This window comes from Oenanthe melanoleuca, chromosome Z (genome assembly GCF_029582105.1).
Source record: "Oenanthe melanoleuca isolate GR-GAL-2019-014 chromosome Z, OMel1.0, whole genome shotgun sequence".
Classification (NCBI taxonomy): domain Eukaryota; kingdom Metazoa; phylum Chordata; class Aves; order Passeriformes; family Muscicapidae; genus Oenanthe; species Oenanthe melanoleuca.
The window spans coordinates 74,768,542-75,039,381 of NC_079362.1; the positions used below are offsets into that span (position 1 = coordinate 74,768,542).

At 46.4% G+C, this 270,840-nt stretch overlaps 2 protein-coding genes across 2 annotated transcripts; both read right to left on the reverse strand.

Moving 5' to 3' along the window:
• Nucleotides 1-7,092: 7,092 nt before the first annotated feature.
• Nucleotides 7,093-57,317, reverse strand: SMAD2 (SMAD family member 2). The gene is given in 11 exon segments (XM_056513881.1): nucleotides 7,093-9,082; nucleotides 13,460-13,604; nucleotides 13,762-13,899; nucleotides 15,611-15,823; nucleotides 16,894-16,947; nucleotides 18,534-18,608; nucleotides 21,657-21,747; nucleotides 21,749-21,792; nucleotides 22,250-22,443; nucleotides 46,097-46,386; nucleotides 57,151-57,317. Coding segments are annotated over 10 exon segments (1,311 nt in total). The 5' UTR covers nucleotides 46,330-46,386; nucleotides 57,151-57,317; the 3' UTR covers nucleotides 7,093-8,958.
• Nucleotides 57,318-81,502: 24,185 nt separating this feature from the next.
• ZBTB7C (zinc finger and BTB domain containing 7C) lies at nucleotides 81,503-232,069 on the reverse strand. Its single transcript, XM_056514625.1, has 6 exons — nucleotides 231,882-232,069; nucleotides 230,932-231,002; nucleotides 173,604-173,700; nucleotides 157,673-157,730; nucleotides 93,854-95,047; nucleotides 81,503-87,914 (listed from the first exon to the last, which is right to left on the reverse strand). The coding sequence occupies exons 3-6, from the start codon at nucleotides 173,653-173,655 to the stop codon at nucleotides 87,278-87,280; spliced, it is 1,941 nt and encodes a 646-aa protein (XP_056370600.1). The 5' UTR covers nucleotides 173,656-173,700; nucleotides 230,932-231,002; nucleotides 231,882-232,069; the 3' UTR covers nucleotides 81,503-87,277.
• Nucleotides 232,070-270,840: the final 38,771 nt, after the last annotated feature.

Below are 270,840 nucleotides of genomic sequence, written 5' to 3' on the forward strand. Positions count from 1 at the left end.
GGACCTTGTTGTCTTCACCTGTTTTTGCCTGCAGGGAGAGCAGCCCAGGCTCCCCCTGCCTTTACCAACTTTGGCACCAAAGGACATGAGGAAGCTCAGCACAGGCACAGCACAACTGATTCTGTCTGTGAACACCTCGGCTTGTGAACACCCATAAGAAATTTCACTTGTTCCTGTACCTGAATCAACACTGCCTGTGACAGCACACTGTCCTTCACATGGTGTCACCCAGCAGGGTAATTCTGCAGCTCACACATCTCTTCACAGCAAGATCAGTGTGAATCTTCCCAGAGCTTCACTACGATCAAGTCCTGCCCCTCTCCCAAAGAAGCTTGCCTCTGCTGCCCGAGGCTTTTTGTTTTTAACCACAAACTCCATCAGTGATCCCACAGGGGGAAAAAAAAATACACCAACACACAGGTGTGAAAGCCCTGGGGAATCTGTGCTGTCACCCCCACATGAATCTCTCTCTCTCTCACACACACACACACACACATTTTTCTCAGCTTCACTTTGGGAATTTTACAGATCTACCCTTCAAGGACATGCAACACAAACAGAAGAGACAGGTCTTCTGAAGTGTTTCTAAATTCATTATGCATTGGTGTGAATTCAAAGTAATTCATGCATCTAGACAATTCCAGTGTATTTGTCCAACTGTTTAGTATCTCTGAAGAGTTCTAAGTATGTGGCAGGTAACTGGGGGATCTGCAATTCCCTGATCCAGGACTTGGCTCTACACCTTGACTTGCCTCTAGTCCAGTTTCCCCAGAAATTGGGTGCATGGGCTCTGGTCTCCCTGTGTAGTTACTTCTTGATCAAAGACCATCTCTTAAAAAACTCCTCTCCAAGATTAAATATAAACCCATGGAGAGCATCCAAGTCTTTACCCAAAGATACACTGCAACTACTGGCAACCTATATTTAATAATCCTCCACATTAAGTGCTCAACAGCTGCTCTTGGAATTTTACTTCAAAATGGAAAGGCAGGCAGACTAGACTCTAAAGCAGAGTATGTTTTAAAATCAAACTGAATTTTCAGCCTCAGGTACATATTGCTCATAAGCTCAATTAATTCATGAGGCATAAATTCTTTATGATACCTTACTATAGTTTTAGGCAAGCAAATAGAGCAAAAATGCTGCTGCTAACAGAAAAATCAAGAGTGTCAGAAGCTTGTTTCATTCCATCTTCCCCTGATGGGAAAACAGTAGGGGCAGAATGCCTATGCCCATAGACACTTTGGATCCTGTTCCAAAAGAAAAAGGACAAGCAATTGGGATTTATTGAATCCATTCTGATTAGATCTTCTACAAGGAGGAGAAGGATCAAGAGCATCAAGGTCTGACATCCTTACATATCCATTGTCATTCATTTTTCTTCTGGAGCTAACTAGATTTAATGATTATAATTAAGGAAACAGCTAACTCAACATCAAAGATTGCTCTCAGCTTTGAAGCTTTGGTTCTAGCTCTTGTAGCTCTGACAATCCAGGACAAGGACTTTGCTCCACACACTGTGCTTTCCCAGAGATTACAACCTTATTCAGAGAACTTTTTACCCAAGAGAGATGGAAAAGAGGACCAATATGACTGAGGAGTTTTTTAAAAGGCCTTCTTTAATATGGTTTTTGATGGTTCTTCACTAGCCAAGCTTAAGTGGTCAGGAAAAACACATTTTTTAAATATTTTCTTAATAGCTTCAGACCAGTTGCAAATTAAGTCCCCGAGCAGGTGTCCTGGGTGATGCAGTGTATCCCCTATCTCCTGATCTGCTGTGTGTCCAGAAATGGTCTTGTAGGTTAAAGCTAGGCCCAGAGAGAGAGAAGGAGGAGCGGAAGGAGTGGTGGAATTTTCTCATGGCTTATATTCAAAACATAGAGGTAGGAGTTCAGTTCTCTCTGAGCTCACAGCAGTTCAGAGTGAGACAGACCACGAGTTCTTCTTTGCTCTTTTTTGCTGGTTTTCCACATTAGCCAAGGCAAGAAAACTCTTTCCAGGACCGTGGGGTGTTTTTCCCTCTGGAACTGTTCAGTTTTCCTCTGGTCTGGGACACCAGGACAATCACCCCAAGCTGCACTCCGGGCATGGATGCCAGAGAGACTGAGCCACAGAACGACTCTCTGAATTTGCCATCTCTTCACAACAATGAGAGGTTTTCATCCTTTAATATTATTCAATTCTTTTATGTCTGTGAGTACTTTGTGAAACAAACAGGTGTTTTTTCCACTTTCCTCTGAGATTTTTCTCCCAAACTGGCTGGGGGAAGGGGCTGCTGGAATTTGGTTTTTAGAGGAGACCCCATTTGGGAAGTTTCCTCCCAAATCTGTCCCAAATCAGAATAAATATTTTGGTGCCCAATGTGGGGCTCGAGAAAGTGGAAAAAACCTGTACTGATTGCATTTTGGTTTCACTTTCTTTGTGCTGGAATTAAGCACTCAGTACCCACCATATTGCTTGAGTTTATAATGTCTCTCTGGGTGGAGAGCTTGATGTCTCTCTGGTCCCTAGGCCTGTTTAATACCTTTCTGGTCCCTAGGCTTGTTTTCCAATCCTCAGATAGCTCTAGTATTGTCCCTGGCACATAGAAGGGCACGGATTTGGGTTATTTTTGGCTATTTTGCTGAGTGTGTTGATAATGATTTATAGGGAGTTTAAAAAGGTCTGGGGTTTGTTCAATGTATGGTTTCTGGTTTCTTCATCCTACCCTGCATCCCAGTTCCAATGGCATGTTTTGGGGGTTTATTAGTAATTGCACCCAGTTTGTTAGAAGAGGAGCAGGGGATGAGGCTTTTTAGCCTTTCCTTTCCTTCTTGTCCTTTAAATCTATTACATCACCTTTTGAGATGCTAAGGATATCACCTTCCTGGTATTTTATCTGATAAGCTTCCTCTATATGGTTTGCAGCTTGTCTAGAATAAGAGCTGACATGTCCAGAGGGGCTGATGAGACCCCTGACCCAGGCATGGACCCTGCTGTGGAAAATCCTGAGTGGTGTGGGGAATGGGAGAGAATGGGCTGAACCCTGAAGGAATTTTCTGATTCCCCAGCCTGGGAATTTTCACATGAACAAATTCAGAACCATACGAGGCGAGGAAATATCTGGAAGAGAAGGGCCATGATGATTCTAATGAGAATGAGCTCATTGCAATCAGCTGGGCCCTGGCATGCAATAAGCTGGGCTTATGGAATGCTGCTGGATACTGCAGGGCAGCAGAGAGAGGCAGGGGGCAGGGAGATAAATCAGCCAACACCCCAGTTACTCAGGTTGTAGTTAAACCAGACAGTGAGCCTAAGCCAGCAGCTAAACCAGGCAGTGAGCCTAAGCCAGCAGCTAAACCAGGCAGTGAGCCTAAATCAACAGGTAAACCAGGCAGTGAGCCTAAGCCAGCAGCTAAACCAGGCAGTGAGCCTAAACCAACAGTTAAACCAGACAGTGAGCCTAAACCAACAGTTAAACCAGGCAGTGAGCCTAAGCCAGCAGCTAAACCAGGCAGTGAGCCTAAATCAACAGGTAAACCAGACAGTGAGCCTAAACCAATGGTTGTTGCTCCTACCACGAGAGGCATGAAACACAAAACCAAAACTGCTCAGCCAGTGGAAGATGATGATGATGCAGGGGAAGGACCCTCAAGGCCAGCAAATGACTCAAAATCAGAAGTCATTATTGAGTCCTTTTCATTGAAGAACCTTTGTGGCCTAAGAAAGGATTTCAGCTGATGACCTGATGAATCTCTAATCAGTTGGTCAGTCCATCTTTGGGACACTGAAGGTGAGGCTACAGCTCTGGATGGTTCTGATGGTTCAGGCATTTGGGATCCCTGTCACTGGATCCCGTTATTGGCCCAGGAATGATGAAGGTGCTGAACCCTCACAGTCTCTGGGCACGGGTCCTGGCAAGTATGGCACAAAGATATCTGTGTGCAGACAATCTCTGCATGCAGCAAACCCAGTGGAAGACCATAGAGCAAGGGATTGAACTCTTGAGAGAAATGGCAGTGGCAAAGATTGTCTTCTCAGATGACCTCACAACTGAGAATCCAGACTTGGTCCCATGTACACGTGGTGTGGTGAAAACTTGCACGACGTGGGCCACAAGAATTGGCTTCTGCTTTAGCAATGATGAAGCAGGATGACAGAGAGGAGACCGAGCTTGATATGGCAAAGAAGCTCTGAACAGATGCTGTGCATGGCCCTACACAGGCCAGAATAGCAGCTGTGGAAACACATCTGCAGAAATTAGAAAATGAAGAATCACAAGAAACTCAAAGAGATTAAAGAGGGCTTTCTGCAAATCTTGGCTGTACAGATCAGTTCTGGTACCAAAGGTGGACATCCCCCAGCTGGGGAGAGAAGGGACACCCCACGAGCTGAGCTGTGGCTTTTCCTGCATGATTGTGGGGAAAACAGGATAAGAAGGGATGGAAAATGCTCTGGCAAAACAGGTGCTTGAACTGCGAGCCAGCAAGACTCAGAGAGAAAGCTCCACCAAAAGGAAAGCAGCTCCAGTAGCCCACAGCCAAACTGCCAGGTATGATGATGATGATGATGACATGTCCAATCCCCTGGAAGGAACCTTCCAGACATATGCCCAGGGAAAGACGAATAACCAGGCTTAGAGGGGCCCTGCCTCCAGCCAGGTGAAGGCGGGGAAAACCGTGTTTTTTGGATTCATCGGCCTGGCACATCAGAACCACAGAAATATGAGGTCTTGGTTGACACTGGTTCATAGTGCACGTTAATCCCATCAAGACTTGTGGGGACAGAGTCTGTTTCTATCGCTGGCATGACAGGGGAATAGCAGGATTTCACTTCAGTGGAACTTCCTCCCTTCCTTCCAGAAACAGTTGCTAATGCAGTTGTCATGTTATTTGCTATTTTAATGATTTTTTTAACGAAGGCAGTACCTCACTGATGCTTCAGAGCTAGTCGGCATCCCCAGAATTAGGCTAGCCAAACTTGTTTTGGTAAAAAGAACAGTGCTTCATACTCAACTAAAACATTGTGTGGGTGGAGTATAGCAAAATGTTGGATTTCACAATATTTTAACTCAAAACCCAGCTGCAGTAAAATTTCAGCTGCAATTCTAAAAAAAAACAAAAAAAAAAAACCTGTGACCACAATGAAGTGTGACAAGTTTCAAGGCTAAAACAAAACACAGTTCATTGTGCCAGCTATTCAGAACTGCAGATGATTATCAAACCCCCAGACTTCACACCCTCCCACCTCAACATGATAAAAGTTGAGACACATGAAAACAAAGAGCTTGATGAAGTATAGTAGTTGTAATTTCTAGCTGTGTGTCAATTAGTTTAAACCTATTATTCTTAAACATCTTGGCTGACTACTTTGATAGCACTGAGAATGTCTTAAGGCAGATATTTATTTATATTGATTTTATGCACTCAGACTCCTTGGTCAACAGCTTATGCTACCAGACAGGCAAATTCAGATTTTACCTCTCCCTGTCAATTTTATATGGAGTCTGAAGTTAAATTATTTACTCTCTTTGCCTGCAATTGGTCTCAGGGAGGTTAAGATCTGGTTAAACACAATGACCTGAATAAAAACAAGAGAGCACCACAGCTCTCATGGAGTTCCAGATTAGTATAACACTGCCTGAAATCAAAGGACTCCACACAAAATGCTGGAATATCAGTAGAAAATGCCTATTGCAGAGATCTTGCCACCTAGAAAGGAGCCACTTGCAAAAAGAAGAGGGAAACATGCAGAGATGATGACACTCTACTACCAATTCTCACAGTGTAAAACTGCAAAAGTCTAGGCATTTTACATGGTTCTCAAAGCCTCAGTACAGAGGCAAGTTATAAATTAAATTGGGTTTTTCTTCGGAAGAAGATTTCTGAAGAGTCAAGTCTCTGCCTCCAAGCTGCCAAAAGGCACCTCAAAAATTATTTTTAGGCTTGGATATTTATATCAACCACATGGTGTTTGATTACTTGGTTTTGGTAATACTATGAAAATCAGGCTCATGGCTAGTGACAAGAGAGATCAGAATCCTGGCTCATGGAATTAAAGTCAGTGCTACACAAAGTTTGGACAGAGTTTTTCCAGCTCTGTGATACAGGAGGCAGCTGGTTCCCCATACTTGACTGGAAGCATCTCCACTTGAGTACTGCTTGCTAGGTGTTTTATTTTGCAAAATAGCCTCTTTGAAAAAAATATTTCACACTTTATTTGTATTTTGGATATGGGTACTTTGACTGGCAGAAGAGGAGAGGGAGGAAGTCACATTCCTTATGTACCACAGGCATTCTGCATTAAGATGCTGGGGTCATCTGCATGATTTTGAAGAAGAACAGAACAGCAGTGGGATAAGTTAGAAAGGCACTGGGTTAGGAAACAGGGGTATGTTAAAGTTAGTCAAGAACTGCCAAAGGCATTTAAATGAAACGCAGACAAGCAAACATTACAAACACAGATAAGTTCCCTTGTGCCTCTAGGCTGTGGCTGGAACAGCAGTGGCAGGAGAACATTTCAGTGGTACTAGCAGAAATCAAAAACTGACTTCAACACAGACCAGAATGGTCCTGCACTCAGGCAGCACCACAGACAGCGTCTGCAGGGTCCTGGCACTCTCCTTGGAAGTGCCCACCCGAGAAGAGGCAGAGTCAAGGTTACTACAGTGTTCAAGGCAAAGCTACTAACACTGCCACAGGTGAAAAGGCACATTCAGAAACCCACAGCAAGGAGACCACAAAATTAGGCCACCCAAACGATTCAAGCTGCAGCCTGCTCAAAACTGTGAGTCTGACCCAGACAAGTTGCTCTGATCTGTCTCACAGGTGAAAGTAAACACCTGAGATAGCAGAATGAAATTTGATTGTGGCAGGGAAAAACAACTGCTTTAATAAACTCCTTTAGGAGTAGGAGTCTGTACCACCAAACACACGCATATCAGAACCTCCACAACAGCTGCATGGAAAGTGGTATTGAGATTTAAACTCTGCCTTTCCACCCACCACATGCAGGACACTTGTACCATTTAACTGGGTGGATCAGGGTAACTCCTAACCTTCATTGAAAAAAATATAGACAGCAATTAATTTAAAAAAACCCAACAAACAGCCATTGTGAGAATTAAAACTTTTATTAGTGTATTCACATATTAGGCAAATGCAACACGCATGAAGCTTATCTCTTAGGTTCACAAGTTCTACCAATACATTAGTCTACTGGTAAAACTAGCACAAACTGGTAACTGCTTTGCCAATTTTTGAAAGGTCTGGCCCATTTTCTCAAGGCTTGATTTTTGGTATTGCTTCTATGCCCTAGTCATTCATTATGGCATAAAAATATCCATCACTATCATCGATTCAGTCAAGTGATTAAAAGCTGTAACACTGGCCACATTTTTGTTCTCAAAGCTAGGTTATCACTAGCTGTACTTACAAAGTACAGAACTAGTGTAATTGATGAAACAATGGAAAAAAACAGACAAAGGCAATCCTGCTACTGCCACAATAACAAAAGAATGACAGACAGCTAGATCACAAGATTGTTAGTAAGATGTGTATTTTTCAAGTCAGAATAACCCTTCTATACAGTTTCCCAACCCAGCCCCAACCCAGACTTATTTGTAGAATATATTTCAGAATATTTTTAATATGGTGCAGCTGTAGTGTCCAAGGGTTCACAATAACATGCACTGTCATGAAGAACCTGGAAGTCCTCCTTTGCTGGTCATACCTCAGCAACCACTATTCTAGAGGTTTTGCAGAAGCAACTACTTTTAATAACAAGGCCCATTATGACATAATGAATGCATATGATCAGGTGTGTAAGTAAACTATAAAAGCGACTCAGATAAGAAATTTAAATTCTGTTACTGAAATATGTTAAGAAGCTGCATCTATTTAAGACCTAAACAAAAAGAGTCTAGCTTACCCCGGGAAATTATTTTTCAAGATATACGGCTCCAAAAACTAAACCCCATTATTTTTAGTGACATATGAAAAAATGAAAAAAATACAGATAAGGGGTAAGACTTACTCAATAAGAAAAAATACAGCTGTAAGGGGTAAGCCAATAATCTTGTGCACTTAATCCAATATCCAAAGCCATGGTAAATTCTCAGTCCATGAGAAAAAACCACTCATTTCAATGATTCAAGGTACCAAAAAAGTCCCAAATTATACCACTGCCAGCAATACTGCTGGCAACAGATGCATCAACTCAGATGGGTATCAAAAAGTAGACTGCTAGTGTGATGGACACTCAGAATTTATAGTATGAATTCATTTTAGGCCCTATTAAATATATAAAGTGTCTTAAGACTTCACAGATGAATCTCAAGACATTTCTTTCCCTTCCAATGGAGGGACTTTCTCTTTAAGAACGCAGCAAAAAATTCATCTTTTCTATAAGGAAAGCCTTTTTATGTTTAGGACAACTTGAAAACCTGCTTATATAAAAAAAATATAAAAGAATAAGGGAGCAAAGTGTCGGAATTTTATGAGATACTTGCCCCAATCAAAAACCAAAATGACTATTTATGGGAACTAAAATGTAGAACAGCACAATACTGTGATATTTGAGATCATGATACATTATCTGTATATATACTTAGCTATTCATGTTATTGATAACCATTAGGACACTTAATTATATACCAAATAAAAAACACCATTAAAGAGTCTTTAGAACTGTCCCTTCTTTCTGAAGAAGGCTTTTCTATACACTAAATTTTCATCTAGTATCAGAGTATAGGAAACAGAATCCACAAGGTGCTTTAACTGATGAGACCTCAAGTGCTGTTTTTTCTTTTTTCTTTTCTTTTTTTTTTCCTTTTTCTTTTTTTTTTTTTTCTTTTTAAAAAACCTTTTTAGATAGTAAACAGTTCATGGGGACCACACACAAATACTACGACAGACGAGCTGTTATATTAAGTCTGTTGACTGGACTTGGTTTTTAGCCCACTGGTGACAGAGGAGAGTTTTAGGACATGCTGGAGCAGCGAACTGAAGGGGAGCCCATCTGAGTCAATACTTTGTCCAGCCACTGTAGAGGCCCATTCAGGTGAAGCTCAATCCAGCAAGGAGTGCTTGTTACCGTCTGCCGCCTAGAAAACAAAGAATAGGGAAAAGTCACTGCATTGGGTTGGTGTCATCAGGTTTTGGTAGCAGGGGAGGCTTCTGCCAGAAGCTGCAAGAAGCTTCCTCCACAGAGGTATCCTTTGGCAGCTCCAGAGAAGGACATGCTGCTGGTCAAGGCTGAGCCAGTTAGGCATGGTGATGCCTCTAGGATAACAGGTTTAAGAAAAAAATGAGGTTGTTCCCCAGTAGTAACTTCCACATAAAAGCAGGGTGAGAAGATGTGAGAGGAACAACTCTGCAGATAACAAAGGCGGTGGAGAAGGAGGGGCAGGAGCTGCACCAGGTGCCAGAGCTGAGATTCCCCTGCAGCCCATGGAAAGCATAGGGATGCAGAGATACACCTGCAGCCCGTGGAGGAGCCCACGATCAGGGGGATGCCTGAGAGAGGCTGCGAGCCTGTAGGAAGTCTGTGGAGAAGGGACCCGTGCTGGAGCAGCCTGTCCTTGAAGGACTGCACCCCGTGGAAGAGTGACCCACGCTGCAAAAGTTCATGGGGAATTGTTGCCCATGGGATGGATTCACACTGGAGAAGTTTATGTAAAACTGTCTCCTGTGGGAGGGACCCCACACTGTGTCAGGGGGAGGATTCCAATCCTCTCCCCGAGCAGTAGCAGGAACAACATGTGAAGAACTGACCATGACACACATTCCTACTTCCCTTTGCAGCTGGGGGAGAAGGTAGAACTGGCAACGGGGGAAGGTCTTTTAGAACTTATTCTACTTCTCATTATCTTGCTCTGGTTGTGTTTGCAATAAATTCATACAATAAATGATTCAAGCCTGTTTTTCCCACAATGGTGTTTGGTGAGGGATCTCTCACAGTCCTTGCCTCATGACCCTTTTGCTCCATTTTCTCTCCCCTGTCCAGCTGTGGACAGGAGTGAGAGAGCTGCTTTGGTAGCTGCCTGGAAGCCAGCCAGGGTCAACCCACTGCAGTCAGAAAGCAGGTTCAGCTGCCACAAAATTCTGCATTTCCATCCATATCTAGTACATAAAGATATAAAGATCTGCAACCATTATCATAACTGTTGCTAAACTTTATCCAGAAAAAAAATAAAGCCCCAGAACTCCAAAGCACTTAATGTATTAGAACACATCAATAATTACATGCTTGTCCATAATATATCAAGAATATTTCACCCTGGAGAATAATAACAATAGTATTTCCTTCAAGTGCCACATCAAGAGCCTTAGCTCTCAAAAGAAATTCAGAAGTCAAGGTTGTCCAACTAATGCAGTGTTCACACCACAAACAACTGTGTGCAGCTGTGCCTCAACCTTCCAAGAGGCTTCATGCATAACTGGAATTGAATTTTGCAGATAACTTCTGAGAAACATGGAATACAAGCCCTTGGCTCTGTGCTGTCAGCATGGCCAAACAGCACAATGCTATGGTGATCATAAGCTCTGGCTTTTTGGAGCAAATAACATGATAAATGTACAAGGAAATTGGTAGATGTTGTCAGAAACACTGTATCAAAACACGGTGTGTGGTTATACTGTGCTAACTGATGGTATCTCAAAGGAATACCAAACTTTATCTCTGATTTCCTGTAATCTTAAACTTCTACATGTATCTTGTACTGTAACATCCCCACATAAACAACTGAAATAGAAATTGAATTTCCCTTGTCTTCTGTACTAACTTGCCAATAATTTTCCACAATAGTAGCTTTTATTTAAACACCACGGAGAAAATTTCAGTAAAGTTGAAGGACTGACAACCATAAAAGCTTCATTCATTCTCCCATGTACCTTTGTTTCAGAGATCTGTTATTCAAACACCTCCCTTCTCATCTGAAAAGAAATCAGCATTGGACAAAAACTCTGCCTGAGAAATCCTATTTCACTGTACCCACTCCAGGCATGGGAGTTTTCCCTAACTAGATTGGCAAGACTGTGGTTGCTAAGCCAGTTTTTCCTAGTAATTCCAGCTATCCCAAGATTCAAAGGCAGCAGATTAGTCAGATACAAACTGAGCTCCACAATTTCTACTGTCGGCACTGCAGCCCTTTGCTTTAAGGAAATCTGTTTATATAAACAGAGGAACTGAAAAGGCAGAAAGATTAAGACAGGGAAGATTGATTTCAAAAACTTCACATTTTCTAGGAGAAGACAGCAGCTGGGGTCTGTGCTCTTTCAGCACACTACAAAACAGTTATCTTAGCCCCAAATGCCTCTGCCAGAACAAAGTGATGTAACAGAAAAACAAATCTAACCCACAGGAAATACAGTTCCATTTTCTCCTGAATCCTCTCCCAAAGAAGGAAATTCATTATTCCACCACTGTCAACTCCCCTACAACACACTTCCTCAGAATTTTAAAACTGGTTCTGTTGAACAATGCGTGCTTTGTACCAGGCTGGTAAAAATTGATACAATAGTGACAGTCACTGAGCAACCATCTTAAAGCTAAAAACTCCGCTTCTTCAGAAGAAGATTTCCAGTTCAAAGATCACTAAGACCTCTGCTGAGATTTCCTTAGAAGATAATCCTGGACCTGGATAGTTCCTGTGCTAACATGAACACTTACTGGTGATCTGAACTTCTACCATCCCCAATTTAGGCTACCGTGTAACAAAGCAAAAAGCTTTGTCAGGTATTTTGTCTACCAAGACTATAAAATGTATCACCTTGCTATACCTGCATGTTTATGCACATATGCCTAAAATGCAAGTAATGCTTTGCCTTTGCCTAAGCCTGTTCTATGAGAAAAGGTTTTTTTCACATAATAATGAAGCACAGATGGTTTAACAAGAGTGATGGGGTTTACAGCGTTTCCTGGTCCATTTTGACAAGTCAGACTACATTAATTTAAATTCGAGGTTTTGTCATTGGAGCCACCTCTTTTTTGCTCTAATCCAAACTGCAGCATATTTACAAGCTTATCAGTCATTTATTAGCATCATCTTAAAGAGAGGTGCAAAGAAATGAGTTCAGCATGAGTCAGTAACCAGTTTTTGTACTATTTTGGCAGAGTTACCACTGCAGCTTTTTCAAGCCTATGGTCTGCACTTTATAGACCAACCACCAACATTCTCCCCACTCAGAATTAACTTTAACAAAAGCCTCCCCACAGTTTTAAACCAGCACTCATGTTCTGTTCACTTCAAGATGCCTCTATATAATCTAACTGATTAAGCCTTTCTTCTGCTTAGATTTGAATGTTGTATTTAATTATGCCTAAGTGTATACATAATCCTTCAGAGCCAAATCAAATAGCTCTTTAAACCTGAGCCAGATTTTTTCTAATGTACCTCTTCCTAACAAAGGGGTACCAATTTATTCCATTACTCAAATTTCTCATTTCATCTCATTAGACTATTATAAAATTGGCTTAGCTGAGAAACCTCCCCCACATACTGGCACTACTATTTACATGTATGTACTTCAAGAGAAGATAAAGAAATCAACCCAAGCGGAGCCTACACACCATTATTCAACTTCAGAAATTATACAGCTTAAAAAAAATCATTATGAATTGCATTAGGGTATTGACATGTCAGACTTCTTTCTTTCAGTGGACAATTTCTAGAGAGGTTTAAGAGAATTGTATAAAACCACAGTTCTAGCTCTCTGAAATAACAAAAACTTTAAAACTGCTCAGTTAGAAGTCAATTATTCCTCTTTTTCTTGAATTTCCATACTGCATTAAAAACAGGCACTGTCCTCAACTACAGCTTTTCATTTGTGCTAATAGAGAACACAATTGGAATCTACTCAAAAGCAGATAGAATGCTTTTTTCTTTCCACTCAAAGAACTGTTTTTAGAAGTTTTACTACATAAACACAGTCATCTCACTCCTGCAAAGCTTTTTCCACTGCAAGTTCCAAAATACTTGCCATCCCTTAGATGCATGCTCTCTAACTATTTCATTCTGCAAGAGGCACTGCAAGTGTCTCTCTCCATTGGGTACCACCAACCCCATCCTGCGCCACAGGTACTCATGGTGCATGTGGAATAGAACAGAGACCACAATGACAGCAAGTCTAACAAACAGCACATAACAATTTCACAGCACAAACTGTGAAACTTCAAGATGATGGCGCGGATTTCACCACAACATGCAAGCCAGCAGGACTGAGCAAGGGAACAGAACTTTGACAACATTCCTTGCTCAACAGTTGGCTTCCATGCAACACCAGAAGCAGTTTATGGACTTTGTAACTTAGCAGTTCCATAGCTGAGAGGGGTAAAAAGAAAATATGGGTTCAATTTGCACATCCACAATAGCAGCAAGAAGTGTGTATATATGGCTTTCAAGTCAGATAATTGGGATACTAGTGAAAGAACAAAAACTGTTAACTCTAAATTTAAAGAACAAAGGGTTTTCTTTTCTTACCTGTATTCAGCTCCCCATCCTTTAACAAAGCTCATTCTTATGGTACACATTCTAGTAAGCTGATAAACTGCTTCAAAGCCCTGATTCACAGATTGAGCCAGAAGAGCAGCAAATTCTTGGTTATTAAAGATTTTCAGATTGCATCCTATAAAGAGCCAAAAAGGTACAGTCAGTGAATACGCTTGCATTTGCTACACAGAAGGCTGAATCTATGAAGGAATTACAAAAAAGGAAAGCAAATTTCATGCAGTGAATACCTCCAGTGGGTTATTTTCTCAAGAGACCTCTGGTAGGCTACTAACCTGGTGGAATTTTGCACACAGTTGCAGGATGCCAGCCGTATCTTTGATTACAGTTGGGGCTCTGAACGAAGATCGCGCTATCACTCAGGCACTCGGCAAAAACTTCTCCGCCAATGTAGTACAGACGCACTCCCCTCCCTGCAGTAAGATCCAAAGGAACTCTAGTTATGGTATGACACAAGCAGATTAGGGAACAAGGGAGTTTATTTTTCAAAGAAGACCAAGGTTTTTTGTTACAACAGAAACAGAAATCAATTATCTACAGGACCTCACTGCTGTGCTGACAGCTGTAGCAGGAGCAGAACACAATTAAATTGCATTTTTCTCCCACAAATGCAGAAGGAAAAGCAGAATAGTTTTTGGTCAAAAGTGAAATGGCCTTTTTCCAGCCATATAATAGCTTGTACCCAAGTCCAAGCTCAGAAGCAGTGTTCATATAAACAGAATTAAAACTTGTGCTAATATTAAAGCATTGTATGTGAAGCAGCACAGACCACCGTGGTCAAAAGAGAAAACACAAGATCACCCACCACTGCAACACTGTCTTACATGCACCCACACTATTTCACAACCCACTGCATACCCCTGTATTACTTTAACAAAACCAGTATGACTTCATTTAGCCCTATTATAAAAAAAAAAAATCTGTGAAAGAAAAAATCTCAATCATCCACCTTTAAATTGTTATTTTGTTCTGTCTCTCTGGGTGGAAAATAAATCTGCATAGTTTATTTCTAGCAGAAAGTAAATAATGTGCAATTGATCTCCCAGAGAGAACTATTTATAATTAACAGATACTTTATAGGCCATAGTTTCCATTCGCCTTTTTCATTAAAAATTTTTTTCAAACAAAATATGAGCTTCTCTATTAAAAACTAAGGGCTCATGAGATTTTTGCTTTTTTTGCTTTTCTTCCTCATTGATCATTTTGACTAGTCAGTATGAGCACCGACTGGATTTCAACACACCTAAAATTTTATTAGATGAACATTTGGATTTGGTGTTTGGACTTGGCATAAGAGGAGTCAGTTCTACAGAAGAGGTTGAAATTTTACTGCAAGTAAAAACAATAACAACCAAAAAAATCTCATACACGTTGCTAATGAAAGTATTCAGAAAAAAACAAACCAAAAAATGAAGGTAGTTTACTGAAGAACCCAAAGTCAAGACACAGCATTGTGGAAAACAACGTTCTTGACTAACCATTATAAAAAAAAATCTTAATCCCATCAAAACAATGGGTTCTCAAAAGCAGCTTTTCCCATTTCAGAAAAGAACTTCATCCTTTCAGTGTCCATTCCGCATTTTATAAACTACAATAAACTAAGCAACACGGGATATTTTGTAATTAAAGCTTATATTTAAACTACAAGGAATTCTGAATATAAATGCTGGCCAGGGCAGCTCCACTGAGGAGCCTGGGATGCTTTGGTGCACCATCATTTTCCAGAAGGCAAGAACAGCAATGTGAGTACAGGAGTGCCACACAGTAGAGTGGCTTCCTGCTGTGCTGCCCTCAGCCTGACAGCTGTGTGACTGCAGCTGCCACCAGCTACTGAGTGAGGAAAGGCAGCTCCTTTCAGCTCCAGCCATCACTACATCTCTTGCCAATTCAAACTGGCTTCAGTGGCAGAAGCTGCTACCATTTCTCCCTAATTTCAGAAGCAGTGACTCTGTGTCTTTCCACTTCTGTTCTCAACCAGAAAGACCAAACTATCACTCACAAGCCCTGAGAGATATGGCTGGCTGCACAAAGGTGAAAGGAACCCAACACACATCCTACCTTGGTCATTCAGATAACTTAACGGACAAAATGAAATTAAATAGTTAAAAGATCAGAGATCTTTACCTATGTGTCGCCTTGTCATTTCCACTGTAGCATTTCTGTTTACATTGGAAAGCAGACCTAGACAAAATCGTTCTGAATTTGATGGATCTGTAAAGCCATCTACAGTCAGGGAAGGCTGAGATGCATGGAAGGTTTCTCCCACTCTTTGATTCAATTCATAATATGCTATTGAACACCAAAACGCAGGCTCCGAGTAAGTAACTGGTTGCAAGTCTAAAAAAAAATTTTAAAAACCAAGCTTAACACAGATTTTTAGGCTGCAAGTAGATCGATCTACCCTGCTATTTTGTCGCTCCCAGAAATGACAGCAGTAGTCTCCTCAAACTACTCAAACTATATTTTGCTTGCTGTCCTTTTTACCTACTTACTTCAGTAAATAGAATGGAATTCAATCTTCCACACAAGGGAAGGAGGAGGGGAAGAAGGGGTGATCTAATCTGACCACAGCTCATTTAGTTCAGTACTTGCATTTTGCTCGGCACAATGATTAAGCTAATGGTGCTCTGAGCACCAGACGTTGAGACATTCCTGTTGCCTTTTTCTGTAGCTTGCAAACATTTTGGCAGCATTAAAGGAAAGATTAAACTATCAAACACTGAACAACAAAAAGGAAAAAATATGAAAATCACGTTCTCTTGTATTACACTGTCTCTTTAGATAAAGGTAGTTCTAAGCAACTTTATTGTCCCCTACTAGAGTATCTTCCCTGTGCACCTTCAGGTTTTTTCTTCACTGCCTCCCCTTTTTACCTACCCTAATTACTTACTCAATGTTCTGCATTTTCCTGTCACATCCTGTCACCATTCCTTAAACAAACCCATGACAATCTGATCTTCCTGAGGCACTTACACAGACACACAGCAATGGCACTGGATCAAAGCAGGTGGGCTACTAATGTGGGAGCAACAACTGTGCTGTGGTTACAGGTGAAACAGTACATGAGAAGAGCAGCAGAACACACACACAAGGGAGACAGCAAGTCTGGGCAGCATTATGGACAGGCAAACATCCTTTTAAACTATTCATTTTATAAATGCTATTCCTGCACACATAGAGACAGCACTCTTTCTCTTTGCTACAAGCTCAACAGGTACAGAAATAGAGTAATTGTTAACAAGTGATTAACCCAGCCCCATTATATTTAACATCAGGAAGCCAACCCAACAGTCACCTCTTAATATAGCTCTTAATTTCTTACAGCACATTTTCACTTTTAAAGTAATTACATATATAATGAAGAGTCACTACACATGGAGAAATAATTGTAAGTATTTCCAGCTTACCCAGGCTGTGATTAACTGGAGAGAGAGTACTAGGAGACAGCTCTGCTGGAGATCCTGTTGAAGCAAGACAGACAGGTTTCAGAGCAAATAATTTTTGTTATTTCAGATCAGTAGGCATAACCATTATCTAAATCATGTTTACAGCCAAGTTTTTCAGAGTAAGAAACCTCAGTTTTCTGGAATATCACACACTTACTCTGAATTAGGATTTCATTCAATTTTCCAGACTTCTGGGTACCCACCCCTCCTTGTAAAGACTCAATTAACTTAGCATTGTATTTGGCAGAACTCTGCCACTTTGTGCACACTCTCAACATTATTTATGCACTTCTCTAGTGAGAAGGTAGTGGCTTCCCAAATTCAGTAAAAGAACAGATAAGAAAGAGTGGATGAGACAAGAAGGACATTGCCTCTCCGTTCTCAAAGGAAAAGGTTTATCTTGGAAAAGACTTTCCAGTATCTGAAGGGAGTCTTCAAGAAAGTTGGAAAGGGACTTTTTAGAAGAGCAGGTAGTGACAGGACAAGAGGGAAAGGCTTCAAACTGAAAGAGGAGAGATTTAGATTAGATATTGGGAGAAAAAAAAAAAATCTTTATGCTGAGGATGATGAGGCCCTGGTACAGGTTTCCCAGAGAAGCTATGGCTGCCCCATACCTGGAAGTGTCCAAGGCCAGGCTGGACAGGGCTGGGAGCAACATGGGGTAGTGGAAGGTGTCCCTGGTGGAAAGAGACGGTCTCTAAGGTCCCTTTTATCCCAAACCATTCTATAATTTATGATTCTATGATCGCCAGAAAAGAGCAAGCTAGATTTCCTCATTTGAGGAAATAATTCCTTCCCAGAAGCAGGAATTTAAACACTCAGAAAAACATGAATTCTCCAACACAATTTGCACACAAGGTGGCAAAATACAGGAAGGTTTTCACAGAAACATTCCTACAGTGGCTGCTGATGTCAGGCTGTTTTAATTAAGGTATTTATTGTCACATAGTGGGAAAATATTGCAGTTCTTACAGAAACTGGTGCAGCTGATTCCAACTTACTGAAAATGGTTGCTAACATTAGCTAACCAAGCACACTCAAGTCTGCCAACACACAGCAGGAGGTTCTTACCCAGCACATTAACTGTGCTTTGTCCAAGTCTAAGGTCAGCCACATTATCTAGAAACCCTTACATACAAAGGCACAGAACTACTTTTGCCACAGAGCCTTCCACACAAGAATTAATTTGAAACATGGCCAAAGTGGTAAGTCTGTCAGAGTTAAAGACAGGTTCTCAGAAAAAGATTGTCTGTAACTTGTTTAGGCCAACAGACACTGTGCTCCAACGAACCCATCTACCAGAGAATGGTAGAAATCAATTAACTATTAAAAACTATTTTAAGGGTTTCTGGTGAAGTCTCAATTAGACTTGTATACTTCTGTTACAGAACAAATGTAATATACTTAATCTGTCACAGAATGTTTTAAAAGCATTTCCCTGGCAAAAAAAAAATTGTTTTGTTCATTAAAGTGGTATTTTAGGCATAAACCACCAGGCTTTAGAGGAAAACTGCCACCATCTTTTGGACTGAATTCATACTATGTAGAGGGAACACAGCTAGTAATACAAAGCCTTGAAAATAATAAAAAATAGATGTTACCTGTATCCATGCTTTGGTTCAGCTGCTGGTCACTTGTTTCTCCATCTTCACTAATATATCCTGGAGGAGGTGTTTCTATAAAAAAAAGAAAAACCCACCAATTTGTAAAATGACTAGGGAAACTTCTGCAAGATTTAAGTCTTGTGCATTTTGTTACATCTTTATGAGCTCTGTTACACCTACCTGAACACTGAATCTGAACATCATTTTGCTGTCCCTTTTTCCTTCAAGTACGACTTCAAACACATTACCTGCCTTATTGGTATGTACAATGTATCTTATGTATATCAGTCAATTGTTCAAATATGTTACATAAATACAAGAACCCCTGTTTGTTCCATTTAAGACAAGACGCTGTCACTACAATGAGTAACAACTTTGCAATTGTGATCAACAGCTTTCATATTTAGCAGAATTACAAATGAAAAAAACCATCCGGTGATTTCCACAGAAAAATAATGTGAGCTGTCTTTATGTAGGATAACCATCAGATCAGATACCCTCCCACACCTTACTGAAGTTGTTAGATTTAAAGGCTGCTTTTCAGTTCAGTTGCCAAATATGAACTTCTTCAATACACAACAGTTGATTTGACTCATTTACAACTATATTAACATAGAACACTGCACAAGTTCTATTATTATTACCACTAATACTTCTAAGCTCTGTTAAAACTGTCATCTGTTCTTTTAAATAGCTTTCTTTAAAGACAGAATTTCAAAGACCAAAGTAAATTCAGTACCAACTTTGAAGCATTCTGATACCAGAAACTGTGTCTAATTCCTCAGAAATATCTTCAAAACCCAGGAGAGTATGCATTTTCTTCTTCTCCATTCAAAATGTTCTTTGCAGTTCAGATAACGAGTTAACCAACTGCCTTTCAGGAAATCATTTTCTTTGAACTGGGCAAATGTCTTTTCCTATGTATAATAGGCAAAACCTGTGTTTCTTTAGTGAAAGTGTTTGAAGCTAACTATCTCTACAATCACCTTAGAATTGTCTCTGAAATTCTGAAATTTCCAGTAGTTAAACATCTTTAACTACATTATTACCAAACAGCAGAAATTTAAAGATAAAGCCTTTTGGCTTAAGAAATAAAATTATACCAAGCATCATGTCTGAGATGTACTGCAATATTGTGAGATCAGAAGGAAACCAGTGAGAGGAAACTAGATTAAGTCAGTTGATTAAATTAAAATGAACTGAGAGAATTTTATCTTTGATTCATTCTGTGTGCTAAATATAGACATGATAGAATTCAAGTGAGAATTTAAAAGGACGATTAAGGGAAATATTCACTAGTAAGAAATATGACAACAAAAAAATTATGCCCATTTTGAAGATTTCTTACAGCATTCATTGTGATAATGGGGACTCCACCCTTCTCCAAATCATCAGCTATAGTTAAGGCCACAGCTGTGGCAAAAGGTGAACACACATTTCCAATCCAACCCATGACTCCCATTTCCAGTTGCTAATCTAGGCTCTTTGGCACAAATTATTTTCCATGTCTAGTGTCTGCCTGAACAGAGAAGATTTACTCCACCTAGTACTATTAATAGTTTAGGGTCAGAGGCTGAGCACCACACAGCTGGAAATGAACACTCAGGTGGGCACGAGAAATTTGTAGTAGAGCTTGAAAAGTGTGGACAATGCAGCTCAGCCCATCCAGAACCTGAACTGGAACACGCAGCTCCCAGAGGCCACCCTGCATCTTCATGGCCACCAAGCTCTCTTGCAGATCAAGTAGTGAGACATGACTGGGGTACAAAGCCTGCCTCCTGCTGAAGAAAACATCTCTCTGAAGAGCCTATCAAGGCACACAAGGCTTATCAGAACCCAGTCAAAAAGTCCAGATTAAGTCAGCCAGGTCAAATAATAAGATGAGCACAAGAGGGGAGGGTGACAAAGAGAAGGAGGTGTAGTTATCTGCATAAACATTTAAAGATCATGTGAATTCCTACAATCACCTTGAGCAAACTTCCTGCAAATAACTACTTTAGCTCATTTCCACAGCACTGGATTTACAGATGGTGGCTTTCCAGTAAACTGTTTGCAAATGTTATCAAAAGCCCTCAAAGACTGAGTCAAAAAAAGTATACACGAGTTAAGAAAGTAACACAAACATCTAGCACCTTAAATTGCCCTGTAAAGGTGGCAGCAGATGTGGCCAAAAATTAAAACAGAAAGGTCAAATTAATTGATTGTTTAATGCCATTTCAATTCTTGGATATGTTTAAATACAACACAAGCAATATTCTGCTTAAGACCTTTAGGTATAATTTGTACATTGAACACTGAGTTTTGTTTGGAGCAGTCATCTTCTTTCAGAGACTCCAGTTGTGAATTTTCAGCTTATTTGTAACATTAATACATTATACATTTATGAGCAAACTTCAGCTTTACTTGGTTTTACACTCCGTGAGACTTCCTGAAGAGATAGGAAACAGGAAGCTGAGGCAGGAAACAAAGGTCACTGATTTTATGTTTCAATAAGGGTAACAGGGTTTTGGGTGCAGCAGATTAGCGTTGTTGTTTGTTTTGGGGTGGAAAAAGGCGAAAAGAGGGGGAGGAGAAATTCTTTAACAGTTAAATGTTGTTAGTTGTTCTTTCACACTAAAAAGTCAAAACAGCATGCACACAACAGTAACAAAAAGCTAAAGTAGACCACTGTTGATGTGAACTACAGATCAAGACACTTCTTAAGTCACTGCTTTCCAACTTAAAAGTTTTCTCCACATAATACATAGGATGAGATTGAGTATCAGTTTATTACTCAATCTACAATGCACAGCATTTGGCAATCCCTGTATGTTTGTGAAAGAGGCTTAAAGCATAAGGTGAAGATCCACTTTGCACTTATTTGTACTCTGAATATCAAGTAAGCTACTGAAAACAAGTAAGCTGTTGTGAAATGACAGCAATATGGTTTCATGCAGGATCGTGTTCTGCAAACAACAGTGTTTAGGAATTTCCACTGGAATTAATACACAAAATCAACTAAATCTAATTTAGTGGTGCATATTTCAATTAATTTGATCACTTACAAGGATGAAATGACCATCTTTGTTCCAGTGGCACAATGTCAGAATATGCTGCCTACAGTGGGAGTCAAGAAAATACCTGGTATGTAATTGCTCTGTGGTTCAATCCCAGCTGGAAAGTTAGTGTTCTCAGGAATGGAATGGGTATAGTCATCCAGAGGTGGCAGCTCCTGTTAGGATCTCAGTATGCCGCGGCACAAGCACGGGAGGCAAGACTGGAAAGGCAAAATCCACAAATCATTGGTGAGCTAAAAGGAAAAAAAATAAATCTAAAACATCTAAGAGTTTCTTCAGGTATTTTGAAATATTCTGAAACTCAGCACTGCTAATACTACATTTGCACAGCTAGTTGCTGGAAGAGATGGGATTCCTGAGGTGCCTTAAATAAGACTATTCCACATTAGCAAAGGTAATTCAACTTTTTGTCCTATTCAATATGAATTGCACCTGGCCAGCTGGAAACTGTTAGCAGTCCTGAAAGTGTTTATAAATACATTTGTAAAGATTTTTTGGTAACTTTACTATTAAAAACTTCCAGGGATATGATCTCAAAAAGAATCTTGTACTTCTATCAGGAGAGGACATCAATCTTCTCTTCTTTTTTGTTTAAAACCTTATGCTGAGCAAACACAAACAGACGCTGCCGCAGAAAGTCAGAAGCAGTCCTCCTACCTGGTGTCTCCACTCTCTGGTAGTGGTAAGGGTTTACACATACTTCATCCTTTTTAAGATTAAAAGCATATTCACAGTTTTCAATTGCCTTAAGTTCATGGTGGCTGTGAAGGTCAGGCCAGCGCCACAGGCGGCAGTAAATGACATGTGGCAGTCCCTTGCGGTGAGACACCTGCAGACGGCCATCCAGAGATCTGCAGGGGAAAGATGTTGAGAAGCATTTACAGACTGCCTCAATCTCTCAAGCAATAGAGGACACACACGGGTGGCTCATTCTCAGAATTCAGTGCGTTGACTCTGCTAGTGACATTTATACTCTACTTAAAAGGCTTCAAACGCAATGAAAATGATTGTATCAAGCAATGTCAACTTATTTTTGAGTTGCTCAAATTATTGCCAGTGAATTTAGAGTTCATTAAAAGCCACTTACATCCAAACAAGTATTTAGAATGATTGCTTCATATATATATTTTTTTAACTGCAGAAGACAGTTGTTAAAAATAAAATCATACACTTAATGGTCCCACTGCTAAAGGCACCTCAAGGCTTTCTGTGGCATGGATGCTTTATGGTTTTAAGCATAAGAACTCCCACAGGACTGCAAATAAGCCTATAAGCAGTCAGCTGCCCAAGTGATCCACATGGCAGTATAACTGCAATGCAAAAAACATGAATGCACATCTTGTAAGGGTTGTACAGTTTATCTTCTTCACTTCATCTGCCTTGCTACCAGCTGAAAATGTTTTGCTAGTTTTAAGACAGACTGCATATGCTTACACAAATGCAGATGTTTATGATTGTTATGGGATGGGAGACAAACCTCAATACACAAATCAAGTAATGTGACATGAAAAAATAAAGACGCTGTTTAGAATTTGCCCACCATTAAGTACTGAAGAATTTACAAACAACTCTTTAGTAGCTCGTATCTGAGCCAATTAGCAAGATTTAACTGAAAGCTTGTGGCATACAAAGCAGTTTAAACACTTTGTAAGATTAGGTCTAAAGAATTAAGTTTTCCAACTTTGTTAATATAAATACCACATTAGAGCTTGCATTTAACAAGTCTTCCCATTCTTTCAATAGCACTGGCATGAAAAAGGAATAACTGTAGAATTAAGAGTTTCATTGGTCAAAACATCAGCTATGAACACACTGATTTCTACACTGGCAAGGAAATACTTCAAAATGCTGTACCATGAGAGGCCTAGGAATCATTTTAGTCTATTTTATGGCTAAAGCATCCCATTACAGACCCTCCAAAGCCAATCCCTCCCACAAGATTTTTATGATGCGAGAGAGGGCAGAATATTCACCTGGTTTGTTCAGAGAAGCTGTAAAGGCCTGTTGTATCCCACTGATCTATCGTGTTTGGTGTACTCAGTCCCCAAATTTCAGAGCAAGTGCTGTGCATAAATTGAAAACAAAAACAAAAAATTGATATGAATATGGAACATGGTTATTCAAAACACCATGATGTCAAACATGGAAAAATGTACAGAATACTTCCTTTCACATAGAAGATAGAGCACTGTTAGACTGGCATTTAAACTGACATCTCATGCTATATTTTCTATATGAAGGAGGCTATCAAAATGGAACAAGTGATTAAAGGTAAATGATAAATGTTTTTAAAGGTGAACAAGTTCTCAGGTTTAAGTAATTGATACAGTTGCAATGTTCCTTAAAACAGGCAAAACTTCCTCAGCCTAGTTCTTTACAAAATTCAATTTTAAAAGGTAGTTTCTGGGTTGGGTTTTTTTTTTGTTCGTTTGTTTGTTTTTTTGTTTTTGTTTGTTTCTAAACATAAACTGCCCTAAGCCTTCAAACAAAGGCCATGGGTAACCAAAACTGAACATCACAATCTAAAGTTCAAGTACCACCTCTCCAACATTAATCTTATTTTCCATGCACACACTAATTTGCTGCTATTCTGAAAAAACAGACTCTGAAGAAAAACACATTATAGCTGATGCTTAACTGTCTTCCATACTCTCCTTGATTAAGCCGCTAAATATTCTTTCACACAGTATACAAAACAGAATGTTTAACAGTTTTACAGTGTAGTACCTTAGGATTCAACTATCACATAACAGCTTTAATTGCTTAATCAAGCAGGAGAAAAGGAAAAACATCTAATCCTTCACAAACTGGTTCAAGGAATAGACCACAATAGGAGAGATAAAGGAACATTCAGACAGACACAAACTAAAGCAGAGGCAGATTTAAACAAAACAAGAAAACAGCACAGGATTGTAAAGAGGCAGCAGACTTTCAGAAGCATAAACGAAGCTCAGTTCCGTAACATACTTGCTCAGTGACCACTGAAAACACACAGTTTATTTTATATAAGTAACATACAACTAGACCTCGCACTTCAGAAATGAAGATAATTTAATTCACAAGCAACTTGAATCTCTGCTTACTAATTATGCAGCCTGAAATCTGGCTGGCTGCTACATTACCTTTAAAATTAACAGCCTCTGAAAAGTTGCAACAGGAAGAATCCAAGGTCACCAAACTTCTGATTTTAAATGTGCCGTGACTGAATTTAAATTACCAAGTTTAGCCAATACACTCCAGTTTGGATTGAGTGCTTAAGAAAAGTGAGGTGTTGGGTGTTTTTATTTCTTCTCATTACAAAGGGAAAATTCATTAGTGTTACAAAATAAAAGAGCAGACAACACACCACTGGACTTGAAGCCACTTTCAGGACTGACAAGCACCTCAGTTCCACAGTGACTTTTAATAAAACCTAAGTGCTGGCAGCTGGTGAATAGGTCTTGCTTCCTTCTTGCCTCTACCACACACCTCATTTCTAATGCCATCCCAGTGAGGCTGAAATGTGCATGCCAGCAAAAAGCAACTCGAGTTAATAAACTGGCTATCTAACCAGAACAAACATGCCTGAAAATACATGTTTTGAGTTATTTTCAGTGAAATCACTTCTATTCACTGTTGTTACATGAGCACTACAAAGCAGGAGAATGTAACTATGGATAGCAACAGTCTGCTTTTATCACAACTAAATATATTAAATAAAATAAAGCCTATCAGTGTATTACTGGTTATAGGTACAAGTAAAATATTGTACTAGATGACTTTGCCTAGTAGAGAGCAGCAGAGAGCCAGAGATGAAGGCCCATTCTCTGGCACAGATCCAGCTCTTCAGAAAAGCCAACCATCCTGAACAAGTTGCACTTGGGCACCATCCCAGCTCTCCAGAACAGGTGGGCAAAGAGGGATCTTGCCCATGGCTGCATCAGCAGGGCCTGCAGCCTCTCTTTTCCATCCTCCTAAGACACAGTCAAAACTGCAGGCCGCCAAAAGCTTTGCAAGGATTGAAGTAGTTGCCCTGAAGACACGCAGGTAGCCTGTGGGACACCAGGGAGCAATTCTGCACTGTACTGTGTCCTTAAATATGCACCACTACTGCTGCTGAAACAGATCATCCTGTACATGCAATTAGAAGAACAATCAGCAGACACAAAGCCTGCTGCATATTAATTGACATAGCGAGCTCTGACAGCTCACTACCTTTGAGCAATGGATCCTTCATAAAAAGCAGTGCTCAAAAGCTGATGCTGTCACACAGATTACATGTTCCCAAAATTGTGGGGTGCATAACTGGTATAAGCATGACATGCCACGGATTTGGTTCACAAGGCTTTTAATACAGCCCATGCAAAAGTAAAATTTCATAACCCTTGACAGAACAAGATGAACAGTATTTTATACTGCTAACCTCTTCTCTCTATAAATATTCAAATCTGACAGCATATTCCACAACCTTAGGAAAGACAAACAGTACCCTGAAGCAGACTGTGTGACAGAGCCATAGCTTGAAATAAAGCTCAAAACACCATAGAGAGAGGATAAGCCAAGAGGCACAGAAAAGTGGTCAGTCAGAGCAACAAAACTGCTCCAAAGTCATCAGTTTACATGGCATGCTACTTTCTGGGATGCATATCTGCTTAGAGCTGGGATTAGTATTAGTGTTTTACTGTTTTATCTACACTAGGACTACACTTAAACTCCAATGCACAACCAAATACAGGAGAAAGAGTCCGCAGGAAATCATTCCATATGATCAATGAAGTCAGCTCAACAAAGCTTTTATTGTTTGCTGGAAGAAATGTCTAAAGAAATAAAGAGGTTTCTCTACTTCCTGCTGACATAAAAGATCCATTGGCTACAAGGTGCAAGATCGTCCCCTCACCACATCACCCATGCAATAAATCAAGGCTCTTAAAATTCACGCACACACACATCAGATCAAAACTAAATTCCTCAAACCCTAAAACCATACTTCACATGCAGTACTTCCATGAAAGGCCACAGTATGTTCATTCATACACAAGCCATCGTCTGACAGAGGGCAGGCAGGTCTACTCATCCCTGAAAGGTGGTGCTGGAAAGGTGACTGAATTCTGAAAAATGTTTTAACCACCGCTAAAACCATCGGAAAGTAAGACAGGAGCTACAGATTTATAGTAGTGCAGAATTACTGCCTCAAAATAAACAGGAATCACTCGCTCCTCAATCTACCTATCTGAAGCATTCAAAACCCTGTGTGATACAAAGATTCCTTCCCGTGTCTTAAGTTTCAGGAGAATCAAGTACTAACATCTGTACTCATAAGTCAAGCCTTGTCTGGAAATATTCCCGGGCCCTGGAAGACGATCATGTATGCTAGAAAGCAGCTAGGACATTCCCCAGCACCAGGCTGTGCCAATTACTGTTCTCCCACACAATTCCCAGGTTTGAGAGTCGCACACCAGCGGGACTCACTTACACTGGACAATTCAGATGCAGCTCCCCTGCTCTGCTAGCTAAGGGTTGAAGAGCATGGACAAGAGTCCTGAGCCAGTTGCACGATGCCTGGGAATGTTCCCAGGCAAGTTTAATTTATTAGGAGGGAGGCAGCCAAGATGTATCACCGTTTCACCTTCACTAAGCACTCAAGCTGAAGTCTGGAAGCACACTTCAGGCTTTGTATTTTACCAAACAAGGGATTTTGGTTTTGAACTTGCTGTATGCTGTATCACTGGTAAGTCATCATTGTTTTCAAACTATAACTAGGCTCCTCTGTCATTGTACCTATATCTTTTCTGTGCAGACAGTGTTCAAATATACTCCAAAACACAAGTCCAAAGATAATATACTCCCTCTCTCCTGGTCACTTCCCTTCCAAAGAGTACTTTCACTGCTGTTCTCAAAACAATTTGTTGACAGAAACAAGTCAACATTTGGTCAACAATACAAAAGCTGGTTTTTTATCTTTTCAATGCTTTTCAACGGTAGCTCCCAAAAGCAAATCACCGTGTTCTTTGGCCTTTAGCACCCCATGCTTGAACAGAAGATTGTTACTTTTGCAGATCCCACAAGTAAGTGAATTTATTCTAAGGGACTTCAGGGATATAAAGCACCAATTTGGCTCAGTTTCCCAGGTGATGTGGAGGTCTAATGAGAGAAAGGAGACATGCCAAAAAAATATTTGCAAGGAATAAGAACTGTTCTTTGAGACCCAGGTAGTTTTAGGGAAAGGTCCAAATCTAGCAAGTAGGTGGTTAAACTACTGCACACTAAACCTGGGACAACTGGAGTTTGGGACTCTTTAGGACAGAGAACTGATGCACAAAAAAAGGATCAGACAAGTTTATATACAGTGGAATCAAAGCTACTTCAATCAGAACCTTTCCCCGAATGGAAAGGGTTGTAAGAGCTGGTGTTTGAACCTCGCTTTTTACCTGCTCACAAGGAGCATCATCTCATATGATACTGTGCAATTCTGACAAGAAGAATTTTTAATGTAGCTATCAGCATATAACAGTACCGAATGCCTTCACTTCTTCCATTTCATCATTTCCTTTAACAGGAAAATCTCAGTTCCAAAAAACCTGTACTCTGGGCAAGAAGTTACCTACACAGCAGTGAGCTGTAGCAAGGTTTCACAATTCTCAGACAAAATGCCAAAACTGACTGTCTTTATTCAATAAGACAGAAAACTGAAAAATGTGGACATAGGAAAATCCCAACTATTGAGGATAATCTGGAAGTATTTGTATTGCCTTAACTACATGGCACAGATGATGTTCCCAGTAAGTATTCCACAACCTTTGTGGAATAACAGTTAATGGTAAGTCTACTACAAAAGCTGGACTATCAAGTCCTGGTGCAAATACAGATAAATTACTGATCTGCTCATGACAAATGAACATGTACAAACAGTTTCTGCTACACTCATGAATAAGCAATAAAAATTGTTTTAATGTAGTGTGTCTCTACTAGAGGAATAATGTCCCTATCAATGTCCATAACAACAAAAAAACTCTTACATGAATGAAACAGTTTAAAGAAATGCACTATACTGATCTTCATGAGTGCAAAAATACACATGGACCTCTTATCAACTGGAACACTGCCCAAAACCAAGTTCTTGTATTTTGTATAATTAGGTGGTAAAGGACACTGCAGAAGAACAATGAAAAGGACAAGGTGACCTGTGACAGCACAACCTCATCTCAGTGAATATAGAAAGACATTTGCATCTTGGCTTGTAGCAGCAGTAACTCTACACTAGGAACATCAGCAGCTGGAGATGTATATACACAGATCAATCCACAATCCCTTCACTCGTGTCCAGATGCCAACTATTAAAGCCTACTGGTACTCAACATAGGCTGCTTAATTAGGATTGTGGGAGTCCAGAGTTTTCCTCTGGCTTCCCTGGGAGGTTTAAGATCCCCCTAGCGGGGTCCCCAAAGACCCTCAAATGAGACCCAGGTGTCTCAGGGGCTGGATTCAGCTCCTTGGAACAATTTACCAACATTGAGAGAAGAAATGCAAGCTGCAAGAATAAACAGAACGTAAATTAGACTGTTAGAATGTAGAATTAGCAGATTTCTAAAATGTTTCTATTAAGGGGCTCATGGCCAAGATGGAAAATTTGGGGGTGTGGATACCTCTTCTTCCTTCTTCTCTGTGTCATCCATGCTGGGTGACATGCTGGCACTTTCAGATTGGATGGAGACAAAGTTGGACAGGTTAACAAAGTTGTAGTATTGTATTGGAAAATAATTGTAAATACCTAGTACATAATTTAGACTATAAAAGATAAGTTCTGCCTCTGCCAGGCAGATTCTGCCCTGGACGTCTAGCGAGCAGAGCGCTGTTCATGGACAAAGCATTCCTGAGATAAGGAAGAATAAACAACCATGAAAACCTCTAAAAACAGCCTCCTGCAGTCTCTCATCGACGGGCATCGTAAAGAGCTGGGTTCCAAACCACCTGCATGTCTTCCAGAGGTGATCTCAGATCTAAGGAGACACCTCGGGATGTGACAAGGATCAGTTTCTCAACACAGTTAAAAGCCAGAGGTACTGATTTGCAGATCCAAGGAAGTATACGCAAGTATTGTCCAGATATTCATGGCCATAGCATGAACAAGATGGTGTCTACACATAGTACTGCACATACTCCAAGACATCCCTGCACTTTCCCAAGAGCATTTGCAAAGTACGAGATGCAAACAGGGATAAAGGTGACAGATTTTGTCAACAATACTCATTTTTATAGAGATGTTGTTTATTTGAGGCTGTAGCTGAAAAACCTGAAACCAGCAGAGTTTTAATCAGTATCCTGTGTGCACCAAAATTATCACACACACTACCTCGGCTGATCTAGGTATACTACAAGTTGTTGATACTATGAATTTATTACAAATTTTTACTGAGAAACAGAATGAACAAATAACTACCCTACCATTATTTACAATGTTGGCAATTGTGTGCTCAAGGTACTTTTTGTACTAAATGAAGTGCCTGCAACAAGTACAACGCTGGATGAAAGTAGGCAGAGCCACTTCAAAGATATTTACATATGAAGTACCAGAAAATAGAAATTACTAAATATTGTCACAATTCATATATAACTTCAGTTACATATCTTTTCTTCAAAGTCTTGAAAGGTGGAAAAGCTCTAAAGGAGCACTGAGTTCAGTCGGCAGCCTCCACTTTACCTGCAGTGGCAGCACTAGAAATATGACAAATAAAACCTGAAATGCAAAGAACACTGTGCTAGTCAAAGCCCACATTATACAAGAAACATTACAGAAACAGTCTTGGACATTTAATTTGCTTATTTGTGAAGTATTACACCAAGCCCCTAATATCCTTCCTGAATCTTTCACATCTTTCAGAATCTGCAGCCACTAACAAGTCTGCCAAGCTCATGTTCAAGGCAATCTTCCCCATTTGCCTTTTTCCTGCATCTTATAATCATGAGCCTTTCTCCCACTGAATCTAATTTGTCTGCCCCTACATCTTCTGGGGCATTTTTAGTGCTGGAGCTGTGGCTGAAATGAAAAATAATTTCAGCAATCTGTGACAGTATTTCATTTACCTGTTATGAAATGGGAGATGAGAATCAAAGTCAGGTTTCCAACTCTAGATTTCTCATGCAAGTCTTCCCTACAGAAGTGAGCCTGATGCTGGTTTTCACTCTGTTTTTACTCAATGACTAAACAAGAATGCAACAATAAAAATGAACAGATTTTTACTTGAATTAGAGAAGTTACTTATATAAGGACACAGGCACCTTTATACCAGCATAACATTTACTAGGCATACAGCTTTGACTTCTATTTTGTTGAATAGGTAGGAAAGAGGCAGAAAATTTGTTTAAGAGCTACACCAAGCTACCCAAACTGGAGTTAGGCCAGTAAGAAATGGCCAGACGTATGGATGCCCATTTTCTCTTAACAAGTGGGCAGTGCCAGTGCTTTAGCATTGCTCAGGCTGCCTCTGTAAAATCTACCTGAGAAAACAGGTTGAAGTCTGCAAACTTGAGGTCTGTACCTTGTATACAATATCTGTACCTTCGATTTAGTTTTTTAAAAATGATTTTTACATAATGCCTTACATCCAAGACTTCAGAGCAATGTAGTGAGCAGGAAAATCAAGGAAGGAACACCACAACACTGACTTGGCCTCCAATTTACCACAGGTTTGGCTACACTGAAGTTGCACTCCTGTGAATACATTACCCATTACACTTCATTGATTCTACCTTTGAGAAAAGGACCAGTGAATTGATGTAAGGAAGAAGAGAATCCTTCCTCTCATAACAGTTGCGTTCTTCCTGATGCAACCGAGATTCAAGAACAGCTAAGGAGATACACCAAGCCTTTGGAGCTAGTTCAGAAATTATCTCAAAGTCTCCAGTAACAGGAAAGACTAAATTGAAAGGCTTAGGTGTAACTGAGTTTAAAATAAGTCAACAATTTAAAAAGTTCACTGGTTTAGATACATACGTGAGTACTATACTCAGCACAGACAATTCCTAGGTAACCTGTCTGATCATGGTTTTCTTAGTTCTGGGTTTCAAATGAAAACACATGTAGCTGCTTTTATATTTTGATTTGATAGTCCTTTCTGCATACTCACTATTAGCATTTTTTTCCCTATTACAGCCTAAAATGCCTACAAACCAGAGAGGAGCAATGCTAACTATATTACCTGTCTTTCCAAGTAGCACTGCAGCTGGCTGTGTAGTCAACAGCCTGAACAAACACACTCTAAAATGCAGTCTGGTTGACCTAAGTGCCTCAATGAAATGCTGAAATGCATCTTGCTTGTGGCTTTTTTCCCCATCCTGGGAGTGACAGTGAAAAGGTTACTTGCACTATGCTTACTTAGGAAAGACTAGAACAACCTGCAATGAGGACATGAATGCTAAGTTCCTTTCTTGACATATCTACCATACTCCTCCTTCGAATTATTTTGCATCCCTGCAGAATGGATCAATTTGCAATTTTCACTTGCATCTCCAGCATCCATATTACAGTGGCATGATGTCATCTGCTCACTTAAGTGTACAGAACCATACACACACACCTATCAAATGGAATGACTCAAAGCTACAGCAGTTCATTCCTGCTTGTCAATGACATCAGGTTACAGAGGTCCTGATCTCATGATCTTGTACCAGAAAACAAAGATGCGGTAGTTCAGTATGAAATAATGATTTCTCTTCCAATCACTTGCTAGAGGGTTGAGCTAATAAGTTAACCAACACCAATTAAAATCACAGGTATGAATTCTTTTTCAAAATTATCTATACCACTTCAGGGTGGCACTTGCCTTTAAGAGGAGCTGGACAAAGATTCTTCCACGGAGACAATTCTGTGATAGACCCTGGGGGAGAAAAGCAGGCCCCTAGAAAAGTTCTGTTAAAGGGCAATACTAGCAACCAGAGGAAATTAATACTTACATGCATTTACACATAACTATAGGTGGATAGTTGAGGTGGTTATAGGTAGTTTGCCACCAAAATCTCCCATTCTTCAAAGGTGAAAAAGACCCTGGAAAGTCTAAGAAAAGGATATTAAGTAATGTCTTACAAAGCCCTAGACTGAACCTTATTGCAGAACTGAAAGCACGGATTTGTCTCTCAGCACAAACTCAACAAAATAAGAGTAAAAATGTGGGATGGGCAGTGAGCACCCAGAACCAGGAGTTCTTCCTCAAGTGTCTCTAATGCCTTATATTTACTTGTTTAGGAAACTGGCCTCACACAGTTACTAAAAAAACATATTAATTAAAAAAATTGTTTTTACTCTTTCTCCAGAATTCAAAAGCAGGCCTTTATGCTTCAAGCAGAAGACACATATTACTTGCTGAAAAATGTAGCACTACCTTATTTCCCTGCCTCCCTGCACCCCACATGCACATTCAGGACACACTACAGCCAAGATACATTTATGTATGTGCATATTTAGTGGAATATAAATCAGAAACCATTACACAACCTCTCATCTTTCAGAATGCTTTTACGAATAAAGTTTACATAGAATTTTATAAAGTATATTCAAAACCATTAAATCAAATACAAAATGCAGCAGCTGAACCTAGGAAAATGACATCATAACCTTCCTTATAAATGGATGTATGCTAAAAAAATTAACACATCAAAATAGCCAGAAAAGCAGGAGGCACAGGATGCAATTAACCTCTCTAACACTGTGGGAAAAGAAAAAAAGTCATTGAATGACTCCCATTTACTTCAGATTAAAACTTCAAGGATGTCCACAGGGGACACAAAAGTGGAACATGATGTACAAAAGATACTGTTAGAGCCCAACATTTGAGCTGCCCAGTGCTTGATCCAGGGCCAGTAGCTAGTTTTCTCTAGTTCTGCCGAGTGCCAGGCCAACAAATGATCTTGATGAACAGTATATACTTCTGTTGCCTTTTCTTCTTCCTGGTCACGTGTGCAACAAACTGCCTACACAGGCAAAAATACAGATATAAGGCTCTTCAAAGTACTTTACTATCCTCCCTTCTTCCAAATCCTGACATGCTAGCCCAGTGCTGTCAGACAGAATAAAACAGCCAACAATAATCAGTGCTACCTTTATTTTTCTCTCAATGCTAGGAGATCCTGGAAAGATAGCACCTCAAAGTTCAAGAACAATTTTCCCAGGATGCCATGGAAACCAAGCTGAAGTAAAATATTCCTTTCTTTTCTCATTGTCCATATGGTCTGTTCAGACACAAATCCGATCAGTGTTTCTACTTTCTGCTCAAAGGCAGGTGGGGAGTAGAGCCTGAAAACTTCTAAATGACAAGGTCAGGCAACACAGAGGTGGTATCAGGACTGAGAAATAAAAGGCACGCAGTGCAGCTCAGCCTCCTTCAAGACTCAGCAGGGAGCTGGCCACAAGTCTTATGCTCCAAGACCAAAGATGTGGAGCATCCAAAAGCAGCCCATGGAAATCATGAGCTAACAGCTTTGCTGGGAAACTTGCCCTGCAATTCCCTACTCTCAACCAAACACCACAGCTTTTAGAAGCTCTGCATCTCACAAACACTGAAACAGTCTAACTGGAGACAGGGAGAACCTAAGCATGGAAAAACTGTCCCCAGTCACATGTTCCCAAACAACCATCAAAACCAATCACTCCTAGATGCCCTGCATCTAATGAAGATGACAGGTGTACAACAGCATTCACAATGGCACCTCTCTAAAGACAAACCAAGGGGTGGAGGGAACCCAACAAACAAACAAAAAAATAACCACACACAACAAAACCAACAATAAAGAAAAACCTATTACCAAGTGAACTCACAAGCACTGAGGACATGGATGTTTATGCTTTAAGATGACATTCTTGAAATGGTAACTTGGAATTCCTACACTGCTTTCATTTGTTACATGATTACATCCAATAAAGGTTTTCTAACTGCTGTAGTTTCATATCTTTAGAAACCTAAACTACCCTATGATAATATCAGGCAGTGGGTTGAGATGACACACAGTACATTTTCACAGGTTAATGCTTTAATGCTGAAAATCAGAAATAATCAAGAACAAAGTACCTGTATATGAAGACCTACCCATCACAATATTGGCTGATATATCCACAACAAATTGGTTTGTTAACAGCAAATGGCAATTTCAAAAGACATTAAAAAAAAAAAATCACCTTTATCTCCAGTTCTCTAACCACTATTAGTCACAGTAGGTGTGGTGAAAGCTTTCCCCACAAGCTAACAGGTACAGCTACTAACCAAGGGCCAAGTCAAGTAATTTTTCTCAGGTAGTCCATCATCCTCCAAGTGGGTGAGTGGCTGATGCTACCACTTGCATGGGCTGTTTTGCAACTGATGGACAGCTGAGAAAACACAAGATGTTTTGATTAACCTGCTCAAACTACTGTGTATTTGCAAAGTAAAGGGGAAAGATTGGTTGTTCAAGATATTTGTCCATGGTCTTCAAAAAGTACATTACCTTGGCTAAAAGATCAGTCTTAGAACAACAGTTACAGGATCTTTAAATACCTCATTTCAAACTGAGCCTTCCTCTGGACAGCCCCCACGAATTACAGACCCATCTCAAGAAAGCCAAGAAGAAAACAGAAGTTATATGCTACGAAGTGGTTCATGCAGGGAGGCCACCACAATCCCTGCTGCAGCCCAAGCCATGCACACCCGGCAGAAAACTGGTGAAACCAAGAACACACTGACCTTCATCCACATCCCAAACAACAGACTACCTTTATGAAAACTTGAAGAAACACCAACTATTATATAGCTAAATTATAAGTGTTTCCTATAAGGAATTTCAAATGAAGTTAAACTTTGAGCCTCAGAGAAAGCTTCCCCAAGCTGAGGCAGAGAACTGAATCGTACTTGTGACATCACTGTCTGCAAAAAAATACCAAATTATGTCTGACAATGACATCACTGACAATGCCCACATTTCTTGATGAAAATAAAGAAAATTCACAACTAGCAAGGAAGCCATAAAAAGTCTAGAAGAGTTGCATTGTCCAGATAGAACAAAGCAGTATTTTGTTTTTAAAATGCACTTTGAACATTTGCTTAGATATTATATTACTTTATATGCTTTTGATAAGGCAAAATCAAGAAGGTAACAGCCAAAGTGCTTAACTAGAAGCCTCTACTCTACTCAGGCCCAGAAGTGAACATGGGACCCTACAGCAGATAAAGTCATCAAAAAATTGGAATATGCAGGAGACACTTCCAGAATAAGAACCAAAGTTACTTCCTGAGCTTTGCTGACTAGAGCTTAGGCAGAAAGGATGTGTCAAGACCTTGGCCAAGTACTGAAGTCTTCGACATCTTGCTCATGATCCACACCCACACACACCTGAAGACTGTGCCCACAAGTGCTCTTGCCTCATCCAATTGCTTAATAGGTAAAGCACTTTCCCAGGACATCCAACAGTTTATTTTCCTCACTCCACCTCCCAGAAGTCCATCCTGATCTACCACCACCTGCCCTCTGCTGAGGCAGCAGTTGCCCTCTCTCTCTCTCTGTCCTATGGCAGGCAGCCAAAAAGATGGGAGTTCCAAAGGCTCAAGGAACACTAACATTTAAGTTAACAAATTTTGCTGGAAGGAAAGCTGCTAAAATCCTTCTTGGAATGTCTGTGGTTGTTGGCCAAAGCATTGAGGGGTTCCCAGAGGATCAACAAACACATCAGCATTCAATTCCAGTAAAAATGTCCCATCAGTGAACAGAATTACAGAATTTTTTTAATGACTGCCATTAATGCGGCTTGGCCTAGGTAGAGCCCTTCTGTTTTCCTCCTATATTCACCTAATTGAGACACATAGTGGCCAGAAAATTTTTGGGTACTGTGTTTATACAAGGCGTCAGTCTGCAAGAGAGGTACATAGGACAAACAGAACATTCAAAATTAAAACTTAAAAGAACTGAAAAAGAATTTTTGTCATTGGTTTTGTGGAATTAATGAGCATGGACACATTTTAATTCCTTTCCCCAGTATGGTTGTTAAGTTTATTCAAGCTCCCCCCACTGTAGCAGAAGGGGATATTTATGACATAAAGCGAATAAAGAATTATCAATGAGCTTAGGTGAATGGAGGCTGCACTGCTGCAGGATTATGCAGACACTGTGAGTTTCAGAAGCCACTCCTGAAAAATGTACTTGGAATCCATGAGATAAACACTTCAGTAGTCTATTAGAGACAAGGCTTTTTTCAGACAAACACCTGAGTCAAAAACCATTTCAAACACAACTTTCTTTGTCACAAAGCTGCAAGATTCCACATCGTTCAGTATAAGCCTTTTTCCATGTTCAAACCTTCAAAACTACAGCATGAGTTGAAATTGTTTCACATATCAGAGGAATTCAAAGCCTTCAACAAAACTAAGGAGAAGTAAAGACTTAGTTCTGGGAGGTAAATCACTAAATTGAACTAAACAGTAACACTCAAATCCTGCTTTTAAGCAAAACTGAGTATGCTTCATTTGCACCAGGCTTTTCTCTATTCAGTACTCAAGAAATAAATAAACCAAGCACCAAAAAAGGGGAGAGTTTACCTACATTTATGAGCAAAGATTCTAAGTAAAAACTTTCAGCTCTAGTTCTAAGACTTGCTTGTACATTTTGTAATGAAGTCACAGTTTGGAGGATCTTTTCTGCACAAACGCTGAAGTCAGATTACTGTGCAGCACTTGTTCAGGGGGATTTCCCCAACCTCATTGTTCTTCTGCCAGTTTTAAAGCATATGCAGCGAGATGTGAACCTACTCCAGCTCCTGATTGTTCTCTTGTATCCTGCCAGTCAGCTTCAAACAATGCAACATGACAGAAGCCAAAGAAAGCTGTTCATGATGAGACTACAGCCCTGTACACAGTAAATTTTAGAAGCTTTCCACCAATCAGCAGTGCAACTGAGTCAGAGTAAGTGGGGAGAAAAAATCCTCAAGTAGTAAACAAGACATGGGAAATTACTTGTATTAAATTAGCAGGTGTACATTACAAGCAGGATTAAATCAGTGGGGAGCCTATTAACCAGCTATTTGTGTTCAAAGCTGCAGCAGTAAAGGAACTGCAGTATCTTGTTTAGCCTGTAAATTCTTCCTAGGCTAACAGCCTGAACTACATATTTGAGAAGTTTTTTCCTGTAAAATTGGGTGGGTTGTCATCAAACATTCACACTAGTAAAAATAGCACTCAGGTGTTTTGTTACAGTACCAAGAAAACTAAAATGGCTGACTTCTACAGAAAAAGAATACAATGAGGAAAGGAATCTTCACCGCACTAAATATAAAGCCATCAGCTACCACAGCAAGCTAGGGAACAGTTTAGCATAGACTGGGACTGGGTAAAGACTGATTCCTTTACTGGAGAAAAAAAAACTATTTATGAGATAATTTTGGGTCAGTATTGACAATAAAGCACACTCAACATATTTTTTTTTGAGCGACTAATACATTTTCTTAATAGCAGCATGAACTGTCAAGATGCAGGAATTACTCTTCCTAGTCCAGAGCTTTCTACCAGCTTTTCTACCAGAACCTACCATGCAGGTAAGTTGCTAAAGTAAACACAAGCAGCCTCAGCATCAGTTGTTAACCTGACAATTAATTGCATATTAAAAAAAAAGAAAAAAAAAAAAAAAATCAAGCAAGCTTTAACACCTATTTTTGATTCAGACTTTTCCTGCTTCTTACCATTAAGGCAATCCTAATGAAGAGGAGCATCAACTTGAAAAAAGAACTTTCATAAATTCTAACCACTCGCATTTTCACCCCCAAATTTGCTTTCACATCACTGGTACTTCAGCAGCAAAAAATACTTTAAGCTTTCTCCTAAACAACTAAGATGCCTTACACCAGTGAAGCTGGCATTATTACAATCCTTGAAAAAAATAATCTCCATTTATCGACAGAAAAATGACAGCAAATTAAAAACTTAGGTTACCTGGGAAAAGGCAGCAAAACCAAGGCCAGAATCCACATTCCCCCAGCTTTTATCCAGAGTTCCAGTTAGTACACAATGTAATCCTCAAAATTCAACATTTCTTCCTCCTGACTCGAGAGACAAGCTCCTTTGAACTACACAGCATTTTGCTACTTGCTAAGTATCTCGCACATTTGTATTTTTACACATTGACCTAGCTCCAGTGTCATGCCAATACTCTCTGCTTGGCACACCAACTCTAACAAATTATGTGGGTAAGTCACATGGCTTCCTGAATTGCACGAGCTTAAAACTGGCAGCCCTAAGTATCTTTGTTTAATTCTCTAAGACTTCCTTTTTCAGGATGACATCATTTTAAGATGCTGTAACCTGAGCTATGCCTACACTAAAGCTTAACCTCAGCTACAGCAATTCAGTCCTCACCACCAGCCACAGCTGTGCCACAAAGCAAATTCACAGTTACGTTTTAGTACTTGTAATTAAACCTCACTCAATTACACTTAAACGTAATTGCTATCCTTAATTTCAGGAAAAAGTTCATCCCATTCCACCCCCCCTTCCATGGGCAGAGACACCTCCCACTATTCCAGGTTGCTCCAAGCCATATCCAACCTGGCCTTGGATCCAGGAGCAGCCAAAACTTCTCTGGGCAACCTGTGCCAGGGCCTCACCATTCTCTCAAGGAAAAATTTCTTCCCAAAATCCCATCTTACCCAGTGGGTAAGCAGTGGGAAGCCATTCCCCCTTGTCCTGCCACTCCAGGCCCTTGTCCCTCTCTTGTAGTCTGTTTAAGGTACTTGAAGAGGCACTAAGGAATCCCTAGAGAGACTATTCCAGTAGGAAGTGGCAGTAGAGGGGAAAAAAAAAAAAAAAAAGCATTACCTTGTGCTCATATTAATCCTGTGTCCTACTCCACACGTGAAATATAGCAACATCATAAATCAAATAGGAAAGAAAACTAAAAAAACTCGCTTTTAGACTATAATGTGGAAATTATATTGAAAGGCTTAATAAAAGAAGGAATAAGAGCATTCAACATGATAGCATTATCAACATTGCCATATTAATTGCTAAACTCAAGTTTAGACATTAAGTTTCAGGGAGACTTGAAGTTAAATCTCACGTGTATTTTATTTCCCATTGTATGTCCATGCAGCATCTAAAGGAGTTTTGCAGCCTAGAGTTTGAACATGTAATTTCCCATAATTAGGGCAGCATCCTTTTGTTTATAACTACAACCTTTAGTCTTTTACAGAGAAGAATATTTAAGTTCCACCATAATTATGGAACTGCAGAGAAAGAGCAATTTCATCCTCCTGCTCCATCCACCTTTCCAATGAACACATCTGCAGTATTCACAGCACCAGATCTTACAAGGAGGAGCACAAGATTATGAAGTTAATCTTGGCCAATATTCAAAATCTCAGCTGTTTCCTGCCATACTTCCAGAAAATATTTCTTTGGCTTTGCTCTAAAGAATTTTTTAATGGAAATTCCAACAAGAGAAAAGCAGAGGGGGGTCTGCTTCATCCTCAATAATACCATCATGAGAAAAGGGAGCCAGTTTATCAACAAATGCTTTACAATCATGTCCTGTAATCTCAGCAATAAAATTGGTGCTTTAGTGAACTTTGAAGCATTGCCTCAAATATCTATATATATTTTTGAAAACTTAAGATGTTCAACTATAGTTTTCACGTATTTAAAGAATAATTTACATCTAACTGAACGCATCCAGACCGAGAAACACTACATGGTTTGAGGACATTTTTTATATATGAAACTATGATTAAGAACAACTGTTCATCCCTAGCTTGAACAGTGAATTATCCCATCTCTGCTACAAACTATTAGACAGTGCTGAGTTTTGTTTCTGGGAAAACAGCTTCATCTCTGTCTGGATAGCAATGTTATTTTAGGATCTACTATGTCAACCCAAGTGCCTATTGCTGTTCTCTTCACTGACTTGCTCACAGCTGAGCAGATACTGGGAACTCTCCTAGAACAGTTCCCAGAGAAACTCTCCCTGCTCCCTAGTTTAACTGCTGAAATCACCCACATCCTATGGCTTTAACCTGAGAAGGAACAAAGGAGTACCTGTGTACGGCTCTCCTCTGAAGTAACCTACTTTGAGGAAAGATACTAAAGCCTGAAAACAATCTATTCTAGAAGCCACATCAGCTTGACAACTCTGCTCTATTAGTGATCAAAAGCATTCCTAAAACTAGGTTACTGCATGCAGCTATGTGATCACTTTCCTGACAAATATCTCCAAGAAATTAAAGAAAACATCCTAACTGGTAGAAGAGGGTTTGTGTTTTTTCAATAAAAACTGTACTCTTTACACCTAAATTTCCTTTTTACTCAGGTATGCGAAGAAAAAGGCATCAAAAGAGCATAATTTTAAGAGATTTGTTTGTTTTCAAGCAGCAGTTCCAAGCCAGTTTCCCCATCTTTGAAGAGGGCATTTCTTTGCCCCGTGTACTCCTGCTGTCAACTCTTGTGTAGACACTGTGATCAGCACCTCTAAGTTCCATGCTTGGAGGCTTAGAGTAACTAATAAAGAAATTCCAAAAACAATTTTAATATATGCCATGAGCCATGCCTCAGCTCCTTCTCACTGTGCTAACTCACTGCAGGGAATGAAGAAAGCACTGCATGGCAAGCAACCAAAGGAATAACATTAATATAATAGAGAAACACAGTTTCTTTAAAGGATTTTGATTGCATCAAATGGCCTTGTTTTCATGTGTTTGATAAATTTTCATTGGATTCTGCAGTTTTAAGTACTGAGGCATTGCAGAACACATCAGAAATACAGCAAAATCAAGATATACTAGATTTATTTCCTGGATACTCTAAGCAAGCCTAAAATGTCAATAGCATTATTCACTTCAGCATCAAGAGCAGTCTTTCAGGCTCAGAAGTCACATGGATATTTACTTCAACAAAAAACCCTAACCAAACAACAACCGAATCCAAAAACACTACAGCCTTCAGATGCAATCAATGTATGCTACTGTGTTTTTTACATTCTTTATGAAAGAATATCAGAAAGGTATTTTGAATGCAATTCTTAAATAACAACACCTTATTTCACCAGAAGAATCAGGATATGACCAATTCCATGGAAGGAGTTAAAAAATTACCAGCCTTCACTACTGGATGAAGTGAAAACCATACAAGCATAGCTTTAAAATATTTGAAATACTACAACTTCATTCTAAAAAACTCAAAGAAACACCAGCGTTAATGAAGGTGATCAGTAATTCCAACCAATCACTTCATTTGTAGCTGTCTGCTTCACATTCCCAACATTCCCCCACAAACTTCCACATTCTCAAAACCATGGAACCCATTGTAGGGTTTTTATTTTGATTTTGAATGTTACAAAAATTTTGAATTCAACTCATATTGGAAGCAGAAGCCAGGTGCTCTAGAAATCTAACTACAGAATGTAAATTCCATAGATATCTACATTCTTACTCTTACTCTCAAAGTCAAAACTGGGAAGCTGCAAAAAAACAAGCAAAAATAAGCTTCTAAAAACCATGGAACAGAGAAGCTCTCCTCATGTTAAAGAAAAGGAATAGAGAGCACATGTAAGACCAGATAATATTAAAACTAATGGCAGGGCAGGCTGAAAAGCAAGAGCTTGACAGGAACATTAGCCCTTGCTCCACTCTGGAAGCAGCTGCTGTGTTTCTCCTGAGACTCTGAGGCACTTGCATGGTACTATCACCCCAGCAAAAAAGTCTCTGAGCTGCTATTTCATAAAGCTGGTTTTTAAACTTTACTTCAGCCAAAAATCTGTCAGAGCTTTCCATCAACATTCAGCATTGCTCTGCTTTTGTAATGCAATTTAATATAAAGCAGTTGTAAAATTCACCTCCTCTGCAGGAACTAAGGCCTCCAATTTCAACTGAGATTCAAGTTAACTACAAGTTAACTACAACTCCACTGCTATTAATGTCAACAAAAATTTGTCCAAATCCAATGCTTCCCTTCCCATAGATTTTTTTTTTAATTTATTTCCAATTTTGAAAATATAGGAGCTACAACAGTCCAGGTCAATACTATCCCAAGCCTGACTCTACCAAGCTCTTTTTATTAGTTGTACATAACAAGGCACTTTACAAAAGCAACTGTTTTTTGGTCTCATTTAAAAGAAGAAAAATAAGGCATGAAGCATATCTGCACTCTTTATGACAGAAAAACAGCTCAGCAGACCACACCAAAATACTGGGATGCTGCAACTACTTGTGTTCCCATACTTTTGATTCCATTTCTCTGTGTTGTTACTACTGAAAGAACTTTTAAAATAACTAAGACAAAACTATCAATATGGCACCTGATTATTCACTTCATGGCACGGTTTAGTTTGTTAAATGCTTGGATTTCTGCTATCACTAGTTCCAAAGCATTTATAGGCTGGGTTTTGAGGAACCAGGCCTTGTGGAAGATGCCCTTTGCACACAGCCATGGCAGGGGAGCTGGAGCTAGATGATCTTTAAGGTTCCTTTCAACCCAAACTAATCTAGGATTCTGAGATTCAAAAGAACAATCCAGGCTAGGAAGGAAGAAACAGCTCCATTAGAAGAAGGATGCTCACACTTTTTCTCTACTGACTGCATCTTCTGCCCATGTCAAAACTGCATGAGAGTGCAGTTCTTAAATGCCACCAAATTCATTACGTGTTTTAGAAAAGTGAACTCATGTGCCAACATTTAGTTTCAGAATACACAGGGATTATGTGATTAGAATCCCACTGGCTTGCTGGGAGGATTCAGCAAGATAACTACAAATTACTTAGAGGGCTAGTGTCAAAAGGACTTCTGTACTTATTTAGCCTCTGCTCTAGATTACTGACCCACTTATGAAGAGCTAAGCAGTCCTGCTGTGCAATGCCAACACCCACTCCATCTGTTTGCTTCTGCTTTCTCAGAACCTCCATTAGTCTCGTAAGAAGTTGTGTTAATTACCACGAGCAGCTTTTACGTAGTACACACAGGATCAGCCTCCCTTAGTGTGCAGTCACCTTGACAAACAGCACAAGAGCAGAATAAACCTGCACAGGTTTACACATACAGTAAAAAAACGCAGATTTCTGACTAGGTGATTTAAGACAGCTTTTGTTCAAACTGCTTCTCCGTTTTGTGAAAAGTCTGTGGGAGTTTAGATGCTTTAGATTTCAACGATGAAAAAGTATACTAGAGTTAAACACTGTATCAAACCCTCTGGAAATCTCCACGGGGACCAGAAACTTGTGAACTGCAACTGAAACTTTTTTTGAGGGAATAAAGCGACAAACAGAAGCATCTCACCACAGTTGTCAATATCTACACCACACTAAAAAGCAGTAGTAAGTAAAACTAAAGCTAGCTAAAAAAAACCCAACACACACAAAAGCCCTCCCCAAGCAGAACAACACTTGGAAAGCTAGCCCAGCTGTCACATCAGAACTGCATCTCAGCAGCTTGGCACCACAAACTTCCTGCTGACTAGTAAGGAAAAAAGTTTCAAATTCAGCATTTTATTATTTATCCCTGCTGATCTGCAGATCTTTAAGACATTCATTAAAGTGGGTCTCAAGCAGTGGTTTCATTAACTTACTAATTCCAAGAAGAGAATCTCCAAGAAGTCATTACAGTACTGAGTTGACATTTGCTATTTCTTGGGAATCAACACTACTGCTGTCAAAGTGAAGTAATATCAACAACATAAAATCCAGCTATGAAATTCAAAAATTCTTTATGGCACTGCTGGCAACCTTGATATCACTCTGCCCATTAATGCCAAAACCATTTCTTAATTTAAAATTAAACCCTGTGTAATAGCCAACACCCCCTGAAGAACTCCTCCTGGCTTACTCCCACAGTACTCAAGAAGAGTAAAATCCAGGTCCAGTTCTTCTACAGCTGAGTGAAGGACAGAGAACAGCAAGAACTGCTGGTCACAGAATATCTGTATTCCATTTTGAAGAATTATTTATTATGTCTACCTTAGCACAAAAGGTCACTCGAGCATACTGAATCTACTCAAAAATAATATACTGTTTGTATCTTCTAACAAAATTCGTTGTAGACATCTATTTTTCTGAAGTAACAATATCTACTGCTACAGTATCCCTGTAGCAGAGCTCTATAAAATCAAAGAGCTCTGGAACCTAGATACACATTTTATACCATGTCTAACTTCTGTCATAGCAAATACCTCCTAATTAAGCACTTCATCTTAGTCTCAGCAAAGACTTGCTAAATATATGGAGTCATCTCAAGAAATATATAACCTTACAGGTTCCAATCTTAGTCTGCTGATAATACCCCAAGATAAGAAAGCGCCAATGTTTTTTCATCACTTGTTTCCATCTGGCAAAAGGAAGAAAGCAGAAAGGAAAGCCAGAAATTTTTGGGTATATTCTAGGGAAGAAAATACAAGCAGACGGCAGCATTAGAAACAAAAGGTGAACTGAAAACGGAAAGAAAAATAATTAAAATAGTCATTAATTCAGGGTATAATCATGACTTTCCCAGACAGCTGTGTCAAATCGAAAACAGAATGCTGAAATCATTATCAGATAACAGCCACAACACATTCAATATATGGAATTATTAGTGACACCAGTCAAATCTTGTTTGCACTATGATTAATAGAAAGTTTAAAAGTAGCTAGGATGAACGTGCTAATACAGAAATGAAGCTCATAAACCAGATGCAGTTCCCCTCCCCCATAAATAATTTTGGTGTCAAGTGACTTAAGTGCCCAGGAAAATTAGATCCTCTAACTTTTTCACACCTGTGAAGTGATTTGATACTTCTGTCACACACAATGAGCTTGCTCGAGCACCCCAGTGGGATTTCAATGCAACATGAATCAAGAGCAGACTGCATTATACTTACAAACATAACCCTTGCTCTTGCACAGCAGTTGCTATGAATTCAGCTGGGAAAGTCAAAGGGGTAGAATGCAAGTTGTTCACCTAAATGTTTATATGTATCAGGAGCAGAGAAGCAATTCTAGAAATACCCCAAGTTATTAAACAAAAAGTGTTTTCATTAGACAATAACAATAATTACAGTAAATAAACCAGTTTTCAGACAATCTGTCTCCAAAGACAAAATTTCCCTTCAAAAGAGAATATGGAGGCAGCTTGTACAATTTAAACTAGCAGATATAACTGAAAATAATTACATTACTGAAGTGTTGACCAAGGAAAAACTAGTCCTTTGATATTTTTTAAAGTGAAGGTGTTGGCTCAAGCATGCACCCCTCCCCAAGTATAGACAGGGTTATTAAATAAAAGCATAAGGCAGTGCTACAAACTAAGAGCAGTGTTAAAACATCATCAGAATACACACCAACTGGACCCTGCATATCAATGAAAATTGAAATGCAACAAAATTGTGACTTCACAAAGGATGTGATTCAGTTATAAGCAAGCACTATATTAATCCTATACAGGTTATAAATAATTTTTAAGAATCAAAAGCATGCAACTGTTTTTAAATTATTCGTTCACAGAAGGTCTGAGCATCCATTTAGTCATTTCCTAAGTGGCTGTAACTATTTCAAATATAACAGCACTTACCTTGGTATTGTCACACATTTTGTATTACAATTCTGAGTGGTAATTGCCTTCTCAAGCTCATCCAGCTGTCCTGTTTTCTTTAGCTTCTTGACCAAGCTTTTCACGGCTTTCTCACACCACTTTTCCTCCTGACCATTCTGCTCACCACCACCAGCCCCTGCAGTGCCACCAGCAGATTTTTTCCACCCCAGAAGTCTCTTCACAACTGGTGGAGTGAATGGCAATATGGACATGACTTTCACCAGACAGGACACTCAGCAAGCAATGAATTGGAGATTCCCTCCTGATCCCTAAAAACACAAGCCAAAGCAAGAAACACGTTAGCACTGAGGTTTCACATGAAACAAATACCTATCTGCCACAGGACCTTTTACTGCCAAATGGCGCAGGACACAGTACCCCCAAAAAAAGGATAAATAGCACAGAACTAGTCTGTATCACAGTTAGGTATTTCAACCAATAAAGATTAAGTTTGCTGTTGACTTTTCAAGCAGCTAACACAGACCAAGATCACTGTTAGAATAGAAAATTATTTTTTTCTCAAGTCTTTCCTGACTAAAGCAAACTTCAGCAAATACAGAAGGTAACCTGACAAACTGCATACACATATATGCATGTCCTGCTCATCTCCAAATAAATTTAGCACATGAAATTGCATTTGGAAGGTGATTTAGTCATCATACCTTGATAGAAACCTTCCAGCAGCCAGCCATTTTACAAACCCTTTCTCATTTTGTTCATCACGTTTTAAGTAACTCCTGATTGTTTTTCCATGGGGGGGACATCAATTTCAAATTCCCCCTAAGTCTAGTAATAATTCTATTCCCCTCTAAAATTCAACGTCCTACAGATAATGAATCTTCTCAACTGGCAGCCGTTAAAATCAAGACTTTCAAAATTCACTAAAGCAACAGTTAAAATCTTAGTTTGCAGGCATCAGAGTAGTAGTACTGTCTGTTTACAGTTTTAAAAGCCTTTCATTCAGTATAACTACCTGATCAGGATATTAATATAAAATTAAATATTAAAAGGGATGCTGAAACTGGAGCTATGTTTAGCATTCACTGCAATACGCACTTCAAATCATTTAAAAGAGAAATGATAGCCACTTAGAAAAAAGCATCTTGCTTTTGCAGCTTCCATTAGGCTGGTTTCAAGCACTAAAATAAAATACCTGAAATCAACAGTCAGACTGCTGTTAGAAATTGCTCAAGGACAATAATGGTCCTATGGATGAAAGCAGAGCTTTGAAGTCAAAAATGATCCTATTTCTAGGCAGCAAATGGGTATTTGAACTCCAGAAAGTTCCCATATTCCAAAGCTGTGTAAGTTCAGTCAGCTGAAAATACTTTGTTTTTAGCTAAAAGCTACCACTACCTTCAGGCTACTTGATTAGAGCTCTGAAGGCAGCTTACGTGACTCTCCAAGCTGTACAGGCACACTCCCCACATCTATCCAAAATATACTAACTTCATCTTACTGAAGACTCCCACCTGTACAACAGCATGATTGAAGGTACTTCAGGCTGCAGCATTCATGGCTAATTTATGCCTTGTCACATTTTTGCAGTTTCAGTGACGGCCAAGTCAACAAATACTAGATTATATTCTACAGGTAGTTTAAGTCATAACTTTGCAACTTCCACACAACAGAACATTCAGTAGGCATGACATTTCAGTTTCAAATAAATTACATCTCCATAAACCAGCTTCTCAGAGCACCCAAAATATGACTGAAGCAAGCAACATAGTTTTCTGGGGTCAAGGAGACAGAGGTTCTAATTAATATGGATCAAGATCAACACTGATAATTTTATGCAAATCATTGAAAATACTCCATCCTAAATGACAGAATCACTGTGGGAAAGGACTGTTAAAAATCATCTTGTTGCAGCTTCTACCATGGGCAGGGACACCTTCCACTGCCCCAGATTGCTCCAAGCCCCAGCCAACCTGGCCTGCAACTTCCAGGGATGGGACAGCCACAGCTTCTCTGGGCAGCCTGTGCCAGGACCTAACCACCTTCAGAGGCAAGAATTTCTTCCTTATAACCAAGCCAGACCAATCCTCTCTCAGTTTTAAACTGTTGCACATTTTTTGTCAGTAGAGGCCCTGGTAAGAAGTTAAAGCATTCATTTTCACAGAAGGCTATAAAGAAATTTCCTTTTTCCAATAATATTAAATTATTACTGAATCGTCCCCAATTACTCCAACTGCAGGTTTTGCTGACCACTGCATTGGAGGCCTGGCTACAGCAAACAAGAAAAATAAACTGAATAGACAACATTTTAAAATGAAGCACTGACTTGAACACTCAGGGTGCAGTATCATAAGGAGTCAAGCCAACATAACAGCTTCTTGACATAGAAAGTTCAATTCTCCTTCCTTCAATTCTCCTGTGGCACCACCAGCTCAGCACTCAGCACAGTGCTAATGCTCTTCCACAAAAATTCAGCCAGGTAAAAACCCATCAATTTTCTTGGTTTTTTTTGCCAAGTTAGTTCTCTTTCAAGCTAACAAACTGCTCACTCATGGTACTGATGTATCACGTGTGATGTCGAATTACAGGAGTGTGGGAAGAGAACTCTAGCCCCAGACTTCAACTGCAGAGCTAGAGTTGACTGCATAGCTAGAAATGTGCTTTAATTTAAATCATTTATTCTGGTGACAAAGCCAAATTAAGCAGCCTGACATGCTCTGAACCATTTGAGGGCCTGACAGCGAGACACATTAGACCCCTAATGAGTACACTATGCAGCTCCAGAGATTAAACAGACAGGCTTGCATGGCCTCCACTGGTTGAAGAAACACACTTGGTTTCTAAAACCGGGAGCAGCAGTCACTGGGAGCTTTATAAAAATACTTCAGCCTTTGAGCAAGGCCAGCATTGGGTGCTTCAGAGGCACACAAGAAATTCAGAAAGACTGAACTAAAGGAGACAACTTCTTTGGCTTTTAAGACCTTGTTTCAAAGGGCAGCAACTGATAGTATAATACCTGAACATTAAATTCAGTGTCAACAGATGTAGGCAATCAAGTACCACTATCATTGCTGATCCACACATCAATTCTTATCCTTATCTGAGTATTTTCTGTTCTTTAGCTTCAAATGTGACACCTTTCAGTGCCACAGAATACTCCTTTGGCTGTCAGCCTTATAAAACACAGACTTTAAAAAAGTCTCATTTACCACCAAGGTGGTAAATAGCCTCTTTCAGAGCCTATCCTTCCAGGTCCTCAAAACATTCTCAATGCTTTTATCCAAATTTTCAGCTTTTTAATACTCCCTTTGTTGAGGTGCTCAATTTTGCAGTATCCTCTACCCTAAGATAGAAATATAATTTTCTGATTGTTTGGTGGTATGTTTTTGTTTTTTTACCAAAGATCTGTCTTTCTGCTTCAAATGCACATTGAGTAACTTAAGTCTTGGAGCATGAAATAATTTAGAAATTCCATACATTTTAATTTTTCTCCGTATTTGAACTCATGTTATTTTGATATAGTCAGAGGAAAATATTTTTTAAAAAAATCTCTTTTCATATTTCCAAAAGACTGTAGGCTCAGACCTAACTAATCAGAAATTTCCAGATGCTATACTTAGTTTTATACAGTTGCCTGACAGATGTGTGCTCATCCAGCTTCTGCAAAATATGTCAAAGCACAAACTGATCTGTTACCTCCATAATAACTGTAAAAAACTCCAAAACACCAAGAGACACATTTAAAGAGCCCTTTCTAACAATGATTTTTGCAGCTTAGCAGCTATTTAACAAAAACACAACATACATTACAGCTGCAGGCTAGGAGTCTGGGTGGCTTAAACTAACATCTTCCTTCTAGCTATTGTTTTGCCATGCCAGGGATTTGCCAGGAGTTATCAATAAGAATTTCAGTAAGTTATTTCAGTAGTGGCCCTGTATCTTTCAAAGGGTGAGCAGAGAGAATGTGACACAAGTAGGACAGGACTACATTCAGCTTAATACTTCAGCCAATTGTGATGAGTACTCACATGGGAGTATTTCAGCCAGCTTAATTTATGAAAAAAGGCACTCTGCTCCAAGCCTAGGGAAGATAGTGCAAACTGCAAGGCATGAGTGGGCTGAATTGAGAGCAATTTGGATAAATGGGATTTTGCAATGAAAAAGCAGCAATGGTGTATCCAGCCTACTGCTCCAAAGGTTCCAAAGTTGGCAAAAAGATATGCTACTCAAGGAAAACATGTGAACCTGGTTGTTTTCTGCAGTCCACCCTCCTCATAATCCTTCAAGCAATTTAAACTGTTATAACACAAAATTAAAGGCTACATTGCTAGTTGCTCCCATCAGAAGCAATTTGTGGACTTGCTGTCCACAAATCCATCTAACCACCTTCTGAACATGCCTTCAGAACCTCTTGTGCAGACTGCACTAGTATTTAACTGTCCACCGTTAAAAGAACTACTTTAAGCAATTTAATTTATTCCCTTCCTAGTTTCAGAAAGTCACTCTTGTTCCACAAACTTTGCTGAAGAACTATCTGTATTTACAAGGTCTGCAAGCTTCAGGACTCTGTACATTGAATCACGCCACTCCCTCAAATGAAAGAGCTCCTGTCACAAAGAAGTTATCTGAACATAGCTGACACAGTTTGGGATGTTCCCCTGGAGAGATGCAAAGTCTGAAAGCTTTACTTTTTCAATTAAATTACAAGTACTTGAAGACACTGCATAAGGACTACACTAAGGACCACAGAAAAAAAAACTGTATCAGCCTAAGGTTATCTTTGCACTTATCCCTTTGGTTATATTATCCCGAAGCTCCCAGCATTATAATTTCAATAAAAAGTACAAAGACAGAAATTTACACCTCGGTAGGAATTGGAGATGGAAGGCAGAGTGCACATGACTGCTGCCAAACATCTGTCAGGAGCTCAAATCAAAGGGGCCCTAGACCCCCATTGGATTCTAGCTGTACCCACCCAGATGGTATCAGAAACACTTTGTTTATACCAATGGGTTTAGAAGTCACAGTTAAAGCTCATTTTTGACCAGCAAATCCCTTTTCTATCCATCAGTTATAACTTTTACCTTCAGATGGATATAGTAATAGAAGAAGCTCTGATCTCCTAAAGAACAGTAATTGTACACACTGCCACTACTGATACTTGCCTCTTGCTAAAAACATTCCTCTAGTTAGATTTTTTGCCTGGTACATGTTCTTCATCCACTAAAAAAAAAAATAAAACGTGGTCTTCCCCCAAATGCATACAGAACACAACCTTTATCAATGCTGCAAGAAACATTTCCACATTGATAAAATGGCCTCAGATTAAATACATGGAGAACATGCAACATCCCCTCTTACTTTAACTGGTTTCTCATGACGTCCTTGTAGTTTACAGTCAACCTCCTCAAAAAACTGACTACTCACAGCCTTTGCTTTTAAAAGGAGCTCAGATGTGCTTCACCATCACTTACTCTTTGCACCATGACCCCTTTGCTCTCTTCTGCTGAGGCCCTGATTTTTTTTCCTTCCTATGTACCACTTCCAATATCCACTATAGCACACCAAGATTGAGGGGCTCTGTGTGTAACTGTAGGGAGATTTCTAAGATCCCTTTCCAAGCTCAACTTATAGTAGAGCCAATAGTACCAAGTCAGCACTGTGTTCCATGCAGAAAACTTCCATTTCATCCCTTTTCATCTCAAGGCCATCTCAGTACTGGGCCTTCAAACTGCAGCTATGGATACTCAGGGAGTACTCACTGTTACCCAGAAAGGTACAAAAGTTCCTTTAGATTGCTGGAACACAGAGAGCATGTGATGTTACTCCCAACAGATTAACATTGGAAAAGCCACAAATTGCCTAGCTTTGGTGGTATTTGTTTCATCTCTGCTCCCGCAGCATATCTCTGCTCCCTGATGCACACATGTTTCTATAGTTGGTCAAACAGTGTCATAGTTGGCAACTTCTGAAGTCAAAGTTTGAGTCATGTCTGCTATTGTTCCATTCTACTGTGGTTCTCTGGAACAAGTATTAAATATTAAGCCCATGATCCCAGGAATAACTAAGCATAAAAGATGAAGAAAACCTTAAGGGCAGCATGTTAGCAGACTAAAATCTTCAAGGGAAATTTTCCTTTCCTGAGTGTCTGGAACATACTATAAACACACTGGTGCTACCAAAAATATCAAGTGATTTCTGGCTAATTTATTCTAAAGCCTTATGCAACATATCTCATATCAGTCTGCTTATTCATCTTAAACTTGAAATAAAGAAACCTGATCTCGCCTGGTTTTACTAGAAGTATTCTGGCTTAGAAGAATTTCATTTGCAAGAGGTCTTCTGGAATAAAGAGAACAGAAGTTTAAGCTCCCAAGGAAAGAAGATCGAGGAAAATAATTTGTGGTATTTGAGAGAAAGTCTATAAACTCATTTCCTCCCTATTTTAGTCCCATTTTTGAGATTTTTTTAAAGGCAATGTTTTTTTCATTAATCCTGGAATCTGGGCAAGATTCTTTATCAGTTTCACCAAGTGCACAATGTGTACCTGAATTCAGTATGAACTTCAAACTAAAATCAAAGTCAGTCTTTCACACTTCAGATAGAATACACTCTAGTTTAAATCACTCAGTGAAAGGGACAAAGGGAGTCTATTGCACCCACCACTCCCCCAAAAACTGCCTTTCAAGATTCCAGAAGGACTAACTCTTTGATTCCCTACAAACAGACACCTGGTTTTGTCATACCTTTCTGAAGAACCATCACCAAAAAAAAAGCGACACAGTTTTCATTCTTACCTCCTCATACTCAGGTCAGAGTAGGGCAATATTCCCTTACTGGGGTTTGGGCTTGTTTTGGTTTTTCCTTCAGAAGGGGCGTTCAGCCCTACTACTGAGAAATGCCCTCAGTTTACGTTTTCAGCCTATCAGCCCAGTAGAGGGGGTGGCTCTGGAGAGCTCCCATCCCAAAGAGCTCTGCCCAACTCAGCTCAGAGACCAGAGCTCCGAGCAGCAAGAGCAAGGCCCCAGTTCTGTTTTGACACAGGCTGATGAAGTTCAAGGCATGATGCTTGTGACTCTGGAGGCCAGGAGGAGCAAAGAGATTTCCTCCTCTGGGCCAGCTTTAGAGTGAGAAATTGAAACATGTCTATACAGATACCAAATTTACACATTCATTTTTAACCTTAAGCTCTAGTAATGCAGTGCACCTTGAGACTCTACATAACTGTACTAATTGAAAACATAGCTACTCACCTATTATGACTGTACATCTGGCTCACTCTATGAAGTTTGTTTAGGAATCAAATGAGAAAACTCAAATTTATCACATATAGAGCTAAACAAGCATGATCATGATCTTAAAAAAGCTTGGGAAGCTGGATTTTTCTTCAATTACTAAGGGCTACCTCAAATTGTAGCCAATGTGGTAATGACAAAGTGTATTGCTATTAAAAAATTAGCACTTCCTCCAACACATGCATTCACAGCATACTAAAATTGCCTGCAACAGGAGAAATAAGAAGGAAGAGATGCTAATTTTACTGACCTTTGATTAAACTGCTGGAGAGCCCCATGTATTTTAGCAACTCTTCTAAAATTGCAGAAGAGGAAAACTACCATAACTGCTATTAGCCAATCCACCTGTCTCTACAAAGGTGCGAAATTCTTCCACTTATTTAGTATTGTGAACAACATCAGAGTACTGCTTCTTAAAACTCAAAGGACATTAACAACCCCAGAGAAGCAGTGACTAAGCACTCCAAAACACAGCAGTTTAAGCCCTTCTCACCTCATTAATTTTGACTAAAATTTTCCATGTGCAACAAGCAAGTGTCATTTCATTATTTTAAAAAATAAATACTCCAGCGCTGAATTTGACAGGAATATTTACAGAGCTGCTCTCAGTTACCTAGGTACCTGTTCAGTTTATAGTTTAGCAGCTCCTCCACTTTGTTAAAGCCCAAACAATTGCATTTAACAATTAGTTAATGCGAGTTCACTTTAAATAGACGCCTAATGTTTCTCAGACAGGCCAGCCCCCCACCCTTGATAAGCAGGGTTCCAATATGTTATGTATATGATGTTAACCTCTTATTGCTCCAGGGTTTTAAACCAAGCTTGAGCCCCAGACTAAACTGATGGGAGACTCAGGAGCTCTCCTCCTGCAGTCTCTGCTTGGTCTTACTTCACACTGTGGCTATCAAACACATAATCATGGTAAAAAGTCATCTGGAATGAAGGCTTGCTGTTTGCAATGAAGTTGCTGTTACTGGAAGTGGACAGGAATGTTTAGGAAGGTTTTCTGCAGTAGCCAATTTCTTCTAGCCCAGAGAGTATTGAGCACAGGGCTGCCTGTACTCTCCATTCTATTACAAAAACCTAATCCCATCGCATGACCTGCAGCAATTCAGTTTAACAAATCAACAATTACAAATATTTTGGCAAAGTAAGCTTAGGTATTGTTTGCCTCTCGGCACAGTTCACAACCAGTTTATGGCTTTATGATAAAAGTCATTAAATCCAATCTGAAAAGCAGAATTTACAGCTCACTTAGCAAGTCAGGCCCATAAATGGATGCTTTCAATTACAGGGCATTTACATGCACAACCATTAAGGCAGTACTGAATACATTTGAAAACTCTGGAATACTTTTTATAATAATTAAAACTTTGCGTACTGTTCTTTATACAAACAAAACTTAGGAATTTGCTTCAGTCTCAAGCAGAGCTCAGATTCATTGTTACCCAGAAAATAGTACAAAGCCTGTTCTCCCAGTACTTTTGTGGGAAAGGGATTAGAGAGATGGAAACAAGGTTTTTTAAAGTTGCCCTCAGTAACAGGGAGGGTTTTTTGAGCTCCAATAAACTCAATTATATCAACTGGTGCTCAAGACTTCTGAAAGATCAAGTGGAACAGAAAGATAGAAGAGAATCCAGGGAGAGCCTTTCATTTGGAGATCTGCTGTGCAATTCCTGTGTATTTGATTTTGTTGGTGAATCTAGCTGCTGGGTGGAAGGAAACAAGAGAACAGTTCAGAGAGCAATTCTTTAACCTCATTTTTTTCAATTGTCCTGTTTTTTTACTGTTAAACAGAACCTCAGGAAGGCTGATGGATTCTTCTGCAAGGTTCTATCATGCATATCCAGCCTCCTCAAGAAAGAAAACTGGATCTTCAAACACTTACACTCATTTTGAGGACTGTTGGGTCTGCCCCACACAGCTTCAGAACAATAATCAGCTGCCAGGTTACTCTTCTCAACACCCCAATATGCTGTTCAACATAAGCTCAGACTCATCTCTAAGTGGAAACCACCTTAAACAAGACCCTCCCCTTCCACTTTGTAAAGGCATTTGTAACGAATGTTATCTTTCATCATGATAGTGCTAAGCAAAGTGGGGGGAAGGGACTTCACAAACACCTCCTTTATTCACACCCTCATCCCCCTCGAATTCACCGGAGCTTGTAAACGTTAGAAGTTTGAAAGCTGTGCCTTAGAAGGAGCACACAAACAACCCACTCACGCACCAACACCTCGACAAAGCATGAGAAAGTCTAAACAAGCAACCTCGCTCTGCTGGCCTCTCACCTCAACCAGAGGGTGTTTCTTTTCCAGCCTGGAGAACAGAGCAACGACTAATCGGTCCCTCACTACAGAGTCCAGCCCCCACAGAAATAATGCCATGAACCAGTTTGAAAGTACAGCTCTCCAGGCTAAGCCAGAACACTTGAGAAAAGACAAACCTGCTGTTACCTGCGGTCTCCTAACAAGCTGTTATTATAAACTTCTCACTTCCAATGGATCAAACTTGTTTATACCCACGAAAAGCGATAGCATGAGCTCCACACACAATATACACAGGCTGCAGTTTTTTTGCAGACCCTCGTTTTGGCATACCCAATAATCAAAATTTTTCCTAATGCCATCCCGCTCGCAAGCATTTGAAAAGAGCACAACACACGTGTTGGGTTTTTCTCAGTGAAAAACTGTGATGGACAACCAAAGACCAGCCTGCAGCCTGAATCCCAGCTGTTCAACAGCTCTCCACAATCATCACAAGAGCTCTTCACTCATTCACACACTTTTTTTCATTCTTTTATTTCCCCAGAGTGAAGACTAAAAGACCATGCTATACTGCACTTCTCTTCCCCTCCACTCTCCACAAAAAGAGAAAAAAAACCCCAACCCTACAAACAGGAACTCCACAACTCTCCACAACCACTTGCCGTTATCACGACACAGCTTCCCCCGTGCACTTATCGAGACATATGAGACACTCACCAGGTTGTGTTTGTTTACAAACACCACCAAGGGATGGAGCTTCTCTGGGAAACCTGTGTGAGTACCTACCTCACTACCCTCTCAGAGAAAAATTTCTCCCAGTATCCCACCGACCCCTGCCCTCTCACAACACACAGACTGCTGTAGCATTAAAGGCATGAATAAAACAAATAACCTCAAGTCCTGTCTCAGCTGTGTGTATTTTACACCTGCGGCCCTGCAGACAAGGAGGAGGGACAGACAAAAGGGTGAGACGAAGCCTCGCAATCTCAAACACAAATTCGTAGCTCCAAACACAGCTCCTCACTCCACACCGCTCCTGACTTTCTCCTCCAAAACTCCACGGAGTTACGCACACCTAACCCTGACTGCACGTCCAGGAGGCACATGGGGGTGTCCTGTGCAGCGCTAAGAGCTGGACGCGACGATCCTCGCGGGCCACTTCCAGCTCGGGATATTCTGCAGACCCCTGCAAGGAAAACACACCGTGCACGGAGGGAGGGAGGGAGCGGGGGAGAGAAGGAGCAGCACAACTTCTTTATTCCCCCATCCCCTCACCCACACATACACACGGGCGGCACAGCGCGGCCCTCCCATGACCGCCCGGGGGTAACGCCGGCAGGAGCGGGATAACCCAGCCCGGGTCCCACCACAACAAAAAGGGCGAGGGCGTAGGGAGGCGCCCCCGGCCCCGCCGGGACCAGGCCCGGACGGCTCCTCACGGCCCGCGCAGCGCCAGCGGGGCGACCCTGCCCATCAGGCAGGGACCCTGGACTCAGCATCCACCAGCACCTACCGGGAGCCACCAGGATCCGCCGAGAGCCACCGCTCCTTCCTCCCCTTCTTCCTCCTCTCCCCTTCCTTATCCTCCTCCGTCTCCCCGAGTGCTGTGCGGCCGCCGCCTCTTCCCTCAGTGTTACCTCCTCTGAGGGCCTGTCCCGCGAGCCGCCCCGCCCCCGCCGCCGGGCGGGGAAGCCGCCCATTGGTCGCGTTTGTCTGCTCCTTAAGCAGTCGCACTGCGACTGGTCAATAAGTTTAATTGGCAGTCGGAATCACCAATGGAATGCCCGCAGCTTTAAAAAAAAAAAAAAGACAAGGGAAGGGGAGTGGAAGAAACAGGCGTGAGGCGAAGGGAGGCGGGTCGAGATCGCAGAGTTCATTGGTTGGATCGGCTGTCAGTCACAGCCCGCGCACCCGCCGCGGGAGGTTGATCGCGGCTCATCGGAGGTTTGAGTGAGCTGCAGCGGCGCAGCCGCACTGCGGTACCGCGGATCCGTATCCTTCCGCGGCGGGCACGGTGCGAGCTGAGAAAAAAGTGCGTGAATTCCCGGCGGGAATTGCCGCTGGGCTCCAGCTGGGGAATGCACGGGTGAGCAGGGGCACCTGGCTTCTACCGGCAACAGTGTGACACCACGACCAGGGCAGCGACTGCCCCCCTGTGCTGGCACTGCTGGGACACCTCCAGTGCTGGGGACAGCTCTGGAACCCTCAGGACAAGAGAGACACCGAGGGGCTGGAGCGTGTCCAGGGCAGGGACGGAGCTGGGGAAGGGGCTGGAGCCCCAGGAGAGGCTGAGGGAGCTGGAAAGGGGCTGAGCCTGGAGAAAAGGAGGCTCAGGGGGGACCTTGTGGCTCTGCACAACTCCCTGACAGGAGGGGACAGCCGGGGGGATTTGGGATCTTATCCCAGGGAACAGGGACAGGAGGAGAGGGAACGGCCTCAGGCTGGGCCAGGGGATGTTTGGGTTGGATATTAGGGACAATTTCTTCACTGAAAGGGTTGTCCAGCCCTGGCCCAGCTGCCCAGGGCAGTGGTGAGTCCCCATCCCTGCAGGGATTTAAAAGCCCTGTGAATGTGGCATTTGGGGACATGGGACAGCGGTGGCCTTGGCCGTGCTGGTGTCACAGTTGGACTCACTGGTCTTGGAGGGCTTTTCCAGCCCAAACGATTTTGCGATTCTGAATAAATTCAAGCTGCCCAAAGCTCCATGTCCCACGGAACAGCTCAGGCCGGGGGTTCCAGGGTGTGACATGGACACAGGGCAGCCCCAGAGCCTTCCCAGCCTCCCTCTGCTGCCTGCACCCAGACTCGGTAACTCTTAACACAGAGGTTTCCCCCTGTGTGTTGTGGGGCTTTTTAGCTGCTGCCTTCAATAGTCTCTGCAAAGCTTTAACCACTTCTGTTGAGGTGATGCTGAAAGGTAACCACGAGGGAATCGGAGCCTGTTGCCTGACAGTGCATGTCTGGGGACCCATCAGTCTGAAACCCGTGGCTGTTCTGTCTGCAGAGACCCTTGCAGTGATGCCCAGCAGGTTCCCCAGGGCTGTTCAGCCTGGAAAAGAGAAGTTTACATGGAGACCTCGCAGCAGCTTCAGTATCCCAAAGGGCTGAAGCAAGACAGGGGCTCTCTGCCAGGAGCTGCAGTGACAGGACAATGGATAGAAATTGAAAGAGGGGATCTTTAAGTTAGATATTAGAAAGAAGTTCTTTGCTGTGAGGGTGGTGAGACACTGGGACATGTTGCCAGAGGAGGTCGTGGATGCACCAAGCCTGGAAGAGTTCAAAGCCAGGTTGGATGGGGCTTGGGGCAACCTGGTCTAGTGGAAGGTGTCCCTGCACATGGCAGTGGGGGGTCAGGACTAAATGAACTCTGAGGTCACTTCCAACCCCTTAACATTCTATGATTCTATGAGTGGGAAGCCACAAAGTGAGTGTTTAATGGGGTTTTTTTGGGTGAGAATGTCAGTTCCTGATTTTGTAAGTTATTGGAGATCCTTTGGTTTTTTGCTTTTGCCTTTTTGATACTTTAGTACATACCATATGTCTCCACTTCCTTTACACCTGAGGTCACATCTCCCTAACATAGCAGTTGTCTCTCCAGAGTCACACTCATCTTCCAGTCTGAAAGGGTTTCTGCACTCAGTGATGTAGGAGTTATGATTCAGTGTCTTGGGCACAGGTCCCATCTCAACAGGATTGGTATTCCCAGGAGCCAGGTGAGACACCTCACAATATTTAGCCCTTCTACAGAATGTGGACTCACAGAAATCCCCTTCTTGCCTCTTTTATCCCTGGATTTTCCTAGCTTGAAGCAGACACATGGCTTAATTTTTTGCTAGCATTTTCACCCAGTTCCAAAGAGATTCAAGCTGGTCATGAAATTAACAGTGAAGTGAAATGGACAAGATCCCCTCTGCAGGCAAAGCAGAGCATCTGAGAGATTGCCATCATGTTTTTGAAAGATAAGGTGTTCCAGTCATGTTGTGCCTGGAAACAAATACAGACCATTCAGCCAGCACTGCACTTGCTTTGTGGAGGTTTCAGTGCATTCAGAGAGATTTTTTTTTCTAGGAAGAGTAAGTTAAGTAAGCTCAGTTTTCATATGGATTTGCGTCAGACATTCCCTTCACCTCTCCTCTGCAACAGATTCGTGGGTCCCTCTCCTCCTGTCTCCAAGGCTGATTCCTGATACATCCAAATCTCCCTTCTATGTCCCCAAACTACTTGTGCTGGCCTTCTGTCTGGAGCAGCACATGCTGTGCCTAGTTCAGGGATGTGTGTGCTCGGGCTGGCCAGCTGCCTGCCCCTTATCTACTGCCAAGAAAGCCAAGCAGTGCTGATAAGGGCTGAGCTCTCCCTGCCTTTCTCCCCAGCAGAGCACTTAACAACATGTGTCTTCTCTAATGCAGCTGCTGTTTGCCATGAAGCTTGACAGACTTTGTCTGCTTCTCTTTCAGGTGTGGTTAAAATCAGTCAAAAGGTTGGCCAGCTTACAGTGGGGGACCATAACACACACACACACAAAGCCAACATTTGCAAAAACTTTTCTCTAGGAAAGTAAATTGCAAGCAGCAAGAGGAAGAAAGCAAATGGAAGGGCTGCAAATCCCAGAGCACAGAAGTTACATGAGAAGAGAGAGGCTGTGGAGAAGGCAGGCAGGCAGGATGTACATCTGCTCTAGAAAAGAGCTCCCAGCCATACACCTGCACCTCCAGGGAGAGCTCTGATTTAGACTGGTTGTTAGAAAGAAGTTTTTTTTAATGAGGGTGATGAAACACTGGCTCAGGTTGGCCAGAGAGCTGGTGGATGCTGCATCCCTGGAAATATTCAAGATCAGGTTTGACAGGGCTTTCAGACACTTGATCATTGAAGATATCCCTGCCTTTGGCAAGGGAGTTAGACTGTATGCCCTTTAAAGGTTTCATCCAAATCCAAACTATTTTATAATTTTGTGAAATAATTATTGATTTAGTAAAACAAATTTCAAAACTCGATCCCTGACACCAGAGCTGGGTATTGCTATGTCCTGTTAATTAATCACAGAATCCTAGAGTGTTTTGGGTTGGAAGGTTGGAAGTTCATCTCATTCCATTCCCCTGCCATGGGCAGGGCCACCTTCCACTATCCCAGATTGCTCCAGTTCCCATCCAGCCTGGCCTTGGACACTTCCAGGGATCCAGGGGCAGCCACAGCTGCTCTGGGCACCCTGTGCCAGGGCTTCACCACCCTCAAAGGGATGGAATTATTCATAAAATCTAACCCAAATATTTCCTTTTTGTAGTTTAAAACCGTTTCCCCTTGTCCTTTTGCTATCTGCTGTGCAAAGAGTTGCTCTCCATCTTTTTTTAATAAGATCCCCTTTGGTACTGAAAGCCCTCAGTGAGCTCTCCCTGGAGCTTCTCTTGTGCAGCTGAGCACCCCCAGCTCTGCCAGCCTGGCTCCAGAGCAGAGGGGCTCCAGCCCTGCAGCATCTCCGTGCCTCCTCTGGACTCACTCCAGGTCCACATGTTCTTTAAACCACATAGCTCAGCACATTTTGGACATTAGCAGTTAGGTACAAATGGCTGTCAGTCCCAATCGGATTTGAGGCTGCAGTGCAAGGAATGAGCAGCTCCCTTAAGGTCTCTGAATGTGTATGAGGAGTTCAGCACTCTCACAAAAAGATGCTCATGTGCAGAGACAGCAACAGCTCCATGGTATCTGTCATCTGTTTTCTAAAAAGAACAAAGGAGATTGAGCAACTTGCTCTAGTGGAAGGTGTCCCTGCCTGTGGAACAAGGTGATTTGCAAGGTCCCTACGAACCCAAACCATTCTGTAATTATATGAAATAACCTCGGACCTAAAAAAACATGAGGAAGCACTAGCTGTCTGTGCTGTGCTACAGAGGATACATACTAACTTCCCAAAGCCTGTGACCAAAGGAAATACAACTTCAGTTTCAGGTAACTTCAAAGACACATGGGATTTCTGAATGACCCAACACTAGCAGATATCCACGTGTGGAGGTAGAGACAAGTACAAAGTGCAATGCCAGGAAGACTGCTCTTGGAGGCAGAGCAGATAGGTTTTGTGTTGAATTCATTATTACCAACATGTCAAAATGATGTGTTAAACTGGAAAAAATTGAAGATTTTTGAGCAGAGTTGTGATACAACAAGATCAGACAGCATTTCAAGACATGTAACAATGTGTGAATGGGAGAACCCTCACTCTGCTCTGCAGTTTCCTCATGAGGGGAGCTGAAGGGTCAGGCACTGATTTCTTCTCTCTGATGACCACTGACAGGTCCCAGGGAAGGGCTGGAGCTGTGCCAGGGAGGTTTAGGTTGGATTTCAGGAAAGAATTTTCCCCCAGAGGGTGCTGGCACTGCCCAGGCTCCCCAGGGAATGGGCACAGCCCCGAGGCTGCCAGAGCTCCAGGAGAGTTTGGACACTGCTCCAGGGATGCACAGGGTGGGATTGTTGGGGTGTCTGTGCAGGGACAGGGGCTGGACTAATGGTCCTTGTGGTTCCCATCTAAGTCAAGGTATACTGTTCACTTCTGTGTATAAAAACAACCACAAATCCATGGAAAACCACTGTTAAATGTTCCTAGGTTTCTTAGCTCATTCTGTTGAAGAACTGTTCTGCATTTCATTAGGTGCTTTGCCTCTTGCATCACTGGCTGCAGTGTTGCTTCCCTGCTTTCTCTAAAGGCCATCTGAACACATTATTTTCTCTCTAAACTTACATGGAAGTAACTTTCCCCTTGCACAAATCTGCAAAAGATTATGAAAGAGGGAATGGCACTGAGTCTGGAAGCTGTGAAAGGGGCAGATTCCCTTTCACTCTGCGTTACTTCATGGCCAAACATGGAAACAGCCTGTCCATGCCATTGCAGGACTGCCTGCTGTGGGAGAAACACTGGCAAAAAACCACCCCTATTGTTGGTACCAGCATGAAAAAACTCCTGGAGGACTGAGACTGTGTCTCCCTCAGAGGGTTAAATATGGATTAAACCCCTTTTTCTTGTATCTCATCAAGCTTGCACAAGCTTCATGCTTGTATCAGTTCTTCTGGCAGCACAAAGAGGGTTAAAGAGAAAACCACTCTCTGCTTTCCCCATCACATCATGAGGAACATGTCAGTTGATTTTCAAGACAAGTAATGTCTGGCATACCGTCAAAGCAGGCATTGCATTAAAGTGACTAGAGAAGAGCTTTAGCACCATAAATTTAAATAAAGCCATTGGACGAGGGATAAAAATCTCCAAAATAAACAGCAACTTTACTCAGTCATACCAGCATAAATTAAATACTCACAAAACCTCTCAAACTTTAAAAAAAAAGAAAAAAGTACTGCAACCTAGAGTTGGGAATAATAGCAAAATACATTAAAAAGGCGTATATTTCTGTTACTCTTATCTTTTCAATAATGAAATTATTCATTATTTCAGTAATGAAATGAGTAACCTCTGAAACCTTGAAACACAAATCAGTTCACTACCTCTTCTGAAATGCAGAAGTACATTTCCAATATTACACAAATCACTGTCACTTCATACTGGAAGATTTCAAAACAAAGCCAAAAAAAAAAAAAAAAAAAACCAAAAAAGAGAATCAGTTCCACAGTGGAAAAAAATATTGACAAAAATAAAACTTTACAGCTCTTGATGTAAGCCTGCTGTGTCTGTCCTACCCCCTTGGCTAAGCAGACTCAAGAAATAACCATTATTCAAAATAATGGGCTAAAAGCAAAGTTCTGCCTTTCTGACTCGTCATCACATGAACTGGTTGGTGTTCGTGGTATAAAGTACAGTGCTTTCATCAGAGGGAATGGAGTTAGACATAATCCTTAGAAGTGACATCCCCTTTGAGACATTCATAGCACAATGAGAAGACCTATATATCTGTTCTTAATTTACACTGTATAATTTTGATGAGTAAATGATTTAACTGTGTTAACTTACCTTAATTCCTAGTGCCTTTGTGCACATAGACACAGTTACCCTGAGTAATCAAAAGCGTAATGAATTGACAGACAACTTGGGCACAATCAGACATTTGAATTTTTAATTCTTTTGCTCTATTATCTTACTTGATTTTGTGCTGAAATTGACAGGAAACTTTCATGCACCGAAACTGGCTTTTCCTTCCCCAATTCTGTTTTTTATTGCTTAGAAACTTTTCATGTTGCCAGCATTTCTGTTTTTCCTCAGATTATTCCTTTGTCCTCTTTTATTCTTCCAAATACTGCACCATTCATCTGCCTACATCCTTTATTTTGGATTAGTTGATTAGAAACACATTTATGCTAACCCCAAATAAGCCATCATTAAAGTGAAATAGCCTTGTTTACAAAGAGATTTACACAAGTTTATCTCTATTGACTTAAATAAACAAGTCTAATTTGTGAGTAGGGCCTGGGGGACAATAGCTTTGTTTCTGAATTAATGGTAGGCCTTGGTTCAGGAAGGATTTGGGTACGTGTTTAAATCTATGCAATGTATAAGCCAGTAGGACCTGTCATAGAAACAAAATTCAGCATAAATGCAAACCTGGTATGATTAATTTTTTTGATCATCTTTATTTCTTCTGTTTGCTTTTTCTGGAAGCTGACATTAATTCATTACACTGAAATCTGTAAAATAATCAAGAAAAAATAGTTTGTGCTTCTGTAGGAAGGATCAAAATAAACCAATTTATGCCATGATCAGTTATTGCAATACAGTCTCTTTCTGTTTTACACTGTGTAAGATGCACTATGCTAATTAAGCATATGTTTGTATAGATTAGTCTCAATGAGATTTACCCCAGTTTTCTACGCCATCTGTGCAAGATTGGTAGCTGAGTTGGGGAGTGATCTCTGTATATATTGTCTATACTAGCTGAAAAAATGTTAAGAACACTTTGAGGTAGTTTTCTTTTTGTTATTATTGGTCTAGCAAACCTTTATTTAGGGATTTTGGCCATTCTCCTTGTGTTTTCAAAAGCTAGTGATTTATGACATTATCAATTTAAAAGTTATGATTAAAAATTATAATCTTAAAAGATTTATTCTGATGGATCAAGTAAATCAAGCAAGACTTTAAAGGACCTGACAAATCCTTTCTTGCCTAGATTCATTTAGAGATATAAAACATATATTACTGTTAAGCAGGTGAAGATAACACAAAATAAAAATGTTGCCATAAAAAAATTAGGCCTTAAAAATATAGTGGGACTTTATCACTACAAAGCTGTCATGTTGTTTATTTTAGCTCTTGGCATTTATCATGATGAATAACTGATGCAAAAAAAAAAAAAATCTATCCTTCTCACAGTGGTTGCAGCGAACTGATAGCTTTTTCTGTGTAATCCCCAGGGAAACCTGTGTCAGAGCCTCCATCCCTGGCATTCCACATTAGCAGGGGCTGGTTTCCTCGTTTGGGGTGCTGGGAGAAGGAGCTCTTTGCCCTGGACAGCCCTGGAGCGATGCTGTGCTTACGAGGAGTTACCCCTGGCTGGTGTAAGAGTCAGCTGCCGTGTCCTCCCTCAGTTTGGGATCAAACTGGTGCAAGAACCTGGTGCTGGGCACGTGTCCTCTCTCAGCACAACAAACTCCACTCTGCAGAAGGAAGTTTAGCCCTGTTTTACACGTAGGAAATGCCTTGCAGGCAGCACTGACCAGATCTCACCAATATGGGCAGTCATTGTCCTCATGCCATGTTCTGGCTGCAAGACATTGAGAGGTTGAAAATTAACATTTTACCAGAGTCTTCAAATTTATGACTAAGATGGGTCATTGCAGCCATTAGTGTATGTTGTTCACTTCAAAGATGAAATAATTTCCCCCAAAGGATCCCTTTTTGGGTCCCCAACCTTTGCAGCAGTGAGCTGTTGTGGGAAAGCTCTGATGACAAACTTGGGTTGAGAAGGATCCCCTGTCTGCCTGGTAGGTTAGACTGATGAAAATGGGGGCTCCTCTCTTTTATCTTCATGCCATCAGATCTTGTTATACCTTTTTGTTGGTTTTGTTTTGTTACACTGATGTCTTCACATGCAAATCTTTATCCCATGTAAGTATTTGGCTACTGGGAGTGAGACGCCTCAGTGGGTTCTTTTCTTAAGTAAACACTCTAAACCAAAGTTTCTTTGGTCTTTCCCTGCTAGGAGGATTTCCAAACTTCCAAACTTTATCCTAAACCCTCTTTACCTCCTCAGTTTTCTTTTTAAACTATGCACTTTGAAACTGTGAACAGCCCTCTAATTCATTTACAGTGGTACAACAGTTCTCTGCCTTTATTCAGTCGTCTTCTGCTTATGCATTCAAAGTCCTGCTTTCCACTCTGGGCTACTATGTAAAAGTAGGACTAGGTACAGTGACTTGTAAACCCTTTTTAAAGCCACTGCTTTCCCAAATGCAATCCCTGCTCTTCATGTTGAGATGTGCACCCCTGATTCCTTCAGACAGCTGTCTTAAAAGCACCAATCTGAGTGACTACATTTACTGCACTGTGCAGATTGGTCTGTAAAAGTAATTTGTCAATATTTATAAAACATGGCAGTAAGAAAAGACTCCCAGCCTCCAGCCACAGGCAAGGACAGCTTTTGATTTTTCAGACTTTCACACTTGCAGGTGAGGAAAGGCCAGACAAAAATGAGAACTCAAATGCTTTTCAGTGGTATTTCTGGTGGAAATGGAAATTGAGAGGGATGTCTTCTGGTAGATGTGATCAAACCAAATCTGAAACTGCAGTCTGGCTGAGTTAGCTCCTTCATGCAAGCTTGACACGGCTGCAGGCAAACAGATTACAGATCATACAGTTTTACACAGCAGAGATAAGGAAATCACCACATATACACTGCAGAAGTCAGATTCAGAATTAATCAGCCTGTTGATATGTGTCACGGCAGGGAGCAGGGCAAGAATGAGCTGCAAAAGATTAAAACCTTGGGAAAGGTTTGGGAGATGACACCATGGACAATAAAAAGGAGCAGCATCTGAAATAGAGGCAGTGGTCTGCAAAGGGCAAGAAACAAATGGAAGAGGCTAATATTCAATAATCCTGCTTTATGTGTTCATTCCAAGATACACTGCTTTCCAAGCCTGCACAAAGAGCAGTCTGCAGCAGTTTGGAGTCTACAGCAACAGAAGAAAAACAGTAACAGCCTTCAGAAGGAGCATCTTGCTCTCATCCACTGGCTTGAAGATTAAAGCAAAAAAATCCAACCAACCAACCAAAACAAAAAAATAGTTTGCACCTCAAGAACTATTAAGACATTATATGGGAAATGTTCCAAGGACATTATGTCTTCTTTGCAGAAATGAATGCAAGTGTCTTTCACAAACTTAAAAGCTAAATTAAAGATTTAAGTAAACATTTAAAGCAAGGTTTTTATTTTGGACTCAAGGACCCACCTTGTCCTCTGTGTGTAGTTTTGACATTAACTGTGTTCACTGTAACCACAGACTTCTCCTTAGATAACAAAGGGGATAGATGCTTGTGGTTTTCAGGGCAGAGGCCAAGAATTTTGGCCCAAGCACTCCTGGTGGGTGATTTTATCACAGTGCAATGCTTTGGAGGACCTTGAATTGGGTGCAATTGTTCAATTTCATGTCTGAAGCTCAGCTGAACTCTGGCCCACCAGCAAGAAAAAAGTCCCTTAGAAGTTAAAGGAAACAGAAGAATCATCTGGAAAGCTGTTTCCAGGATTAATCTATAGTTTAATGAGAGTTGAAAAGCTCTCTGTGGAGCTCAGTATCTCAGGGTGTGTGAGTGCTGTAACCAGTGCAGTGTGGAGTTCAGGGCTGGCTGGCTACCCAGGCCCTGGTGGATTTTGCAATGCACCAAACTTGGCAGGTGATTGCAGTGTTTGGGGAGGAAGAGAGTCAGGGAATGTCAGTCTGAACTCTGTCCATTCTTAGGAAACACCATGGAGACATGCCTGGAGCGGGTTTGAGTCCAGCAGTCGCTCTGCCCAAGCAAAGTGCCCAGCACAAGCCCTGATGACAGTGATGGGCACTGGCAGCCACAGAGTGCTCCGTGTGACAACTGCCCAGCCCTGAAAATGCTCGGAGAAGTGGCAGCCTGCTTTCTGATCATCCATTCCTGGGTGCTATCTTCTCATCCTCCAGCTGATGTTCCTGCTATTTCCGCTGATCCTGAAGCACCTGCAGTGTCTCACCTACCACGTGTCAGTGCCAGACAGCTGATTGTCAGCCTACCCGTGGAACTGTCTAGACACAGTGATGTGCTGTCAACTGCACAAAGTTAACAAAATGATAGGGGAGAATATTTTCCCCATGAATCCTCTTTCAGTCATGATCTCAGAGGTTATTTGTGTCAGTGGCAAGTACAACATTTTCAGATGAAGACACAAGTCGATGAATCAAGTCTGCCTCTTTAAGATGTTCTAGGGTTTGGGGTTTTTTTTTCCAAAGTCCATCCCTGTCATCAGCTCAGGCTTACACAAATTCCCCAGGCACATGCAATGTTACAGTTACAGGTAGTTTGCACTTATTTAACAGCTAATGTCAGCAGATAGTGGTCTCCTGCTGCTAGACAAAGCCAGAGGAAAATCCGTGATAATTTACATTCTGAATACATTTGAAAATTAAAATTAGTGGCTTGGGGGAAAAAAAATTATATATATATATATATATATTTATTTATTTATTTATTTATTTTTTTTTTTTTTTAAACAAAGATCAGTGTCTCTTCTTAGCTTGCTTCCCAGCAAAAGGATGAGGAGCAGAGAAGAGTGAGAGAATTATCCCAGCACCATTTATGACCCAGATAGGATTGTCCCCATGAATGGATCCTGCCATTCTCCTCTCCTCTCTTTCTGCCCTTTTCTGAGAACAGTGACTTTACTGGCATCAGATATGGCTCAAGTCTGTGTCATGACCCAACTACAGCCTCAGCTGTTGGTGAGGCTGCCAGGTCTCTCACAGAATGCTTTACGTGGAAGATCTCTGTGCTCCAGGCCAGGAGCATGTCTGTGGCAAGAACAAAACCTTGAGGAGGGAGATCAGGGGAACAGGGCCAACCTCATTCCCATGCAAGAATATTTGTAGCATGGTTTTGCTCTATAATATGTACCAAAAAAAAAGGCATTTGTGGGATTTACAGGCTCAGCCTGTGCTGGCTTCTGAGGGTGCCTTGAGGCTATCTCCAACACCAAATCCTAGCAGACAGATGGTTGGATGCACTTCACCAAATGTTAGAAGTTAGACATCAAAGTCTACGTTACTCATCCTAAAGTTTCTAGAGGACAGTTCATCTGGCCTGTTTTAGAGATTGTTTTAGGGTGAGATGAATAATAATAGGAATTCCCTCTGTTTTTCTGCACTGACTATAAATGTCGCCTCTTAAATTTTAGATACCTCAGGCTGCTTCAAGCCTGCAAGGCTGGCTCCAGACACACAGCAGAGCATGAAGGGTCTAAACCTGCAGGGTCTAAACCTGGGAGCAGGTCTGAGGCTGTCCACAGTCTGATTTTCCCCTCCTGCAGGTACCACAGCTGGTATGGAACCAGCAACACCCAGAGAGCCAGACTTTCCACTTTCCAAACAGGGCAGGCATGTGGAAAACACTGCTGAAAAAGGTCCCTGGCCTGACCTACATCCCAAACCATGCCCAAAACTTGTCTGTAAAGTGCCACTGGCCCAGGGCCCAGCCTTTTCCAGGACTGCAGCGATCAGAGAGCATGGACAGCAGAGCTCTGTGTGTTGGCCTATCTCATCTGCATCAGGCTGAGATGTCCCCAGGCTTTGGCATCCTGTCCTGCTGCACAGCAGACCTGACATCCTTCTTGGAGCCACTTGGAATCACCCTTGAGTAGGGCACTATCTATACTAGGCAACAGGCTGGGGCACAGAGTTGGGGGTTTTGGTGTTTCTGAAGGTTTCAAGCTTGGGTCTCTTCATTTGTTTTGTCAGGCTTGGGATTTTTTTGTTTTGATTTTTTTAAACGTACTGAGAAAAACCTTGCTGTCCCAAGCATCCTCAGCACAATCAAAATATGAAATCTGAATCCTCCAAAGGCAGGCATGATAAACTCAAGAATTAAAATACAAATCTGTTGACTGCCAGAATTTCCACCTGGCATGTAAATCTCTGGTGTAACACCATAGTGCCCAGCATAGCTATATGACAAGGTCAGGACAGGGTTGATCTGGGAGCTCTGGAATTCCCTTCCTTGCTGATCTTGCACAACATCACTGCTTGCCAGCTGTTGCCTTTGCCTCCTGTTCTCCATCTACAAGTTTTTAAACAGCTTTTTAGATAATTGTACTCTTGCATTTCATGTGTTCAGGAAGATAAGGCTAGGAAACTTCAGTAAAACCTTTTTCACCTTTTGGTTCTCTTTTTATTTTCTTTTTTTTTGCCATTTTTGCACAGTTTAATATCTGGATGCCAGGTGTTCTCCTACAGGGGTCTTGTGAAGGAATTTCTGATTATTTTGCTGCCCTTCATGTCAGTGGACAGCCATCCATACCTGCCAGCTTTGTCACTGGCAGCAGCTCCATCCTGCACAGGATGAAGGAGCTGATGTGTGGCTGCATCTTGCATGGACCCCCCTTCACAAAGAGCCAGTAATTGTTAAATAAATTATATGCTTTATTGTCCGCATGTTAATAACTCTAATCCCACCTCCAACTACCACATTTAGAAATGTGATTAGGGAGGATTATACCTCACCTAATGCTTAATCAGTTGTCTGTTCCTGGCTGGCCTTTTATTTCCACACACGCAACATAAGGGATCTAATCAAACATCTCGCACGCACGGAAAATGCCGAGCGAGTTAAAGATCAGTTGAGTGAGAGCAGGTAGCAGCTAGAAACCAGACCTGACTGAAACATCAACCAGTGTGGTTACAGCTCTGGGCAGCACCCAAACTCACACCCTCAGCATTGAAAGGGCTGCAGGTAGATCTGCACCAGACTGGTTTTCTGGTGAGTTGTTGTTTTTGGGGTTTTTTTTGACAAAATGTGGTTGGTGGGTTTTTTTCCCCTCCTCACACAATTCTTGGTTTTATTTTACTTTGCTTAGGAAAACGTGGATGCCTTTTCCAGCAGTACTAATGAGCTGCTGAGTGCCACCTTGCAGAAGCTGCCTAAACACTGTCCCTCTGAGCTGGTCCCTGAGCACCACTCCTTGTCCCCTCTCTGGATGTGAGGTCCAGTGGATGTCACTGCCAGGATGTGGCAGTGAACATGAAGTGATATCCTGCTGTGCCAAAGTAAAAAGCTGTGATACTTTTTGAAGTCTCACGGGTGAAACTTCAGTGAGCAGAGTCAGGATGGGACGCTTTCCCCCTTGGCTGTGCAATCTGAAATCCCAAACTACGATGCCTTACCAAGGATTCACAGCACACAAGCACCCAGAAATAATCACCTCTTCCCCTAACAAAGACAGGGACAGACAGGCACCACCTCATGGAGTTCCCTAAGAACTTTAACACCAAGAGAAGTGGCTTAGTGAGAACCAGCAGGACCTAGAAACCCCCTTTCAGAAAGATGGAGAACAAAAAAATCCTTCCCTACCATAAGTTGCCATAACCCTGTTAGCACTATGGGAGCCACCCCAGTTATCCAGCTGAACTTTAGCTCCTCTTTCTTGGAGCAGCAGCTCTGTCTGCTTTCTCCTTCCTTTGACACATCCCCACACCCAGCAAAGGCAGAGCCAAGGGGACCCAGCAGCTGGGGACAGGGGTCAGAATTCATCTCTGGTAGCTGCAGTGCAAGAAAGATTTGTTAAGTCTCTGATCTGCAGCAGCACAAGGACGTGGAGCTGCTGCAGCCAGTGCAGAGGAGGCACGGAGATGCTGCAGGGCTGGAGCCCCTCTGCTCTGGAGCCAGGCTGGCAGAGCTGGGGGTGCTCAGCTGCACAAGAGAAGCTCCAGGGAGAGCTCAGAGCCCCTGCCAGGGCCTGAAGGGGCTCCAGGAGAGCTGCACAGGGACTGGGGACAAGGCATGCAGGGACAGGACACAGGCAATGGCTCCCAGTGCCAGAGGGCAGGGCTGGATGGGATATTGGGAAGGAATTGCTGGTGGGAGGGTGGGCAGGCCCTGGCACAGGGTGCCCAGAGCAGCTGTGGCTGCCCCTGGATCCCTGGCAGTGCCCAAGGCCAGGCTGGATGGGAATTGGAGCAGCCTGGGACAGTGGAAGGTGTCCCCGCCCATTTGGAATTAAATTATCTTTAAAGTCCCTTGCAGCTCAATCCAGTCCGTGATTATACAGATCTGTTAAAATTAAAAAAGAAAATAAAATCACGTTTTCAAGTGGTTCACATTGTTGTCACTTTTTGTTTCAGTAAAGTTAGTTCTCCTTTGTTTTTAGTTTCAAATTACAACACCGTGCTCAGATCTGAAATGCTTGTGGAACCTTGGTGCTGTTGGTTTGTCTACAGTGTTTGTTATCAGGAAAACCAGGGACTATGTTTAGGGGAGAAGAAAGGAACAAATATTTGGCAGAGAACTGAAATTATGGCCTGAACATCAACACAGAGGCAAATCAAAGCATTGATTGTGCAGAAATACCCAAGGATTTAGCCATTCTGGATTAGAAAGAGGATTTCAGCCATGTATTTCAAATCTCTAATCTCGAGTAAGCAAGTAATCTCAATCCACCTAATAATAATGAATGAAATTATAGCTCAGCTAAGTAATTACTCCCTTTTTTCCTTATATTATTCAGAATAAATATATTTCATGAACTTTCAATGGAGCATTACTTTACATTGCAGTGATTTAAATATTGAATTTAAAATCTGTTCTCTTGCTTGACTACAACCAAACTTTCTTCTTATTTTTGGTTTCAGGTGTTAAAAAAACTGCACTGTACAGTGCTAATGTAACCCCAGGTGCTCCCTTACTAGACCTCTGTCTGTGAATTTGCAGTTTGGTTGCTTCAGAGAATTCCAGGTGGGGATTAAGTTTCGAAAGGACACAGATGAGTTGTGGGAGAGGCTACAGCAGCCACCTTTCTGATGGACACCCTGAAGTCTGATCTTACACAGTCCAAAGATGTTGTTAAAGCCATTTCAGCAAGGAAATTCCATCTGAGGACCAATACATCACAGTGGAAGTGGGAGATGCTCTGCTAGTGGCTAAGCACGAGGCTGAGCTTGCTTATGCCTGGCTAAGACTAAGTTCTGGAATCATCAGAAGGGGAATCAGGGCATGCCTGGAGGTTCCCCTTCCCTGGGAGTGTTCCAGGTAGGATGGGGTTTGGAGCAACCTGGTCTAGTGGAAGGTGTCCCTGCCCGTGGTGGGGGGTGGAATGAGATGATCTCCAAGGTCCCTTCCAGCCCAGGCCATCCTGTGATCCTGTGCAGAGGGGCACAGGGTTCCTGTGGGGTTTTGTTGCAGCCCAGCAGCAGGATGTGGCACCTGGTGACACCACTGTCACCAGGGGTTGCAGCTCTGGCTCTCCTCGTGCAGTCCCTCAGCACAGATGGGCTCAGCTGGTCTGCAGGAGCCTTGGAGGGACCAGAGCTGGTGGAGGAACTTGTGGAGCTTCCCCGTGGCTGAGAGGGCAGAGAGAGGCAGGGATCAGAAAGACAGTGATCCAACCTTGCCAGGGAGGGCAGCTGCCTGGGTCAGCACTCACTGCATGCTGGTTTATGCTGAGATTTGTCTCATAAGTGATTCCACTAGGGAAGAAAAAAGAACCTGTAACCCCAAGGCGTGGTGACTGTGGCATGGTGCCTCCCATGGCCAACAGCTGCTGGGGAATCATGGTGTGGCTTGGGTTGGAAGGGACCTTAAAGATTATCTAGTTCCAACCCCCTGCCATGGGCAGGGACAACTTCCACCATACCAGGTCACTCAGAGCCCCACCCAAACACTTTGAACACTTCCAGGGTTGGAGCAGCCACAGCTTCTCCACCACCCTCACAGGGAGGAATTTCTGTCTAATATCTAATCTTGCCCTGCCCTCTGTCAGTTGGCAAGCATTCCTCTTTGTCCTGTCACTACTTGCTTTTGTGAAAAGTGCCCCTGCACCAAAATCCAATCCTGCAGTAAACTGGCACACTCATCCTCCCCCAAGCTCAAAGCCTCTGTGCAAACCACAGCTGCTCAGAGGAAAAGAAGAGAGGTGTTCCCCTTCTCCCTGAGAGGATCCATTCTCCCCATGCCCTCCAACCTGACCCTCCCCAGCTGCAGGCAGGCTTCAAACCTGGGGGAGCACAGTTATGTCAGACCTTCCACATCCCCCAGATGCCTCAAAAACCACTGACACACCATTTTCTAACCAACAAGACACATATTGGCTGCTCTTGTAGCCCAGGAGGGGTAAGTTTTGAAGGCTAGAGTAAATGGGAATTTAAAACACTGGATTTAAAACTGAGGCAGGTGAGGCAAACAGCGTGGATGAGGTTAGAAGATTTGGGAGATAGCACAGTTAAAAGTTTGGTATTCAAGCCCTGACATGTGCCAAACTTTTGCCTTAAAGCTGGTTCACCAGGACACCAGCATATCCTCCTGGAGGAGCCAGTGTTCCACTCTTCCCACACACAGAAAATGGCTTTTAAGGCCAGGTCCAGGAGGGCTAACACACTTCAGCTCTTGCTAAGTTACCTCTTCTGTCACAGAATTTTCCAGCACAGAGACCATCTCACCAGCTGCCTGACAACTCTCAACACCAAGCAAGATAAAAAGCTGCCCACCTTGGTCACTTCTGCCAGTGAAAATTGGTCCCCTGGCAGCCTCCAGCTCTGTCTGCCTGTGACTGACCCACAAGTGGGTTTTTAGCTATCATACATTTTTTTTCCTCCTCTCTGCCTTCTCAAGAGACAAAATTTCAGCTGCTGGATGAATTCTAACCTGCAAACTGGAGAAAGTGCATGGTGGCAGGATGGAGGGGGCAGCACTCTTGTTTGTACCTGCAAGGAAGGAAAGCAACACCAGCAAACTTGTACTTTAAAAGAAAAAAAACCAAAAAAACAAAAAGAGAAAACTGTGAGATTCCTTTTCCCCACTGTTACTTGTGTTTTGCTTCAGCTGTGTCTTGGATGTGAGGCTGGGTGTTAAAATCAGAGACCTTTAAGGGCTTCAGGACACAGCTCAGGCTTGACCACAGCACAAAGCAACATCAGCAACAAACACAGGGGCCACACTTAGAGCTACCAGGGCATTGCCAAATCAGGCAGCTGAATCCCATTTTAGGTCTCCCCATCCAAAATCCAAGCCCTAGATATTAATTTTTAGCCAATGCTGATGTTTGTCATCATCTGTCAGGCTCTGGCCAAACTGCCCAAGTCACTGCAGTGGCATCACTCCCCACTGCCCCTCCACACCCAGCACTTGTGGTTTATCTAGTTTGGGTTTCTTCTGCCATCCCATGGCCTGCTCACTCCACACCATGATCCCACTGCTGCTTTTTTGCCTTTAGTGACTCTGAAAAGTACCTGTGTTCCCTGCAATTGCCCATTTTGTGTGTTCTGGAAGGACTTCTGCCCATGGTGGATGGTGCAGAGAACACTTTGTGGCAGCTGGGACGTGCTGACCTCCCTTCAGACTGTGAGGTCTGGATAAACAGCCTTCAGCTTGCATTCTTTAGAGCAGTGTTAGCTCCTGCAGAGGCAGATTAGGTCCCAAAGGTGTCCTTCTCCCCTCGCTCAGTGCCTTCCTTTGGCCTTGGTTCCATATCAGAGTCCTCTGTTCTGCAGAAACAGCAACCCTGGTGTCACAGAAAAGGGGCCTCTCCAAGGCTGAAGCCTCTTTCTCAGTTGGTTAAAATAAATAGATTTTTCTCCCAAGACATAACAGTTTCCACTGAGGATGCCAGTGTCCCCCACAACTGTCCTTTCTTGGACCAGGAGAGAGCTATGCAAGGGCATTGCTATTCATCTAGCCATGTGTTTTACCTTCTCACTAATGAAAACCATCCCTGTTTTTCCTCTCAGAAGCTGACACGGGCTCCCATCCCAGCTTGTCTTTGAAGTTACAGTTTCTGACTTTCACTGTCTCTCCCTCCTACCTACCCTCCTCATTTTGAAGTGAGGGATCATCCAAGGGACACCAGTGTGTGCTTGATTGAGAGCCCTCCAGCTCTGCTCCAGAACACAGGCAGACCAGACTGATAAACTGATATGCACCATCCATCTCCAAGGAAAAGGCTTTCAAACCCATCCAGTCCCCATCCTGGGACACAGGCCACAGCTGAGCAGGCTCTCAGGGAGGTGGGCAGGCAGCTGTGCCCACCTAAGGACAGAAAAAGTCTCCACAACAGCTCTACCCTCTTTGGAAAAAAATAGATTTTTTTCTTTTTTCCTAGGGCACAAATACTAATAATATTCCACGAGTTCAACTTGATCATCTTTGTGGGTTTCTTCCAGCTCAGGATATTCCATGATTTAAATACTCATCAGGAGCCTATAGCCTGGGGAAAAGTAATTTTGGGAAAGAACTGTGGCTTTCTAGTAAAGTTTGGGAGGTTTTTAGTCCCTGATGCTCAGGGTGCCTTTCTAAAAAACCTTCTCCAGCTCAACTAGGAGCTGTGGGTTTGACACAGAATATCTGTCTTGGCAGAGGATTTGATGAGCCACCAAAGCTATCAAAACTCCCCCTGTAGTCAGCTGTGTGTTTTATTGTGCATTAGGTATTTCTTCTAGGACAGAATGGGTTACTCCTTGGGCAAACCTCTCACCACCACACACAGAAGTGACCTGGATGCCAAGGCACCCTACACAGAGAAATTCCATGGTTTGAGTTACAGAAGTTTGAAGAGATGATTACAGTGATGAAAAAATCGTGAAATGTTTGTCACAGACAAGGATTGTGGCTCAATCTTGCTCCCTGGACATGGAAGGAAGCAAACCCAGTCCTTCAGATTTCAAGGTTCTGGTGAATTTGAGACATAAATTATTCATTGTCCTAAACAAAGTAATTCCCTTATCTAACTCATCTCTACTTGCTGGAGCAATAAACATGGCTGCAATTAATTCTGGTGCAGAAGAGCCAATAAAATGAATTATGTCCCAGAAATCTTTATTCTGCATCCTATTTTAAGACCAGTAACAAAAACACATTGCCAGAAGCTTCTTTCAGACAGACCATCATGAATTATAAAGACACTGGAAGACAACATGCAGACACAGATCCTCTCAGGCGTTGGTTCTGCAACAGCAGAGGGAACAGCAGCTCTGTCTTCTTGCCTTGACTGAGCTCAAGGCTTGCATGAGCAGGCAGGGACACCTTCCACTGTCCCAGGCTGCTCCAATTCCCATCCAGCCTGGCCTTGGGCACTGCCAGGGATCCAGGGGCAGCCACAGCTGCTCTGGGCACCCTGTGCCAGGGCCTGCCCACCCTCCCACCAGCAATTCCTTCCCAATATCCCATCCAGCCCTGCCCTCTGGCACTGGGAGCCATTGCCTGTGTCCTGTCCCTGCATGCCTTGTCCCCAGTCCCTGTGCAGCTCTCCTGGAGCCCCTTCAGGCCCTGGCAGGGGCTCTGAGCTCTCCCTGGAGCTTCTCTTGTGCAGCTGAGCACCCCCAGCTCTGCCAGCCTGGCTCCAGAGCAGAGGGGCTCCAGCCCTGCAGCATCTTTCTCACCCTCCTTTGCACTGGCCCCGATGGGTTTTAGGCCACAGCAAAGCTCATTTCTCCTTATACTCAAAATTCCCCCTCTCTTCCTGAGCAAGCAGCTCATTTCTTTTCACCAGGGATGAGCCTGTACCTGCTCACCTGGCACTGAAATCAGCTCCCCAGTCCCTCCCTCCCGTTCTCCCCTCACAAATCCCTCTGCATCCTCAGAGCCATAACAGGCAGCCAGCATCCCAAACAACACAGCTAATACAGCCCCTCTCACCAGGCTCCCTCATCAGGGCACAGCAGAGTACCAGATTAAGTGATAAGCCCCACCACAGCCCACAAAGATGGATAAAGTCACCATTTCCATTTTACAAATAGAGGATCTAAGGCAGAAAGATTAGCTGCCTTCCCTCAAGGAGCCTCAGACCTGGACTCAAATTAAATGAGTTTCTCTCTAAGCAGGGAGATGGCTCAGGTTACAGCTGTGGGCTGTAAATCACAGAGTGCCTGGTGCAGGCTGATGGGAGAGAACACATGATGGTTTATTAAATGTAATGAGCCTTAGGTCCCCAGTTTTCTTTGAGGCCAGTACCCTCATTTGTCCAGATAAATTGAATGTTCAGAGCAAAAAGTGTCTTTTCAAGCATTTTCACCAACCTCTTGCATCATGCTGGTATCATGTCTCTCTCACCTGTACCTGTCTGAGCTACCAAGAACGCAGGAAAAACCACATTCACCCCACAGTATGGCTTGGTGCAGATCCCACCCTCCTGTCTCCCCGTGCTGTGGGATTAACAGCACAGCCAAACAACCCCGAGGTATTTGGGCTGAACCTGTGGATCTTCAGCTGGTGGTGTCCCTTATTATCCCTTCATCCAGCAGATGAGAGCTCTGGGTGCATCCACAGCCTCCTGCCTCTCTAATCAGCTGCTCCATACAGAGAATGTGTCCTTTAGTACCGTGCTGTGTCCCCTCCTGGGTGTTTAAATGTGCTGGGATCTTCAGTGGTGGCTGGTGAAAGCTTAGAGTGCAAGGGACCAGAAGACTGATAAAAAAGTGGACAGGGCATGAGAGGGGATAAATTCCCCTCTGGAGAGCAACCAGCATTTCAAACTTGGTTGTGTGAGCTGTTCCAGATGTTTAATTCGAGAGGGATTGCTCTCTCCTTAACTGTGGGAGGAGCTGAACACCAGTGTGAGGGTCTCTCCTCCATCCCCCTGCTGCTGCCACCCAGGCAGGCTGTGCTCCCGGTGTGCAGCACACCCAGCACCCTCTGATTTCCACCGCGACATTGTTCAAAGCTTGTCGGTGCCCTGAAAATCCACTTCACACTGAATTTTTAAAGTGCAGCCAGCTGCCCAACTGCTTCAGAGAAACACATTTCAGAGGGTCGGCGGTGCCCTCCTACACCCTGTTAGCATCCTCCTGCTCAGATTTTAGCTGCTTTATACCAGGGACCCGTTGCAAAAGGTCTGGGGTACCCCTAACACGATCCTAACACCCTCCAGTCCCTTTGTGCTGCTGCTGGGCACAGACACATTCACAATTCGCAATCGCTGAGCATCCTTCCCACCCCTCTAAACCCTACCTGCTCCCAGTTCTGGGATGTCCCTTTTCCTCCCTGGAGGCTCACCCAGCACCCCCCCAGCGAGGATGGAGCATATGGCCGGGCATATGGGGCATTAATGCAGCAGCTGGCACAGGATTTCGCACGCCTGGGCTGCAAACAAGGAGCCCACGTGTGTGACGTGGCCACATCCCTGCTCTGGACATCCCTGCCCGACCAGGGGGGTGGTGGCAGTGTCTGCAGCCCCTCCCCGCTGCTGGGATTTACTCTGATGCTGCTTATAGGGAGGTTGGGGAAGGATTTTCCTTCCTCGCTGGCATTTGGAATGATCCTCGCGTTCCGTTTTCCCTCACTGCAGCACAGTTGCTTCAGAGCATCCATGCCCAGGGATGTGAGCATTTACAGGTGGTGGGACAAACCCTCAGGGACAAACCCGTATCGCCGATGTCCTGAAGGAGCAGCAGCAGTGCTGTCCTCGGCACGGTCTCCTCTCGGCTAAAAAACGCCCTCTCTTGGTTATTTTCTTCTTCCCTCTCGCTCCAAATTCCATCCTCACCAGCTGGATGACGATTTGTGCTGCGGCCGGCTGAATCAGACAGGGATGCTGGAGACAAGGGGATGGGGATTCCCATGAATACTCCTCCCTAATATTTAATTTACCGGGCTGATGAAGCCATTGCCACTCCCCAGGGATGATTTGCACCTGTGTGTAGGGTAGGTTAGCAGCACACACACACAGACACCTGTGTGCTGCAAGGGCACTGTGAATAAATCTCTGTGCTTCCCCATGCCTGTTTCCCCCCCAAAAAGAAGAAATTCTGTTGCCTTCTATATAAAATCTGGTGAAGATAACAGCTAAATGCATATTAGTATTAAAATTAAGTGTGTATTAGTTTTATCTAAATGTGTATTAAATGCATGTAAGTCTTTGAGTGCATTCACACATATAATAGGGTTGTTGAATCAATCTGAAAGTATGTATATGTATACACACACACATATATATGTGTATATATAGCACAGGGCAGCTGCATGAGGAGCTCATCTGCATCTGGACTGCTGCTCCAGCAGTGAAGATCGCCCCGAGCTCACGGGCAGAATTATTTAAGTGGGAAAAGCCACCAAGATCATCAGATCCAACAATTCCCTGGACACGCTCCAGCCCCCATTGTCTCTCTTGTCCTGAGGGGCCCAGAGTTGTCCCCAGCACTCGAGGTGTGGCTTCACTGTCTCTCCATGGGAGATTTTCTTCCACCTCCCTCAGAGCTTCTGTTCACTCCTCACTTTCCTCATCCAGCTCCTGTGTTTAAATTTTGGGGTGTCACAGCCTGGCTCACACCCCTGCAGCAACACCCAGAGCAAATCACTGCTCACCTTCACCTCAGACCCAGGGACCTTGTCTCAGAAAGGTTGTGAGGACTTTGTATTTCCAACTGAGTTTTCAATGAATGTATCATCTACACTTCCAGAAAAATATCGTGAAAGCTCCCTAAATGAGAACCCCATTTCTGAGAACGGAAAGGTGAAGCCTTAAATATTTCCCCAACGATGCAAAACTCCAGCTAACATTGCAGGAGTTGGTCCCACTGAGACAACCCTGTCTTATTAACTATGGAAACCGAGTTAACAGCTTCACCTTAAAGACAGGCAGGTTTACAGCCATCCCTATAAGGATTTGCCAGAGGTTACCCAAGAGCAGAGGAAGGTTTTAGCTGACAGACAGGGTCTGTCCTTAAAAACCTCAGCCCCTGCCCGGTCTGGCTTTGCATCTCCTGCCTGCAAATTGGCTGCCTGAATTTCAGATGACCCCTGAGGCTCGAGGCACTGCATGAACTATTAGGAATTGTGACATCTCAGTCAGTGTCATCTCTGCAGAAAGAAGGAAATAAAATGAAACTTTGGGGGTTGTAGCTCAGCACTGCTGTTTGGCTTCTTCCTTGGTACTTGCATTTATGGATTTTAGTCTCAGTTCCTAAGGAAATGAGCTTTATATAATTGTTTAGGATTTACATTTGGAACCCTTACTTGCCTGAACTGAGCAAAATTATTAGTGGTATACCTTGAGGGGAGGTGGGAAATATCAGCTGAGGCCACGTTGGGCATCAGTCCTGGCTTAGTCTTCAGGAATAGTTCCCTAAAAATCAGGGTTCCCATGAGGCCACTGACAACTGTGACATATTATTTGGTGGTGGTTAACTGAGGTGTAAAAAAGTCTTAAGAATCACAGAATCATTTAGGTTAGAAAAGACCCTTAAAATCATCAAATCCAACCACTGAACTCCCTCTGGATGTGGGCTGAGGTTTGTATTTCTTCTTCCTGGCAAGCAGAGGGTCCTGCACGTCCTGGTGCTGCTGAGAGCCCCAGAACAGCTCCAGATGTGGGTCCCAGCCCTCTGCTGTCCCCAGCATCACTCCTGTGGCCAAGCTGCCTCCAGGCCACCACACGAGGGCAGTCCAAGTTCGAGTGTGCAGGGAGCTCCTGTGCCGAAACGGGAAAGAACAAAACCCCAGCAGTTGTACCCACACACGTAGCATTTATCTGCCCCGCACAGAATTTCATTCTGCCATCACCAGAGGCTGCTCCTCATCCCCTGCACCCCCGTGGTGACAGCCCAGGTGCCACATGAGGGGTTTTTTTTGAGGGCCACCACAAAATGCTCCATCACCCCGCTCATCGTTTGATGGCAGAATCACTTATGTTGGAAAAGACCCCTGAGATCACCCAGTCCAACCACTCATCTGATGCTGAAATCTGAATTTCCCAGCCCCAGAGCAGCACACAGGACAGGCTCAGTGCTTCAGGTAACAGTTTATTTTCTCCAGGGTGTAAGATGTGCAGCAGGTACGTGTACAGGACCGCCAAGAGGAGTCGCAACCAAACAAGAGACTGGAACAAAGAAACCTAGACAGTATCCTGCCCTACAGCAAATAGTGCAAGTCATGTAAAACATTGGTTCAACATAGGAAAACACAGGGGGGAGAAGGTATTTCCAAGCCACAGGTATTTTTTCTCCCTCTGCTGGAGATCCCAGAGGTGGGGCTGGGAGCTGGGATGGGGATGAGTTCACTCAGGCTCAGACTGTATAGGGTGTATCTTCTACAAGAAAGGATTTTTCTCAGTTCTACCCTTTTTTTGTTTTTGGCTTGGAAAGAAACACAGGTGCACACAGTCAGAGGTACCAAAAGGCAGTGGCAGATCTTAAAAACCCAGCCACGGGTGACCTGCTGCCAAGCACAGCATTTTCTTGTAACGAGATTGCTGGGGTCTTGCTTCACGTACTCCCTTACCTTAAGAGTTTCCTCTGCAACCAGACAGTATCCCAGCTTCAGGGCACTGAGACAGTAAATAAAGCACTAATCCCCTCCAAAATGGATGGAAAAGGATGGGGGGCATAGCAGGTCCTAGGGGGCTGCAGGCAGAGCACAAGTGGAGCAGAGACTGGGCAGCATTTGCAGCCTCACTGGTGCTGCCAGGAGTCCTGCTGACACATTCAAGTCTAAAACATTTTAGGCTGTATTTCCAAATATTACTCCCTTTATTTTTTTTCCTGCAGGTGACTGCCAAATGGAAAAGCCTCTCACTTCCCAAACTGCAGGCTCTTTCTTCCCTTCTTAAAACACAGAATATTTTTTTTCTGTATGCAATTTCCTTCTGCACAACTGCAGGAAGAGACTCTTGCAGTGCTCAGCACAGGGTTTCAAGCCCAGGGGAAGGTTCTGCCCATCCAGCTTCCTGTCACTCGTGCCAGGAGATGCTCCTTTGGCAGCAACACCTGGCCCAAGCAAATGCTTGTGTGCTGCATCACCCCAGTGCTGTTCCCCCTCTGCAGCCTGGATGCTCCAGCAGATCACAGCAGCTGTTCAGGAGCAAGCATGCAGCCATATGTTGTTGCTAACAAGCATTTACTGAAGTTGGTTTCTTCTTGTGATTCCCATGTGTCTGATTAATGCACAGCTCCTCCGAGCGATTTTTAGATTTTTTTTTTTCACCCTCCCTTTGCAAATCTATTTCTTATTTTGTTGCTGTTGTTATTGTTCTGGCACTGTAAGTAAACCAGAATGCGAGCATAAAATGGGCTTAAAAGCCACAAGACCTGAAGAAAGAAGTCGTAAGTGTACTTAAATAGCTGGAAAGTAATTCACATAATTTTAATTTTGTGGATATTTTTTTTTGTGCTCAGAAACAGTTTATAGGCTGACCCTGCCATGGTCCTGCAGGCTCCAAGCACAGAGGAGCTTCTCAACCATCAACCACCTGCCCTGGAAAGGGATTGGTGTTTCTTTGTTCCCAAATCACATTTCTGAACTCTGCCTGCAGATCTGGACCCCTGCCCAAGCACCTGATGCTGTGGAGTCCTTCTCCAAAGCATAAAGGAAGGAAAATTACCTGTGGCTGTAAGAATGTTTTACTGGGATTGCAGCAGGGTGTACGACCCATGAGCCTGAATCCCTGATCCACAGGCTTGGGAGGCTTATTTCCCATTGCATTTCCAGTTCATACTGGGAAGAAATCAAGCTGCCTGGCCTGGGTCTCTGGGTGTACCAGCATCCCATCCTCTTGGGAAAGGTTTTGGTTTTTCCAGGCGCTGTCCCACAAGCTGAGCAGAGAGGAGGGAACATCCCTCCCCATGGTTAACCTTATCTCAGTGAGCTGTGGGAAAGAACAGCACGCTGGTAGGTAGCAGAGAGGTGCCCAAAGGTGATTCATCCCACCCCTGGGAGGTCCAGCGTAGGTGGGGTGAATCACCCTCCATCAGAACCTGCCTCCCTCCAGAGCCAGGACTGCTTCAGAGGAAGGCTGGAAGTCACGTTGCAGGTTGCAGGACAACACAAAGGTGTCTCAATAGGCACGGGGTACCTGTTTACTTCACTTCCAAATGGCTGAACAACGTGGGAAAAGCCTCACTGTTCCTACCTGAAGCTTATTTTCCATGCTTTTGCACCTCATTCAAAAACAACTAAGGGATTCTGCAATTTCTGAGCGGCCACGTGAATGACAGGGCTCATGTTTGTGTCAGATGTCTTCTTATAATCATAGAATCATCAGACTTGAGCTGGAAGGAGCCTTTAAGAGTCATCCAGATCCACCCCTTGCCATGGGCAGGAACATCTTCCACTATCCCAGGTTGCTCCAAGCCCTGTCCAGCCTGGCCTCGAACACTTCCAGGGATCCAGGGACAGTCACCATCTCTTTGGGCAATTTATTTCAGTGTTCTGCCACCCTCATTGTAAAAAATTTCTTCTATCTAGATTGAATCTCCCTTCTTTCAGTTTAAAACATCTTCTCTTGTTCTATCACAGTAGGCTCTGCTAAAATGTTTGCACACCTTTCTCCTAAACTGCCTTCAGGCCCTGGCAGGGGCTCTGAGCTCTCCCTGGAGCTTCTCTTGTGCAGCTGAGCACCCCCAGCTCTGCCAGCCTGGCTCCAGAGCAGAGGGGCTCCAGCCCTGCAGCATCTCCGTGCCTCCTCTGCTCTGGCTGCAGCAGCTCCACGTCCTTGTGCTGCTGGAGCCCAGGGCTGGAGGCAGCTCTGCAGGTGGGGTCTCACCTGAGCACAGGGGCACAGGGGCAGAATCCCCCTGCCCTCTGCCCACGCTGTCCCCACTGCAGCCAGGCTGTGGGAGCCAGGGTGAGATGAACAAGAAGCCACCACACCATGAGCTGGGACAGAACTCGTGTCCCTCCAGCCTGAGGTTTGGTGCTCAGCACACCCGTGCTGCTTGGGAAACAGGAGCAGATCCCCAGGAAGGCACCTTCACACTCAGCTGGGCTCCCATGTGGATACCTGTGGCCTGGACTCACCACACAACATCAAAAGGGGAAGAAACAGGGTTTTCTCTAACCATCCCTCTACACCCCAAAACAAGATCACTGCCAGTACTCAGCTCCCTCCAGCCCTACCCAACCCAGTGCCAACGCGGGAAAATCAACCTTAACTCCAAAATCATCATCAGCATCTCAACGCCAGCAGAACTCCGGGCTGGAGCCCAGACCAGCTCAGTGTTTAATTAATAAGTGATTACTCTGGCTTTCCAAAAGGTGTCAGGCAAACATCCACAGAGCTGAGGCCACACGGATGGCTCTGCTGGCAGCTCAGCAACCGCGGCGGTTCTGCCTTCTCACCATGGCCACAGGCAAGAGAATCAAGTCCTGCTAATAATTTAAAAGCATCAATTAATACCATTTAATAAATACATAAAATGATCTAGTCTCTTTTTTTCCATCTGCTTTTTTTTAACATCAATCAAAGTTAAGGGTGATTGTCCCGTGAGTAACTAAGGCAAATTTGTTTGTGTACGTGTGTGTTCCTCTCTCTACTTTTTTGTTTTGATTTTTTTTCTATTGTTTTGTACATAAAGCAATCACATAAAAATAGTTATAAATAGAAAAATTGCAAAGGTTTATCCCCACTTAGACATATAGGAAAAAAAAAAAAAAAAGAAAAAGAACCCAACCGACCTAACAAACAAACCGAGACAGAAAAAACACCTTGCTTCAAGTCCTTGCAGATCATACAGTACTCAGCATCTTTGGATATTTTACAATGACTCCAAATTGTAGACAAAAAAACACCTGAAGGAACCAATCATCTGCAAAACATCTGCTCGTTTAAGAAGTTGATGTGGATTAAAAAGAAAAAGTTTGATGCAGTTTTAAGAAGATTTCTTTTTCTTCTTACTTTCTTTCTTTCTCTCCATTGACTTTTGTTGCACGTGGAGTCTTTACGGATTTCTTTTCGGAGGAGGAAGCCGAGTGCTGGGCCGTTCCTTGGGACCATTCTGCTATGGGTGGTCTCAGAGCAGAAGTCCCTCACACCCTCCTGGGGGCTGTGGAACCCTTGACTCCCCATGTGCCCCTCCTTGCCTCTGGTGGGAAGATTCTCATCCAGCCACTGATGGAAAAACCAAAAAACTCACGAACGCGCGGTCCTCGCATTCCCTCCGATTTTGCTGACGTTGAAAGGTCACGTTAAAAAGAGAAACAAAAAAAGCCCTAATTTGTAACATTTATGTTTCCAAGTGTTGGTTTCGTGTAAAACAACCCCTGCAACCCACCTCAGCCAGTGGTGGAGCTGGGGTCTCACCATGCCTGCCTCCCACGGCTCATCCAGGAGGAGCCATGAGAGGCAGATGGCACCAAAAACCTTTATCCTTCAGAGTAGCTCATGGATTTGAGGCTCAAGGAGGTGGACAGAGCCATTCCAGCCAATTAGCCACTTTTTTTTTTGCCCAGAAAGAATTACCAGATGGGCTGGCTAAGATGGGGTCTGCAGGGATGCTTGGGAGTCACCCCAAACCTGTTGGGGCCACGTGGCTGACCTTCACCACCTTCTCTTTTGAACTAACCACACTGGAAAAATAGCATTTCTACTTGCTTGCAACCAGACAGTATCACCATCAAGATACCTTTAGGGAACTTCTTTTCCACAAAGATCCCTTGAGACAAGGAGCAGGGATATTTACACACCCAATTTTTTTCCCATCAACACTGCAGAACTGGGGACATGCGAGTGTTTTGTAAATTTTTCTCATCACTATCACAGAGGAATTCGAGGGAATTAAGGACAGAAGCCCAGACATTTCAGAATGGTCAGCGGCAGCGAATTCTGACTCTTTGGTTTGAAACGACTTTTTCATTTCAAAATTCCCACTGGTTCATTTTTTTCAAAGCAAGGGTTTAATAAAAGCTCAGTATCGAAACATTACTGATTCTTCCAAAACTTATCCTTCACCTTTTCAAGCAACTGAAGTTAAAATACTCAAAATAGGCTTTGGTTCTCCTTTTGAAACTTTGAAATAGCTAAAGAACCAAAATAAGTAAAATCCCCCTTTTCCACCCAGCTTTGTGCTAGGTGTTCGATCTCCTTTTTTTTTTTTTTTTTTTTTTTTTTAATGTGTTTTTAAGGTCCCAACTCATGCTGCAGATCAGGGCTTTCACTAGCCCTGTAAATGTGATGTACTGCTGACAAAGGCAATGGCCAGGATCCTCACTCTCTCCCTCTCCCAGCAAGGCTGCTAGACCCCCTTTTTATCCCTTGTGGAATGAATACTGTTGCCAGACATGGGAATTAATTAAGAAGAAAACAAAAACAAAAATAAAACAGAAAAGTCCTTTTGACCAAAAGGGCCAAGGAATGCAACATAACAAACCCAAGTCTGGACGGCTTGTCAGTGTCTGGTGAGCTCTGTGTGTGGGAAAATGGGGAACATTTCCCACAGAAAAGCCATCTCATGGTGATGGCCGAGCCCTGAACTAAGGCAAGTGACATTTTTGGGGGTGCTGAAGAGAGCAGCAGTCCTGGCCTGGCCTTCCCAGATGGAGCCATGAGTGGTGGGATGGGACAGTGAGTGCCCAAGGGCCCCAAGGCCAAGTGCAGAGTCTAAAGTGCCGGTGGTCACGGGGCACAGCACCTGCCCATCCCCTGCTCGCCCCAGGGATGGCCCCGTGCCCCACAGCAGTGAGAGGACAAAGAGCTTCTTGGGAAGCTGATGACGGTGTTCCCAGAAGGGCAATGGGAGCCCCAGGGGAGCGGGCTGCCTTGCTGGGACGCATGGTGGGACCGGGCGCGGGTTTAGTTGCTGGCCTCAGAGATGGGAGCCACGTGGCCGAGCCCTGCCAAGCCACTGAAGCCTGTGCTCCAAGGGTCGGGCAGAGGGAAGAAGGGCTGGGCAGCGAGGTTTTCGTTGTGGCCCAGGGCGAAGGCGAAGATGCCCGCGTTCCTCTCCATGTCCATCTGGGCCCGCCTGAAGAGCTTCATCTGCGTCTCCTCAATCTGGCTCTCCAGCTCCTGCAGGCTGAAGGGCGCCTTGGCCCCGCTCAGGAAATGTTTGGGGCTGGGGCCGGGAAGGCACATGGCCGTGCTGCCGAGGTGGCTGCTCATCTCCTCCAGCGTGGGGGGCATCACGAAGCCGCTCTCCACGGGCTGGGCGCCGGGAGCGAAGAGCAGGCCGGCCGCCCGCCAGGCCGCGGGCTTGCGGCCGCGCCGGGGCCGCGCCACGCGGCAGCTCTGGCGCTTGATGTGCCGGTGCAGGTGGTCGGAGCGCGTGAAGCTCTTGTAGCAGAACTCGCACTGGTAGGGCCGGATGCCCGTGTGGATGCGCATGTGGTTCTTCAGGTCGTAGTTGTGCACGAACTTGGCGTTGCAGTGGATGCACAGGTAAGGCCGCTCCCCCGTGTGCTTCCGCATGTGGATTTTGAGCTTGTCCTGCCTGCGAAAGGAAAAGGAGCTCGGGTCAGGCGGTTCTGGGATGGGTGGGGCTGGTGGGGCTTAGGGTTCTGTCCCAGATTGCCACAACTAGCCTGAATAAAACATTCCGTATGGAACAGCTTCTCCTGGCTGCTTCACGCAGATTTCAGCCACAAGGTGCTTAGATGCAAACAAGCCTGGAATTTAGGCTATCGGCTCTTTTGTGATTTTCATTTTCTCTTTGCTTAGCCAGCAAAGAAGGGACAAAGAATGCTGCAGGGTGTTCTGTAGGCACTTTTCATCCATGAAGGAGTCCTCACAGCATTCCAAATACATGGGGTACTAAAGGGGCTTTTATAGGGTTAGGGTGCCTTAGAAAATGAACCAATAATATCAAGGACTGAAAACTATCCAACTACTTAAAGGTTTCAGGTAAAAAGTGACCAATCAGCCAAGGGATTGAAAAAAGGACCAATTAAAGCACAAAAAGATAAAGCGGGGGTCTGCAAGAGGAGGGGGAAATATTTCTAGTATTAGTCATATTAAGGAAGCAATTTCTTATCTAAGGGATGATTTTGCAGGGAGGCCCTGTCAGGGTTTCTTCTCCTTCCACAGCTGGGATTGCTCTTTTTTTGGGAGTTCCCTCCCTGACTGGGATCCTTCCCTGTTGGGAAGGTGTGGAGTTCATCCTGGGTGTGCAGGTTGATGTTTGCATTTGCCTCCTCTTTCCTGGGCACTGAAACACCACACACACAGAGCCCTCAGTGCCAGGAGCTTTCAGCCCATCACAGAGAATTTAAAACAGCTTAAATTGGAGGAGAAAAAAAATATCCCTGGAATAAACAAAAAAACACAGAATCATTAAGGCTGGAGAAGCCCTAAGATCATCAAGACCAACCATTCCCCCAGCCAAGGCCACCACTAATCCTTGTCCCCAAGTGCCACATCCAGATGGCTTTTAAATCCCCCCAGGGATGGGGATTCCACTACTGCCTTGGGCAGCCTGTGCCAGGGCTGGACAACCCTTTCAGGGAAGAAATTATTCCTAATTTTCCAAGCTCTTTGGCATAACTTGAGGCTGTTCTCTCTTGTTCTGTCCCTTTTTCCCTGGGAAATGAGGCTGACTCTCTCTAGGCTACAACTTCCTTCCATGTATTTGTAAAGGGCAAGATTCTAAACACAGGAATATATCTATATATAACTAAATCTGGGATTGTTAAATAAATACAGACCCATTCCAGCCTGCAAAGAGGGAAATTATTTCGGATTCAAGAGCCTGGCAATGTGGAACAATGCTGCTTAAATTCAGTCCCTCTTGGAGCTGATTTTCTTCTCCTTTTATTCTTGCACTGACCACATGGTGTCTCAGCAGCTTTCTTTTGGAGCAGGAGTATCACTGAGGGTGATGCTGCCAGAGGTGCAGCACCCAGGCACTCTGTCCTTCCCTGCCAGGGTCTCCAACACATCTAACCTCCTCAACCACTTGGATAAGTTGTTTTTTTTTAAATCCAGCCACGGAATAGAGTAATATCCATCCCAATGGCACTTATTTACAAATATTTATATATGTATTTTTTTAGGGGAATATCTAAAAGGAAGAATATTTTCCCATACTGGCAATCTAATCACTACTTTTTCCCTCAATAAATAAATGCTTTCCTCTGCACCCAAACAAGGAAAAAAAAAAAAGCCAGAATCACAGCTAAAGTGTATGATTTTAAAAAGTGAAGCTGATTATGGCTCAACTTAGCTAAGCACTGCTTCCTAGGTTGTACCAGTGGAGTTCAAGTAAAGAGTAAAGTGGCAAAATTAATATTATTTTCCAAAATTATTTCAGACTGAACCCTCCAACATACTAGTATTGAACCTAAAAATATGTAGAACATATGGAGTAATGTCATTATTTGATATAAAATATATATTATATATTATATATTACAGACATGCCATATAAAACTATATGGTATATTTTAATATAAAGAGCAAAGAATATACAATTTATTATTGTTTTAGGATATAATTATATTATAAATTACATAATATAAATATATATTATGATGATTTAATTTATATAATATAAAAATCACACAAAAATCTGTTTCTTCTGGTAGGTCAAGCCCTCAAAACTTGCTGCCTCTGAACTAGTTTTTGCCACCCAGCCCGTGTGCATATTGAAACAGTTTTTGGTGACACTTGCCCAGCAGCACCGTGAGGAATGCAGCCCTGGGCTGGGCATCCCTGCACACCAAACCCTCAGGATCAAGGATGCAAAAGAGCATCCCTAGCAGGACAGTCACTTCTTCACCAGATGATGCTTTTATGGCTTTTGGAGACTGATCCCAGCCTGGTCCTGCACCTACGGATTTTTTAGGGAGACACGAAAAAAAGAAAAAGGCATCTCTCAGTCCCTGTGCCAAGCTCAGGGCAACTTCCCACTCCAGCCTTTTTAAAGCTGGTGTTACCCCAAGGTTTTCAGCGGGGTGCATTTCCTCTGGACAGGCTGGGATCAGTGCTCAGCAGCAGACAAAGCAGCAGCAGGAGAATTTCACCCCGAGCGCGGGAGAAGTCGCGCGCGGATGAGCGCGGGGGAAACGTTAATAAAAAGCAGAGCTGCCGACCCCACCTATAATTTAATTTAAACCCCTGTATGTAATGTTTAACCTACCAGGATCGCTTTTCCTAATAAACACGCTGCGTGCCAGGACTGCATAGTGTAAATACAGGCAAAGCTCTTTTCAGGCTATTACCCATCTCCGGCAGCAGACGGGGAGAAACCCAATCCTCCCAGTCCTCCCTGCCCCAGCAGCATCTCCCGGGATTGCAAGCGAGGTTTGTGGCTCCACCTGGAGCTGCTCAGAGGCTGGGGGAGTGAGGTGCTCTGCGGAGAAGCACCCCAGGGGGATGTGGCACGGGGAATTCGAGCTGGGAGCTGGGCTGGAGGCTCACTCTGACGGAGATCCACGCTCCTTGTGTGTGAATAACCTTAATGCAATTGCATTAGGAGAGCGATTAGGGCTCTGCGAGCTGTCACAACACAAATAATAGGAACAAATAATGTTAACCTTTCCAGCTGGAACAGTATCTCCTTGAGCACTCTGGGGTTGTCTTGGTGGGAAAGCGAAATAGTTGCAGCTTTCTCCAGCGTTCTAGGCAGGGTAGAACAGCAGACTAGAAGCTGAGCAGCCTTTGTTTAAGGAAAAAATAATTAATGAGCCGTTAAATGAAGTCCTGCTTCCTGCCATCAGTTGTCTGTGGGCAGCAGGAGGGGCAGATCCAGATGCATGTAGGGTCCTTGCGGGGGGATGCAAGATCCCACTGATGTGGAGAAGGGATCTGCTGGGGAGGTTGGGGCACTCCTCACCCAGGAAAATATATCCTCTCCATCTCCCCAGTAGATTTTCTCCTCTACAGCTCCTTAAATGCAGAAGTAATGCAAAGGACTGATTCATACCGAAATTCCATTTGGGAACCTCTGCTTCCCTGCACCCTCACTCCCAGGGGACCCCAAAAGGGACCATCTGAGGTTGCAGCTCCCCAGTGAAGGCACTGTGGGTGCAAGTCCAGTGCTTCCAGAAAGCATGGAATTCCCTCCCCCACGAGAGCAAAAGCCATAATGCAAGTGGCAGCACTCAAGAAATCCCAGTAGAAATCTCTTTCTACATCTCAATCACTCCACTTTGCTTAAAAATACACTTATTTTCTAAAAGAGAGCTCTTACACCAGAGTGAGCATGAAAACAGCTAAGAAAACCCCACCCCAAACAAAACCAATTAGCTGCACTCTATTCAAAGTCCTTCCAAATGCATTTAAAAACAAATCAATATTTTAAGATATCCACTTTGCTCAGGGTGCTAAAGAAGGAGAAGACCCTCCAGCACCCAGCTCTGCATGGGGTGACCCACAAGACCAGTTTTCACCAGTGGTGTTGAGGGACTGCACTGTTGGGTCAGTCCCAGTTTTCTGATTTTTTTTTTCCTCGGATGAAATCCCTGTGCCCTGTATTTAGAAGCTGTTGAGCACATGGGGGATGTCAAAACTATTAGGTTTAGTCCTGCATTAGTAATGGGTCATGCTAGACCAGCTCTGTGTGGAGTTTTTAACCTCCACCACGCTGATATAACCTGTCTGGCTTAGGCATCAGTACAGCATCACTCTGTGCCTCAGTTCCCCCGAACTAAGTGAACAATGCTGCCCTTGCCTGTAAAGGACTTTGAGTGCCCTCTGGGAAGGTTCAGCTCTATTATTCCTTTTAAAGGGCAGGTGTCAGTGATGGATCTAGCCAGGCCATTTCCTCATTAGCAATTAGCAGCACACACAAGATGGGGACCAAGGGATGGGGCTGGCCAGGCTGTCCCTCCAGTCTGACATGCCACCACACTCAGAGAGACAACAGCCCAGTGCTGACCTGGGGATGCAGCACCAGCAGGAGCAAGATCCAAATTCCTGCAGGCAGGAATTATCACCAGGCAGTGGCCTTTCCCCTGCAAATACCAGGCTGAGCTGGCTCACGTCGCACATGCCCGCCCGAGGCACGATGCTCCCCGCATTATAATATGCTGTCTGCTGTGTTAATGGAGGGGAGCATGGAAATTTATTTTCAGGTCAAATTCTCATCATCTGCATATCTTCCATTCGAATATTATCATAGGGACAGGAGAAGAAAAGACAGGCTGAATGCAGGAGCACCCCAGGTGTCCGGCCATTGTCAGGAGCTCGCCTCTGCCTACTGTGCAGATTATTTTCCTCTGGTTTTCTCTCACCCCAGCTTAATAGGGCTCTCTCTCTCACATGCAGCCAGGAGCTGAAATACCATGCTCTTGTCAGAAAGCTTTATTATTATGGTAAAGATTGTTCTCATTAGATATTAATTATACTCAGCAAGAGCAGGTCCAGGAATCTATTTGTCTCCGCTCACCGATTAAATTCGCCCAGCTTTGCAGAGCACGGTTTCAGGCTGGAACATTAGATTTGCACAGCTAAATACAACTTGGCAAGAGAAGTTGCAGCTGCCCCATCTCTGGAAGAGTCCCAGGGCAGGTTGGATGGGGCTTGGAGCAATCTGGAATAGTGGAAGGTGCCCCTGTTCATGGCTGGGGGTGGGACTGGATGAACTCTGAAGTAATTTCCAATCCAAATCATTCCATGATTCTGTGATTCCAACTGTTCCCTCTGCACTGCCAAGTCCACCAAACCATGTCCCCAGGCGTCATATCTATACATCTTTCAAATCCCTCCAGGGACAGAGACTCCTACATTCCCTGGACAGACTGTTACATGCTTTGCAACAAGAAATTGTTCCTAATAACCAATCTAAACCTCCGCTGGTGAAGCTTGAGGATGTTTCCCCTTGTCCTGTCATTCGCTACTTTGGGGAAGAGACCAAGACCCCAACTGCACTACTAACACATAATAATTAGGGCCACTCCAGCCTCAGAAAGCCCAGTCATGTCCAAACATGTGCAACTTGGCTGTGGTCTACACTGATGCCAAAATGTGCAAACCCAAACTAATTACATCCTGTGGCTAAATGGCCCTCCCAACTCAATGCATCTCTCAGCACATTAGAGATGAAGCCTCCTTGGCTGTTTGACCATCTGTTTTCCAGCTCACTCTGGTCCCACTGTGGTGAACTCTGGTGGGATTGAAAATATCCTGTTACTTATTTAAGCTTTTGTCCAGCAAGGAGATGGATCCAGTGAGCTGTGGATGTCATCCACAACCCACAAAAATCAGAAGATTCTTTTTCTTCCTCCACCCTGCCTTCCTCCCTTTTTATTTTTATTTTCCAAAGGGATAGAGATCATGCCCTGCTTTTTTCCCTACTTTTATTTTGGGGAAAAAAACCCCAAACTCCGAAGAGTTTTCTCTGATGAGTAGCTGAGAAATCAGTCATGGGTTATGACGTGGCCCCTCCAGCCACCACCCCACTCCCCACAGACAGCAGAGGTGACCAACACACACCTGGTAAAGCGAACTTCACAGATATTGCACATATAGGGCTTCTCCCCCGTGTGGGTCCTCATGTGCCTGGGCAGCTTGCCGGCGCCCATGATGACTTTGTTACAGATGGGACACTGCTGGGATGCCTTGGGCTTTATTTTCCTCTCTTCCTCCAGGGGCCACGGGGGAAAAACTCCTCCAAACTGGGTAGCACTTAAGAAATTGAGATAAGCACTGTAGTCAGTCTCTGCCTTAATATGCCCCAAGGGAGCTGCTGGGGTGTTGGCAAACATGTCCTTGAAGAAGTCATTAGGAAAAGGAGGCGGAGGCAGGTCTTCCTTCTCCTCCTCTTCCTTGATCTTCCTCTTTTTGATCACCAGATCCAAAGGGCCGTTGTCTACTTGTGGCTCCTCAAGCTGGGAGAAGGAGTTGAAGTCACCATTCCACAGATGGGGGAAGAAGCTGGGGGCAAAAGGAGACAGAGCTGGCCTCCTTTCTGGGATGTTTGCCTTAGGGTACAAGTTTTCACTCAGCAAGGACTCTATGGAGAAGTCTCGTATCATGCCCAAGTGTCCAGAGGAGTTACTGGCTGGGAAGTGATTTGGAAAATCTTTAGGTGCTTCTGTATAAGCTTCTTCGGTGAGATCGGACTCAGAAGGACTTTGGTGGCAGCTTACTTCTTGTACATCAGCTAGGTTCTCCTGATTGACAAAATCTTCCACTTCCTCCTCCTCCTCCTCCTCCTCATCTTCATCGTCGTCTTCATCGTCGTCGTCGTCCTCTTTGTCATCCTCCTCCTCGGCCTCTCTGTCGGGCTCCATGATTTCAAGGCAAACGTTGATGATGCTCTGGATCTCCAGCATCTTGGCGGCGCTGAGGATGTGCTTGACGTTTGAGGTGGTGATGGTGAGGGTTGAGGTGTAGGCAAACTCGAGGATGGCAGAAAGTGCTTCAGGCTTGACAAAGTCAATCTCGTAAACATAGGGCTGGTCTGTTAAAGTGCCGGTAGTGAAGAGTTTTTTGAAGTACTTGCTGCAGGCGGCCAGGACGGAGCGGTGGGTGCGGTACTCCTGGTCCTGCACGATGAGGATGACATCGCAGAGCAGCCCGTCGTGCCGCTGCTCGTTCAGACCACACAGCACCTCGCTGCTGTGGTTCGGGAACGGGATCCCAATAAGATCTTCAATGCCATTGGCCATATTCTCATTTAGTGCCCTAGGACAAAGCGCAGACAGCAGAGCGTTAGGGATTCCCAGTGGATAATGCCAAAACCATGCTGCCTTCTCACAGAGCCTTTCCCTCCTCTACCTCACCTGCCTGCCATCACCTCCTGCTTGCACTGTCTCAGTGCCTCTCTAGGCAACCTTCTGCTCCTTCCTGTGACTGAACCTCTGCTTCCCTCCACATCTCTTCATCTCCTCCTTTGTCCTCATCCTTCTCCATCCCCACAGTGTTCACCTTTTCACAGTCACCACAAGCTCTCTCTTCTCTTTCACACCCCTCCCCCAGGAACCTTATGTAATGACTCCCTCCCCATCACACTTCTTCTACACCCTCCTGGAGCCAACATTGTTCCAGGCACATGTAGGATTTGCCCTGCCAGGAGCTATGTGGGGAAAGTGTGATGCTGTATTGCTTCACACTGCCAAGAGCCAGCACCTACACTGCTTGAACAAGATGAGCCAGGGAGTGCCCATCTCATCTACGTGATTGTTTTTGGGAATGGTACAACTGGACATCCCAGATAGGAGGGTAAAGGCTTCCTGCTGCAGCAGGAGAGTGACCCTTATGGGTCTTCAGTTCTGCTACTTCATGCCTGGGAAGCTATGACATGTCACCTCACATGGGGACAAGCCACGTAGGAATGTCTTCCTGAGGGATCTGGGAATGGGGAGGAAAGCAAGGATTTGTGTCACAGTGTGCACCTAAACACTCCAAAGAAGACAACAGGTCTGACAGCAAGGACCTGACCAGACTTTTGTCTGCTAACTCTTCCCAAGAGCTGAGCTTTCTCCATTCCCAATCCTGCTTAGACTTGTCAGTATCAAAATGCCCTGTGCATCTGGCAGACACCTTCCCCTGCTAGAGCAGCTTTAGCTTCAAAGCAAAACTCGGAAGCAAAAAGCCCACACCCAAGAGGAAAACCTGATTTTTTTTATTTTTTTTTGCCATTTTTTAATCTGTAAGATGTTTCCTCTTTCACATGGCTCCAGCAGCCCTTCCACATGAGAAATCCCAGGAAAGGAAAACGATTTCCTCCAGCAGGCGACGAATACATTAATCCCCTCACAGACAGAATACATCAAACAGACAGAATAACTTTGAATACACTAACCCTTGGAAACCCCCAGGACACAGAGCATGTGTTCATGCAGTGTCACCTCTACCAGCCCTGGCCCTGCTGCAGGTAGACACTTGGTTCGCAGCCGAGGGACAGAGCACTTAATCTCCATGAGAGCTCAGGGCACGCGAAAGCAAACCTGCAGCCCTACTCCATTCCTTCTGCAAGGCTGACAGCACCAGCCAGGTAACCCAATTCCACACCACCCAACCTCTGCAGCTCTCCTGGGACCCACTGCCATGGGTGTACTTCCCTGCTCAGTTTCTGGCTCTGCTGATTCCAAACCTCCTTCCAAACCACCAGTGGGGATCTGGTATACCTCAGCTGCCTTGGGGATGGGAAGAGCCTGGTCTGATGGAGGCTGTCCATGAAAACCTGTGCTTCACCTAGGCCAGCAACCCTTGGGGAAGCCTGGGGGGCCCGTAGAGGGGATCAGACTCTGCAAGAAACGTTCCTGTGGGAAAAGGAACGCTGTCTCCCTTTTCCTCCCTCCCCAGGGAGACCTCGCAGGTACCTCCCCCACACCTAATCAGATGTGTGGGAGAGTGAAGGTCTCTGAGGATGGTGCAGCCTAGAAGGAGGTGATGGACCACAGGCCTGCAGGGATAAACAGGGATGGGGGACAGCTGTCCATGGCCAGTGAAGCCTCACAGGGGCTGGAGGGCAGCCCCAATCAAGGGAAAGCCTCACCAGCCACCTCCCCTCACCCAGAGCTGGGCAGAGGAACCAGGAATTACACCCAGCTCCAGCCACCGACATTTTCAGCTCCAGCCCTACATCCCACGGTGTGCCCATTGCCTCCACGCTAATTACATCTGTTGTCTGAAACAAATTGATTCATTACAGTGTGCTGTGCTTAACCATGTTAACCAGCAACGCTCCTCTGCGATCCCAACCAGCTCCGTATCAAATCCTCCTTGAAAATCGACGATAAATGACAGTAAATCCAATACCTTCTCCAAATGGAGTGTAAGATAATAAATAACCCCTGAGCCAGGGAGGAAAAGACAGCTTCCTTTCTAGGGCTTTGTATCCCGAATAATAAGCGTGAGCAATTAAATTTATATTGCTGTTTTTATCATCTACTCATTTATTTTTGTTTGGAAGGAGCCTGAGTGTTAAAGGAGCTTCTTGCATGAAGGAACGTGTCTTCCTATTTTGATCTTTCATTGCCAGATCACCCTAAGTGCCAAAAATCATAGCAGCAGAATACTGGACTACCCTGAGAAATGTTTTTATAGAGGGTTTTTTCTGGACACTAAGCTTCGTTCTCCTTAATTAATGGATTATTCGCTCAACAGCAAGAAAAATTAGAACTGGGAGATTGGGGTGTGATAGCTGCATATAACTTCTATGTATAAAGTATATTTTAAAATTATGGGGTGTTGGTGTAAATCAGCTGCTTTTCCTTTCTTATACCCCCCTGGTCCTCCTGAGATGTGGCTCTGTTAACTGCAGCGTTTAGGCAAGCCGATAACTTTACAGGATGCTGGCAAAATTGAAGGTGATTCATGTCATTTAAACCGGTGGTGAGGGGGGAGAGGGAGAGAAACAGCCCATTCATTTGCATACATTTGCATTTTTTAAACTCTCAGGGTGGTTTGACAGCTCTGGAGCTCAGCGAGCTTGAGAAATGACCTTATGGTTCCCATGCCCCCGGGGAGGTTGATGGCCAGAGGCTGGAAGTGTGCTGAGGCTGACGTTTTCCTTCCTTCCCCTCCCTCCTCTCCCTCCTCCTGCACTCCCCCCTTCCCATCCCCAAGCCAAGGGTGGGGTCCTCAATAATAACAGGCTTAAAAATAGCATCTGATGGTGACAAATGTCACCATGCATGCACACACACACACACACACACACACACACACACACGCAAATGCTGGGCAGACTACATGGAGTTAAACAGCAAAATCCCATTTTATAATAGAAAATTACAGCATTGTTAAAATAAACTGGAGGGAGATGGTGGAAAGGGTGGAGGGCACCTAAAACAAATGTATTCTGCAGATGACATTGTGAAACATTGCATTTATGGTCATGCTTAAAACTCATTCATTACTTTCTTGCCAAGAAAAGCCCCACTTATAAAAAAATGATGGTGGGATGCTGGACTGCTTCCCCCACATTCTGCCAACAGATTCAGACACCTGAAGCTGCTATAGGAAAAAAGAGGGGTTGGGGGAGCTAAACTTTGTCCCCTTTTTGGATTAAAAACGTCAGATATGAGCCAGGGACTGCAGCAATGTCACAAACCACCTTCAGTGTTCACTCCCTGGGTGACCCAAAGCTCATCCAGGCACTCTGCTGTTCAAAAACCCTTTCTATTTTTTAAATTTTTTTTAAAATAATCTTTTTTTTTCAACCTCCTTCACTTTAATACTGAAAGATCTCAGCATCTCCAAACCAGCAATGTAAAATTGAAATATCAGAGAGGTGAAGTGCTTGTTTTAGCACCGTGGCAAGTAAAAACCAGAAGTACACTCAATAGATTATAAAGACATATACACAGCAAATAGATAAAGCAAACTCATGCTGCCTCTACTCGTTTGTAGGGGTGGAAATGGAGCAGTGACAGAGCTCCCTGGGAAGATGTGCCAGCCCTGGGGAGGGACAGGATCCTGCCCCCGGGTCTCAGCGTTGCTCAATGGCAGGAGCAAGAGACCTGTGACCTGCGAGGGCTCTTCACCAGCACTTCCCTTTCCCATCTCCTTCCTCAGCCCCGACAACGCCCTGAAAAGCCAAGCCCTTGGAGGGGATAAACGCTGCCAGGGAGAGCCCAGGCTTGTGCAAGGTGTGGCTGCTGGTTCAGGGCTGTGTCAGGGATGGGGGATGTCCCCTTCCCAGCCACGGGGACAGTGCTACACAACCTGAGCCTTGGCTGGGAGATGGCAATTTTGGCTTTCCACTATATGTTAGCACATAGCATAATTGCCTTAGCATGCAGCGTTTCAATATTTTAATACTCTAATATTTTAATATATTAATATCTCGGTATATTAATATTTTATTATTTGTGTATTTTAGATATTTATAATTTTGCATTAATATTGTATATATTCATATTTTCTATGTTTTTATTTTGTATTTTGATATTTGCATCGTGATTTTGCTGAGCATCTCCCTTTAAAATGTGCATTGCTTGGCCTTCTCTTTGCTATGATTTTCCCCCAGGAAAGTGCTGGCTCCTGACTGTGTTTCTTTTTTCTGTGCCTACAGTGACTCTCTGTGGGAGTGCCCCCCCAAAGATATGGGGGTGCCCCAGGGCAAGCAGGGGATGCAAAGCAGCTGCCCCCCCATGCCAGGCTCATTCTGCATTCAGCACAGAGGAGGAAGGAGCCTGAGGCTCTGGCTGATCTCTGCCTGCTCCTGGTGTCAAAATGTCATTTTTCCAGGCAAAACAAGGCGTCTCCAGTTCTTCCCTTCACCCAGCCTGCGTGTGTAGAGGGATTCAGGGTGCAAGGCCAGGGGCAAGGCTTGGGGTTGAACAACCCTGACCATTGCTCCCCCCATCCCAGACAGCTTCTGCCCCTCCCTGCTCCTGAGCATCCCTCTGTCCTTGCTGACACAAAACCCCTGGAGGGATTCCAGCTTCACCCCTGAAGCATGAGACCACCCAGCAAAGTAACCCAGAGGTGTCAGAACCAGGCTTTGGGGTGCTGAGCACACCAGGCCACCCCAGGCTGCTGACCCTGTCAGGAGAGGGAGGCAGAGAACCACAGAATGAACCTCAGAATGGTTTGGGCTGGAAGAGACCTTAAAAGGATGTCCTTCCACCCCCTGCCATGGGAAGGGACACCTTCCACTCTCCCAGGTTGCCCCAAGCCGCATCCAACCTCGCCTTGAACACTTCTAAGGATGGGAGAGTCAGTAGGAGATCTCAACACCTTTCCTCATCCTGATTTATTTTCTACCACCACCTCCCCGGCCCGGGGCACTCAGCATCCTGAGGCTCAGATGCTTTGGCTCTGCTGCTCTGCTACCTGCACCTCTTTCCCAATCCCTGCTCCAGGCTGCAGGAGTGGAGGCAGCAGCCAGGGTGGGCTGGCTGCTCTCCCTCTGAATCCACCCATGGTCCTGTCTGTGCAGACCTGCCTGCTACATCCATCAGCCCATAAATATATCTGGGTTATTTTTTCCCCCCCCCAGTTTTATTTGTGCCTCTTCATAATGAGGCAATTAAGATGTGCATGTGAGATCACTGTAATCTGTCAAAATATTACAGCTGCTTTCGTTGCGATATGCTGGCCAGTGATTGATAACTCCTGCTCCTGTTACTTTGTGGAAAAACACTGGCACAGGTTGCCCAGAGAAGAACTGGCTGCCTCTGGATTCCTGGAAGTTCCCAAGACCAGCTTGGACAGGGTTTGGGGCAATCAGGGATAGTGAAAGGTGTCCCTGCCCATGTCAGGGGGTTGGACGCAATGGTCACTGCAAACCTAAACCAAACTAGGATTCTATTTTGGTGGCACAGGGATGCTGAGGCTCTGCTCCTGCACCTACCAAATGCTTCACAGCCTTGAGCAAGTCCCTTATGCAAATGTCCCTAAGCAAAGCCACCTACACTGACACCCCATTCTAAGCCAGCCCCACAGGGACAACACCACTGCCTTGGCCAAGCACTTCACTCCAACTTGGAAGACCATGAAAGACTTGGGATACCCAAATGTCTATTTGATGGCAGGCAGAGAGGCAGGATTATCTTTTTGTTTGAAAAAGAAGGAAGGTGTAAAACCTTAAAAAAGTAAGTATTGCTTTTAAATGTATTCCTTACTATAGGGGCACACCTCCCCTCTGAACATCTTGTCTCCAGAAGAACATGTTATTAAACCACCCACCCCAGCAGCAAGCGTTTCTGCCCTCCAGCAGGAAGGTGGGGCAGAGAGCTCCTCACCTTTCAATCACTTCCCTGGGATGCCTGGAACAGTGAGGAAAACGTGGCGACATCAACCACTGCCTCCCTCGCAAGGAAATCACCAATCTGAGGGACACCATCCCCTCTGCAGATCCAGAGCTGGCTCTGTGGGAGGGAACCACCTCACAGCAACACCACCAGGGCTTTACTGCTGGGCTGGGCACCCGCCCCAGCCTCCAGGAGCTGCGACCAGTCTGGGTTGAGCTGGGAAAGTTGGGGGTGTTTGGCTTTTAATTGAGCTCATTCATGTGAATATGAGGATCTCGCCAAAAATTCATGGGTTTTTCACTAGGATCTGGACAGAGCAGAAGAGGGAAGATGTTTCCAAAGTGATGCTTTGGTGAGGAAGGATGCACAGAAGGTGGCATTCTCCTTGGAAGAAGCTCTGGCAGCATGGATGGGGAGGACCCACCCATGGGTGGGAGCAGAGGTGGCATCACCCCACATGTCTCCTGGCAAAGGAGCAGCTCTGTCAGTGGAATAGGTCAGCACAATTTAAAGGGATGCTCTGGGGGACACCAGTGGCAGAGGCCAAGCAGAGTCCCCATGATGCTGGCACAGATGGAGACCACCCTCTGATGCCAGGAAGAGAGGGGTGGCCAAGGAGCCCAGCCCACCACAGGATGCATGGGATGGAAGAGCCCCAGAAGTCGAGCATGGTTTGATCACATAATTAAAGTGGTTAGGCTTCAAGGAGTGAAATCACAGAGGTGACCTTCACCCTGGTATTTCTTTATTGCTTACTGGACTTGTCAGTATTCATACTAATCTCTGAACAAAATCCTTGGGCATACAAGGATTCATCCTTACCAACATCTGGCTGGCAAGTTGAGCCCATGTGAACTATTTATATTTGCACATGCTATATAAAACTGACCTTTTTTTCAGCTGGAACTAATAGCTTTCTATAAGCAGACCACAAAAAAAGCCATATTCACTGAAATCCCATCAAGGAGTCAAAAATAAAAGGTGCTTTAGAAACATCTCCAGAGTTTCCAGTGATCCCAACAACCCTTTCTCTTCCCAGTTTTCCAAAATCCATGCAGGAGTTTATCCAGCCAAGCAGATCTGGGGCACATTAGTACTGGAGATATCTGCTGGATATCTCTGATACAACAGCACTTGGGAAGCTCCACGAAGACTATTTGCTTAGGAAAGTGGTGACAGGTGCCACTCATTTACTCACCAGGATGTGGAGGCTGACACAGCTATTGTGCCCTGTGTGAATCCATCCCAGGGAATTTTTAAAGACTCTTTACACATCACAGCAAATATACACCTGTCAACAAATCCATCCCTGCAGGTTAATTCCAGCTACCCAGAGCCTACATGAAGTACTCTTTACTTCATCAACTTTTGTTTACATACAGATATGATCTGGCAAAATTGCAAATTATGAATCAAATCACCCTTCAGCGTGCTGAACAGTTGGGTGCTGCTGGTTGTAATGGGAATTTGCTGCTGCTTCATGACCACAGGACCTGACTCTGGTCCATATAAAGCTGGATTTTCTGTCCTCAGCTCCTCTCTGGGGAGGAATTTGTGGCTCAAGTTGAGCTCTTGGGTGGCACATGGTGAACAGGTTGAGCTCATGGAAGCGTGTTGGAACTACCTGATCTTAAAGGTCTCATCCAACCCAAACCACTCTGTGATTCTATAATCACATCACCAAGTCCCATGCCACTCCCATTTCCCTGGAACCAGTTCTCAGCCCCAGATAAACGCCAACATGAGCCCTGTCAAGGCCAGAGTTCAATGCCTCCTGTAATTGAAGGGCCATGTTTTCACTTTGGTTTCCTTTTCCCAGTTTCTTTAAATTTCCCGTCACACTGCCCAGTTACAGAATTTATAAAAAGCTCCAAAATCAGGAGCTCCAGGTCACTTCTGGGTGGCAGCTTGATGAAGTCTGCATGCTGCATGACAAATGCCATCTGATGTGCTGAGCAGGCCTTGGCAAAGGGGCATCCTGGTGATAAATGGTCAAATAAACATAAACAATTAGTGGAGCTACATCAAAGGCACCGCCTGGCTCCAGATGGTGTTTTGAGGGCTTCATCCACGTGCAGAGCAGGGGCAAATTAATTAACCACAGCATCAAGGCAGGTATGAGAGTATAGAGTTTTCACATCTTTTCACATTCAGCCCTTTCTTGCAGCCTTGTCCCCCCATTCAAGCATTTCCATGGAGGTATGGAGCTTGAGGGGACAGTGCTCTGGGCATCAGCTTGCTTCTGCTCCTCTCTGCTGAGGCTTCAGAAGGTGCTGAAGGCTGAAGATGCTCAGTATCCTTTTTTTTTTTTTCTTGAAACCCTTAGTGGGCCCTGTCTACACAGCTCTGTGTGGCCTTGATGGTCTCCTGGCCATGTCATTACAATGTTGCTGGTACAGGCAATGGTGCTGGGTGAGCCTCTCCCCCCACCTAAATCTATATGCACACACTTAAAACACATGTGGGAGGGGGGAATATGTCAAGTGAAACAGGAGAGTTTCCAGACATCCTCTGCAACCACCCCACTCTCATGGAAACTCATTCACACTTCAAGTGACGCGCTCCCCCTCCCACACCACCAAAATGAGGAAGAAAAGAGAGAGCAAGAGGAAAATCCCCACCAGAGATACGCCCATGCCAGGGTCTGGCTGAACATCAGGCTGCTGGAGTAGCTCTGGCATGAGACAGATGAAGGTCCATGAGGTATGTGACATTGCTGGTGGCATTTCTGCACACCACTGTCCTCCAACACCTTCCCATAGTGCCCAGACCCTGCTGCAGGGAGTGATATAGGATATATATATATAGGATACATCCCTATTAACACACAACATTACAATCCAATGAGCACATCAGTGGTAGCTACCTCCTTCCAGCACAGCCTTAAAAATAGCCAAAAAACCCATTTCCTCCCATTCTGAACTCTCCTGGGAAAACTCGCTGGCCCCTTCACTCTCTCTCGTCCTGTTCTTCTTCAGAGCCAGAAAAAGGAAAAGAAATTTTTTAAAAAGGCTCCTATTGAACAGCCTGCACACACTGGGTGGGTTTGCTTCCTGACAAAAAAAAAAAAAAAAAAAAAAAAGCACAACAAAAAAGAAAAAAAAAAAAACCAATAAAAAAAAATGACAACCAAAAAAAAAACCCAACAACTAACCCCAACCAACTAACCAACCAAGGCGGAAAAATGTGCCCAGCTTAACCATGGAAAACTGGTTTGGCTGGCATCCCTCCGGAGTGGACAGGATTGCGAGGGACTTGGACTCGGATCCGGGTGAGGCTGTCACCAGCCTGCATGAAAACAGAGCTCCAAAATAAATACATATTTTTGAGGGCTCCAAAAAAGCAGAGCATGAAGGATGGGGATCCAGCTTCCCCTTCTCCTCTCCTCCCTCCCCTCGCCCCCAGAGAGAAAGCCACCAACGGGAGGACTTTGGGAATAAAAATAAAAGGGTCAGAGCGCTCGCACATTAAATCAGAAGCAGATGTGTGCCTGCTCGCCAGCCTGAGTCACCGCGGGAGGGTGGGGAAGGGGGGGTTATCGCTATTTTGGTGCTGGGTGTGGGGTACAGAAAACAATGTGAGGAGAAGGCGGTGCAGTGTTTGAGCAGGCTTAATATCGGCTTGGGAGCAGGTACAGGCAGGCTCCAGCAGCAGTAGGGTGGGAAGCTCAGCTCGGCGGTGGCACTGGCAGCAGCTGAGCCCCATCCCCTGCCCGGGCAGGACTGCTGCTCCAGACCCTGCCCAGGCTCCCTGGCAGCATCACTGGGCATCCCCAGCAGCACACATCCCTCTTTGGGGGGTTTATTGCTGATCTCCATTTAGTGTCCCAGTATCAGCCTGCCAGGAGAAGCACCCAGTCATCCCCATGTGTTGGCCAAGTTGCTGCTGGGCCTGAGGTCTTTCCAGACTCACACCAAGGCAGAGGCAGGAGCTTTGTCCTCACTCTCAGGAGGACAACCTCAGCAGCTCAGCACCCCTCCAATGCCCTACTTGCTTTGGGCCAAGCCCCATAACACAAGCTTGGCCTCTCCTGTCAGCTCCTGCTGTTTCTGCACTGCTGACACCGTGTTGTCGTTCATTAGACTCAAAATCCCACAGGTATTTAGGAGAAAGGTACCTCCGATTGGTCTATTTAACTCTGGCATAACTCAAAATATTCTATTCCTGCTCGATTCTCTTGAGAGCTCTAGCAGCCTCATTGGTTTGTAATTGCTATTTCAGTCCTGGAGCTCTAAACACACGATCTCCTGTGCTATGGCTGGGCCAGAAGAGCTCCCACACAGACATGAGGTGGTTTTTGGAGAGATGTGTTCACGGAAGGTGGCTCTGCAGAGCATCTCATCCTGCAATGGCAATCCAGCTTGCAAAGAGACAGCCCCTCCAGCACCACCAGCCCATCATCTGAACCACGGGCAGAATGATAGTCCTGGGCTTGTACAGTGGTGCCACAGTCAAACCCAACACAGGATGAAAATTCAATACCCTGGTTCAGAGAAGAGACCAAATAGACACAAATGTTACCTGTGAGTGTGTCCTTTACAGGCCCTGCCCCATCACAGAGGGGAGTCAGGCAGAGTGGGTGAATATTGCACCTCCCCATTTTTGAATATTGCATCTCCCCATCCTTTGCTGCCCCAAAGAGGAGATTCACAGATGCTCCATCCATGGAAACAAGAGGTGATGGCTTTAAACAAAAAGAGTGATTCAAACTAGCTAGGAGGCAGAAACTCTTATGATGAGGGTGGTAAAACACAGGCACAGGTTGCCCAGAGAAGTTGTGGCTGCCCCATCCCTGGAAACATTCAAGTCCAGGTGGGACAGGACTTAGAGCAAGTTTAGTGAAAGGTGTCCCTGCCCAGGGCAGGAGGCTGAAACGAGATGACCTTCAAAAGTCACTTCCAACCCAAGCCATCTGATGATTCTGTGGTCCCATGATCATTTTTTCTGCAAGCCAACATTGTCCTGACGACGCTGAAGCCCCAGTGAGATGCACCATGTCCTAATTCTTGATCTGGGAATTTCTGGTGGAAATACTGCCAGCTTTCAGCACAGGATGGTCAGGGGAAGGGGAATGAGACTTTCATCCAGACTTTTTATATGTAAACCAACCATCTAATGAGCTCTCTGAAGACCACAGGTAATATATGGGCATAGCCTTATAGCGTGTCCCAAGAACCAAATATCCAGAGGCAACTCCCTATCTTCCAGGGGTGATTTAATCCAGCACTCAAGGTTAAAGAGCAATTTAACTGAGGATCTGGGGTCAGATTCAGATTTCATTTGTACCTCAGCTCTTTCTGAGTGCAAAGTCCCTGGTTCCTCTGCCAACCTGGTTGCAAGCTAAACAGCAGCTGAGTCCTCAGCTCAGCCTCAGCTCCTGCAAAGCCTCACCCGCCTGAGCAATCCGTGTGATCCAGCGGGGCCCACCCATGCCCAGCTTGGTAAATATAGTCAAAGCTGGTGGAGGACCAACAGAAAAAAAAACATTTGAACTCTCCCTGGAAGAAGGAAAAGAAAAATATCCACTGCTTAGATGTTTCGCTTAAGCACACGGAAAAAAAATAATACTGCGAATCAATGGGATTAATTTTGTTTAACCGACGCTTCTGCAAGCAAGAGGGGGTCTGCAGGATCAGGTCCCTCAGCAGGCAAGTCCTATGTCCCAGCTGACTCTTTGCACATGCCAGCTCACAGTCTGATCTGATTTAAACCAGCTGAGTTGTAAATGAGGCTTATAATGGAACTGGCAAATGACCCTTCAGTACAGCATCACAAACCGACAGCACTCAAAAATAACCAGGGGTCGAGTCAGGACTCAGCTCTCGGCCAAGGGTGAGTGCAGGAGACCTGGGGTGCATCATTCCACAAGCTATGAAACACTCCAAGCAAGCAGGAGAACTCCCAGCCTCTCCCCTCTTTAGAGGGGTGACCCTTCCAAAACAACAACAAAACAAAACAACAAATAGGGAAAAGGAGGGGAAAGTGCAGCCCTGACATGTAGAGAGAGACAGTCTCTCCTGTTTGTGTTGGCCTACACTGAACTCCAGGCAGTTTCCAACTGGAACCCAGAAATGCTGATGGTGTTTGGAGTCTGTCTGCATCCCTCCCATGACGTGAAGAGGCATTCAGGATGATGGGCTAGGATGCTGGTATTTTTTTTTCCCCTAACAACTATATTTACTGTTACATTTTGAACTCCCCATGCTGTCATTACAATGTCAGATGAAATTACATATGTGATAACCATAACATTGACACATGCACAAGTTCACAGAGGCTTTACAAGGAAACAGCTTTAAGGGAAGAGAGAAGCTGCTCACATGCCTCAACTCAAAGGGGATGTCCAAAGGAGTCTTTGAATTACAGGGCACAGCCTACAGCCTCAACTTGGCCTTGCTGCAACTGAATTACATTTTTTGGGGACTTTGCTGAGTAGAATGTATTCTTATTTATCCTGGTATAATTCTGGATTGACTCCAGGGATTTAACTGATGTTGTTCTGGATTTGCACCAGAAAAAAGAGGATGAGGATGTTACAGTGGTCTGCAGGACAGACTTGCAGAGTCATCTGAATTGCACTGGGATTCTGTGCTGGAACCACTGTGAAGGTCACAAATCCTTAAGGCTCATCCATTTCCAAGCCCCTGCCATGGGCAGGGAAACCTTCCACTATCCAACATGATCTGGAACACTTCCAGGGATGGGATAAGGAAGTGCAGAATGAAGAAAAACCATCCTTTATCAAGGCAGATGATCTCCTTTCCCACATATGCCCCTACAGAGCACTTCAAGACTGAGGACAGATGCTCTCTTTTGATCCAAGATGTGCTAGAGCCATAAGAAAGGAACCCCAGCTTCCCATCCACTATCAGGCCAGAGGTAACTGCTCCGCAAAGCTCAGCCTTTAAAGTGTTAAGAAAATCCCAATTTCTGCTAGGAAAAAGCAGCAATCAGATTTCTTCCAACTGCTATGGGCAGCTGGGTGAAGAGAACTTGGCTGGTGCTCCCGGAACATGGTTCCAGCAACAAACTCCAGAAAAGAGGCATATCTTCCACTGGCACAGCTGGTGTGTAAGGCAACATCTGTACACCTCTGCATCTGCTTAGGGGGAAATGGCACAAGTCTAGCTAGGCTGGAACAGTTAAAGTGCTACAACTTCCAGAGAAACCAACAGGATGTTACACATCAACCCTGCAGTGTATTGTGACATATTGGGACAGACAGAGAGAGCTGGGGGTGCTCAGCTGCACCAGAGAAGCTCCAGGGAGAGCTCAGAGCCCCTGCCAGGGCCTGAAGGGGCTCCAGGAGAGCTGCACAGGGACTGGGGACAAGGCATGCAGGGACAGGACACAGGCAATGGCTCCCAGTGCCAGAGGGCAGGGCTGGGTGGGATATTGGGAAGGAATTGCTGGTGGGAGGGTGGGCAGGCCCTGGCACAGGGTGCCCAGAGCAGCTGTGGCTGCCCCTGCATCCCTGGCAGGGCCCAATGGATGGATGGGAATTGGAACAGCCTGGGATAGTGGAAGGTGCCCATGGCAGGCAGGGTGGAATCAGATCACCTTTAAGGACGTTTCCCACCCAAATTGCTCAGTGATGTTTTGGCTCTCAGCTCCTACAGAGTCTTATGGAGCAGCTGCTTTGCTCTTGCTGTCTTATACCAAAAAAAGGAGATTAAAAAAAAAAAAAAAAAAAAAGCAAACATCTGACACAACAGCAACACCAAGCATTTGTGGGCTGGAAAAGGGCACTGCACGTGCATGGGATGCACATGGCTGGTGCTTTGTTCTCTTCCCAGGGTGCAGGTTTGATTCACCTCCTGAGCAAAGGACTGGAGGATGCTATGGGTGTGTGTTTGTGGTTGGGCAATGTTCTGAAGAGCACCAGCAGACATGTGGAACCATTCACACTATCCTAGGACCTACTTTTTGTCCTGGGTGGGAAAACATCAATGTTTCACCCCACTCTTGCCCGCCATCTCCCTCCACAGCACAAATACAACAGCCCCTGGTTAAATATATTACAGTGATTACTCTCTAGGAAAGGAAAAATTCAGGTAAGGGACTACAATAAAAAGCAGACACTTGGAAGCACCTACCTCTCCCTTTACCCACCCCACCTCCCACCTGTGGATCTCTCTAATCTACATTATGTTGCTTCACGCATCCATCACACGAACAGAACACCCCTTGCAGCACATCAATTTCCTCCCTCCCCCGTCTGTCCACGAAGACACACGACAAAAAGGGGTGTGGACACAATCTCCTGCATGCTTTCAAACGTACAGATATGTGTATTTTTGTTCCCCCAGTCCTTCCCAGGGATGGGCACCCAGCTTGCTCACACCACACTTCAAAGCCGCGCACCAGCGCTGGATGAAACGCCGGCACCGCAGCACGCCGGGGACTTTCCTTTCCCAAGCCGCCACTTCAAAATATTTATAAAGGCACTTAAGCCCCGTTTTGACCACTGCCTGTGTTTGCAAACCCTGCCCTGGGATGAATCGGGTGGCGGGGAGTTCCGCTCGCATTGCTGGCATACCTGAGGAGAGGCAGAGGGACTGGCAGAACAAAGCCCTGAGTTATTGCGGAGCTGTGCCCTCCGCCGGGCGCAATTATGGTTAGAGAAAACCCTTGTTTACAGCAGGATCCTTCCAGTCGGGGGGAAAAGAGATTTAATTACAAGGTAATGGTGCTGTGGGTGTGTGCGGAGATGCGGCCAAGAGCTGGGCTGCTCCCCCTGACCAGGTGGTTGCTGGTGGGTCCAGCTTTTGTGGAGGGTAAAGAAAGGGGGATCTGGAGTCTTCCTCCACGGCTGTTGAAGGCTGAGCACTGAATCAGGGGAGACAGAGCAGGGAGAATTAAAAATCCGGGAGAGATTCCTGTCTGAACAGGTCAGCAGCAACAGGAAGGGGATTAAGGGGAGGTGGATGGCCAAATCACCCACAACTTTTCTCTTTCCTCTTTCCCCTCGAACACAGGCTGCCTCAGGTGGGTCATGAGACTCACAGAATGGTTTGGGATGGAAGGAAGAGACCTTAAAGATCATTCAGTGCCACCCCCTGCCATGGGCAGGGACACCTTCCACTATCCCAGGTTGCTCCAAGCCCTGTCCAACCTGGCCTTGGACACTTCTGGGGATGGAGCAGCCACAGCTGCTCTGGGAAACCTGTGCCAGAGCTCATTGCCAAGAATTTCTTCCCAGTGCCCAATCTAATCCTGCCCTCAAGCAGTTTTAAGCTGTTCCCCCGTGTTTTACCACTATCTGCCCATGTAAAAAGTTGCCTTCTATCCTTTTCTTTCATCTCCCTGTAAGTACTGGAAGAGATCTGAGGTGGGTTTGGTTTCAACTCCCTTTTTCAAATGGTATTGCAGAATCAGAGGCCAACATGAGCTGCTGACATTTTACATACAGAGATGGACTACAGGACATGGTAAGCCCAGGAGCAGAATCCTTGTTAAGAAAAAAAAACCCACCTTAGATGAAAAGGTGCAATCCTGTTGGACACCCAGAGCTCCTCAGTGCTGGGTTAGCCAAGGTATATGCTCATCAAGTGAGTGCATCAGAGAATATTTTTGTAGCCCTGTCTTTTCTGCCACTAATTTTAAGGAACAGAGTGTGGTTTCCTCTCCGGTGTTTCTCATATTTTGCTTAAAAATAAAATTTGAACCTATATCAAACCAAACAGCTTCTTGCCCAAGGTGGTAAAAAAAAAGACAAAAAAAAAAAAAAAAAAAAAAAAGCCTCTCATATGGTTAATCCCTCAGGAAAACAGAATATGAATCCCCCTGTGGTTGTGTTCCCCCAGCAGCATTTAAAAAATTCCCCCAAAAGCCAGTGCAAAATTTGCAGTGAGTCCTTCCTACGTCTGCACACGACTTCTGGGAAACACATAAAACATCTACCAGAGCACAGCCTGATTTATACTTAGAGCAGGGCACCTTTAATGGCAGCAGGAGTGCGGGTGTAAATCTCCAGGCAGGGAAAAATCAGACACACAGCCCCAGCCCTCTGGATCCACTCTGCTCTGAATGCCACTGAATAAAAATGAGGCTTTACGGTAAAAAAAGAGGTACATGTCCTTCTGCTGGATAGGAGAGATTTCAAAGGGTGCAGTGCTATAAATAATGACTCAAGCCAGTTTGCACGTGTCTTGTGTAGCCCATGATGAGACACTGAACAGGCACTGAGAACACCACAAAAATGATCAGGAGGATGGAGCCCTCTGCTCTGGAGCCAGGCTGGCAGAGCTGGGGGTGCTCAGCTGCACCAGAGAAGCTCCAGGGAGAGCTCAGAGCCCCTGCCAGGGCCTGAAGGGGCTCCAGGAGAGCTGCACAGGGACTGGGGACAAGGCATGCAGGGACAGGACACAGGCAATGGCTCCCAGTGCCAGAGGGCAGGGCTGGATGGGATATTGGGAAGGAATTGCTGGTGGGAGGGTGGGCAGGCCCTGGCACAGGGTGCCCAGAGCAGCTGTGGCTGCCCCTGCATCCCTGGCAGTGCCCAAGGCCAGGCTGGATGGGAATTGGAGCAGCCTGGGACAGTGGAAGGTGTCCCTGCCATGGCAGGGGTGGGACTGGATGAGTTTTAAAAGCCCCTTCCAACCCAAACCAGTGTGTGATTTCATGGAGACCCAGTGGAGGCTGTTGTGCCTTTTCTCTTCACTGCTTCCCAAAACTGTAAGCCAGCCCTGTCCATATGCAGAACCAGGCAGGGGCTGTGTCACATGTCCCCCAGGATGGACCCACCCCACACAGAGGGAGGATGCACCCCAAACGGCCTCCTCTCCCTGCCCCTTGCATGGGGGGGTGATGGGGACAGCTCCCCTCTGAATGGGGACAATGCCACACTCCCTCCTGTGCCATGCAGGCAACACAGCCCTAAGATCTTAAGCCCACCCTGACTCCAGAACAACACAAATAAAAATGAATAACCTTGGGAGCAAGCAGGGATGGGCAGTGAAACTCATGGTTGCCTCTATAGTTCAGTTTAATAATTCTCACTATTGCCAACTTCTGCTGTTCAGACAGCGTCTGCCCTGTCTGCAGAGCAGAAACACACCCCCAAGAACCCTGACCAAGTCCTAAAAGACTTCTTCTTTCTCCTTTGACCTTCACCAAGGGAAGACTGGACCTCTGCTCTTTAGGTGCACTTGAGTGTGGAGGCATTGGAGCAAGACTCGTGTGAGAACAAAGAGGAGACTGCTTGTGGAAACACATGCTGAAATTAGAAAATGAAATAAACAGCCAGTTCTAAAAGAGAAAACTCCTGCCATAAAGTACATTTTGAGAGAGGGAAAAGGGAAATAAATGGTTGTGCACTGCCCTGCTTTGCTAAACAGGCAGATGGGACCTGTATTTCTCTTCTGAAACTTTAATGGAAGGATATGATTCTGCTGCAAGCATATTTTATATGCCTGACGATTAAAGAGGAAGGAAAGGGCATAATTTATAGAATTGTGAAACACAGAGGATAGCTTTCTGGCTGCAATGTTTCTTTATTTTCTTGTTATTCCTCTTATTCTTCCTTTTGCTTCTAGGCTTGTGAAAGGTGATGGATGGGCAGTGGTGGAGACAGAAATCTTTCTATTATATTCACAGGGCAGGTACTGAATCAGCAACCATGGTGGCTACATAAGCTGCACCTCCTCTGAACAAGCCTGAGACCAAAAAAAGAAGTGTTTCTGTGTGTCCTCAGCCTTTCTACAGCACTTTCAGCTCCTACAGCTCCCTCATCTCTCTGCAGTCAGCGGGCTTCAATCTTTCAAAGAGGAAATTTGAGCCTTGCTTGGTTATTGATGTAGATGAGAAGATGACGTGGCCAAGCTCTTGCCCCATCTGATTCTCCTGGATTTTTATGGACAATCTGCCAAATTCTGGCTGGCATTTCCCATCCATCCCACCTCAGAGGAAGCAATTACCACCTGTGTTTGTCTAGAGAGACACCTTGTAGACAAAGACCTCGTGGCCAAGAACTCAGTGGCACATCCTTGCAGTGAAGATGGCCAGGCACACACTCAGCTGAATGAACAGCAGTGGTGCCCAGAGGTTGAGGGAAGTGAACCTTCCATTCCATGCATCACTTTTGAGACCACAGCTGGAGCACTGTGTCCAGTTTGGAGTCCCCAGAGAGACATTGCCACTGTGGAGGCACCAAGATGGTCAGTGAGCTGAAGGACACGAGGTGAGAAGAGAGAGGTTTGTTCAGCCCAGAGAAGAAGGCACGAACGGGAAATCTCATATTTTCATCTACAGAGAAGGAGTCAGAGTCTTCTCAGAGCACAAGAAGCTGTGGGGAGAGTTTCAGCAAAGCAAGTTGATATCAGACACAAGACAAACATTTCTTATTAAGAGGCTGGTCAGACCTTGAACCATGAAGCCAGAGAAATGCTGGGATTTGTATCCCTGGACATGCTCAAGACTCAATCACACAAAGGCATGAGCCTGACTGAGAGGTGGAAGTTGGATCTGGAGTTTTCACAGGTTCTTTCCACCAAAACCATTCCCTGACTCTGTGCTCCTGTCGTGCAGACAGGGAGCCAAGCACAGAGTAGATGAAATAACACAACCACAGGTATGCAGGCAACCTGCACCTGAGGCCACATCTCCACAGAGAAACCTAAAGCTCTACCCTCACTGCTTTTGAGCACATTAAACCCCTCACCACAGTCGTGTCTGTGTGTGCTGAGCTTTCTGGGGTCACCTGCTTCCCTGGTAGAAGGCTGAGCTTCTCTTGCTTCAAAATTCTTTGAAATTTTTAATTTTGTTTCAACTTCGGGCCCAATTCAGCAACTCATCTTTCTGCTAAGACTGTCAGTGAAAGTGTCAATTGCATGGCTGGTTTCTGTGATGTGGAACCATGCCCACCAACACTTGGACCAGGACCGTGCAGCCCATTTCACATCAGCCACCATCCAGCCCACGCTTGGCAAAAGACTGAAGACAGTATCAGCCATGCCTGCATGACTCCTGGCTTTGGGCCATTCTTCTCCAACCCTCTGAGCAGCCACGATATAAATCTTGCTCTTCTTTCACTGGTCTTTGCCGTGACAACACAATCACTTGGCTGCCCGTGCCAGCTCTCACTGGGCGTTTGTCAGGGATGCGTCAGTGGAAAAATGAACTCTGCACCCTGGTGAGGAGGGGGAGCAGCTCCTCACAAAGCTCAACCACTGCTGACCGTCCTCAGCTCACACGTTTGCTGCAGGAGGAGTGCAAGTCCTCGTGAAATCACTGTGAATATTTACCTCCACCAGGAGCAAATCCATATTCCTCCCTCTCTGTGAATAAGCAGGAAGACTTTGCCCAGATAAATGCAGGGTGAGAGCTTTGCTTCCCCTCCAATACCAGCACTCCCATGCCCAAATATCTCCATGAAATGTGTGTGTGTGTGTGCATGTGTACACATCCTTTGTTCAAAGCTGTATTTACTCTCTAGAAAGAAGACTGCTTGCCCTATTGAAACCAGAAAGAAGGAAGAAATTCTTTACACTGAGAGTCGTGGGGGTCCTGGCACAGGTTTCCCAGAGGAGCTGTGGCTGCTCCATCCCTGAAAATGCTCAAGGCCAGGTTGGACAGGGGTTGATAGTGTGAGGTGTCCCTGACCATGGCAGGGGGTGGGAAAGGATGTGCTTTAAAAGTATCTTCCAAACCAATCTATGATTCTGTGATAGGTCAGCTGAGTCCTCCTCTTTACCCCAGGAATGCTGCAACTCTTGGCAAAACAGAGAAAACCATTCCCTGAAGTTGTAAAACTGAGACTCTCCAGAAATTCTCACATATTACCTAAACATTTTGGGGTTTGTTTTGCTTTCTCTGTCTGAAACCTCTTTAATTGAATCACTCCTAACTCTGTGAATTGCAGGGTCTAGTCAGGGGATGCAGGATCCCACTGTGTGCTGGGCAGTGTGGGAACTCACAACCCCAAAAAATCACCCGTGGGGAGGCCACCAGGCCAGGAGAGAAGCCAGTGGGGATGGGCACAATGTGGATTCAGCTCAGGAAGCTCACACAGCCCCAAGGCCATAAGCACAGGAGGGTGGAGAGCTGCTTCTGTCCAGAGAGAGGGAAGGGAGCCCATCCCCTGCTGAAAGCTGTGGGTGGACTTATTGCACTTGGCCAGGCACAAGATTAAGGCAGGTCCCCTAATTGAGCATTTCCCAATGGGAGGGAGATAAAAAAGCAATCTGAGGGGTGGAAAGAGAGCAGGTAAAACATCATCTGGAGAGAAAAGGGTGGGCAGGAGAGGCTCCTGACAGAGAGGGGTGAGACGAAGGCTTGTGGGGCAGAGGAGGATGCTGGCTGCACCAGCCACTGAGTGCTTCAAACACAGGGAGCAGATAACTGGAGCCATGGAGCAGGGTGGGAGGAGGTGGAGGAAGCAGGCAGGAGAGAAGATTACAGGAGCACAAGGAACAACAAAGAGGAGGAAAATGGTGAAGGAAAAAATTATGCAGGGCCTTGAAGGTCAAAAGAGTCAACATCAAAAGGATTCCTTAAAGACATACAGCAAGTGCCTTTATATTCAATTATTTAGTTTCCACACAAAACTATGTAGCATATTGGGAGGGGAGGGGGTGGGCAAGGGGGGATTGCCTCCCAACACTCCATTTGGCACAGAGGGAAGACAAAGTGGAAGGATGATAAGAGAAGTCTGTGACTCTTTGTTTTTCTAATGGATGAGACAGAGCTGGAGTTGGCAAGACCCCCTTGCAAAGGTTACAGAGCAAAGCGGAGGAGGCTTTTCAGGAGAAGAATGATGGGAGTAAGCAGGACTTCTCCTTTCGGGAACTGAAAAATGCTAAAAACTGACTTGCTCAGCCTGAAACAAAATGTTTTCCTAAATTCCAGGCATCGGTTTAATCAAAAACACAGCAAATGTTGAGTTAAACAAATCATGCTGCCTGTGAGAGTCAAGACTTTCACTTTGTAGACGCTGAAATGAAACTATTCCATTTTTTCACAATTCCACCATTAATCTGACAAAACTGACCCAGACGCAGAGTCCTCATTTTTTGTCATCAAAACCTCCACTTTTTACTGAAATGTATTTAGCTGAATTATCTCTCCCCACTGTACTCAAGTGGGGAGTACTCAAGGAAGTTAAAGTGAAGTACAAAGCCAGAAGAGTTGGCTCCTCTATACTGCGACGTTCAACCCATGGGCAGAGTTAAAACCACTGATAAGCTATGGCAAGCTCATGTCAGTAAAATGGTACCCAACAGGAGGTTTGAAGCCAGCACAGTGAGCTCTACAATAAGTTCCAGTCCTTTAAACACCATGGTTAAGTAAAATATTACAGCAGGTCATGTTTTAAAGCAGACAGAATAGGTGAGGGAATCACTGAGGACCCATGAGGATCCTCTTGGAGGAGAATAGAAATTCTGCCTTTTTCATCTCCCTGCCCTAATCACCACCACTTTCCTCCTGACTGTGCTTCCTTCCACTCCACACTTTTTCCACATGCTCGTCCAAAGGTGGATGGCAGCAGGGACTTCTGTCACTGAGGCTAAGACATGGTGCTGCTACATCAAGTATTTGCAGAGCCACCACAGTGTCCAGTGCTCACACTGGAAAAAAACACAGGAATAAAGTGACTTGGTGAAGGCCATGAAACAGGTCAGCAGAGGAGCCAAGAGTGGAAATCTTGTCCTCCTGTTTTTGCCCACCACTGTATCCCAAGTGTTTAGTACTTTGCTCTGTTCAGCTTTGACCTTACGAGTTCCCTTAACCTTCTCCTGGCAGTTTCCTAATGGGCAAATAAATCTCTGGAGAGTATCTTAAATTCTTTTTTATCACAGACTGTATCAGTGTGATAATAAGATCAGCCTTCAGACTCCCTATTAAGTCACAGAAGGTGTGGTCATCAGTCATGCTTTTTCCAGACTTAATTGCCAGACAGACACTTTAAGTGGAAAGTCCACCTAATGAGCCCAATCATTAAAACATCCCTGGTTCCTATTTGAGATGGAAAATTATATTACTCTAATAAGGGGGTTGCATCCTTGCCCCCCTATTCAATCATGCAGCACAGGAAAGGTGAGACTTCTCTGCAAGTTTGCCTTGGATGTGTTTCATTTAAATATGGCCCCCTGCTTCAGGCAAGAAAAAGTAATAAAACTCTTCACAGAAGGAAAACTTGGAGAAGGTGGCAGCAACTTAAAGGTGAGCAAAGGAATCACCACTGATGGGTGTCACCACTGACACCAGGGATGCTCCTGAGTCTGTCCAGGTGGAGACAAACTAAGGAAGAGTGACCACAGTGGCTGTGCCAGAGTGGAGAAGATGTGACATCTGCGGGGTGTATTTCAGAAGAAGGCCATATGGGGATGCAGAAAGTGTGGCAATTCTTTCCCAAACAGTTTGAAGAAGAAATTGGTTGTGTTGGCCACCTTCAGGACCTGCACCACGTGGGAGAAGGGGCTGGGCAGCTGCCAGGAGGTTGGGAACTGAGGCAGAGCAGCTCAGTGATTCAAAAACTCTCACACAGGGCATGTCCAACCAAACTGCACGAAACAGGGATCAGGCTGCAAGTCCACTGCAAAGGGATAATCCTCTCCTGGCCCATCCACTTCTGACAGAAATACTTCCCCACCTCTCCATCTCCAACCCCTACTCATCACGGAGAGCTTTGTCTAGGTAAGCACTGTCGGAGAGCTCAGCCTAGGTAAGACCAGCCCAAGCCCCTGGTGGTCTTCAGCCATTTCAGATGGCTTTGGTTGGAAGCCATCAAGCCCATGGAGGTGCCCCAGTTGGCTGTCCCACCCCAAAGCACCGGCAGTGAGAGCTGCTCCGCAGGGAATCCCAGCGGGAAGCCCGGGCAAGCCTGAGTTAGGAGCTGCACATCCAGCGCCGGCTCTGCCAGCTGCTGGGAGCGCTGGTTCAGAGCAATCCCTAATAAAAACAAAAGAAGCACGGAAGGGCGTGTTGCTTTTGGGTAATAATACATCTCAGAGCTGCACGGTGAGGCAAAGACAACGCCACACCCTAAAGCCACCCGAAGGGTGTGGGCATTATACAATGATTCGCCCACGCCCAGAGCCTCCGACGACAATTAACATCCAGCGAGGATCAGTAAATACCGTATCTCAAACCAGGAAACGCCGGCTTTTTCCATGTGCACAGAGAAAACCAAACCAAAGATGTGCCTTAACACGAACACCACCCCGGGCAGATACGCACCGTCGCTGCGCTCGTTACTTTCTGCCCTTCCCCTGGAAGAGGCCAGCAAAGTCAGTGGCATTCATACTCCCAGTTATATTAAGCATCAATTTCACAGCTTTTTCATCACTTCCCTCCTAAATTAAAAAAAAAAAAACAAAAAACAAACCAACAAACAAACCAACAAGCAGAGATGATGGAATTATTTAAATGCATAATTACATTTTGATAACGACAAAGTCATGCGAGGCACTTAATAGATAATAAAACGACAAGATCTCATCACACCCAAGCGTATTTTCACAGCTTTAAATCTACTTCTGGTAAAGTTGCCGGGAAAAGATTTTACTATTGAGCAATAATGGATACAAAATAGCACTTATTAAAGGGAAATGGGAGCAAGAACTCATCAGATGTTGAAAGACAACAGAGAAAATCAGTTTGTTATTAGGAGACAGGAGAAATAACACTGTTCTGTAGGTTTGAGATATCAGCAGCAAGATGTGTTGGTTATTAACAGAGATCCCACTTTTTTTTTTTTCCTCTAAACCGCAGTGCATTTGCTGTGATGCTCATGAAAACAGCAATTAAAGATGCAGCTCTGGGGTTGCACCTCCAGGAAAAGCAAAAATAAAAAAACCCAGCAAAATGAAAGTGTCTCCTGACCTTTTCCTAATAATTTCTGAGGTCAGGAAATCCAGGTTGTTTTTCTAACATAATTCAAGCTATGTTTTCCAACATAAATTCACCTGACCATTAAAAAAAAAAAAAAAAAAAAAAAAAAGAGAGATGATTGTGATAATCTACTTTCTGAGTGAACCCAGGAAAAACACAGTGGCTTTGAGTCTGTAGGAAGGATGGAGCTAGTAGAGTTACTGCATACCTGCCTAAAAAAGAGAGGCTCAAAGCCTTCCTGGGGCCAGGTGGTGCTCCCAGGGAGGAATGGTTGTTGCAATATTAACGAGGGAGAAGATGGGAACACCAGGGACAACTGAAATACATATTCCTGGCTGGCACAGCAGACACAGTTCGGGTAGCTCAGGAACAAGGGGGTCATGCTAGACGTGGCCACTTGCCCTCAGGGCAGCCAGCTGGGGCAGATCAGGAGATGTTTGTACAGATAACAAAACTCCTGCTTCAATTTCTGAATCCTGAGAGGGGGCTGGAGAGAAGATGGATTTTAATTCTCCAGCTGCAGTAGTGAATAACAGGAGTGAGGCATAGGAATAAACATACAAGCAAAGAAATAAAAATACCCAATATTATTGTTTACTGATGATGGCTCGGAGCATGTTCAGATCTGACTAAGTTTCTACTGGGCAAGGTTTTATTATTATTATTATTATTATTATTATTATTGTTATTGTTATTATTATTATTATTACTATTACAACTGTGACAATTACTGTTATTATTACTATTGCTATTAATTGTAGTGGCCATTTAAACTGCACTAGTGTTTTACAGCTACATGTTGAATGCTCATTCCCTTAAAGGCACTGTATCAGTGAGACCAAGGAACGAATAATCCACTCCTAAATGCCTGTGCTGCAAAGAAATAGTGGGAGAAAAAAAGAGATTGCCTATTTGTGCAGAACAGGAACAGAGAGACTTGACAATTTGCAAAGGCCATGGATGAAGCCCTTGGTAGAGCCAAAATTTGATGTTAGTTTTTACAAATCCCAACTCAGCCCTCTGTCTAGACTATCAGCCTGAACTAGCTCTCATCTAAGGCTCAGCTTTATTCAAGGATAGAGGCAGCCTAAAGCTCAGGGGGGCTTCAGGTCAGGGTTGCCCCATGGGTTCTGATGGGGACAAACTTTTCTTAGCAGGGGTGTTGTGACAGGACAAGGCGTAAAGGTTTTAAACTAAAGAAGAGAGACTTAGATTAGGTATGAGGAAGTGTCCAAGGCCAGGCTGGATGGCGCTTGGAGCAGCCTGGGATAGTGGAAGGTGTCCCTGCCCATGGCAGGGCTTTTAAGATTCTTCCAACCCAAACCACTGAGTGAATAATCCCTTATGCCAGGTGGTTGCTGTGTGCTGAATCCTGAGCCCACACCCCAGGGCTGGTGGCACCAGACCAGCAGCTGGGTGGCTCAGCCATCACTGGCAGTGTTTTGGCACCTGGCAAAGCCAGACGATGTTGAAGTGCACCAGCACAGAGTAAATCACCCAAAGGGAGCTGCAATTGCCAGGATTTGTGCTGGTGGCACCACTCAGCACCTCCACAGCTCAGCTGGGATTTTCACTGGATAAAACCAAAATGATGTGGGCATGAAGGAGGAGTAGGATTCCAGGGGAAATCAGAAAAGTTGGGAATGCTAGCTTGTTCCATCTACCACCCAGCCTGGCAGGGTTCTGGGGCAAGGACAAGGCAGGGTTTTGCATCAGGAAGGGACACTCAAAAAAAAAAAAAGTATCCAACAAAGTGAGGCTTTTAAAAATACAAACAGTTTTGGGGAACAAACAGAAATGGTGTGCAAGCTAAAAATAAGCAGCAGCAAGTGCAAAAAAAAAAAAAAAAAAAAAAAAAGGGATTAAAGGAGCCCGAAAGAAATGGCGAACAGCAAATTGCAGGGAATTGTTCGGCAAACAATAAAACGCTCCTTGCCATCTCCCTGCAAAAGGCAGATGGCACTGGGAGAAAGCAACCCCCGACAAATGATAGCTGCAAAAGGGGTGAAGGAGGAGGGGGGAGAAAATTTCAGACCTGGCAGATTTGTTAAGTGGTAATTTTCCCTCTGTCTGTGCAGAAGACAAAGGGGAGGGAAAGCTCCCCAAGACAGGGATTGTATTTCACTCCGCGGTTGAGAAGGCTTTCGAGTGTCTGCAGATAGCAGCAAGAAATGGTCCTAAAAAGATTAGAGCTCTTAAGGTAGGGCAAAATACTATATCCAGACAACACACTCGAGTTTTAATGACAGTGGGGAGAGGATTGAGTGAACCATTGTCTGCTGCCTCTAGGAAACCAAAAACTTAATTTGAAACAGCACAGGCTCGAGCTGGACTTTTCTCACAGAAAGGCTTTACTCCTGCCCTTTAAGCATCACTTTGTATCCCTGGCACATATTTTTCATTCATCTTTTTCCCACAACCAATACAAGTTTAAGAAGGGTCTTCAGCACTTTTAGGGTGTTCTGGGTGGTTTGGCTGTGAGCATCTCCCTGTCTGGAGTGCACCTCTTCTCACTGTATCCCTCTTGCCAGGCCATTAACCATGTCTGTGGATACCCACCTGACGGATGAAGAAGTAAAGTGACTTCCCAGAGATGCACAGGCAATGTGCTGGGAAAGAAATTCACCCTAGGTTTCCCAAATCTCAGTGCCCAGACTATCCCCCTCCCTTCCTATCCCTGCTTCCACTGTGGGCTTGCAAAGTGGGTGCAAACCAGCAGAGCTTCTGTACAACCCATTTTAGAATGGGACCAAGACCAAGCATCACATCCAGCCTTAAATCACAGAATCCCAGAATTATTTGGGTTGGAAAGGCCCTCTAAGATCAAGTCTAAGCGTTAACCCAGCGTGGCCAAGGCCACCCCTGCATTTTGACTGGATTGGGATTTTTGTTCCTCCCCAAAAAATGAGGCTGTTTGCTATGACCCCAGAGTAGCCAATATGCCCCTTGTGAGCTACCAGGACTCCCCTGGCACCACCTGGCTTGGGACAAGGACAAAACAGGGCACTGCTTTGCTGCCAGCCCCATGACTGCATATTCCAGGGCACGGGACGCATCACTGTCATCCCCATCAGCCTCATCTCTGGCAGGTGACACTGAGGTGGCTCTGCCATCCCCCATCTCAGCTCTGGCATCCCCCAGCCAGAGATTTTCGCTGCAGGGACCCCCCCTGACCTTGCCCGGGGCTCTGTTGCTAAGAATAAAACGCAGAGGGCTGAGCTGTGCTGGCGCGCGGTGGGATAATTGCAGGGAAGCGGCTGCTGTAGCCCAACGACCGCAGTAATTGGGCACGGGCCATCCTGCAGCCAGGTTTCCCGTGCTATTATCCCCTTATTAATAGAAACCAAATCTACCTTTGCAGAGGCAGCACGGCGAGCCTGGAATTATGCGGTGTGGGGCTGCAGGGAGGCATCTCTGCGACAGCCTCTGCCACCCAAGGGGTGGCTCCTGGCAGGATTCACAGGATGCTCCCACCCAAGTCGTGGCAAAATCCCAGCCACAGACCCAAGGTCCCCTGTGGTCATCAGAAAGGTGAATGTTAGACTCAGCCACACGCCCTCACAGAGGCAGGCGAGCAAGATTTGTTCTATTAACTAATTAATCCCAGCAGCATCCCTCCAAGGTATGGCAGGGAGTATTAATTGCATCTCCCAAGGAGGAAAGATGAAGGTCAGAATGGCTTGAATTTCTCTTTGCCTACACGGATGGGGTATGGTGGGGGCCACAAGGCAAGAATTCATGGATTTAGGGCTGGAAAATAATGCACGGCAGCTCAGCTGGGCTGGGTACCACAGGATGCCAAATGCAAAAGAGGCAGGAGTGACAGCATCATTTTAAGGAGAATCATCCCACAGTGCCAGGGCTCTCTTTGCTGGAATACATGAAAGCAAAGTGCTGATTTTTGAGACACCCAAGGACAACGTGGAAGTCTCTGCAGGGGCTTCCAGGATTTCCACGTCAATGTGGTCATGTGGCTTTCCATGGCCACGACTAACACAGGTACTTCTCCCCATCCCTGTCTTATTCCAGGCCAACTTCCACTCCTGGAAACAGTCCTGAATAAAATGTGTGCCCAATCATGACTTTTTACCTGCCTCAGAAAGAAGGTGGCAAGGTGTGAGTCAGGATTAAAGCTGGAAAGTAGATTAAGTGCCTCCATCCAAAAATCAACAATCAAGAGAGTAAGGTCTGGTTTGGCACATTTATTTTTTTCATGAGAGTTTATTAAGGTCTTCAGGGCCATCTGAATCTTACCTCAAATTTGAGATTTGCTTTGAAACTTATGAAGTGAAGGTCTGGAGCACAAGTCTGATGAGGAGGAGTTGAGGGAGCTGGGAAGGGGGACCTTGTGGCTCTGCACAACTCCCTGACAGGAGGGGACAGCCGGGGGGATTTGGGATCTTATCCCAGGGAACAGGGACAGGAGGAGAGGAAACGGCCTCGAGTTCTGCCAGGGGTTGGTTTGGGCTGGAAATTAGGGAGAATTTCTTCATGGAAAGTCACTGCATGGGCTGCCCAGGACAGTGATGGAGTCACCATCCCTGTAGGTATTTAAAAGCCATGTGAATGTGGCACTTGAGGACATGGGTGGTCTTGGCAGTGCTGAGGGAATGGCTGGACTTGATGGTCTTGGAGGGCTTTTCCAACTTGAAAAACTCCATGTTTCTGTGATTCCCCAGTGAGGCTCACTTCTACCTCACCCAGTATCTATGGCAGGCAAAGGCCAGCAGACATCTCCTACAGAACAATTTCAACCTGAATGTTAATAAAGTCAAGACTGACACAGGGAATTATCAACACAGAGTATTTCCATGTTTCCCTCTTTCTCTCCACTTCTTCTTCACCCAGCTTTTAGTATTTCTCACTTCAGCAATTAATCCCAGCCTTTCTGAAGAGGCTGAATCCTACAAGCTTGAAACCATGTCCTCGCAGAGCTAAATCAGCACAGATGTGCCAGAGAGCAGTGCAGATGGCTTTTCCTTCCCCTGAAACTCAAGATTTTGCTTAAGCTCAGTGTTGTGGTGTTCTGCAGACTGGGTATGTCAGGAGCCTTTCCCATATGGCAAGCAAGAAGTAACCCTGGGAAGATTAAAGCAGAAAGAGAAGACCTGGGTTGCCTCCTGCATTTTTCAGCCCTTCTCCATCCCTTTGTGAAAGGCTGGTGCTGTTAAGCGACTATGTAAGAGATGAGAAGAGTCAGGGGAAATAAATAATACATAGATGCTGAAATGTGTTGCCAAGGCCACCTCCAGGATGGATCTGTACCCTCTGGACAGCTGCCTGCTCCTGCCCTGGAGAGATGTCACTGGGAGTGAAATGGAGCTCCTGGGCAAGACATTGTTTCAGAGTGATGCATCAGAAAACCTTGGGGGTGACAGAAACTGTAATTACTGTGTTTAAACTTCACTAGCCCATTCCACTCCCCTGTGAAACCCAGCTTTGCTGCTGATTTCAGCAGAAGGGGGAAAGATATGCCCCTACCAGGGCAGCTGATAGGGACACCTCTCCCCAAAACCTGAGCAAAGGTGCCTGAGCAGAGGGCTCCTTGTACCCCTGTGCCCTTGTGGATGCTCTGGCTTCTGTGAGGATCTGAACAACACCATTCTTCATCCTGCCCTGGTGCAGAGAGCCAGCAGCCTGAAAAACAGGGATCTTAGACCCAATGTCTTCTTGGGGTTCAGGGCAGCAGTGTCTCGTGTGCAGAGACCCCAAGGGAGCTACACCAGCTCCATCCACAAGTCCTTACTTCAACAGCAGCTTGGCCACATCTGCCTCTGTTTTTCAGAGCAACCCCCAAGAGCTCTATGGCTCTGCAGCAGTAAGAGATAACATATTTGACACTCCAGCTACACAACTGGAACGCAGAATAAAAGGTAGGTGGTGTGGCTGGATGCAGAAATGATGTGAGGTGCCCTGACTCATAACACAGAGAGCTGGCTGTGCCAGTAGTGCCAGCAGCCCACTGAAAGGGGTCCTGTTCCCAGTCTGTCCTTTCCATGGGTTAGGAGGTGAGGCATCACCCCTGGAGCAGGATGCCTGTCCTCCAGCAATGGCACAGAAGCACAAGGACACCAGGAGGTGCCCGGGGTGCAGGGAGGTGATGGTGAGGACTGCAGTCATTGGGGCAGCACCTTCCAACCTTGCTGTGATGGAGAAGTCCAGGCATATCCCTGCCTCACTGCTGCTTCCTGGGAAACAGCCAAAACATCCCCAAAAAATCACTCTGCAACACACTAAGCCCCCTCTCCTCTCCTGTGCTGCTGCAGAGGGCACTGGAGGGGCTCAAGAGACACAGCACAGAGGGATGCTGCAGGGACTCCTAATATGGGATGCATACAGATAGTCTAATGCCTCTGCAAACCCTCCCTACCCCCGACACACGTCTGCCAAGATCAGAACTGGCTACAAAGATTGAGGATGTTTTTTAGGCACAGCTGTTTGCACACATTCGCCTTACAAAGCGACTGGGAGAAGAGGGGGGAAACACTCTTCCTGTTTAGCACAAAAATATAGGTAACAATTATGAGGCAATAATTGATTCATCCGATAGTTTATTAACTGGAGTTGGGGTGTGCAAGTGACAGGCTCTGCAGCCAGCCTTTCATGTGACACGTTATTAAAGGCTCTTTTTTCTGGCTCCGAAAGGCAGTGGCTGGAAGATCAAAGGTCAGACATTTCAAGAAGTAAATTGGTTTAATGTGGCTGCAGATAGCCTCACAAAAACCTAATAAATATGCAGTGAAATGTAAGGAGAGAAAATTGTGGACAAGAGAGACAATTACTTTGAAACCAGGATAAGAGCAGCGCAGGCTCAAATTAATCAGTGTTCGGGCTTCTTCTCTCTGTCTCAGGATTTAGTATTCAGAGCAGGAGCCCAGCTGATGGTGGGATGTGTGCAGGGAGCACTGGTACCCAACACCAGAGCCTGCTGGGGGAAGATGCTCAACTCCAAACCAGGGTGGTGCTGAGAACCACCTTGGTTTTCCAGGTACACCTGAGACCCGCAGCAAAGGATGTTCGTGAGCACCACAGGATTCTGTGGTGGCTGGTGAACAAATTAGCACTCCATGGCTGAATATTCTCTTAAGAGCACAGGCTGGCAGAGCTGGGGGTGCTCAGCTGCACAAGAGAAGCTCCAGGGAGAGCTCAGAGCCCCTGCCAGGGCCTGAAGGGGCTCCAGGAGAGCTGCACAGGGACTGGGGACAAGGCATGCAGGGACAGGACACAGGCAATGGCTCCCAGGGCCAGAGGGCAGGGCTGGATGGGATATTGGGAAGGAATTGCTGGTGGGAGGGTGGGCAGGCCCTGGCACAGGGTGCCCAGAGCAGCTGTGGCTGCCCCTGCATCCCTGGCAGTGCCCAAGGCCAGGCTGGATGGGAATTGGAGCAGCCTGGGACAGTGGAAACTGTCTGTGATCCTGTCCTGGGGGAGGCTGGAACAAGGTAATTTTGAAGGTCCCTTCCAATAAACTGTTCTGTGTTTCTATGATTTCATTTTATGACCCTGTGGGGAGCCCTTGGTGTGTCTAAGTAGGCTCATGGCAGCACTGAAACATCAACTCACTGCTCAAACCCCATTTTCCATGGGTAAAAAATGAACACAGAAGTGCTTAATTATAAAAAGTGATGCTTTAAGCTCATCTCATTTTTTGCTTGATCTCGTGACATTTTCAGAAATCTGCCTCTCTTATTTTAAAACTCCAAATAGTGATACCTGAATGATCTGGGTTTTTTTGGTTTGAGTTTCTTGAAATGCTTTAACTCTAACAACCTCTAAACACTCACAGCACAGGACTTCTTTGCTGAAAAGTCACAGGTTCACTCCTTTCAACTACAGGTGAGAAAACACCCACTCCAATTCTTTAATCTGGAAAGGGGCTTTCCACACGAAATCAAAGCATGGCATTCCCAGAACAACTGGAAACAGGAGCAGAAGAAACCAATCCATGAAACAAAATGCCTGGTACTTCTTGGGCATGCAGATAAGAGAACAACCTCCTATCCCCTTGCAGGTCACCTTCCCCAGTGGAGTTACTGTGATCCACTGTGGTTTACTACAGGGAGGGATTGAGCAGCAGGGTTTGTCTGGGATTTAGCAGTGCCAAACCTCACCTGCCCACCCTCATGGGGACCTTCTGCAAGCACCTAAATGTTTAGACCAAGGACTAAACCACTCAGTGGAATCACAGAATCATTCAGGCTGGAAAATCCTGCTGGGTCCAACCATTCCTTCTCCCAGCAGTGCCCAGCCCAACACTAACCCATGTCCCCAGGTGCCACATCCACACAGCTTTTAAACCCCTCCAGGGTGGGGGTGCCACCACTGCCCTGGGCAGCTTGTGCCCATGCCTGACCACCCATTCTGTGAATAATATTTCCCAATATCCAACTGAACCTCTCCTGGCACAACCTGAGGCTGTTCCCTCTCCTCCTGTCCCTGTTCCCTGCAGAGCCTGACCCCCTGGCTGTCCCCTCCTGTCAGGGAGTTGTGCAGAGCCACAAAGTCCCCCCCGAGCCTCCTTTTCTCCAGGCTCAGCCCCTTTCCAGCTCCCTCAGCTGCTCCTCATCACATCTGGGCTTCAGAACTCCACTGTCATGTTCTCCACAGCTGCACCACGGGGGAACAGGATCCCTCTGCCTGCCACATCCCCATCCATGGCAAAACCCCTCTGCCCAGGAGCTGCACCCAGAACAGCACCCACACCTCCCTGCTGAGAAAACCTCCTGAGAAGCCTCAGGGATGAGGCAGAGGGGGACAGCTGGTGCCACCTGTGTCCCTCTGGCTGAGTTCAGAGAGAACCCACCCTTCACGGGTCAACAACAAGGAGAACTGACGGGACATGGACCTCTGCATCTGCAGCCCACACAGGCAGCTCTTGCCCTGAGTTATCTGCTTGTATATTGCTCTGCCATAAATCAGGAGCCCTGACACTGTAATTTGTATCTGGGGAACCTAGAGCAATTACAAAATCAGCCCAAACACCATTTGTTTCACAAGATTTTGCCCTTAGTTAGCACTGTCGTTCTGCTTTAATTGCACTGTAATTAATTGCAACAAAACTGTTTGGAAAGTGCATGTGCACAGTGGAAAGGCTGGAATATTGCAACCTGACTCCTCTCTTGCAGCCACAAGGATAGAATCTGTCATCCTCTTTCCATACAACATTTAGCATTCATTTTACCACCTTGTATCCAGAGGATCTCCAAGACCTCGCAAAGCCAGACCAAGACTCATGGAATGCAACTACTGACTTACTTTACATTCAGGGAAATTAAGGCTCAGAGGAGATAATCTCTTTAACTTCTCTTCAGACGTGACTAAGAGGGTATAAATTGCCTGAAGTAAGCCAGGCCTTGTCCTGGATATAAATCACTGCAACACTCAGAGGATTCTCATGTTCCCTTGCACCTCCCAAAGCCACCCAGCACCTTGGAGAGGCTGGGATCTGCCACCTGTCCACAGAGGAAGTTGCCTCATCCATAAATTCAACATGAAGCAAAAGATCTCCCTAAAGACAGACAGCAGTCAGAGTTGGAAGCAATGATGTCCCATCCCTGGCAGTGTTAAAGGCCACACTGGACAGGTCTTGGGGCAACATGGAATAAGTGGAAGGTGTCCTTGCCCATTTTAGGTGTGTGGAATAGATGATCTTTAAAGTCACTTCCAACCCAAATCATTCTACAACAAAGGAAAGCAAACCTGATCCATTTCTTTCACAGTCCATTCCTTTTTAGCACCCAGCTGTGGCATGGAGGCACTAATCCCAGCTGAGGTGTGGGGGGAACTATTCTGTCCCTCAGCACAGATTGCAACAGCAGCCAGAATGTAATTATTGCTGGGCAGCCACTTGGAAATGAGAAGACACCAAACCCATCCACAGCTGCCTTGAGTCTCATACCCTGAACGATTATTTCTGCAGAGGGAAGACAGCTGTACCAGAACTCTGCATCCCTGCAAGGGGAATATCTGCAGGGACACTGGAGACAGGAGACAAGGATGAGCCAATGTGGCTCATCTCTTCCCACACCCCCTCAGTGAGTGGCTGGGACAGTGACTTGCTACTAAGGCAAGAGGGGACATCTCCCATTTTGAAACTGCTCAACATTGGCAACAAAAAACTGTTGGGGTTTTTTTGAGCTAAACAGACTTGCAGAAAAACATATGCTCTTGCTTTTCTTCCCTCTTTGCTGTTTTCTTTTTCATTTCTTCTTTTCTCTCTTCTCTCTTGTTTCTCCTCTTCTCTTCTCTTCTCTTCTCTTCTCTTCTCTTCTCTTCTCTTCTCTTCTCTTCTCTTCTCTTCTCTTCTCTTCTCTTCTCTTCTCTTCTCTTCTCTTCTCTTCTCTTCTCTTCTCTTCTCTTCTCTTCTCTTCTCTTTTCTCTCTTCTCTCTTCTCTCTTCTCTCTTCTCTCTTCTCTCTTCTCTTCCCTTCTCTTTTCCTCTTCCTCCTCCCTCCTCCTCCCTCCCATAGCCACATGGTGGAGAAAGGGTCCAAGTTTTGCATGAAGGCAGCAGTGCCAGCACAGAGGCTGTGGATCCACCTCTGCAGCCACTCACTTGGCACTGTGGTGTGACACAGCATAAAGAAATTCCATGGCAGAGGTGAGGATGCACCTGCTGGGAGGAGCTCATGGCAACAGGAATCAGCCAGGGACCTGGCAGGCAGCAGCAGGGGGTCCAAAGACAGCAGCAAAATGAGATTATCCCAGCAGCAGTAGCTCTGGAAGATCCAGCTGATCTAGGAGACCTCCCAGGCACATGCCTAGAGAGCCTGGGGTTTGGCTGAGGATCTGCTCCATCAGCTTCAGCTCACCTTGGCAAAAGGTGCCCAGATACCATGGTGACGGGCTCGGCAGGGATAAACACTGAACATGGGTGTGGGCTGTTTGCATAGTTAGGAAGCTGGCTGGTCTCCATCCCTCCACCCTGCCTCCTCCCAGCAGTGCCAGGACCTCAATCCAAAGTGGTCTCCTTCCCCCTCCTGGGCTGGCTCATCCGCGGGCAATACGGAGGCACTTCCCAAACTGGTTCCCTGCTAGGCAGGGCAGGGAGGGGGACAGTGCAGGGCTGATGCCTCTCCCTGGGAGGTAGAAGTCACTTGATGGTCCCAGCATCTGCCTGAACCCACATGCAGACAGAGCAGAGGATCCATGGTGTGGACATTCCCTCCTCCTCCTCTTCTGCAGCTGCCAAGAACATCAAGTCCCTTGCAAAAGCAACAGCTGGGATATGGTGGCCTGTCACCCACTCCCCCAAAAAAAACACTCAGGACCACCACACACCCATTCCTCAGGTGCAAGGGCATCTTTATGAGGAATAGGGAAGAAGGCAATCCAAGAAATAAATCTGTAATTAAGGCAAGCTGCTCACAGGAAAGATACTTGAGAATTATGCAGACCTGTGAGCAAAGTTGCCATCAGGCACACAGCTCCTCTCAGGCTTCCAGTAAGGAATAAAAAAGCTCTGACTAATATAAAGAGGCCTCCAAATCATTCTTGGCAGAAGCATCCCAGCCTCAGATCCCCTCCCTCTATTCATCACTAAAGCTCTCTCAGGAAAGGAAAATAAACCGTGCAGCCACCTCACTGACCCGACTTGCTGCAGGGTGCAGCTGGGTGCTGGCTGCCCCTTCTCCAACAATGACAATGTAATAGCATATTTTATATGTACATTATATTAATTTTTATATTGTATGTAAATTTATAGTATGTATTTTACATAAAAATACACATTTTTCAGGTATATAGATTTATAAATATATTGTATATTCTGTTTATATATATAGATATAGATATATATATATTTCATAATATCAATATTAAAAGGAATAACAATACGCAGATGAGACCCATCTTGATTCCATATTCCCATCTCCAACCTGCCAGGAAGGCAGGGGCAGGGATGAATCCTCCCTTCACTGCCTGCTTGTCCAAGATCGTCCACTCACACTCAATAATATCATGTTTCTCTGCGGTCTGAGATCCTTCACCTTTACTAATTTCTTCTAAGTGTATAAAGGCATTCCACTCGGGACACTTAATGGGAAAAAGACCAGGACTATGAACTGGGCAGGGAAGACTCCAGTTTTGAAACTATTTTAATAACTCGTTATTTAATTAAGAGCAATAGCTCTGAAATTATGTCAGTGAAACTTGCTACTTATTTATTAATTAGAGGAGGAATTTCAAAGGAGGCTACAGGAGTTAGGTGCTGGACAGCCCCGGGCTCGCTGGAAAATCCCAGGTTTCTCCAGCTAATGCCTGCTCAGTGCTCAAACACGTCGGCTCTGACTCCTCACTGCCTGGCACCTGAAGCAAACAGTGTCAAGCACAGGCAAAAAGTGAGTGTTAAACTCTGCCTGTTCTGGATCAGGGGTTTGGAAAGTTCTTGCTGCAGTGGTACGACGATGGGAGGCATTGAAGACCAGGGAGAGACCAGAGAGCATCCCCTTTACCTTCCCAGGAGTCATGCTGGGCTGTCCCAGTGGATACATCAGGATATGTGCTGAGAAGCCTGTAAAAGGTTTATTCTCTTGTGTGGGGTGCTGGAGATGCTGAAGGCACAAAGCTGGCCATGCCCATGGTATCACACTCTGCAAACAGCTCTCGGACAGACCCAGCAACACCAAAATCCTCCCAGGAGGAGAAACCCCTTCTCCGAATCCACTTGCACCAAGCAGAGGGAAGGAAGAAGTCCTACTCAGCTTCCCTGCCCCAGATATTGCACCAGAGTGAATTGAGAGGGGGTTTCACATGCCTTTCTGGGGGCAGAACCAGCTGCAGGTCCCTGTGCTGAGTGTTCCTCTGGGAAGCAGCGCTGGGACCGCCGAGCGCCGGTTCCTCCTCCGCTGAGCACATTCCTCCCCTCCTGTTTTCATTCAGCCCAACCTTAAACAAAACCACCACTGTTGTTTTTATCCACGGTGCAGATCTGGGAATTGCCTACATGGGGTCAGGGGGGGCTGGAGAGGGGATTTGTGCTGCTGAAACTGAGCTTCATCTCCGGCAGGAGCTGTTAAAAATACAAGCGCTTAACTAGGTGTAACACACTGTCCTGCTGCATCCCGTTTGCCAGAGAAGAAGCAAAAAGTTCCCAAGACAGACTGAGATTTACACCCAAGATCCAGATATGGGGTCTCCAGAAAAAGGAGCTGTGGCTTCCCCATGCAAGCCCTGCTTGCAAGAAGGGCAGCATGGAGCAGGTCAGCCTGAGCTGGGCTTAACCCTGCACCAAGTATCAACCTCCTCCCAGCCCTGCTTCCCAGCATGTCTTTAATCAGTTCTTCTGCCAGCATTAAATCTTCCAAGTAATTTTAACTATTCAAGATGAAAACGGGATTTTTTCTGCAAAGAACAACTGAAACAGAAACTCCTTCAACACAAATACTAACAAGTACTAAAAATATATAATGGAATATAATAGGTACTATCTTATATGTATAAATCTTACACATATATATATAGATATCTTACATATATATATGTGTAATTATAGAAATACATTTCTATTATATATTTCCATCTACTGAAACATTTCTATTAATATATTCTATTCTATTCTATTCTATTCTATTCTATTCTATTCTATTCTATTCTATTCTATTCTATTCAAAATACTAATCAACTGCCTCTTGAGATCTCTTCTGCCTACCCAGCTGGACATACTGGCAGATGTGTTTTTGCACTGGTATTTCCTATCTAAAGCAAATAAACATATAACTAAGCTGGACTTCCAAAAATAAAAAGCAAACAACAAAAAAAAAGCAACAAAAAACCAAGCCCCGCGAATCGAGAGGTTGTATTGTACAGGTGTTGATGCACAGCCAAAATCTCCACTCTTGGTAAAGATTCAAGATACCAAGGAAGGAAATCAGAGAGAGATTCACAGGTTTGAGTTCAAACAGCAATTAAGAATGCATGTAAATGGCGATAGATTAGTACAGAGATCGCTACGACGCGCCAAAGATTTCCAACAAGAGCACGATCAGCCTCCGAGCAACAAATCCAATTCCCTTCCCCTCCCCTCAACACCCTGCAAAAACCCTAAAAGTGGGTTAAAAAACCAAAAATCACATTATTTCATAAGGCAGAAATCCAGCATGTGACCCACCTTCCCTCTCCAGGTGCCGACCCTCGTGCTGCCCTGGGCTGCGCGGGGAATCCGGCAGCGTTGCTCCCCGGGTGTCTGCAGCCAAGCGGAGATTGTCATTGATTTGTGTGCAGAAAGTTAAGCCTTTCTAGGAGCGGTTGGGAGAATTCACTCCCACCACTCCCTCTAAACCAAAAGTATTTGGCACCAAGCCCTCCTCATCCACCTGTACTATTAAGGTCTAAAAAACACGTGGGACACGGGGCTGATTTTTTTTTACCGGATCTGTTCAAGTTTCCTTTTTTAAACCGGCACACAAAGTTCTTCGGGAAGAAAACTTGGGGGTTTATTGTGGTTTTGATTTTAATTTTTTTTTTTTTAAGATTTTTTTTTTTCCATCTCATTTTTCTTAAAGCAGATTTACCTCATTCTTTTTGTTCTCTGCTCAGTGAGGCAAGCCCCTCCCTGGTCCAACTGGTGACCCCCGATTTTCCCCCACGGAGGTCACTCTGTGATTGACCTTCCCATGATCTGCTCTACCTCCCCTGCAAACTGCACCCATCTGAGACGGGTAAATTGGGGAGGGGGGTGAAAACCACCTCTTCTGAAAAAAGAACTGGCAGTGATTTAACTAAAAAATCAGGTTTGCACACGAATGACCCAAACAAGCAAGAAGACAGAGGCAAAATATCTTCAGTCAGGGAGGTTGGTTACCCAAGTCCCCAGGTCACTGAGTCGTGCTGGTGGCAAAACCCTGACCCAGGTGTCCAATCCAAGGAATAAGGACTGAAAAACCTTCCCAAGTGCCCAGTGTGGGGCTCTTAAGCCCCACCCTCAGCACTGAGGTTTGGAAGCCAACTCCTGGCCACCTCAGCTGACGAACAAAAATCCCTTCCCACATGCACCTCCCATGGCCCCTGGCCACATGGATGTCCTCAGAGGAGGATTCACCCCTCGGGAGCCTGTCTCAGCAGCCATGAGCAGCTTTGCCTAGCTAAGCCCAGCTCTCAGGCTTGCACACAACCCCAAAGAGGTGGCCATTGTGTTGAGTGATAAATAACTGGGCTCCCTCTTCTCCTCACTGGGTGCCCCAGGGAGCAGCTTGTTCCTGAAATTCTGCCCCAAATTAAGCAGTGACACTGAATAAAACACTGCACTTCATAAAGTGCTACCTCCTTTCTGGCATAGGTAAAGTAACAATGAGGAAATACATGTTTTTTGTTAATACAATAAATTCGATGAGAGCAGTTGGACACTGACTTCCACGTTACATGCTTTTCTGATGGTTTTCTTCTAAAGAGGCACATTAAAAAAAACCCAAATCACAACCAAAATTGTTTATACAAGGGAAATCTTTCTGAAGCACAAGGCAAAATCAAGTGTAAGATAGCCTGGGGCAACCTGGCACTCCCAGGCAGGGCTTGGAAGAGCTCCGTGCTCAGCGCACGGTTACTTTTGAAACTTTTATTACATGCTTTCTCAGTCTGTAGGAAAAAAAAACATTAATGCTGTTTCCATCCCCACACCCAAAGCACTATCTGCAGCTCCTCTGACTACTGGGTTTCTAAGGAGTGTCTGGGTAAATCAGTAAGTGCAGTCGGAGTGAACAATGTGTCTGGCCCCAGATAAGAGCAGAGCAAAACTTGGGCAGCATCCAGTGACTGTCAAAGTCAGCATGGAGAGGAACACCAATTGCCACCCACTGCTTTTCCTGGTATTCCTGTAGCTGGCATACCCTGTGGGATGGGAGCACCCATGCAACCACCCACCCAAGCTCCTCAAGCACAAAACCATGCAACTCTTCACTTCCCACAAAACCTACCTCTTTTTTTTTTCCTCCTTCCTCCCTATCAAAAATATTTGCCTTCATCATTTCACCAAAGCCAATGTGATGAAGAAAATGAAGAAAAAATTACATCTTCCAGATGCTAGCAAAGCACGTTGCTCATGGTGCTGCTTCTCAAGATGGTTTACAATTAAGGTGTATGAAAATATGCTCAGCACGATGGAGGTGTCAGAGCATGTCCAGGGCAGGGAACAGAGCTGGGGAAGGGGCTGGAGCCCCAGGAGAGGCTGAGGGAGCTGGAAAGGGGCTGAGCCTGGAGAAAATGAGGCTCAGGGGGGACCTTGTGGCTCTGCACAACTCCCTGACAGGAGGGGACAGCCGGGGGGATTTGGGATCTTATCCCAGGGAACAGGGACAGGAGGAGAGGAAATGTCCTCCAGTTGCACCAGGAGAGGTTTAAATTGGATATTAGGGAAAATTTATTCATTGGAAGCATTGTCCAATGCTGGCACAGCTGCTCAGGGCAGTGCTGGAGTCCCCATCCCTGAAAGGGTTTTAAAGCTGTGTGGATGTGGCACTTGGGGACATGGGTTAGTTCTGGCCTTGGCAATGCAGAGGGAATGGTTGGACTTGAGGGCTTTTCTAGCCTGAACTATTCCAACCCCAAATTCTTGCAAGCCAAACCCAGTACTTTCATACAGAAAAATACCTGGGTGTGGACTGTGACAACTGAAACATCTCAGTGATAACTCTGAGTCCAAAACCACTGCAGACCAATTAAGCCCCCACTGAACCCTGGAAATTATTTGCCCTTTCCCGTATGAAATTAGCTGACTTTTTTTTTTTTTTTTTTTTTTTTTTTTTTATCACTGTTAATGGAAGGTTGAACAGGTCTCCTACACTATAAATGAAAAGAAAATAAAGTACTTCAAAGAAGGTGTGAAATAAGAACAGCAGGGGAAAGAGAAGAAAGGGTTGTGCCAGACCCCACCTTGATTCACAAGGACAACAGGAAACACCTAGTAAAAATATAATAGAAAAGGTTGCAGTGATTGCTTATCACAGATAAGGAAAACTCTAATTTCAAGTATATTGAATTGAAAACTTTCCAGAAGTGTACTTGAAGGAAGCTTGTCTAATCAGAAAAATATCATCAAATGTAAAGATTTTAATGTGCAAAATAAATTTTGACAGTTTGGTGGGGGGGGATGTTTTTAAATTTATATAAAATACAGTATTTTCCTTTTGTACTTCAGTTTTCCAGGCTGATTTTAAACTTTTTTGTTCAAGCCCAATAATCAACTTCAGTGAATACAGCTCTCTGAGAGCTAAAGGAAGATATTTTCTGCAACAAGATTTTCTGCATCAGTCACATTTTTCAAAGGAAAATAATTTTCTTCCTCAAACATCCTTATTTCATTGCCAAACTGCTGTGGTTAAAAAAACACCTTTTTTTTTTTTTTTTACAGGTTGATTTTGGTAAGAACTGGAACCCATAAAAATACTTCCCACCCCTAAATCTCACCAAAGATGCTTGCAAATGGGAAACTTGGAAAAGCCTGGGGAGATTTCCTGCACGGTGTCCATCCCACGTGTTTCCATTTGCAGTGGTGCGCGTCCCCATTAACTCCAACCTGGCAATAAAGTTAAACCTGGCCTAACTGCTTAGTTTAAAGGTGACAGAGTGTGGGGAAGAAAGAGATGTGAGCCCACAATCCTGACAAACACCCTTCTCGCTGGGGCACCAGCAGGGCAGAAGGGGGTAGGATGGGGATACCACCCAACCTGTGCCCCTGGCACAGAGAGGAACTGCTGGTTTTCCACCTTTAAAGAGAAATGTGGACATTAGGAAAGCATGAATGGGTAAATACTTCCTTGCTAGCAGTCCCCCACCTTCCAGATGAGGAGCAGTGTCTAGCAAGAGGCTGAATTACCAGTTACCTCATGCCACAGGCTGGGCAGATTCTCTGGTCCAGTATGAGTCCATATACTGCTGCCACAACACCCTTATGCAAAAAACCAAAATGCTCAACAGGAAATCAGTGAAAACCAATGCTGATGAAGTGCTTTCCTTAAACAACCTCAGAGATTTCATATTTGAAACCTTAATGGCTGCAATCCAGATTGATCCTGAGGAATCCCCAGTGCTTTCTCACGGAAAGCAGAAGTCAGTGAGGCTCCGTTGTCTCCAGCAGGAATTATTCCAGTCAATTATTCTACCCAGTGTCTTTCTCAAGGAATGGATGCACAGCTGGATTTCTTTCAAGGAGCAAGGCTGGATGGAGCCAAGGTGATATTGAAAAGGTGTATGTATACATATATTTTCACAATATATGTGCAACTACATGGATTTTTCTACATCATATGGCTTCATTGAAAAACTCATTAATAGCTGTCCCCCTGACCACCTCCTGACAGCCCCTCTAACCTGGAAATGCAGCCATCTCTGGCCCCCCAGAGCTCCCAAATCTTTTGTGATCCACAGTTTTCCCATTATTTCTTGGTCCTGTGCAGCTTCAGAGAATGAGGAAGATCTCATGTTAGCAAGAACATGGCAAAATTTCTGCACAAACTTTCAATTAAACCTGTATTTGGCTAGACAACACATGCCTGACAGCAACGTCCTGGCCAAAAAAAATCTCAGAATGGCTTAGATTGAGAGAGACTTGCAAGACCATGTCTTTCCAACTCCCCTGTCATAGGTAGGAATACCTTCCACTAGAACAGGTCACTTTACTTGTTTTTAATCCTTCAGTCCTCCCTTCCTTTTCACTCAGAAAGACTTTAGAGTCTTCTTCAGTTTGTTTTGGTGCAGGACTGGGATTGGGTGAGTGCAACTAAGAATAAATGGCGATAAAATGAAATTTAAATCCAAATGGATGTTAACAGTAAAAGGAAAGCCATGGATCAAAGACCCTCTTTTCAGAGCTTGATGGTTTGGTGCATAATTTTATCAGGGATACCTCTTACACCCCAGGGCAGCTGAAGTTGGATGAGATGAAAGGCCCAAACAGGTTCAGATCACATAAAGCTTCTGAACACTCACTTTACATGTGTCAACATCCCCAGTGCCACAAAACTTCCACAGAACCTCAGACCAAATTTGAGATGGGAGGCAAAAACCAAATACAGTCTGCTGCAGGATGGAAGGGAGGTGCTGGAGAGCATCTGCAAAGACTCAGATGCTACTGATGCTGCAGAGAGCAGCCTGACCCCCACTGCAATCACTTTAAACCTCCCTGTGCAATTCACAGTCCCAGCTGCAATTTTGAAATGCTTTCTCTGCCTCGTAATTTCTCGGCGGGTTATTTTTCCTTTGCTCTCAGACAGAATGAGGCACAGCTCCTTGCTGGGTCCACTCACACCACCCCACACATGGATGGGCTAAAGACAACCAAGCCAATGGCCCATCACAGCCAGCATTTCAGCCTCCAAGCATTCCTTTCCCTTCCCAAACTGGAGAGCTATCCTTACCCAGGAACAGGAAATTCTGCAGAGGCTCCCTGATGTAGGTGGAAACAAATCCCTTTTGCTTTGAAAAGCTGTGGATCAGGCCACAGCTCCTTGCAGAGCATCACATTAATAGTGAGAGGCAAATGAACCATTTTACTTCTCCTAGCTGAAAGAAAAATAAAAATGCAGCTGACCTGATTTACCTTTCTGATAATGCATTTTAAAAAATGTTCCCGGGCTCAGGACTTTGCCAGCTGAGATTTCAGACAGAGCGAGACTGTTTATGTCATGACCACAGCCTTCTGAAAAATGCCCCTTTCGATGGGAAAGCTCACAAGACCCTCAGGTATAATGATCTCAGCTATATCAATAACCACATTTCGGCAGATTCATTATCTGCTCGCCAGCCTGCCTGGCCGCACAGCGAAGCGTTGCAGCAGGATGGAGCGAGAAAGGAAAACATTGAATTCAGCCCTTCTTCCCACAGAAAAAAAATAAAACATAGTGACATTGTGGGTCATTCTTTTCCTTAGCAAAAGCCAAGCTTTTATTTCCACTGCTTTCACGCCGTACTCAGGAGGGAGGACCTGAGCTACACACAATATTGAACACGGCTGCTCAATCCCCCTTCTGTGGGTGCAGGAGGATTTTCCTGCACAGTTCCCATCTTTGCTCCCCAAGCATCCTCAGCCCCTGCCATCCCAAACTTTACAGAGTAACTTTTTTTTTTTTTTTTGGGCCTCTTCTCCTCACAACATTCGTTCCATTACTCAAGATTTCAACATCCATCACTCCCTTATTCAAGGTTTTGACATCCATGTTAAATCTATTCATGGATTTCAGACCACACTCCATAGGAAATTTAGGCTACAAAATAAAGGTTTATTTCCTATCAGTATTTTCAAGCAACAGGGACTATTATGATCATGTATTTTACCCTCCAGCTTAATAGAAAATAAAGTACTTCACCCAGTAATTTCTGAAGCAAGGCTCCCATTCTTGCCTGCCCTGCAGATTTAGAAGCAGAGGCAATCTTGTCTGGAAGATTTCAAATCAAGGGGGCTTGCCCTGATCCTTTGGCAACTGTTTCTAAAAGTTTATTACTCTCATTATAAAAAACTTAGCACTTATTTTCTTCCCTTTTTTTTCTTTTTTTTTTTTTCCTGGACATGTTTAGCTCTTGTTTCTGAGCATCTCATCACACTAGTCCTTTTTCTGCTGAAAAAAACATTTTGACTCTCTTCCCAAAGCACAGATTTGCAGGCTACAGTCCTATGAGTAAGAATGAGACCTGTGAGCATCTCCCACAGTATCTCACAACAGAAACCTGAAATGGTTTGAACTGGAAGGAACCTTAAAGCTTGTCTCATTCCACCCTCCCAAGATGGGAGAAAAAAAACACAGCTCTGTCTTAGGTCAGAGGAGAGAGAAAGGAGCCACAAATTGCTAGGAGAGATCAAGGCTTGTACATCCATGGATGATTAACCTAAAATTAGCATGGCAGCATGGAGACGGGGGTTGACAGGTTGACATGTAATGGTCACAACTTAAAATAAACTCGAAGTTCTGGGGGCAAATCTCATCCTTTCTGGAAGGGCTGATGGGTTTGGAGCTCTCGGAGGTGGCTCTGCAAATTCATATCTCCTCCTCAATGAAAAGCATAGCAATCAAGGGCAGAGAGAGGAGTTTTCTGGTCCTCAGGCCTCTTCCAGAGTCCTACAGAAGGAATGGCCCTCCCAGCAGTGGAGTCAAAACCGCAGAAAAACTTCTGCTCTGTGCAGAGTCACAGAGCAAAGCGCACAACATGTTCATCTGCACATGGAAAGGGACAGCGAGCAATCCGGGCAATATAACAATCCTTTGTGCAAATCAGCAGCGCAGCCTCAGATGGGGAGAAAAGTAATGATGCAGAAAAGGCAAGAAGTGTTCAATCAATATTTCTGCTCCGCATCTGCAAAGAAGGCAGGATGAGGTGCTTGTATCACACGAGGAGGATGGAGTACTTTCCAGTCCATTAGTAACCAAGGAAGTTGTTAAACAGCATCTACCAGTGATAAACAATTTTGAATCAGCAGGCCTGGATAACTTGCTCCCAAGAGCCCTCCAACAGCTGGCTGAGAAGCTCTCTAGCCTGCTGATGTTAATTTTTAATAAATCTTGGAATACCAGGGAAGATCCAGATGGATGGAAGCATGCAAATACTGCACTGATCTGCTAAAGGGGCAAGTGGGATGCCCTGATAAACAGGTTGGCTTGCCTGCCATCAGCCATGGGTAAAATAATGGGAACCCTCCTGAGAGTCACCCAGAAGAGGAATTAAAGGATGGAAATACAGCTCATGTTTGTCAGAGAGGTTCTGTGGCCAACACACCATGTCAAACAAAGCTGATTTAGTTTTCTGAGTAGATTACAAGTTTGGTTAATAAAGATAATTGCTTAGAGATAATATACATATGGTTTTGTACAGCATTCGATTTACCAGGGCGTGGCAGATTGATTATAAAATGAGCACTGCATTACGAGAATAAAGCACATCTGCAGGAGATTCAGAGGGGATCCCAACAAATAGCTGTCAGAAGGGAATGAGGCTGCTTCCAGGGGGATTTCACAAGGCTCAATCCCAGCTCTAATATTCAGCATTTTCTTATCTGGAAACAAATAGAGCATCGCTGCTGGTAAACCAGCTGTGTTCTAGACAAAGGGGAGAGGCCAAGCCATGTGAGCAGAGCTGAGATGGGGTCATCACTGCACCCCAGAAGGTAAGAGGAAGGGGACAGGCAAGGAAAAGCAGAGGGAGGATGCTCAGAACAAAGAAGTGATGCCGTGGCAGGTGCTGGTGGGGACCATATATTCCCAGGGAGATCCAGACTCCAGGCTCAGCAGGAGGGCACACATCCCTAGGGAAAACTTCTTGGAGTGGGTTTTAGGAGGTAAATCAGAGCCTGGCATGAGGGAGGTTGGGATGAATGATTCCATACTGGAGAACTTTGCATCTGGGGTTGGATATTGCCTAGGAAAGGATGCATGACCCAGACCAGCCCTTTCCACACTTTATTCTGGCACTGACCTTAGTGACCATGAGGAAATCAACTAAAGCTTGAACCAGCTTTTTCCAACAGGAATATCCCATTTGGCCTTTCCCATCCCTGAGCTTTATCTGTCCCTTGGGAAAACACTCAATGCATGGGCAGACACCTCAGTGACCCCCCTGAAGGGAAGTGAAGAGGTACCAGGCATGGAGTGACACCTCCATGGGCAGCCCAAACACCTGGACACCTAAGTCTTGTCTGATGCTCAAGACCTCTAATTCTAGCTGAAAGAACAGGTTCTGAGAAACCTTTAGCAAGCCTAAATGCTCAAACAACCCTACATGATGCTTTTCTGCACCATGGTTACACCAGAATCACTTACCCTCACCACGCTCTTCAGCAACATCTCTTTTTTTTTTTTTTTTTTTTTCCTGCTGAAGCATCATCAATTCAATTCAATTTTATTTTGGTTTACTTCCACTCTTCCATCCCAGAAAACTAGAGATTACTCTTATTCCCATGGGGCACATCATGTTTAGGAAAAGATGCTCACTTATCCCAGCTGTGGCCAGCCAACATCCTATCCCTTGGTGGGTTTTGGAGAGATGCAGGGCTCAGAAAATTCATGTAAGAGTGCATCTCCCTGGGTTCAGAGCAGAAGAGGGCCCTGTGGGAAAGAGAAGGGTGCATGCCCACCAGCCAGGCAGAGAACCCGGGGGCAGGTTCATGTCTTTGGTCTTCAGAGTATCACAGGAGTCAGGAGGATTTAGTGATTTGAACACACCAAGCCGGGTCACAGGCGCAGTTTCTTGCCCAGCCTTCACTTGTGTCTTCCTCTGGATGAACAGACTGGTACCTCTTCTTCTTCCTGCTGCTTCTGCTGTTGCCATGGAAGAAACCAGACCTGCCCAGCCACCCAAAATATAAGAGGAAACCTCTTTATCTCAAGACCAAGAAAGCCCTGACCAATGTCATGAGCACATCAAGGTCAGGCACCCTCACTGGAGCTCATGGAGGTCCCTGGAGCAGCAAGGATGGGCAGGAGTGTCTCACACTGGACTGGCACTGTGGAGTTCCTCCCTGAGAGTGATGTTTGATGCTTGTTCCCTGATCTCAGCCTGAACCAAGTTCAAAGATTGCTCACTTTCACATGCACCAACACAGCAAAGGTGGGCACAGGTCCCTGTGAAACAGCCTCACAGAGGAGCTGGAATTTTTTGATGTCATGTCTTTCCATCCTCCTGAATCCAATTCAAGGAAAAATTTAGCTTCCAACCTACTTTTTGTCAGGATTTGCAGAGACTGCACCTGTCCTAAACATTCAGTTTCTTATGGGAACTGGAGGTGAAGTCTGGCTAAGGGCCAGGCTGCCTCATGTTTCCATTTGACTCTGCCACTAGCTAGTGATGGAGAACCTGCTGCTCACAATGTTCCTCAAGGGCTCCTCTGACTGCTCCTGCTCCAGGGACAGAATGAAGTCAACAATTCAAATCCCAAATGTTTAACCCAAACAGGCCCCATCCATCAACATCCAAGCAGTGGATTAGAATACATTGCTACTGCTGAAGGTGAATTGAAGGGATGAGGCATTAAATCAAGTCTTACCTAATGCTAGACTTTACAAAATGTTTCAAAGTAAAAAAAAAAAGGCCACTTTGTCTTAAAATCACTGAATACCAACCAACAGTTTTGGTGAGGTGATCCAAACCAAAGGTGAAGCCCTCTTCAAGAACACTGCAGCCACCTTGCTGGGCAACCCAGATGCAAGGTAAAAAAAAAAAAAAAAACCAACATCTGGGGCCTCACCTGTAAATGCCACTGGGAAGATGCAGCAGGAACCAATAAAGGACCTTAGATACAAGATCGTCTTCCCTGTTGTGGCTTCCACTGCCCAAACTGTCAGGAGCCCACAGAAAACTTCATCTCCTCAAAGAACCACTGATTTTGATTGCCTCTTCTATCTCACCTGAATGTATTTGCCTCATCTCCAGAAACACTCAAGGCCATGTTTAATTTGGCCTCCAGCAACCTGTTCAAGTGCAAGGTGCTGGAATGAGATGAGCTTTAAGATCCCTTCCAACCCAAACCATTCTGGGATCCTGTGATTCTGTGCACAGAGAGGGGAGAAAGGATCACCACAGCATTACTCCTGAACATGCCTTTAGGTACCTGTGCCTGGCACAGAGCCCTCAGCAGGTGTGAGCCCTGCCAGGGAATGCCCCACTGCCTTGCCTGCCTCCCACCTTCTCTTCCTCCCAGCTCTGCACCCAAGAGCAGCCAGGCTGAGGAGCAGAGAGCAACCTCAAGTGCTCCAATCCCTCAAAAAAAGGTATTTGCTCCACTCCCACCTTCCTCCTCACCTCCAACTCAGGTCCCAGCTCAGGGACAGAGTGTTTTTCCTCTGCCACAACTAATGCCTGATGAGGCAGAACATCCCCCACCCTGCTCCATTCAAGCCTGAGGGAGGGTGCAGCCAAAGTAAATTACTTAGAAGAGAAAGGGGGGAAAAAAAGTCAAATTAAATAACCACAGCAGACAAAGGCTTCTTGTCTCAAAACCCTTACTCAGCCAGCACTTTGGGCAGGTTGGCACCATGCTCAGGTGATGCTGCATAGGCAGGGGCTGTGCTGGGGTTGCTCTGGGAACCCCATTGCAGCAAACCCCCCCAAATTCAGCAGCAGGGACCCCTAGTGCTCACTCAGGCACCCAGATTTTATCAAGTGGGTAGAATGCAAGATTTCACATCTAGGGAGATGTGTAAGACCAAAAGGCTTGGCTGTGACCACTCCAGGAGCAGCAGGACATGATTTTTTTCAATAGGTTAAACTTGTAATTGCATATTTTTCTCCTCTATGTGAAAAAAAAGAGGAGGAGGAGTAGAATGGACTCATTTATCAAGTGCAGCCAAACACTAGGCTGGACTCAGTCAGTGACACTTTGTATAATGGCATTCCAGTTCGTCCTCCTAAATAATTCGTTTTCTAATGAGCCCTTCTGCTCCAGCAGTACTTTGTAGCCCCCACACTTTCTCAGGTCCTTCTGTGCTTTAATTTGATTTTTAAACATTTCCAGTGCAATATTTTCATTAACAGAAAGGAAAGCAGGTCTGCTTCCCTCCTGGCTTACATGGGAGCAGGTAATGAATCTCTGAGCACAGGAGTTGTCTCAGCTCTTATCTCCATGGCCTTGCTGTTCCCAGACCTACTTATTTAAAAAACTCCCCCATCATGAGATAATGGGAACTGAGAAAGTTGGCAAGGAAACAAAAAGGCAATCAGGATCTTTACAGAAGCAGGGGAGCACCATGATTCCCACCTGTTCTCCTCCTGCTGGGACAGGTCTTTAGGTCAAGATACCGTAAATGAGAAGAAGTCGCTTCAGGGAGTGCAATCATCAGAGATGGGCTCTACATCAGGAAGGTATTTTGCAGAGCTTGGTCTTGCTAAAGTCTCCTCCATTTGGGTCATGCTCAGCTTGCTGTGGAAGAGGAGGCAGGAGGTGGTGCTGCCTTGTCTGTGATGGGTCTCTGGGAAGGGCAGTGAGGCTCTGATCCTACAGCAAACCTCTGTGGGCCAGAATTGCCCCACATCAGCCACAACACAGCTGGAGGGGAGGGCACTTCCAGACCACCTTAACACAACTTCTGACCCAACATCAAGCCATGCTTACACCACATATTCCTGGAGGCTCCTTGAGCTAGAAGGTGCAGTCAGGGCTGTGAAAACCTCTACAAAGCTCAGCAAAATAGAACCAAAAGCTGTGGCAGCATCTTCCCTTGCCCACCTCTGAACCCCATCACCATGGGCTCCTGCTCATGGTGGGGACAGTGGCACCCCCTCAGTCCAAGTGCCAGAGCAAGCCCTGTCCCAGCTCAGGGATGAAGCACAGAATGGGAGATGCACAGTCAGGAGCAGGGAATGAGAGATGCACACTCAGGAGAAGAGAAAGAGATGGTGGAAGCCCCACACATCCACTCCCCCGTGTGAACCTAATGAGTGTCATTAATAGGCAGGACTTTGTTCTGCAGCTGGGTGAGATGTGGATGGGGGATGCAGAATCCTGACCCTTTCAGGCAAGGAAAGAGCCCTGGGAAGGTAACAGGCTCTGGAGGGGCTTGCAGCCTAAGCCAGGTTAGGGTTGGGGTGACATCTAGGACCAACCAGGCCACCCTTTTCAGGTTCCCTCCCCAGCACTCCAGGGAAAAAAGAGCCACCAAAAACTTCAGAGGGAGGTCAGAAAAGCAGCACCTCCAGTCCACACAGTCTCACTGGGAGGCAGGACAGAGGAGAGTTTATAATCAAGACTATCCAAAAGGGAGGTTTGGCTTAAAAACCTGCAAAACCTCAGCAAACCTGGTTAAAACATCAGCCTAACCAGGCTCAGCACAGCTCCCCCCTTCAGACTGGGGAAACAAATGTTACAGGTTTATTCACTAATTTATTTCTACCCATTTAACAAATTAATGTGTCCCTCCCATCCCCCTTCCCTGGAGCAGCAGGCTCTGCAGCTCAGTCAGTGAAACTCCTACTTCCCAAAGCCTTGGAGATACACTTGACCTTCATTACTGCCCTGCTTTAATTTCCGGCCTCCCTTTGCTAACCCTCCCCGATGGAACCCTGCCAGGCTTTCTCCCTCCCTGGGGACCATCCTTGCTGCTATTTTGCTTGGGTTTTAATTTTAATCACCTTCTACTTTGATGCCTCCAATCTTTCACAGCCTTCCCCGTGCTGTGCCATCTCTCCGGCCTTTTTGGGAGTGCCAGATGGACCAGCCAGATTACTCTTAGGAAATACCTGCTCTTCTCCTGGTTTCTTCACTACCCTGGGAAAAGCTTCAAAGCTGCTCTCCCTGCTGGCAGGATTCCTCCGAGAAAAGCTCTGTGGACAAGGCCAGAAATCTCAGAATGGTTTGGGTTGGAAGAGATCTTAAAGCTCATCCTGTTCCATCCCTTGCCATGGGCAGGAACACCTTCCACTGTCCCAGGCTGCTCCAAGTCCTGTCCAACCTGGCCTTGGGCACTGCCAGGGATCCAGGGCCAGCCACAGCTGCTCTGGGAAACCTGTGGCAGGGTCTCCCCACCCTCACAGGGAAGAATTTATTCCCAGTTCCAAAACTAACCCTGCCCTCTGGCAGTGGGAAGCCATTCCCTGTGTCCTGTCCCTCCACGCCTTGTCCCAAGTCCCTCTCCTGCTCTCCTGGAGCCCCTATAGACACTGGAAAGGGATCTAAGGTCTCCCTGGAGTCTTCTCCAAGCTGAACTCTCCAGCTCTTTGTGTCCAAGCAGCTTGAGGTCCCATCCAGGCTTCACCAATTGCCCTGAACAGCCCAGCACCCACAGGCTGATACACCAAACTCCAGTTGTGCTTCTAAGAAGGTGCTCTCTCAACTCCAACAAGCTCAAGATTGTTTTAAACCCCTGAATAAAGAGTAATCCCTCTTCCAGGTCTCATTTACAGCTCTTGTTTTTGTTACTATTCCCAAACAACATCCCAGCCTTATCTGAGTGTTAAATTCCCAGCTTTGGAGGCATCCCCTGGCAGACACTTTCACAGACTCAACCCAAGGGGAAAACATTTTCTCATGGACACAGCTGTTTCCTTAAACAGACCCTGTGTTATGAGATAGGGAGACCAGACAGTGTACTTTCTCTGGCCACTCAATAGCTTAGAGATCCTCTTTTCTCTGCCTCTGCTTGGCTCTAAGCCTCCCCCACAGCTTTTTCCAGCCTCTCTCTCGGTGATTTTTTCCTCTGGCTGGTAATTGTTCTCATTGCCCTTGGCTCACAGATGGTCCTGGGAGAGCTCACTGCTGATGTGGTGCCAGCTCTGCTCCATTCCAGCTGCTAAAGGGCATGAGGAGACCAGCTACCACTGCACAGAGACTTTTCTCTGCTCCATCTGCCCTTCCACACCCAGGCAGGCACTGCAAAAGGCTTTGCTCACCAGAGCTGCCACAGCTGGGCCATGTCTCAGCCCTATCCCAGCAGGCAGGTCACCCTCCAGCCCCTCTGCCCCCACACTCAGCCTCCCCATTCTGTCTCCATCTCCCTACCCACCCTTCCTCCCTGACAGGCTCTCCTGCCATGCAGCTGAGTCACTTCCCCTTCTCCAGACCTTTCCTTCAAGCTTTCCCATCCCTTTTAGCTTGGGAGCAACCCTGAAGTCCCACTCCCAGCAAACCTCTCCCACAGAGGATGGATCCTTTTATCTATAAAGGATTAAATTCTTTATGCTGAAGGTGACAAAACACCAGCACAAGTCTCCCAGAGCAGCTGTGGCTGCCCCTGGATCCCTGGTAGTATCCAAGGCCAGGCTGGATGGGGCTTGGAGCAACCTGGGATAGTGGAAGGTGTCCCTGCCCATGGCAGGAGGGTGGAATGAAATGATCTTTAATGTCCCTTCCAACCCAAACCATTCTGTAAATCCAGCCCCTGGGCTCAGGCCCCGCTCCACAGGGACAAACTGGGACTGCCACCCAGGCAGGATGGATGTGAGTGGAAGAAAACAAGGAGGGGGGAAAAAACACGGCAGAGCAGAGAGGAGGTGAAAGGAGGTCTTATTTTTCACCAAGCCAAGTTGTTTTTGGAGGCACAGACACTGGGTTCATTCATGAAGCAGCTAAGTGCAGGGTTTTCAACGGAAACAATGAATTAACAAGGATGAGCAGCAACAGGATAAATTACCTTTTTCCTGCCTACCAAAGTGTCCTGTTTCTTTCCTAACCAAGCAGCCAACAACTCATTTAGCTTCAAGGCACTCAGCCCCAGTGACCTGGTGCCTCTAGAGAAGTCTAAGGGCTTAGAGAGAAGCTTTCCACAGAGGAACCTCCTTCCCTGTGTCTTCACACTCAAAATCATGGGAGCTGGGGGCTACAGAGGGTTCCACATGGCATTTGGGATGTGAAGCATGGCATGCCACCCAGCATGGCAACAGCCCCATGGCCAAAGCCAAGGCATCACAGAATGAAGCTACATCATAGAAATTTCAGGCTGGAAATCAGGAATGGGTTCCTGAGAGGTGTGGTCATGGCCCCAAGCATGACAGAGTTCAAGGAGCATTTGGATGATGCTCTTATCTTTAGATAGTCCTGCAGTGAGTGGGGAAGTTAGAATCAATGATCCTGATGGGTTCTTTCCAATTTAGAATCACAGAATTGTTTAGATTGGAAAAGCCCTTTAAGACCACGGAGTCCAACCATCACCCAGCACTGCTAAGATCATCACTGACCCCTGTCCCCAAATGCCACATCCACATGGCTTTTAAACCCCTCCACCACTGCTCTGGGCAGCTGTGCCAGGACTGGACAACCCTCTCCGTGAAGGAATTTTCCCTAATGCAATCTAAACCCCTTCTGTCAGGGAGCTGTGCAGAGCCACAAGGTCCCCCCTGAGCCTCCTTTTCTCCAGGCTCAGCCCCTTTCCAGCTCCCTCAGCCTCTCCTGGGGCTCCAGCCCCTTCCCCAGCTCTGCTCCCTGCCCTGGAAACACAAGATATTCTGTGACAGTCATGATTCTAAGACCAGTGCCGTGAACACCAACCCACTGGAACCCATCCATGGCAAAAAGATCCCAGTCCACTGAGAACCCAGTAGCTTTCACCAATGTGCAATTTCTCTTAAAATACTCAGAAGGAAAGTGGTTTGACTCGCAGTTTCTGCTACCTCAAAATCTATCAGAGGGATACACTACCCTATGCTAACATAACGGATTAAAGCAGAAGATAAAATGCTGTTCCATTATCTATTTATTAAAAGCACCACTTGAACTGCTTTTATTCAGTGTACATCTCCCAGTAAAGAGGCACTCCATGACGGTGTAAATCAGCGAGCAATTGTGTTTTAACAGCCTTTAGAATGGCATTTCCCCATGCTTTTAGACAGAGTATCAGACAGAAAACCTCTTCCAAAACTCACTTATCGTAACAGGCGAGATCACAGAGCTCTTTACTGCTCCTCTACCACCAAGACAAATACAAAATGGGCTTCTAAAACTCACAAAGCAGAGTTCATTCCCATTTCTGATGCCTGAATATCCTTAATGACGGGACAAAATACATAATTTTGTTAGCAGGGGAGAACTGTGCAGCTCCCACTGACAGATGGGACTCCTGGTAGGCGATGAAATGCAGGCTGCAGCTCCCAGCCCAACGATGCCACCTCTGTGGTAGCTGTGGGTTCTGTGGGAATCAGCCCTTACAGAGCCAGAAGGGATGAAGCCACTTTGAATCTAGCAGCTCTCTAAGCAAAAGGGGAAGAAATGATGCCAGACTTTCAGCAAAAGATTTCAGGTGTGAATATAGCAGTACATGTGAACTACACAACAAAAGGGAGGTTGCTGGATTCTCTCTGCTTCACCAGAATAAATTAGGCTTTTGCTTGATTGAGGGTATTTTTCCATGCCAAGAAACATTCCCCCTTACTTTTTGCCAGGCTCTACTGCTTTGCTATTCTAATTTTATTTGCGAAGTGTTTCACTAAAGAAACCAGGAGCAAGAGCATTCATGAGCAGGTTGGATTTCAAATTAAATCCAACTGGTAGGAAGACAAGTACAGCAAGCTTCACCCTGAGCTGTGTAAGTCAGCATAGTGTCCACTGTGGACATGAGCAAATGTCAGATTAGATCAGGGAAAGAGAGAAAGAGATGTAACCACATGCACAGGGAAGAATACCCATAGTCTAGAAACTATGTGAGTGGATGGATGGATGGATGGATGGATGGATGGATGGATGGATGGATGGACGGATGGATGATGGATTCTGACCATATTGCTGCTGTCAAAAGGACTTCAGCACTGGGGCAGGCTCAATTCTGAGGCTGATGTCATTGCTCCTTCCTTTCCTGTGGCCACCTGAAATTTTGTCATCTGCTGCAGATGAACTGCCTTGCTGGGGAACACCCAGGGCCCAGCTGTGTCACCTGCAAGACCACCCCTCCTTGGGGTGCTTACCCAGCCCCATGCACCTCAAACTTCTGGCTACTCTTACATGTTAAATTCTGACAGGGCTGACAAACCTGAAAGATCATTTCAAACCACAATCGCTTCAAATTCAGCCTGTGACCTCCTTGGCAGGATCTCCCTTCAGCACAGCAGCCCCAAACAGGAGCTGACAGTGCTTTGCAACCTTTTGAACCAGCACTCAGGTCCCTTGGGTACCGAGGGGAGGGTTTCTCTCAACAGCATGCAAGCTCCCTGGCTCTGACAGCCCTGCTCTTGGGCTGCCTGGGAGGGGACCAGCATCCCATCCCTTGCACTCAGGGGTGTGAAAGGTCACTGGGGAAGGTGCACTTGTCACCAGGAATAAACCGCGATGCAGAAGTTGTGTCACGTCTTCTCCCTGGGAGGACAGGGCCAGCTGAAGGCAGAGAAAATCTCTCCTGATGCCAGTGGGGTTTGGATCTGTCCTGGAGCAGTGAGCAGAAATGCCAAGCAGCAAGGAGTGGAACCTCTCCTAAATGGCATGGGCTATGATCTGGATGGAGGGAGCCCCAGGGGACACCCAGGGCAGCTGTCCCTTCACACTGAGATGCCAACCAGCCCGAATATCTCCTTAACTCACCCCATTACATTAAAGCTTGGGCAAAGCCACCTTCCCAGTCAGGCTAAATAAACCCCTTCCCTTTGCTTCTCCTGACAGCACATCTCATCCAGAGCTATTCTGAGACAAGAGCCCCCAGCAGAGAGGGAGAATTGCATTTGAGGGTCCAGCTCAGGAGAGCATGGCTGATGCCCTGTGCTCCTGAAGTGTTAAAGTTTCCCAGATGAACCTCACAGTTTTCCACATTTTACTACCTTTATCTATCAGAATGATCTGAGGGAAGATTTTATTTCTCTCTGCAGTGGGTTGCAAACCAGAACTACAGCCAAGGCGACCCACATGGAAGAAAAGCAAACCTTACCTGATCTGCTGGGAGGAGGAAACCAGGGCCAGCCAGCAGAAATGCCTTACCTGGTTTTCCTGGCTCAGCAATGTCCTAGGAACCTGATCATGGGTCACAGACCCCCTGAATGAGATGTCCTGCAGGGGAAAAGATCATGTCCTTGCAAGCTCTGCTTGAAGCCCAAGAGAAAGCAGCACAGCCCAGGGGGGTGATCAGCAAGGCCAATCTCTCTCTCAGCCTGCAGCACTGGCAGGCAGAGCTGACACAGGCAGGGGTGTCTCCACATAAAGGGTTGTCAAGCCCATGTCCAGCCCCTCTGCTCCTCCTTGAAATGTGGGTCAAGCCACAAGGTGACAGCCAGTGCTAAGGGAGCCATCCCTGCCCACCAAGGTGCTTCTAGCACTGTATCAAAAACTAAAGCCAAGCCATAAAAATTAAACGAGAAGTAATATGGATCATAAAACCCAAGCACAAGACTAAAAAGTCCCTGGACACTGATGTATCATTAAGACAGGGCCCAAGACTCCCTGTGCAGCACTGCCATGTTTCCTTTCCATGAGAAATTAACCTGGTTTCTGACTATTGTTTTGTCAAAGATGGGTCAGGCTTTTGTCACCTGGCTCTCCAGTGTTAAGGAAAAAAGGTGGTGGAAAGGCTTGGGACTTGTGTGTCACCCTGTACACCACTTCTTGTGCCTCACCCACCCACTGAGCTTTGTGGCTGAGACCATCAGTGCCTTGAACCAACAACTGCACACACATCCTGGTCAGGAAGGGTGCTATGGAGAAATGCCAAACAGATCCACGGAAACATGGAATGTTTTGGGCGGAAAAGGAACTATTAAAGGCCATCTAGTCCAGCCCCCTTCCTATAGGCAGGGTCCTTTCACTAGACCAGGATGCTCCAAGTCCCTTCCAACATGGCCACAGATGGGGCATCCACTGCCTCTCTGATAATTGATAACTAAAATAACTGGCTCCATCCTAACAAAGCTGCTGGGTTGAGCTTTTTGTTAAATGTTCTACTTCCCCCAGTCTTGCAATTACTGGTCATTCACAGGCATCCTCCCCCATCCCAATATTCCATTGTTTTCCCACTACAGAAGGTCTCACTGAAACAGCTGCCCTAGCACCAGAAGTTTTATGGGGGTAGAAGTCCAGATTTAACTCTTTGGAGCACAAAGTTGAGGTTTTAATAATCTCTGGTAACTGAGGAGGGAGGGGAGGGGAGAAGTGGGAAACTCACTGTCCCCCACCATCACTGCCCATCCTCTCCATCCCCCACTGGTCCACCCCTGCTGGCCCATTAACATCCCCTTCTTCTTGTAAATATTGCCTGAGCACTCCTGCCTGCCCTCCTGCCCTCAATTAATCATGGCCTGGGGGAGAAGCAGGTAAGAAAGCAACTCAACTGATCTCCTCAGATGGTGAAAGCAGAACTCAGTGAGACAAGCATAGGCAGAGGGGATGGGCAAGGGCAGGGCAAGCAGGACAGCAGAGCCCCTCTTGACCAAAATCCCTGCCCAGCTGTCCTCATCTCCCAGCACTTTGTGGGATTTGAAGAAAGTTTAAATGCCACAAGGTTTGATTCTCTGGTCTGAAGCAGTTTATTCTTGCAAACAAATCCTGCCCTCTGCTGAATCCCACCCCCAACGGGGTGGATGTCCCACCAGCCACTCCCATCTCATGACACAAGGCAGAGGTTGAGCCCACTCTGCAGCTCCCAAATCCTTGGGAGCCTTGGAGACCACTGCATTAGGTGTCAGTGCATCTCAGAAGCAGCAATGGAAGGAAACCTCTGGAAAAGCAGGTTGGATGGAGACTTGGAGCAACCTGGTCTAGTGGAAGGTGTCCCTTTCCATGGCAGAGGGTTTGGAAATAGATGAGCTGTAAGGTCCTTTCCAGCCAAAACTATTCTGTGACTCTACAACAAATATCTCAGGCTCCAAACAGCACCTGTGGGGATGTCAGAAACACAACTGGTACCTTCAGCAAGGTACCCAGCTCCCAGTTCCAGCTGCAGGGAGCCACAGGTCACCAACAGAGCAGCCCTGGCTTTACACAAAGGTGGCTTTGCTGGAACAAAAGCAAAGGCCACAGAAATAGGTTGATTTTTTTTTCTCTTTTTTTCCTAAGATATGACTAAACTCTATGAGCAGGTAGTGCCTGGGCATCCTGCAAGCATCCTGCAAGCAGTGCTTTCAACATGAAAGAACAAAAGGCTGTGGTGGGCAGGAGAATGGTGGGAAACCTTACAGGCTCCCGAGGTTCATTTGAGACCTGGTGTTTGCAGCACAGGCTGTATTTCATCTTTTCATAAGTAACTCTTACCAGGAAACATTACAAAAAAGGGGGCATTTCAAGGCAGAAAAGTTGGTTGCCAAACGCCATTTTATTTTATTTTTTAAACCTTTTGTTAGCAACTCTTCTGGGGAGCAAATCCAGCAGAGGCAATACAGTGCAGCGTGCACTCCTAAATTAGTTTCCAGGCACTTGGGATGCTTTATTATTCATTTCCTCCAAATATTAGGTAATGCCTTTCACCCCTTTCAAAGTCTATACGAGGGGTCTTTGATGCATTGTGGGACTTGAAAGTTTCAGGTCTAAAGAAGCATTTCTTTTAAGTCCTCCCTTTTATCAAGCATATTCTGTTCTGTTCGCTATAATGCACACAATGGCATGAGAGTCTTGACCTGCTTCATGTCTGATGAGTTGAAATCTCAGATGCATAGGATAAAACAGCCATTCCTAGCAATACAGCTTAAACACTTAGGGCTCTATTCAGGCAAATATTACCCAGGGGTCTGCCACGCCACTGAAAAGCTGCAGAAATTGGCTCCGTAGACGGCTGACCAATTCAGCAGTGAGAAATGACCCCGCCACATTAACTCCCCTTTTCATTTCACCCTGGGCGAGCCGGGGTCTGGAGGTAAGCGCAGCAGAAGGCGAGAGCCGGCTGAAGCCAGATTCATTTTCTTTAGATAAAGTATTTTTTGTGTGCGTGTGTGACCATGAATGTCATTATGTGGATCTGCAAAAGAAGGGAAGTAATGACATTAGGGCACAGGCGCAGGAATCGGGGAGGTTTTTGTCTTACAGTGGCACCGGGGCGCTGTCACGTCTTCTGGACAAGCAGAATTTGTAGACTTTTAGAATGCTGCAAATGCCTTTAGAAAAGCAGGTCTCTGCCTCTGCTGAAGGCATGTGGACTTTGCTGGGTCACTTTACACCACCCAGCATCAGTCTCCTCCATGTCTTAACCAGAATTAGTACCTCTTGTTCCATAATAATTTACCCTGTTCCATAATAATTTATCATGTTTATAGGGTTTTTTTCACCCTGTTTTTTTCCTCTTTATACTGCAAGCTCACTTAAGAGATGGCTCCTGCCCAAAAATACACTGGACCCAGGGCAGGGATTCAAGGTAAAACTTATTGCAAAAGCAGACATATTTCGGTACAAAATACCGTGTTTTTGTCCTTTAGACAATCGCACCAACATGTTTTCAAAGAAGTACCAGGTGGATATTTTAGGATATTAATCTCCTCTTATCAATCTTCTTTTGACAGGTTAGAACTAGGAAAAAAATTTTTAAAGGGCAATCTAGAAATGCAGGGGTAAAATTTAATGTATAAACTGGAGAGTTCCTAAATGGGCTGAAGCTGCTGGAATTTGCCTTGCATGTTTTATACCCCAGGAGCAAAAGATGCCTTTAGAACAAGTCAGAAAACAAGTATTCAGACTACATGGGAAGATGTTTTCAAGAGAGACAGGTCCTGTTTCTCGGACTCCTCCTGCCTGCCCCAGTGCTATACCCTGGTATGACCTGTAATCCCATCCAGTCAGCCTTGATAACCCCAACATTTCACTGGGAAAAACATTTCTTAAGCTATATAAAAAGGAAGAAGTTCATCTTGCATGAGTAAAACCCAGCTATGTCTTTCCTGATACTGCTAAAACATCTATTCTATTCTATTCTATTCTATTCTATTCTATTCTATTCTATTCTATTCTATTCTATTCTATTCTATTCTATTCTATTCTATTCTATTCTCAGCTCTCATATTACCACCTGGCTAGGAGGCTTTTTAGGAGCCTTCTGAAGCATCTTTACTAAAACACCACCAGGGCATACATGGTTTGTGCCCCACATGTGGGTGGTGCAGTGCTGGTCTGCCAAAGGGCAGATGACAAGTCATCACTGTGCATGCTACAAATCCTCTGAGCCGGTAAGAAAACTCAAACAAAGTGAAGATTTATCTGTTTGCATGTGGAAATCCTTTCAGTTGAGACAACAATTCTATTCCTTTTGAGGCAAATGAAGAGTTTTTTGCTTGGGGACCCTGTCAGAAGCAGAGGCAGCACAAGGATGGGACCCATCACTCAGCAGTCAGCGCAAAGATGCTGACGGGGGTGTCTGCACACATTTTTAAGGAGCCTGAAACAGCTCCTTTGAGAGAGAAGAAAAGAAGCAAAACTGCAGGAGAAACGAAATCTATTTGTAAACCCCAGGCAGAGTTGACACAAGGCAGCTGGTGCAGAAGTGCAGAGATGATAATGGAGCCTGATGGATAGTTCACAGGATTATCAGATACCCTGCAACTCAAATATGCTGAGGAACCAATTATTTAATGCTAAAGACAGCACAAACGGATGTTTAATAAGCTGGATCACTTCAGGACTGTTGGAGCTCAAGGGGCCAAACCCCCACTGGTGGAAAGCCTGATGAAACACTTGATGATTCTGATACACACTTGCCCTTCCAGTCATCACCATCTCTGCCAGGAGACTGGGGGGCATGGAGGGGAAACACAGCTGGAATTTGGGAGCAGGTGGGTGCAAGAGGTCCTTGGGGTGGGGAAGCACGTTCACCACCCCAGGCTGACAGCACTCAGCTCTGCAGCCAGTAGCCTTGCTGGTTGCTCTGTTTGCAGGAGAAGGGATTGCTGTTCTCAGGAACAGTCTGGGTTTATTTTCTAGCTGATTACAGAGGCAGCAGGGTAGGTGTAGGAGGTGTGGAAGACAGAAAGGAGTTTAGTCTGTGCTCCAGGCACTGATTAGAGCCTGTTTTGGAGTCAGGGATGATTCCTGTGAACAAAACTCCCCTTCTCAAGCCCTTCAGCTGGCAGGTGTGCTGAGGGAAAACAGGGTCTCAGCACCCTCCCTGGCTGCCTTGTCAGGAGGTGACCCTGCAGACACACCATCCCCTCACCTGGGCTGCTCTTGCAGCCAGACAAGAGGAACAGACTTCTGCTCATCCTCACGTGCTGCCCAAACTAGATCAGATGTAACATGGGATAAAAACACCTCCACTAACTATAAAGGGCCCCTACATTTTTAAATGTCTGGAGATTGCTTCTTGAAACCACATTGTGTAAGTTTCTCCCTTCACCTACACTCAAACTGTACTACAGGAACTGAGGTGTGTCTTAAAAATCTGCATCTCCCCATGATCCAACTTCCACTAGCACTGCTCCTGTAGTCCCCAGGCTACAGCTGAGATGCAAGAATAGGTGTAAGAAATAAATCTGTTATGCTGAGGATGGTGAGGCTCTGGCAGATGTTGCCCAGAGCAGCTGTGGCTGTCCCTGGATCCCTGGCAGTGTCTAAGACCGGGCTGGGCAGGGCTTGGAGCAGCCTGGGATAGTGGAAGGTGTCCCTGCCCATGGCAGGGGGTTGGAATGAAATGAGCTTTAAAGGCCTCTTCCAACCCAAACCACAGTTCTGTGCCAGCCCAGCGCCCAGGTACTCCTCAGCATCCAGAACATGTACAGAGGAAATGTGTGGGAATTTGGTCCCTGAGGGGTGGGAACATGTGGGGGCTCACAGCTTGGCTCTGCTCAGAGTTTGGCCAGTGTAAACAAGGAAGCTGCTCACAACAAGAAGGTGAAAAACATCCCAGCCTCCCACCTGACACAATGCAACATAACTCAGTTCAAAAATATCAGCTCAGCGTCTGGCTCTGGCATATCTGAACCAGCTCAGATGATAAAAAAAGGAGGAATCTCCTTTCTTCCTGTTCAAGATCTCTAGGCAAACATCCAAGTCACAGCCTCCTGTGTGACAGCTGCAGAAAACAGGTCTGGAGAGGACCTTGAAATGCCACCCAGATTGCAGCCCCGTGACTGGGTCTGGATGGGGCCAAGCACAACAACCAAGCCAAAAGCACTCCAAGCATTAACAAATATTGTTGCTTGGTGCACTCCTGTGCAGCTGCCAGCATATCTGCTGCCTGCTCCTTCCAGCACTCAGCTCTGAGAACACACATATTGATGAGAGCATCTTCCACAGATTTACAGGAAGAGCAATTAGAGGTTTGGTCGTTGACGACAGCAGAGAATCGTGGTGGTGGTGGTAAAGATGATTTGTGCTGATCCATTAACACAGCAAACTACCTCCTCTCCCATAGGAAATATCAATAACTGAAGGACAGATCAGAACCCCAAAACCCCAAAAGGTATCAGGACAACCACATGGTTCTCCCCAGTCTGCATCCTGCTTGCCAACTCTCCCCACAAAGCTCAGCCCACTGTGTACTCACCAGTACCCTTGGTTCTGTTTCAAAATGGTGATGCTCCTTTCGCTCCTCTGACCATTTCCTAAGGAAAAACAGAGAGGAAACAAAACACAAAACAAAACCCCTCATCAGATCCAGGAGTGATTATGTAGTGAAGAAGGGCCAGCTCTGGAGAAGCCTCTGCTGGGACAAAGAGAAAACACTGAGCCAGGCCTGTTCCTGCTCTCCCACCACGGTCAGTTCCTCTGCTCATCACCCTTCCCTGTATCACAACATCACCTAGCAACACCGAGGTGCAAGCCCACCCCATCCTCCCACTGTATCACATCTCCAGTGACAGCTGGGAGATGAACACCCCGGGCACGGATCACACCGGGGCAGCTTCGGGCTGCTCCACCCATCCCACCCCCAGAGAAACATTACACCTTGGCCCCTCGGGATTATCAGCTTCCTGGGGCTTCCTACACCCACAGCTCAGTTGCCATTTGCAGCTCAGTAGTACCTGCAAGTACAAATCCACAGCAAACCCACATCCCTCAAGTGCTGGTGGGTGTATGACCGGCATCCTCCCAGCTCTGCCCATAAAAGTTCCCTGCTCCTTTTAGCTTGGGAAAACCCTCTGGAGAAAATGGAGTTCTACACAAGCTCCAGGCCACCACTTGCACTCCCAAATGATGGAGATGGGGGGCTGGCATTTCCAGAAGCTGGTATCTCCACGTGGGAGGCTCAGCAGCTTGGCTGGAGGTGGGCAGGACTCAGGGCTGATGGCAAAGTTTGGCAGAAGGATGTTTTGGGGGGCTTTACTCCACTTCAGAACAATCTCAAGGTGTGAGACCCCCACCAGCAGGTAACCACCATATCAACAGGGTCCCCTAGGACAACTTGGGGGGCTGGCCTAGGCCTTCTCCTGGGTGAGGACAGAGAGGACATTGTGGCTATTACAACACTGGGAACATACGATGCAGTAGTGCTCAGTTGGAAAACTCTCCTGTGGCCCAGCAGTCAGATGGAAATGCAGTGTTTGAATGCCAAAGAAGGCATAATCTGGAGTATTTTCCCTAAAATGGCACCACTGGCTCACACCTGTCCTTGAACCTGGGTTTATATCTGAGTCCTCGCCCGGGTCAAGAGGTTCCGTCCTGTTCATGGAAGCTGCAAGGGAAACAGGATCTCTCTGCCAAGGCTTAGTGGTGTGCAAAGCAAGGAACAGCCACTCACTGTGTGCAGCCTTTCCACTTCACATGAGAAGCTTGAAACCAAGACAAGGAGACATTTGTTATCACAGGGCTGGTGGAGATGGAGACACTGCCCTTTCTTCCCAGGTTCCCCAAGAGGTTCCTGACTGAATCAATCACCCAAGCATCTCTTTTTCTTCTCCAAACAGTCCCTGAATGGGTTTGCTAGTGCAGGGTCCACCAGCACTACTTCCCATAATTCATGACACTGGAATGCTACTGGGATCCCTCTCCCAGCTTTTAGACAGAGCCACTGATCTTGACTCAGCCTTTATGAAATACTCATTCTCATTATTTTCATGGGGAAGTGTCAACAATATTTTCCAAGGCAGGGTGACCCTGGATGACTATCCCAGGATGCAGAAACCAACAGGCCCTGATCACCCTACCCAATCTTATTGCACTGGTAAATTACTGCTCTGCAGATATACTCAAGGAACAGAGCAAAACCATGAAGGGTAACCTTTGTGATAATCTCTAATTCTCCTTCTGATGGGTCTACAGCCACTGGCTTGGTGACATTTAGGCAGCCTGAGGGCAGACCAGCTCCAGGGCCATGATCAGCCCTGAGAACAGGACTTCCCTGCAGCCAATGAGTCCATGTGCTTTCAAGAGCATCCAGCTGCTGTGACCCTCCAGCACAACCCACTTCCTTAGCCAGGGCCCTTTTCAGATTATTAACCCACAAGGAGCCACCACTGTCAAGGACTAATGGCTTGTTTGCCACTCAACAGCCAAAAGCAATCAGCAAGGAGGCAAATAGCTTAATGCAGGCTGCTGTCAGCATGCCCACACTGGGCCAGCACCATTGCCTTTGTTTAGAGCAAAATTCACAGGGGAGGCTGCAAAAAATCCTGCAATGGATCCTGGCTTCATGGCAGAGCCCATGAGCTCTGCTTGGGTTGATGCTCAATCTCCCCCCAGCACCAGGGCAGGGGCTGGCACCATGTTTCCCTTGAGAAGTGCTGGGCTTCAGCTCTAACTTCTACCTAAAGTCTCCTTCTCTCCACAGGACCTTCACTGAAGCTGCTCCCCAGACCAAGAGGAGCTCAGCTTGCACTGCAGCACCTTGTTGTAGGCAGGCAGGTGGGCTTGGTGTCTTCTCACAAACAACAGGGCAAGAGGAAATGGCCTCAAGGTGAGCCAGGGCAGGCTGAGATGGAATATGGGAGAGATTTTTCACAGAATGGGTTGACCAGCCCTGGCACAGCTGCCAGGGGGTGGAATCCCCACCCCTGGAGGGATTTAAAAGGCATGTGCATGTGACACCTGGGGATATGGGTCAGTGGAGGCCTTGGCAGAGCTGGGGGCATGGCTGAACTTGGAGGACTTTTCCAACCTAAATGATTCTGCAATACTATGATTCTACCTAAAACCATTCAAATCGCTGTTTGAGGCACAGAAGAATTCCCATGGGGCAATAAATGGGAGTTCCTGGGCTAAGAAAAGGCTGCACCTAAATCACAGTTTCATTAACCCTCCAAGAAGCGTGTCTGTGAATAAACACACTCACAATCCACCCTCTGAACCAGAAGATGCCCTGCTGCTCCTGTTTCCAAAATAGGATGGGCACTGCTGAGGGCAGCCCAGGCTTCATTCTCCCATTCCCAAAATGCACGTGCGATGAGAAGCTACAAATCAACCAGGCTTGCCTGTGGTTCCCCTTCGGCCACAAGGTCCCTTTTAGCTTCTCGGGGTGGTTTGCAGAATGACTCGAATACGCCCTCCTGCAGATGACATCCAGGTTTCTAATTACCCTCCCTGAACACATCCCTGACGTGCCACATCAGCTCAGCTGCAGGGCTGCTCCTCTCACCACATGTCACCAGCACTGGAGCTTCTGCCTCTCTTCAGCACACTGATCTCCCCATCACCTGCCCAGGCTGGGAAACATGGTTCCCAAATAAACTGGTGATGTGGAATGCTTGTCCTGCCCTTGAGGTCAAGCCCATGTGAAGAAACAGCCTTTATCACAGAATCACAGGGCAGTTTGGGTTGGAAGGGATCTTTACAGGCCACACAGTTCAACCCCCCTGCCATGAGCAGGGATATCCTCAACTAGACCAGGGGGCTCAGAACCCTGTCCCTGAATGTTTCTAGGATTGGGGCATCCACAGCTTCTCTGGGCAATCTATGCCATGTTTTACCATACTCATTGTAAAAATCTTCCTAACAGCTGATCTAAATTGATTCCCCTTCAGTTTATAACCATCACCCCTTGTCTTATTGCAGCACAACCTGCTGAGTTCGTCCCCATCTTTCTTCTAAGCCTTCTTCAGGCCTTGGCAGGGGCTCTGAGCTCTCCCTGGAGCCTTCTCTTGTGCAGCTGAGCATCCCCAGCTCTGGCTCCAGAGCAGAGGGGTTCCAGCCCTGCAGCATCTCTGGACATTCTCAGCTCCATGTTCCTGCTGAGGACACCAGAGATTTTTCCAGGGTGTCTACACTGGGAACAGCCCTGCCCTCAACAGAACAAGCACTCACATATTTCCATATTTTCTCCAGACTCCATTGGCCTAACACCCACTGACTCTAAAAGGAGACTGGGCACCAAGTTAGAATTTTTATCTGCCACTTCAGCCTATCTCCAGCTTCTGGTTTAAGTTTCAACAGCTTCAAAATAAAACCCATTAGCATGGGATGGGGATGCCCTGCAGCTCTGCGCTCTCAGTCCCCTCTGCTGTGATGAGCAGCACAATCCTGGCACATCCACACTTCCAGGATGGTTCCAGTGCTTGTGTGCCTTCTGTATAATAGGACTGAAACAAATAAATTTGACAAAGAAAGGAGAAGGAACAACTGATATGCAAATCCATGTCATAAATCATTCACCAAATCTGTTCTGCAGTTCTGAAATAATCCTGGAGGTTGCTGCCCAAGTGCTGTTTGCAAACTCTCTGTTAATGTGGGAAGTAGATGCTGCTACAGTAGGCTGTATTGTAGCATCTTCAAGAAATCCCCATCAAATGTTACTTTAAAATGCCCACGACTTTTGCAATCAGTTCTTTTTAAATCTTCTTAGCATATCTGAAAACCAAACATCATAAAAAATCCCTGTGCTGTGATTCAGCTGTAATGGGTCTAAGCCTGGGGAAGAACTCATCTCACATCTCCTTTCATACCCAGGTGACCCCCAAATTCCTCCCAGAGGCCTCTGCCCATTTCCTTCACATGCTCCAAAGAGTCTTTGACCTCCCCAGACTCTTCCTGAGCTCCATGGAAAGCCTGTGTTGCCTCAAGCAGGGCAGTGCCCTGGAGATGCTCTCTAGAAACACAGGAGCCGAGTCACCCATGACCCTGCAGAAAATCCCACATGGAAAACACACTCTGAAAAGGCATTTCTACCATACCCTGGCACACATGGACATCTCATTGCCTAGGAGAGTCTTTGGGATGATTGCTGCTGGGGTTTTTTTTATTGCCAGGGACTGTTTTTTCCAGCACAAAAAAAAAAACAAACCCTGTGCCCCTGAGACAGATCATCCCTCCCAGCTTGGAAAGAACTGAGTGTGCATCCTGCTCAGAAGGAGTGACCTGGCTGCATCTTTGGACATCCTTTCCAATCTCCAATGCTCAGTTTTCCCCTTCCTGTATGAAACTGGAAACAATAATATCAGCTGTGGTTGGAAAAGGCTTTGAAATCTACAGGTGAGAAGTATAGGCAAGACAGTGCTGCACCCTTCTAGAAATGGGGGAGAGAGGGAAAGGCAGCAAAGGGGGGAAAAACCCCACATAATAAATAATACTCTACAAATTACATAAAACAAACAAATTAAAAAACCAATCCTCCAAAAAGCATCTGCTTCATTCTTTGCTGTTGATAGGATCAATATAAGAGAGGAAATTACCACCTTGTGCTCTGCAACACATCACAACAACTTTCCTTTACAGACCCTAATGCTCCTGATTGTAGTGTCAATTTAAAATTTACCATAAAATGCAGAATCTCATAAACTTTACAACCTCAATCACATTCAGCCAGTGTTTTTACCCAAATCACATACACAGGCACCCACTTTGCTCTCCAAGGCAGACACAAAACAACGTGCTGCTGACAGCAGATGGGAGAGCCGAGCAGGGCACCACAGCTGGGATCTGCCTGTCCTGGGTAGCCTGGATGAAAAGAGAAGGAATCAGGCTGGAAAACAAGCTGGAAAATGTACCCTCAGATCCCTGTGAGACAGTTCATCCCCTGTCCAGCCCTTCCAGGATGAAGGGTAGCCAGAACCATGATTTATGACGAAGGTGCTGAGGCTCTGGCACAGGCTTCCCACAAGCTGTGGCTGTCCCTGGATCCCTGGCAGTGCCCAAGGCCAGGCAGGATGGAGTTTGGAGCAATGTGGGGGCAGTGGAAGGTGTCCCTCCTCACGGCAGGGAGGTGGAACTAGTTTTTAATGTGGGGAAGGAGCATGCAGCTATGCCCGTGCCATCAGCTGACCATTTGCTTTTGCAGGCATGGGTTGCACTCAAGGATTGACAAGTGAAAAACTAATTACACTCCTAATTTTGCTTTCTACATAAATCTAAGTTCTTTTGCTGTTGTCACTATGACAGAAAACCCATTTCTCTGCAGGGGTACAAAGGATTTTGGCTAAAGCATAACAAAAAGATGCATATTTCAAGTTGCCCTTCCCCAGGAGCCATAAAACTCTGCTCAGTGTCTGCAGTCTGCATGCACCCTGTAAGCTCTGGCTTGAAATCCTCCCTCAGCTCAAAATTACAGGATGTATTTGGGGAGAAAACTAATTTTTGCCATCAGCTGCTTGCCTTTGCGACTGACTGAATGCCTGATCAGACAGATGCTTAAAGATACAGCAAGGGTTAAACCTTGGGAGAGGACAGGCAGGACTTGGGGATGAAGTAGTTGATCAAAGGGTGGCTCAGAACTTATTTAAAAATAAACCAGAAAGTAGAACTTCCCAGCGGTTGCCACTGTAATTACAATGCAGACAACGGAGCCGTGGTGCTGTTAAGGTTACTGGATTTTCCTAGCAGCTGTGTTTAATTTACTTAAAACATGCAAAGCCATCAGGTCAGATCCCATTAGCAGAATCTCTCCAGAGTACTGCAAGAACCCAGCCAGCCCAGCACCAGAGAAATGCTGAGGGCAAAACACAAGTGTAAAATATCCCTGGAGGAGTAAGACACCAGCATGCACTATCTTCTCCCTTGGCTGCAGCAGAGGCTGGGTGGTCAGTCCTTCCTGTCCCTTTACTCCCATCATAAGCCATCCACTGCCCCAGTCTCCTAAGATCACCAGAAACAGAAATCCATGCAAATGCCTTGATTGGCTTTGATGGAGAAGGATCCAAGCATTTAGGGAAGTCCTTTGAGTGTGTTTTTGCTACAATCCAGGTTCTCTGTGTACAATAACTGTACAATGTCCCACCTGGATCCCTCTACTCCCCAAGCATCCCCCTGAGTTCCATGCTGCCTTAGAGAGAAATCCCACTTGTCCTGAGTCATGCTCAAAGTCCATCTCAGAGATGGGAGCTTGGTGGATTTGTGTATCAGAATTCCCCCCTTGAGTTTTGTTCACACATATATAATTCACAATTCACAGAATTCATCAGGAGTCTTTCCAAAACACAAGTACAAAAATTCAAACTCCTTGTCAGGGAAAAAAACCTTCTAGAGATACTTTCTTTTTCATTTTTGTTGTTGTTTTCTGTTCTTTTAACACTGGCTCAGCCCTCTGTCCACCAAACAGAACATCAGGGTTTCATCCATTGTTTGTGGCCCCTGCCAGCTCAATTCCCTTTCTAAAATTAGCATCCTGAGAGATGAAATTGCTAGAACAGGAGGTGTTAGGTCACGTTTTGGTCCCTGCACATCAGGCTAAGTGCTTCTGCAGACACCTACAACCACCTCAGAGCCTGAACCTCAATTGTGTCCTACTCCACTGAGCCCAGCAGAGTGATGCAGCTTTAACAGGTGCTGATGCCAAAAAAAGAGAACTGAAGACAAGGACAGATAATATACCACAGGCTCCCTTTTGCACATCACCCCATATACAGTCATTCCTACACAGAATGGGCAAATAAATTAAAATAAAATACTATAAAATACAAGAGAAGGTATTTCCCACATAAGCTGTGACTGCGCCATCCCTGGAAGTGTCCAAGGCCAAGCTGGACAGGGCTTGGAGCAACCTGGGATAGTGGAAGGTGTGGAATTAGAAGGTCTTTAAGGTCTCTCCCACCCCAAACCATTCTGTGATTCTGTGTCATGAATAGGATAGAATAAGAATAGAATTAGAATAAGAATAGAATTAGAATAGAATAGAATAGAATAGAATAGAATAGAATAGAATAGAATAGAATAGAATAGAATAGAATAGAATAGAATAGAATAGAATAGAATAGAATAGAATAGAATAGAATAGAATAGAATAGAATAGAATAGAATAATAGCAAAAATAAAAATACCCCTAAATTAAATTTAATAATCCTAAGTAAAATATCACAAATAGTAGGAAAAAATGTGAAGGAATGGGTTTGTTTATGGGAAATCTGAAAACATCTGACCAAGCTGCATGACCCTCACTGCCATCAGAACCCCTTCAGAAATCAGCATCTCCTGCCACTGTGTGCAAAAAACCCCAGCCTGCCCCTGGAGTCCTTGGAGCGGCTTAAAATCATTCCTCCAACATAAAACTCCAACATAAACTCATCCCTCATGTCTCAGAGAGGTGTGAGACTTATTTGCATAATAAATGACAAGGCAGGAATATAGATTTGTGTCAGATCACCCTCCCTTCCCTTTGAAAGAAATCTATTTATTCTGACTGAATCATCTCCTCTCCAAATAAATGGTGTTTGTAGTCAGTTTAGCTGGCACGATACGCATTCTTTTGCATGCCTGTAATGAATTTTCACAGCCAGAGCCCTAATCCAGTCTAGTCATGGAGGGTTTATCACGACCTCTTATTTTATTTCTACCGGTAAATGGGAATTGCTTTCCTTATCGCTATCTAGAAGCACCTGAATGATTTTTGCTTCATATTTCCTATCCCACTGGAATTCAGGATGCAGCATTATCTGATGCTGTACAATTGTCACTCATGTTAGCTGCCTTTTCATTTTAATTTGCTGGATTTATTGCTCTTTTTTTTTTTCTTTTCCTCAAGAGATTTTACTTCAGATCTGAGTCCTTCCTTGCTCTTTTCCATCCTCCTGGTCAGATTTCTTGGGTGATCATCAGCAAGGCAGGATCAAACTTGTCTTGCCTTTATCTGCCTGATGCCTTTGAGCAGCCTGGGATAGAGGAAGGTGTCCCTGCCCATGGCAGGGAGTGGAATGAGACGAGCTCTGAGGTCCCTTCCAACCCAAACCATCTTGTGATGCCTCCCCTTGGCAAAGCACTGGACTTGCCCCACTCCATCCCACTGGGGAAGCATAAAACTATGCAGTGACAAGCAGGAATTATTCCTGACTTTGAGTCCAAACAAATCCATGGAAGCAAGGGCTTGCCAATGTGATCCCCACAGCTGCTGCAAGCAGGGAGCAGGTGCACAGCTCAGAGCTCCAGAAAACTGGACCTGCTGCTTCTGGAAAGGTACGAGAAGACCTGTAAATCCTGCAGATAGCACTGTGATGGATCAGTAGTGGCAAGACATTAACCTTCACTCTCGAGGAGACACCCAAATGATAACACCTGTAGCCACGCCACTCCAGAGTTATCAGTCTTGTCACTCGTGAAGATAAATCTATCTGACCTAAGCCATCATCCTATGCCACTCTGGCTTCCGTGCTCAAAATCCTCACAGATACCAGCAGGGATCAGGAAAATCACACCTAATAATCTATTGAGAGTGTGAAACTATGCTCACATGGAAACCATTTCCTTCAGTATGTTAAAATAATTCCACAGAGCAGGGGAAAAACACGGTAGTCTTGAAAGCTGGTCTGCAGGGAAAGTGCTACATGTCAGTGACAACTGTGGAAGGACAGAAAACAGCTACCAAAGCCTCAAGGAGCTGTCACGCACAGGAAAATGTAAGTTAATTAAAGCCACTTAAACAAATACATCTGGGACAGGGGCATGGGATGTAGGGAGGGAGAGTGAAGTGATATTAAAAGCTCAGACACATGGTGAATCCCAGACAGGAGGCAAGGAAACCTGTCTGGCAGAATCCAGATGAGCCCCCTGCCCTGGAGCTGTGCCAGAGGGGGCAGAGAGAGTCCCCCTGTGCCCCAGGGCTGTGGCTCATCTTAGGGCACAACATGGTCCCACAGCCTCACAGGGATGCACAGGCTCAGCAGATCCACCCCTCCTCTGGGCAACAGCACCCAGGTTCCACTGATGCTCTTCTAGACCAAACAGTGCCAGCTTGGAATTATAAATCCAACACTTCCCCTCCTAACATCTTCCCTCCTCTCACTATTACAACATTCAGCTGAAATGAGAACCATGGCAAAACATCCCTCTGGCTAAGTGTAAGGATGTAAATCCACCTCAAACACACCACCAGGACCAACACCAAGCCCACCTTCCCTTGCACCTCCTCTGAGCACAGTCCCCCTGAGCCCCCAGAGCTGATTTGCCTCCTACTCTGCTCAGAAGATGAGCACAGGTTGCTCACACCAGCCCTGATGATATAAAAACCACAAGAAGAAAGATTTGGATAGGCACTGTGTATTTTTTTTTTTTTTTTAAATTGCAAACAGCTCCCAGAGAAACTTAAAATGTTGGTTCTTTATATATTCCTCTGAGCATTGATTCAGAAGTGGAAACAGAACACCTACACGAGGTTGGGTCATGATGGAGATGCTGAGCCGGCCTCTTGAGATATTGCTGCTTGAGAAGCAGGGCTGGGCAGCCTCAGCACGAGGCTGACAGGAAGGGAAACAGGAAAGCAAATCCATCTGCTCACCATCAAGCCCCTGCTGCAGGATGACAGCATGCAAGACTGCTGTCTGCAAGAGGAAGTCTTGCCATGGCATCAGCCCGACCCAGTTGGAGTGCACGGAAACACAGATGGAGTGAGGAGGATCCAGGCTTCCAAAGCAGATTGGTTTCCCACCCTCCCTTAAATGCTGGGATGGGGGTGATGCAGCAAACCCAACACCAACCCAGCATGCTCCTCCAGAAAACCTGCTGGAATCTGGGTGTTTTGGTTAGCAGAGAGCTGGAGGAAGGAGTTAGTGAAGGACCTGGGTCACACAGGACGAGGTCTGAGATCTCCTTCACCCCTCAGTAGATTTTCTAACTGCAAACCAGGTTTATGTACAGATCTTCTATTCCAACCCTGGGTGAGATTAACTCATCTCAAGACACAAGGCTCCAGGGAGAGCTCAGAGCCCCTGCCAGGGCCTGAAGGGGCTCCAGGAGAGCTGCACAGGGACTGGGGACAAGGCATGCAGGGACAGGACACAGGCAATGGCTCCCAGTGCCAGAGGGCAGGGATGGATGGGATATTGGGAAGGAATTGCTGGTGGGAGGGTGGGCAGGCCCTGGCACAGGGTGCCCAGAGCAGCTGTGGCTGCCCCTGCATCCCTGGCAGTGCCCAAGGCCAGGCTGGATGGGAATTGGAGCAGCCTGGGACAGTGGAAGGTGGACTGGGACTGGATGGGCTTTGAGGTCCCTCCAACACAAACCATTCTGTGATTCTAGGGCTCTGCAGACACCATCAGAGCCTTGTCCAGGGCAGCCCAGGACCACAGACCCCTCTGTGCCTGCAGCCCTGGGCAGACAGCCAAGGCCCCCCACCCATGGCCAGACCCCTTCCCTCCCCAGGGTGATTTCCTTAACACAGCCCAGCTGCCTGCCCCCACCCGACAAGGGCTGACAGATTTGTGCTGTCCCCTTAGGGTGGGGTACGTACATTTATTTCCTCTTTGGAGAAAAAAAAAAAAAGGAAAGAAAAAAGGAAAAAAATATGCAATTAACCTTTTCCTTTCCTTGCAACAGGCAAGAAACTTCCCCACCACAGAAATAGTTTGAGGACTAAGATATCTGTTCCCACAGCTGCACCACTGCTATTCTGGCCTAGCTAAAATTAAAGAGCTGAAGTTGTATGTGGGCCTTCATGAAACTGTCATGGGGACCACAAGATTAGAGGTCTGGGTGATGACCTGGGAGGCCGAGGTCTATTCTCAGCTGCACCAAGGGATCCTCATGTGTGTCTGAATGTGTTTCTCCACCCCTCTTTAATAAGAATCCTGAAATGGTTTGGATTGAAGGGACCTTCATATCCAGTTCCAGCCGCTTGCCATGGCAGGGACACCTTCCACTATCCCAGGTTTCTCCAAGCCCCAATGTCCAGCCTGGCCTTGGACACTGCCAGGAATCCAGGGGCAGCCACAGCTGCTCTGGGCACCCTGTGCCAGGGCCTCACCACCCTCATCATAAAGACTTTCTTCATCATACCTAGTCTGAATCTCCCTGCTTTTAATTTAAAACAAATCAATCTTTGTCCTCTCACTATAAGCCCTACTAAAAATTCTAAGCCCCCTTTAAGAAAGACCAACACATCTTGCCTGGTCACCTCCTGTGCCCATCCAAACACTAGCTAGAGATCCAAGAGCACAAAAAAAACCCCAGGAAAGCACAGGATAACCCCAACATGCCAGCCACCATCCATCCCCTCTCCCACCACGAGCAGTCTCTGCCAACAACTGTGCTGGCTATTGTTGGTCACATAAAGCCTGGTCCAGTGGCCCCGCTGTCAGCATGCAGCTCATTACTCTGCCAAGGGCTTTGAAACGCTTGGAATATGAAAGGTGCTCCATCAGATCAAATTCAGCTTCGTTTGCTATTACAATGCAGTGCATTTCTTTTGTCTGAGACTTTTGATGATGAGCAATTGTTCCCCTCAGTCAGTATTTCGGAGTCATTAGTTGGAATTAGTAAAGTTCCTGCTGCCGGACTTTTCCAAGGCTCTGTTCTCGGGCTACAAAGAGTGGATGAGGAGTTGTCCTGCTTTCACTGAGCTGGAGGCACAGCAGGGAGCGTTCTGGGGGGAGCAGGCAGTCTGCTCAACTCCACTTTTCCCCTACAGGCACTGGGAAATGCATGTGCAGGAAAGATACTGTGGGTGGTCACAACAGGGCTGCTGCTTCCCAACCAGCAGGGAACCTGAGAACCTTTCATTTGGTACCTCTGCTGGGACCAGGGGAAAGGTACACCTAACTGTGTCCATATTTAGGCAGCACATCCCACAAGGTTGGGTTTCTATCCCAGAAATACCCCACTCCAAATCTAAAGGCATCGGCCCTGAAGAAGTCTCCTTCCTCTGGGTGAAGGGATCTCTACTTGGCATCTTCCTCAGTGAGAACAGCCTGACCTTGTCCTCCAAACTCTTGCTCATGTCATACCTAAAAGGGCTTTAGTATCAAGACCCTTTTTCCTGAAGGGATTTATACATGGAAAACCCACTTCTCTGGGCAATCTGTGCCAGGGCCTCACCACCCTTACCACAAAAAGCTTCTTCCTTCTATCTAGTCTGGATCTCCCCTCCTGCTGTAAAACTATTCCCTTTTGTCCTGTCCCTCCATGCCTTGTCCCCAGTCCCTCTCCATCACTCCTGGGTTCCCTTCAGGCCCTGGCAGAGGCTCTGAGGTCTCCCTGGAGCCTTTTCTTCTCCAGGATGAACACCCCAAGCTCTCCCAGTCTGTCCTCTCACCAATTTTGTGTTAGTCTCTGATAGAGAATTCACTCCTATCCATACATGAGGAGGTCTAGCAGAAGAATGAAGTTATGAAGCTTCATGGGCTCTGCCCATCTGATGTGACTGTCTGGCCCCATTGGCACACCACAGCAGCTCCAAGTCACACCCACCCCACTTGTGGGTGGAAGTTACAATTTCAATTCCCAATTCCAGCCATCCCAGCACCTTTTCTGGATGCAATGCGGGTATTTGGCCACTACAACCCTGAAACTAAACTAGGAGCAAGCCAAAGTTTCGGGAACGCCCTTGTGGAGAAGAGCTCAGCACTGAATCCAGCTCCTTTGGCAGCTGGTAACCTTCCACATGGGACTGTACCTCCATCCCCTAAGGATTTCCCTGAAATTCACCTCACAGATCATCCCACCTAACATTCCCAACAGCATATCCACTGGGACACGACCAAATGCAGACAATTCACACCTCTCACTTTACATTTTTTAAAGTAACAGGCTACAATAAAGCAGCCTGCCCAGATTTCAGCCTAATCTAAAAACAACTTTATGGCTTCTAATTTTAGCACTAATCTTCCTTTGCTATGGTTGTGTGATTTCTAATTATTTTATCCCCAAGCCCTGCTTTGATGGATAGTTGTACCTTTTCCAATGCCAAATGATTTGTAAAGTGCTTTTAAAAAATACGCTGATCATTTCAGGTTCATTTCCAGTTCCTACACAAATAACATTCTCATATACGGCTTCACTGTGGAAATATTAGTATTATTATTATTAAAATAATAGTAATAAAAGCAATACAATTCTAAAAGGAGAGCTCCATTCCTTAGGATGATCCCAATCTGCTCCTGCAAACACCGTATTTTCTCTTAAAAGCTGATAAAGAGCAAAAAATCTGTTATTGAGATACAGATCTCTTAACAACTCAGTGCCTTTGGCTTGGCATGGCTCCCAGAACACTTTGCCTTTATCTATCCCTATTTTCAGGTTACAGCTCAGGGAAGAGCAACTGGCCATGCTGAAACCTCGGGGGAATTTTGCTGTGGTGGCAGAGAAACACTTGCCTTGATGCTCCCCTGGAGCAATGCCTACCCAAAACTGCTGAATTTAGAGCAGCAAAAACCAGTCCTTGGCTGAAGATGTCTTGCAGGGGCTTAGGATGAGTCTCCAGCCCAAGTTCCCCACAGGCAGGTGTTTTCTCACCTTCTCATGCTCTTGACCCTCCCAATTGCTGACCTAGATCAAATCTGGATCCAATCCTGTTGAACTTGAGATTTGCACAAAAATTTATTGGGGAGGGGATGCTGCCTGAGGAGTGTTTCAGGATGCTGAGACAGCTGCCTGACAGTGGCCTGTCCCAGCAGCACCTGCCACCAGCAGCTAGCACCAGAGCAGGGGACACAGACACAGGGCTGGTGGATGTTTGCTGGGTTATTTCCTTCCCCAGGATTTATACTGAGCTCCGGTCAATTGGAAAACATCCACTTGACCTGAGACCTTTTTGTTTTAGTTATTCTCCAAGCTTTGACAGCAGCAGTTTAAACACAAAGCATATGACTTTTGGCACCGAGGGAGCACCTCATTCCCACAAATTCTGAGTGGATTACAGAAAAACATCACACTGCAGCCCTGATGGTAAGCGTATTTCTTCTTTCTCATTCTTCATTTTCCTCTCTTTCACTTTCTGAGCCTGTTTGATGATCTGTGTATTCTCCCTCCCCACTGGAAACATGAGCTTAGCTCCCCAACACAATACTCAAGGGAGGAGGACATGGGATGTGGTGTTCTAACTCCCTGCACAAAGCTGTGTCACAGAGGATTTGAAATGGAGACTGTCAAAACAGGAAACAACCCAGTCAATGTCCTCCTGCCTGGGTCCTGAAAATGTTACCACACAGAGTAGCAAGGGATGGAGAAAAGCCCTCTGCTCCTGCATGAACAGAGTATGCCCTGGAAGAGTGGGCAGAGAGACCCTCTGCCCTTATGTCACTCTGATCTGAGAGCTGGACTTTAACCTCTCCTGAAATCAGTGTGGAGATGTTTTTTATTGACTTGGGGAAAAACTCAGCAAATCAGGTTAAAAATTATAACCCTGTATTGACTGATACTTCTACCAGCATGGAGGATTTTGTATGGAATGTCACCTCACTCAGGAAGTCAATCCTACAGGAAATCCTTCATCCTTAGTGCTTCAGAGTAACATCCACAGCATCCTGCTGGCTTCCTTCTTACTCCTCTTAAAACCCATCCCTGAGATCCTCACCTCTCAAACCCATGCTCTGTGTTTGAGCTGGCCTTGCTGGGATAAAAGCACAAATCCTGGGTCTAATCCTGCCCACAACCCCCAGGCAAAGACATATCTCCATGAAGATGCAGAGCAAGACAGTGCCAACCCCCAGGCTCTTTGATTTCCATCTATCCACCTTGCAGCAAGGATTTAAAGTTCCTCAAAGGCACAACCCAGTCTGAAGGAGAAAATGAAGCTACTGTAAACCCAGACAAATAAGATGCTGGGTTTATTTTAAAAAGCAGGCTCCTGCAGCTGTAGGTTTTGAGTAATTCTTAAAGCTGGATCTGAACAAGCATCCTTGCCAACAAATATTGGTATTTTAAGCCTCTGACTGCTTCTGATGGGAGTGAAAACCTTTTTTTGATATTGATTGCTTATAGCTCTCTGCAAGTTAACTTTGGGAGAACTTTTCAAGCACAAGAGCTGGTGACCATTATCAGAATGGTGACCCAGCAATTCCAGGATGCCTCATGCCTGGAAATATCCAAGTTTAGTTGGATGGGACTCTGAGGAACCCGGTCTAGTTGAATATGTCCCATTACAAGGGGTTTGAATTTGATGGTCTTTAGGGTTCCTTCAACACAAACAATTCTGTGATTCCCCCTCTAGAAGCAAGGCTGATATTTTGCTTTATGTTTGAGGGATCAGTGGTTTTAATGTAGTGCCAAGCCACTGATCTAGAGTGACAACCTTCAGCAAGAAAAAAAAATCCATAGGTTCATGGGACGAACAACTAGGAATTTCACATGGTCTGTATGGCCCAGAACAGCAAATTTCCCCCATCACCCAGGCAGAGAATTAGAAGAATTACCTAAAGCCTGATCCTGAAAGGTGCTGAGTGCAGTCAAGTGGTCTCTGCTCATAGAGTTCAGTATATCAGGGGCTCTCAGCAGGGTCAGTCTTAGAGCCTGGGCAAAACAAGATAGGTAGGTGTTAGTCCAGCTATTTGTAAATAAACCTACACAACCTGTAATTTAAAAAAAATAAAGACAAAACCATTCCAGCTCCACATGCCAGCCACATTTTCCTGTACAGGGCATTAACTCAAGGGTCACACAGAGTGTGGCTGAGGAGATGCTCTCCAACCCACAGGCATCCCCTGCAGATCAGGATGGGTGCCTGCAGCACACAGGAGAGAAATCACAGCGGGGTGTGTCCACAAGAGCTTCAATCCACATCCAGGAACACCCACAGGACATTCCTCAGGAGCGCTGCGTTACCCAAGCCACCACCCCTGAACACACCACACTGCCACACCATCCCAGGGCTCACACACCTTCCTGGGCAGAAGGCAAACCCCAGGGCTGCCTCGCCACGTCTACAGGCAGCAGTAAAACTGGAGATAAGAGAAATATGAGCTGTGTTTCCAGGGAGGAAGACGAGGAACACTCCCCTCCCCGTGCTCCCCAGCCCTGGGCGGGTACGGCCGTGCCAGGGGAAGGGTGAAGAGAGGGAAGGGGATGACAGGGACAGGATGATGGATCCTCCTCCACACAGCCCTTTGTTCTGGGAGGTCCCCTGGGATGCTCGGCTCAGGGTGGCCAAGTCCTCCTTCTTCCCCTACAAGGGGAACGGATGAGGGGAGGAAAACAATGCTCTCTCCTCAGCTGCCTAGTGGAAGAACAAAAGCACAGCGATCCCTTCCAAAATTGTCTTTTGAGGAACAGACCATCTAGCCTGAAGGCCCAGTATTTCTGCTGTATTTATTTTTGAACTCCAGCCTGGCAGTGTCTGTCCTCTTACTGGACCTGCCCAAAGCCACTGGGGTCACACAGGGCTGGCACAGACCTCCAAACCCATCAGGAATTCAACAGCCAGCACCTGGCAGAGGTGACAAAACCAAAGGCGAGGTTCCTTCACCAGACCCCACAACAAACACACCTTAGCCACAGGGTAGAACGGACAGGGCCAGGTTGGAATACCCCAGTCAGGTGGAAAGTGTCCCTGCCCATGGCAGGAGGTGGAACTGAATGGTTGAGAGGTCTTTTTCAACCCAAACCATTCTGTGATTCTTTGACAGGCCTGTTTCAGTACGATGTGTTTGGCAGGAAGGGTCTGCCCCAGCCTGATCCCACTGAAAACTGGGACCAAACCCCACTGAAGCCAAAACCAGTACAAAAAGCACTTTTGATTGTTGAGCAGAGATGGCTGCTAGAGAGCAGAAGGGGATTTCTGCTGTGCTGATTGCTCATGGAAAGTCCCTGACTGGCCCGCAACCGTGGAAAAAACGGAAAATAGAACTTTAATACCAAGTTGGTGGCAGGCTGTCTATTTTTCTCTCCTGTGACTAGTTACCATGGATAGATTTCTGAGGTCGACCACACAATTGTTCACTGCACCGCTCCTATTAAACAGAGGATGAGCAAATCATCCCATTTGTACCGTACTTTAATTTCCAGAAATTCTTTGTTCGTTTGTTTGCTTAAATTATTTCTCTCATTTGAAGAAACAATGCAGTCTTACGAAGCGAGGGCCCAAATCTCCCGAGTCACCCTGCTGTGGTTCATTACTTCCACACTAGTTAACAAGGCCAGTAATTTCCCTAAGGTTTAATAGAAAATCCTCTTTCCACAATGCAGAGAGACAGGACATTTTAACAAACCCACTGTATCCTGGTTATGTCGTAGGTGAGGGATATCCTAAGCAAGGCACAGGTCCTCCTATGGGTTAGTGTAAAAAAGCAGGTAGCCTAAATTAAGTTTTTTTATCCCAAATTATTCCCTCAGCTGGAGAAGGGGACCAGGGGGTCCCATGTCCCTTGCTCAGTGCATTAGCTGCAGCTCCACTGGCAATGGGCTCCTGAAGCATCCCAGTCCTCATCCAAAAATAAAGAGTGGCTAAGTAGATGGTGCTGGAGAGGCAGATGTATGTGAGGTGGGTGTGGTGGAAGAGGTGGGTCCAAAACCCATTTCATTACTGATATGGATAGCAGAGCATATGGAATACCTGTCAATCACCTGCCCACAAACTGCCCTTCTCACTGGTTTTGCCAACCTATTTCCATGTCCAAATCGTCAGAAAAAAATTAAAAGCTAAAATAAACACAGGAGAAGAGCTTGTGAAACAAAACAAAAAAAAAAGCCAAATACATAGAACATATATACATATATATTGGAATCGCAGAATAATTTGGGTTGGAAGGGACTATTAAACTAAAAAAATAAACTGAAGTATTTTATATGTGTATATATATGTGTGTGCGTGCAAAACAGCCCAGTATATCTCTATTGAGATGCACACACAGGTGAAAAGCTGGCAGTGCTGCCTTCAGTCACGATGGTATTTACTCTACAACAGCCTCTGCAGCTCCTTAATATTATTTATACAAACAGGATTTGTCAAGCAACAACTACAGATGTTTGCAGTGAGTCTTCCTGCTTATCCACTGATAATACCGTGTGCCTGGGACAGCTGAACAAATCCTGCCACGTAAATAATAAATACATTAATCAGGGTTAATCAGAAAGAGGCGGTGAGGAATCTGGAGATTCCCACAGACTCCCTGCCGCGGGAAAGGAAACAAGAAAATGCCCTGACCTAAGCAGGGGTGAGTCTGGCATACCCACAGATCACAGGGAGATCACAGGAGCTGTTTGCAATCACTTACGGAGCATGAATAATTCAGGCAGGAGCGGCTGGGAGTATGAGAACAGATAGATGGGAGCTCGCTGCCGCTGCCTTGGCAGGTTTCATTTTATCCAGCCAGGCAAGGAAACCACGAGCCCCAGCAAAAAAATCCTCTGCCAAGCTTTGCCAGTGTCGTGGCTTCACTGACAATCTTGTGATATATAGTATTTTACAGATCCTCAGCTAGTGGTGAATGCCATCTCTCTTTCTCCTTGAGGCATTTTTTGTGATTATGTGGCTGGACAGGTATGGAAAAACATATTTTATTCCAAAAAAAAAATTAAAAAACAAGCTCTTAGTACCAATCTGCATTCTACTGCATAATGACACAGCACACAGAATCACAGAATGGTGTGAGGTGGAAGGGCCACATGCAAGACCATGTTCCACTATTCCAGGGTATAGTATCCACCAACCAACCAAAAAAAAAAAAAAACAAAAAAAAAACAAAAAGAAACTTAAAAAAAATTAAAAAAAAAAAAAAAAAAAACACCAACGTAAAAATTAAGAAAATAAATAAAAGGTCCACTTCCAGGCCTCCTCCCACCCCAAGGGACCTGGGAAAAAATACAGCACCTAGAGACCAGACCAGTTTGCAGCCTTTAGGATCCTCTGCCCCTGCAAAAACTCATGAATCAGTGGAGTTCAGCTCTAAAGGAGTAGGATGGAAAAAAGAAAAAAAAAAAAAAAACCAAACAAAAAAAAACCCAACAAAAAAAACCCCAGAAAAGTTGGGGGAAGAAAAAGAAGGGCTAAGGGATATTCCCTAATCCTTACTCCAAAAGGAAAACACAAGTAGGGCTGCTCCTGTTGGGATATATTAATAGTCCATGCTGAACACATTACTAAGAGGACTGGAAGCCAGGAAGAAAATTAAAAAAAATAAAAAATAGAAAACACACATAAGGACAGGCAGAAGTGGTAAAGACAGATGGTGGGAAGTTAAACAGGCTTGGGCACAACTTGTAGAAATCCAAAACTCATTCTGCTGAATGGACACTGCATTTTGTTTGTGACAAAGGGAAGAGTCTTTGCCAAGGCTAGAGGAGCAGCTGTCCCATACAGGGTTAGAAATGGGAGCCCAGCTAAGTGACCACCAGTGAGCCTGGGGACACCTCAGCCCAGAGAACCAGAGGGGACAAGCAGGGAGTTGACAGGACTGTGACTCCTGAGCAGGATTTCTGAACGTCCCCAATGGCAAGACATGCTCCAGTGACAGGAATGTGCTCCAGGATTGGGGAACCCTCTGAGGGTTCCTGTACTGCACCTACATGTGCATGGCCCTGCTTCAGTTCACCCCTCAGCACTGCACACCTGCCAGCACTGGATTTGGCCCCAAAACTGCATACCAAGCTCTTCCCCAGCCCAGCTGCTGTGCATGTACACCACATCACAGTCCCCTCACAAAAACCTATTTCTTGTTATTGCACAAAATATATCTGATTCAAGACTCACAGTGACAGAAAAAGACATTCACCTAAGATGACAACACAAAAATCCCAGTAAATCTGGTTCTCTGAGAAGCATGAGAAGCATCTAGGTAGCCCCAAGTCAGGAGTGAAACTTGGTGCTACCAGCTAACAAATTTGCTTCAATTTTCCTTCAACATAAAAATACTGACTCTCTCCATGCTTTCATTCATTCTTGAAGTACTTAAATTTAATATTCTTAATTAAAAACTGAATTTAAACCTACTTCAGCACCACTGCCAGTAGCATCTTTGGCTTAGAAAGCTCAGTTTGGAAATGCCATCTCTATTGTGTGTCTATGACACAGACTCTAGTGCACACATCAAGAAAATTTCTCTTCAGTCTTTAGCATAAACTGACTGTCTCTGGTAGGAAACCTGCTTCTTGCCTTTATAGACTGAGCACAGGCCACATCTCTGCATTACCCCAAAATAATTACTTGGCCACACACCTCATTGGATCCTCAGGGCTTTGGGTTCTCCACCCTCATGTTTACATTCCATGCAGAAAAATTAACTAATTAATATACGTCTGACAGATGTTCTTTGAAAGAGATATCATGCCTTCAAAACACAAGATGATGAAAGGAGCAATCGAGCAGATTAGACTGACCAGAAAAGCAAGGATTGTAGCATGACAGTGGAAAGCACAGCTTTAAGTCTTTCTCTTGATATTCATACGGTTTTATTTGCATATCAAACTACATGCCAATTAGCTGTATATAAACCTATAATGAAATTTATGCTGTGCAGCTCTCCAAAGTGAAGAAAAGCCAGGGCTGGGCTGCATAATCACCCTTAACTCTGGCCCTCCAGGTGTTCCCACTCCAGCTCACTCCTAATGACCGAGTACTCCCAGTAACACAACTGCACAACGGGACTCCTCTGCAATCACACACATCTATATGCAACATTTCCATACACTGTAAGCTGCTTTGTGTATTTTTTCATTCTCCTCCAGCTAGTTACTTCTGGAGAAAAGAAGTCTGAGAGGAGACAGGCATTCTCCCTCCCCACAGCTCCCTGGCAGGAGGGGGATGCTAGGGGAAGGTCCCAGAGAACACGGGACAGGATGAGAGGGAAATTGAACCAGGGCAGGTTTAGATGGGGTACTGGGGAAAATTTCTTAATTAAAAGTGTTTTCCAGCCCTGACACTGCCCTATCCATGGCAGTCCCCATCCGTGGAGGGATTTAAAAGCTGTGTTGAGACATGGGTCAGTGGTGGCCTTGGCAGTGCTGGGGGAATGGCTGGGCTAGAGGATCTTAGAGTCACCTTTTCCATTGTAAATGGTTCTGTGATTCCATGATCTGCCTGCTGCCCCTTGTCCCACACTGCAGGGCAAGTTTTGCCTCTGCTGAGGCTTTGTGTAACCAGCCCTGTAGGAAAGTGGAGATCCTGCCTGAAGAGCTGCAGGCAACCCCAGATGGAAACAACAACAGAGATGTATGCTCTTATTTTAAATATCAACAGGAACCTGGGGGTGCAGTAGCCTGGTCCTGGAGCAGCACCACTACAGTCAATTGTGCTCTGGAAGAGGTGAGCACTTTGTAGTCAAACTGGCTGGCTTAACAAGGGCTTTGTGCCCTGCCAGGTCTCTGCAGAAGGCATCATGCAAAGCTGGAGCCTTCAGGCCCAGCTGCAGCCACAGCTCACACCAGTTCCAGCCAGCACTGCCTGTAATTTGGGCCATCCACCCTGCCCACACAGGCAGGGAAAGGTCTGGAGAAGGGATTCCAGACACTTCCACTGTCCCACCTTGCTCACAACTTTGTCCAGCCTAACCCTGGACACTTCCAGGGATGGAGCACCCACTGCTTCTCTGGACACCCTGTGCCAAAGCCTCACCATCCTTGCAGTAAAAAATTTTTCCTTTAAATTAAGTCTGAATCTCTCCTCCTTCAGTTCAAAGCCATCACCCTTTGTTCTATCACAACAGGCCCTACTAAAAGCTCTGTCCTTCGTTGTCTTTACAAGCCTCCTCTGAGTACTGAAAGGCCACAGCAAGGTCTCTCCAGAGCCTTCTCCATGCTGAACAATCCCAGCTCTCCCAGACTGTCTGCACGGGAGAGGTGCTCCAGCCCTATCAATGAGCCTGCATTGCTTGGGACCATTTTTTTGGGCTCAACTGCAGTAGTGAGTTTGACTAATTTGAGTGATCAGGCACATATTCAGACATAAAACATTAATATGGGGACAAATCAAAAGCAGTCTGGCTGGGCTCCTGCTTTGAATTCATTACACAGATTGAAAAAGGAAAAAAAAAAAGAACAAAAAAACTTAAAAAAAAAAAAGAAGTTTTTATCTTTTCTAGAACGTAAGAAAAGGTATAAATTCCTGACTGACTGCAGCACCTGAGCTGGCTGTGCTGGTAATTGGAACCAGCGTGCTTCGCTTCCCGGGCGTCCCATTCACAAGGGAGAGAAGGAAGCATTCAATTTTTCAATAGGAAATTTCATCGCCGGAAAACAATCCACCTTCCTTGACTCCGAGGAGGAGCCCAAGGGCAAGTTCTCTCCTCAACCACAGCTTCTGCTTCACTGCCAGCCCTGGCCAGAGCTGAGTGCTCACGCCATCCCAAACCCATGAGACTGCCTTCAACACTTCCAGCTCTTTCTTTCTTTTTTTTTTTTTTTTTTCCCTTTCTTCTAACACATTGTTTGTCTTTTCCTTTGGGATTGCTCAGAGGTCCAGTTTGCAACCTTTCTTTCCTCAACCAAATGGGCTTAAACAAGCCTGGATTTTGTCAGGACAGTTTTCCTTAGGTTTTTAGCTTTCCACCCAACTGCAGACCTGGGACTTCATGGAAAGCACCCAGGTGTAGCTGTGGGCCATGGCTGACACCAAGGGGGTATTTGTGGGACATTTGTGAGGCAGAGCACATTTTAAGTGGGTTTTTTAATGAGTCTAGGACCCCCCCAAGCCATATGGGACTGAGCAAAAATCACGTTACACCAACAGCTTTTCTTTAATAGCATTTTGAAACTCGTTTTTCATTCCTAAAGCTGCTGTCTTAGCACAGAGTGGAATAAGGCTTTGAGGCCACAAAAACCCATCAGACACTCCAGCAGGACTCAAGAAAACCAAGCAGCAGGCAAAGAGACTGAGCAGAGTGGTGGCAGATTAAATGTAGCACCAGTCAACATGAAACCAATAAAAAAAAAAAAAAAAACAAACAAAAAAAACCCTGACAATGGTCCCTGTAAGAATTAAGTTTCAGGATAAACAGACACAGAAGCAACCATCCTCTGCTTCTCCATGCACATCTCAAATTTATAAATCAAACTTACTTCTCCTTACAACACTTACTTGGAAAGTTATTTTTCTCCTCATTATTTATGTTCCCACTGTAATAGTTTATTTGTTTATGCACTTACAGAAAAGCTGAATTATTAGCCTTCCTCATCTGCTTTTCTGAGCCATCCCTGACTCCCTCTGTCTTGGTACCTTTCACATGCAGGACTAGAGGGCTGAACAAGAGAGGAATCACAGGCAGTGCATGGAGGAGCTCTCAAAACCACATTAAGCTCCATCTCTTCACCTTCACTCTCCCTAAAATCTCTAGAAGAAGGCTGTCACAGAGCCATTCTTGACCAATAAAGACAAACAGTCTTCTAATTCCCAGGGCAGCACTGTTAGGCTACTTTTAGCTGTATTCAGGGTACTTTTAGCTGCCTTGAGCTGACCCCTTGACCAGGGGAATTTCTGAAGCAGACTGGTATCTGACTAAGATGGGAGACCTGGAACAAGAACTGATGGCAAAAGGGGCAGGAGATGGGCAAGGCTAAGGGCAGCAGCACCAGTAAGGAAAGCCCAGAACAAAATCATTATGGGGAAAAAAAATCAGTATGGAACCACATGGAATGCTGGATATTTTGAGATATTTCATGCAACAGAGGCACCTGCTGTTCCTCCACTTCAGTAAAAGATGAGGAGTAAGAAACCAGGGAAAAGTTTCCACAATCTATGCTGAGTTAGGCATGGGATGCTTTATACAGCCCCAAGGAAGACATAAAGACTGTAGCATCCAGGTAGTGGAAGAGCTCTCAAGAAGCCTTCTGGGTCACCCCAGCCCAAAGCAGGCATCCCTGAGGACATAAAAGAAATATTGGTGTAGTTCAGGACTGCCAAAGATAGATCCACAGCATTACCAGGACCCTGCTGTTTCACCTTTTCACGTGTAAAAAGCCTTCACGGGATCCTACCAATACTTAAAAAAAGCCAAGAAAATCTGGCAATACTTACCTCTGCTGGATTTCATCCTGGCTCTGACACATAAGGCTTGGACCCTCCTGCTGGACACAGACTCCAAGTCCTAACCCAGACCTGAACACCAGATCTCACTGCTCTCCTTCAGCTCCAGGGATCACTCTAAACCCCAACAAATTCTGGGGCAAATTAAATGCATCTATTTTGGTAAGCCAGGATCACTTTTGTTGAGCTGTCAGCTTTTCTTGGAAGTCGTTAACCATGATGGGCAAAACACAATTCCATCTCGCTCCTCTCCAGCCTCTTCAAAGGGAGGATGGCAGCACTTGAGCCACTGCCTCACTGATTGTCTACTGTTCCACAAAGTGGTTCCTCTCCAGCAAATTGAACACTGAGAGCCATCACAGAGCCTCAGACAAAGGGGCCAGTGACTGTTTCTGGGATTATTAGAGGGAAGCAGAAAGAAGCCTATTACAGGGTCTTTGTGGCACTTAATGTTGACAGCTGAAAATAATGGATAGGACAAAACAGAGCAAAGATGATTTAAATTAGGCAACTCCCGAGAAATGGTGCTCAGCAGGCTTTCAAAGGAGAACCTCCATTTCTGAGCACTGCTAACCCCCCAGTGGGTGTGCATTCCCCCTTTGCAGCCCATACATGCACAGGCACAGCCCTTCTTAGGTGCTCTGCAGAGCTTTTGCTCAGTTTGCCAGTGGCCACTGAACCCTTCTCATCAGGAGATGGAAGAGGTGTTTAAAAACAGCTCATCCATCCCTCAACAAGAACAGCCTTTAATTCCTATCCACTGCTACAAGTTCAGGGACCTGTAAGAATGGATTTACACACCCACATTTGTTACACAGCTCCTCCAAAGGCACCTGGAGGACAGGAGACTCACTCCTGCTCCAGGGGGTTGAGGCAGAATGATGAAGGCTCTGACAAAGCTTTACTGCCCTCTCATGCCAGTTCTGGCTCTGTGGGACACATGTGGGGCTCACTTTGAGTAACAGCCATCTGTACACATCACCTCTCTCCCTCTTGAGAGGACAGCAGAATCATCTCAGTTGAAAAAGAGCTCCAAGATCATCGAGTCCAAGCTGTGCCTGATCCCCACATTGTTACCAGCCCAGAGCACTGAGCGCCATGTCCAGGCACCTCCAGGGATGGGGACTCCAACACCTCCCAGGACAGTCCCTTTTCAATTTTTTTAACCATCCCTTGTGTGAAAGAATTCCTCATGTCCAACCTGAACATCCCCTGGTGTAGCCTATGTCCTCTCCTCCTGTCCCTGTTCCCTGGAGCAGAGTCAAATCCCCCTGGCTGTTGTGCAAAGGGCCCCCCTGAGCCTCTTTTTCTCCAGGCTGAGCACCCCCAGCTCCTTCAGCCACTCTCCATAGGACTTTCCTTCAAGCCATTCTCAGCCTGGACAGCAAAGCACAAGAGGGGTGGAGAGACACACATTGCACATGGTGAATTTGCTGGCTGCCTGGGCTCAATAGATTTGTTTATGCCGTGGCAGCAATCTGTCTTTCCAGGCACAGCACATGGGTTTTATGAAATGAAACACCACCCAAAGCAGCTCCTGACCATCTGAGGATGCAGCCCTGCACACACCCTGCAGTGGATAAAAGCCTGCTGAAAATGGTCCCCCATGCACGGAGCCCTCTGAAAGCACCTTCACAATGATGGGGTTTCACACCTCTCTTGTACCCATGGGTGTAAACAAGGCTGCTGCCCTGTTTGGCCACCCTGAGACACCTCAGCAGCAAGTGAAGGGTGACAGTGGGACTGATCCTGGCAACAAACACCCCTGGGACCTGAAGGGAGGAGCCTTCAAAAGTGCTCCTGGGGTCCCACACCACCAGCTCTCTGCTGGGACGCTCTCCCTTCTGCAAAATCTGGCTCTGCAGTGCAAGGGAGAGAGCTCTGGCATGGGATAAGGGTCGTGGGTATGGCAGTCAGAGCTGGGAATGCTGCTCTGGATTTGTGCAGCACCTGGATCCTGCAGCAGCACCAACATGGGGAAATGGTTGTGACAGAGGTGGAAAAGGAAGGAAGGAAAGAAAGACAGGAGAAGGAGAAGAAGGAGGGTAAGGAAAGAGGGGAAGAAAGGAGGGGAAAGAAGGAAAGGGTGGAGAAGGCAGGCAGAAGGCAGATGAGAAGGAAAAAAAAGGAGAGGAAAAGAAGCACCAAAGGAGAGAAAGCACAGGATGAGGAGAACAGAAAAAAGAAGGGGGAGGAAGCGAAGGAAGGAAGCAGTCTTTTAATTCATTATGGAGCAATGCCTGAACCCACCCGACACAAAACGAGGCCACAGCACTGCTTTCCCCCCAGACAGTCAGTAAAGCTGCTCACCTCCTGTCTCCTGCTTGGCACAGATAACCAGCACGGAAAACCCCGGAGAGAAGAAGCACAGACGCGTCACGGCAGAGAGATGCTGCAGAAACACCAGTCAGACACTCTCCAAGAGCACTGTGCCAGCCAGCACGGGAGGGAAAAAGCTACCTGCCCCCATGGACGTGCCAGTCTCCTCCTTTCAACCCCTTTTGTGAAAAAGGTGACTCAGGAAAATCAGAAAGGAAGCCAAGGGTGGTGTGAAAGTGGCACAAGACACCATCTGTTCTCAAGCCTCGCAGCTGTAAAGGGCATAACCTGCCCTTGGCGTTGCTGCAGGGGACACTCTGGTCCAGAGAGGACTTGTAGGAGAGGACAAAGCTGCTTGCTGGGTTTCCTGTGCTGGGATTCACCCAGCACACACAGACACCTCATCACTGAGCTGGAGCACCAGAGGCTTCACCCTGCTCCCACCCCTGCCCACAAACCCCCATGCAACATCACATCTGGAAACATCTGCTTAGGGAATTCACTCTATGCCTAAAAAGACCAGCCACAGGTCAAGATGTGGGAATGAAGCACCTCTGCACAGCATATCAAATGGTGAGTATGCTTGTGGTACCGTAGTGGGGAAATCCTTATTTACAATCCTCATCTATTTCTTGCAGTGTTTACAGTACCACAGTCCTCACTGTGAATTTGGAGCTGTACTTCATGAAGCTCAGATGGAAAGGCAAGCAAGCCCTCAGTTCAACTTGTGCTTCACTGGAAAGAATGAAAGGGAAAGAAAAGAGAAAATAAGAGAGAAGGAAATAAAAATAAAATAGGAAGCAAAATGAAGGGAAAATTGAAAGAACAGGGAAGAGGGCGAAAGAGAGAGAAAGAAAGAGAGTGAGAAGGAAAGAGAGAAAGGAAAGGGGAAGGAAGGAGGGAAGGAGGGAAGGAAGGAAGGAAGGAAGGAAGGAAGGAAGGAAGGAAGGAAGGAAGGAAGGAAGGAAGGAAGGAAGGAAGGAGGGAAGGAGGGAAAGAAAGAAAGAAAGAAAGAAAGAAAGAAAGAAAGAAAGAAAGAAAGAAAGAAAGAAAGAAAGAAAGAAAGAAAGAAAGAAAGAAAGAAAGAAAGAAAGAAAGGGAAAATGAAACAGGTGGAAGAAAAGGGGAGACAAGAAAAGAGGGGAAGGAAAAGGGGGGAATGGAAAGGGGGAGAAGAAAAAGGAGGGAAAGAAAAGGGGGGTGAGAAAGCAAAGAGGAAAAGAGAAAGGGAGAACAAAAGGTAAACAAAAAAAAAAAAAAAGGTGAGGTTAAGAGAAGAAAAGTAATTAAAAGAGAAAGTCAGCAAGTAAGAAAACCTAGAGAACTGATACTTTCCCAACACTAAAAGAACAACCTCGAGTCACTTTTTTTTCTAAAGTCTGAGCCCTTCCTAATAAGATGCCCAACAGGCTGTGAATTATCCAGCCATAAAACTTCCACTTGCATGTGACATTTGCTGGTAGGAATAAATCAGGGCAGAGAAAAGAGGAGCTGCTTTGGAGTTCAATGAGTATTATCCTAATTCTAAACGTATTAGCAGCGGTCTGAAAGCAGGACATTGTCATCCAGACAGACGGACAATGTTCATAACCAATGGTAATTTGTAGGACGCATAATTTGCTACTACCAAAATAGCACAGCATGTGGGTTTTTTTGCCCTTTTTAGTCTATAGCTGTGCCGTTTCTTTTGGCTTGTTGAAAGAAATCTGCTCTGTACACGCGGAGCAAGAGCTCAGACCTTCAGCAGCTCATAGAAAACAGGTGGCCAGGCATCGGGGGAAATACAGCCTTTTGGAAAAAGCTAATAAAATAAGCAGATGATTATAGAAAATGGAGATGAAACTGGCTTCTCTTTCAAAAACAGAAAGTCGGAGAAAAATAAGTTTAGACTGAGCAAATGCTGGCTGAAAACACACCCTGCCACCACCTCTCTGAGTTTTAACAACCAACAGAGTTTTCAAAGAAAATTAAAAAAAAAAAATGGGGAAAAAATAATCATCCCCTCAGGGCTGACCATCCCCAAGCCACAAAGCTCAGCTTCTCTAGGCTAGCCTGGCTGTTGGCTTAACACTAAGCAGGCTGGGGGCTTGGGAAAGTCAGGTTAAAACAGACTTGCTGCCTTAAGGCTTCGTCCCTGCCATCCTCATCTCCCCATCAGACAACAGCGCGCAGCACTTACATGAAAGTTGAAATTTGGTCAAGTCCCAATCCTTTAACTTTCCACGGGGAGAATGTTAGGAGGTACCTCTCCTGCACACTCCAGGACCACTCTCTTAAACTGTTGGTTATTTCATGGTGGAGAATCACTCAAAAAAAAAAAAAAAAAAAAAAAAAGGGAAAAAAATAAAGCAAAAACCCACCCCAGAAAAATAAATGCCTGTATCCCTAACAGAGCAGCAGGGTGGAGCCAGCACACCCTTATATTTAGCTGCAGGCAAAGCCTTAAAGTTGTAGTGCATTTATTTTCCATCAAGCACATCCATGTACAAGATTAAAAACTCCCCAAACTCCGGCTATTTGCCCCATTCTGTCTTTTATGGGGCACACTGGGATTGTTATCACTGTTTCATTTTTATTTTCTGAACTCAGGAGCCTTGGGATGGATCAGAGATTTCAACAGCTCAGCTGAAGTTACCTCAAGCTCAAGTAAGTGCAGTTTCCCACTACCCTGGGAAAATAAATTACCAATTTTACTCCTTTTTTTTTTTTTTTTTTTTTTTTTTTTTCTTACAGTGGAAAAAGGTAGTTACCAGGCTTAAATCAGAACTCATATTTAGAAAATGCTCCATGGGCTGAGCAGTCTCAAAGGCTCTGAATCCATTCCCATCCCTACCTGCCCCAGCAGAGCTGGGTGGCAGCCAAGGTCAAAGCCCATCTGCAGAGGGCACAATTTGCCGGCACATCCAACACAAACACAGAGGAATAAGGGGAAAGAAAAAGGCAGGAACATGCTCCCAAACCCCTCCCGAGGTTGCATCCACCCAGCTTGGCCTCGCAGCTCCCTTTCATGCCCTGCCAGCCCCCCGGGCGCTCCGGCAGATGCCGTGTGTGCATGGAGCTGCAGCTTTCCTCTGCCAGAGCTGGGGGACTGCACAAGGCTGGGCCAGCTCGTTAAAAAAAAAACAACCCAGGAGCATCTGCACTTTGCCACTCGCACAGCTGTACCGTGACAGCAGGGCCTGGAGACCTGGAGGTGGTGGGGGGAACGGGAAATGAGTCCATCACGCTACTGCAGGAGCTGCCACTGACCTTGCAGGGAGCCTTCCTCCAGCTCCAGGGAATGAGCTGAGAGGACTGAATAGGAAATTTCATCTTTCTCAGCATTTTCCTTTAAACTTGTCCAGCAAAGCTAAACACAGAGGAGCATATGAAAGCCCTCAAGAGGAGAAATCAATCCTTTGCTTTCCAAGCAAGCGCCTACAGGAGTTGTTTGGAGAGTCATCTGCTCATTTTCTCTTTATTCTATCAGAAGGGTTGTTCCCCCAGCAGCCCTAACCTCTGAGAAGACAACTCACAATCCCTTCCATGAGGATCCAAATGAGAGCCACCACTGGGTCTACCCTGCCTTGGATTAAAATATGAAAGTACCCACCAAGCCCATGCTCTCCCATGAAATCCTGCCTCCACTTCCAGCAGTGCTCCCTGTCACTGATGCTTCCGCAGGTATTGACCCCAGTGTCTGTTTTTATCATGCATTTTAAGAAAATTTGGAAAATATTTCTCCTCAGGCACTCTGTGAGCAGGAACTGCCATCCTTCCCACCCCTCTCACCAAGGGACAGGGAGGTGCCCTGAATAAAGGCAAGATGCTGTTGTGGCTTTTCCCTCAAACACATCAATCTCTACATAAGATGAGTAGGCAGGAGTGAAAAGCCATTTATTCTGTCCATCTGAAATTTCAAACTGAGAGGTCATCTGGGATCTTTTCTTTCCCTGCACTCTGTAACAGGAGCTGACATTTATCCAGTGGCAACGAAGGAGCATCATCATAGACTTAAGGGCACCAGATCAGCCTTTGGAATTCTGCTGCCCAACCTATACCCAGGAACAAGCTGCCGAGAAAGGGCTCACATCCCACCCTGGAAACACTCAAAGCCAGGCTGGATGGGCATTTGAGCAACCTGATGTTGTTGAAGATGTCCCTGCCCATGACAGGAGGATTGAAACTGCATGGTCTTGAAGAGTCCCTCCAACCCAAACTGTTCCATGACTCTCCTCCAATGCACTCCAGGAATTTTTGCAGTTCCTTAACAGAAGATCATGGAATGGTTTGGGTTGGGAGGAACATTAAGGATGATCCAGTCCAAACTCCTGCCATGGGCAGGAACACCTTCCACTGTCTCAGGCTGCTCCAAGCCCCATCCAAACTGGCCTTGGATGCTTCCAGGATGGGGCAGCCACAGCTACTCTGGAAAACCCAGAACAATGAGCAGGTTCAGCTTTTTCACCAGTGACAGACAGGACATGGCCTGTTAGACAGCCACACCAGATGTGATTAGAAATTGGTAATTAACTCATGATGCACAGTGCAGAGCAGCTTCTCTTGCTGCAGAGCTCAGCTCTGAAGGGACACCCTGAGGAAAAAACCTCACTCTGTCAATGTACAGGCATTTGGAGACAACCCAACGGCAGATCTCTTGACTGAAAGGGACATTTTTTATTTGTTTGTTGTGAACCACTGGTTGCCACTGCAGGACCTCCACTGGGCATCTGTCCTACCACACAATTTGCATGACAGATGCTCTTTCGTCTTTCTAATTGTTGAAACAAAGTGAGTACTGAATGAGGGCCTTTGAGGCCAGCAGGGGCTTCAAACATAGTCTATGATGAGCTAATTCTGCAGGGCAGTGTCTCCAGCTTCCTACACCCCCTCCATATTTATGTTACAGCCATTCAGATCCATTTTTGCTGACTGTGTCCCTGCCCTCCCTCTGCCCTCTGCAGAGTTTCATTAATCCTGCTCTGCTGGCTAGGGGGGACAAACATTCTCTTACTTTGGTTTAATTCCTCCCCTCTCTCCCCTTGGCTTCAAAACACCTTCAGGGATCTCCCCCGAGTATCCACACGTAACATCCTACAGCATGACCCAGGGAGAGGCAACATTCTGGGGCCAAAAGCTTCTGCTAGGTTTTAAGTCCTGGTACCAAATCAGCACCATTGAAGCACACTGAGCATTTGGTACCTGATTGCTGAGGACCAGAAGCCCAGCTAGGACCATCATTACCACAGTGCAAACCTCTTCTAGGGAAAGCATAGCCCTTGAAGGCAGCAGGGTTAGGAGCCAGAACTGCCAAAATAGAGTTCAAGTTCTGCAGTCACCCTGGGGCAAGTCAGTTATCAAGGAAAGCTGGGGACAGATCTCAGCATCTTCCTCATCCAGCACCACCTTGCTCTGCACAGCACTAGCAAGATGGCTTTTCCCAGCACATGAGCTCTGGGGTGATGTCTAAATGCTCCAAAGTACCAGCAAGAATGGCTGTGAGGAAGCCACCCAGGCTCCAGCTGCCTCCTCTCCCCACACAATCTACCATCAGCAGAGACACGCTCCAAGGAGTTCGTCAAAAAGGGAATTGGAAAGAATAACATGCTCAACTCTTATTTACCTGGGTGGGAGTTCGGCACTTCATGCCATCAGTCCTCTCAGAAATTCCAGCTTAACTGCTACAATGAAAAGGAAATATTTTTCTACACTGGGGTTATTAGATGTTGCCATAGTGGCATGCGTGGGTGTGCACTTCGATACTAGCTAAAGGCCCAGATCTGCAAAGATGCACATAAATCACTTCACTCCCATGAAAACAGCAAGAACAGTCATAAAATGACCCAAGCACTGAGATCAGATCCACCCAGACAACTTCAGTGTGTGCTACCAAGGCGTAAAAGAGGGAGAAAGAAAAAGAAAAGACGCATAAAAATTTTATTTCACCTCATGATGTTTCTGCATCAAGCATGTTTTTCTGTGCTGATGTAAGACTTACTGAGCACTTACTAACACTTACTTACTCTTCTTGAGTCCTCACAGTTGTGATGGAGAGATGTGGATGCTGGCTGGGGCTCCCCACGCTCAGCCAGGTGTCCCTGTCTCCCCTTGGGGCAACAGCAGGGATCTGAACACTCACTTCAACAACTGTGATGCTTTTCCCATCCAAACACAAAAGAGAATCTCTCTTCTTTGCCTCCTCTCCCACCTTCCCAGATAGCTGCAAAACAAGTCAGCAAGTGATGCACAAGCAAAGAGGTGAGGCTGGTCATGGAGACAGTGTTTTAAGGCAGAGAAATGTGGGAGGCACAAACACATCTTTTCATTTGATGGAGTGGCTGTGGGGAGGAGGGAGGAGGCTTTGTTGAGAGATTTGAAGGCTGCCCACTCCTCACCTCCCACCCTTGGGCTCTGTCACTGCAACCTGATCTAGTGGAAGGTGTCCCTACATGGCAGGGGCATGGGACTAGGTGATCCTTAAGATCCCTTCCAACATAAACTATTGTAGGATTCTAGGATGGCTGGAGAAAACAAAATGGAAAACTGCTGTAGGGAGGAAGCTTTTGGCCCTCTCTGTGTCACTGCCCAGCTTCCATGGGCAGTCCTGGGGACCTGTGGCTCAGTCCATGTGTCCAGCAGCACTCAGCTGACATGGATCTGAAGGCACACAGACAACCTCCCAGCCATCAGCGCTTACACAGGGGCTCTGTGCCACATGGCACACAGCAAGATTGTCACCAGCACACGGTATCTCATTTGGCAAAAAATCCCCCTGTATAAAGCAAATGTGTTAAAAAAAAAAAATTTGAACCACAGCATCCCAGGCCAGCTCCCTGCTGCAGCTGCTCTGGCACCAACAGCCCTCACAATAAAAGCTTCTGAGTCTTAGTTTTAATTTTTCCTAAAGTGATGCTGGCTTATCTACTCCCTCCCACCCTACCAGCACCCAAGTGACACCTTACACACTCATCCCCTCCCATCGCCTCCACAGCTCCTCCATGAGCTCTTTTATGCAGGAACAATTAAGTTCTGCTCAACTTTTCCATTAACCCAAGCAGCCCTTAGTCATGTCTAACGAACTCACAAGTTGCTGTATTTTTTAATTTGATTCTAGACTCACGTCTGCCTGGCTCAGACACATGCAAAAGGTCCAGTCCCTCAGTGCCTCGCAGTCAAACCAGTGAGGCTGCTCCCTGTCCCTGCTCTGAGGAAGCTGGATGACTACATGAGATGCCAGACAGCTCAGAATTAGGTCCAGGATTTATCCCAGGAGTGTCTGGCTGCACAGAGATTGCAGGCACCCTCAGGATTAATTTGTTTAAAAGCATCCACCCATCTGCAGTTGGGTGGCAACCACATGGCATGGCTCTACCATCACTGGTGTGTCTCATATCACTGCAGATGTCTCCTCACTCGGGTCATTAGGACCTCTGGAAAGATATTTATTCTAAAGAAATTAAGGCACTTCAAATTATCCCTAGTCCTCTATCAAATCTGACCCTCTCCCACTTCATGGCTCATGAGACACAAAAAGAGCCAGGTCTCAGATTTGTTTCCTTGAGAAGCCCAGATGAAAAATTTCACATGCAAACATGGTCTCAGTCAATTAATCATGCAATCAGTGCAAAAATGGAAAAGTATGGTGCTAGCAGGCGTTGGGAGATTTAGAACCATAGAATCAGAGAACTGTCTGGGTTGGATGGAACCTTAAAAGTCACCTAGTTACAACCCCATGCCATCCCTTAGTCCCATTCTCTTTGTCACTTCAGACACCAAAATTATCATCAGGGGAAAAGTTAGTCGAGACCAATCATGGCAAAGTCACCAAGCTGAGCTCCCTGAAGCATCTGGTAAGAGGCAGAAGTGCTCACCCATTATTTTACTGTCTCAGGCTACCTGCAGACTCAGGAAGGTGCTGCTACACTTGGATTCATGGAGATAATTTTGCAGTCACAGTCGTTAGGGATTCACTTAGAGCCTACCTTTGTAAACCAGAAAGCTTAATAAAAAAAATGCATGCAAGTCTCTGCACCTACAATTTTCAGTACATCACCTGCCCAGGGCATCATCTCCACTGCAGTTTCAAAGGGAAACATGATGATAGGAAAATATGAAGCCTCATAAAGTCTTCATGAAAACAAGCGACCTCATCAAGCGAGAGCAACTAAGTGACACCACTGCAAGAAAAGCTGCAATGGGAACCTGACACCTGACAACACCAGGCAGGAACAGTCTTCTGAGAGCTGCTCCCAGCCCTAAGCCAGCTCCATCCCAGCACTCTGCCCAGTATGCCCCACATGGTATGAATAACCAGGCCAGAGCTTCAAAGGATTTGCTCCTTCAATCATTGAACCCCACGTCCATGAGGATGCTTTACAGGAGGTTGCTGAGTCTCATCCTCAGCCAGCAGAGTACAATCCAGCCCTTCATTAATGACCTGAGGCTGTATGGGAAACATCAGGGCATGAACTAGAATAAACTCAGGAGGAGATGGCAAAAAAGAGGTGACCAGCAGGTGTTGCACCACACAACCTGCCAAAACACATCTGGAACAAAGAGACTCCAAACCCTGAGTCTTCCCCCCTTTCCTCTGCCTTACTCCACTCTGATCCTCTCTCCCTTGGTCTCTCTCCAGTCTGCAGCATGTGGTGACTGTAATTATGGTTCACCTCACTGCTGCACAGCCACACCACCTCCAGGTACTTAACTTCTTTTAATCTTGCTTCATGTTTCAGTCCCTACAGCCCACTCATGATGTCTGCTACTCTTCTTCCAACATCCTCAATTCATCAATAGCCATGTCAGGCTTTGACCTCCAATTTTCTAACTGCTCAGTTAAACCACTCTGCCACTGGCCCCGCTCCTGCCTTTGTTAAAAACGAGGGGGGAGCCTCATTTGCTTTCTTATTTGATCAGCACTTGACTTCTGTGGTGTGCACTCTGTTTCCCTGTCTTGAAAACCCATAAACCAGCCCCAGCCCAGACTGGTGCTGGGGCTGTTGTTACCTTTAATGAGAGGAAATTATGGTTAATGCCTAATTTTAATTTTTCCCCTCCCTTTAATTTTTTTTTTCAACAGCTTTCCCAGAAAAAGCAGCTTTGGCAGAGTGCTGCCACCTGAATGCTAATGAATGCCGAAGGGACCCGACGTGTCTGCCTCCCTGCCAGACATCAAATTGATTTTCAAATTGCTTTGATGACATAAGGTGGTTTCACAGTTTGGACCTGTGTGATTACCTGAGCATTTATCTCAGTGGGCTCTTCCACTTACCTGCTTTAAAATAACCCAGGCTGCTGGATTGGACCTTTGTGATGGAGGTTATCGTCCCACAGGCTGCAGCCAGATCACGGGAGCACAGTCTGAATTTGGATAATTTAGATATGCCTGAGGCCCACAAATGAGTGTGGAGGCCAGTTTGCAGTTGAGCATCAACTAAACCTTTTGCTTCCCAGTTCTGGAGGACAAAGAAGACCGCAAAGAAGGTGGCTGTCCCATCCCTGGGAACACTCAAGTCCTGGTGGGACGGGGTTTTGAGCATCCTGGTCTGATGGAAGATGTCCCTGCCCATTACAAGCAGCCTTCACAAACCATTTCATGATTCCAAAATATAAATTTGGTTCAGAATTAGGAAAGAGTTTTGTATGTCTAACCAAATTTAAAAATGTATTTCACTTGGGGAATTTCAACTATTGTGCGTGGGCAGTACCTTACTGGCTGATGTTCCCTCCCAGGCCAAAAGCATGAGGATGAGGAAGGAAGGACAATCAGGGAGCTAGAGGATGTTCTGAGCAGCCAGGAGCTCCCCATGGAGACATTGAGAGCTCAGGCACACTCATCCCTCCTTCCAAAACACTCACCCTCTGAGTGGATGCTGGATGGGAAGGAGGTGTGGTTGACAGAATGAAAATATGATTTAGGGATGGCTGAGACTCTCCTCCATGAGCAAAGACCCAAGCCCAGGAGGAGAGGAACACTGCCTGCCAAAGGGAAACCTGAGCATCGCATCACGCCAGGCAGCAGTTTTAAATCCATGGGAAAAGGCAGAAAAGCAAGGCCTTTAAAAACACAACCCTGTCCCATTTTTAGGACAGGTTAACACCTGGGATTCCACTGAGCCTCCATCTACTGCCTGGTGAGCAGAGACCAGGTCACTGACTCTGCCAAGACCAGAGAGATGCAGGAAAGCCACTGTGCCAGCTGGTACCAGGACTCATCTGAGATAAAGGCATAGACTGCTGCAGGCTGAACTCAGCCTCCAGATCAACATGGATCAGAGACTGGATTAAGGGGGAGTGAAGGGAAATACAAACCACTCACATTACCTGTGGGTAACATCAGCAGTGACCCCAAAGGTAGTATTTCTTTTATTCCCACGCACGGCTGTGTCTCGGTACGCACAACAGCTGGAATGCAGGAGGCTGGAGTGCAATTTATGGAGTGCTTTGTGACGACAAGGGATGAGGGGAACAGCAGGACAGTATTTATTATTACTATTTTACATTAAAAGGAGCACAGTTCATCGGTGGTTTACATTTCTGGGGCACCTTTCATCTCAAAAGATAACAGAAGCATCCTGGTAACAAAGGGCGGGGGGGTGGGTGAGCCAAAACCTCACCACTGGAACTATCCAGGCTAATAAATAAATAAAAATATATATAAAACATATAAATAAGAGATATATATTAGGGACTAGAGAAATTCAAATTACCACCTTTGAGTGCAGCCATTTACAGAATCACAAAAACACCATTCTCCCCAGACCTCTGAGTGAACCCTTGCTGTGCCCACATGAAGAAGTAATCAGCACTTAGCAGCGTTTCTCCTCCTGCTTTGTACTGCCATACAGGCACCCCCCATTTGCACTGTATAAAGAAAATAATAAATCACAGGCACCCTAAATAGGCTCAAGAGTGGGTTGGGGCTTTTTTTCAGCCAGACAAGCATGTGCTCCTTTGGCACAGATCCTGCTGGGTTTGGAGAAGGATAACTATGGCACAGGTTGCAAGAGCAAGCCCTGAGCAACCTGAAGACATTGACTCAGAGCACAAGCTGATGGATGGGAGATCCCAGTGTCCATGAGGGTTTCATACCTGCCTGTGGGTGGAAAGTGCTCTTACCCAGATTTATCTGGTTTGTGTGGCCAGGTTTTGGTAGTTGCAGGGGTGGCTTCTGTGAGAAGCTGCCAGCAACTTCCCCCATGTCCAGCAGAAGCCAAGGCCAGCCAGCTCCAGGACAGAGACCAAGGCCAAGCCCATCAGGAAAGATGGAGGTGATGCCTCTGTGATAACAGACTTAAGGAGAAAAAAGTTGTTTCCCAGTTTTAATTGTGGCCAGAGAAGAGTGGGGTGAGAAGATGTGAGACGAACAACTCTGCAGACAGCAAGGGCAGTGGAGAAGGAAGGGCAGGAGCTGCTCTAGGTGCAAGAGCTGAGATACCCCTGCAGCCTGTGGAAGCCACAGGGATGCTGAGATGCACCTGCAGCCCCTGGAGGAGCCCACACCAGCCTGAGAGGAGGCTGTGACCCCACTGAAAGCCCATGGAGAGGGAAGCGCATGCTGGGGAGCTTAATCTGTTTTGCCCATGATGGTATTTGGTTAGGGATCTCTCATGGTTCTTATCTCAACTCATGAATTCTTTATTTTATTTTCTCTCCCCAGTTCAGCTATGGAGAGGAGTGAGAGAGCTGTTTTGATGGGTGCCTGAAATCCAGCCAGGGTCAACCCACGACACCAGAGGATATCTGAAGAGATATTGCCAGCAGGTCTAGGGAGAGGACTCTGTCCCTCAGCTCTGGTACGACCCCACCTGGAGTCCCACATGCAGCTCTGGGATCCTTAGTACTGGAAAGACATGCATCTGCTGGAATGAGTCCAGAGGAGGCCACAGAGATACTGCAGGGCTGGAGCCCCTCTGCTCTGGAGCCAGGCTGGCAGAGCTGGGGGTGCTCAGCTGCACAAGAGAAGCTCCAGGGAGAGCTCAGAGCCCCTGCCAGGGCCTGAAGGGGCTCCAGGAGAGCTGCACAGGGACTGGGGACAAGGCATGCAGGGACAGGACACAGGCAATGGCTCCCAGTGCCAGAGGGCAGGGCTGGATGGGATATTGGGAAGGAATTGCTGGTGGGAGGGTGGGCAGGCCCTGGCACAGGGTGCCCAGAGCAGCTGTGGCTGCCCCTGCATCCCTGGCAGTGCCCAAGGCCAGGCTGGATGGGGCTTGGATCAGCCTGGGACAGTGGAAGGTGTCTCTGCCCATGACAGGGGGTGGAATTAGATGGGCTTTAAGTTGATTTTTGCATCCCTTTCAATCTAAATCATTCTAGGGGTCTATGATATCTCCCCACTTTGCAAAGTGGAGACGTCTCCACCAGCAATCAGCTGCAAACTGTAGTGCAGGAGGGACCTGAACAAAATAGCCCAAGGGCGACAATTCAGCTTTGTTTTAGCATTAGGGCCACAGCAGCTAAAACAAAACAACAGCCACCACACAGAGCAGGAATAGTTTCACACAATCAGCTAACCAAAATACCTCTAGACCCCATCCAAAGTTTGCCACTACCACAGAAAATGAATTTTTCCTTGCACCCTGTAGCAAAGAGAGCTGCAGGTTGCCTTTTCCAGACACAGCTGCTTGCAGTATGAGTAACAGAAAATGTGTTTTCTCCACATATGGGCAACCATCTGAAAGCCCTGCTACACCAACCTGACGGCAGTACCAAGCAAATGTTTGGTGACATTTCCCTATTGCTGTCTCACAGTTAAATAAGTTTAAAAAAAAACAAAAAACCCCTTGCTTTGGTGCTGGCTAATTCTATCTTAACAGCATGAAAATCCTCCGGAGCTCAGCAGCAGAGACTGAAGCAAGCCAGGTAAGAGTAACAGGAGAAGAGAAATATAAACCAGAGCATCTCCCCTCTCCTCCAGAGAACAGCAGTGCCTTGCTGTTAGCAATTAAAGAAACAAAAGCTACGAGGCTGCTGCCATCCCCCTGCACACAGCTCTTCCCAAACTCGGATGTGGATGACAGCTACTGGATCCACACTGTGCAGAATGTTCCTCCAGAGGTTTGCGACCTCCATCTCGTGCGCCGCAGCGCTGACAGCTCCCAGTCGCCAGTGGGCACGGGAATTCTCTGGCAATTCCAGAGGGATCACTCACCCCTCCACGCATCCCAACTCTCTCTGCCTCCCCCACCACTACATATTTGCTTTTGGGCTGCATTTGGAAGTTTAGCCTGTTAACTAGGATAAAGGAAGTCAGCATGTCCAGCCCTGACTCCCGTGTCCTCAGCTCCTCTGTTGGGTGGTGTTGCCTTTGCAAAAAGCCTGCCAGTCTCCTGGCAGGAGAGGGGTGCTCTCTGCTTCATGGGAGCAAATGACAGCACAGCAGAGAATTGCAGCCCCCAGAGTGCTGAGGGATGGTTCAAACAGGGGAGCAAGGTGCAAAGGATCTCATGCTCCGGTCTGAAAAATCAGCAGCTTTTTCAGAGTAATTTCTGGACAACCCTGTGATTTCATTTTTTATTTTTTTCCCCCAGTTTTATCTGTTTCCTGCCTATTGAATATTCCACAGTTTCCTCCAGAACACAGAATAAAATTAGTTGAGACTCACTGCGATAGAAAACTCTTTTTTTCATACCAATTCTTCAGACCCAGGGGAACGACTACAGTGGAAAGGAGCTGAAGACAGAAACGAGCTGGGGGCTGGTCCTCAAAGACCAATTAAGCCTCTGGCATCCTTCATTTTGATGATGCTCCTCCCCGGGCTCCAGCAGGCAGCATGATGCATCTCCTGCCCAAAATGCTAAGGAAAGAACACACATTACTGCCTGCAAAGAGGGTACATCAAGATCAATGGCTCACTGCAGACCCCAGCGTGGGAATGATGTCACTCCACTGCCAGACGCGTGGTAACCAGCCCTACAAAGGAAAACATCTTGCATCACTGAGATGTCTGTTGAGCTTACCCTCCAAAATAAAAAGGGGCATTGACCTGAAAAAACATCACAGACTTTGCTTTTAGGAGGGTGGGAAGATGGTGCTGAGAGAGAATGGGCAGCACAGCAGCTCAAAGAAACAGAATCATAGAAACCATTTGGGTTGGAAGGACCATCCTGTTCTACCCAAATGCAATGGGCAGGAACACCTTCCATTGTCCCAGGCTGCTCCAAACCCTGTCCAACCTGGCCTTGGACATTGCCAGGGATGGGGAATCCACCACTACCCTGTGCCTGGTGGGCTCAGTCAGGACAATGCTCCCTAAGCTGTGGTGCCAGCTCCCCAAGTGTCTCATCATCTCCTCCAGCCCTGGAATGATGCCTCAGTAACTCCTGCCAGTGGATTCATCAGAGCCTCACCTGTTTTACTGTGGAGCCCAGGATGGCCAGTAAGGGCTGGGATGCTGCCCTACAGCTCTGCCATGAAATTCTGAATTTAGGATCACCACACATAATGGGCTGGTTTACATATTCCTGCACGAGTTTTCCACCAGTTGTTTTCAAAAATTCCAATCCAGGGCGTTCCAGGAGCTGGAAGAGGTGAATAATTTTTTCTTTTTTTTTTTTTAATATAATGACATGTCCTACTTGTATAAAAAGTAGGAGGAAAATGTCTTGAGTCAATGAGAAATAGATCTGGGCAGAAGTGAAAGAGGTTCAGTGACACAGAAAGGAAAGCTCATCGTCCCTCCACATTCTGCTTGAATCAAAACTAAATGTCTTAGTCCACTACTACCAACTCTTGTTTAATCTTTCCTTTTCTAACTGTTAACTGTAATTCCCAAACAGAAAGTTGAAAAGCTTCATTGAGAAGCTGTCAAAAAGAAAATGTTTTGGCATTTCCAAAATGACACATTTCATTCTGACATTTCACTTGAAATGCCTGGACATTAAAAATAAATTAGCTCCCCCTGGGGATTTTCAACATATCCAGTTGCCAAATTCAATTTAAGCTTATGAATAGTCCAGGCTTTCTGAAATCCAACTTTTGAATCCACAGAATCCCAGAATGGTTTAGACTGGAATAAGCCTTAAAGCTCATCCCACCACCCCCTGCCATGGGCAGGAACATCTTCCACCATCCCAGGCTGCTCCAAGCCCTGTCCTTGGACACTGCCAGGGATCCAGGGACAGCCAGCTGCTCTGGGAAACCTGTGCCAGGGCCTCACCACACATTATGAAATTTCTTCCTAATATCCAATCTAAATCTACTTTAATTAACTTATACTGGAAGTTCAGCTCAGTTTTGGTCCAGACAGTGACGCTGATACCCAAAACTTGATCTCCAGCCAACATCTCAAGCCTAGAAATATTTACACCTTATGAAAATATTATATATGAAAAGAATGAGTTAGCCTACGACCCAACAACAGCCTCTCAAATTATTTTAACATGTGTTTTGCTCCTAATATACTGCTGTCATTCATGGGGATTAATGGTTGTTATTAATCACCTCATTTGAAGGCACGGGAGAAAACCATCTCCCCATGCACAAGCCAGAGGGAACATTATTTATCTACTATCACCAACACATAATAAAAACAATTTCTGAGTAGATCTCACCTCTCATACACAGACGACCATTCATACCGTGAGTGATTTGCAAAGCTCTGGAGGCATGAGAAAACCAGCAATGACAACCAAGGGTATCATCTCACAGCCCCTCCTCAGATGAGTAAAACTCATGCAGATAAGCACATCCATCAGCCTGAGGCCTTGGTGAAGACTTCTGAGGTCACCAGGGTGGTCACACCCCCTCTGGCTTTCCAAGAGGCTGCTAGTGGGACTCAGCAGGGACTCCACAGCAGCTGCAAAGCTCACCTGGACTGCACAACCTGGTGGAGCTGTCCTACAGCTGTATTTCCAGAAGATGTCACACAGAATCACAGAAGGGTTTGGGTTTAGAAGGGTCATTAAAGATAGTTTTGTTCCAATGCCAACCACCATGGGAATGATATCCACTGTGCCAGGCTGCTCCAGGCCTCATCCAGCTGGCCTTGGATATTTCCAGGGATCCAGAGCAGCCACAGCTTCTCTGGGAAACCTGTGCCAGGATCTCAGCACCCTCACAGCCACAAATTCCTTCCCAATATCTATTCTAAATCTCTCCTCTTTTAGTTTAAGACTAAAACCGTTCTCCTCTGGTCATACTCAGTGGCTCCAATCCAAACAATGCCTAAGGGAAACTTGCAGCGCTAGGCTTCAATCCAGCACCATGCTGGTGTGACCCCTCTGGGTGACTGAGGGACCAAAGTCAGTCTAGCCCAAAAGAACCTGTCCCAAGCCTCCACCAGCAAGGTATAAAATTTTTCCAACAGCAAGGAATCAGAACACAGGACAAGAATCTTATCCCCACTTTGCTCTAGTGGCTCCAGGGGGCTGCATTCCCTGTTTTTACTTCTTAACACTGCAGTTTACTCATACTGAAAGCACTTAGCACCAAAGACACATCTGAGAACGGGACAGACAACAAACCTCTACTCTACTGGATGTCTGTAATACCAGGTCTAAACCAAAATATCCTTGCACTCTCCTGAGCAGGGCTATGGTGGGTGTGAAATGCCGACTCTGCCTCAGCACACGCTTCACATTGAACTGCACACTTAAGAAAAACTTACATGTTTATACACCTTGTTTGCACAGCACGGTGCTTGTAGGCTAGAGACTCAAGTTCCTTCTTCTGATTCACTCCTTGAGTGAGTCAAACTATTTATTTGAACTCAAATCCACATGAGGTGCAGAACAGCTCAGGCTTCGGCTCAGTGCCAGCTGCACTCCCATTGTCCACCATATAAAAGCAAGTATCCTGGTATGGACACAGGAGGTATGAAATACAGAAGATGACAAAACACTGCTTTTGTAAGACACCTACAGAAAAAAGAACCAATGCAATAGGAAAAAAAAAAAAAAGGAAAAAATAAAATAAAGAGCAAGATCTATATTTCGCTTTTCTCTCCTGTTGTCCTTTCTCTGGATCCCTTTACCTCTTGTTTTTTTTTGGTTTTTTTTGAGGTTAGGGACAGAAGAACTAGCCTCTTCACATTCAGCCTTTTCTCCATTCCCCACACACTGCTGTATTTAATCCATGCCCTGAAGCTCAGCCAACATCCCTTATTAAATGAAGTTGGCTCTTCATCTGCTGAGCTACAAAAAAAAATTAAAAAGCAATCTTATGAGAAATACAGGGCTTCTGGGAATCCTAAAATGATTTGTGTTGGAAGGGACCTTAAAGCTCATCCAGTGCCACCTCCTGCCATGGGCAGGGACACCTTTCACTGTCCCAGGCTGATCCAAGCTCTGTCCAGCCTTACCTTGGGCACTGCCAGGGATCCAGGGGCAGCCACAGCTGCTCTGGGCACCCTGTGCCAGGGCCTGCCCACCCTCCCACCAGCAATTCCTTCCCAATATTCCATCCAGCCCTGCCCTCTGGCAATTTAACATTCCTAAGGAGCCTATTCCTTTTCTCTGGACTCCTAAACTAAAAACCTGTTGGTATAAAGTCAATCTGGGCTTTTCATAAACTCGAATCCTCCAGCTGAATAGCAAGGGTATAAAGGAAATCCTCTTGAGCACACCAGGTGTGTTACTACTGGACCAATGCACTAAGATGGCACATCCAAGGCTTGATACACATGCATGCTTCCAGGCAAGTTGCTTTAAAGGGTCCTTGACTCTTTTCTGCAAGAAGAAGCCCTGGCCTTGTTGATTGGCACAGCAGATAATTTTGGTACCTATTTTGCTCAGGTAGAAGTTCTCTGTCATTCCAGGTGAGTGGTATATCCCCTGCATCCTACTTCACCAGGGGATTTCTCCCACCAATCCCACATTCAGAAGCACCCCATGCATAAGCAGTGGTTCACCTAAAGGAGTAATGGCAAGGGAGAGCTCCAGGCTTTGGGAAAGGGGTCCTGGATACACATTTTGACATTAAAGGAATAACACAAATGCACTTCCTCGCAAGCAGTATCTGATGAGCTCTGCTCAAGATCACATCCAAGGAGCAACAGCCCCTGGAGTACAGTAGAGTACAAATGGTCTCTAACAGAGTATTTGGCTGTTACATCAGTATAAATCCCCCCAGCAGCTAAATTGTGGGAGGCTCATGAAATCTCTCTCTTTTCCCCACTGTACCAGTGAAAGGTCTTCAGCAATTTCTATCCAAACAACCGTCCTTTGTGAATAACAGGACCATTCATGGAGTATAATTTTATGACCTCATTCAAGCAATTTTAGCCAAATTGTGCTTCCTCTCTTGAAGAGCTGCCTTTGGTGAGGAGAGATTGTTCACAACCACAGAAGCAACAAAAATACACATTCTTTACTTCCACAACCTGGTATTTTTTTTTTTTTTCTGTTGCTTATTTTCAAAATACCTGCTGTCTGTCAGAATGATGCTTCTCCTCTGACAGAGCCTATAACCATCACTCAAAGATCACAGCATCTCACAAGAGTTGAGTGGAAAACAAGAGGGAAAACTCCCTGGGTACACAACTGAAGTTTTCATTTGAGGATAGGGGGTGGATTAACTGAAAGAAAATTAAAACAGCTCTGAGGTCTCAGCTCTCTGCTGGTAGGAGCAGGTGCAAATTCCAACGCAGAGCCAAAGCCACACCCATCTCTCTGAAAGCAGCAGGACTATCACTGCAGGAAATAATATCACAGAGTGGTTTGGGTTGGAGGGGACCTCAAAGCTCATCCACTCCCACCCCCTGCCATGGCAGGGACACCTTCCACTATCCCAGGCTGCTCCAAGCCCCATCCAGCCTGGCCTTGGACACTGCCAGGGATCCAGGGGCAGCCACAGCTGCTCTGGGCACCCTGTGCCAATGTCTAAGTGCACACTAGGATGTAAGGAAGAGTGCTTTAATCACTAGGCTGACAAGGGACAAAATATACTTTAAAATTAAGGTGGAACGGGTCTAGGGTGGTTTGATAGGAAGATGAAGAAAAAGCTATCTTGGATCTATGCCCCATTGCTTTCCCAGTGTTCTCCCACATCTGCATCCTCTCACATGCTGAACTCTTCAGGATGCTGATAGCATCCTGCATTCTCTCAGCCTGGAATCCCACTACTGCCAGGACCTGGAATCCCACTACTGCCAGGTCCTATCTACAGGGAAGAGGCTGGCCCCCCATATTCTATCTCCTTTCCATGCCCAAATTTAACACTGGGTTTCGCTTTACACCAAGCTCTGTATCTTAAGTCATTCCACATCATCCCATTCCTCTTACCACAAACACTGTCACAATCAAAGCACAAAAAACAAGGGAGAAATAGAGATGGAAAGAGAGATCCTCTCTAGCACATATCTCTGACAGGAACCATTCCTGTGCCTGTAGAACAGCAAAAAAAAAAAACCTACGAGCTGAAGAAGGGACACCAAAATGACAGCATGAGGGATTTTTAAGAACAAAAAGGAGAGGAAAACCATGGCCACAATACGAGCCACCACTTTCCAAGCTACTGAAGACAGAACAAAATGCAAGAACAGCTTCTTGTTTGGCCTCTGCCTGCAGTAGGCCAGCAACAGCCTTGAACAAAACCCTGGTTGCATTCCAGGTCTGATGCATTTAGGGAAGATGCGTGCTGTCCCTAAAAGACCCTGCCACCCCAGGCACAGCACAAACTGTCACAGACACCCTTTGGCTCTCACTGTTACTAAATTTACTCAAAAGACTAAGCAAAACTGCACTTCTCAGCAATAAAACCCCTTCTCTGATAGCATCACTGGAGACCTCACTTGTGCATTAATTCAGAGGCTGCCCACTATCTATTAATTAGAGGACACTCTTATGCAAATAATGACAATTAATTAAACCTTCACTTATTAATCTAAGGCAGTCTCTTCCTTGCTGATCTCAAATATACCCCAGGCAAGAAGCTACAATTTTTTTAACTGCAAAAGTGACAGTCTATGGGCTGACACTTCTTTAAAGAATGTCTTTAATATCAAAATAAAGTGAAACTGCCTTGTCTCCTGAGTGCAACTGCAATAATGAATGTTAAACCCAATGTCTCCCAGCCTGCTGGGTTGAGGGAAATGGGATGTTTCCTTCCTAAAAACTTCATCCTTCTCCTAGGAGACTGCTTCTCCCCACTGAGTGTATCTGGGCACACACACTCCTAGATTGATATTTATCTGGCTTTCACCCAAATCAGCTTTATGGGAAACACAAAGCTTCTGGGAATCACAGAATCATTGAATTTCAGGTTGGAAGGCATCTTTAAAGGTTATCTAGTCCAACATCCCTGACATGGGCAGGCACATCTTCAACTGCATCAGGCTCAGAAAGTCCTGTCTGAATTGGTCTTGAGTATTTTCAGGGATGGGGCATTCACCACTCCTCCAGGCAGCACTGGGAGGCAACACTGCATCCCTCTTCTTCCTCCTCCAACAGCCACATCTTCGCGCTGCCTAACAGCAACCCATGTAGCAGGGAGCAGAAGGTACCTCCTGAACCACAGCCTCCTTCCTAAATGCACACCTCCTCTGACTGCCACGTGTCTCGTCATGATTTTGTGCGTGCGCTCTACACCACAACACAGACCTGCAACACCACCCTGAGACAATTTTCAAGAGCCACCCTTACTGTCACTGTGGCAAATAATCCTCTGGCTTGCATTTTACCCCTGGAATTTCTTTTTCCTACCAGACAGGGCCCTCGTTTTTCCCCAGGTTGTATGTGCAGAGCCAGGGCTGGGAGCGCTCTTCCTTGCCGATGTCATCGTCCGCCAGCGCCAGGGACGGGGGGGCATTGTTCTGCAGCTCCTGGTGTGACTCAGAACAGCCTGGGAATTACACTTGGAATAAGTGATTAAAAGCCCTGACTTACTCCTCCATTACCACGCAGGGGCAAGGCTCTCAGCAGCACCGATCAGAACTGTGCTCTTCTGAATGACAGCAACGGAGGACAGAGGAACGGAGAGCTGGTACTCCTCCAGACTGGTCTCTGGGTATGTGGAGGTGGGAATAAGGGCTTGGAAAACCCTCAGGAGGGAATCACCAGCACACATTTCATCACCCTCTGAACCCCAGCAGAGAGTCATCTTCAAAAAACCCTTCTTTGAGCCTCCTCCTCCTGCCCAGTGACTGCAGGCAGTAGCTCTTTGGAAAAACCAAAGAGACACTGCAGTCATTTTGAAATGGAGGTGCCCAGACCCTCAATCATATGTTACATCTATCTCAAGCATTAAAATAACCAGCTTGGATTTTCTTGGTAGGGAGGGAATCCTGGTGGGAAGAAGGAAACAGGATTTCAGAGGAGGAAACGCAGAGCAAAGGGAGGGTTTGAAGGGGAAGGGAGGAGGCCGCTTGACCAGAAGCAAAAAATTACAGCAAAATAAAGTTGCACAGATGGTCTACTGGGGATTTGTGGCCTGAAATTCCAGCCACCTCCACCCACAGACAAGCTAAGAGCTGGAACAGCAGAGACCTGAAGATCCACCCTTGGCAGGCTGTGATCATGGGCATCAGCTGGCTTTACAAATCTCAATCACAAGGAGTATCTTGGCCAATTTCCCTCTATTTTTCCTGAAAACCTCCACACTGTTGCAGCCCCGTATTTCCAGGTGCTTCATAAACCTCCCAGAGCTTGGGAGAAAAGTATTGTTTCTGCTCTGATTTCCCCAGTTGGAAAAAAATAACTCAGGAATTCAATTAGCGTCTAAGAATGCCCAAGCCTATGTGCTTGAGTCTCCCAATGGAATTAACTTATGGGCCTCACAGCTGAGGACCAGGTAAACAAGAGATTCCAGCCCTTTTTTTAGGTACCCACCAAAATCAATTTCACGTAACTCAGCCTAGAGTAGCTTGCATGGAGCAAGGTCATGCATGGAGCCTGAGTAGAAATTAATTGTGAGGAACCCAAAGAAGATTTAAAAGGGAAAATAAAAACACTCTCCTTCCCCGAACTGAATTACTTTGCATTAACCCAAGCCTGTTCTGTCCTGAAGCACCAACCTACCCATGGAGCAGCTGGACCTCAAGCCTTGCCCTTTGCTCATCAGCAGAAATGAGCCCAGCACAACATTCAGCTCCAGCCTCCTGGCAGAACAGACTGAGCTGTATGCTCCTGCCTTGGCTGCCAATTCCACACCCCAACCCCCTCTTTCTGGAGCCATTCCCACCTCCCACCAGCTACACTGTGTGCAGTGATGGTACCACATCCCAGTGGGATCACAGAATCCCAGAAGAATTCAGGCTGGGAAAGAGTTCACAGACCATTGACTCAAACCTGTGCCTGGCCCTCACCTTCTCACCAGCCCAGAGCACTCAATGCCCTGTCCAGGCATTCCTTGGACACCTCCAGGGATGGGGACTCCAAACCTTCCTGGGCAGCCCCTTCCAAGGCCTGACCACCCTTTCCATGAAGATGGACACTCCTTGGCTATAGTTAGGTTAATTGGATGACCAGCAGTCTAAGGCTCCCCATCTCCTTTCCACAGCCCAAAAACTCTTTCATTTACCACTTCCCTTCCAGGTGATTGTCGTACCCATGCCAATCCATCACTGCTTTCTGTAAGTTTTCAAGGATGAAAGTAACAAACTCCTTGTATTTGAAAAGAAAGGGGGAGAATCCAAGCTATTTGTTATTTTGAATTTGGCATTTTGTGTAAGTTTTATGAGGCAACTGTCTAAAAGTCTGCATAGTTAGTGTAATTCAGGATTATTTCACTGCAGACGTTAACATCCTCCACCTCCTTAAGGACAGAGACATCAGAAGAATGGCAGTTACTGGCTTTGGGCATTGCCTGAATACTGTATCCTTACAATTCCCTGACCATACTACAGAGAGGACCACAGACCTTGCCAGGAAGGCATATTACCATGCTAGGATAGCAACTACTGCTTCACTTGCAATACCAAAAACAATCCCTGCCCTGGAAAAGGAGAGAGATGATCCACAGGCAAGGCAGTGGAAACACAAAACGTGGAGTGACCTGTTGTGGTCACATAGGCAGGTAGTGGCCGAAGGAGGGAAACACCCCAGTGTCTCCCCAGGGAATCCTCACCTCCTGGGATGAATTACAGCCCTCAATATCAGCTTTGTGCCATTTGCCCTCACCTTACTTCCTCCCACAAGCTGACCTGTCTGTAGTTACCTGTTTTGCAGCAAGTGTGGAGATCAGCAACATTCCCAGCTGCAAATAAGAGGTGACTGATCCAGGAGGATTCATACACAGGTTAGAGATGGAAGGGGCATTTAAAGGCTGTCTAATCCAACCTCCTGCCATGAACAGGGACATCTTCAACTAGACCTTGTGGCTCAGAGCCCCTTTCAGTCTGGCATTGAATACTTACAGGAATGGAGCAAGCATTACCTCTCAGGGCAACCTGTGCCAGTGTTTCACCAGCCTCATTGTAAAAACCTTCATCATTTCACCTGCTTTAAACAGACTGTCTCTTAGTTTAAAACTGTCACTCCTTGTCCTATTGCAAAAGGTGCTGCTAAGCACTCTGTCCCCATCTTTCACACAGACCCTCCAGGCACCTGGAAGGGGCTCTAAGGTCTCCCTGAAGAGAGGCTGAACACTCCCAGCTCTCCCAGCCTTCTCCCAGAGCAGAGATGCTCCATCTTATCCCAGTCCCCTGCATGCCAAGGTGATCTCAGCAAGCTCCAGCACGTGGCAGAGGGACACATCGTGGTCCCAAGTGAATATAAAATTGTGTGCAGTGGTGCTTGTGTGTGCCTCTGTGACTGTGAGAGCACAGACCGTGCAGCCATCTCCTCCCAGACTCACACCAGCACCTCCCCATCCTCTCCAACACCAAGCACAGCCCTGCCAGGATGTAAATCCACACCAACGCCTTCACTCCTCAGCCCTGTCCTGCCTACCACAAAATGGGAAACAGCCTTGAAATAATGACTATAATTACAGTTTGGTAGGTCTTAAAAGTAGCAGAGAAAGACAGCCCTCCTCTTCACAACATTCCCAGTATAACATGTCACAACAAATAGCCCAAGGGAAATCTGTGGAGCTGGATGTAAATATTTTGATGTGCTCATGATAAAGCTTCTCAGTACTTACTGTCCACTGCCAAAAAACTGGGCTGCTCCCCATGCTTGCATCTCAACCCAGGCATGCACCCTCATCTGCTGTACACCAGGGGCCCCACAAAATCCACCTGCTCCTAGGAGTATTTATGACTTCCCACTGAAGGAGGGATAGGTTACTTTTCTGTTTCATTTAAAATAAAATAAAAAATTAGAGAGTGGACAGGCAGCTAGGAATTTCTGAGGTTTGACAGCCCATAATCAGAGATGAACTCGACTGAAATAGAAGGAAACAAGCCCCTGAACTGCTCCCTGTTCATTTTTAGCAAGCAAACCAGGTGAGCACAGCAACTGCTATTTACCCTCTGAGTCACGGGAAACAGCACCCAGAACAGATGCTTTGCCAAAGCTTTGTAAGGCTTAAAAAAAAAAAAAAAAAAAAAATTATACAAACGATTTGAGGCAAGTCTCAAGGCTTGCAAATTCCCTGTGAAATCCAGGCTTGGGATAACGAAGAGCTCCAGGGCTGAGGTCAGGCTGCTGCCGAGCACCTGCACTTAGGAATGCATCATTGACCGAATTCTGCTCGGGGCATCAAAGCCCCACAGACGTCACCGGCTGCACAGTCTGGCCCAGTAACCCGTAATTTCCCTGTAATCAGAAGCAACAGGGTGAGAGCTTTAGTGGCCATGCATAATGCATGTCCTCTGGCACGGCTGGGGGAGCGGGAGATGAGCACCACAGCTGGCAGCACCAGCACAATTCACAGTGGAGAACTGTACACCCCAAAACCCACAGAACAGCTCCAAGCGCCCTGTAACACCCCAAAGGCTCACCTGTCTCTCTGCTCCCAGCTTTTTTCCCCATATTCCCCATGTAGCAGCCACACACAGATGGTTTCACTGTGAATGGTACCTACCTTCATGTGGCACCTGCTGCTTCTCAGCCTGGATGAGGGCTGAGCATGTTGCTCAAACACATCACCCTCTCTCTCACAGAGTATGGAAAAAGCCAGTTGAATAGCTTATCAGCTGCAAGCACCACTCACTTTTCCAGGTATGACACGCCCCACACTCAAAAGTCTGTGGTAGTTTCACAGCACTCTGTATAACCGTTCCCTTGCAGCCTGTTGCTGCTACTTTCCTTCCCATTCCCCCTTCCAATCCACCATCATCAACTTCATCATCATCAGCACAGACACATCCCTGCCACCCAGCCTCCAGTACACATCCCTAGACATCAAGATCCAGCCCTCACCCCAGCTGTGGCCTTCCCATCCTTATCCCCACATGAAGGGAAGCTGCTTTTATTCTGCTTTTCCCTTTATTTTCCCTTATGTATTCTTCACCAGCCCTCTGATGCCTTGTTTCCTGTACCATTGGTGCTCCCCTAAAAATCCCAGAATGTTTAGGCATATCTGGAAACCCCTGAGAGCATCTCATAATAGCAAGTTTTACATAACCCCAAAATAATAAACGCACCCCACCAAGGCCAACCATGCTCCTTGGCTCATGTGGCTTTCCAGAAAGAGACTTCCTCACCTGGACACCCACAATGGGTTTCATTCCAGGGCCAAGGCTCTACCAGGTCCCTCTCCCATGTGGAGTCACAACTCCACTGACACAGAAGCCAAACTGGAGCACATACCAGGGACTCCCTCCTGAGCTTTATACCAAAAAGGCACAGGACTGAGTCCAGAAATCATCCAGGTCCACCTGTCTGGGACTCCAGCTGCAGTGCAACACTTGGCCACACCATGGTGAGGGAGAAGCTCCTTCAAAAGCCTCCTGTAAATCAAGGATGCTCATTGTGGCAGCTGCAAGCAGCAGGAACCTTCTGCTGGAAAAGGGAAGCCAATAAAACTCCCCAGAAGTGGTGGTCAGGTCCTGCTGCTGCCAAAAGATCTGGGTTTGTCTGGCAGGAGGGCTTTCCCTGATCACAGAATTATCAGCCTTTCATTTACCATCAGGGTGTAACCTTTAAATACACCTCCTTCAAGTGATCAGTGCTGAGCACACCCCGTGCCTCCTGGAAGAGGACCAAGAGAAATCATGACAGACCTACCAAAAAACCATGGGAGCAGAGAGAGAGAGCACTGGGTGCTTATCAGTCCGACCTCAAGCCAAGACCAGCAGTGGGAGCAAGGAAAGAACCAAGATTTTAGGTTGCTGAAGCAGAGCAGACCAGACAGTCAGCATCAAGTGATGTTTGCTACTTTAAACCTGCCAGCAAAGAAAGGGAAAGCCCACCTGATAAACACCTTGGGCTGTGAGACTCAGCACATCTGGGGAAGGTCAGCAGACAGCCAGCAGGAGAGAGGAGGGCAGATGGCTCAAACTGGGACCTGTTGGAAAAGAACTGGTTTCCTACAGAAAACAGGGTCTCTAAGAACAGTCCTCTTTGTAAAGACAGCTGTAAGTGCTGCTCAGGAGATCTGTTTTCAAAAATTTCACTCAAAGTCGAGGTTTGCTGCTGGGAAATCAGACTGATGTATCTCTGCCCTTGCTCAGGCTACACCTTTCTGCTCAGAGAATGGGACACAAGAGCCTTCCCACACCACCAACAGCATCTTGCTCTGCCTTTCTCTGTTCTGAACTTGTGCTACCTACCTGGCAGGTATCATATTTCTTCCACCCCTCTCCCCTATACCCACGCTGCAGCAAAGGGTGAGCCCCATCCACCAACTGGGGTGCAAGACCCTGGAACGATCCTGTGGCATTGCCTGTGTGGTTTGTATAAATAAATTGATGGCGACCCAAGGAAGGGGATTTCAGAGGGGAAAATATCCTGTGACAGATCTACAGCTTGAGTAATCTTTACCAGACTCTGCCACTGTCACCAGCCAAGAACCTTCTCACAGGATATGGGCCACCAAAAACTCTGCCCTTCCATGCTCCTCCCCACTCTCAGGAGCAGAGGGGCTTACAGACACAAACACCTCTGGCTCCCCAGAAAATAAATGAGTTTTGGGAAGTGCACCACACCTCCAAAAGACCCATGTCCTTCACCCCACTCCATGTCCTGGCATGCCAGCACCCAACACGCACAAAATACAACCTCAAGTCCCAAAAACACATAATTACCTAAACCCTCCACCCCCCCACCCCACACACTGAGCAGATCACAGGCATCACTCTCCAGGGCATGTCTGGTACTGGGTTATAGGGGTTAAACTTCATGGCCTCAAAACCAACATTTTAAACCCAAAAGAGGAAGCGGAGGGGTGTGACAACATGCCATGCCCCAAGCTGTGCGCTCCTACACTCAGGGAAATCTCACCTGAATTCTTACATAAACCCAGCCAAGCCCCGCAGGAGCACCAAGGAAATTAAAACAAAAACCGAGAAAGTGAAAATAAAACCAGAGAAAACGAAAATTAAACCTAAGAAAATTAAAATGCAAACTACCTCCTGCAATATGATGGCTCCCTGGATCAGCTGCTGTACGTCCTCGGGAGTTTTTGAGGAGGACAGCTCCACATCAGCAAACCAACAGTACCAAAATGATTGCACCCCATCTTCTGCCTGCAAAAGCTCCAGCTGGTGGGATTTTTTTTTTTTTTCCTACAGCAGTTTGACTCAGAGGTCTGGCCAGACTCACAGCTCTCAAATTCGTTTAATAAATCATCTCCTAACCCCGCCCAGAAGCAAAAGGCAAATCTCTGTCTCCCAGGCACCTCCTGATTGGACTAACGTGCCTCTTGCTAATGACCCTGCGAGGAATAGCACAGCTCGAGTGACGTGTTTATGAAGATAAATATTTTAACTTCACAGTTTAGCGCTGTAAACTCGTTCCAGCCGGAGAGCCTCTTTAAGTTGGTTCCAGGAGAAAAATGCCTCGATAATTAAATTTTTATTTTTTTAAATTCCCTTCTTTTTTTTTTTTTTAAGCTATGAAATATTAATTGCGGTGAAATACGTGGCGTGTCTTTCAGGTGCAATTACTAGCTGCTGGTGGATAAAAAAAAAAAAAAAAACCCTGGCTGGTGAAGCCCAGGGAAGGGATGGGAGTGATTTCTCCCCTCGGCAGAGGGAATGCAGCGCTCTGCCCTATCTAATCTCACTATAGCAACGGGAAGACCTTGGCAACCCCGATCTTTACAGTTATTAAGATGGGAGAGCGGGAAGAGTCAGGAGCACAGTGCCGAGGGATGCGCGGCTGAGAGCCCGAACGCCGAGGAAATAAAGCATCCTGTCTCCCTTGGGGGATGCAGGGTCTGCCAAGCTCCCAGGGTGGGGCAGTAGCCCAAGGCTGGCTCCCCAAAACTTTTTGAGGTGGCTTTTTATGCCAAAGAAGAGACATGTATCTCCTCATCACACCCTGGAGAAGGAGCTCCAACTCCTGCTGCTTGGACCTGCTGGAGAAAGCCACAGAGATGTTCCAACTCTACTCTGCTCTGGAGTGAGGCTGGGAGAGCTGGAGGGGTTCTGCACAAGATGCTGCTCTCTCAGAGCATCTGCCAGTAGCTAAAGGAGGTTTCTAAGAAAGATTGGGACAAACTTTTAGCAGGGCCCATCACAATGATGATTTTAAATTTAAGTAAGGTAGGCTTCGATTAGGTGGAAGGATGGAATTTTTACACTGAGGATGGTGAGGCCCTGGCACAGGCTGCCCAGAGAAGTTGTGGCTGCCCCATCCCTGGAAGTGTTCAAGGTCAGGCTGGGTGCTGCTCTGAGCAACCTGGTCTTTTTCAAGACACCTCTCCTCATTGCAGGGACTTGGAGAAGATAATCCTCCAACCCTAACTATTCAATTATTCCCTAATTTCCCCAAGGATCCGAGAAGATGCTGCTCTTAGGACGAGGGGTCAAGTCTGCATGCAGCTGCTGCCCCTCAGCCCCAGATTCAGCCATGAGGATATGCCCAGAATGGATGGGGACAAAGAGGCTCCCCCACAACTGCCACCCAGCCTGGGGCTGCCAGCAACCTGCCACACTGCCATCTCCAGAGATTGCTCACTCTCAGTTTCAGCCAGGATGATTCACACTCAAATGCAAAGGCACAAAGTGCTCAGATCAGTTTATTGCAAAACAGTACATTCTAGTGACTGCCTGGCCCACAGCCACCTCAGTCCCAGGCTCCCAGAGCAGCAGGGACAGCCCCAGGGCTAACCTGAAGGCCACCAGCTCCTGCCCACAGCTTGGTCCCACCTGGACAGAGCAGAGAGCTGTGGGACTTCTCCCCTATCCAAAAGGGACACTCCACTAAGACCTCATTAGTCCTGTATCCCCCTAAAAGGAGATTTCAGGCTGCTAGAATCTGAAAAACCAGACCCTACAGTTCACTGACCAGCCCTGAGTATCACCCACCCATTCTGCTGCACCAGCTCACCATGACAGATACTCACCAGAAAGGGCTGCTGACTCAGGGAGGGCTGGGGACCCTCCAAACCTCAGCAGCTTCTACTGCCATTCACACTGCCAGTAACACAACGCTAATAATCCATTACAAACTTCCAAGGCAGCATGAGTCAGTTTTTTTGGTGGCAGAAGTTGTGCTTGTCTCTAGCACTGCTCTTCTTGGCATCTCAAAGTCCCGGGATCACATTCTTCCCACAGCTTCCTCCACTGTCAATTTCCACATAAAGTTCCACACAAATTCCTTCCTTCCTTCCTTCCTTCCTTCCTTCCTTCCTTCCTTCCTTCCTTCCTTCCTTCCTTCCTTCCTTCCTTCCTTCCTTCCTTCCTTCCTTCCTTCCTTCCTTCCTTCCTTCCCAGCAGCCTGATTAGCCCAAAGTTTCTTCACCAGGCTCTAAAGAGCTGCCCCACAACCCAACCCTCGCAGAGGAGCATGTCCCCAGCTCACAGCAGCTGGGACAGCCCTTGGTGCTCCATGCTACCTTCTACTCCCCAGCCAGAACTTTTCTCACCACCAAAGTCCCCAGCTGACTGTTCCAGCCACATTCCACACGATCCCAGTGTTAATTCCTCCAGGGTTTTACCAGCATTACAACATAAAACAGGCAACTGGGCCAACTCCAGGCAGAACTAGATGCTGCTGGTCGTTTTTTCCAAGGAGAAGAAAGAGAGGAAGCCCTCACTTAGTTCTGTTGGGTGAAAAACATCAAGGCAGGCAGTGTTAAAATACCATGATGAATGGACAAGCAGCAGAAAAAAACTCGTTAGATTAGACAAAGGAATCTGATTCCCATTCAAGAAGGTGTAGAAAACTTTGATCTATGATTCCCACCCCGCAGCCAGCTCTTCAGATGGAAAATATTGACCAAGTCCCATGGAGCTCTTCAGATGATGAATACTGACCAAACCCCATGGAGCTCTTCTTATAGTCACCTACACATCCAACCCCTTAGAACTCTTGTGAGTATACAAAAGAGTTTTGTTCACTTTTATTTTTTATTGGGCCAGAAAGTACCTCAGTCAAAACATGCAGCGCCCTCGGTACACACTAAAACTAAAAGCTCTCAGAGATGAATGTCAAGATTTTAAAAACTTGACCTTATCTGGCCAAAACCAGCGTGCTGCTACGCTCCCTGCTTTCCCCCCCAATCCAGGCAGGAACCAGGGCTGCCAGCAGGCTTCCAGGCCGTGTCCCAGCAGTGGGAATGCTGCTGGGTAGGGCAGAGGAGGTAAACCAAGAGACAGTGTGTCATCCCAAGCCCGTTCCAGCCTCAGACACCCGCCAGCACCAGGGACCAGCAGGCTCGTTATCTTGTCACCAGTGACTAAGAGCATCCCTGGCATGGCAGTACCACAAAAATACAGGTGATGTGAAATGGCCCTTTTCCAAGGAGGGAAGGATCCTTTATTACATCCTGTTTATCTCCCATATTACTGAAGGGAAAGCCATGAAGCATGCGATCCTTTCAGGTTCTCTGAATCCACTTAGATTTTATCTCTGGAGTTGGAGCTTTCCAGGGGTGAAATAGCTGCAAGACACAATGTGGATGAAACGAAATCAAATAGAGAGCCTCCAACATGAAAGGCAAACTACAAGGATGACAGCACTAGTTATACGGAAGGAGAAATAAGGAGGAAAGGAAATTAAAAGCAATTAAAGGGAATTAATTAGAAGGTATGATGGAGCTATGAAAGAGGAAAAACAGCTATGCAGAGTTCACTAAATACCCCCAAACTTTTAATTGTCACACTTGGAACTGCAAGCCCTGGAGGTTCAAAACCCCCCTGGCAGTTTCCAAATGAAAAAAATTCCCATGGCTTAAACAAATTACTTCTTTGCCTCTAAGTCTGAATGGCAGACAAGATTCCAAGCTTCTACTCCAAATCACGAAGACAGAAGTAGACCCTGCTCTCCCCTTCAATCCACTGACCAAGGTGGACAGCCCACTCCATCATCTCATAACAGAAATTGGGGCTTCATGCAGAATGTTGATGCTGCAGTCCCACGATTTGGGCTGAAACATTTGCATCTACCCAATGTTCCTGGTAGGGTTTTCAAAGGCCCCTGGGGGTTTTGGGGCCAATGTCTGTGCTTGAAGTCACCAGGATGAGACTTGCTGCTGGGTTAGTCCTGGGGGAGATGGCTGGCAGCTGGAGCATCTCACCTCTCATCAAAATGCACTGTCTGCATTTCCACTAAAACCTAACAGTCTTTTCCACAGGACCACAGCATGCTTTGGGTTGGAAGGGACCCTACACACCACCTCAACCACCAGCAGGGACACCTTCCACTGTCCCAGGTTGCTTCCAAGCCCCATCCAAGCTGGCCTGGAACTCTTCCAGGGATGGGGCAGCCACAGCTGCTCTGGGCAACCTGTGCCAGGGCCTCACCCACCCAAAGAACAATTTCTTTCCAATATTCCTTTTAACCTTGCCCTCTGGAAGTGAAAAACCTGAGCATCCCCAGTTCTAAAGCAGAATGAGGCTCTAAATCAAAACACTGCCATGCAAAGGGCTGCAGAGAGCAGGAGTCCTCTGTTTCTGCAGGCCTTCCCTTTGCCAACCACCTTGGTTTTAACCCTGAGAAGTGAGGAAGTTCCCTCTGGAGATCAAAAATTCTTCTTACTAAGGGAATAGTGGTGACTGCTGGGAGGAGCAACAAGACCTCATAAAAAAAGCAGGCAGACACTGTTTGTCTTGGCCTCCTGGACATGTATTATTTTCCTGGGATGCAAGCTCCAGCCCAACACTGAAGGCAAGGATGCATGAAACAGAGCCGGGGCTGCCTTGCCAACGTGGAGTTTGTTTCGGAAGAAACTCACCCGGCATTTCCGTGCAGGAAGGAGACAGTGGGGCTGCACAGCCAGGGCTGCTGGATGGTGCCTGGAAAGCACCAGCCAGATCCTCCAGGCTTGGGGAGCCTGCAGAGCCCAGGCAGCACCCCAAAAAAAACCCACACGGGGAGGTGGGCAAAGCTCAAAGCTGCCTGTGGTCTTCTCATGTCCTGCATCCATTCATCCATGCCCGATTCCATCAGCCACAAGGTAGATCACGTAGAGGGATAAAGGGACTGTGTCAAGGGCTCTGTCCCCAGCCCTGACACCCCCTCTGCTTCAGCCAGCACTCCACTGGCCTCTTCAGAGACCCACAGAGCCCTGGCTGTGTTTAATTAAGTGACCTCACACTGATTTACACAACAATAACCCTGTTTCCTAACATACCAGCTTCAGGCAGCTCCCTCCAGTGACAGAACCACACTACTCCAAGGAAAGGGAGAACTTAATTATCAGCTACCCATTACAATTCAGACTTTTTAAAAATCTACTTTATATTAAAGGCACAGCTAATGTAACACAAAAATCAACTCATTTTTAACATAAATCAAGGGAGGAATTTTCTCATTTTTCTTTTTCTGCTTGAACTGTTTTTGCTTGGACTGCTTCATGCTTTGAAGTTAATTATAACTATTTAGCTTTATACATCACTTGCTCAGAAAGTTACAAGCCTCCCAGGGAGACCTGGTTTATTTGGGACCAGGGTATGAAAGTCACAGCTGTCACTAGCCCAGCTTCCATTAGGGAGATTAATCTTCCCTGAGATCTTTCGGAAGGTCTGAATCACAGGGTTGGATCCTGATCTTGGTTACACGGGGAAGGGGAGGAAAAACAAAGCCAGGCTGGACTGGCGAGTATCAAACCTCCTGCTGTGGGACTGGACAAGGAGATTTGGGACTTTTGAGCAGAATATTTGTGTCATATGCAGCAAAGCAGAGCCCTGACCCAGTGCTGTATATGCCAGGCACAGGGGAAAGTTAGTAAAATTAATAGCAATAAGCAAATTGTGCTTGGGAAAATCAGCAGAGCATCAACCAGCGGCCTTGCCTACGTGCTGGATGGAAAAGTTTTAGTTGCAGGTCCGTGGTGATGCTCATGGGGATCCTCTTTTGCTCTGGGGTGTGCCATGGATGACATTCCTCACTCCTAAATTAGGGGAACCTCCTATTCCTCAGTGCCAAATTAACTCAAAGCAGTGAGGGAACAGCCCATCCCATGGCAAACACCAGGCACTGCTGGGACAACCAGCTTGAGAACAAACCCCTGCAAACAGCCTGCACATCCTTCCTCCCCACCCCTCCCAGCTCCCTATCCATCCACAGGGGCAAAATTAAACTTTGGGCTTAGTTAAAAGAGAAGAACATCAAATCAGGGTCTTGCCATCCATACTGAGAACACAGACAGCACCTACAAGGAAGAAATAAGTTTAAGCCACCAGATATCAGGCCAATTCCAAGCAAACCTGAAGAGTGACCAGATCATTATTACATACTCCTACACACACACACACACCAAAGGGAAAAAGGAACTGCCTGGCAGGGGAGGAACTGGAACAGCTTCAAGTAAAGGGCTGCACTCACAGAGGAGTTGGTACAAAGAGGTATCAGTGTACAGTGCCTCCTTCCTGGCTCTCCTGCCTGAAATACACAGGGAAACACAAATCAAGAGCATGTTTTGTGCTGGAGCAGAATCTGCTGAAAGATTTTCTCCGTGCATCTCAAAGGTAGAGGGCTTTCAGTAATTGCCAAGCTGAAAATTCAGGAGGGAATTGTGTGTGGTGAGGTTCTGATGCAGGTTAGTGCACGGAGAGCATCACCACTGGCATGGAACCAGGTGTGGAATGGGCTGGTGGTGTTCAACCAGACATCTACCACTGCAACAAGGTTTTGAGGAGCAGAACATTTAATTCAGGTTGGGTTTTCTGCCTGCCAAGTCAGGTTGCTTTGTGAATTAGCCCATTTCTTGCAGGGACTCAGGACATGAGCCCAAGACACAGCTCAGCTGCACCTCCAGCAAACACCACTGGAGTCAGAAGGCACAGGGAGATGTACACCTTAAATCTGGGGCACCTGCAATGGAGCAACATCACTTTTTCCTTATGACAGCAGCAAAATCCAGTTTACAAATTAAAAGGCTGCAGCCTGTAAGCAATTAGCATACACTTCCCTCTGCATAAGGCTATCATTGTCAAAATAACTGTAAACCTCTTCTTTAAGGCACAGTCTTGCAGAATTATTCTGCCTCAGGCTCCATTGGGCTTGCAGAGACCCTGTATTTGTTCCTCAGCTGAGACAGTTGCAAGTTAAACGCTGAATGGCAGTGTTGCTACTACAGGGATTGTGCAGCTAAATAATTCAGTAACCAATTACTGTTTAACAATATCCCTCCCCATCATCCCAGCACTGATCCATCATCCCAGGCCAAGGGAGCCCGGCAGAAAGGAGGCAGCGAGAAGCTTCCTTGTGATGTAAACACATTGACTCGTGTATAATATACAACTTATTGATCAGAAGACAAGGTATACGGCACATTTTACTGCATGCTAAATGAGGGCTGTAATGAATTGCTGCTTGCCTCCAGGTCATTTGTTTGATTGCCACCTAAGCAAACTGGTGAGGGCGAAAGGTCCTGCCTCTGGGACAGGTCGTCGGTGAAATGAGCTGCTGATCAAGAGAAACAAGAGAAGCAGAAAGCAGGACAGTCTAATGCTTTTTCTGTGCAAAGGAGCAGGAAACCTGGTCTTCTCCTTCATCCCCAAAATGTACAAGACACAACTGTGCTGATGATTTCACCAGAAGCATCGGGGCCAGTGAACCCAACCAGGTCTTCAGCAAGTGCTGCCCATCTCAGATTCACCCTGCTCAGGACTTGTCATTGTTCCTGGACTGGGATCTGAAAACACAGCTGACTTCACATTTAAAGGGTCAGGGATACAGAGGACACACAACCAGCTGCCCCCTTGGCTATAAGACAAGGGCTGAACCTATTCTTCGTGCTGGGCATGGCCAGAGCTCACCCAGCTTTTCTCCACCGCCATGGCTCTGCAGAGAAACAAGCCTGGTTTTTAAAGATATCCCTCTGGCCCGCTTGGTTCCTCCTTTGTGTGGCCTTAAAGCTTTCTTCTGCACAGCTATAAAAGGGTGTGAGAAAACTTGGAAAGGAAGCCCTGGGTGGTACAGACAACTGGAACAAGGAGCAATCTGTGCCCGGGGCAGGGGAGGGGGTGGCAGAGCCCACACAGTGCCAGGCTGAATGGCTGCCGGGGAGGAAATGACACACCACACTATCCTGCTTTTGTCCAGGGGCGAGACCAAAACGCTCCAGAGGAAAAAAGAAAAGCCAAAAAGGGATTATTCTGCCTTGTGTTCTCCCTCCCCTCGCCTCCCTGCCACCCCCAGGCAGGCTACAGGTGACTGCCTCCACATCCTCGCTCCAGTGGACCGCGGGGCGTCGTGATCCGAGCAGCGTCTGGCTTGCTTTAGCATCAGGCTTATACTTCCATGCTCCTCAGGTTTCTCCCCACTTTTTTATTAGGAGTCACGGCCACCAGGCCACCCATTGCTGGGTCTGGCTGGGCAGCAGAGCTCAGGTGCAGGAACACCCTGCTTTGCTGCTCCCACCATGAGCTGCCAGGGAAATGCTGTGGGCAGGGGGGGACAGGCAGTGATCCCCAGCCCTGCCCGTGTGCAAGGTGACACCCAGCACACACCGGTGGCCTCCTCAAACCCTGTGTCCCAAAGGGCTGTGACTCCAGCAGCGTCCTGGCTGCACTCTCTAGAAAAATGAAGACTTAAAAACTTTTTTGACCTCGTTTTTCCAAGTTTAAGCTCAAAACTTGGGTGTTTTCCAATCCCTCCACTCTCACCTCTCCTGCTCCCACATCAGAGGTCATTCCTTCACCACAGCTGTGGGATTTCCCCAGCGTCCATCACTGGGATAATTCTGTCCCAAAGGGCTTGTCTCCTCCTTGCACACAAGGATCAGATCCTTCACCTGCAGCTCATGAACCATCTCCCAAATGCCCAAACAACTTCTGAAGCTTCAACCCACCACATCACGTGTTTTTTCTCAATTTCTTCTCTTTTTCCCAGTGCTTCAGTATTTCACCTACTGTGTCATCCCTTGTAAAAAGACCAGAACTGACACTTCAATACTCAGCCAAAACTTACACTGTATGTGGGCCGCCTCTCACTACTCACTTCAAGCATAATGAAAACAAGCAAAGCGCAAATCAATTTTCATATAAATTAAGAAGCCCACCCTGAAAGGAACTAAAATCTGTACTGTACATACCCATACTGATGGTACATGTCATCAAAAACAAAAACCCCAGAGGAACCCCAGTTGTCCACAGACTCAAGTTCTCTTCCTGTATCACATGAGCATTTCAAAAGGTAAGTACTAGGAAGAAATTTCTCCTTGTGAGGGTGGGGAGGCCGTGGCACAGGCTATTCAGAACAGCTGTGGCTGCCCCTGGATCCCTGGGAGTGTCCCAGGCCAGGCTGGACAGGGCTTGGAGCAACCTGGGATAGTGGAAGGTGTCCCTGCCCATGAGATTCCCTCCACCTTCAGCTGGTACAAATCATCACAGCAGCCATTCAGCCCAGCTCTCACTCTTAACCACACCAGGACTTCTTTGACTACATGAGCTATAAAATCTTCTGTCCATCCCACAGCTGGCTGGAGCCCTCAGTGCTAGAAGCTGCAAGTAACAAAAAAACCCAAAATTATCAAGTGCAGAAGACATCCAGGTCATGTATTTCTTCTGCGTGCCAGAGCTTTTTCCTCTTTAAGGAAAACCCAGTGCTTCCCCTTTTATTCCTCTTTCAACAATTTCTAAACTTTAAAGTCAAAACAATAAAAACAAACCAGCTCTTCACTCCCATCATTAGTTTAGTATGAGGCAGAGGACAACAGGCCTTGCAAAGTTGGACAGTGAGTTGGTTGATGGAAATAGTCTGGTTTATTAAATTCATTTTTGTTTGTTAATGTGCCACCAACCAAGAGGAGGATGGGCAGGGAGCAAGCACTGGCTTGGGGATTTTGGTGCCTTGTCAGGTCTGAGTGAGTCTCAGCGAGTTACAGCCCCTCTGCAAACAAAAACTAGAGGCAGAAGAGGGTTAGAAACGGTGCAGGTGTCTCAGCTGACATCACACCAGGCAGCACGAGGTCACCTTGCTGAGTACCCCTAGGTGAGGAACACCCCAAGTAAAGACTGAAGGTCTGCCACTTCTACATGGATCCAACCTCGAACAAGAAGGGCTGCAAACCCTTCAGTGCTCAGTCTGGGCTCAGGAGGATTCTCTTTTCCTTTTGCCCTCCATGAGGATTCATTTCAAGCACCTCCAGCTCCGAGGAAGAGCAAAACCTGAGCACTGTCCCTCTGGAAAACAGCATCCAGTGGCAGCACCAGCACAGCCCCTCTCCAAACCCAACCATGCAGCAGCCACCTACCACAGTCTCCTCATCACCACCCATGCCTCATCCACAGAGAAAAGCTGCTCCACACACATACACGACCTTGTTACATTCTTAATCAATTAATTGATAACCTATAGGTGTGGCTGGCCAGCCAACCTGCCATGCCTGCAGCAGAGCCTCCTCTTGCTCAGCTGATGAAGGATCTGACCTGGATGGGGCTGGACAGTAAGCTCTGCCTCTGGGAAGGGAGGAGGAGAGCCCATGGAAAGGGAGGGAAAGGATCATCCTGGCGATGGACTCTGAGGAAGACCAAGCACAAGGTCAGAGTGATGGAGACACTTGGGATGGGGGAGCAGGAGAGGCCAACCCCAAGCATGAAGCACCACAAAGGGAAAGAAGATTCACCCCTCTGGGTCATCTCAATCACCTGGGTGTCCCCAGAACATGAGTCAGCAGACACTCCTTAGCCAGCCCAGCCACCCCAGGCACCAGCAGCCCCCGGGCCAGTGCAGTGTGGGGAGCCCTGGGGAAGCACTGAAAGGAGCCGCCAGCCTCAGGGCACACTGTCTGAAAGTCTGCATATTGGAAACCACTTTAAAACACCCCCTAATACCAACAGAAATAGCACAAGAGATGCAAACCCACAACTGCAAATACACCGAGGGTGCACACCCCACACTGAACCCAGCAGCGTGGCTGCCAAAACCCCCAAAGATGTTCCCATCCCCAGGAGCTCACGGTGGAGCATCAGATGAGGCAGAGGGTGAGAGGAAAAGGTGTTCAGTGTGGCAGAAAAATGGTTTGTGGGTTGGGGTTTGTTGGTTTGGTTTTTTTTTAAACCACACCTGCACATCATCCACCCATTTGTGCCCCTCCAGACTCATCCACACACTCACCACTTGCAAAGCTGCTTCCCAACAAGGACCAACTTTGTTAAGAAAAAGTACAGGGCCTGAGGCAAAATTAGCTTTTTTGTCTCCCAAACAGGCAATTATCTCTTGCACAACTATGCAAGTCTAAAACGCAGGAGAGGCAATACTAAGCTTTACTAAAATGGTGCCTTTAAAGTACAAATTGTTGCAACATGTGAAAATAACATGGGAGAACTGCAGTTGTGGAAAATTTGGAGTACTTTTTATTTTACAGTTTTCAGGCATACCAGGCTCCCAATCGAGGTGACCCAAAAAAAACCCACTACTTTCAGCTGTGCTACGCACAACACCCCATTTTTAGACTATTTTAGAAGAGGTAAAATGATCTGCCTCTCTGTTCCTCCTGAAGACCCACAGATATGTTCCCTTAAATATTTAAAGGGAGCTTATAAAAAAGATGGAAAGGGACTTTTTACACGGGCATGTAGTGATAGGATAAGGGAGAAGTGTTTTAAACTCAGAGTTTTAAATTTAGATTAGATGTTACAAAGAAATCCTTCCCTGTGAGAGTGGAGAAGCCCTGGCACAGGTTTCCCAGAGAAGCTGTGGCTGCCCCATCCTTGGCAGTGTCCAAGGCCAGGCTGGACAAGGCTTGGAGTAGCCTGGGACAGTGTTAGGTGTCCTGGATGAGCTTCAAGAGCCCTCCCAACCCAAACCATTCTATAGAAGACATTTAAAAAGGCATCAAAACATAACAGAGACTGTGCTGTGGGAGTCTGTAAGTACATGTACAGACAAATCTGCTTAAATTGGATTCTCAAGTTACATCAGCACCAAAAAACTTAACACTCTATTTTATATTTTGAAGAGGAACTCTAAAATGGGTCATTTCTAACCTGATACCATTAATTTACATGTCAATGTTTGTTTAGTGAAGCCTGTCTATCCTGGGTCACTTTAACCTTAAAACCTGAACACGGGAAATTAATGCATCACGATATTAATTACATGTTACAAAACGACTAATTTTACAGCCTGATAGTTTGAAACAGTTAAAAGAAACCCTGCTGCTCGTGTCCTGCTTACAATTCACATGGCAACTCTGTGCTTCTGATCAGGCTGACCAAGAAGTGCTTATCTTCTTGTGGGGAAAACAAACAACTGCATATTAGACATTAATTTAATTAATCCAGGGCGCCAGCCAGCACCAGCTCTGCACCAGTCATAGAAGAACAGAATAAATACCCTGACCTGGAAAGACCCACAAGGACCATCAAAGCCCAGCTTCTGGCACTGCACAGGACAGCCCAAATAATCACAATGCCTGGTGCCTTTGGGTTGGAGAGAAGATCAAGGTCTCCAGTACGGAATCCTAGCCCCAAAAAAGAAACTCTGAAGGGGAAACATCCAAAGAAGAGGACAATGCACAAAAGCCAGGTTGACCAGGAACAGCACTGGCCACAAATCCCTGCTGAGCAACCTCAGTGACTACCAACAGCCATCTCTTCTCTCCTGTCCAATTCATAATCAAGATGCTCAAAAGTGACAGTGAATACTCCAAATATGTTCTCTCACATCTTCTGGACTCCAACCCCGAGCTCCCTGCTGAGCTGGCTGAGGTCACCATGCTCCTGCCCACCCTTCCCTCGGCTCCACTTTGATCGCGCGCTCACTGCAGAGCAAGGCAACCTAAAAACAAAGGCCCCAAAGGGATCCATATTTCAAACTTGCCAGTGGCTTCTGACTCGTGCCCCTGTGCCAAGGCACAACAGGCTCTACAGAAGGGCTCATCTCCGTGGCAATCATGGAGTTCATCTCCTGCCAGTTAGCTTGAGGTCCCTACATTTGCTAATGCTGATTTGGTTACTGCCATCAGACTTGATCAGGCATGCAAATCCTCAGGACTCAGGCTAGACAAAGCCTGGAGAAAGGAGAAGGCTGGAGCAAACAAATATGTAAAAATAGGATTTTTTTATTAAAATGGAAAAAAAAAAGGGGGGGAGGCAAGAAGGAAACTTTTCTTCTCCCTCCCAACCTCCTTCTCTGATGTTTGCTGTTAAACATGACGCAATGAGAGGGCTCCCACAGCACTGGAAAGGTCCCTGCCACCAGGAACGGAGTCCAAGAGGTCCCACAGGACAAAGGCCACCTTGTAGGCTGGTAGATGTTGTACCCACCAGACAGAAAGTCTGCAAAAAGCAGCAGCAGCAGGTTGAGAAGCTTGACTTTTCTCAGCAAATCAGCAACTCATAAGGACACTTCAGGCTTGACTGGCAGGTCAAGGGAGAGAATTCTGCTCTTTCTACTCTGCTCAGGTAATACATCACCTGCAGAGCCATCCCCAGCCCTGGGCTCCAGCAGCACAAGGACGTGGAGCTGCTGCAGCCAGTGCAGAGGAGGCACGGAGATGCTGCAGGGCTGGAGCCCCTCTGCTCTGGAGCCAGGCTGGCAGAGCTGGGGGTGCTCAGCTGCACAAGAGAAGCTCCAGGGAGAGCTCAGAGCCCCTGCCAGGGCCTGAAGGGGCTCCAGGAGAGCTGCACAGGGACTGGGGACAAGGCATGCAGGGACAGGACACAGGCAATGGCTCCCAGTGCCAGAGGGCAGGGCTGGATGGGATATTGGGAAGGAATTGCTGGTGGGAGGGTGGGCAGGCCCTGGCACAGGGTGCCCAGAGCAGCTGTGGCTGCCCCTGCATCCCTGGCAGTGTTCAGGGCCAGGTTGGGCAGGGCTTGGAGCAGCCTGGGACAGTGGAAGATGTCCCTGCCCATGGTAGAGGGTGGAATTGGATGAGTTTTTAGGTCCCTTCCAGCCCAAACCATTCTGTAACTTTTCAAAGCATGATGCACCCCATAACCCAAAGCACCCCGTATCTCTTGGCTAGCAAAGGCAACAACTTTCAGATAAGCCGTAGAGCTGCTGATTTTACCCACTGAAGGACATAAATAAAATGTCCACATCATGTTCATAGGGGTGTCCCATAGTTTCCGATAGGTTTCATGCTACTTGTGGACCCAAATTTTCCCTGCAGCTACGGGCAGAAGAAGTAATTTTGCATTTAGGGTCCTGAACCATGGTGCAGCTTTGTTATTAAACAGCTGACACTACCCTGGAGCCTGGGAGCAGCGTTTTATGTGTGTGTGAGAGTTTACAGAGCATTTGTGTGTCATTTCTGATGAATGGTGCTGCATAAATGTTAGATCTTCAACCCATTGCTCTCGCAAATACTATTTCTTCCCTTATTTATTTGTATTGCTGTAATTCATTCAGGTGCCAACCATGACTGAGGCCGTGCCATCAATATGCAGCCTGACAACAGCAGCAGGAGACAATAGCAGCTCTACAGATCACACAAGAGAACAGGAAGAATATTGGCTGGTGTTGGTGGGGAATGGTTGTAAAGCCAGAGAATGTTCTCAAATCCCAAGGAAAACCCCAGCAAAGCAAGCCAAGCTTGGATGCACAGAGCACCCATCTATCTAAATGTTTAACCAGAAGAGGCACAGATGCCCCATCTGTGGAACAACCCTTCCAATGGAGGTGTGTGTGCCCCCCAAAACACCTAGACCATGAGGAACTACAGGCCAGCAGTTCAGGCCTCTGCAAAGCTGGTCCCAGATCAGAGAACCACAGAATTATTAAGGCTGGAAAAGCTTTCTAAAACTGAGTCCTACCATTCCCTCAGCACTGGCAAGCCCAACACCAACGCATTTGTCTCCAGGTGCCATGTCCACACAGCTTCTAAATCCCTGGGATGAGGACTCCACCACCACCCTGGGCAGACCTCAGCAGTATTTGACAACACTTTCCATGAAAAAATTTTCACTAATATCGAATTTGAACTGCCTTGGTGCAACTTGAGGCCATTTTACCTTGTCCTTGTAGTTTGTCCTGGTTGTGAGAGCCTCCCTAGCTGCCCTGGAGACCTGTTTTCCTACAGGAGCAATAAACACACGCCCCAGTGCTGGTTTGTATGGACCAGCAGGATGAGATGCTATCAGCCCACAGCTCTCCTCTGCTCCAAAAGCACCCTGAAGCAGTGTGCAAACCCTGCTGCTGGGGAGCAGTGCTGGATTTGCAATACCCCAGCTCTGGCCTGGCAAAGTGTGGCCCTGCACCATCCCTGATGAAGCCAACACAATGTGCAGAAGCAGGATGATGTGGTCCACCAGCACCCCTGGGGATATGGGCTGTGCCACCTCCTGTGCCCGATGTTCATCCCATTAAACACCTGCAGGTGGACATCATCCAAGCTGCTGCCACCCCCAGCCACACCTGACAAAGTGTCACCAGGGTGGGCAGTACCCCCAAGCTATGAAAGTCTGCCAGTATCCTAGTCCTGCTCCCTAGGAATTGTACCAGAGCCCCCCAGCAGCAACAGAGCTGCCCCCTGATTGTCCTTGCTGCCCAGGCAAGGCAGTGTCACCCCCACAGTTTTAATTCTTTCTTCTGAGCCCTGCTCTGGAGCAACTCCCTTTGGTCCTGCAGAACTGCTGGAGAGGGAGCCAGCATCCTGACAAGGACCTCCACTCTCCACCCATCTGCTCCTTGCTCCTCCAAAAAACCCCACGCAAAGCCTTTCCAACCAGCCAGGCAGCTCCCAGTGACAGTAATGGAGAACTAATGTCTCATTAAACAAATGAAGCAGATTAATGAGAAGAGTGACTGTTGTTTCTTTGAGCTGGTCATGGTGAGATAAAAGGCAAACTCGGATCCCTTTTCATAGGAGTGCTGTAAAATGAGTGGCACAGACTTAGCAGAGCTGAAAATACAGGGCACGACACACTTTTCCCTCCAAACACACCTGACACTCCCTTCTCTGCACTTCTTTTTTTCTCCCATACCCTCTCTGGAAAAACCAAACCTCATTCATAACAGAACCAAACTATTTCCTTTTTTATTCTAATGTTTCCTTGTTTTTTTAATAGGCGACCATCTGGGAGTGGGGGAGTAGAAAGGAAGCCCTGAAGCTTTTCAGACACAATAAATAAATTATATTTAAAAAAAAAAGAAGTATGATTAAAACCAAAAAGCATAAACAAACAAGCCATGTTACCCAGAATAATGACTTGGGGAAAAGCGCCAAAAAAATTGTATAAGCTTCTGGAGCGTGGCAAGAGAAAAGAAGAGAAGAGAACAGAAAGTCCTCACTGCTGAAGAGAATGTGCCACTGCAGTGGGACAGAGGCTGGGACTACAGGGACGCCCTGGGCAAGCCCGGGAGGAGAAGGGTTTCACATAGACTTAGACTCCAAGTTTGTCTTCAGGCACCTGATTTTGGTAACTGCAAAGCCCCAGTCCAGACACTCTCAGACCTTTTCAGTGCATTGTAATTGCATCTGCTCCTCTCTCATGAGACCCCACCTGGAGTCAAGCTTGGGAATCCTCAGCAAATGAAGGAAGTAGAGCTGCTGGAGTGAATTCAGAGGAGGCCACGGAGATGCTGCAGGGCTGGAGCCCCTCTGCTCTGGAGCCAGGCTGGCAGAGCTGGGGGTGCTCAGCTGCACAAGAGAAGCTCCAGGGAGAGCTCAGAGCCCCTGCCAGGGCCTGAAGGGGCTCCAGGAGAGCTGCACAGGGACTGGGGACAAGGCATGCAGGGACAGGACACAGGCAATGGCTCCCAGTGCCAGAGGGCAGGGCTGGATGGGATATTGGGAAGGAATTGCTGGTGGGAGGGTGGGCAGGCCCTGTGCCCAGAGCAGCTGTTGCTGCCCCTGGATCCCTGGCAATGTCCAAGGCCAGGCTGGACAGGTCTTGGAACAACCAGGTCTAGCTGAAGATGGCCCTGCTGATTGAGGTTCCCTTGGGCTCACATCTTGAGCTTGTCCAGGTCCCTCTGGATGCTATCCCATCACTCAGGCACGTCAACCACACTCAGCTCAGTGTCATCTGCAAACACAAACCCCTCTGAGCTATTCTTGTCCTACAGCTCCATCATTTTCGGCAGCAGCGTGCCATATTCTGCAGGGATGACAAACTGGGGGCACACAGGGTGGATGGCATTACCCAGAATAAATCTGATTTCTTAGTGAGGGCAGCACAGAGGGATGCACCCATTACTCCTGCGTATTTTTGGGGGGGATACTTTGCACTCGGGAGTCTCCAGCCTGATGCAGTGCATTAAAAGTAACAGGGTTCCTCATGAAAGCTCTGGTGAGGAGAAGAGGGACAGCATGCAGCATTGAGACAGGACTAGCAGAAAACGGGCCAGCACAGGCAGCCATGCTCCTGAGATACTGACACTGCAGCAGAGAAGATAAATGACTGGCCCAAGGCCACGCAGCCAGGCAGTGTCCCCTCTACATGACTTTCAATCCCCGCTCCAGCAAGATTGCTGAGGGATCCTTCAACAAAATGTTATATTGGCTTCGAAATCATGAGATTTATTTTACACCGGAACATACTCACACATATAAATGCGCTTTTTTTCTGCCTCTTTCTCTTGCCTCTACTCAGACGCACCCAAGCATGTATTAAAACCTCTCTGAATAACCAGAAAAAATAAAAACTTGTATTTCCCTGCTAAAGGACTCATAGGACTCCAGGAGATTCACAATGCAGCAGGATGCTGCCAGCAGTCCCACCTGGCAAATCAGCGCCTGTATTCACAATTGCACACCCGGAGACTCGGCAAGTATTTCCTAGAAGCTATAAACCCCATCCCAACAATTGCAACAGGAGCAGGGATAAATTAGCTGAAGCCTGTCACTTGGTGAAGTCACGCTGGAGGAGATCCATCCAGGTAATCCATCTTTCTGCTGTGTTATACAATGACACAGTAATGGCCAGCCCAGAGGGATTTCCTTCAGGAAAACTCAACTGTTACTAAAATGGTAAGTTAATACCAAGCAAGAACTCAGCCGTCATTAGACCGAAGGATAAAGATGACAGGGAGTAAAATATTACAATCCCTATTCAAATATTTTTATTTACAAGAGGACAAATAAATAGACCTATCTTTAGGCTGCAAAGAGAGAAGGCTAGGATTAAAGGAGAGAAGAAAAATAAAGACCTGCACACATCAATTCCATCTTTGCCATTTTTCCTAATAAATAGCCTGGCACGGCTGTGCTGATGGGTAGCTGAGGTGGAGGAGGGCACGCTGCCCAGCTCTCACAGGGACACAGGACACAAATCTGAGCTCAGGCTCTGCCCTTTTGTGTTGATTAAAAAAAAAAAAACCTAAGAAGAAAGGAAGAAAGCAAGAAAAGTTATGTGGCTAATAAAGGGCTCTATTGTGCCATCAATTTTTTAAGCTTTAATGATTTCGGGAGGAAGTTCAGCTCAGCAATCAATAGCACAATATGGGCAGGAGGGCTCGGAGGAAATTCAGCGCCGGAGCTGCGGCGAGGGCTGGCAGAAAGGGGGGGCTCAGAGGAAGGGGGTTCCCCTCCTTCAGGGGGTAGGGGGGCTCCCAGGACCCCGTGCAGGCTGGAGACTCTGTCCCCCTCCTGTTCAGTGTGAGCTCCCTCTCCTGATGCACAGAGCATGCAGCCAGGGGACAGCGGGGACATTTAGGGATACCGCGGCTGCTGCCATGGCAAGGGAGGTGGGAAAGCACCCACGCCAGCTGGGATGGTCACCCCACACCTGGGGGGAATGAGCACATTCCAGGGATGCTCACAGCACACCAGGGACAGCCCAGGGAGCAACACCCTACACCAAGCATATCCCAGAAATGATCACCCCACACTCCACACCAGGACTGAGCACAGCCCAGGGATGGTCACCCCACACTGGGCACATCCCAGGGACGATCACCCCGTGCTGAGCATATCCCAGAAACGATCACTCCACACTCCCCGCATCTGGGTTTAGCACATCCCAGAGATGGTCGCCCCACTCCATGCCCATCCATCCCCGGGATGCTCGCCGCACACTCCCCTCACCCGGGCTGTGCCCATCCCAGGGACACTCTCCTGCAGGCCCACCTGTCCCTAAAACCCCCAGCCCGGGGCACAAAGACAGCCTCTCCCACACCCCCGGCTCCGGGCAGCCGCGCTCCTGCCCGCAGCGGCAGACGTACCGCATCGCCGAGGCTCGGTGCTGCCGCCGGGGTGCGAGGCTGTCCGGGCGATGATCCTGCGCCAGGCAAACCTAAAAGACACGGTGACACAGCGTCAGGCTCTCCAGCATCAGCGGGGACAGTGCCTCGCCCCAAGTGCCACCCTGGACAGGAGCCACAGCCGGCTCTCACAGGCACGGGAAGCATCTGGGTAAAAAAGCCAGGCTAAAAACCCACAGAGGGATTCCCAGCAATGGGGGGATTCCGAGCTGCAGAGGTGCAGAGGAGAGAGGATGGGTTGAGGCGGGACGGGACGGGACGGGATGGGACGGGATGGGACGGGATCACCCCGCGCATCCCGTCCTTCGCTGGAAGGAAAAGCCGATCCTTGTAAGTTGATCCTAAACGTCAGCGAGCGCTTCGCTGAGCGGGACCGCATCGGCTCCACCGCCAGCCGCGGCAGGCAGCAGGAACTCGGGCGAAACTTTTGCCACGATCCAAGGGGATAATAATAAAAATTACTAACAGCAATTAATCAGTTAAAAAAAAAATAATAATAAAAAAAAAAACGACAATTAATCGATAAAAAAACTAAGGACCGTTAGAAAAGAAGAACGGGGGAATATCCGACCTGGGAGCCAGGAGCGCCGGTGACAGCAGCGCTGGCTCTGCGTGATGCTGCCGCAGCTCGGGGACCCAGCGGGAGGAACGGGCAGGGTCCCCGGGCACCGGGAGAGACGGAGGGAGGGACGGGAGGGGAGGGGAGATGGAAGGGGGGGGGCTGCCACCGCCTCCCCCCGCAGGAGGGTCCTGGCAGGGCTGGGCATTCAGGGACCCCCCGTTCCACCCCCGTCGGTGAAGCAGTTCCCACCCGGGAATGCCGACAGGGAGGAAACAGAGCGTTATTTTAAAAACGGCAAACAAAATTTGTGGGAAAAAATAATAATAAAATAAACAAAATCAGAACTTACCGTCTAAAACGAGTCAACAGGGAGGGATCCGCGGGCAGCGCAGCGGGGGGGGGAGCATCGCCCCCACCGTGGGACGCGACGGGACGGGGCGGGGCGGCTCCGCGCACCTCGAGGGGGCAGCGGCGGGGGATGGCGACGGACACAGCACCGCGACGGGCTCCGCGGCACCGCCCGCCCCGTCCGGCGGCGCTGGCCCGCGGCTGCTGACGGCTCGGCGGCGGTGGCGAGCGAAGGGCCCGGATGTCGCTGGCCCCGCGCCGGGGGGGCCACACGGGACGCGTGAGGGGTGGGGGTGGGGGGGGGGGGGGGGTAGGTCCTGTCCGCCCCGTCGGGGAGCCGGGCGCTGCCACGTGGGACCGCCGGGGGGGGGCGCCCCACCCTTCTCGCTCTCGCTCCCGCTCTCTCTCTCTACCCCCCGCCCCCCCCCCCCCGCCGGGCTTGACAGGTCCACGCGACCAAACAAACCGCGCCGGACGGGCGGGCGACGCGACCAATGGAAGCGCGCGGCCGGGAGGGTCAGCCAATGGGAGCGCGCCGGGGGCGGGACAGCCTGAGGGGAGCGGTGCGGAGGCGCCGCCCCGGGGTCAGAGCGCCGCCCGCTGCCCTCGGGGTGCGGGGCTGGGGGGCCGTGAGGGCTGGGGTAATAGGGACGGGGAATGGCTTGGGTGGGAACGGGCCCGAGAGATTATCCAGTCTAAGCTCCTGACATGGGGATGGACGCCTTCTACTATTCCAACTTGCTTCTAGCCCCGTCCATTCTGGCCCTGGACCCTTCAGGGATCCTGGGGCAGCCACGGTTTCTCTGGGAAACTTGTGCCAGGGCCTAACCACCAGCATCCTCAAGTCATTCTCCCAGAGCTTCTCTTTATCCCCAGCCTAGATTGATCCCGGGGGTCACCTCACCTCAAGCACAGCTTCAGCTCTTGGTCTTGTTAAACCTCACAGATTCCCATGGCCCTGATTGTCATGTCCTGCATGTTTGATGACACCAGACGAATAAACACTAGCAGGGGATAAAAGAAAAAGCAATACCTGGAGCAGAGTGGTACTCCAGCATCATGATCCTGCTGTGAGACCCCCAACCCCTGCACTGGCTTTGTAAGGTGGAGCACGGCTGATGGAATTGCCCTATCCCAGCTGGGACCCAGCACCTCTGGATCCTCTCTGCAGCTCTTTCCTAATTGCCTCACTCTGCCTGCATTCTCCAGTGAGGAGGAAAGCTTCCTAGCATGTTTGGTGTCCATGCTTGTGTGGATCACAAGCTTCAGGTGCCACCAGCTGCCCTGTGTGTTGTTAGACAACCATCCCTCAAGCCAACCTGACAAAACCTGCAGGTGATCCTTTATCACTCCTCAGCCTTTCAAGGATTTGCAGGGAAAATGATCTGCGGGGGAAATAGACAAAGAACACACCTAAATCCAGGAAATCTATGAAATTTGGATATCAATAAGCACCCCTTATATGTCTAGTGATGTTGGTCCCAAAACTGGTATTCTAAAAGACACCATTTTTTTTCTTTTTATCGGTTTTCTTTTGGCAGGGTGTTTCAGAAATTCAGGATTTGGTCTTCCTTTTTTGTTTCTGTTTTTTGTTTGTTTTTTTTTTTAAGTCAGACATAGCCAACAATCACAATCTGTTTTTATTTCAGCTGCTATCCTACCCTGTCATCAGGCTCCCGTGCTTTCCCACTGGGTCCCTGAGTGCAGTCAGCACTATGCTGAGTCACGGAAGAACATTGTCAGCTTAAACTCTGAGCAGTTGAGGCTTCCCCCTCAATATCAGCTACTCGAGGAGAGCCTCCCTGTGTGCATTTAGAACATTTCCAGCATATTTGCACTCTATTTTTTAAGATTCTCCTCAAATGTTTCCAGTGAAACACCATTTCAGGATGTTCCCTTGGGGACTGTTGTTCTGCAATCCCTCTCTTTCAGGTGGAGGAGCTCAGCACAGGAATCCAGCCTGGGATCTCTGCTCTAATACCCAGTAAAACCATTGCTAGCAGCTGATCCAGGCTGGGATCTGATTCTGAGTGCCTTAATTTATCAAAAGTCCTCAGTTTCAGTCAAAATCCATCACTAGTAGTGTGTTTTTAGATTTAAAATGTTTAAATTAGGAACAGTAGGAGCAGCTGCTGTGAGTTTGCTGGTAGAGGAATGTGTATTCCTAACAAAAGGCAGAGGCAGGATTTGGGATCTTTTTCATCCAGAGGAAGGATAACATCCAGCTACAAAGTTCTCCACAAGGGGCAGAGGAGATTTTCTGCCACCTCTCTGCCTCTTAAAAAAACTCTCCTAAGCTTCATCTCATTCTCTAGATCCAGACCTAGCACCTGATTATTTTTAAAACAACAAGCTTGTGTAAAACACACTGACAGGAACAACGTGATCCTGCTGCCTGATCTCCCCTCTACATCTCCTGCCCTCAAAAACACACCGAGGTGGAATCAAGCGTCTGAACCCACTGCAGCCAAAAGCACCTTGGAGAGAGTGAGTGACACAAGACTGACATGTACTAAGGATTCCCTCGTGCCTTTGTCTGGCAAACACTCACCAGCACAGAGGCTGGGAGGGATGGGAGCTTTGGATGGAGGTGTCACAAGACAGAAAGTGATGCTTGTGTCTGCTTGTGGTTGTTTTCTCCTCCTGCCCAGCCACAGGCAAACTTGAGATGGGATGAAACCAGGGAAGTTCTCATTGTGAGATTGGAAATGGATGAAATAGAAATATAACTTTTCCTGCTCCACTTTGCATTTAGTTGTTTTTCATGGTCCTAAGTGTGTTAATTGGTATTAATTACTCTGACCAACTTCACCTCCACCCATGCACCCACCACTCATTAGTCCAGAGGCTCCAATTATGCTCTGGGCACTTTTCTGAGCTGTGCTGTTGTAGTACTTGGTTGTAGTCCTGCCTGGGGTTCTGTGTCTTGAGTGAGCATCATGCTCATGTTGTCACCTTGTTGTCACTCCTGCTCTTGCTGTTTCCAAGTGGATCCTGGATCCAGTTCATGCCCTCACCTTGCCTAGGATGCTTGATAGTTTCTTTTTACTAGAACCTGTTCCTAACTTTCCTCTTCAGATCCAGTGGGACTACATCCCTGCCTATGCTGTGGTCATCCTTAGCTCTGGCAGGAAGGATCACTAAACCTGAATGCCCCACAGCACCTGGGAATGATAAGCACACTGTTCCTAGACCACATTCCCTTCCTAGCTCTCCAAGGCACACCTGGCTGTCTTGTGTCTTAGGACTTAGCTTGTCAGGAAGATGTGGGCACCTCTCTCTTACTGCCATGTTTGTTCCACTTGTACTTAAGGAGGTCTGTGGTCAAGTACTCTCAGGAATTTCCCAACAGATTTCTGATGCATCAAGTTTATCCCCTCCTGAGAGCAGTAACTCAGCTCTGTTAGAAATGGCTCAACTCCAGCACCCGTTTGTAATGTAATTGAGTGTGGAAATTGGCAGGAGAGGTAGGGAGCTACCTCATCTTCATGCACATAATCAATAGCAAATCATTACTTAAAAAGTAAAGTGGTTGATGGTGTTTCTGTAGGGCAAGACATGCCCTGCATTTTCAGTCTTTGATTCATACTGCTTAGCATGCCATGAGATGGGGCTCGGTGAGTGACTCACATTGTAAAAGCTCTCCAGTTAGCTCCTGGTGCTCCCTCTCAGCAAGTGTGTCATGGTTGCTTCAGCATGTCTACGTCTGTTCTCCATCCCAGCTCCCAAAGCCTTCAAGGCCCTTTTAGGGATTTCCCTAAGTCCAGATGCTGGAGGGGTGGCACCAAAGCACGCATGGGGCTCTTGCCAGGATCAAGGCACTCTCACTCTGGATTAGGTCCAGCCTGCATGAAGCAGAGTATGATACAGCTCAGTCCAGCTGCAGGCCCTTGGATGGCTGAGGGAGCTGGGAAAAGGGTTCAGCCTGGAGAAAAGGAGGCTCAGGGGGGACCTTTTGGGTCTGCACAACTCCCTGATAGGAGGGGACAGTCAGGGGGATTGAGCTGTGCTCCAGGGAGCAGGGACAGGAGGAGAGGGAACGGCCTCAAGTTGCACCAGGGGACATTTGGTTTGAATATTAGGGAAAATTTCTTCACTGAAAGGGTTGTCCAGCCCTGGCACAGCTGCCCAGGGCAGTGATGGAGTCCCCATTCCTGGAGGAATTTAAAAGCCATGTGGATTTGGGGACATGGACACTTGGGGACAGGGGTCAGTGGTGGCCTTGGCAGTGCTGGGGGAATGTTTGGACTCAATAGTCTGCATGATTCTGTTGTTCTCTGACACGAAACCCGTGGCTTGGGAAGCACATGCTGTGGCAACCTACTCCACATTGCAGGAGAAAGGAACCTTGCTCCTGACTTCCACCATGGATATGTGAGGATCAGGCCCTCATTCAGTTCCCAAATGAAGAAAGTGGCATGCTGAAAGTGTATAAAACTTTGTGTTAGTATTGTCCCATCCATTGCAGATACACCTTGGTGCTTCTGAGTGAGCTGCCCATCTGGGTGCTCCTACTCCAGTGAGGGATCCAGCCAAGGAACCCAGTGATCCTTCTCTTACCACTGCAAGTTGTTTGCTGTACTTCAATAACATTTTCACTGATTTTGGTCTGGAGCTGCCTCTTCAACAAGTGACAAAGCTTGGTAGGATTCTTTATTTATACACTGTGGATGCAGGGAGTGTTCCTTCATTGTTGCTTCCTGTTCTTTCCTTTCACTGACATCCAACCGACTCTCCTTTGGTTCCCTGGAGCTTCACTGAGGATTTTGTAAGTTTGGGTGGGTCCTTGAACAAGAAGTGGGAGTTGGGAGATCCTGAAACCAGGCTGCTTAGGCTGAGAGGAAGACTTCACAGAGGAAGGGTGGTAACAATGGGACAGAAGCACTGGCATTTTGACCATATCACAGAATCACAGGGTAATTTAGGCTGGGAGGGACCTTAAAGCTCATGTCATTCACACCCATGTCCCATGTGCAGGGACTCCTTCCACTATCCCAGGTTGCTCCAAGCCCTGTCTAACCTGGCCTTGGACACTTCCGGGGATGGGACAGGCACAGCTGCTCTGGGCACACTGTCCCGGGTTCTCACCTCCCTCAGTCAGGAATTTCTTACGAATTTCTAATTTAAATCTCCATTCTTTAAGGTCATTAATCCTCCTGAGGATGCTACTCATTTTCTCTGGGCTCCTAAACCAAAAGCAGCGACAGAATTCCAGCTCTGGAGGAGCAGGAAGGGTTATGGAGATCTGTGTGGTGACAGGCGGTCCTGGGCAAGGCTGAGCACGTCCTGTGGAGGCCAGCCAGCAGGGCTGACCTGATGTAACTGGGAGCTGGCACTGGATGCTTAACTTCAAATGGCCCAGGGATTGAACAGATGGCTCCTCTTTATTTGCATGCTACTTGGATTTGTGAGTCAAACAGAAGAATAACTTAATTTTTGACATTTGCTTCTCCTCAGAGCCCGGCACAATTTATGTTATACTGGCATTTGCGTGAAGGATGTTGCTTTAGGCACAAAACTCATCCTGGCTTTAACCCTAAAAGGAGCCAAATAGGCAGAATCGTATTCCTCCCCAGCTCTTTTGTAGGCTCTGCCAAGGGATATCACACTTACACAGTGACCAAAGAATCAGGAGAAAACAGTCATTTGGGGCTTGTGGAAGGAAGGGGCAGGGTTGGAGTTAAACTGGACTGGAAAATATCTCATTTGTAGGCCTGAAATGAGAGACTGTTTGTGGATGAGGTTTACCTCCTATTAAATATACCCTTCAAGGCCTGTGCAGTTAGTCTTGAGCACAGGGGATAAATTTAGTAGAGTCTTGTTCCTGCTGACATAAACTTAAGTGAAAATAATATATATAGCCAGGGCACAACATCTGCAAGCCAATTAAAAACCTGGCTGATCACACCCCAGATGACAGTTGCCATGACTAGTGTGTCTGCGTGCCACCCCTCCGAGAGGGAAAAAACAGATCCTGCTTGGCTGTGCAGTGTCTCTATACATCTTCCAATGCTCACAACAGCTTATGGTGATTATTTGATATCTGGAATCCCAGCAGCGTGTCCTCCTCACTCTAACGCCTGTGCCTGCTGTCCCCAGTAATCCTGTGTGGTCATATATGTGATATTCATGGGTTTGACTGTACATCAATTATAAAAGTCACAGGATAAGAGAATAAAGCCCATTTTCTGGCCTGATTATAAGGATGTGAGAGCCTGGGTAAGGATGTGTGTGCTATGACCAATGAAAACAGACATTTTTCAAAGGCTGTATTTGAAATACTTAGTACAAAGAGATGGTCTTTGTTTTCCAGCAGACAAAGTGCAGTTCTCCTTCACTTGTAATTTTAAGTGAAATATCAAGTGTTGTTTTTGTGGACAGGAGATAAAGTGGGCAGAGCAGGAAGACCCATACCCTTGAATTCTGGGGCTACAATATGTTTTCCAGACTGTTTTTGCATCTCTTGCATTCACTGTGATCCCCCTCTTGTGGTTAGTCCAGTGCCTGCAAAATTTTCATGTCCATGCCTGTCAAGGCTCAGTGGCTTCGAGTTCCCCAGCCAGTACAACTGAAATATGGTGGCTTCATGGTCAGCTGTCCCTCAGCTGAGCTGCTGTGACCATCCTGCTGTTTTCTAGAAGACAACCCCAGCAGTGAGACAAAGAGCATTGTCCCAAACCTCTCCTTTAGACTGTTCACCCAGCAGCCTCAGTTGCCAACCTGCTGGCCTTGTGTGAGCTCTTGAGATGCTCCTATTGGGAAGTAAAATGTGTTTTAAACCATACACATGCAAGTCCCACAGACACATTTTCCTCTGTCACATGGACTGGCCATAAGCATGTAGGGGAAGGATTTAACAGCCCAGTTCATGGGCCGGCATGTGTTATATTAAAATAACTTGGTCCCATCTGATGGCATGTTTCATACTTGGCCTCATAAAACATGTCCAGAGCACACAGTGATTGCAGTGTTGCTTGGATGCAAATAAATCTCGTGTATCATCTCCTGTACATTCCATGTGAAGCATGGGTTGGATTTTAGATTGGATATTGGGGAAAATTTCTTCACTGTAAGGGTGGTCAGGCATTGGCACTGGCTGTCCGGGTCAGTAGTGGAGTCCTCATCCCTGCTGGGATTTCAAAGCCTTGTAGATGTGGCACTTGACATTGCTGAGGGAGCAGCTGGACTAGACAAAAGGTCTTTTCCACTCTGTGATTCTGTGAAAAAACTCCATTTCAGTTCTGACCCCATTGAGTTGTTCAGCTTGAAAATGAGACTGACCCCAGCATTCATGTAGAAGTACTTGGGCTGGGAGCTATGCCCATGAGGTTCCGATTCCCCTGAATTAGCCCATCACCTCTCTTGTGTCTTCAGGGAGGCCAGGATCATTGTGGATTGAATTCTGCTTCTAGCTATCAAGTGGCTTTTCAAGACCTGTTCTTTCCCCTTCCTTTGGTGCTGCAAGGAGCTGGGACAGACACACTGTGCCCTGTGTCCTCTTTAGGATCCATCCTTGGCTTCAGATCCAATCTACAGATATCCAGCAACAAGACCCCTTTGAATCTCCTGATAACTTTCCATCTCCTGGGTTGTTTTTTTGGTTTTGGAATTTTTGTTTCTTTTTTTTTGTTTCAGAAGCAAGGTGTCCAGTGTTGAAATAGCCTGACATTTCATGTGGGCCCTTTGTGAGACGTGACACAAGTGTATTACGATTCTTTGTCATTTTCTCCATCACTCTCACCATGTGGGACTCTTCACAGCCCCAGACCCACACACAGCTGAGAAACTGCTCATAGCGAGAGGGCTGGTGTGATTAGGAGCAGCGGGGCTGTGCTGCGTGGGGAGAATAAGGAACTGCACTCCCTCTCGTGGCTGTGCCCTCCCCTACCTTTTCCTGCAGCAGAAGACCCTAAAACTTCACTTACAGAGCCAGTGCAATATCCTCAGCATATCCAGAGCTAGCAGCGCAACACAGCCCAGCACTCAGGACACTGGTAATTCAGTTAAAAGTTTTGTCTATTAATTGTTTGGGAAAAAAAAAATTAAAAAAAAAAATTCCATGCCAGATGTCCGCCTTAGGCTGAAGTTCTCTGGAAAGTTTCAGCCAAAGTATTATGTCCATTTCCAAGAATGAGGGGAAAGCACAGTGTTTTGCCCAGTTTTGAAAAGGAATAATTCCATGAAATTGTAATAACAGAGAAAAGCCTCCATCTATTGAAGAAAGAGCATGAAATTTGGCCCTGCTGTCAAAAAAGTGCCATTTGCTACTTCCAGGAAAGTTTGTTTAATTTTGAATTAGTTATAAGCTCTGAAAATCATGGCTTGCATGTGCTCAACAGATCCGGTCACAGATTAACAACTCAGTTCTCTGAGGACTGTCTGCAGCAGGCACGATCCAATTCAGGCCTGAAAAGGCTGGAGTATGGAATGGCTGCTTCCAGCACTGGAAATAAGAACTGGGGAAGTCAGGAAAGCTGAGGAGAGCAGAAGGTTTGGAAGTGAGTGTTGTGATGGAGTCAGAAACAAGTAGGTGCTGTTTGAAGGCTCTTTATGAGAGGGGCAACACAAGCTGGCCTAAAAAAAAATAACAAGAAGAAAGCTCCTGTGAGAATTATCCCAGGCACCCACTCCCTGCTCCTCCAGAAAAGCTTCCTTTGGTGGCAGAGATAGGATAGGATAGATTCCAGCAGGTCAAGGAAGGTGATTCTGCCCCTGTGCTCAGGTAATACGTCACCTGCAGAGCTGCCTCCAGCCCTGGGCTCCAGCAGCACAAGGACGTGGAGCTGCTGCAGCCAGTGCAGAGGAGGCACGGAGATGCTGCAGGGCTGGAGCCCCTCTGCTCTGGAGCCAGGCTGGCAGAGCTGGGGGTGCTCAGCTGCACAAGAGAAGCTCCAGGGAGAGCTCAGAGCCCCTGCCAGGGCCTGAAGGGGCTCCAGGAGAGCTGCACAGGGACTGGGGACAAGGCATGCAGGGACAGGACACAGGCAATGGCTCCCAGTGCCAGAGGGCAGGGCTGGATGGGATATTGGGAAGGAATTGCTGGTGGGAGGGTGGGCAGGCCCTGGCACAGGGTGCCCAGAGCAGCTGTGGCTGCCCCTGCATCCCTGGCAGTGCCCAAGGCCAGGCTGGATGGGACTTGGAGCAGCCTGGGACAGTGGAAGGTAACTCTGCCCATGGCAGGGGTCGAACGAGATGAGCTTTAACCCTTCCCAGCCAAAGCATTTCATGATTCTAAGATCCTGCACCCCCAACACTGGGTCACCTCCTAAGCTGAGCAACCTTCCCATGCAGGGAGAGTTTCTTCTCAGAGTTCCATGCCGTCATCCCAAAGGCAATTTCTGAGGGAAAGCAGGAGTGCCTCAGGAGCATGTCTAGGGTACTTTCAGTTGGTATGTGATGGAGATGTGCTGACTGATCCAGGGTGTCCATGGGAGCATTTTCCATCTGGCAACATGGCATTGCAGAGACTTGGGGCAAACTGACTGGAGCTCTGGGCTGCTCCTCCCGGCACCCTGCCTCTGACATCTAAAGCTTGCACTGGGTGTCTGGGCACAGCCCTACAGCATGCCTCCTGGACTCGAGTGCAGATAGCATCTGACTGCTTTGTCCTGGCAAGAAGATTGTCTTGCTTTATGATGCTGCCATCCAGATGCCAAAAACACACTTTTGCCATCCAGCGGAGGGAAGGTTGTTACGAATGAAGGCGTTGACACAACCTGCCTTTGGGGGAAATGGCACGGAGCAGCATCCCTAGTTCAAGAGGCTGTCTGAGTTTAGCAATAGTCTCTTGTTCCCAGGCTCTGGGCCAGGATGATTGGGCTGCAGTGTACTTTGGGAAGAATGGTTTTGCCTCCAGGAAAAAAGAGCTGAGCACAGCTCTGCCGGGAGTCCCTCTTAAGCTCATCCACACAAAGGGTTGTGTGCCAGCCTCAGATGGGTTTGCTATTGGCCTTCCCTGGGTGTAGCATAAGCTGCTGTTAGCAGGTACAATGAGTAGGGGATTGAGAAGCGAGAGGGGCCCATAATTTATTTTGCTTTTATGAACTAGCCTGAGTTGATGGAATGGCCTCTCCACCATGGGAAGGAGAGGAAGGCAGAGATTAGGATGGCTCCTGTCTCCGTGCTCCGAGCTTTGCACACACACCAGTGCATGTTCCCCACCGTGCCAAGTATTTTAATATCTCATGTGGTATCTGGGAACAATCAGAGAACAAAGGGCACTAGCCCTACTCCCTGCCCAGCCCCTGCTGCACTGGATGCAGCCCTGCCCCTGGGTCTGGGTGGTGGATGAGGCAGGAGCCAGGCAAGATCTGATCTAGTTGTGAGGTCCTGGGGGCTTCTCCATGGGCTCCATACAGCTGCTTTGCCCTGGAAACCTTCAGGTTTCAGGATTGTTTGCCCTGCAAGGGAGTTGGAACAGGCACAGCTGGAGTCTTATGACCCACATGGTTCCCATCCTCACTGGAGAGGAGCGTGGCTGTAGCTCAGACCTCTGTCTCACCTAAAAAATGATCTTTTCTGTTAACTGAGATTTTGGAGGCCATCTCTGGCCTTGCCTTCAGCTACCACTCCATGACAAGTCTCCTCTGAGCCCTGTGTCATGCCCACCAGTCTCCATGTCAGTGCCTAAAGCATCTCACAGGGCATGGGACACCAGCCCTCAGGTACCTGAAGTCACCCCTTGGTGTTCATGCAACTCTGGTTATCCTGGGATGGACCATTTCTGCTGCTCTGCTCAGGTGTTCTGTTCAGCCAGGTTTTCTGGATGAATGGACCATGGGAGAGAGGTGGGGATGTTTAGTCACCCCTTCCCAGAGAGGCTCCACAAGTCTCCAGGAGAGACATCCCCAAAATCTATGTCAGGGAGCAGAACAAGCTTCATTTCCCCATCCTGGACTTCAACCTTCCATCCACAAAGGAGCAAAGTCCACATTTCCTACTTGAGATGCAGTAGGATGGAGACCAAGGATGATGCCTTTTAATGGTTTTTACCTAGAGCAGATTTTTGTATTTAAATTACATACACCTTTAAAAATAAAGAGTAACAGCTTCTTGAAAGTCCTAGGCTTATTACACTCTACTAAATTTCCTTAATTACTGAATTTGCAAATGTTACCAGAACTGTGGAGCAGTCATAGTCAAGGTGAAGCCCTGGTTTATTGAGGTACTGCTTCACCTTTTGACAGAAGCCAACTTCTCCACAGGTGCAGGAAGACTATTTATTTAATTTGCTTACCTAGCCCAGCTCAATGGCTTCTTTATCCAAGGCTCTGGAGAGAATTGGCCACTGAAACAAATAGCAAACGGGCTTTAAATGAGAAACATAGTGTATATTAATCCTCCAAGGATAAAAAAATGAGGTATGAAAAGCCACTAGTTCTAAAAATCTTGTTCGTGGTCACTGCATACATCTGTCAATTGGGTCATGGACAACACGATTTTCTTCATTTAAGTTGGTTTTTAAAAAAATGGGTGTTTCCTTTTCTATTTATCTGACACATTTAGGCTTCATCCTTGAAAGTTCTGGCTGGGAGCAGCTCATTCCATGCTGTTTGACATTCTCATCCTTCAGAACAGGGTGGTTCCCTACAAAGTGCTTGCTGGGGCATGGGTCTCATGGGTCCATGAGAATAAGTTTGAATAAACTCATCAATAACCCATTTGTCCACTGTATTAAATTACACGAAATACTGTGATTTGGGACAATTGGGTAAATACATGTGCGACTTCCATTGTTCCATAATGCAAAACACTTATGTTTTAAAATCCTGAAAAATGGGTACTCATTTATATGGTGACCCAAATATGTGTTTCTCTCCCAGAGTCATTGCAAGACAAACATCATTTATTCAGCTCATTCATTCTCTATACCTCAGACAAGCTTTGCTGTGACTTTTACCCATTCTTCTTATTTGTTCTTACTCATCTCTGGTGATGGATATTCCATGATCTCCACTTTGATGGCACACCACCTACTAGCCAAAATGTACTAAAATATAGTTAGCCAGAAATTCATCGTGTTTTAATAGTTATAGAGAATATACTAGAAAAAAATAAATAACTCATAGTAAAACAAGATTAAAAATAATGTTTCTAACACATTTGAACTGCATTTGAAAATATACTTAATTTGATTGAAACTGTTTTTGGCACCAGACCTCCCTGCCCACCTGGATTCCCTGCGCCTCCTTCCCCCCCAGCCCCTTCATTCTTTATTTTTCACCTGGATCAGTTCAGTGATCTGCCTAGGACAATTGAAAAGCCCAGGGTGATGCAGTGAGCAGTCAGGGTGGGGAGAGAAGCAATTCTTTAAGCTGGCATTGCTGAAAGGGAGACAGTCCTTGCTTTGAACCATCCTGCTGCTCGTTCAATGCGCCTGCTTTGCTCACCTTCCCCTTAACCCAGCAGGCTGCCTTCTTCACCAGCAAGTCAGAGCAGAGAAGAGCTGCCAGAGACGAGCTCAAGGTCTCCTGCTCTTGAAAAATCACAGCAAAGCTTTTTGCTTTTCAAACACTTGCCTAACCCAACAGGAATAATTTGCGAAGGAATCCTGACTCTACTTGTCGTTCAGTTCATTATCTTTATGATCCCGTCCCTAAAAACACTTAATGGTTAATAAACCTTAAGGAAATACAATCTTACAGGCAAATGTTTTGGCTGAGCATCTGCTTCAATACTGGGAAGGGCTGGTCTTTTGTATCTTTAATTGCCTTTTTGACCTTTTCAGAATACAGAGTTTTGCATTAGCCGTAGGACAGCTGCACAGAATCGGTGACACTGAACCCCTGGCTATGTGTCCCCCACAGATGCTCTTGCTCCACAGCTATTTTAATGCTAACCTTTCTGCAGGTTCTGTTATTCATCCCAGAAAGGCTCTTTAAAAACCCCAAGGAAGTGTCCTGGCATTTCCAACACGTCCATAGGGAGGCCCAGCGGCAGTTTGGAAGAAATCAGTTTTGTGATGCCAGCTCTCCAGCCTGTGTCAAGATAGGAGTGCAGAGCCTCATTTGCATAGATGCAAGTGCAAGAGGAGAGCTCAGCTTTGTGCTCCACATTTGTAGGAGACCTTCAATCCCAAGTGAGGTGATCTTTGTGGTCAAAGCTGGACTGCATCACAAGGGGAAGAGTTTTAGAGATCAGCCTAATGCCATCTTCATTGGAGCTAGAGAACTCACAGCAAACAGTGGGTAAATCTAATCCTGAGTGCAGGTGTGTTCTTAGCTGATCAAATCATCATGGCCTGAGTGGTGTGGCCATCTTAGCTGTCTGGGAGGAGATGAGGAGACCATGGGAATGATGAGACCATCCTCCAAGGATTCTTTGCTGTACCATCTCCTGCAGATTAATGCACTCACTCTTTCTTGCAAAACAGTTCTGTGGGTAAGCTGCACCCTTTTACTAATGAACCCAAGGGTCAGCAAACCAATCTGGAAGTGCCTGAGGAGACCTTGAAGACCCCTTCCCAGCTTTGAGGAGATGAGCCACCTGGCAAGTTATTCTGGAGTGGGGCTTGCTCAGCTTCTTTCTCTGTTTTGTATAAAATAATTAACTGGCAGGGAGAGAGAGACAGGAAAGAGCATGTGAGTTTGCAGCTCATTGCCTAGGCATTAATCTAGAAGGAAAAGACCAAGTCCCTGCTCTTAGGACTGTTTAAGTTAAAGAGAAAACTGCCACAGCTCCACGGACTCTGCCCAAGGACCTTCTTTGTACACAAAGGAAACCAGAAGTTAAACCAAGACTAAGGAGGAGCGATGACTGTGGAATTTCTGGATCAACAGTGGCCTCCTTCATGTCACTGCCCAGGGAGCAGTGAAGCCTGAAGAACACATATCTCAGTTGCAGACCTTCTGGCCATTAAGTCTTTCTTTCCATGGACTGAATTTCACCAGGCATTTTGAAAGTACCTCAACATCTAAGTACAAGTGATAAAGCTAATAGGAAAATACTCGTTTCCATTAGTTAGTTCCCAGCAGATTATCCCCACAAGGCAGGAAAGCAAGGAAGCAGGGAGTTTCCTGGGACAGCACCTCCACAGCCACTTGGGTTCAAGCAGAGAGTTTTCAGTGGTGGTGGCTGCCTTTCCCTGTCACTCTTTGGCTGCACTGTCTCTGGCAGGGTTGGAGTTGTCTCTGTTCTCTTCAGCAGCCTCAGGTGCTGGGGTCCAGCTGGTGGTGATGAGGTGAAGTGTGGGTGCAGCTCTGTCCTGCAGGAAGGAGCTCAGGGATTCCTGCTGAATGACAAAGCTGATGTCCAGGGAGTAGAAGACATTTCACCAGCCCAGCTGGGCTGGAACACTAAATTAATTTTCTTCGTAGTTACCAATACCTGTTGAAGGCAGATAGGGATGGAGAGGGGATACCCTCATCCCTGCCCTGTCCCTGTGTTTTTTAGAGTGAAAGGTTTGCCCTTACTGTAGACATGATTTAGCTGGAGCTGCCTCCTGGCTTCCATCAGTGATATATCACTGCAATGCGAGCCCTTAGATAGTGGTGTGTTTATAGAGCCTTTGTTCTCCTGTTCAGTGAATTGATCTCCATCTGAGAAAGTATCACTCACTGTCAGAATTAAAAAACAGCCCATGGAAAAGAAAAGGAGCAGCTTGACTTCAAAGGGCTGTGGTTCTTTTCTTGTGGCCTCTCCTAACCTGCACACAGCTGAAAAACTTGTTTGACCCAATTCATTTCAGGCCTCCTTCCTCCCCTCCAACAGACAAAGACGCACAAACAATAAGCTCATTCAGGTGCAGAAGAGGGAGGGAAACCCAGGGACCCAGGCGAGGCTCCCGCTGCACACACCCTGTTCCCACAGATAAGCACAAAGCCGGAGGAGTGACAGGTTATCTTGGGCAGATCCAGCTACATGCAAGGTCTCCTTGAAGTCAGTGGTGTGTGTCTGTCGAGAGATCCTATCTTTTATTAGGCCAACTGGTAGAGTCAGAAAAACTAGACAAGCTCTCGGGGGCCCAAAACCTTCTTCAGGCCAGGGAAATATCTGGGTCACCTGAAGCCAGGAGGTGCATGAGATGTTGTAGGGCAGGAGGTGGGTAGAGGTAAGTGCCTTCAGTGTCTGGTGGATTGGATTGGCATGAGGAGAGACCTTGTCATGAGCTTCCAGTGCCTAACGAGACTCGGAGAGAGCTGCAGAGGCACTTTGGACAAGGGCCTGGAGGGTCAGGACAAAGGGGAGTGGCTTCCCACTGCAAGAGAGCAAGGTTAGGTGGAGTATTAGGAAGGAATTCTTGGCTGTGAGGATGGTGAGACCCTGGCACAGAAGCTCAGAGCAGCTGGGCTTCCCCATCCCTGGAAATATTCCAGGCCAGGCTGGACAGGCTTCAGAACAGCCTGGTCTAGTGGAAGCTCTCCCTGCCTATGGCAGGGGGTCAGAACTACACAGATGATGTTTAAGGCCCTTCCAACACAACCCATTAGGTGATTCTGTGATGTTTAAGTGATGATTTTTTTTTTTAGAGGGGTCCCAATTTAGCTTCTGACTCACTACATGACATCTCATCTCTGACTGGCGTGTAGCCAAGGGTGGGACTGCAGCAGCAAACGCTCCCATCAGTTTAGACTGCAGTGAAAAGGTCCTTCAAGGTCAGTACCAGGCATTAACAGGGTGCCTGGCCTGGCAGCTGTGACCTTGGAGTTTCCAACACCTGATAACATGCTCAGGAGAGTTATCTCTGCAGCAGAGGTACCAAACCACTCCCAAGCAGGGCTGACTGCAGCAGACAGCCCTTTCTTCCAGCAGGAACACAACCTCATACGGAGAGGATCTCTGGATGTTTTTCCCCTCTTTCTATTTTTAAACGTGCTCCAAGCTAAAATCTTCATTTTTCTCTTCAGTGATGCATGTGCCTGCATTTCCTCAAGCAGATATTCATTCCTTTCTCCCTTGTCTTTTCCAGGAGAAATGTCTTAACATTTTCAAAAAGTAACTATTGTTTTTGCACTTTAGAAATGTGAATGTGTCACTATTAGCAATTATCTCTAAAACCTAACTAAACAGGCCTAATTCTGCTTAATAGGAACTTTGTCGCCTCTGAGCACTTTTCATTAATGAGTCAGTGCAATGCAAATTATCACTGGTGTCACTGTCTCAGTCCTGCTTCTCTACAGCTGGATGTAGCATTGCCTCAGTGCAAGCAGAGCTCAGCCACAGATCTGCCCTGTGTGGGGCAGAAGCTCTGCAAGTTCTTTGTTAGATGTTGATGATAAGATGCAAGAAGACCAAATAAAACCAACCACTGGGTAGCAGCAACCTGCAGAGTATGGGTACCAATTTCCAGGTGCCTGAGAGGGCTTGGTGGCTGGTCCAAAACAGCCAGGAACAGGCTAATAACATGTGAAAGAGTCTGGGTTTGGGGATTATACTGCTCAGAAAAGGGACAAAGGACAAAAACAGCATGGACACTGAACACCTTGAGCTTTGAAGGTGCTTCCTCACAGCTGTGTAGTCTGCCTTGACCCTGAATTCCATCACTTGGTGACCAACACCAAGGAGATGCTCTGTGCTGTTACACACAGCATGAGTGAACACAGCAGGTAAAACTCCAACCAGTCTGGTCCACTAATCTCCAGTAAATAACCATGCACAAAAAGCTGTTTGTGAGCCTACTTCCTACAGCTTAGAAATGAGTTTATCCCAATCGTGCTGAATCCCCTAGCTAGACCTTATTCATGGAGGAGTCCTCCAAGCTTTTCCATAAGTAATCATGCCTACAGGTAGAGTTCTTTGCAGGCATCAGTGAAGCTCTGCAAGGAGACAGCACCCCAAGTGATTTTAAGCTTGCACACTGAGGCCAGGTTGGATAGATCTTGGAGCAACCTATTCCAGTGGAAGAGGTTGCTGCTCATTGCAGGGTTGGACTAGTTGATGTTTAAAGGTCACTTCCTGCCCAAAACATTTGATAATTCCGTGAGCTCTGTCAGGGAAAAGGATTGATCCCTGTGCTCACAATCCCCAGCAGAGCTGTGGTTTCTGTGTCTGTGCTCCACACCCATATCCCTTTTGTCAGTGATCACTGTTAATAGGTTGAAATACCTGGCCCTTCCTGTGGATCACATGTGAGGAGAGTTACTCAGCTGTGGTAGGGTGTCATTAAGCTTCTCCAATTAGCTATGCTGGTGCTCCCAGCTCCCTTATTTTCATAGAGTCATAGAATCCTGGAATGGTTTGGATCAGAGGGAATCTTTACAGGTCATCTAGTCCAACCCACCTGCCATGAGCAGGGACACATTCCACTAGACCAGGTTGCTCAGGGTGTATCTCTCTATCACTCCTGTGTGTTCCTGTTTACATGGTGATTGCACTAGAGAGGGCTGCAGAACTAGGTTAGAGGAGCTATTCTCTCTCCTGATGGCATTTCCTTGGACAAGGGTTAGGAAGGTGATACACAGATTTATCTGTGCTGCTTAGGAGGTGGTGACAGTTCTTGTGTCTGTCACCTGAAGGTTTCCCTTGAGCCCTGATAATCTGAAGTGCTGTAACTCATAACTATTATCAGGCACTTCCAGAATAGCCAGGGTGGGAAGACTTTCCCCTGCAGGCTCCCTGCTTGCTGCTCCCAGCTCTCATGCTCCTGAAAGATAAATAATCTCCTGCCAAGGTATTTCACTCTAGTGGCAAAAAGATTTGGGAAGTGCACAAGAGAGGGTAATCCTGGCATTCATCTCCACAAGGCTCCAAAACCTCGAGCCTCATGTACAGCTCTGAAAGGTGTCTTTGAGCCAGTCCCAGCAGTGCAGTGCATTAGACTCCCTCAAAGCCAGCACACACATCCCTGGGCAGCCTCTGGGATGGGCAGTTTATCATTTGTCCCTCTGTGAGCCTTTACCCAAGGTCCAGATGATGACTCCTGGATCCCCAGCCCAATCCCATGCCTGCTGCTCTGCTGTAGCCTTGCAATTCCTAAGCTATCTATCACGGCACATTTACTCTGACACCCAGTGAGTGCTCAGGTTAGTGCTGCTCTGCCAGGCTCAGCACAGGCTTCTAAATATATTAGTGAAGGGGAAAGATCTGGGATGGCTTCCAATTTTAACCAAGGTCACATTGGCAAGTGCTGGTGTGCAGCATGAGGATATTATCCACAGCATCTTTCATCGAGCTGTATTCCAGCTGCGTGCAGCATTCCTGTGCTGCGACAGAAGGAGATGGGAAAGCATGGCAGGGGTGAGAAGCCTGGGAGAAAACTAAAATTTTGCTGCAGGTGTGTTGTGTGCTTCAGGATCTTTGCACCTCTGGTTGTCTTTCTACCAAAAAACCCCAAACACAATCCGTGTTGCTTACCTGCCTCAAAAGGTAGACTCAGGCGTAATGTTTTTCAAAGAGCTCAGAGCTTTGGGCTCTTGGATTCATCCTAACAGACAATTTTCCCATTAGGAGACAGCCAAATGCTCCAGGGAAACATACCTTGCTGGAAACAGCACCTGCATTCCAGATTTACCCAGTCTCTTGATGATGCATCCTAAGAAGAGCTCTCTTCCTAGCCACAAGAAAGGGCTGGGAAAGTTTAGGCAAGGCCAAGGACTGGAGGTGAGACACATCACAGAAGAAGGTTTGAAATCCCCCCTCTGGCAGCAGTGACTCTGCGACTCTCTCCATGGGAAACAGACGAGATCTGGACTTTTAATTGCAGCCCTGGACTGGAGGATGAGACCCAGGAGGAGCAGAAAGAGTGTGGCATAAAGAAGAGGTGCATAATTTCAGAGAGCAAGGAAGGAGGCTGGAGGCTCTGGCTGAGGACAGTGCTTGGCAGAGACCAGTTTATGAGCCTGGCAAAAACAGCATGAGGAGGTTTTCTTGTTGGCTTTTGGTGAGGCTCAGGAGCCCCTTAAGTTTCCTGCAGCCAGGCAGTGAAGAGCCCTGTGCTCCCCCAAGAGTCAGTCTGGGGCAAAGAGGGACAGATTGCCATAAATCACCTGTCCATCTTTTCTAGTGACCAAGAGCTGTGCTGGGGTCTCACTTAACCCTGATAAATGTGGGGTTGGGAAGGATGCTGGGAACATCCTGGTGATGTGTTTTCCTATGATCATTCATCCATGGTGAGGCAGAAAAGAGGGCAGGGGTTAAATTTATTTTCCTGAAGAAATTCCATCTTCTGCCTAACTCCCCCTCTAAAGCTATTAGATACATTTCAAGATGGTGAAGGGGTAGAAATCCCAAAGGTACCCTTATGCCTTAGTGCAAATAAAGCACCAGGTAGAAAAGAAAGACCTTTTCTGTCTCTCAGTGAGGGTAGGCTGTCAGGGAAGGTTCCTGAAATGTGGATAAGGCAGAGCAGTCGTGGAGTCCCTTGGCCACAGGATGAGCATCGGGCAGGCTGTGGAGGATCCAGCTGTGCCACACTAATCTGCTTCTCTGGGGCCACACTTAGTTACTAATGTGGTTTGTCAGGAGAGAGGGTGATGTTTTATCCACTTGCCTCTATTTTTAGCTGCCTTGGGTCAGCAGAATGACTCAGACAGCAGCGTTGGGGGACCTGCATCTCTAGACCCAATTGTCCAGCTCTGAGCCATGCCCTACACAGACAGCAGCCTGAAATCAGTAATTCCTCCTTTCTTCCCAGCTCATCCTGCTCCCACACACCGGTCTCCACCTCCTGCTGATGGTCCCAGCTCGTGGCTGCCCCACCCTGCCCCAGCCTGGCAGGGTAGAAATCTCCAGACCTGGTGCTCCAGGTCTTCTCATGACACAATCATAGCCTTGTTCCGAGATTTTGTGTGAGCTGAGTGCCTGAGGGATGGAGGGGCACACCCTGATGGGCTGCCTGCATCTTGCTCCTGCCCCCTGCATTGGGAGACCCAGGCAGAGGAGCACACCTGCTCTGTGAAACCCACAGGCTTTCCTCCACCCCGTGAGGAACTGAATTAACCTGCCCAATTTTAAGCACTAGGAGGGTTTGCAGAAGCTTCCTGTGGATTTGTCCCCAAGTCAGATTGTACCTGAAATGACTGCACGACCTTTGGAGCATATTCAATATATTCAAAATCAGTGCCAAAACCCTGCTCCAGCACTGCTCTGGGTTTCCAGTGCTGGCTGTGGGGCAAGGGCAGTGGCAGGGATGTTGCAGTTACCCTCCCATTCCATTCCTGAACAGAGTTTGAAAAATTGATGTTGCATGGTGCAGTTGGAGCAGGGTTGCATGGATTCTCTGAACTGAAGCATAGTTTTGGTCTAGAAATCATCTAACAGTGCCTTGCAAAACTTCCAGGATTTCATGAGCTGGACTGGAACAGAAATGCCAGAGGCAGTGCTGCCAACCCTGAGCATTCAAATACCATGAGTCAGCCCCCCCCCTCACCCTGACTCTTCCAAGTTTCTTTTCCTTTAAGGGTTTTTTTTAACACTGGGGTTAAACTTTGTTCCTATTTTCCAGGTTTCTCTGCTCCTCTTCTCCCCCACCTTTTGAGGAGGCTAGAAACTTAACTGTTTTGGGAGTGAGGAGGTTGTTTCTATAATGAAGAGGAAATGCAATGCTCTAAGCCCCTGGAGCAGGGCCCTGAGTAACGTTGTTATGTGGCTTTATGATAAATTTGGGAGATTTGGCAGTGCTTCAGTCTGGCTCCTTGTTTAATTGCCTGCAGATCCTGCCTTGTCATTAACACAAGAGGTCAAGGTACTGGCAGGAGTTCTGTGATTTGTGGAGGCATACTTAGCTTATAAAAACACCTCTGTCTTTGCCTCCCAGCGAGCCTTCCTTGTTCATCCAGCTGTTACTGTTGTTCTCCCCCTCTTCTGAGCTCCTTCAGCAGACACTTTCTTGCCTTTGTGATGTGCCTTATGCAATGCCTGTGCTCAAGCACACCTTTGGCCAGTTACACACCCACTGCAGCAGCATCTGGACATCTAAAATGCTCATTAAACTTGGTATATTTTAATAATTGTGGTCCAGGAAATATCTTCTTCCTCTAAGGAAATGAGGCAGAGAGGATGGCAAGAGAGCAGAGCCCAAGGAGCATCCAGCCAGATCTAGAATGAAGAAGGCTGCATCATGAGGATGTAGCACACATGGAACAAGCAGCAGACAAGTCTACTGAATTATAGAGATACTTAGGTTGGAAAAAACCTTTAAAAGCATTGAGTTCAACCATTTCCCCACTGCCAAGACCACCACTAAACCGTGTCCCTCAGTGCCACTTCTGTCTTTCTCAGTTCTCCCTGAAGATCATGGTTTGAGGAGGCTGAGAATTCCCTCATTGCAAATTCCTCTAAGCCCTGTATGACTCCTTTTGTCCACAAATACTTGCTAGCTTCTGACAACACAACAAGGAGATGTTACTCCAAAGGGAAAGGACGTGGCTAAGCATCATCCAGCATTATTTTTTTTTATTACTAGATTATTATAGGGCTGACTTGCATGGGCTTTGTAGGGTATCCTGGTACTTAGAGGGAGATGTTGAAAAATATGGAGGTTTTTGGGTTTTTTTTACATGGGAAGATAGTGATAGATTAGCTATTAGGGGAAATTCTTGTCTGTGAGGTTGGTGTGGCCCTGGCACAGGTTTTCCAGAGGAGCTGTGGCTGCCCCTGGCAGTGCCCAAGACCAGGCTGGATGGGACTTGGAGCAGCCTGGGATAGTGGAAAGTGTCCCTGCCCATGGCAGGGGTGGAGTGGGATGAGATTTAAGGTGCCTTCCAAGCCCAGCCATTTGGTGATTCTGTAAAACTCCAAAACTCCATGTCCTGCTCTGTGCTGAGAGCATTCTCTGAGTCTGGCAGCATCCTGTCACTCTGACATTTCCAGCAGTGCTGAATCCAGGCTGTCACAGCTTGCCAGAGCTGAAGGGGGTGCAGAGCCCAGGCTGCAGTCCAGGTTCCTGGGAGGAAAAGCTTGTTGGGCTGCAGCAGCAGGGGAGGGGGTTTGGAGCCAGCAGAGGGACTGGTAAGGGAGAGATGGATGATGGATGGATGGATGGATGAGGGATTGGCTGGGATGGATGGATGATGGATGATGGATGGATGGATGGATCCATGGATGGATGGGTGGATGGATGGGTGGATGGATGGATCCATGGATGGATCCATGGATGGATCCATGGATGCTGTGCACAGTCTCTGGCACCCCTGTGTGGCCACCTGCACAACCGCAGGCAGCCAGCTCAGCCTTCCCCGGGCAGCAGCTGCCTGGTGAGAAACCACTGGGAACGATTTCTGAGAGATCTAGAGGGGATATTAAATCCTGGCTGTGAGGAATGGGAGCCCTGTTATCCTCTGTGGAGGGCCAGGAGCTCCTTATGGACCCAGACACAGGGAGCCAAGAGAATCACAGAATTATTGAATCACAGGATGGTTTGGGTTAAAAGAAACCTTAAAGCCCATCCAGTGCCACCCCTGCCATGGCAGGGACACCTTCCACTGTCCCAGGCTGCTCCAATTCCCATCCAGCCTGGCCTTGGACACTGCCAGGGATGCAGGGGCAGCCACAGCTGCTCTGGGCACCCTGTGCCCACCCTCACAGGGAATAATTTCTCCCCCAAGAAGAGCTAAGGAAGGGACCAGGGATCCCTCTGGGGTTTCAGCACAGGGTATCTGCACAGAGAGCTTACAGTGATAGCTGAACCTGGACTAAAATAGCAGAAAGCTGCTGTGTGCAGCTGTGGATGGTGCAGCAGAGATGCTGTCAGCTGGGTTTAACCCTCTTGTAGCTCCTTCTAAATTACCTCCTTGGTAAAATGGCTGAGAAACCAAAATTAAGGAAAAATACAGCTGCAGTGATGCAAGCTGGCTGCCCACAGCCAGGCCAGCACCAGGGAGCACTGCCAGGGCTGAGACCTCCCATTTATCCAAAATCAGGAGATCCCTGAGGCTTTCCAGTCCTCCCCATCAGCAGAGCCCAGCAGGATCCTCTCCCAGGTGCCTGGCTGGGTGTGCCCCAGCCCCATGCCCTGAGCAATGGGCCCTCCTTCCCCTCTCCTTCATCTGGCCTCCACCTTATCCTGCTGTTTAGCACAGTCCTCATGTTATATTTCCTCTCCAAGCTACTTCCTATCTTAATCCCCATTCCTAGGGAGCTGTGAAAGGTGGATATTCCCCAACCCTATTTCCTACCCCTCTTTGTGCCTCTTGGGGGATTTGGAGGGGTTGCAAAGGTGTCAGGGTCCAGCAGAGAGGCCAGCTCCACATAGACATAGCCCTGGAGTATTTCCTGTGTGTGGAGGAACCTCCTAGTGCCCCACCAGACCTTGGCTTTTTGGCACTTTGAAATTGGCATTATTTGAAATAAGCTGCAGTCCCAATTGCACCTCACAGCACTTTCCCCAGTGCAAATGGTGTTCAGGGAAGTGGAACAGGATTTGAGCTGTGCCCACAAAGCCTGAGAACAGAGAACCCACAGTGACATATGGGTATGGAGACAGCCCCTGGAGAACAAAATACTCATTATTTCCAGGGGAAGAATAACACAGGATGTTAAGGAACAAGTTAAAACAAATTTTAAAGTATTTTCTTGCAAAGATGCAGCTATGGAACTTGCTGCTGAATTGTGTCTGCCTTCTCTCCAACCTGAGCTGTGTTCCTGGAGGAGGGGATGGCCAGAGGAAAATGACTTGGGAGCTGCATCCAGTGCACACTCAAGGCTGCTGGGAGCTTGGTCACTTCCTCATGTTCCTGGCATCTTCCTGAGCAGTCCCCATCCCCTCAAGGCTGGGAGGTGATGCCTGTCCCCATGGTGGGGGGCAGAGCCTGCTGTCCCACCCTGAGCTCTGCAGCCTGTTGCAGCCTGGTCTGCAATGGGTCTGAGCCCAGTGAGCCCTGGAGGATCTTACAGGGATGTTCTCACCCTCAGGGTGCCTTGGGCAGGGGGAATCACCCCCAAACTGCTCTCAGGAGCTCAGGACCCTGGCTGGGTCTGAAATGTCAGACCTGCAGTGATGAGAGCTGCCTCAGCATCTAGAATGCTCCAGGCTGGAAAAGAGAGGCTGAAAAACTGGGAAAGGCCTTGGGGTGCAGGTGTCAGTGGACATGAGCCAAAATTCCCAGGATTTTCAGGCTGAAATTCCCAAGGTTTTGGGCTAATATTCCCAGGATTTTCAGGCTGAAATTCTGAGAGTTCTAAGGTTGGAATCCCCAGGTTTTTGGGGCCAGAATTCCAAGGGTTTGTGTCATAAAATTCCCAGGATTTTGGGGCTGGAATTCTCAGATTTTGGGTCTGAAATTCCCACATTTTTGGGGCTGAAATTCCTGGGGTTTAGGGCTGGGTATTCCAAGATTTTGAGGCTAAAATTTCCAGGTTTTTGGGGCTAGAATTCCTGGGGTTTTGGAGAAGAAATTCCCAGGGTTTGGGTCATAAAATTCCAAGGATTTGGGAGCTGGAATTCCCAGAGTTTAAAGGCTGAAATTCTGAGAGTTCTAAGCTTGGAGTTCCCAGGATTTTGGGGCAGGAATTCCTTGATTTTGGGGCTGAAATTCCCAGGGTTTTATGGCTGAAATTCCCAGGATTTTGAACCTAAAATTCCCAAGATTTTCAGGCTGAAATTCTGAGAGTTCTAATCTTGGAATCCCCAGGCAGGGAAGAGGCCCCTGGGCTGTCCCAGCCAGGGTGTGACACAGCCCAGGGCAGTGCCTGTCCCCTGTGCTGGCACTGCTGGGACACCTCCAGTGCTGGGGACAGCTCTGGAACCCTCAGGACAAGAGAGACACCGAGGGGCTGGAGCGTGTCCAGGGCAGGGACGGAGCTGGGGAAGGGGCTGGAGCCCCAGGAGAGGCTGAGGGAGCTGGAAAGGGGCTGAGCCTGGAGAAAAGGAGGCTCAGGGGGGACCTTGTGGCTCTGCACAGCTCCCTGACAGGAGGGGACAGCCGGGGGGATTTGGGATCTTATCCCAGGGAACAGGGACAGGAGGAGAGGGAACAGCCTCAGGCTGGGCATGGGGAGGATCAGGGTGAATATTGAAGAAACTTCCTTCATGGAAAGGGCTGTCCAGCCCTGGCAGTGGTGAGTCCCCATCCCTGGAGGGATTTAAAGTGTGGATGTGGCACTTGGGGACTTGAGCCAGTGCTGGGGGAATGGTTGGACTCACTGGAAGGCTTGGAAGTCTTGGAAGGCTTTTCCAACCCAAATGATTCCATGATTTTCCAATCCTCCCGTGGGATATTCTGTTACACTGGGAGGTCCCATCGGCGTCATCTCAGTGGTGCTGTAGGGAAGGTTTGGGAGATGCCCCTGTGGGTTGATGTGGAAAGAGTTCCCTGTGTGATCTGGCTGGAACTGGGAGCTGTGGGGGTGCAGGAGGGGTTTGGGGGCCAGGCAGGGGTTGTTGTGGGGGCAGGTTCGGGTTTGGGGTGCAGTCAGGGGTTCAGGGAGCAGACAGGGGTTGGGGGTGCAGACACGAGCTTGGAGTGCAGGCAGGAGTTTGAGGGGCAGGCAGGGATTTGGGGGACAAGCAGGGGCTTGGGGTGCAATGAGGGGTTTGGGGTGCATGCAGGAGTTTGGGGTGCAGGCAGGAGTTTTTGGGGCTCTCAGGGGTTTGGGGTGCACTCAGGAGTTTGGGGGCAGGCAGGGATTTGGGGGACAAGCAGGGGCTTGGGGTGCAATGAGGGGTTTGGGGTGCATGCAGGAGTTTGGGGTGCAGGCAGGAGTTTTTGGGGCTCTCAGGGGTTTGGGGTGCACTCAGGAGTTTGGGGATCAGACAGAAGTTTTGGGGCTGTCAGGGGTTTGGGGTGCACTCAGGAGTTTGGGGGCAGGCAGGAGTTTTTGGGGCTGTCAGGGGTTTGAGGTGCACTCAGGAGTTTGGGGGCAGGCAGGAGTTTTTGAGGCTGTCAGGAGTTTTTGGGGCTCTCAGGAGTTTGGGGGGCAGGCAGGAGTTTTTGAGGCTGTCAGGGGTTTGAGGTGCACTCAGGAGTTTGGGGATAGGCAGGAGTTTTTGGGGCTCTCAGGGGTTTGGGGTGCACTCAGGAGTTTGGGGGCAGGCAGGAGTTTTTGAGGCTGTCAGGAATTTTTGGGGCTCTCAGGAGTTTGGGGGCAGGCAGGAGTTTTTGGGGCTGTCAGGGGTTTGGGGTGCACTCAGGAGTTTGGGGATAGGCAGGAGTTTTTGGGGCTATCAGGGGTTTGGGGTGCACTCGGGAGTTTTTGGGGCTCTCAGGGTTTGGGGATCCGGAAGAGGCGCTGCCCGCAGGTTCCGGCAGCCGCCACCAGAGGGAGCCAGAGCGCCACAGCGCCAGCGGGAGGGGCGGGAGCGGAAACCGGGAATGGGAAATTTGGGATGGGAATGTTGGGGTAGGGGATAATGGGATGGGGATACTGGGATAGGGAACACTGGGATGGGGATACGGGGATGGGAATATTGGGATAGGGAAACAGGGATGGGGGAACAGGGATGGGGATACAGGGATGGGGATATCGGGATGCGAATATTTGGATAGGAATACAGGGATAGGGATATTGGGATGGGAATACTGGGATAGGGGAACAGGGATGGAATTATTGGGATAGGGAAACAAGGATGGGAATATTGAGATAGGAATCCAGGGATGGGAATACAGGGATGGGGGAACAGGGATGAGGATACAGAGATGGGACTATTGGAATGGGGATACAGGGATGGGGATACAGGGACAGGAATTTTGGGATGGGGATACAGGGACAGGGACACAGGGATGAGAGTACCAGCATGGGGAAACAGGGATGGGAATATTGCGATGAGGATACAGGGACAGGAATACAGGGGTGGAAGTACCAGGATGGGTGAACAGGGATGGGGTTTCTGAGATGGGTGTTTTGGAATGGGGGTACCAGGATGGGGGAACAGAGATGGGGTACAGGGATGGGGAAATGGAATGGGGATACTGGGAAGGGGGTACAAGGGATAAGGAGGAACTGGGATAAGTGTGCAGGGATGGGACAGGGGAACTGGGATTAGGAACTGCAGTGGGAGTACTGGGATGATGGTAATGTGGTGAGCATACTGGGATAGAGGTACTGGGATGAGGGAACTGGGATGAGGGAGCTGGGATGGGAACTCTGGAATGATGGTACTGTGTTGGGGTGACCAGGGTGAGGTGAGAAACAGGATGGAGGAAGGCAGTGGGATGCAAGCACACCAGGATGCAGGAACACTGGGATGGGGTCTGGAATGGAAGAACTGGGATGGGTGCACTGAGATGGGAGTTCTGGGATGGGGTGAGCACCAGGATGAAGGAGCACCAAGATCAGGGAAGGTGTCCTGGAATGCAGGAACACTGGGACAGGGGGGGATTACAGAGCACCAGGATGTGGAGCATCAGGATGAGGAGGCTGCTGGGATGTGGGAAAGGGCTGATGGGGAGCACTGAGCTGGAAAAGTACCAGGCACAAGCCCACTTGCAACCCACCTGTTGCAAAGACTGCAGGTGGAGCAGCTGGTGCAGGACACAGGGATGGGCTGTGGTGTCAGGGAGCCACTGATGCCCATGGGGTGCCCAGCTGCCTCTCTGAGGTACCAAAGGCTCTGCTCAGAGGGCAGCAAATACCAAATTCACCTATTTAACAGCTTTCTTGTCCCTCTTGTCCTGTCTCTCCACTCATGAGAGGCAGTTCTCCCCCTCTGCCCTCCCATGCACAGAGCACTTGCCAAAGCTGGACTGGGTTTGCTCAGGAGAGCCTGGAGGATGAAGGCTGTCCTGGATGGGCTTTTTGTAGGGGGTATGCTGAGAGTAAAGCCTCATTTTTAGGGAGCAATAATCTGTTTTGGCCCCTCCCAGGGATTACAGCACCACAGGCCCTTAGGGAGCAAGTTGTTTGCTTCCAGCTCTGTTGTTTAATGGGTAATAGGCAAAATCCTCCCTTAGAGCTCTTAGAGCAGGAACTCACAGAATGGTTTGGGTTGGCAAAGAGCTTCAAAGCTCACCTCATTCCATTCCCTGCCATGGCAGGGACACCTTCCACTATCCCAGGCTGATCCAATTCCCATCCAGCCTGGCCTTGGGCACTGCCAGGGATGCAGGGGCAGCCACAGCTGCTCTGGGCACCCTGTGCCAGGGCCTGCCCACCCTCCCACCAGCAATTCCTTCCCAATATCCCATCCAGCCCTGCCCTCTGGCACTGGGAGCCATTGCCTGTGTCCTGTCCCTGCATGCCTTGTCCCCAGTCCCTGTGCAGCTCTCCTGGAGCCCCTTCAGGCCCTGGCAGGGGCTCTGAGCTCTCCCTGGAGCTTCTCTTGTGCAGCTGAGCACCCCCAGCTCTGCCAGCCTGGCTCCAGAGCAGAGGGGCTCCAGCCTTAAGGCTGGGTGGTTTGAGGCTGAGAGCTGCCTCTTCTGAATTCCTGAAGGACATACTCACTCAAGATCATTCAAAGACCATTCAGTTCAATGCTGTAGTTAATGGCAACAGCTTCTGATGGTGTTGGTTTGCTGCAGTTTTTTTTCTCTTCTGTCTAGAATGTGCGTCAAATGTGATCTCATAGATATGCCATTTCTACATTTAATGGCATTTTTAATCCCATCTTCTCATGGATAGACTAATGGAGAAACAGAATTTTTCACTCAAAATAAAATATGCTTTTTGCCACTCTGTTGCCTACTCAGTTTTAAGCACCTGAGCACTGAAGCTTGTTTATTTCTATTTTTCCCCTTCTTGTTTTTCTATCCACCTAACTCACAGGCAGGGTAAACTTTAAACCTTGATCTTTGGGCTGTATGTGACTGTAAATCATTTGGAACCAACAGTGCAGCAGTGCTTTTGTTAACACAGCCAGGGGGTCTGGGCTGCTGGGATGTGAAAGGATTCAGCTGACTGAGGAGTATCTCAAATCCTAAAGCCTGGTGAGGTCAAAGGGGCAGGGAGCTCCCTGGCAGGCAGACAACAGAGGAGGTTCACAGGCACCCCATCACCTCCTGGCTCTCTGCAGGGAGAGGCAGAACTGTGCTCCCCTCCACCAACCCTTGCAGAGCTCCAAGCAGAGGTTGGGCTTCTCCCAAGGAGGGTTCCTGCCCCACCCAAGGCTGTGTTGGGCAGGTTGGAGTTGGGATGTACAGCAGAGAACCTCTTCCCTCCCTCCCTCCTCCCTTTCATGTGGTTGAGGTGGGAGAAAACCAGGGGGGCTGCAATAGGTGAGGTTGGGGAGGTAAAGTGACCCCCAGGGTGGATTGAGTGTGACTTTCCGATGTTTGCATGGTTTGTGCTGTGCCCAGACAGGTTTGGGTTTGTACAGTTTGATTTTGGTTTAGAAACTGAGGTATTGTAGAGACCTCTCTGAGATCTTCCCCTCCAGTGGAGGTCATGGAGGTTCTGTGTCATCCATGAGCCCTTGGGGTGTCTCAGATGGCATAAAACATCAGTGTTTGGGCCTTTTCAATCAGCCTTTGGGCTTTTTTGGGGGGGAGCTTTTTCATCAGCGTTTTCTATTTGTGGTGTTGGTGCCATTTTGGGTACAAACCAGGATGCCCAGGACTCACAGTGCAACAGCAAATGCCATTCTGCAGCACAGGAATGTTTGGGTTTGTGCTTAACCAAAGAGCAGGTCAATAAAGGGGCATTACACCAGATTTAACTCTGACTAGGGGGAAAAGATTTATACAAGGCAGACAAAAATATTTTTTTTTTATTTAATGTTTTATTTGTTTGTTAGAGTTTTTTGTTTTAACAAAATGAGATTTCTCCCTCTGCTCTCCCAAATCCATGGGAAAAACATCTTGATATCCATTCTGCATGTAACTGCTACCAGACAGAAGATGGGATGGGAATAATGGCAACAGCATCTGCAATGGAAAAGTGCTCCAGACAGGAATATGGTACTGGAATATGGCAGGAGTATGGTTACTGCATGGCTGGGGATGCTGAGGGTTGTGGTCTCTAGGAATCAGAGAATCCCAGAATGGTGGCTGGAAGGTGAACCCCAAAGTTCACCTTGTTCCACCCCCTGCCAAGGACAGGGATATGTTCCACTAGACCAGGTTGTTCCAGACCCCATCCAACCTGGCCTTGCAGAGACAAGGTCCAATAGTCTAAGAAAAATTAATAAATTGTGTGTTTCAGCAGCATTGGTGGGGAAATGTGGCTCCAGGTGAGTTTTCTGAACACCCAGGTGAGCACACCAGGAACTGTGTTTCTGCTGGGTCAGATGCTGAACAGGAATAACCTCTGTGAGCAAACACATCCAAGGCTGGAACAGGCTGAGAGCTGCAAGTGAGGGGAACAAGACCTGCTCCTCTGGGTGCTTATTCAGGGCCTGACTCAGGTGCTGCTGAGGCTTGGCTGCTGCCAGCAAGGGCTCAGATGTGGGAAAAGGGCTGGAAAAGGAGGCTACTGGTGTATCAGGGTCACTGTACTGAGAACCTATTCTCACCAAGGCCACAAGAATTATTATTTATTATTATATAAATTATATAATTTATTCTCAGTGTGACAAACTATGGCACAAATCCTCTAGAAAGCCAAGAAAATATCAGGTGCTACAGGTGCTGGCTAAGAGGCAGAAATGCAACTCTGTTTGACTATGCTTTATGTAAACCTTGCTGCCACGTTTCACCTGCTGTGAACTGCAGCAGGAGCCCAGGGCAGTTTCAAAGGGTGATGCCTGCTTTGTTCAAAGCCCTTGGATGGGGTGTGGGATGTGGTGCTGCTGGGGCAGGGGAGGCAGCCAGTTCCCTTTTCTTGACTCAAACAGGTAGTGGTGTTAAGAGGAGGGAAGGGGATGAGGAAGGATGGGGCTGTGGGTCTCAAGGATGTGTGACATGGAGTTAGTGATTCCAGTGGGAGCAAGGATGAGCTCCTCAGTCTGCTGTTTGCTGGAGGTCTTGTTCTGCCAGTGACAGAAAGGGCTTCTGCTGCTCTGAGGGTTTTTATATTCTCATTATTGTGGGGAGTAAAACCAGACAATCAGAGAGTCTCAGAATGGTTTGAGTTGGAAGGGACCTTAAAACTCATTTAGTGCCACCCCTGCTATGGGCAGGGATACCTTCCACTATCCCAGGTTGCTCCCAGCCTTGTCCAACCTGGCCCTGGACAATTCCAGGGATCCAGGGGCAGCCACAGCTGCTCTGGGCACCCTGTGCCAGGGCCTGCCCGCCCTCACAAGGAAGAATTCCTTCCTGTATATTCTCCCCTATATTATGTGTATCCTTCCTATGTTTCTTCCTGGTATATTCCCATATATTATGTGGATGTGGTGTAGCAGCTCCTCTGCCACACCCTTTCACCCCAAAGGAACCAGGCAGCAAAAGGCAAAGACACATAGAAACTGTAATTTAATGCTGAAAATGGTAAACAGAAACCTTATATATTTTGGGAGTATCTTAGCTGCTTGTGGACATTATATGTGTTATCTGGTCTTTGGGCTTGCCAGCATCGTGACGGGTCACAGAATTCCAGTCTGCAGAGACCCCAAGGAGCACATGGTCCAAACTCTCTTGGCAAAAGAAACTTTCATTCTTACAAATCCTAATCTACTAAAACCCAAAACTCTTGTCTGTCCAGACAGAATCCCTGGAAATATCCAAGGATAGGTTAGACAAGGTTAGAGTGACCTGGTCTAGTGAAAGGTGTCCTGCCCATGGCAGGGGGTTGGACTAGAGGATCTTTAAGGTCATTTCTTAACCCTAACCATTCTGGGATTCTGTAGCTTATTTTAATGGATTGATTTTTCATTTTTCACGTGTGTTTTCTCCCCAGTCCCTTCAGTGGGACAGTGCCCTTGCAGGGTGGTCACAGCCCTGCCACAGTCAGGGGTGACACAAGGTTTGGCACTTCCCTTTGCATCCGAGCACACCCAAATAATTTATCCAGGATTTCCAAGGAGATGTTTGCAGGTGGATCTTTCCCAAGGTGAGCAGGAATGGGCTTGATGAGCCAAGGCCAGGAGGGGTGGTGTCCTCTGATGTCTTCTCTCCCACAGCCCACAGAGCCCCACCCTGTAATCCCCAAACAATGCCCAGAGATTCAATAAAGCCCCAGCACACTGTTTTAGAAGCTTCTATTAAATGCACACAAAAAAAATAAAGAAAAGAGAAGCAACTTGATTACAGGCTCCAGATGATGAGGAATCCACCACAGGCCCAAGTCCCACACCCTTAATTTCCTTTGCTCTTAAATGCTTGCAACTAAATTTGTCCATCTTTCATGTCCTGCCATGCATACCTGTATTTCTTGATAATTTCTTGTTCAATTAAAATTGCTGTGTCCTGGACAGAACAAATAGAAGAAGATTTATTCAAGGCTGTTTTTGTAGCTAAGCTCATTACTATCTGAAATCAAACCCCTTTTAGAAGAACACACCTTACTTGGGAGAGGGGACCAGACTTTTTTGTTCTTTAAATACTTGGGAGAGGGGACCAGACTTTTTTGTTCTTTAAAACTGTACAAAATAATTTCCCATCATGACACTTTGAAAATATAATGGATTTTCTCAGCTCCAGGACCTGGATGGATGATGGAACAAAGAGCAACTACTAACTTCTCTAACTGCCTGCCCTTCAGCCCCTGTGAATGGAGCCCAGCTGGGGAATATGGGATTATTATACAGAAATTAAACATTATCTGCTGGAAACTATATTATCTGGAATCCAAAAGCAGGCCTTTCATGAAAAGCAGTTTCTCTCTGCGGAGTGCACTTAATTGTGCTGCTAGTACTTTTTAATTAGTATAATTTTGAAATTAAGTTAAATTAGACATTTTATTCAGCAGCAGAAGAAGGGTGCACTGGAATATCTGCTGACTGAAGGGCTCTGCCTGTTCACTCTTGGTCTAGCTCCAAAGACCTGCTAATAATTATTCATAGGAGCCAAGCTAAGCAGAGATGAACTCAGCATCTTCCCAGGTTTTACTGTCACTTTTGAAACAAGGGGAATTTCCTTGCTCAGTGCAGAGAGGAAACCATCTCCCTGTGTCCTATCCCTGGGGAAAACCAGGGTTTTTTTCCCCCAAGTCCTGCTGCACAGGAACGCCAGGGTGGTGTGGTCATCACTTCACAGGGGTCGCCAGCTGAGGCAGAACACAGTCATACTATACTGGTATAATAGAAAAGCAAGATTATTTTACAGAGAAAGCTCTGGGGAAAAAAAAAAAAAAAAAGCTTTGGTTTGTTGTTGTTGGGGTTTTTTTTGGTTTTTTTTTTTTTTTTTTTTTTTTTTTTTTTGTATTTGGTTTGGTTTTGGTTTTGTGGGGTTTTTTTGGGGTTTTTTTTTTGGTTTTTTTTTTTTTTCTGTTTTGTTTTGTTTTGTTTTGTTTTGTTTTGTTTTGTTTTGTTTTTATTAAATAGCATTTGGAGGATTCTTTAGCGAAAATAATGGAAATCTGAGAGCCATTAGTGCAGTGCTGGGGACAAACATTTTATCAGGGCCTGTTGCAACAGGATGGGGGTAAAGGTTTTAAACTAAAAGAGAATGGATTTAGATTAGATATAAAGATGCTTTTTTACAATGAGGGTGGTAAGGCCCTGGCACAGGTTGCCCAGAGAGGTGGCAGATGTCCCATCTCTAGAAACCTCCAGGCCAGGCTCCCCCAGCCCCAGTGCCCTGAGCTCTGGGGGTAAAAAGTGTCAGTCAGAGTGAGGTGAAAAGACTTCTCACTATTTCTGTCATTTCTGGTGTCACACACTGAGTATTTTGGGGCAAACAAATAGAAAGTTTTTTCACCAATATCTGAGCTAGAGGGGATAACTCATGTTGGGCAGGTCAGCTGGTGCCTTCACGTTGTTGGTTATTTGGGCAGCTGCAAATTTCCTCTGTCTGATGTGTGCCTGCTACCCTGTGTGTAGATATGAGGGTATCAGCATGTCTCTATTTTGTCCCAGCATGGTTAATGTAAACCTGCCCTGCTCTGATTCCCAGAGGCCAGAGCATGATAAAATACCTGCCATGTGCCTGACGTGCCTGTGGTTTGATATTTTTATCTCTTTTTTTCTCCTATCAAAAGCAAGAGTGTGTCAAACCCTTTTTTTCCCTAAGAGCTCTTTCAGCAAAACAGGGAATGAAAACAGTTCCCTTTCTTCCCCAGTCATGTTACTGGGAAGGCAATGGTGTCAAAACAGGGGTGCCAGCTCTCAGCAGCTGCTGAGGAAGGGAGGGCAGGGTGTATTTTTACCAAACTACGTGATAAGAAGCAAAGCCCGAGTGAAGATAAGCTCGCTTATTTTATTGGCAGACAAAGGATAAGTCCTGGGCTCTTGCCATTGTTCAGCCTGAGCTGCTGGCATGTGGAAACCACAAGTTTATGTGGTTAAGGACTATCATTTCACAGCGTGGAGATGCCCAGTGGGGAACAGAGGATGAGAGAGACTCAGGTGCTCTGAGGCATCACATCTCACTGGTAGAAAGGAGGGGTGTGAGTCCTTCTCCTTGGAGGAGAAGACTCTGAGCAACCCTGATGGTTTCTCCATTGCACATAATATATAAACTATGGTTAACTGACAAAAATGCACATTTTCCAAGCTCCCCCATGGCTGATGGGTGCTGGAATGGTGTTTGCTGCCAATTCTCCTTCCTTTTTGGTGGCTCTCCTGGAAGGGGGAGAGAGGATGTGGCCAGAAAGGGAGGATCTCCCTATCAGCACGGTGAGTCAGGGCCAGGGAAGGCATCATTAGAAGGTGCATGAGAGATAACAGAGGGAGCAGGCAGGTGACTGCAGAGGATGTGGGCTCCCAGGAGCAGGAGAAGCTGGAACCTGGGCTGCTGCCATCAGCAGGTGTGTGGTGAAGGCCTCTTTGATGAGCTCTTCCCCATCAGGTTCTGGAATGACCCAAGACCAGGCAAGGGAGCTGCCACAACCCTGAAGGAGATGAGGCACAAGGCTGTAGAGTTACAGTCTGAGACACTTCTCATTTTCCCAAAGAAAATTCTCTCCTTAGGACATGGCCTGAGGACCAGGAGCAGATATTCAGAGAGTCCTTGCTGACCTGGGGCTGCTGTTATCCCTCCAAACACGGGGTTGATTTATACCTGGTGCAAGCTGATTCACAAGGTGTTTCACCAGCAGGGTAAGCAGAGCTGTACCCATTTCAGAGCAGGAAAGCTGAAGCTGAGAACAGAAGGCTTTCATCTGCCATCACCAGTAGCCCAGGTCATCCAAGCCCAGACCACTGAGTCATCCTGCCTTCCCCCCTTCTCCAGCCAAGGGTTGGGCTACCAGCCCCATGGCAGTACCAGCCCTGGCTCTGGCAGAGCCAGCTCACACAGTGCAGCCACCCCAGCTCTCTCTGTGGTGCCCAGCCTGCTCTCCTCAGCCTTGTTTAGGATGGAAAATGTACCAAGGACCACAGTGCTTGCCCAAAGCTTGACTTTCTTGCTTCTACATCACTACAGGCAGACTTTGCTACAGTTTGCTTAAAAAACAACTTATTGACAAGTTGCCAATAAAACTGCCTGTACACAGTATGATACAGAGTGATGAAATGGCCAAGACAGAGACACACAGAGCCATGGAGTGGTTTTGGTTGGAAATGACCTGTAAAGCTCATCCAGTGCCATCCCCTGCTATGAGCAAGGATACCTTCCACTATCCCAGAGTGCTCCAAGCCCTGTCCAGCCTGGTCTGGAACACCTCCAGGGCATGGGGCAGCTACAGCTGTTTCCCTGTTTTCCAAAGGGAAACCTGTGGGGAGGGCCTTCCCACCATCATTGTAAAAAACTTTTTCTTTATATATAATCTAAATCCATACATTAGTTAGTTTAAAACCTTCACCCCTTGTCCTGTCACTACAGACCTTACTAAAAAGTCTTCCCTCACCTTTCTTCTAAGCCTCCTTTACTGAAAGATTAGCAATAATTTCTTCCTGGACAATCACATTAGAAAAATATTTTGCTGTTGTCCTCCCTCCAGTGTTCTGGATTTTACACATTCCCTCACCCAGTGGAATTCCCCTACTTCTTCTCCCACCCCAATTATTAGCAATTCTTTCCCAATGGACGCTCTAAGCAGCATCACAATCCTTTGATGCAATTAATATCCACAATAAGGGATTATGGAAAAAAAATCCCATTTGCAGCCAGCGGAAGAGAGAGATTTCTGGGTTACTGTAATATTTCCTGGCCAGCCATGCTGCTGCAAAACACGCTTGTCAATGTTTAATTCGAACTCCGGCAAAACTGGAGTTATTAATGTCCCTGTCAGAGATGTTTTCTGTCACCCTGCGGAGGTATCTGACAGGATCCATCCTGCCTGGCGTGGAAGGACATCCTTCATCACCATCCCAAGTCCCTGCACTCAGCTCAGCCTCCTCAGCAGCTTGACCTTTGCAAATCCTCGGGGCTAGAACCATGGTGATCCTTTAAATTGGTAATTTGTTCTTACCTGGATAATCATACTCTGTATTTCTAAGGTGTCTTTAATCCAAAGATGTAGCTGTGAATTAAATTGTGGAGGAAAGTAATTAATTATGTCCAGGTAGTCTCATTATTCAACTGAATTATGTGAAATATGGGAAATTAAGGCTATTATTTTAAGCTACATGGGAGGTCAAGGAGAAAATCCAGCTGTTCTGAGTTGCATCTTCTCACCTGTAGTATGGAAAGCAGCATCAGAGCAGGATTTCAACCCTTCTGGAGCAAATCAGTGCTCACAAACCCAGCTCTCCAGGAACCCAGGCCATTCTCATTTCAGACCTCCTCCAAATACCAGTGAATTTAGCCTTGACTTGCTAACAGCCTTGGCACCCATGGCTGTTCTGGAAAAAATTGCCCTTCTAAAAATAACTGGGAAGTGGGGGAAGGAGCCTGTCCCCACTCAGCATTTCGACACCAGCTTCCCATATCACTACAGCAAGCATTGCCTCACCCGTGGGTACCTGTCTCTGAAACATGATTTAGAAATTATTTATAAATATAAATATAAATATAAATATAAATATAAATATAAATATAAATATAAATATAAATATAAATATAAATATAAATATAAATATAAATATAAATATAAATATAAATATAAATATAAATATAAATAGTATAAGTATAAATATATACACACAGGAGAGAGTATTGACATCTTAGTGCTGTCTCTTTTGTCATGAACACCCTGTCTGGCCACAGTCACACCCCATCACCTCTGTTTCTCTCTAGGTTTTCAGCCACCTGTCTCACACCATGAGGTTTGGATGGAGCAGGGACTGCTGGAACTCCACATCCAACACCCCTGGACCCCAGGCACAGACAGACATCTCCCTTGGGAAGGGAGACAGATGCTTGGGAAGGAGGCAAAGCCACTCTCTCAGTCTCTCTCAGGATGGGAATAAAGACCTTGTCTGTCTCCAGTCCTCTGCTCCTACAGTAGGTCTATTATTTGTGTTTTTAAAGGACATCTATTTGCTTTCAATTCAACTGCAGCCTGACCATAATAAGAATCAGTCTAATTCTGGCAGGAAGATTGTTGACCAACTATTTTAAGTGTTTATTTTCCTGCAGAAGTCTCTGAGGGAGCATCTGAGTACTTAATGGCCACGGCCACTTGTTAGAAGCCCACTGAGGTCATCACTGTGCCTCCATCCTGGCAGACACCTCCATCATCCCACCTATGCTGGAAGGACTTGGGAAAGAAAAATTGAATTCTCATCTTTAGTTTAATTTTTCAGTAGTTGTCTGTATGTAAAACTGAGAATTCCACGGAGGGGATGTATGATTTGAGCAGAACACAGTACATTTAATTTCGCCTTCAGCTACTCTCTCTGAGGCCAAGATTTGCTCTGAGCTAGAGAGGGTGCACCAAGCTACCAACACACCCCAGCTACGAGCCAGGTGCTTTGCAAATGTTCTGTATTTCTCCTTTGAAATCAGCAGATTCCCACCATTGCTAAGGCATTTTAAAGGCTATTGCCAGGGCAAGACTAGAGTTTGGCACAGCATTTTTTGAGTTGCAGCTTGTGCTCTCAAATATCTTCGTGTCCCCAGCTGCTCTTTCCGCCTCGCACTATTTTCCTGGGACAAAAGTCTTGAGGCTGGAGCACTTCCCACTGGCAGAGACCCAACAGCTTCCACTGAATTAGGTAGGAAAGAGCTTAGGAAGAGCTCCTAAGATCTTCCCAGGGATGCTCAGTGCTTCCCCAGGAGCTGCCCTGGGAGGATGCTGAGGCTGGGTATGTATCCCAGCACCTTGTGAACTCTGTGCTCGGCAGCATAAGGAGCCAGACAGCCTGCCTGCATTCCCTCTGCTAAGGCAATGCAGGGACTCCCCTGACACCTCACTACCTCCCTAAATGCATGCTTTTAATAAAGAGCCAATTTAATTTCCCAAACACTGAGTCATCTCATGTTATTACCTGGCATATGGTACCCAGAACAGCAGCCACAGCATCTTTTCCTTGAAAGAAGGATGTTTCTGTTCCCTCCTCCATCCCCAGCTTTTACAACTCTCTCCTTTTTTTCCTTTTAAGCAGAAATCCTCTCCTTTCCCAGCTTCCCTCCCTTCTAAGCTGTGATGGGATTAAGCCAGGAGCAGGGATGAAAGGAGGCAGTTGGGATGTGCAGCTCAGAGGGGCTGAGGGGAGCAGGGCTGCTCCCACATGGGGACAGGATCACAGGATCCCAGGATCTCAGGATCACAGGATCACAGGATCTCAGAACCACAGAACCACAAAACCACAGAATCACAGGATCACAGGATCACAGGATCACAGGATCACAGAACCACAGGATCACAGGATCTCAGAATCTCAGAACCACAAAACCACACAATCACAGGATCACAGGATCACAGAATCACAGGATCACTGGGTTGGAAGAGACCTTCAAGATCAAGTCCAACCCAACCATAGAACCTCACCTAAACCATGGCACCGAGTGCCACATCCAGTCTTTTTTTAAACACATCCAGGAATGGTGACTCCACCACCTCCCCAGGCAGACCATTCCAGTACTTTATCACTCTTTCCACAGAAAACCTTTTCCTCCTATCCAACCTGTTTTTCCCCTGGCACAGCATAAGACTGTGCAGCTCCACTTTGCTCTTTGGACCTGGAGCTGCGCCAGCTCCTGGAGAAAAGTCCCCAGCCACCGGAAAGCTGCCCTCTCTTCCTGCTGGGACACGTGGATAATGAACGCCACGAGCAGCGTGGCCTGGGA

Bases quoted from the DNA above. Each gene is read 5' to 3' on its own strand.
- ZBTB7C (XM_056514625.1), bottom strand. From the start codon at position 173,655: ATGAGCAGAGACCACTTGACTGCACTCAGCACCTTTCAGGATCAGGCT. The intron at 95,048-157,672 runs GTGAGTACACAG...GCTTTGTCCTAG, and splicing joins AAACAGAACCAAGGGTACTG to GGCACTAAATGAGAATATGG. The intron at 87,915-93,853 runs GTGTGTGTTGGT...TTCCTTTCGCAG, and splicing joins TGTGAAGTTCGCTTTACCAG to GCAGGACAAGCTCAAAATCC.